This window comes from Barbus barbus, assembly GCF_936440315.1.
Source record: "Barbus barbus genome assembly, chromosome: 13".
In the NCBI taxonomy this organism is placed as follows: Eukaryota; Metazoa; Chordata; class Actinopteri; order Cypriniformes; family Cyprinidae; genus Barbus; species Barbus barbus.
In genome coordinates this window covers 8,602,296-8,890,653 of record NC_136741.1, presented here as the reverse complement: position 1 = coordinate 8,890,653, position 288,358 = coordinate 8,602,296, and the positions used below count along the sequence as shown (strand labels likewise).

Genomic DNA, 288,358 nt, shown 5'->3' with positions numbered 1-288,358 from the left:
TAAATGGCCCGAATAGCCTCACCTCAAGGATGTATTTTAAAACACACAGAGCTCAAATTGTGCTGATCACTTAAATACTCTGCCTTATGCGATCCAGCATCGTCCTGAAATCGTTCGGTTTTCAGTTCTTAATGAAAAGCAGACACAGAAGGCTTGGAGAGTGCGTGTCATAAATGCAGAAGATAAATAGTGCAGTGGGTTTATTTGCACTCATCTATTGTTTTATTGTTAATTAAAGTCATCCTATTCTTTATGTTTCAAAAGGTTTGTGTTTAGTGCCACTAGTCTTTACAAAAATATTCAGGTTGTTTGGTTCACTTAAATACCTCTGTGACCTTTTGGATCAACTGACCACATCTGGAAAGCATTTCCTCACTGAAGAATCCACAGTTTTTACTAATACGCTTCTTTCTTTTATTTGACCTTGACATTATCTTGATGCTTAGCTGGTGCCCTTAATAGGCAAATTCTCTGGGTGTGGTATGGAAATGCATCATGGGCATTTAGTCTCCAGCTCCAGCAAAGGGATGGAAAAAGTAATGATGCTTTGCATCATTTGCCCTCTGGTCCTTGTGTTCTTGTAAAATTCTGTACCCACCCACTATTAAACTCACCACCCCTCTTACAGGATGAATCAGTCCCTAAAGAGTAGAATAAACTCTACATCCTCAAATGTTTTTCCTTTCTTTTTGTTCTACTTTCTCACGGAAACTGCACATCAGCCATAATGCCAAAGGGAGAAATGAGTCAAAGTTAAAGGAATAGTTCAACCAAAAATTAAGATTTTAACTTTATTACATTATTTTAAATCGTGCCATTCCAAACTCATACAACTTTTATTCTTATGTTTAACACCAGAAGTGAGTTTTTGAAATACGTACAGGGAACTAATTTCAATATAATGAAAGCTCAATAGACTCCACATAATTACCATAAAAGTATGGTAATGTTGTCCATGTTGATTTGTGCACTATTTTCTAATTACAGACAGAAATTTAAGTTTTCCTTTGCTGAAAACCATCACATCCACCCTGCTCAATTCATAAACAACTCAATCGATTAAGCACTTTAGTTCAAGCTGCTTTCTGGCTCTAAAATGATTTAAGAATGCACTTAAGTCTGATCTTTTCAGTTATTCACTTGATCCAATTCACAAAACCTGAACAATTTGTTCACTTGACTGATGTGCTCCATTTCCCCCCAAAATTGTAAGCCTAAGTAGATCATAGAAATCACTGGTGTACAATGGTTTATACAATCTGCTTAGACTTACAATGATTTTGAAACATGCAGACTCAATGATCCAATTGCAACAGCACACTTGAGACTATCAGTGATTCGCATTTGAAGCTACCTGTCCACAGTCATTATAACTGATGAAAAAAGTAGATAGACAAAATAAAATTCTACAGGTTTAGAAATAATTTTTGGGTGGACTAATCTTTTAAACATATACCTAAACTTAGTGTTTGACAGGAAAGGCACAGTCACAAAGCAGCCTATTAGATTGCTCTGTTAAGGCATGAAGTAGGTGTGTGGTGTCATATGGGGTCATTAAGATGCTGGGCCAGTCAGACAGCTATGTAGCACTTACAAGGTTCATCTTTAATGAGTATAATCAACATCTCTGCCAGCTGAGCTGTTTTTATACACCACGCAGGGAACAGCGATGCCAAGGAAATGCATTACAGAACAGCCAATCTCTGTAGAAACTTGACCACCTTTCTTTCCTCTGTTTGTTTGCAGCAGCAGCAGCGGGTTTGGGGTGTAGGCTTTATTTTAATGTGATCATAATAGAGCTTTAGTTTTTGCCATGGCAATCATGTGAAAGTCTTTCCATAGTCTTTCCCACGCATTTTATAGTTAATTCAATGTTTTTATTTAGCTTAAGCACTGTGTTAATAGACTTTTTGGCTTCTTTGCAGCATGTGTCTCAGCTGCTCACTCTCTGTTTAAATGTACAGTGATGTTTGGTCTGTTCAACACATTACAGTCTGTAAAATGGTACAAATTAGCATGGGGAGGACGTTTGACTCAAAGGTCCTTTATTGGGCCCTGGGGAGAGGGGTCCACCAATAAAAATTGAGCTCTGTGACTTGTAGAAACAACTGTAGCTATAGCTAATGCCTAATTGAACAAATAAGCCAGTACAGAAACAAAATGTTTGTTTTTTTCCTAGAAAATTGCTCTACAATTGCTGAATGTCAATAAAGATTTTGTTTAAATTTTAAAATTTTAAAGTTTACATTTCTTTAAATATGGATTTTATTCTTACACAAATGCATCGATTCACTTCAGAAGGCCTTTATTAACCCCCTTTATTAAGCACTATTCACAGCCATTATAAAGCTTGAACTATCCCTTTAAGAACAATGTGCATGTACTTTTAAATTGTAAAATAACTGAATGATTTCACTCAATTAACCCTAACTTTAAATGAATGGTTAAGAAGTTAAGAAAACTAATTAATGGGATTATTAAATGATAACCTCATAAATTACAATAAGTGTTAAAAAAAAATAGTAACACATGCCACTTGGGACCTTCTTTATCAATTATGGGGGCCCATCTTACACCAAAGGTCTAATTTTGTCCAAGGTGGCTACATAACGTGTCCTACACTACTCTTATTATATTTACAGAAGAATGGAGCAAAATGCATAATCAAGTGGATGTTATTCAAACTCAGTGACCGACCTCTTTCCAAGTGGAATGTCTTTACCATGTCTTAGATGCACAGAAGCAGAAATCACATCTCTTGATCCAAATTTAACATCTACCTCAGTCACAGCATGTGGAGTGCATTGGAACTTTGGACTCCATTCACATTCGTCTTTTTTTCCACTTACTGCCCTTGTATTTTCCAACTCCTGAGACAGGAAGCAGAAAGCCTTTAAGGCTGTTCGTCTTAGGCTTTGTTCCAAATGGCGCTCTTGATATGTACTTATGGTCTTGCAGACCTGCCATGGCTCGTGTGCCTGTGAGACCGTGGAACGTCCAATTGGATATTTTAGGGATCTCTCGACCGCCCACTTTGCAGAAACACTGATGAAGGCTCCAGTGAACCTTTAATGCGGCATTACGTCAGCAAAGTGTGGATTTGGAGGTAGACCATAAAGGTTTAGGATGACATTTAGAACTTTGTGAAGGTTTTGACAGTTATTATTGCAGAAGGGTAGGGTTTGTGGAGGAAAAGGTGCGGTTTTTGGATCGTCGGGGGAGGGAATTTTGCTGACCTAGTAGCAGAAGAGTATTTAGACCATTTGCAGCAACAGATTGGCCAGCGACCACCCACTGACCTGCATCCTTTAAGCCTCTCCACAACATCCTGTGTTAATCGCCCCTCTAGGAGCCTCACTACTGTGCATCATTTTGGCCGCTTTCATTAAAACGCCACAGTCATCTGAAATGTATTCCCTTTCAGGGCTTCTGATGACAGTTTAACAGAGAAAGACCTCAATTGTGAAGTGCCAGGAATGCAGAGGCAGTTTTTCTGTTAGTCATGCAGGGTCATATATCAGCCTATTCTGCTCTCTGTGGTGCAGTGGGAGGCAAAGCTGATGTTGTAGGCCATTGCGAGCGTGTGTATGAAGGAGGGTTGCAGTAAGCCTGCGATTAAGTTGCTGGGTAGACTGAGGTGAGTAGCAGACAGTGATGCGTTATGGGCCTGCATTGTGCTCTAAAAGCAGATTAGTCTGGAGCTACTCTCCATGACCGTCTAATCTCCAGCACTGTCACCTGGAAAACAAAAACAACTCATTCCCTATAACTGTGTATTATATTTACTCAGAATCACTGTCAAACCGTTTTATGTGACCATTGTTTAAGGATTGTTTATTTGGTAACGGTGTTCTTTTAGTACCTCATTTACTGACAGAATTATGCAAATCAGGTACTGCCACAAGTAAAATGACAACTTCAGAGCTGAACGCAAATTGCTCAGTGCAATTTCCCATCTTGCAAGCCAGTTCTCTGCTTAGTTGCAGAGGAATTTGACTACTGCGATCCAGGCATATTAGTAGGCTCATTAAAATGCTTAAAGTGTGCTCAAGGGGAAGTCGTGGTCTAATGGTTAGAGAGTTGGCTTGTAATCCAAAGGTTGTGGGTTCGAGTCTCAGGCCGGCAGGAGTGAATATACAGCGCTCTCTCCACCCTCAATACCATGACTGAGGTGCCCTGAACCCCCAACTGCTCCCCGGGCGCTGCAGCATAAATGGCTGCCCACTGCTCTGGGTGTGTGTTCAAGGTGTGTGTGCGTTCACTGCTGTGTGTGTGCACTTTGGATGGGTTAAATGCAGAGCACAAATTCCGAGTATAGGTCACCATACTTGGCTGTATGTCACTTTCACTTTATTAATGTTTTCTAGTATATGTACTCATCTCTAATATTTGATGAAAAACTGATCAGTAGAAAATGTAAACAAACATTTATTTTATAAAATACAAAAAGATTTACTGGCTGCTTTCCACAAGCAAAAATAGGGTTAATGACATGACACATATTTTTACTTTTTATTTATTCAAAAATATTTTTAAAATACAGTTCATTCAAACAGTGATTTGAATTCAGTTCTTCTAAAAAAAATTGCATTGAAGAAAAAAAATCTGCATTGAAAGATTACATTTCTTAAAACGAAAACCTTATTAGGAAGCTAGCTTTTTACAAAAGCATTTTATTTGTTTTCAAGATAATTTTTAAAGATGTGTACATATTCATTGTATAAAGGTATATGATAAAAAATGTAATAATGATGGTTAAACCACATGACAATTTTAGTCATTAAATAAAAAAAAATCATTAAATTGAAAAGGTTTTTTTTTTCTCTGAAAAACAACACACAGAACTTTTTATTAATTTCCCCAGTGTATTTTTTATTTATCTGCTTAAATTTTCCTAACAAAATACAGTATAATAATCTGTATTGCTGACTCACTCCATTTCTTGTCCACGCAAATGAAAACACACACACACACACACACACATTTGTGATCTGGGTGAAGTATGACTCAGCATACTTGATATTCAAATTAACCCCTCCGCAAGATTGTTGAGGAGGAGGAACGCTCTTGTTGTTTGTTCCATCAGTCCCTATGCAAAGTTCATTTTGAAGTCTTGCTCCAAGCCACATATGTTAAATATGGCTGTGAGGTGCAGGCTTGTTTGCTTTGGAGCCTAATCTTATGTGTGCTCATGGTCTCCAAAGACACCCAGAGTATAAATCAAAATGAGCTAGGCCTGAACCACAACTGCCTACTTAATTTCTGCCATGTGGAATCCATATCAAACTGACTCAATGTTGCCATGCTAGGAGTTCTCTAGAAATAGATCAAGACTGTATCAAGGCTATGCGATTTTGTTATTGGATTGTCTAATTGGAAGAGAGTCTATTCTGAGCTGGTCTGCCTGGGAGCGGATTGTGAGGTAAAGTTCATTCACATGGAGTTGCCAAAGCATGAGTTTGATCTCAGATATTCATGAGTTCCACTGTGGCAATTTGAATAAATTGTTCCTCTCTCCCTTCTTTGAGCTCTTTGAATGACTGGAAGAGATTTTCACATGCAAATATACACACCAACAGTCCCAAAAGCACATCTTACAGTTTATGCCAAGTGCAGGCTTGTCTTGTAAGTGCGAGTAGTTGAATGATTATTCCTTAATCTATGAAGATTAAAGTCTTCCTAATACTACTTATGTGCTATGTTAGATTATGACAGATATCTTGCTTCACACAGCAAAATATGAAAAGCAGCAATGTGTCAGTGGTAGAATCAGGGCTCCAGTCTACACAAATCATTTAAAAATAAAAATACATTTTGTTTGATATATTTGATTATCTTGATTATTTTTGTGCCATATAAATATTGCTGTTTTATAAGAATATTTCTGTATATTTGGAGGAAAAGTGTCATCTTACAATCTTAATATTGAATTGGACATAACTGGAAAGTGACTCATGGTTCAGTGAAGGAGTCAGTTGTTATGTGTTTAAATCAAACCATCCATTTACTGAGAGTTTCATTAAAAAAGAATCAGTTCTTAAGAATAACTTGACCTTGAATCAACTATTACAGCGCCCTGTGTTTGCTCACTTTAAACATTGTATTAAACTTATATAAATAAACTAAAATATTAATATATAAATAAATATATAAATAAATAAAATATTATTTACTGAAACCGCATGTTACATGTATGCCTTGTTTTCTGTTCTCTTCGTTGTGACCTAGGTTTCCTAAGTTTCCTGATTGTCATTCTGTTCACCTGTGTATTATTAATTCGTCATTTCCTTTGTTTGCACCCCTAATTAAACCCTCAGTTCTCCCTTAGCCTTTGTCTGTTCTTTGTCTATGTTAAGTTTTATCTCCTGGATTTATCTAATTAAAAGATTTTTCTGTTGGTCTCCATCTTCACCATGCGTTTGTATATCACCAACCCGTGACAGAAGAATGGACCTCAAAAAATGAACGGGGCTGAAGACGCTCTCCTGAACATCCAGCAGGATGGACAGCCTTTGGAGCGATATGTGGAGGAGTTCCTGAGTGTTTTCCATCTGGTGAGCTGGAGCAATCGTGTGCTTAATGCTTGCTTCCGGGTGGGATACGATGATGATAATTTGTTTTGATTTCTGTCTTCTGATGATTGCTATAGACCCATAGCAGACTTTATTAATTACGTCCTCGATTTAAATGGCTCGGAGTTCCTTGTTGATGTGAAGGATAGTAGTCCTGTTCCCATTCTGAAGCAGGTGGGTGCTTCAGCTCACCATCTACCAGCGCCCTCCACCATACCATTCCAAAGAGCCCGATCCCTTCTTTCAGCAATCCCCTTAACCTCAACCCAAAAGAGGAGAATGAGGAGGAAAAGACTGTTGCTCTAGCCACTGACCAGAGTCGAGAGATGGCTCTAGCCTGTGACCAGAGTCGAGAGAGCGTGCTTCCAGCCCCTGACCAGAGTCAAGAGAGGGCTTCCATTCCCGCTGGTCCCATCCAGCTCTCTGTCGTCTCCCGAGTCTCCCTTGCCTCCGCTGGTTCCGTCCAGCTCCCCTTCGTCTCCACTGGTCCCGTCCAGTCCTCTTTCGTCTCCTGAGTCTCCTTCGTCAGCCAGTACCTGCTCCTCCAGAACCCATCCTGGCCTGTAGGCCCCTAATACCTCCCCAAGGAATTTTTTTGGGGGGGGGGCATATGCCCATGGCCATAGTGGCCGAGCTGGGTAACCTGGACAAGGCCACAAAGGTCCATTCTCCTTGCCCTCCCTGAATGGCCGGCGCCTCCATGGCTCCCCGAACTGCCGATGCCTCCTTGGCTCCCTGACCCACCCTTGAGGCCTCCCTCGTTTCTGCCCTGTTCCTGCTCTGCACCAGCCTCCAGGGCACTCGCCCTCCTTCCCCGGTGGAACTTTTACAGCACAGGGAGCCTTTGTCCATTCTCAGTCTATGTTAAGTTGATGTACTTGCCTTGTCTCCTGGATTTATCTAATTAAAAGACTTTTTTCTATAGAAAAATGAATCCAAGGCACTTCCGGTTCCAAAACGTTAAAAAGACTTTATTCAAACATGACTCACTCTAGAAACAAAACAAAAGTGTGTGTCAGATACAAAATTAATCACAGGTGTAGATATAATCAGTTGCTCAGTAGAAATGGAAGATACCAAAATAACCATTGCAGGGGGGAACAATATCATGAACAGTTACAAGGTATAATCACATCCCCCAAAAAAGGGAAACAATAATATCAACAAGAACCATAATGATTAATCACTTCACAAATATGGAGTCTAATTCCTTATTCAAACCAGGAAAGATGGTGGCTGGAACCGGAAGAAGTGCTTTGGATTCACTTTTCTATATTTTTTTTGAACCCAACCAAATAGCACTTTCTGGGATCACTAAATGGAGGTCCTTTCAGCAAGTAGCGCTCTAATGCTGCGTTCTAGGTAGGTTTTTGAGCCCGTAAATCACGACTTCAAACCACGACTCACAACTTTGTTGCGTTCCAGGCAAGTCACAACAAATGGCCGGAGCGCAAGGAATTGTGGAATTGTAATTATTGTATTATTATTATTTGATTGCAACGTTATATTGTCCTAAAGTCTATTTCTCCCCGCATACCACTTGCATAAACACCGCATTCGTAGGGACTGCTATTGTTGTTTCGCGGGCTATGTGACATCAGAGTGCGGAACTGGGAGTACATCGATCTAGTACGAGTTCACGGGTGGGAAGTCACGGGTCTGACTGCCATTCCAGTGCACTTTCACGGGCAGAAGGTTGGAAAAACATGGGTTACGGGTTGCCTGGAACACATAATATCTTTTCCTTAAAAGACTTTTCTGTTGATCTCCATCACCGTGCCTTTGTATATCACCAACCCGTGACAGAATGTGGATGCACACATTTTCCTGAGCGATATTGTAAATTATGTATTCATTGGATTCATTAAAGAATAGAAAGTTAAGAAGAGCAGCATTTATTTGAAAGATTTCTTTTTCTATCAGTGTCTTTACTGCCACTTTGATTAATGTGACTGCATGCCTTCTAAATAAAAGTATTGATTTTTTTATTTTTTTTAAATCGCTTTATATTTCTTTGACAACCCAAACTATTGAATGGTACTGTAGCACTGAATTGTCCCTTTGCTCTTATTCGAGTTCGCAGAGTTGATCTCTTTCCTGGCGCAGAAAGAATCTAGCTCCTTATGGTTCCATAGGGAGCCCTTTGGGGTCCTGACACAGCTGAGGAGGAAAGGAACATCTGTCAGATTCTGCCACGCTCTTGCTTGATCTAGGACAGGCACTCTGTCTTCTCCTCACAGAACCTCAAATCCCTCTAATAGCAGTGACTTGTAGCCTGTTTTTACAGAGCGGTATTTAACGAAACCAGAAACTAAACATTAAAGCTCAAAATATAGTTTGGGAATCCCAGTGAGGGAATCCGGTGAAAGGATTTTATTATCTCTTATTTTATCCTTTTAGTCTAAAGACTCGATATTGATTTGATTAAATTGATCTGATTCAAAATTTATAATTAGACCATATCGACTAGTCCGTCCAGTGTCTAGCACTTAGTGTATCTTGGCAATTCTGTTTATTTTGTGGCCAACGATCATAAGACACAATTGCTTTGGGTTAACTTTGAGCAAAGGTAACAAGCATCTGGGCAAAGTTTGACTTAAATATTACACAAGACAAGTATTCTTTATAAATTAAACAAAGTTTATTTGCTAATCTATGATAAAATATTAAACTAAACACACACACACACACACACACACACACACACACACACAGACAAACGTTCAGGAAATGAGTTATTGAAATTTGAAGAAAGTTTAGGTCTAGCACTCTTTTGCTATTTCATCAATTCAACTGGAGGAAGATCACAAGTAGAGATTTGGCTATCTTTGATTGCATATAGATCAATTCACCAGTTTCCAGCAAAAATGGAGATTTGTTTGTTTACTTGCTTTTCAAGTTGAGTCGACAGGTGATCTCCGGTTTCGTTTCCCTTTCCTGGTTGGGAAACCTCCGGGGCTGCTGAGGTCGTCGTTGTGTGATGCGTTTCTAGGAAAGCCCTCCGATGAGTGGTTGTTTTCCTGGTGACACGAGAGTGACGACGCCTTGAAGTTGTTTAGAGTTTCTTGCGGCTTCAGGTTCTAACACAGTTTCTTCAGTAAGTTTGACAAAGTGTTTTAGTTTGGATGATCAGCCTGATGTTAAGTCTGTGAGCGCTTCGCAGCGCGATCAGTGAGACGAAGCCAAAGTTTAGCAAGCCGCTAGCAACGAGCTTTGTGTCCAGTTTTAGCAGGCTGATTTCAGTCCACCCACTAGATGCTTCTACCAATCAAATTGTCCCTGTAGGACGGAGCCCTACCCATACTGTTTTCCTTTGGACACAAAACTTAATGTAATCTTTGATCTTCATGTGGGGAATATTTCTGTAAATTCTGTTAAAAATGTCATCTTACGAACAGTGTATATAATATGCACCTGTCATTCATTTCAACGTTCTGCATTTAAAATAAGCTTTAACATGATACTAAACGCTGGTTATCTATTCAAAGGAAAGTTATAAGGCAAAGATTAAAATTCATCGATTACATAAAACACCAAGCATATATATAAGACATCACACATATTTATTTGCTGATACACTTGCTCTAATAGCAACAGAAATAAATGATTGTCCTTTAGAAATCCTTTATGCAAGTTTGAATTTCTTTGTCCATTAAAAGAAAAGTTGAAGACCGAGATGAACACGCAGAAGTCATGAGATGTCTGAAGGCCTGAGTGCAGTCAGTTAATTTAATCACCATTTTCCTGTTGGGTGTGCTGATTCCATAGATTGCTTCACGAGACGTCACAAGGCTTCTCTTGAACATGCGTCGTGACACAGAGCTCTTTCAGTTCTTAATACAAAAGATCGTTGTGGTCTTTAGATTGAATTAGTTTTAATCATCCCTTTTCAGTAGATACCGGGAGGAAGCGCTAACAGGAACTGGTCCAAACAATCAGCCTGAGATTGATTATTAACTAGTCTTGTGACCGCAGATGGCTGGTAGCTCCTAAGCAATGTGCTGTTCTTCAGTTATTTTGGGTGTCCGTTCGATAAGGTCCTACACCGGCCAGGGAAGAAAATGCAGATTGCACTGACTGCTTTCATTCTTCTTTTCAGTTGAGTATAACAGAGAAGATTTAGTGCCTAAGAAATCATTCATGTATGACAGCTGTGACAGTCAGTGAAGCTGGAGCCTTTCATAATTAAAGAAGCTGAATATTGCATTGACAGAAATAATGTTATTTCTCTGCAATTCAGCTCTGCACTAGCACACAAAACCAACAAAAAGCACTGATCTGAAGTGGAGAATGTACACAAGTCTAGGATGACTGATAAGGCATCGGTTTATCGCATAAACATGTCTCATGTTGAGTCACTGATCAAAGGGTTTTGACCTGTGGAGTCCACTGGCATGTGGATGCGTTTAGACTATAACTATTCTTTATTGGTGCGGTATTTCAGACATTCTAGCATGGAAACTTTTGGAATTACATTGCTCAGGCTATGGTTTGGATTTGTTTCTTCTTTAATATCAGATGGCTATTAGCTTCTTCAGCCTGTTGTTTAACATAAACCTATAGACTAGCTGAGTTTGTAATTTTCTGTTAATATTGATGATGACCATGGTCCACATACATGGACTATTAACATGATTATACCACATTAAAACCAAAAGAAAAAAAAAGTGGCTAATATATCATCCGCTATTTGGCATTTTTTAATTATTGGCAACAGCCATGTTTTTTTGTTTGGGCAATGAATTGGAAGCAGGATTTTATTTTTACAGTACTGAGAACGTTAGCACTTGAATGTTTTAGCTCCCATTCTCCATTTTCATTTTTTTACTGTCTCATTTGTAGACTGCATAAAACTGTGTGTAATGATCGGTTTGTGTGAATTGGGTCATCAAGTACATAATACATGCACAATCGTCAAACTAGATTTTAAACTATGTTGCACTATATTGCCTTCTTTGTTGTATTCATGTCATATTCACTGTGTACTAACTTATATGTAAAATTAGTGCTACCTTAGGCTACTGGAGCCCTCACACCTTTGCAATAAAATCACTATGGGCTAGTATATATATATATATATATATACATATATATATATTAGCTTACTTGTCACCCTAGTAAAAAAGTAATATTTAAAATGCATTTATTTCATACTAAGTATAGTTCAAATCTATTAACATATTTACTGACATATCTCTCGAGACATATCTCTCGAGACCCGAAATTTTCGTGTGCGTTTTTCAGTTTTTTCGTATTCCTTATCCTTTCCTATCAAAATACATGCTCCGGATGCGAAAACGCAGAAAATCGAACCTGCATTTTTTTTATGACGGACGAAAGTTTCGGAGGCAGTGTGTATATGTGATTGACACAACGTGAGGTCATATTTATTTTTTAACATGCAAAAGTTTAACGTGAAGGCGCGGTCACACTAGACTTTGAGCATGCAAAATCGTTTCCCATGCTGCAACGGTTGTGATATGACGTCATGCTGTGCAGTGTCTTTTCAAAAACTTAAATTCAACACAAAACATACAATCTACTCCAATTTCCTGCAGGGCTGCAGTTTTAAATTTGTTCTTTTAATTCAGATACGAGGTCATGCTGTGACGTATCGATCTGCCGTTGGTCACACTGTATCAAGTGATGCGAATTCGCAGGCCAGAGTTGACCAATGGTGCGTTCCAAACGTCATATATCGCCCTCCGAAGGGCACTTTGGATTGAAAACAATCATGGTCGCCATATTGAAAGGTCGTTCCAAACCGAAGTGCTCAAAACTAGCCACTTCAAAGGGCCCTTCGGAATGAAAGATATCGAAGGGTACAACTGATGGACACGAATTCAGGCTCCCATGGTTCTTTGAGCAGATTCTTTCCATGATGCACTTCAAGAAACAGTTGTTTGGTCCCCTACAACCTTCAACCCTTCGAAGCTCTCACTCCGGAGGGTAAACCCTTTGAAGGGATTAGGGAATAGGGATGAGCCCTTCAGAATGGAACGCAGGGCAAGTTTGAACTTTGGAACGCAGCAAATTGCGAAACTTTTCGCACAAGCTTGCCTTTCCGGTCTGACGCATTCACATGCGTATCAAAGTCAATGGAATGAAAAGTGCAGTGTGACTGCGTCCGAAATTTTCGCACGTTAAAAAATAAATATGAGCTCACGTTTCAATCACGTTTGCACACTGCCTCCGAAACTTTCGTTAGTCAAAATTTTTTTAGGATCAGGTTCAATTTTCTGCGTTTTCGCATCCATAGCATGCATTTTGATAGGAAAGGATGGGAAATACGAAAAAGCTGAAAAACGCATGCAAAAAATTCGGATTCAGTGTGCAATGACCTTTAGCCTACTGATTTAAAGATTAGAATTAATTTGGAGTAGGCTACTACTTGTGCACCATGCATATTTTTTCATATTAAGCCTAAAATGTATTTTAATGTTTTAATTATTGATGAGAATTGTATGATCTTTGAGTAATATTGGTCTTTAAATGCAAGATACTTAAACTGTACATGAAGTAAACTTGCAATAGTTCCACTTTAGCACGATCAAATATACTTCAATATATCTTTAGTTGGACTTCAGCACTATACTTCCACACAGTTAAAGTGCATTAAGTACAAAATTAATTGTTTCAATTTAGCAGATTTTAAGTATACCAGTTTAGTATAGTAAAAGCACAATTGCAGGGTATTTTTATTAAGTACATAAATATGTAAATGTATTTGTAGTATACTGAGCATGAAATAAATGTATTTCAAATGCATTTTAGTATTTACATTTTTCACCAGGGCAGCCACACACACACACACACACACACACATACATTTTTTAATTAAATGTTTATTGTACACGCTTAATGGATTGAACAGACCTTAATTGAAAACAATGCTACCTCAGAGGACTTCTGTATCAATATTACTGTAATATTGTTGCAGTTTTTTTTATTTTTATTTTTTATTTTTTTTGCTTGGCAGACTATTTTAAACATTGTAATGAACTATTCTCGGCGGAAGATCATTTACTAGTAAAATTATCCAATTTATATTTTAACTATTCTTTACTGTCATTTCCATTTTCCATTGTCCTGATGTCCCCATGGTCTGTGGTAGTCAGTAGCTTGTGGGAGTTGCTCTGCTGATCAGTGTGAACTCCAGTTCTCTGCATGCTGTTGACAGGCCAGTGGACATGGTTGGCAGGATCTAGGGCAGAGGCTTGTCTGAAGCCCCTTATTCAATGAGTTGTGACTTGTTCAGATGAAAGAACCAGAGCAGCTTTCTAACAGTCTGTTTGTGTCGCTTGGCAAGCTTGTTATTCTGACCAATGTGTCAGAGATTTAGCCAGACTTCATGCAGTGCATTATACATGCTGTCATGTGCTGAGAACTGCAGACAACAAATGTCAAACTCATTTTAGGTTAGATTACAAAACATATTTACTTTTTTATTGTTACAAATGCAACATAATAAATGGACATTTCCCCCCTCAAATAATCACACTAGCCTTATCTTAAACACCCCTGTTCTGGACCAATTGCAAGCTTTTTGATTAGGCTCTCAAAAAATCATTACATATAAGTAATGACAACAACTATATAGGGCACTACTTTATAAAATTCTCTCTCTCTCTCTCTCTCTCTCTCTCTCTCTCTTTTGTTTTTGAAGGAAATGCTTGGGTAATTTGTTCACTATTTTGGTATGAGCAATACATTGAAAACACTGCCCCCTAGTGAGTCATAAATAGTTTCCATAGCAAAAAAACAAAGTTAACAGCACCACCTGTGTTTGAGTGACTTGCAGAGACACAACAAACCTACTAAAATATTGTGCTCAACTAGAATTCCAAATTATTTTATAATGTTACAAATTTTGGTAACACTTTATTTTAAGGTGTCATATTACAGAGTAATTACCTAATTAAGTACTTAGTAGTAGCCGTTGTACTTACATGAAATGTTACCATGTAACTAAGTTATGGAACAGCCTGTAATTTCAGTTTGTAATTATGTAGATGTTATAGGCAGCTACTGTTACACATATGTAACAGGCCGAGTCTGTTACACAGCTACTTACACACTTAAGTACAATCTTGATACACTTTATTTTTAGTAGCTTATGCCTGTGTAACATTCTGTAATTTTAATGTAATTAGAAAGGTATTACATGTATTTTAGCTGTGTACTGGTGGGTTAAATCAAACGAACGTGCAGCTGAATAAGGTGTGTATATACACATGAAGTACACTTAAGTACAATCTTGAGTTTTTTTAAGTAACTTATGTCTGTGTACTTACATTTATAATTACGTTGTATAAAGTCTGCAACACATATGTAACAATCTTTTGGTTACATAAGTAGCTGTGTAACAGACTCAGTCTATTACATATGTGTAACAGTAGCTGCCTACTGAATGAATGAATGATGCATTTATATAGCGCTTTTATTGTGTATTGCCGTACAACCAAAGAGCTTTACAATCATGTGGGGGTCTCTCCTCAACCACCACCAGTACTATTACATGTACATAATTACAAACTGTAATTACAAGCTGTTCCATTACTTAGTTACATGGTAAGTACATTTTTGTTTCATGTAACTAGGTAATTACTCTATATTATGGACACCTTAAAATAAAGTGTTACCATATTTTATTATTCTTATTTATTTCTTTATTTTTGGTGCAGATTGAACACTTTGAATGCAATGTCTGTTATGTTACTTTTCTTTAGAAATGGAAAATAAGACTTTTAACTGTGTAAACCTAAGTACTTGTAGTGCACACTTGTAGTGCAGTCAAATGTTATATAGAGATGTTAGTATTCTGTTTTCTGCTCATTGTTATGAAAAACAGCATTTAGTCTGTTTGGATGGGAGTTTGTTTGAAGTAAATATGGCACTGAACAACACTGACATATGCATAACAATATTTATACAGGTTTGTACAACATTTAAAAATATTTGTGATGGTATTTATTTTATGCCAGTGGAGGAAAAAAAACAGTGTAGCAAATAATGTAATATCTTTTAAAAATGGACCTATTTTAAATTGACATTGCAGATAAAGAACAAAGGGTTGCAAATATTAAAATAAAAATTTATACAGGTACACATTAAATATGGGTTCACTTGCAAGAGTGATACATATAATTTGTGTTTTCTACAGAAAATTATTGGCTGCCATCAGTGCCATTGAAATTCAAGAGACATTTATAACCCTAACACCACAGAAGCTATGAAGACAAGCCTATGTTGTGTTTACATTTCATGGTAATATTAGAAAAATGTGACCCTGGACCACAAAACCAGTCTTAAGTCGCTGGGGTATATTTGTAGCAACAGCCAAAAATACATTGTATGGGTCAAAATTATTGATTTTTCTTTTATGCCAAAACTCATTAGGATATTAAGTAAAGATAATGTTCCATGAAGATATTTTGTAAATTTCCTACTGTAAATATATCAAAACTTAATTTTTGATTTGTAATATGCATTGCTAAGAACTTAATTTGGACAACTTTTAAGGCGATTTTCTCAAAATTTTTATTTTTTTGCACCCTCAGATTCCAGATTTTGAAATAGTTGTATCTCGGCCAAATATTGTTCAAGTTCAAGTTGAGCTTTATTGTCATTCCGCTACATGTGGGGACATGCAGTGGAACGAAATGTCGTGTCTCGCAGGACCACGGTGCTACATAAATACAGACATTACAACAATGAAGTAAAAAAAACACTATAAACCTATACACTACTAACAGATTTAACTATAAGTATACTATATATAAGTATTTACCTTATACAAACTAAAAGGATAAAAAATACAACTATACGAATGCTTCACATAAATATTACCCTATACAAACTAAAAAATAGAAGATAAAAAATACAAACTATACGAATGCTTCACAAATACTGTGTAAGTGTCCATAGTGCACATAGTGTAGAGTGTGAGTGTCCATAGTGTAAAGTGTCCATAGTGCACATAGAGGAGAGTGTCCATAGTGTAAAGAAAAATAAGAATAAAATAAATAAAAAAATAATTAAAGTTCCATACAGTTTTTCTTTGGTGTGGTAAGGTTTGGGGTGGGGGGTGGTCCATGTTCAGGAGGTAGGGGTTTGCATGGGGTTTCAGAGGGGGGCGGGGTGGTTTGAGTTCAGGGCTCTCACAGCCTGGGGGAAAAAGCTGTTGAGCAGTCTGGTGGAGCGGGCTCTGATGCTCCGGTACCGTCTTCCTGATGGTAGGAGCTGGAAGAGACTGTGGGAGGGATGGGTGGAGTCCTTCACGATGCTGTTGGTTTTGCTGGAGCATCGTGTAAGGAAGATGTCCAGGATGGAGGGGAGAGGGGCACCGATGATCTTTGCAGCTGTGTTCACTGTCCGCTGGAGGGTCTTGCGGTCAGCAGCACTGCAGTTCCCGTACCAGACAGTGATGCAGCTGGTCAGCACACTCTCAATGGTGCCTCTGTAGAATGTGGTGAGGATGGGTGGAGGGAGACTTGCTCTTTTCAGCCGGCGGAGAAAGTGTAGGCGCTGTTGTGCCTTTTTGGAGAGTGACATGGTGTTGGTGGTCCAGGTGAGATCCTCTGTGATGTGCACCCCCAGGAATTTAGTGCTGCTGACTCTCTCCACAGTCGAGCTGTCGATGGTCAGTGGGGGGTGGTCAACGGAGTTTCTCCTGAAGTCCATCACAACCTCCTTTGTCTTCTCCACATTGAGGGACAGATTGTTTGTGCCACACCATTCAGCCAGCTGTGCCACTTCCTCTCTGTAGTGCGTTTCATCGTTGTTGCTGATGAGACCTACCACTGTTGTGTCATCAGCAAACTTGATGATGTGGTTGGAGCTGAACTTGGCAGTGCAGTCGTGGGTCAGCAGTGTGAAGAGCAGCGGGCTGAGCACACAGCCTTGTGGGGCACCTGTGCTCAATGTTGTAGTGCTCAAGGTGTTGTTGCCGACACGGACTGACTGAGGTCTTCCAGTTAGAAAGTCCAGGATCCAGTTACAGAGGGAATTGTTAAGGCCCAGCAGGTTTAGCTTATTTATGAGCTGTTGTGGGATTATTGTGTTGAATGCCGAGCTGAAGTCAATGAACAGCATTCTAACATAGGAGTCTTTATTTTCTAGGTGGGTAAGAGCCAGGTGGAGGGTGGAGGAAATTGCATCGTCCGTAGAGCGGTTTGGACGGTATGCAAACTGGATTGTCCGATCCTAACAAGCCAAACATCGACGGAAAGCTTAATTATTCTTCTTTTAGATGATGTATGAATCTCAGCTTCGAAAAATTGACCCTTATGACTGGTTTTGTGGTCCATGGTCACAAATTGCTATGTTTGATTTTTGAGGACATTTTTAGTTTTTGCACAACCAACCCCCCCCCCCCCCCCCAAAGAAAAAAGAACCACAGCTGTAGAAAATGCAGAGTAAGTTTAAGGTCCTCTTAAGAAATGTCATTTTTATGATGATAGATAGTAAGCCGTTACAATGTTTTACGTCAGTTGGGTTGTTGAGCAGCCTTTTTTTCTGATATTCTTTGGTTTTCACATGTTGACCGGAAATGGCAGCTTGGAGGCAGTGAGTGAGCTATTCCTTCCTGGCACTGCTTGTGTGTGTACGTGCTTAACTTGTGACTTTAATTCACTATCTGTGTTTGCGTTTACAGCTTATGATATTACAATCTATTAATGACCCTTTTTATAATTATGAAATTATACTCCTTATACTTTCTCTGGACTGTCTTTTTTTTCATAGTTAAACCATTTCATTGAAATCATTTCTAATGGTTCTTAATCTTCTAATGTTGCTGCTGATCAGTGCTCATTTCCATGGGCCTTCCATTCCCCTCAAAACTGGCATTCATCTGCAGTCAATGATTAGATTAAAACTACAGTATAATGGATTAATCAGTGGAAGCCTTAATTTGATTACTCTCCAAGAACTCTCCTCAACTTCAGTTTTAGCTTTTACTTTGGATAGAGCTCTAGCAGAAAAGGTTTCTCTCTGTCATACTCTGTAGCCTTTCTCACTCACACTGGTACAGTAAATAGTCCTGACTTTTATATGTTTTGAATAGAAAAATGTAAATGCAAGTGCATTTTGTACATTTTATGTGATTTATTTATTATTTTTTTTATATATATTTGTTTATGTGCATTTCTCTATTTGACAGTTCTGACACTGAATCCCTCTCGTTCTCTATATCTTTCTACCAGGCAGAGGCAAGACTGGCAGCTAAACGGGCAGCCCGGGCAGAAGCTCGAGAAATCCGTATGAAGGAATTGGAGAGGCAACAGAAAGAGGTCAGGAGATAATCTGTTTGGCAGACTGTTACAGTTCTACTGTTTATTCTTAGGATCTACAAAATGGCCTGTAAGGTTCTACATAAGATGATAATTATTTCACACTGGCACAACATGTAGCTCATTCTTTATTTAAGCAATATCATACAAGCAAGAGTGCGATTACCAAGCACTTATATTTCAAAAACAATATTGCCAGTTTTGTCTCTTTGCTCTGTCATTAAAAAAACCCCAAAGAGAATCAAGCATTGCATGTCTTGTTCAGCACATAGTTTCAACAAATAGTTGTTTCTTTCCCGAATGAATAAGTGTTTTTGAACAAGTCAGCTTAGTGAAATATTTCATCACTTACTCATAATACACAAAAAGTGACATGAAATAAGACCAGATTTACACCATGACCAGGAATGAGAACCACTGACCTTGAAAGATGTGTGAAGGTCTCTTTATTTCTCATAAATCAGGATTGAAGTACAGTACCACTCTCACAACTGAACTGGAGCAGAAACAGTTATGTGTGTGCAGGCATATGTGTGTGTGTGTGTGTCTGTGTCTGTGCTGGTGTTTACCTTAGAAAATAGCTACTCTGTGATAGTAAACTGAAAATGTGAATTTTCACTTACATTGGAGGTATGTTCTTTATTTAGTAATTATGTCATTGTGTAAACTCTTTGGTGTTTTAAGGTTATATATTAAAGAATAGCTCCTTTGATAATACTTGTAACAGAATAGTGAAAGTATTTAGGGTTGTCATTTAGAATGTGCACTTGATACACTACCCCATTCAAAGGTTTGGAGTCAGTGAGATTTTTGTTTTTAATTGAAAGAAGTTTCTATTGTTCACCAAGGCTGCATTTGTTTGATAAAAAACAGTAAAACAGTAATATTGTGAAATATTATTGCAACTAACTGCTTTCTATTTGAATACATTGTAATTTATTCCTGCAGTGGCAAAACTGAATTTTCAGCAGCCATTACTCCAGTCTTCAGTGTCACATGACACATCAGACATAATTTCAATATGCTGATTTGGTGCTCAAGAAACAGCTCTTCTTGAAAGAAAACAGTTGTCCTCCTTAATTCTTTTGTGGAAACTGATAATTTGTTTTTCAGGATTCTTTGATGAATAGAAAGTTTAACATAGCAGTGTTTATTTGTTTTTGTTTTGCTTTAAAGCTTTACTGTCACTTTTTTTTTTTTAAATATTAAAAAATATTACTGACTCCCAACTTTTCAGTGGTATATGTGTCTAATAAAAGACCAGTCAAAGACAAAACATTTAACTCTTTTAACCCAATTTTAACATAAAAATATAAAAAGAAAATACATTTTATGCTGTTACATTTTAGGACTCTCATTGCAATAATACAGTTTCACCTCTTTCTTCAAAAAATTGCTCTTATTTTCAAATTTAGTTTATATCTTCCATAAAAATAGCATGTAAAATACTGAGACTGTTAAGGGTTCATTTGTTGTCATTTTGAATCAGCGTCATGTTCTAAAAGACTTTTGAGAATGTTTTATTCTTTATGCCAATTCTTTCTACTCTTCTTCAAGCTCTTTATATCTTTCTCTTCCTGTCTTACTTTCTCTCTCTTCATCCTGGTCTCCCCGCTGTTTATTTAGATATATCAAGCGCAAAAGGTAAGATCTGTCCCTCTATACTCTTCATTTCTTTCTAACATTACTCAAATTTGCTCATTAGAAATATAAGCTGTAGCATTTTGTATTATCTTATATCTCTGCAACTTGAATTTTATGAACATCAGTTAACAAAAACATAATCAAGGCTTGAAGAACAAAAAACAGGACCAGTCCCACATTCAAACCATGCTTTCTTTCACACCTGTTTTTAATATCCTCATACTTTCATAACCCTTCCTCATTTGATCGTCTTGCTCTCCTCCTCTCTGCACCAGAAATACTATGGGCTGGACAGCAAATGGGGCCATATTGAACAGTGGATGGTATGACCTGTCATTATACCACACTGCCGCATGCAGTAGACCACCAAAGATAGAATTTGCATTAGAAAATTCACACAGCACAGGTCCCGAATGCAGTTAACTATCGTAATGTCCTTCAGAGAATGAAATGTGATTGGTTGATGTTGCATGTCTCTTAGGCAGCCTGTGTCTGATCCTCATTTCACAGGCTTTACTGGAGCAGTGGGGGGCAGGAGGCCCATCTGACATGTTAGGGCTTAGCAGAGGTGGTCATAACATACAGCAGGATTATAGGGCGGTCGCGTGACCCACATCTTAAAGTACTCAACCCTCCCCTCCCCTCCCACACCTCCAGACACCCTGTCTGAGCCCTGTAATAAACCGTGATATGACAGACAGCGTAATCTTTCAGTGCATGCTTTGTTCAGTTTTTGCAGTGTTTGATAATCATGTGACCTTTGACCTAAAACTTCCTGCTTTCTGCCCTCTTTTACTGCTCTGCTTTTCAGGAGGACAGTGAGCGGTATTCCCGCCACTCTCGGAGACATACCTCGGTCTGTATCTCTCCCTCTGCTTTTCATCCTTCTATTTTATTAACTTTTTATTTAATACTACGCTCTTGCTTTCTACTCTCCTGTGTGCTCTAAAATTACATTTGCCTCCAGTCATTTGTAGTGTGCTGTTTAAATTTTTTTAAATCACCTTACCTTAATTATGTCATAAAAGACTTACCTGATCTCATGATGAAAACGTACCTGTGGGAACTTTTTCGCAAGATACGAAATAACAACAACAACAACAACAACAACCTTTATTTGTAAAGCACATTTAACACAATAACAATTGATCCAAAGTGCTGTACATAGTGCATAACATGACTACACTACAACAATTACAAATTCCCAAAAGCTAAGGAATAAAAATGTGTTTTCAAAGTAGATTTAAAAATGTCCGGTGAAGAAGCAGACCTCACATGATAAGGAAGAGCATTCCAAAGCTTGGGCCCAGCCACAGAAAAAGCCTGATCACCCTTTAATTTGTAGCGACAAAGCAAGTGATCTGAAGATCTAAGTGCCCTAGCAGGACAGTATGGCACAATAAGATCACAAATATACCTTGGTGCACAACCAGACAACGCCTTATAAACAAACATAAGAATCTTAAAATCAACTCGAAATTTAATGGGAAGCCAGTGAAGGGATGCCAAAACAGGAGAAATATGATCCCTCTTTCTAGACCCAGTCAACAGTCTTGCAGCTGCATTTTGAACAATTTGTAATCGAGATAGTGAAGATTGAGGAAGACCACAATAAAGAGATTTGCAATAATCTAGTCGTGATGTTACAAATGCATGAATTGCAACTTCTAAATCGTTGCTCGAAAGAAAGTTCTTCAGCTTTGCAATAGATCTTAAATGGAAAAAGCTTCCTCTAATAACCACACTAATTTGTTTATCAAAAAATAGTGAAAGAGTCAAAGATCACTCCAAGGTTTTTGATTTGTTTGCATACATTTGTTGAGAGAGGACCTAACTGGGCTTTCAAAGCAGGAGAAACATCTGCCGGACAACCCAGGATTAAAACCTCTGTTTTATCCTCATTTAGCTGCAGAAAATAATTTGTCATCCACCTCTTTATATCATCTACACATTCCAATAACACATCAAATGGAGCAGTGGTGTCAAGCCTTACTGGAAGGTAAAGCTGAGAATCCTCTTCATAACAGTGATATGAAATGTTGTACTTTTGAAAAATGAGGGCCAAGGGGAGCATATAGAGAGAAAACAATAAAGGTCCCAAAATAGATCCCTGGGGCACACCAAACAAAACAGGCGCGGATGGCGAGGAACAATTTCCTAAATTTACAGAAAAAGTCCTCTTTTCGAGGTAGGAAGCAAACCACTTTAGTACAGTGCCCTTAACACCTACCACATATTCTAGCCTTTCAAGAAGAATGTTGTGGTCAATGGTATCAAATGCAGCGCTCAGGTCTAACAAAACCAGCACAACACAAGAGCCTGAATCTAGAGCAAGCAAGATGTAATTTGTAACCCTCAACAGAGCTGACTCAGTGCTATGTAACGATCTAAAGCCAGACTGGAACATGTCCAAAATATTAAAAGAATTCAAATAAAACTGGAGCTGTGAGAAAACTACTTTCTCTAAAAGTTTAGAGATGAAAGGCAGTTTTGAGATCGGTCGATAGTTACTACACATTTCTGGATCAAGTTGAGTTTTTTTCAACATAGGTTGCACAATTGCATGTTTAAAACTAGCTGGAACGACACCTTTGGCTAGAGAGCTGTTTACGATAGCGGTTACCATATGACTAATGGTAGAGAAAACATCCTTAAAAAGACGAGCCGGGATAATATCTAACTTAGAACCAGAACACTTCATAGTAGAGATAATATCAGCTAGCTGAGTTGGAGAGACAGGTTTAAAGTTAGACAGACAACTCATAGGACAGGGCAGTTGCAAGTGACATGGTTCAGATGGAACAATGGCGCTTCTAATATCATAAATTTTTTGAGTAAAATGTTTTAAAAAATATTCACAAAGCTCAATAGAGGCCTCTGATAAAATATTCGTGGTCGGGTTTAGAATAGAATCAATCATATCAAACAGGACTTTCAGTCGCTTAGCGTTATCAGAAATTAATTGAGAAAAGAAATTTGATTTTGCCTGTTTTACTGCCATTTGATAGTTGAACAAACTTGATTTTAAAATGTCAAATGAAATCTGTAGCCTATCTTTTTTCCACTTTCGCTCCGCTTTTCGACACTCTTGTCTGAAAGCGCGGGTGTCATCATTTAACCATTTAACTTAAGCGGAGCAACAGCGTCCATAGATATAGGGGATGCTTTATAAAATATCTCAGTCAAGCATTCAGTATCTGTTTCATTCAGAAAATTATTATTAAAATTTGCAGAAAAATGTTCAGAAAACAAATTTGCAGTATTTGAGTGAATAGCTCGAGAGAGAAATGAAGGCTGAGGGCAAATAGAAGACGAGAGAACGTACTCAGATTAAAAAAAAAATGGGATAATGGTCAGACACACATGCATCAATAACCTCCAGGTTTGAAATCAAAAAACCACGAGACAGTACCAAATCTAGTGTGTGACCGAGATTATGAGTTGGACCACATACAGATTGTACAAAGTTCAAAGACTCTAACATAGTTACAAATTCTTTGACCAACGTTTTAGAAGGGCAGCAGAGATGAATGTTAAAATCCCCAAGAATCAATAGTCTGTCAGCCCGAGTCACCAGATCAGAGAGAAAAACAGAAAATTGTTGAATAAAATCCTTATTGCATTTAGGGGGTCTGTAAATTAGAGCACATAGCATAGGACCATTTAAATCAACCTTCAGTAACTGAACTTCAAAACTGGAAAAGGTGTCCGTAGGCACAGATTTACATTTGAAACAGTTTTTAAAAATTGTTGCAACTCCACCACCATGTCCAGAGGCCCGTGGAGAACTGAGAAAAGCACAGTCAGAGGAGCAATCTCGGCAAGAGGCATCAAGTCACCCTGTTTTAACCAGGTCTCAGTCACAAATAAAAAGTCTAAGAAGTGAGATGTAAACAAGTCATTTAAAATAATTGACCTTGCATTCACTAAGGCCATCTTTACCGTAGCAGGGCAAACAGGCTGCCAAGAGCTGAGAGGCGCGTGTTTGAGCAAACTAATGTTTTCAAGATTGACACTCTGACTCTTACCATTTGATCTGGAAGAGCGGTGATGTGACGACCAGATGACCGGAATGGAATAATTGTCCTGAAACACAGTCGAAGTCCTCACAAGGGGGTCACGGCGAGATCCGCGATGGATGTATCTGTGGCGGCGTGTAATTCCCAATGCGGCGCAGCGGTTGTAAATTCCGCCGGAGAGACGGCAGGACGAATTTAGTCTCTGTAAATCCACCGAAGAGTATTTAAGCACCATATTTGGAGAGTTATCCACACCGGGAACAGAAAAAAGACCCCACTTTGAAGAACTCCAGCACACCAGTGTGCAAATGATATAACCCCACATTTCAATCTGGATTCACTCCTCCACGTTCAAGTTCACCAAACGAGTCTCAATAGATCCACACGTTCAGATCCTCCTACTCATTCAACCATAGCAACCGATGAAAAAGTACCCAACAATAATCAGGTGAGATCTCCTCGATCAAAGGGCATAAAATATCCTCAAAAATTAGGCTTCATTTTAAAATAATAAAATAAAATAAATTAAAATACCGGAGAGCAGCGGCAGCCAAACACGCCAGCGTTCGCTCAAACCGGAAGATGTCCGTAGAAAACCATTAAAGAATCTGAATCCAATCATACGTATAAATACGTACAAATAAGTACATATCACTGCAGTTTCCAACAGAAATGAACACTGGAGGCGGTAAAACAGTGAGCACCTGTAATCATTTTCGATAAAAATGTTATATTTACAGCTCCGTATATTTCGCTTTCCAGATGAAACAAGCATGCTCAGTAGCTCAGCCAGCACGGAAGTGGACTTAGGATGTGGAATCCTTGGGTACAAATCCCATGAAAAACATGACTCATGATGAAAGAGTTAAAAGATGAGAGATTGAAAAACAAGCTAAAACGGCATGATTCCGATTGTGTTTTTACATCACATTCGCTTTTGTTCCTATCGTGTAGGTTTAGGTGTAGTGCAGTTGGTGCGTTATGGTTGGTTAGCACCATTTAATGGACATTTCAAGTCAGAACTGTAGTGACGCGTACAAAAGCAACGTCACATAAAACATACCATATGTACGCTCATCTGTTCCGGAGGAAAAAACTAACACTCTTTTAGTGCCACTCAGGGGACATTTCACATCGAATATGTCTCGAAACATACATGGCGGTACATATTTTGTGCGTTGCGAAAAAGTTCCCACAGGTATGTTTTTGGTTGAAAAAGACTGTCACTAAAGAGGAGAAATTTTGAAAACTAAATTGCATTCTAATTTCCATATGGTTACAAGGAATCAGGGCTGTTTGATTCAGATTTTTTTTTAATTTTGAATGATTGAATGATTCACATGTTCTACTAATCTTGATGTAACTAGATGATACAAAGGCTTACCTACTTTTCAAACAACCCTAATATTAATTGATTATCAACATCTCTTCATGTAGTCTGGAGCAGTGCTCAAAACTTTCAATTGTTTACAACAGAACAAGCTAATTTAGGCCAAACTAAGTTATTTTTTTTGTCAGATTTGTGTCAATAAATTTGTTCACAGATTTGTCCACAAAATGTGGTAGGTGCAAACATACACGTGCACACACACACACACACAAAATGTAAAATATACTTTTTCCCGTCGATGTATGGTTTGTTAGGATCGGACAATATTTGGTCGAGATACAACTATTTAAAAATCTGGACTCTGAGGGTGCAAAAAAATCTAAATTTTGAGAAAATCGCCATAAAAGTTGTCCAAATATTCTTTTTTTAAACTGATATAACAAGCATTATTGTAAAGTATTCATTTAATTATATCTTATTTCTAGGGGGTACAAGTTAAATATTTACTAAAGCGGTAAGCTTAGACATACTGAAAAGCATTTTTACTCAAAGCACAAACTCAGCTCCCTGTTTTCTTTGTCTTCCTGTCTCAGATATCAGATGATGAGGAGCGGATGTCTGTTGGCAGTCGGGGCAGTTTGAGGGTTAGTATACTTGTGATGTCATTTGGATGATAAAGTAAAAAGAATAAAAAATACATGGTATAATTTATGCCAGTTTCTAGTGTTCAAAATAAAGGGTGGTAGTTAAGTGATTATTAATTTGAAGGTTCCAGGTTCAAATAATGAAAAGGAAAATTCCTGCGTTTGTTATAATTTTCTATAATTTAATAAATTAGTCTCAGTATAAGAGCAGTTTTCACTTTGTTTTAATCTTCTAACAATTAAATAAAAATACTTAAATGACTAATATTTCTGGCATCAACCATGCACAGACAATTATGGTGGGTATGTATTAAAAGAGGTTGTGTGGGCTTGCTTTTTTTCTAGATTTTTTCATTAATTTATTTTTACGTTGTCAAGTGTGTGATCAAAGTGTGCCTTTGCTCAAAACACTGAAGTTATGTATACTTAAAATTCCAATTTGTTTATTTGAAACAAATGTAATAAATCAATAAGTATTAATGATGGAATTGATTTCTGATTAATTAATCAAGACAAAGAGCACTGTCACTGCTTCTTTCCTCTTTCATTCATTCAGACTTGCTGAATCACACTTGTGCGACAATCTGTCACCTCAGCTACTTTCATGTTTTTTTTCTTCATTTCTCATTCTCACATTGTCCTTTTGTCCTCCTCTGCTTACCGTAGGGCAACCACACAGATCTCTGCAGCAGCACCAGCAGTCTGCCTTCAGCCAGACTACAAAATGGACGGGTCTGTCCCTTTCACAATCCCCAAAAATGAATCTTTATTCCTTTCTTTAGAATTAGTTATCTTCTTCATTGTTTTATCTTTATAACCCTTTCTTCATTTTGACTGCTCCTCCTTCACCTGTCATTTCATAGGAACGTTTATTTTCAAACAAATGTCAGTAAACCAGAACACACTGTAAAAAATAGTTGAGCCAACTTAAAATTTTTAAGTTTTCTCAACTTGTTTTAAGTTTATACAACACAAAGTTGAGAATCTCCTACAAAAATAAGTTGAGAGTACTCAAAAATCTGCTGAAGCTGGTTGCCTTAAAATTTTAAGTTGGCTCAACTATTTTTTTTTTTTTTTTTACAGTGCAATAGGGTTCTGGATGTAAAAATCCTGTTCAAAATATCCATAGCCAAATATATTTTTTTGTGATGAAAAAAATCTATTCAAGTGATGGTATAGCATCTGAAAGTAAAGTAAAGTAAAATTTACTTGTTTTAAAGTACTACATTACCAACAATAACACTGTGAAATACACTAATCAGAGAAATCGATGTTACTGAAACTAGCACTACATCTTAAGGTACAGCCACATTAGTAACATTTCAGTGAAATTTTGCAGACAAAAAGGCATAAATTCTCTATTTCAGCTGTAACAATTCACGAAACAATTGTAAATGTGGCCTTAAATAAATAGAATTCACAATTAAAATGAGTGAATCTCAAAATCATAACATATTAAAAACTGTCAGATGCGGCTGAATGATATTCTATTTTTGGTGATTTTTTTTTATTTTTTTAAATGAATGTAGCTAAATGCCAATACTGACATGCAAATCCAAATATTACAGTACATATTTGCAGACTAATTTGATTACAACATTCTAGTGATTTATGCGGTGTTATGAGGAGTGATCAGCATACAGTTTGAAAACGTTACATTTCTGTCATTTTTAAATGACTATTGAAAATGGAAATGGAATGAATGGAAAAATACTTCAATAACTCAAAAGTGAGCTGTCATTATTGTGGTCTCTACAAACTTGTTTTAAAATGTTGTGCTTTATCTGGCGGGATTCAATGTTGTAATCTGATATTTATTTAGGAGAGAGATGATTTATTTTACTTGAAGAACATGTAGTATTGAAATGCAATGTTATGAGCATATCTTCCTCCTCTCTCTGTTTGTTTTTAGCCCTCTGCGCTTTTTACTGAACCCCCCCGTTCAAGAAGTCACAGGGTTTGTTTCCAGCTGTCATCTGCATGCAACTTTACATGCAGATCATTTGTTCACTCTGTTTCATTTTGGTGAATACATGGCACATATATGAACAAACATAAAGATATAGTTCATCCAAAATGGAAATTCTGTTGTCATTGAAACCCTTATGATCTTCTTTTTTTGTGTGTGGAACACAAAAGGAGAGATCTAGTAGAATGTTCAAGCTTTTGTTTTCTATACAATGAAAGTGAATGAGTGCGCTTCACTATATTGAATGTGTTCTTGTAGTGTACTTCAAATATTAATAGTGTATAAAAAAAGTAATTTCAGATTAGTTTCATGACTGTTTCACACTTGAGTACACTTTTAAAAGATGCACTCTGTAACATGAAAATTGACATTGCTTTATTTGACATCATGCTTTAATCTTTTTCCATGCTTTAAAATACACTTATTTTGATGTGTTTACTAACATATTAAAGGACGTGTAAAGTACCTTATTATAATTTATTGCAGTCCAATTAACAAGAAAACATTTTCATAATGACTTCATTCTAGAAAAGAGCTGCTTGGACATTCTGCTAGATATCTCTGTCTCTTGCTTTATGTTTGGGAAACCTTTTGAGCAAAATGCTAACAGAATTTTCATTTTTGGCTAAACTCTCTTATTTAGGGTTGTGTTCAATATGTGTTGTCTGTGTTCAATCCCTCATGCGACCTGCATGCAGTTTAGTAACCTGATACACAGAACATCTTTGGTTACACATATTGACAAGTCTCAACAGGCTTCCAAAGCCTCTTACTCAGACATCTAACGCAGCAATCAATTCTTTATTTAGTCATTCCATAATTGCTCAGAGTACATCAGAGTGCATTAAGGTTGATGGCTAATGTGTTAACGTTCTGTAAACAAGCAAATAAGCTTTTTTTTGCGCTTCTCTGTATGTAATGAGCATTTCCTGTCCTGTGTTTAAAGTACATCCCCCCTGATTGTTAGCGGCCCTGTTAGATCTCATTTCATGGTGGTGAACCATTTTGGATACATAAAGCGGTCATTTAAGGGTCGTGTTTTTAAAGTGTTTGTTGTGTTTTTCATGGTTATGTCTGAGAGGTATCGAGTGTGTGAGGTGAATGTAGTATGGTAAGGTGTTCTGTTCTGTCTGCAGGGGTCACTGCATGAAGAGAGTTCATACTCTGCCACTAGGCGTTTCAGTGGCTCCAGCTCTAGAGGCGTAAGGCCCGATCTTTACCTATACCTCTGACCGCGGCATGACCTAATATCCAATGCTACTCTGGGCTTGTTGAGCGTCTTGCATGGTTCTGTTTTCAGACCACAGGATTGACTAGGTGTTGTTTGTGTCTTTGTTTATGTCTTGAAGTTTCTCTGAGGAAAGTTTGGGAGCTGTTTTTCCCCTAGTAATGAGAGTGGGATTGGTGGTGTATGTACTGTATGTAAAGCATGGTTAAACATCTTGGATTGAATTTCTTTCTGTCTTTTATGTGGTCAAAGTATGGTCATTTACTAGTCAGACAGACTGACTCTCCTTTGCACAGAAACGCTAACGCTGTGTGTATGTCAATGTGTGTTTTGACCTACAGAATGGGCTTGGTTTTACACTACTTTTCAAAAGTTTTTTGAAAGAAACTAATGCTGTTTTCAGCAAGGATGGATTCAATTGATCAAAAGTGACAGTAAAGACATTTATTGTTTAAAAAAAAAAACTCTTCAAAAAACTCTCAACTGTTTTCAAATGTTACTTGAGCACCAAATCAGCATGTTACAACAATTTCTGAAGGATTATGCTCCTGAAAATTCAACTGGGCCATCACAGGAAGAAATGACATTTTACAGTATTGTTGTTTGTACTGTATTTTTTGATCAAGCCTTGGTGAGCATAAGAAACTTTATTAAAAATCATTAAAAATCTTACTAACCCCAAACTTTTGAATGGTAGTGTATATGAGACTGTGTCATTTCTGAAACTTCATTATACTTGTCAGTTCCTATATATTTTCCCTTATGCTCTCTTCCCGCTGACATCTACTCCTCATCTAATTTTTCTCTATACCTGCATTCTGGTCAGCCTTCAGACTACAATGGCTTTCTGGGCTCCAGTTCCAGGGCCTCCTCTAGGGCAAGTTCAGCCCGTGCCAGTCCAGTGGTGAGCTAACCTTTTCTATCACTGATCAAGCTTTAGTTCTGCAGTTTCAAGGTCACGTCTGCCATCTTTGTAACAAAAACTGCCAAAAACTTACCCGATCTCTTGCTCCTCTGCATATCCTGTTCCTCTCACTAAAATCTTCAGTATCATGTGGAATTAGCATGAATCTTGTTTGTGCCATGCTCCCTCTAGTGGATAAAGCATGGAAGATCTCTCTAAATGGCCCAGTTTTGTTTTAGATCCTGAGCGTTTCTTCTTTAATTTAGATATATAATAAATCTGGATGGTTTTTCAATGTATCATCTACTGAACACATTCAATTTGTTTCACACAGGTGGAGGAAAGGTCAGATTTCCTGGACAAGGTGAGTAGGATAATTTTTAAGATATTGAATAGATTCACAAACATCACAGTAGATAATACCACAACGAAGTGATCCACCAGACTAAGTAAATATTTAAACTACATCCTCAGGGGTCCAGGACAGCCTCCACCCTCTCTGCTGCAACTCTAGCATCCCTGGGTGGAGGTTTATCACGAAGAGGAAGCTGTGATACCTCGATTTCAGCGGACACTGAGGCCTCCATACGGGAAATGAAGGTAATTTTGAAGGTGTATTCATAATACTGTATTATACTGACTACGGTTTGTATGTAATTTCCTCATTTTTGTTCGTCTGCTCTCAGGACTCCCTGGTGGAGGTGGAGGAGAAATACCGTAAGGCAATGGTGTCCAATGCTCAGCTGGACAATGAGAAGACAAACCTGATGTATCAGGTGGACACACTGAGAGACACTCTGATGGAGCTGGAGGAATTTCTGTGTGAGAAACGCAGAGAGTGTGAGGAGAAAACCAGAGTAAGGGCTGTCAAATGATGAAATCACTTTCATCAGAGGAAAAATCCTCTTTTACAAATGCATAATTGTTATATTTTTGTTCAATACAAAATATGAAACTGATATAGACAAAACCCAGTATATATAAAGCATATTTAAATATATGTTTTCTTTATTAATTAAAAAAAATAAAATCAAAACTTTTGACAAAAATGGTGAGTCAAAATTATATATATGAAGTGCACAGGGATAATTTTAACCCCTTTCACGAAGAATTAGAATAGTGAAACAGAAATTATGTTGTTATCTTATTTAGAACCTATGACCAGGAAATCTATAGTATTTCATAAACAGCTAGCGTGGTTTCAATACTAAATTGGTTAGCAGATAAGGGTGCACAAAGATATCAACAATCAATATACACACAGAAGTAATGTGAGCATCACACAATGATAAGTAGATTGTTAATATACAAGAAATAAACTGAAATGCACACAGTCATAAATCATAGAATAACTACTGTTCAAATAACTGTGATAGTGACTACTAATAATCAGGAAATCTAACTCCAAATTTGGTCACACTTTAGAATAAGTAACACTTGTTAACTATTAACTAGGACTTTTCCCTCAATAAATTCTTAATTTGCTGCATATTAATAGTTAGTAAGGTAGTTGTTAATTTTAGGTATTGGGTAGGATTAGGGATGTCGAATAAGGTCATATAGAATAAGGCATTAATGTGCTTAATTAGCACTAATACATGACTAATATTGTAGTAATATGCATGCTAATAAGCAACTAATAGATGTAACTGTAAAATAAAGTGTTACCAAAAAATGTAATCCATACTTCATCAGTTATGTGTTTTTTTTCGTTTTAATGTATGTTAGGACTTCGAGCGAGAGCATCATGCCCACAGTGTCTTAAAGTTCCAGTTTGAGGAGATGAAGGAAACCCTAAAGCAGAGTGAAGAGTTGCTGACGGTGAGCATCACCAGTAAATGATGGAATATTCAAAGCTCTTCTGACTCTTTGTCTTCCCAACATAGATGCATTATGTGTTATTCTGTCGTCTTCTCTCACATTTTCTTCTTAATATTCTTTGACCTATCCCTCTTTTCCTCTGCTTGCCATCATGGCTGGGGCTCAGGAAGGCCAACAGTCTCGTGGAAAGCAGGTTGACTATATTAGAGAGATCGCTGACCTGCAAGAAACATTGGAATGGAAAGATAAAAAGATCCGGGTACAATAACCTTCCATGGCCGTTTTTCCATTAATCATATTACATTAAAACTATTCTTTCTTTCATATTTTAATAATCTTTTCATTACCCCTTAATACTTATTAACTTATTAACCTAATAACTTGCTAAACAACTGAATGCTTGATACTGTCACATGACCGTTGTAGTCTTTCCAAACCTTACATGTTTCCTTTACTCCTCTGTTCTTCCCTTCCTTGATTGTTCACTTTTGTGGATGGCGGCATTAAGGCCTTAGAGAGGCAGAAGGAATATTCAGACATTATCCATGATGAACGGGAGGCACTCAGGGACGAGGTTTGCCGGCTTAGGGATGCTCTAAAGGTAGAGATATAGAAGGAATACTGGCAATCACAGCCAAGATATAGCAGTCATTATATTCACATTATTATTTTGATTTTAAAGGACCATAATAAAGTAAAGGAATAAATGGGAGATTGACATCAGATTGTTTTCTTTCACAGAAACATGGCATTATGCTGGGATCTGAGGTGACGGTCAATGGGGAGTTAGCAGACAGGGCGATTTATAGGCATGCTGAGGCAGAAACAGCCTCCCGATTGAATCAAGACCCTCACACGCCCACTATGAGTGGAGACAGCATGTTAGGTAAGACAAACGGTTCCCAGGATTTTTTTTTAAACTAATTTTAAACAAATGAGCAATTGTAGCTGATTTGTACAGTATCCAACTTAATTGTATTCAAATGATATGCATTTTTACAATTTTGCTTTTATGGTATTTTGTTGCTGCACATTTGCAATGTTTTATTTAATTTTAGAAACCATTACAAATATGCTGCTAGAAAAGTAAAAACATAGACAAAGACAAACTTAGACAAAACTAAGCGAAAATGAAAACATTTGTGTTTAATTAAATAAAGATCAAATAACTAAATAAAAAAAACAACTGGAAAATAATAAAACTAAATGATAATGCATTTTTTTCCAAAACTAAGTAAAATGAAATGTCCTCAAGTTAATTTTAGAGTCATTTTTCGATACATTATAAAACATGAATCCAGCTGCATTGAACATGAAAATGCCACTAGATGGCAATAACACTGTGCTGAAACAATTATATTAAACATCTTTAAACTATACCTTAACATTAACTCAGTTAACAGCACAAAAATATTAAACTAAGAATAAATGAAAAAAAAATAAAAAAAATCCTTGAAAACTAACACCCTGAACACCCCCTAAAAATAACAACGATAGAATGAAAATTAATAAAAATTAAAAACTAAATAAAAATGCAAAACTGTAATACTGATCTAACATTAAATGATTTTTTTTCCCCAGTGCCCTTTGTAAATATTAAATTGATTGTTGGTTTGATTAAATGTTGCTAGTTTTGCTCCATTCTCAATATATGCAGAAATTTACATTTTTAGTTGTCAACAACAACAACAACAAAATCAATCTTTGTTTTTCCATATCTGAGGGTATCTCTGCTGGAATGCTCTCTCCACTGATCAGCCTTTAATTCAATCAAGATCAACTCTGCCATTTGTTTAACAAAATCAATCCAATTATTCTCAGTGTCTTTCTGTTTTAATGGAATTGTAATTGTGATTCACTCTTTGAATCCAATCAAGAGGTGTTTGCAATCTGGCCTTTCATCTCAATCTTAGTAATGTTGCAGGCAGAGCTTCAAAAATGCACATCATCTCAAATCAAAGATTAGTCAAAACTATGGTGAGACTGTACAGTTCAAGATGATGGGAGGATATCGTTCCTTTCATTTATTAACCCTCTGGTGCTGTTCGCTTATTTTTTACCAAAAAAAAAAAAAGAATAAAAAAAAAAATATATATATATATATTTTAGAATTGTATTTTTTTTTTCCGTAATGGTACAAAACTCGGTAAAGGTTTTGGCATTTGCTGTGTGAACAGAACAAAACAAAATTATGAACATGATTTGCTAAAGTTAAATGGTCATGAAAAAGGTCACACTTGTACTGTTTGCGGGAAAGAATTATCAAGTTACAGTACTGAATTTAAAAAAAAAAAAAATAGTAAATACTGAAAGCTAATTTCTTTAAGATATGAACCTCAAATTTGTAACACAACTTGTTTAGATTTATGGCTATGATTTGCATGCAGTTGTGATGTTTTGGAAAACATGCATTTTATATGATTTTTTTATTTATTTATTTTTTGCATTTTACATAATAAACTTCTAGAACTTTTTAAATTAAATTAAATTAATTAATTTATTTTACTTTTTTATCACCAGATTTTGAGATTTTCAGCAGATTTTGTACTCCAAAGCGTTCAAGATTTTAAGTTGTTGTAAAAATGTCATTTTCATCTTTATGCTCAAAAAGTGGTTAACAGTTAATAAAGGCATCAAATCTATTCCAGAAATATAATCCAGTACCATAAAATCCCCTAAAAATAACAATAAAAACATTATCAAACTAATATATTGTAAGTGAAAAAAGTGATCTTAGAAAATTATCATATAAAAATAAAGGTGAACAGTGATGCGAGGGTGTCAAAACTCATTACTGGGGTCAATGACAGTATAAGAAATGTGAAGATAACAGACATTCAGACAAAAAGTGGAGGCCAAGCAAAGACTTCTCAATTTGAGAATGAAGTCAGCACATTAAGTACACAAATGGTAACAAACTCTTATAAATGGGGGAATTCAGACACAGGAGAATCTAAATCCTAAGAGAGATAATTAAGTAAATGTGACCCTGTCTATGAAATCCAGGCTAAAGTCTCAAAATCTAATTATGAGATAACAAGCATCAAATTTTGATTTCAACCATTCATTTCAATATGATTTCAATCTTTGACATTAAAGATATAAATATTAAAGATTTCAAGGTTGCATTTTCACAGAATGTTCTTTACCTTATGAAGGATGGTTTTATGTAGAAAACAGTAAATCACAAAAAAACCTATAACCGCTGTTAAAACCAGAGGATGAAAGATACATCAGATACTGCAGAAAGTTCACCTAATGTGTCACTATAATTATTTAAACCCTAAAATCAGATAATATCTGAAATTACAGTATATGAACCACAGCAGAGAAAAATAACTTCAAAGAAATCAATGCTGGCATTAAAACCTGTAAAGATCTATGTTTGAACCCACAGAGTCTAATGAAGTGGATATTTTTAATACCACAGGAGACAATGATGCACAATCCAGGAACCAGCAAGAGACAGAGGCTGAGCCAGAGTTACAGTTTATGGAGGACACATATAGCATGCCAGTAGAGCACAAGGGCACAGCGTTCTTTCTCGATAGTTGTGAGGAAGCTGTTGCATTGGCTGCTGATCTTTTAGTGCTGGATGATGTAAATATGCATAGCAGTGAACCGATAAAAGAAATAATAGTCACTGTGAGTGCACTGAGTATAGAAAATAAAACACAGAAGTTCTTCAAGACCAAGCGTAAGATGAAGAGTATCTTTAGCTGCTTTGTGTCCTAATTTTTCACAGAATCATTTTGATTTGCTGATGTTTATGACAATGTTATTTAGATTTTTTTTCCCTCAATAATTTGATCTTTTGATGTAATGTTGCAAATGTACTTTAAATCTTCATAGCAAATGAGACCAATCAAGACTTGATTTGGACATGCAAAAGCTGCATGCTTAAATTCTCAAATTAAAAAGGTTGATTTAAAAATAAAATAAATCTCATGGAAGACATGTATACAAAATGCATATACAATTAAATGCATTGTGCTTTGGAAGAATGTGTACTTTTTTCATGTTTACTAATGCTGCGATTGTCATCATTTAATCACCATAAATAAAAAGCAAATACAAAAACCTTTTTTTTTTATTGTTCAAACACACATACAAATGTAATAATAATCGTTGATAATGATTATATTAATAATAACAACCCCACATACACATTTTCTATTAATACACAATTATATATTAATAATAAATAAAATATTACAATATTACATGATATGCTGATCATTAAATTAATTAAATAATAAAGCTTTAATAAGATATTATAAAAATAACTTAAGAAATTAATACATTGTTTATTTATCATTTCACAGCAATCTATTTTGCAATACAGTCATGCATTAAACAGATATTTATAGTCATGTTAATTGCATGTTTTTGAATATTTATGTTTTATAATTCATTGTAATAAATTAAAGTGACTGCTCCAATTTGTATACTTTGTGCTGCAAAATAAATAGTTTTTATTAGTGCCTTCATAATCTTGTTGTATATTACATTACCTGATTTTTAAAATTTTTCATTTTTATGAGGCTCATGTGCTGTACATTTTTTTTATAGTGCTGGGCAACGATTAATCGCGATTAATCGCATCTAAAATAAAAGTTTTTGTGTACATAATATATGTGTGTGTACAGTGTATATATGAACACACACAAATGCATGTATATATTTAAGGAAAATATGTTATGTTTATATATTAAATATATTTATATATAATATAAATTATATGAATACAAATATATACATGTAAATAAACTTAAATATTTTCAAAATATATAATGCATGTTTGTGTCTTTATTTATACATAATAAATACACACAGCACACATACATATATTATGTACACAGACATTTTTATTTTGGATGCGATTAATCGCGATTAATCATTGCCCAGCACTAATTTTTTATTTTTGCAACTTTCAGAGATCAGATTGAGGAAGCTGGTGGAAGAGAGAGAGAGTTTGCTCGACCAGGTGAGTTTTGTCATTTCATGCTTTTCAAGTGATTCATTGTTATGCGTATGATTAATCTTGTGGGAGAACATCTTGTGAAATGCCTGTAATGCCTGTCATAAGGACTTTGTTAGCATGACTAATCTGCATGTGCAGGTGCAGAAGTATAAATCCATTGCAGAGCAGAAACAAAAGAATGGGACAGAAGAAAAAGGAAGCACAGATGAAGATGACCTACAGAATGGTCTGGACCCTCATATTCTAGATCTACAGAGTAAGATACACCTTTAAATTTCATTCACCATCAGTCTTGATGAAGGCTGTTTTGTAATGTAGAGTTTTCATGTGAACTTATTTTCTACAGGAGATGCTAACAAGCAGATAAGTGACCTGAAATTCAAGCTGGTCAAATCTGAGCAAGAAGTCACAGCACTCGAACAAAACGTATGTTACTGATATAATTAACACTTTCTATCCAAAAGCACAGTGTGCTCTTGCATGCAATTTCATCATCAGTTCATAATGTTCTCTTTTTAAGTTTAATTCTCCATTATGCATTGTTAATTTTGTTCCTATTGCGGTACAAACAGTTCCACAGGAAATGATATGGCATTATTTCATGCATAACCTGTAATCTCTATCATGTGGCAGATCATTCGACTGGAGGGTCAGGTGAGCCGCTATAAGACGTCTGCTGAGGCTGCAGAGAAAGTGGAAGATGAGCTAAAAGTGGAGAAACGCAAGTTGCAGAGAGAGGTACACTAAATTATTAAAAAAGAAACCCACTAATATTCCAAACAACTTGGCAGCAACTGCAACATTCTTACACTTAAATAGACTGAGTACATTTTATAGCTGTGAAATAAGTTAAATATACCTTATTAATTGAATAAATGTAAGTAAAAAACTTAAATAGATCTGAATAACTACATGTGGTGCCATGACGAATGAACGTGACTAATAAACACACGACTACAACAATATATGAGTTCTTATTATAATTATTACAGTTACACTTTATTTCGATAGTCCACTTTAGACATTCTTCTAACTATAAGTAACTTTGTAACTACATGTCAACTAATTTTCATTAATTTGCAACTATGTCTACTAACTCTCCGAGTAGACTGTAGGGTAGGTTTAGGGTTAGTAGATGTTGACATATACTTGCAAAGTTTATCATACTCAGTATGTTGTATGTTGTGGACCCATCAAAATGCAGGGCCGGCGCTAAAGGCAGAGCAGGCAGTTGCCGGGGGCCTCGGGCTTTGAGGAGGGGCCTCCATAACCGTAGCATCCCCATATGCTAGTCCACCAGTCAAGACAGGCAGCAAATTCCAGCTTCACTGTTCATTGTTGAATTGCCACTCATCTGCAATTAAACCAATTAATGTTGCCGTTTCAATGTCTGCGTAACGAACACATCCTTCAGGTGCTGCGAGCTTGTGCGAAACGGCTAAATAGTCACGTAAAGAAGTGCAGCTCCTACTGCAGATGTATGAGTTGTCGTCATCTATTTTAGAGAGATTGTAATGTATTCTAAAAATAAACTTGTTCTGTCGATCATTTCTGGAAAGATCATTCACAGCACCGTTGATGCGTCCAGATGCGACGTTTTGAATTTGCACGTACATCGTGAAGAATGACATTGCGTCAGGAGCTGACTAGCTAAATAGCTACAAAAGTAACAAAAGTAACAATGCAATACATAATATCATATTATTGATATTAATAATATGAAAATATCTGTAGTCAGTATTGATTAAATTGGAGGGCAAAATCCTGCCCATACCCAACTAGGAACCCCCCCCCCCCCCCCCCCCCCCCAAAAAAAAGCAAAATAATAATAACAACAACAACATCTTCATCAAACAAAAAGAGATCACCTTAGATAAAGTTTGATCTAAGGTTTTAATATATATATATTAAAAACTCAATAATCAACTAATCCTGAAAAAAGTATCACAGGTTATAAAATAAGCATTAAGCACTGTTTCTAACATTGATAATAAATCAGCATATTAGAATGATTTCTGAAGGATCATGTGACACTGAAGACTGGAGTAATGATGCTGAATATTCAGCTTTGATCACAGAAATACATTTTAAAGTATAGTAAAATAGAAAACCATTATTTGATGAGCATAAGAGACTTCTTTCAAAAACATTAAAAATAGTAATGTGTCCAAACTTTTGTTACTTTATAAGTAAAAATATTGCTTTTACTGTTTTTACAGCAAAGTTACTGTTACTAGAATGTCTAAAGTGGACTATCGAAATGAAGTGTTACCATTATGACTATAATTTTCATTATAATAAAGTATATAATAACGCAATGCTAATCGACATAGCCTTTATCACTGCTTAGAATACTATGAAATATGTTGCGTGCCTTATTCTGTTTAAGAAGCCACATTATCTCACAGAAGGATTTATTTCAAACACTCGACTGACATTATGAAGTGAGTTTGGAGTAAAAACATGTTATTAGATGTGGTATTTTCACGTGCTTTCAGATATTTACTACACAGAGCCGTAGTTCACTGAGAAGCTACACAAACAGCTGTCATTATCGCAGAACGATATCTTCGATTTTATTATCGCGCAATTAAATCGTCTACGATATTGCATAACTCGATATTGCATAGCTTGTCAGTGAACTACGGCTCTATTAAATGCTGCTCCATCTGTAAGCACGTGATGGAGATTTACTACTAATCACAGAACCGGCTTTAATGACAAAATGACTATCACATTCAATTAATCGTGCAGCCCTACCCAGGCCATCCAAGATATAGATGACTTTCTTTCTTCATCAGAACAGATTAGGAGAAATTGAGCATTGAGCACCACTTGCTTTACAGTATTAAACAGGAAAATATTGTGTCGATAATGCAAGAGGACAAAACACGCAATTTTCCAGTTAAAGTCAGTTCATCATTGATTCAGTGATGTTATCGTCCAGGGCTGCGTTTCCCAAAAGCATCGTAAGCTTAAGTATTGAAACCAATGGAGCTACGATCAACTTAGGCTTACGATGCTTTTGGGAAATGCAGCCCAGCTTAGTTCAGTTCAAATAGTATCTGACACTTAAGTGATATTCAGAGATTTTATTAAGGTAGTGTAATTATTTTTATGAAATTTACAAAGTTACTGATTTTTTTAGAGTGTAATGTAACAAGTGCTGTGTTTATTCTTTAGCTGAGGTCTGTGCTTGACCGCATCGATGAGCTGGAAGCAAGCAACAGCCACCTTACGAAGAGACTAGAGAAGATGAAGGCCAATCGGAGTGCCCTTCTGGCACAGCAGTGACACCCACATGTCACTCATCACCCTCTGGCACAAATGATCTGCCACCCATATTACACTAAAACTTCTATCAAAAGCATACCAAATTAGCCCAATCATAATCATGCTAATTCAGACTTAAAGTAAATATGGCTGACAGGCATGAACGTCAACCTTCATTTGTTTGCTAGTGGGATTCCAAGCGGAGGACATATCAAAAACTAATACTTACTGAGGCTCATTAAAGTGACCTTTGGTTTGGATTAGCAGAATTCAGGCCCTCAATCAGCTCTCAAAACGTTTTTGACTGGTTACTGGTTACAGACCAACTCAGCACAGGCCGAGCACAGCTATGGCAGCATGTTCCTTTATGGTAGCATGTTGGTTTAGTAATCCAGTGGTGAGGGAAATTGACTTATTTTAGCAGACCATGCACTTTATCCTTGCATCAGTATTCAAATTTTGTTACACAGAAACTGTAACAAATCTGTAATCAGAATCGTTTTGCAAAATTAAGTAACTGAATTTGTGTAGTCCAGAGATTATATGATTGAATGTATGCTCTCATACAGAGACAGTTGTGTGTTTTCTTTTGTGCATACGGGGAGTGATGTTTAAACTATCAACAACTTAACAATTTATTGCTATAATGTCCATTTTGTTTCACGCCAAATTTGTGTGTGTTTGCGCATTGGTCCATACCTAAACAAGGTGGACTAGTACTTCATAATGTTAGTCATTTTAATTTTTATGCTAATGTAGTGTCAACATCCTGAAGAACTAGGACTACAAAAAAAATGATGCAATAACAGTTATTATAACTTTATGGAGTATATATGGGTATAAACCAGGCTTTGAAGGATTTTAATCTTTGTCCTGTTACAAATGTTCTCAGTGGCTGCACTTAGTTTTCTTTGTTGCTTTATGAAAGCACATAATATTTTTTTTCTCATGTCCAGTGGGCCAAATGATGAAAATACGTTTGTTTTGTTTAATATGCAGGTTTAAGATCACCTACTTACTTTCTGTGTATAAAGAAACAGAAGTCTTGGTCATTGTAATCTGGTTAGTAGAATTAGACCGTAAGCACAGCTGATCATCAGTACTGTTTCATGCCGAGTTTAAACTCAGATCATGGTGCAGCTATATCATCTGAGGGCTAAATGGACATTTGAGATGTCACCAGCCTTTAAGGATACAATCTGTAATCTGAGTCTTGCTTTTGAAAACATGCTGAGTCAACACAACAAATGGGAGTGCAGCTCTTTCTTTTTAAAAAGCTGGTCGTTGTAGCACTTTCACTAATGGTCTGCCATTTAACTCCATTTAAGTGTAACAATAATCTCAATGCATTTGGGGTTTATAGAAATGAACGTGGCTTTTTTAATAGAGAAAAAGAAAAAAAGGAATTGTTTTGCAATAATGATTTTAAGTGTAAATTGACCATTGCATTTACACAAAAATGTTCAGATGTACATCATTATGAAAACAGCTATAATAATGATTGTCATGATGCTGTATCTGCTGGGTAATCGGTTCTGGCAAGAAGATGATTCTTTTTTTGCTGATTGTGAATTTCACTTGTATCCCTCCCCTGGGTTCTGCTACCAATGGAGACACAGTCCAAACAGTCAATGAACATGAACATGCTGTCTCTAAAGAACTGATATGCTGAACTTTTGAAATAACAGACATAGACACACCAATTACATTGTTTACCTGTATTACAGCTCTTCTGTATGCCATGACATAGCAAGAAATAAACTCATGCAATAACATTGACTTCATTCTTTTATTGCATAATTTAAATGTTTTATTAATATCTTAAGAGCAAGCAAACAAGATTTGAAAAATGGTCAAGCTCCATTTTAACATTAAAGGGATGGTTTACCCAAAAATGAAAATTCTGTCATTAATTACTTTTACAGAATTTTTGGATGAACTAACCCTTTAAATAACATAAATTTGAACAGCAGAGGGCAGCAGTGATTTTCATCTTCTAAATCAGTTCCGCATTCTGGTGATATTATCTATGCTGAAGGCAATGTAAATCTCACAGTAATATGCGGTGAAGCCATATTATTGGCATCCTCTGGGCAATTTATTATCTTATATATATTTTTATTAATTTTTTTTATCTATATTGTATATATACATATATAATATATATACCCCCTTTTTGGCCAGTACACATTCAGTGTCATTTTTCCTTAAACTAATACTTCATTTATATTAGCCATCCTAAATAATCTGTTCATGTGATACTATGCAAAAACAAAAAGAGGAAGAGAGCGATAAGGATGTACAAAAAGGAAATAAAAAGCCCAGATGGAAGTCTTTTAGATTTGCTGGCCCTCACACACAGACAGCTGAACACTGGCCCCTGGAGATTTTACTTCTCTTCTATATAGCCATGCAGCATAACTGACAGAAAATTGTACGGCAGGCCTGTACTTTGATAAAGAAATAATTGAAAATATATTAATGGAAACAGCAATTGAATACGACAAGAATTCAAGTCAGATGAGTTCTGTTGAATGTTGAGTGACACATTCATACAACTATGATATGATAGGAGAACTATGCAGGATGATGTTTCACACACACACACACACACACACACACAAACACACACAAACACACACAAACCAGATAAATGAACTATACAGTTATACAGAATATTAATGTATTGTAATAGTATTACTGATGTTACACACTGTAAGACGAAATTTGTAGCATATTTGTACTGTAGATACAGTATTTACCCTACTTATATGTAATAAAGTATTTATGGGTTAAAGACAAAAGGGGTTTCAAGCCTCAAAACAATGAAAGTTTAATACAGCTCAAAATAATTTTTTGAGAATGTGTCCAGTTACATTTTTTTTCCAACTTTTTTCATACATTTTTACCATGTTTTACTGAAGTCACTAAAAAGTCCTTAAGTGTAACAGTAGTTCAAATACCAACAAATCTTATTAGAACAAGAAGACATTAATATTTATTAAGGATTACAGTGCAGCCCCCAAACACTGATTATTTGTCATTTTTAATTTATACCAATATTTGACAAATTGACAAAGACCCATTTGTCAGTAAGAAGTGTCTAATCATTTAAAATATAATAAAATTTAGCATGATCACTTTTTTCTTTTATATATTTTAATAGTTACAGTACAGGCCAGAATAAGCATGTTATTTCATTTTTACATGAATATATCCGTTGCAATGAATGATTTGGATGTTTTATTTCAAGATATTTTTTTCATTGCATACAGGTTCTCTTATTCATAAACAACATATACTTTTTCTTTTGTTTATTTTTGCTATTCTTCCTCATTGTATATTTTTTAAATATATATTTTGTCTTATACTTTACTGTATGTCCTTGATATTTTGTCACAATCAGTAACAGAGAGAGAGAAGAGTATAGGTTCATTAGAAAAAGCAAACTCAGCAAAAAACCAACCCAAAATAGTCAAAACAATTAATCCTTATAGCCAAGCAACAGTCATAGGCAGGAAACAGTCATAGGCAAAGGTGCAGGCTGCTGCCAAAGTCAGGACAGCCAGGGGTCAAAACCACTTGGATAAGAGGGAAGTTGGCCAGGCCACTGGAAGACCTCAAAGTGGTAGAAACTGCAAGATGAAGACTTCAGGGAACAAGCAGGTGTACAGGCTTGGAGGGCCAGAGGTAGGTTGGAAGGGAGATTCAGTAGGCAAATCAACAGATGTCCCAAGACAAACAGAGTCACGGTTTAACTGATGCCTTGTTTGAATCAACAGCAAATGGCCTTTGTACATTTATATTATTACATTTGACGTAAGCACCAGCAGCACTTCATTCATGCTATCTGCAGATCTGATGAATCAGAAAGAGAAAATACACACACGCCCAAGTCCAAGCACCATATGCATTACTGAAACTATTGTATTGTTTAAGAACTCTCCCATGTTTGCAAGCAGACAGTTCAGTATATTTACATTGGCATGTCTTAAAACATTCTTTGGGACTGTGATAATTGTGTGCTAGAGATACAGACGTCATAGATTAAACTAGAACTCATGATTGTGTAGGAAATAATCAATGTTTAACACAACACAAGTTCTTTATGTTTATGCCAGTCTTTCTTTCAACAAATTAGAGTATTTTCCAACAAATACATATTTTCAGACTTAGTCTTAAACCAGATTGCCCAGTTAAGTCACAACATATATTTTAGTTTACCTTTGACACACCAAGGAACTTCCTGATACTGAGGAAACAGACCCACACCTACATTTGAACAAAGCTTCTCTGCCCATACATGGTTGAAAATGGTTGTTGTAAGGTAAATATTTAATACAAAGGGTTTGGAGATTAATATTAGAGTGAGTATTAATATTAAATGTTAATATAATATAATATAATATTAATATATTATAAGCAAAACAAAAATAATAAATAAAAATAATCAAACTTTCAATCCTGCTGCTAAATTCCTAAATAAACAAGACTATGGAAGTATGTAATTAAATTTATGCATTTTAAAGTAAACCATAACTCTGACAGCACATTAATACATCACGATAGCATAAAGGAAGCTTAGAAAATTAACAAAGAATGAAAATTTGAAGATCATCTAAAATGTTATATGCCTTTGAGTACTTTTTTTAGGAGTTTTCTTATCTCTCATTGAATATACTTTTTTATTTACATTCAGTTTTTTGTAACTTTATTTTTTTTCTTACATCTCACAATGCGACTTTATTACAATTAAAACATTATTTATTAATTTATAGTTTTTGCTCTGTGCTGTTATATATATATATATGTGTGTTTTAATGTTACTATTAGTGAGGATTGTATGATCTTTGAACAATATTGGTCTTTAAATGCAAGATATTTAAAGTGTACCGAAAGTATACTTGCAATAGTTCCACTTTTAACACAATCAAATATACTTCAGTGTATCTTTAGTTGGACTTCAGCACTACTTCCACACAATTAAAGGTCATTAAGCACAAAATTAGTTCTAATTTATGAGACTTTAAAGTATACCAGTTAAGTAATATATAAATAATATGTAAATGCATGTAATATACTTAGAATTAAATAAATGTATTTCAAATACATTTTTGTATTTTTATACAAGGCATCTGCAAAAACTTTTCAATCATCCATTTTGTAAAGTGGCTGGTATTACTAGTTTAGTAAAATTAATCACATTTAATTTACTAATTTGATATAAGGACTTTTATGCGATATTTTATTTTGTCTCAATAGATAGTTATTTCTTTTAAACTCATTAATGTAAAGCTTTGTTCATAATGTTGTTAGGCCATGTTTTTATACACAAAATGGAATAAAAAATTGGTGCCAAAAATGCGCATGTGACATTTTTTTTTAGATATAAATGATTTTTCTTAATATTTATTTATTTATTTTATAGATTCATATATAGGTTTATTAATAACATTTATAGTGTCAGGTAGACTTTGAAGGTTTTTTATTTTTCATATTAACGTGTTTATTGTACATTGTCTATTACAGCCGGTCTAGACAGGTGGCATGTCTAATAAGAATAGGCCGTGACTGTGATGTATGCATGTAACTTCCAGTTACTTTCATCAAATTTGAAAGCCCGTGTGTTCAAAGTAACCATGCTTCTCTTGAATCTTCACGCCCCATCAGATTCGACTGGGAAAATCCTCATAAATCCAAACTTTCATGCCAATCTGTGAGCAGACAATGGAAAAACCTGTCTGTGGCCTGATTTTAAAACTGGTGAAAAACAGTGTGTTCCTGACACACTCTTCCTTCACAGCGCTTTTCAACTTCCAGGAGAATTTGCATAATGCTTACACTCAAAATACACCAAGCGGCACGTTGGCTCCAGGCGTGGACATGACCAACCAGATTCTGTAATTGGTCCAGTGAGAATTCAACCGTGCACAGAGCTTTCAAAGCCATCACGGGGACTGTGCGCACCAGCTGTACTGACCCATTTGGATGACAGCAGGCAGAAAGAAAGCACATTCTGGTAGAGCATTGTTAATGGGCTGTACATGGTTGCACAGGACAGCTGTGTGCCACTCTCCCCAGAGCTCCCTTAATGTTGCCTGCCTAAACATCCTTTTCTAGTTTCTTAATAAGCAGAAGTGAGTGTGTATTAGTTGGAATGGTAGAATATGACTTTGTACTGAGTTAATTTACCTCAAAATGAAAATATTTTTTAATTTTTATATCATTTTTATGCTTTATGTTGCTCCAAAACGTCTCAGGTTACGTATGTAACCATGGTTCCCTGAAGGGAACGAGACGCTGCGTCGAAAACGCATATGGGAACGCCTTCAGCGTGACCAGGCTCTGAATATGATGTGTAATCAGTCAAACAAGGGCGAGGCGTCACGGGCGGGGTGACGTCACGACCAGGAAGCATATAAGCACGTGCGGCGGAGCCGGCTTCAGCTTCAAGTCATGAAGCAAGCGCTGGCAGGGATGCCGGAAGTGTGGCAACGCGACGCAGCGTCTCGTTCCCTTCAGGGAACCATGGTTACATACGTAACCTGAGACGTTCCCTTCCAGGAACTGCGAGCTGCGTCGAAAACGCATATGGGAACGAGATACCAACGCCGCCAGACTGACAAGTCCCTGCCTGGTGTCAGGACGAAAGTACAGAGGAGCCGGGAGTGGCTCGGATGTCGAGGTCATAGAACCTAACGAAAGTCAGGGGCGTGGACCACCCAGCTGCGTTGCAGATGTCCTGCATGGAACACCTGCCTTGGAGGCCGCCACACCTCGGGTTGAGTGCGCTCTGACTCCCACCGGCGGGGGGAGCTCAGAGGCCTCGTATGCCAAAGCCATGACACCCACAATCCACCTACTAAGCGGAGGGCTTCGTAGCAGGAAGACCCCTCCTAGGCGGACCATAGCACACAGGCAGCTGGTCCGATTTTCTCCACAGGGAGGACCTGTGGATGTATGCGTCACTGGACACATACGGTTGTGCTTCTCCTGGTCTGGCTCCCCGAAGGGAGGAGGACAGAAGGCCTGCAGTACGACCGGCTGTGGAACGACCGATGGGACCTTAGGAACATACCCCACGCGGGGGTAGAGGAATACTTTCGCCCAACCGGGCGCAAAGTGAATAGAGGCCGTAGTCAGGGCCTGAAGGTCACTCACCCTCCTCAGAGAGGTGATAGCCAATAAGAAAACGGTCTTGATAGTGAGGAGTCTCTCAGTTATCTCCTGAATGGGCTCGAAAGGTGCATTGCACAGAGCCTCCAGAACCACAGCCAGATCCCACGTAGGGACGAGATCGTACCGGAGGCCTCAGCCTCAGCGCACCGCGGAGGAAACGTGTAACCAGGGGGTGTCTACCCACTGACTGGCCACCGGTGAGGGCGTGGTATGACGAAATAGCTGCCACGTACACCTTAACAGTGTAATGGGTTACCCCTGCGGAGAAACGGGCCTGCAGGAACTCCAGTACTGCACCAACGGGGCAGTTGACTGGGTCGAGCTGGCGGTCCCCGCACCAAGAAGTGAAGAGCCTCCACTTCAAGGCGTACAGTTTCCTCGTAGAGGGAGCTCTGGATTGGAGGATGGTCTCGACAACCTCGGTTGACAGACCGGAAGCTATGAGCTGTGCCCCCTCAGGGCGTCACACCAACAGCTTCCATCACTCCGGGCGAGGGTGCACCTCGGTGCCCCCGGCCTGTGAGAGGAGGTCCCTCCTGACGGGCACTTCCCACGGAGTGCCGTCGAGGAGAGATATCAGGTCCGAGAACCATACTCGGCCCGGCCAGAACGGTGCTACTAACAGTAGACTGACCTCGTCCCGGCGCACTCTCGCCTGAACTCCAGGGAGCAGAGCGATCGGGGGGAAGGCGTACAGACGGAGCCTCGGCCACGTCTGTACCATAGTGTCCAGTCCCGGAGGAGCTGGAGGAACCAGAGGGGACATTGCGCTGACTCTCGAGTGGCGAAGAGGTCCACCTGTGTCTGGCCAAAAACCTTCCACATCTGCTTCACCCCTCAGGGTGAAGGATCCATACCCCGGGCCTCGGCCCCTGTCTCGACAGGACGCCTGCTCCCACATAAAGATGCCCAGGAATGTGCACAGCTCTCAGTGATAGGAGCTTGCCCTGGGACCACACAAGGATCTGGTGTGCCAGCTTATACAAGGGGCGCGACCGCAGACCTCCTTGGTGGTTGATGTAAGAGACCACTGCCGTGCTGTCGGTGCGCACCAGCACGTGGTGATCTCTCAGGTCTGGGAGGAAGTGCTTGAGTGCACGGAACACCGCTAACATCTCTAGTCGATTGATATGCCACGTCAGGTGGCAACCTCTCCACAGACCGCGGGCAGGGTGGCCACTCATGACCGCACCCCAACCGGTGAGGGAAGCGTCCGTCGCTAGCGAGACGCGGCGACAAGGAGCTCCCAACACCGGGCCCTGGGACAAGAACCAAGGATTCCTCCACATGTCGAAGGCACGGACACAACGGCGTGACACTTTGACAGCGCGGAGTGAGTTTCCCCTCAGGGAGACCCCCTTGGTCTTGAGCCACCACTGTAGGGGTCTCATGTACAGCAGGCCAGAAGGTATCACGCTGGACGCAGCTGCCATGAGCCCCAGCAGTCTCTGAAACTGCTTGACAGTGAGTGACTGGCCTTCTCGCACTCTCCTGACTGTAGTAAGGATCGACTCGATCCGAGCAGGGGACAATCGTGCCTGCATCGTGGTCGAATCCCACACCACGCCTAGATCAGTGATTCTCAGAACCGGAGAAAGCACACTTTTCTTGGCGTTCAGTCTCAACCCCAGTTCTTTCATGTGGGCGAGAACGACATCTCGATGCCGAACCGCCAACCGCTCTGATTGAGCGAGGATCAACCAATCGTCGATATAATTGAGTATGCGGATGCCCTGAAGCCGCAACGGGGCCAGTGCCGCATCCACACACTTGGTGAAAGTGCGGGGTGAAAGTGCTAGGCCGAAGGGAAGAATCCGATATTGGTACGCTTTCCCCCCAAAGGCGAACCTCAGGAACTTCCTGTGAGAAGGAAACATGGAAATATGCGTCTTTGAGATCTATCGTGACAAACCAGTCCTCGGACCTGATTTGAGTCACGACCTGCTTGATAGTAAGCATCCTGAACTTCAGCTTTCTGACTGAGCGGTTCAGTAGACGCAGATCCAGTATGGGCCTCAGCCCTCCATCCTTCTTCGGAACAATGAAGTACCGGCTGTAGAAACCGGACTGGGTCTCGTGAGGAGGAACCAACTCGATGGCTTCCTTCCTCAGCAGAGTACCAACTTCCTGTTCCAAAACCAGAGCCTGCCCGGGGCGGACCGCAGTCATAACAACCCCGCAGAACGGCGGGGGTGGCCCGCCGAACTGAATACGATAGCCTCTCGCTACGGTCTGCAGGACCCAAGGAGACACATTCGGCAGCCGCTGCCAGGCTGTCAAATGCTCTACTAAGGGAATCAGTCTCTCGAGACTGACCTCTGGTGCAGCCAGACCGCTGTCTCGAAGCGGCGCACCGGAAGGAGGCACGTGGCCTGGCTGCTGGGGCGAGTTTCTCGGCTCCGCGCTGCCGGGCGGACAAACCTGAGAAATATACTCGCTGGGACCGGCTGTGCCCTGGAACAGCGGCAGGGTCAGCAGACAAGTCTCTGGAGGGCACCGAGGGCAGACGGTCACCGTGTGCCGCGGTGTAAGCCGCTCCACCCCAGTAGGGGTCGTCCTCCGTAGTCCTGGGGCTCACCCGTCAGGACCTCTGAACGAACCAGGCCCTGCAAGGCAGGACCCAAAGAGACACATTCGGCAGCTCGCTGCCCAATGATCTTAAGGGAATCAGTCTCTCGAGACTGACCTCTGGGTTCAGAGAAGCGGCCAGACCGCTGTCTCGATGCGGCGCACAGGGATGAGACGCGTAATCTGGCGGCTGAGGCGAGTTTCTCGGCTCCGCGCTGCCGGGCGGACAAACCTGAGAAATATACTCGCTGGGACCGGCTGTGCCCTGGAACAGCGGCAGGGTCAGCAGACAAGTCCCTGGAGGGCACCGAGGTGAAGTGGTCACCGAGTGCCGCGGTGCAAGCCACTCCACCCCAGTAGGGGTCGCCCTCCGCGGTCCTGGGGCTCGCCCGTCAGGACCTTTTGCGCGAGGAGCTGGTATGCAGAGGAGGCTGCGCCCGCCCAGCAGCCACCTGAGTTTATAGAAAGCGCATACCCTCTGCCCACCAAAGATGTTGTAAGCAGAGCAGGAGCCTTCAAAGCGATGCCGTAGAGGGAGACAGATCTTCAAGTGTCTGTTCAACCCGCGGCATCGCCGCATACCCGCGCTCTTTCAGTTCCCGCGGGAACGAATGGCCGGGACGAAAAGATTTCACCCGCGATCTCGACACCTCGGTGAGGAGATCGGGGAAAACGGAAGGCTCCTGTGTAGAAGTAGCTCTCTGGGGCGAGAGAGGCGGCGAAACCTCGTCAACGCTCGTCACATCAACCTCCTCGGAGGACGCAGCGTCAAGCCCTCGTCTCGGGGGAAGAGAAGAGACCACTTCCGAACCGAGAGACGGGGCGCCAGATCAGGCGCGGGAGGATATAGGGACATGCCCGTCTGACTCTCGCCAGCCAGATCAGCCTTTTTCTCTTTTTTTTTTTTTCTCTGCAAGCCCCGCGAGCGCAGCCGCCGCTCTGCCTTTTTTTCTCTCTGATTTAAAGGCAAGCGGGACCGGCTTTATTCATTTTATGCTTGTGCAAACACTGCAGCTTACAAAGCTCATAGTTATATCATATTGGGGTGACAGAGGCGGCGAAACCTCGTGAACGCTCGTCACATCAACCTCCTCAGAGGAAGAGAGACGAAGCATTGAGCCCTCGTCTCGGGGGGAAGAGACAGCTTCCACACCGAGAGACGGGGCGCCAGATCTGGCTGATACGGGAGGAGATAGGGACATGCCCGTCTCACACTCGCCAGCCAGATCAGCCTGCGAGCCCCACGAGTGCAGCCGCCGCTCTGCCTCGGCAGCAGCGGGACCGGCACCGCGTGGGGAGCTCGCAAAGGCTCCCTTCTCGAAGAGAGCCCTCCGGGTGCGGAGACCGATTTTGCGTGCTCCGCACCCAGGCAGACCACGCGCAAATCGTGTGTGTCCTCGCTCGTGATATAGCGAGGGCAAGGATGCACACACAACTCAAAACGTGGTCTGAAAGCTTCACCCCTGAGCTTGCCCTTGGCTTTGGCATGATACTGAATGCTTTCCACTTAAAACTAGGACAAACAACAGTAAATAAGACTGACACACACAGAGCGCTTCGCTGAATGACAAAAAGCTGAAGCCGGCTCCGCCGCACGTGCTTATATGCTTCCTGGTCGTGACGTCACCCCGCCCGTGACGCCTCGCCCTTGTTTGACTGATTACACATCATATTCAGAGCCTGGTCACGCTGAAGGCGTTCCCATATGCGTTTTCGACGCAGCTCGAAGTTCCTGGAATAGAACTGTATGACCTATTCTTCTGTGTCAGTTGTTGTCATTGTTCTCTCCACACAATGGAAGTCAATGGTAACCAAAACAGGAACAGAAATATAATTTTACTTACTAAATTTGCTTCTCTTTAGTGTACTCTTATATGATCTGCTTTTAAGTTTAGAATTTTTCTGTGGCATGGTGAGCAAGCACAGATGAATTAAACTTTGTGCTTCATTTAATTTGAAATACGTTGTGACAGACAGTATTAACAATGACTCAATCTTAACCATCAGTTACAGTATAAAGAAAATGATGAATGCGATAGTAGTAGCAGTAATGACTGTGTATTTGTCAAAGGCAGTGTCTATTCACAGTTAAACAGTGGGGGTTGCTGTTTTTCTTTCTCATAGTCTTTTCTTTGGTGTGTAAGTTATCAATACTTGATCTTGCTAAGTAAAAGTTCATAAGCTTGAAGGTCCAAGGTCCAATTTTATCATGCATATATATATATATTTATATACAACAGTTCTTTCTGATTGGCTGAGAGGAGTGCAATATTTTTGTGATAACAGAGCTCCAACCATTTCACCGTTTATATCACTGCACTTGCGGTATTTCTCACAGCATGTGAAGTGTTAAGACGAGTGCGCAAATCCACTATAATGTTTAGGCGAGAATGTACTTGTTTAGACTTCAAATATGTGATTTGTAAATAAAGGTAATGTCTATTTGAAAAATTTGCATAATCATTTTCGAAGGTGAGCTCCAGGGCGTCAACGGTCGTTCAGTGCTCATGAATCCACCAAGAGCAGCCTCGCCACACCCAGATCTTCTGGAATTTGCTGCTGACTCTGATGTCTCTTAAAGTGTTACGCAGTTAAACATGAGATACAAGTTGTTTTGGGTAAATCTAACGTGCAGTCTTTGGTCTCATAAATCTATTATTTGTTCCAGAGCACATAGTTTTGGCCGTCCCTGGCTCGGTTGTAAGAGGTGGGCCAGAGCGTGGTTCAGATGGGCTCGGGCGCGGTACGCATGTAGTGTGAGCGCTAACCAAGCCGGAGCGCAGTACTTCTTATACGTACAGCATGATTAAGTGTACATTTCTGAGTGGCAAAAGTGATAGATCTGTAAAGCAATGTATTGTGAGAGCGCTGTGTGTTGCCGCGTCCCAAACGACTCAAAATTATAAACCACAAAGTTAACAAAACGATGCACTCCACTGTGCTGAGCGAGAGCCCTTCGCCTTCACATGTTATCGGAAACTTTCCTATTTCCCACTTATGAAGTTGTGATTACGAGCACGTTGCATATTTTCTGTTAAAAATAACAGTGAACAGTGGTTTGTGAATGTGGATGCTTAGCCTAAATAATTTTATCAGAAACGTTCGTGTGAGCGCAGCGGCAGTCTTAGGCCCACCCCAAATGCTCTCATTGCTTGAGACGCTTGATGACACCCATCCAAAGCCAGTATTAATCAACATCCCACCCCTCCTGTGACCCATGGTTTGTCAGTATGTGTATTCAGTGAACAACAGACTTTCAAAATAATAATAATAATGATAACAATAATAATAATAATAAACTGCGTTAATGCGCGATAAAATAATTGTGAGCGTTAATTGATTAAAACATTAACGCCCAGCCTTTATATATATATATAATATAAGCAGTATTCCCACAAGTAGCAGTGTGATACGGCTGTATATCAGCATGCCTGTGATGTGGCCTAGGTAATCACAGTGTGCAGATATACAGCCATATCGCATGGCAAGAGTGTGATATTGCATTTATAGAACAGTTTGAAGGCACAAAATGTGTACATACATAAGAAACAAAAATAGAGTTTTTTTAAAAACCCTCTTTTATGCTAACTACTTCCTTCCGTCACTGATTCAAATCTCAAGTTGACAGTTTTACAGCTGAGCCCAAGCCTCCTTTACAAGAATTTTAAAACGTCACTTTAGAAGAGTAAGAAAGGAATGTTGAGTTGCTTCTTTGAAAGCTTATTGTATTACTGTATTAAAAACTCACTGTATTATGTAGCTTAGAATATTAAGCGAGTGTGATTACCTCTAATACAGCATTCATTCCTTCAGCTCAGTCTCATATTTACAATAAAACATTAGTTTGAATGTCAAGTCAAGTCAAGTCACCTTTATAGCGCTTTTAACAATACAGATTGTGTCAAAGCACTTAACAGTATCAAATTGGAGGATAGTGTCAGTAATGTATAAAAATAAGATTAAACACTCAATTTTCAGTTAAGGCATTTCATTATTGATTTAAGAGATGTTATTGTCTAGATAGGTTTAGTTTAAATAGTATCTGCAAAATCAAATTGACGATAATCACTAGAAATTAAATGTCCCCAACTGAGCTAGCCAGAGGCGACAGCGGCAAGGAACCAAAACTCCCTCTGTGACAGAATGGAGAAAAAAACCTTAACGAGTACATTGTGTGTTATGGGGAGTGTTCCCGGTTCCGGTTGATCTAATTAATGCAGTCTAACAATCCTTTAATGGATTTGAATAATAGAAGTGTATTAGTGTGTTATGTGTAAGCCAGGTTAAAGAAATGTTTGATAGGGAGCCAGTGCAGTGTTGACAGAACCGGGCTAATATGGTCATACTTCCTGGTTCTAGTAAGAACTCTAGCTGCTGCATTTTGGACCAGCTGTAGTTTGTTGATCAAGCGTGCAGGACAACCACCCAATAGAGCATTACAATAGTCTAACCTTGAGGTCATAAACGCATGAATTAGCATTTCTGCATTTGACGTTGAGAGCATAGGTCGCAATTTAGATATGTTTTGGAGATGGAAAAACACAGTTTTACAGATGCTAGAAACATGGCTTTCAAATGAAAGATTGCTATCAAACAGCACACCAAGGTTCCTAATTGATGACGAAGAATCGACAGAGCAGCCGTCAAGTTTTAGATAGTGTTCTAGGTTATTACATGTGGGGTTTCAATTTGGTGTGTTTCACCAGGCCGCAAAGAAATATAGAGCTGAGTATCATCAGCATAACAGTGAAAGCTAACACCATGTCTCCTGATAATATCTCCCAAGGGTTAACATGTAAAGCGTGAACAGTAACGGCCCTAGTCTTTGGGGTCAAGTTGTGGTTTTTTAATGAGAGGCTTAATTACAGCCAATTTGAAGGTTTTGGGGACATATCCTAATGACAATGACTAATTAATAATAGCCAAAAGAGGATCTATGACTTATGGAAGCAGCTCTTTTAGTAGTTTAGATGGAATAGGGTCTAACATACATGTTGTTGGTTTAGATGATTTAACAAGTTCATACAATTCTTCCTCTCCTATAGTAGAGAATGAGTGGAATTGTTCCTCAGGGGATCTATAGTGCATGCGATGCTGTAGCTGATGGCTACATGATTACAATTTTATCTCTGATAGTATCGATCTTGGAAGTAAAGTAGTTCATAAAGTCATTACTGCTGTGCTCTTGGGGAATGCCAACACCTGTTGATGCTTTATTGTTCGTTAATTTAGCCACTATATTGAATAAATACCGGGGGTTATGTTTTTTTTCTTCTAGAAGAGACGAAAAGTAATCAGATCTAGCAGTTTTTAATGCTTTTCTGTAGGATGGGGTACTTTCCCGCCAAGCTATACGAAATACCTCTAGTTTTGTTTTCCTCCAGCTGCGCTCCATTTTCTGGGCTGCTCTCTTTAGGGTGCGAGTGTACTCATTATACTACGGAGTCAGACTGTTTTCTTTGATCTTCCTTAAGCATAAAGGAGCAACTGTATCTAAAGTGCTAGAAAAGAGAGAGTCCATAGTTTCTGTTACATCATCAAGTTGTTCTGAGCTATTGGATATGCTGAGGAATTGAGATAAATCAGGAAGATTACTTACAAAGCAGTCTTTTGTGGTAGAAGTGATGGTTCTACCATACTTGTAACAAGGAGTAGAATTTACAGTTTTAGCTATATGGAGTTTACACAAGACTAGATAATGATCTGAGATATCATCGCTTTGCTGCAGAATTTCAACACCACTAACATCAATTCCATGTGACAGTATTAAATCTAGAGTATGATTTCAACAATGAGTAGGTCCTGAAACGTGTTGTCTAACCCCAATAGAGTTCAGAATGTCTATAAATGCTGATCCTAATGCATCTTTTTCATTATCAACATGGATATTAAAATCGCCAACAATTAAGACTTTATCTGCAGCCAGTACTAACTCAGATAGAAAATCAGCAAATTCTTTAATAAAGTCTGTATGGTGCCCTGGTGGCCTGTATACAGTAGCCAGTACAAACATCGCAGGGGATTTATCACTAACACGTGTTTCTCTAGATAATGTTATACGCAGGACCATAACTTCAAACGAGTTATACTTAAACCCTGCCCTCTGAGAAATACTGAGAATATTGCTATAAATTGTAGCAACACCTCCCCCTTTACCTTTTGGACGTGGCTCATTTTTATAGCAGTAATCTTGGGGGGGTAGACTCGTTTAAAGTAATGTATTCATCTGGTTTTAGCCATGTTTCTGTCAAACAGAGCAAATCTAGGTTATGATCATTGATCAAATCATTTACAAAAAGTGCTTTTGTAGAAAGGGACCTGATGTTCAGTAAGAAAAGTTTTAAAAATTGTTTCTCTGTATTGTAAACATTTTTTATTTGTTGAACATCAGTTAGATTGTTACTCCTAATTTGGTTTGGATGTTTTCTGTATTTTCTAGTTTGGGGGAACAGACACAGTCTCTATAGTGTGATATCTAGGTGAAATAATCTCTATGTGCTGAGAATGAACTGATTTCTGTGACGTGAGGTGGCTAGCAGACAATCGGTTTAGCCAGTCTGTCTGCTTCCTGACCTGGGCCCCAGTTAGTCAAAATGTCTGCTGAGGAAAGCGATATCTTTGTCATAAAATCCTTTCATCTGTTAAGGGTGATTTCCATTGACTGGCTGCTCAGTACATTTGTTGGCTGGGTCTTACAAAGTGTTGTTGAGAGTAAAATGTTTACAACCCTGTTTCAGTCTGTTTCAATATAAAATGGCATCTAATGGCAGAACAATGTAACTAATAACCATCACAAACACACACACCATTTCTTAATACTATACTATTTACTTTTATTTATATAAAATATTATTTATTGAATTTTAATATTTAGTAGAGATGCAGGATATCGGTATCGATAAGAAAATTTGGCCAATATCTTACAGCCGATAAATAATGCATTTCCTTTCAGAGACATTTCAGATGTGCCTTTGCCATGATGGTTTTGAAATGCTTGAATTATGATTGGAATCACTTCGAAAAGGACAATACACTTAAGTGAAACGTGCAGGACAAGTTTGTCATAAAGGCTACATAAAATTATAATGTGAACATTACTGTAAATAATGTGGAATATTTGTCCGACCGTGTTTTGAGCATGCTTTGAGCGCATCCACAAACGAGCGACACCTCCATGACAGTTAAGTTCGCTTGTGCATTTGCAGCCTTTTGTGCAATTGTATGTTGTAATATTGTGTTTATTTCATGTAGGCTGTATCTGATTTATCTCATATATATAATGCATTTGGTTGTTGAATTGAGCGATAAAGGAGCGCTTCAGTTTACCGTTGATCGTCTTTAGCTCAGCACACGCAGCTTAAACAGCAGCGCACAACATTAATAACTGTGACTGGGCATGTCATGCAGCCCATATAACATATTCTAATGAGAACATGATTTTAATAAAACGTTGTTAATTCTTTGTGTTTAGTTGCCGTGTTGCATCACATTGTTATGAAAAGATGACTATAGCACGCAATAACTGCGTAATTTTGTACACATATAAGTTGTAATATTATGTTTATGTTGTATAAATATCTGATTAATCTCATATGATGCATTTCCTTGAGTTAAATAAGCTGCCAGCACTTCAGTTTAATGTGTTCATTCAGCTCTTCAGCTTCAGCGCGCGCAGCTTGAACAGCAATGCACAACAATAAATATAACTGGGTTTGGTACCGTCATTTACATAACATTATAAACACAACACTACCGTAATAAAAAGTTATGAATTCTTTGGGGTTTATTTGCAGTGTTTCAGCGCGTTGTTATGGGAAGAGTCAAGAGCACACGAGTTACACATCTGACTAGCGCATTAATGATAACTTATATATGCACAAAGAGACGGAAGTGCATAAGTTGTAATATTATGTTTATGTTCTATAAATATCTGATCATATAGCCTAATTACCCCGCTTCAGTTTACAGGTGTTCATTCAGCTTTTATATAGGCCTATATAATCTTTAGTGTACTCTTATATGATCTGCTTTTAAATGTAGAATTTTTCTGTTGCATGTCAAGCATGCACAGAGGAAATAAATAAACTTTGATTTAAAACTTTTATTTCATTTTAATATTATAAAAAAAAGGCGGGCTCCCCCAAAGTCCACAGTATAGTTCGAACACTGGTAATGACTGTGTATTTGTCAAAGGCAGTGTCTATTCACAGTTAAACAGTGGGGGGTGTTCCTTTAACTGTTTTTCCTTCTCTTAGTCTTTACATTCTTTGGTGTGTCAGTATTCAATACTTTATCTTGCTAAGTAAAAGTTCATAAGTCTGAATTTTATCATGCTTAATGGTTTATATACTGTATAAACATGCTACCAACAAAGGAACATAGATGAGAAACAGAAAATTTAATGTTTAACATGATTAAATCTGAAAGCTTACTTGAATGTAAATGACTGAATCTAAAGACTGAATCTAACAGCTCTTGCATGCAGCATCAACATGAGATGTTTAACCAATGTCCTGAATCTTTGCTGCAGACAGCTGAAACGTGCACCATCAAATTCATTTTTCAAAATGTGGAGAATGATGTAGCTTAATTTAAAGAAATAGTTCAACCGAAAAATGAAAATGTGCTGAAAATGGACGTATTTTGGCCAGATGCGATGGTTTAAAGTTAAAATGGCTAATGATTGATTTGTTTTAAATCTATACAGCTTTTCACTTCACTTGGTGAGCAAGGAATGTAATGTTAAATGCTGGTGTCCAGATGACATATACCATTCCATCCATGCATAGGATAGGCCCTGCATGTCTTGACTTTGGGCCTAACGACTCGAAGGTCATCCTAAAGCCAAGACAAGGGTATGTCCCTAAGGTGCTCTACACCCCGTTTAGAGCCCAGGTTATTACCCTCTCTGCGTTCCCTTCTTCTTAGGAGGACCACGAGTTTGACCTTCTCTGCCCAGTCAGGGCACTGACAATTTACATTGAGCGTTCCGCCCCCTTCATGGCAGTCGGAACAACTCTTTGTATGCTTTGGTGGCTGCACCAAGGGGTTTCCGGTCACAAAGCAGAGTATCTCTCAATGATTGGTAGACGCTATCGCACTAGCCTACTCCTCTCTGGGTCTTCAGAGCCCTGTGGGAGTGAGAGCCCATTACATTCGAGGCGTGGCCTCTTCTTGGGCATGGTCTAGTGGTGTGTTCATAGCAGACATCTGTGCGGCAGCGGCCGGCTGGGCCTCGCCGTCCACTTTCGCCAGGTTCTATAGCTTGGACGTTCCGGCCTTACAGGTCTGGATTTTATCTGCTTAAAGGGGCACACGCCTATCTAGTTGGTCTGACTCTCAGGCTCTGCCTGTTTCTTCAAGAACGCTCTTGGCCCTAATAAAAGTGCTGAGGCTGTACATTAGATCGTTGGAACGATTATACAAAGCTGGGCTGACCTCTATGAGTTCATTCCTCTTGCTTCCCGCAGGGCTCACCCTGCATATAATTGGTCCCTCTGAGTCCTTATCGCTCAAGGCCAGTTTATATCAGTCGTTCCTCTTACATGGCATGGCGGGATTGAATTGGTTCCCCATTAGCGTCTAGCGACGCAGTACGAGTGAAGTATCGAAAGGGAATGTACTCGGTTACTTACGTAACCTCGGTTCCCTGAGATACGGGAACGAGTACTGCATACATTGCCGTGCCATGACGCTGCACAACTCAGTGTCGTCGCTTCAGTCGAATTTACCTGAGATCCTATGGCGAAATGGCCGCTTATATAGCCAGATGGCCCTGCCCATTCTGGCGGGCTTCACCGCCATAGGTTTGTTTTTAATACACTGCATGAACCAATGGCCGTGCAGTTACACTGCGTGATTGAAAAATTCTTCAGTCCTCGGAGAAAAGGAGTTTTCCCCATTAGCATCTAGCGAGGTTACATAAGTAACCGAGTACGTTTTTGTCATTTACTTCTGCCTCCTTAAACAATTTGTTGCTATTCTTAAACTTTTTGTGTATGAACCTTAAAATAAATGAATAAATAAAAAATAAAGAATTTAGTTACCTGGAAGTAAAAAATAAATAAATAAATACTGAAAATGTAGTCAAAAATAAGTCAAAAAAATAAGTTTTGATATAAATGCCATAAACATAGATTTAAGAAGTAGTTGACTGGGGGAAGTTAGTGGGGAAACCAAATCAGATTAAACAGTGTTTCTCAACACACAAGGATCAGAACTCTGCTATTATGTCAATAGTTATGGTAAGTCTATCTTACAAAGCCCTGAAGCAGATTTGATAAACCAGTTTGCAAGAATGCAAAATAGAGTTAGGGTTAAGGCATCTTTGTGATTTGTGATTTTGTTGATACTCATTGATTGGTATAGCAGCCTTATAGTGTTATATAATTATTATTTTATTTTGATAAAATGTAAGTATTTGACATGAAAGATGATGCATGCATACATTTAATAAGGTTAAGTGAAAAAAAGTCCTTTAAAAGCAAAAAAATACACTGGAAATCAATTTAAGGGCGCATATATTATAAACATGCCCATAAGTAATAGCTCACAGAACACTGATTTTGTATGTAAGGCTTTTTTCCCTTGATTTTTGTAAGAAGTTTTCTGTCAGTAGAAATGAACTGTTGTGAATTTATATAAAATAATTTCCTATTTACTTTCATCAAGAGCCACATAACCTTAAAACTGGTTTAATGGCGTTTTACCCCATGGGGGCGTTTTCCCCCACTCTACCCTACCAGTACTCTCTCTCTCTCTCTCTCTCTCTCTCTCTCTCGCTCTCTCTCTCTCTCTCTCACACACACACACACACATACAATTTAATTGAGATCTGGGGCCAGAGTAACAAAAAAAGTTCTTGAGAAAAAAACTTTAAGTTCTTTGTAAGTTCGTAAGAATGTTCCTGAATCAAATATTTAGTCAGAAAGTGAAATAAAATGCACATTTTGTTAATAATTTTCTAAGTGCAAACTCAGTGAAGTGCCTCAGGGACATGACAAAATGCTTGGTTTAAGATAGATATGACATTATTTTATGCTAAAATATATTAAAATGCAATAATTATTTTTATTCATTTTAATGGGCATCCCAAAGTTTTGTGAAAAGCTTCTAACAATTAATTTTGGTGAACTGCCACTTTAGAAACTGAGGGACTGAAATATTACCGAATCCCAGGAATGACCCTTAAAGCAAATTGCTTTGTCAGACTGGGGGGCATTTTACCCCACCCATGGGGGCATTTTACGGTACCCCATAGGCACAAATGTAATTTTTGTTAAAAATCGAATAACATGAAAACTCTGGACATTTTTCATACTTGGTTTAGAATTTATGTAATTGTCACTAAAACTATGATAACTTTTCTGAACACATTTCACTTTACTTTCACTGAAAAAAATAAATAAATAAAATAAATAAATAAATGACACAATCTTTAAGGGGGGGCGTTTTCCCCATTCTACCCTATTCAGTACATTATAGGAACCAATTTCAAAAAATTTACCCCCCAAGGTCAAAATTTAATATATATTTTGACCTTTGGGGACATTTTTGGAGTCTACTTGAGGAAACAATAGATTATTTTATATTAGATTATTTTTAGATTATAAACAATTTACAGTGTGCACTGCAAAGAAAATAAAATAAAATAAAATACATATTAAAATAAATAAAATACATATTAATTCTTAAATATTAAGTCTGTGTCGTTTCCTGTGTCGTGAATTTGAATGAATAAAGAAAGAACATCCACGATTAGCCTAAGAATTGAACAATACCAGTGAGCATCCGACCGGACACCGCATGTCCTCGGTGAAAGACATCGCGCACTGTAGCACTGGAGAGTCTACATTCTATTAAAAATAAATGGCGTGGGAAAAAACACTGAGGGCGGGTGAATGGGGTAGTCGTCTCTCTTTCGTTGCCTGCACTCATTAGACCTCGTCCCAGAGTTTTGAGAGCTGAAGTAGAGCGTGACTTGAGATCATAACATCCTGCGTAGGCGATAGCGAAACTGACAAAAATGAAAGTAATGACAGAGAGAAAAAACTCGGGTCCAGTCCTCTGGCGAGGAAACGACAATGGATTCATGTTTTAATGTAGTGAATGTGCACGCGTGGACGTTATTACTGTTTATTTTATTACACGCGCATGCTGAACGGAGCGGGCGCGAGACGTTGAATGCAGCCGCGCAACGCGAACTGTCTACGACTGCAGTAAGTACACACTACTCGTACGCCACAATACTGTATTCAGAAATTTATTAGCTTTTTGTAAGATGATTCTATGTCATATAGGTTTTTTAAATGAGAGACAAGTTAGCAGTTTTCGTTCGAATGTGTATTTGTACATTTAGCCTATTTTCACATTATCGTTGTAAATAAATATTTGGGTAATTGATTTATGTAGCGTTTCAGTTATGTTGAGCACCTGCCGTCTGTTTGAATAACTTTCTTCCTTATAGATTTAATCAGTTGTGAATGAAAATAACTGCATTTCAAAATAGGTATCCTACCACCATTAACATGTTCAAAGGAACTGTCACCCACTTCTCAAAAATGTAGATTTAAATGATTAGACACATCAAAGAGAACATATTCAGCGGTATGCAGCCTTTGATTGTTTTATTATACATACAGTAGGGCATCTGTCTCTACATCTGTCCTGACAGCACACCACCATTAGCCATTACATACTGACATTAATCAACCAGCTTATGTTTGCAACCTATTTGTGCTCTGCTTTTTATGGAAAAATTGCATTCTGTAAATCTGGCTGCTGAAAGGTACACTGACTGTAGTGTATCTGTGAACCTTGATTTAATATAGATTAAATAAACCATCTATCTGTAAATAAGACTGAATAAATATTGTAACTGTATTGCTTTGATTATTAATCTTATGCAGGTTATATTTTATGCAGTCTTTTTGCAGAGATTTGAGTACAACCTGCATTTGGTGTCTCACAAGAGTTGAGGATGACTGGCCAGATGCTGGTAGATTGTACTTCGGCAAGAGTGTATAGGGTTTAGTATTCTACCCTGGGTTTAGACAGACCATCGGATCAGCTGACTGGGTGCAGAAAAAGAAAGAAGTAAAAATTTGGAAAAAGAAGAACAATACCTCAAACCATGCATCCATTATGGCAATATAATAATCTCAATTAGCAACATTTTTTTGTCCCTTTTTTCACCTCTTTATTTGTTCCTCATGTGACAGCACTTGTTTTGTTTCTCTGCATACTACCGTCAAAATGTGCCCTTATTCTGTCTCCATTTGTTAATTTTTCTTTTGCCAAAGATCTGTCACACATAAACCTTCTGTTTGGATTGAAAAAGCTTTTCTTCTTCTTTTTTTTTTTCTTGGCAGGTTTACTTAAGTGTGTTTAAAAGCTTTGCTGATTTAAAATTCTCCTCCACAGTGGATTGCCTTTGCTGGCGTAGGCATTTGTTTCTCTCAGTGGTATTGGGCACAGGCCAAGTATGAAGGACTAAGGGAGAGCAGGTGAAATTATTTATATCCTATAATTTGTGATGGTGGTACCGTAGTCTAATGGTTAAGGATCTAAAACAGAAAGCTTGCAGATCATATCCCATGGTGTGACAGGAGAGGTACATTATATTAATTCTTCTCCTTTACCTTGTGCCCTTGAGCAAGGCACTCAACACCAGGTAGCTACTCGGATACTTTTTCTAAAATAATTTGTATGCTTGATGCAAAAGAGTTGAAATGAAACAATAAAGAATTTGCATATTTGTGGTGATGCCATTGCACTGGCTCTTCTCCTTGTTGTTTTTGTCAGCGCAAAGCTGGAATTGTGCACCTGACTCCCACACTTTAAGCCTTACTAAGCATGAAAGTGTTTGTATGTATTTGTTGCATGTGTGTGTGGGCAGCTTTTCAAATGCTCTTGGGTGTCTAAATCTATGATTAGAGAGGGTTCTTTGCATGAAAGGAAGAATATTGTAAGCTGAAGATTATATATATGAATGGAGACATTGTCTTGTGACGTTCCCCTGTAGCATATTTAACTATATCCTAACCACATTGATTCCTTGATCTTATAGTTCAAAAAGCTGAAACAAGTACATGTGACAACACGTTTTGCATAAATGATATCTGAGCTATTTGATATCTGCTCAGAGGCATGTATAGGGTTTAAACATGCAATGTGTTTACTAGTTCAGATCTCTAGGTCACAACACACCCATGCTGCAAGGAACCTTAAATTTATTGCCACTTTCTCCTAGCTAGAAAATTTGACAGAATTCATTTTCTGCATGGCTAACTGTATAACTAGATTTTCAAACAATTTAGAAGAATTATTAACTTGGATGTTGCCTTAGCAAGTACAGCTACATCATGTTCAGAAGCTGAACCGTGGACTAAACCTGCAATCCACATCCATAAAAGAATTGCTTATCCAAAAATAACAATTAATAATTTATTTACCCTCATGTTGTTTTAAACCTGTATCACTTTCTTTATTGTGTAGTAGAAAAACGTGCTGGCCGCTATTTTGCGTGCAATTATAGTGAACAGGGATTGAATCTTTAAAGCTTAAAAAGGACATAAAAGCAGTTTTGTTGTGTAAAACAACAGTAAATTACAGTTTATAGTGGAATTCACTCTTGTTAATGTTATTGATATTGTTTTACAAGTATTTACAAGCCTAATATAGTATGTCCTTTGTGCAAACTGATCTCCTAAGACAACATACTGTATCTATTTTTACCATGTGGTGATTTCATATGATTTCATTATTATAGGAATAATATTTTTCCTGATTCCAATTTACTAAAATTGAAATTTTAGTCAAATATTCCCTCATTTATTTTTTCCCTATGGAAAACTACATTTACCTTCCCCAAATTGAGAATCTAAATTAAATTATAACATTCTTCAAAATATTATCATTGATAGTTGTCTGCAGCCTTAACTCTTCTCTATGGTTTGTTGTTTTATGTATAATGATGGTCAGATCCCCTGCAGTGTGAAAGCATATAGCAGTGTCCGGCAGTCAGTTCTAAGACATAGCAGCAATTAAAAACTAGAACTGACCCAGAACTGCAGGCATCCAGTTCCTACTGCAAATCAGTGCCTGTAATACACACAGTATGTGTAAATAAATGTGGAAGTTGGAGATTGCAACTGCACTGACTAGACTGTAATTTGACCTCTGTTATTTATGCTATTGTGAATTAGTGAGAGCTATTGTGCTTGTTACCTTGGTGACATTACTGGGATGAGCACAGGACAGGTTATGTATGTAAAATTTCTTGGTGCATTAAGGTCAGCGAAAACTGATTTTTATACACGCCACAGAATATTAGGCTCTCAAAAACATCCACCGATGAAGAGCTTAGAACATAAATATTCTTAAAAAAAAAGAAAAAAAAAAAAGGTATTGACAATGGTATTCTGAAGATGCTTGGATGTCTCACTGTTATAAAGATGGCCAGTTTACTCAGCTCTGTGTATTGCAGGGTTCTTCTTTAACTCTGCTTTGAATAAACTGTGAACAAGAGCCCACATACTGTAAGAACAATTTTCAACACATCAAACTGATTCCTTCATTGTGAGAAGCAGATTTCTCTGAGAATGAAAAGGGTGTGATTTGACAGAAAATCCATGTAAAGTATAGAGAAAAAATCAATCAACTCTGGATTTTGACGAAATCCCACAAGATTTAAATCTGCAGGCATTAAGCCTCACAAGGAGCAAAAGGAAGTTGGTATATATATATATATATATATACTGTATATAATTTTTTTTCTTTTTTTTTAATGATCCATTTAAAACGGGCTCTGCATCATTCGCAACAAAGCAGCAGGGAGAAAGAGGCTCTCTGAAGCATAATCAAGCAGCAAGAAGCAAAATAAAGCAGAAAGTTCAAATAGGGTGAAACTGCTGAACTGAATGTTAACAGTCAGAGAAGAGAATGAGTAGATATATGAGAATCATTGATGAATTTATTTCATAATTCAAAATGAATGAAACAATTGGTCAGTCTAAACTTTTAATATGGATGTTTCTTTAATTTTATTATGGTCCCTTTAACTTGTTTTTACTGTAGATGTCAACTGTTCTTTCTATAGTACTCTCTATAGGGAGTATTTTTAGTCCCAATTATTTTTTATCAGCATGCTCATAGTTTTTATTGTGGGAACAAAATATAAATAGGTAAAGTTATATTAAAAGATTGTATTCTGATCCTTATAAATTCAGTTTTACATGAAGTTATCTGAAACAAAACAGCTCAATGGCACTGTTCCATGCACACGCACAAAAAAGTATATTTCTGCATTATAATTAAAGAACATTAGGCTCAAGAAAAATCCTAAATATTTTTAATTTAACATGGTTATCAAAAGTTTTTATTCATTTTTATTTTGTTCTACTGCATCTATCTTTGTGAGCACAACAATTAAACATTTGCTGTGTTAATCTCTTAAAAGCATAATTAACTTCTGTAAAGATGGGGTTTTAATAAAGGTTGTCTGTCTATACAGTAGAAATGTGATTAAAAAAAAAATTAATTGTGTTACACAACTACAGACAACAGACCAAAAGAGAGAGAAAAAAAAAAGAAGAGGTAGGAAATTGGCTCGGTTACATATGTAACCCTCGTTCCCTGATGGAGGGAACGGAGACGCTATGTTGTGACGACATTAGGGGATTCACTAGGGAGCCCCAATCATCTCTGAATTTAAGAGAAAATGCCAATGAATATTGGCTAGTGGATTTTGCATACCTGAGCCACTCCCCGTGCATACGGGTATAAATAGGCGACAGGTGCATCCACTCATCAGGTTTTCCGCTGAGGAGCCGAGAACGTGTCCTTGGCACCCAGCGATGGTTCAAGATTGTGGCATGGGGACATAACGTCTCCGTTCCCTCCATCAGGGAACGAGGGTTACATACGTAACAGAGATGTTCCCTATCTGTCGGTCACTACGAGTTATGTCGTGACGACATTAGGGGTCCATGGAAAGCGCCACAACCTGGACCCCGTCACAACCTTATGGCATTGCAAATGTTGACAAGCAAGCGTGTGACAGACAAATGAAGTGAAGTGAAGTGACCCATACTCGGAATTCGTGCTCTGCATTTAACCCATCCAACGTGCACACACACACAGCAGTGAACACACACACACCGTGAACACACACCCGGAGCAGTGGGCAGCCATTTATGCTGCGGCGCCCGGGGAGCAGTTGGGGGTTCGGTGCCTTGCTCAAGGGCACCTCAGTCGTGGTATTGAGGGTGGAGAGAGCGCTGGACAGAGTGTTCTGTCAAAGGGAATACACGGGTTTACAGAGGGGGAAACCTTACCGTGGAAGAATACACATATGGGATTTCCCGTAGGGAATCAAGCCATATGGACACCTAGCCCAGTACAGGGGCTGACCGGAGACCCGGGCGAGCTAACACGAGTACTGCTCCATCCAGTCCGACTGCCGAGGGTACTTGAGGAACTCCACCAGGGTTCGCCGTCCAGGGAACTCTACTGGAGGAGGAAAAAGGCACTCACATCCCCGGGTGAGGGGGAATGGCGCAGCAATCATGACACCGGCCAGCTCTTCCTGTCACTTACCTGTTACCCAACACACAGGAAGAAACTGGCTCAACGCGGAGACTGAAAATCTCGCAAAGGTGTTCGGTGTCACCCAGCCCGCAGCTCTACAGATGTCTGCCAGAGAGGCGCCGTGCACCAAGCATAGGAGGAGGCAACACTCCGTGTGGAGTGAGCCCTCACCACTAAGGGGCACAGGCTCGCCTTGAGATAGGTACGCCAAGGCGATGGCATCCACGATCCAGTGGGCCAACCTCTGCTTGGAGACAGCCTTCCCTTCCTGCTGACCTCCGTAGCAGACAAGGAGCTGCTCAGAGCTTCTAACGCTCCGAGTGCGGTCCACATATATTGCACAGCGCTCTTACAGGACACAGCAATGAACCTTGGGCATATATCCCAAGGGGTCTCAGGACAACGTTAGAGTAGTCCGGCCCGAGGACGGTGACAGCCTACGCTCCAACCTTTCCTGCAGGAAAGAATGGATGGCCTCAGTCTGCTTCCGTACTGCCGAGAACTGCTGGGCACAGTCCTCGACAGTGTCGCCGGGTGTCCAGCCTGGGAGACGAGAGCGTCGAGAAAGCGCCCTTTGTCGACATCACTCTTCTCAACAAGGCTGAGCCATAGATGGCGCTCTTGGAACACAAGTGTGGACATCGCCTTCCCGAGGGACTGCTCTGTGACTTCCATCGCCCGCAGGGCGAGGTCAGTCGCCGAGCACAGTTCCTGCTTCAACCTCGGGTTGGTACTACCCTCGTGCATTTTAATGCCTTGGCGAACACGCAGGATAGCCATGGCATGCAGAACAGAGGCGGCTTGGCCCACAGCGCTGTAAGCTTTGGCCGCGAGAGCGGCGTTTTGCAGGCACTGGTGCACCGCAGCCGTACTCTCCACCTGGGGAATGTCAACGTACCCCCTACGGCGACTTTAAAAAGATGCGAACCAACCGTGATTTGCTCTATTAGGAAATCTGCTCTTTTAGTTGAAGTGGCCAGGGGAATTGCTGCAGAAAGGGACACCGCTGTTCTGTTCTCAAAAATCTGATGAGTGGATGCACCTGTCGCCTATTTATACCCGCATGCACGGGGAATGGCTCAGGTATGCAAAATCCACTAATCCACTATTCATTGGCGTTTTCTCTTAAAGTCAGAGATGATTGGGGCTCCCTAGTGAATCCCCTAATATCGTCACTACATAACTCGTAGTGACCGACAGATAGGGAACTTCAACACCCATAGTGCACCGGGCTCGATCAGACAGCAGGGATACAGAAATGTTAAAGTATAACTGTAATTTTCACAAAAGCCCTGCAGCTATAAAATTTTGCTGCCAAATAAACGGGGATATCTTGTTGCAAGTAACACAGAACAATAATACAAATTGTTCATTTACATTTACCAACCACATTGTAACAATACAAAACTGGTTGAAAATCACTTAACCTTTAAATCTACAGTTCTTGATTGCTTAACTCAGCTCTGTGTCAAGAGATACTAGTGTCAGATTGGCTTTTCAAACAGTTTTGGCACAACTTTCACACCCTTTTGAAAAAACAATAGCATGTGCTGGTTAGGTATGTTTTGAAGCATGGCAGCTGGCTTGAGCTAGTCCTGTGCTCGTTATGAGCTGGTGCTAAGCAGGACCTAGTTGCTTAGGACCAGCACATGACCAGCTTATACCAGCTCATGACCAACTAAGGACCAACTGCCATGCTTCAAAACATACCTAACGAGTATATGCAGTTTTTTTTTTTTTAGCAGGGCAGTGACTGTCAGAGAGAAGTGACACCTGATCACAAATATCTCTGGAGCTGAACATTCAAATTATGCCAAAATAAAAAGTAAAAAATGAAATGAACAAATATATACAGTACATTTGCTGTACTAACATCTCTTGCAGGTTGCAAATTTTTACAGTTTTATTAAGCGTCACCCTTTTCTGTCTCCCTCCAGGGTGAGAGTTGTGGAACAGGGTGATGGGAGTCCAGGACTCTCTATTGCCAGGCTTACGGCATGTCACGAAGCAGCTGGCTAAACTTCTGCTGCTGTTCCTACTGCTCTGGATGCTGTTTTTCCTCGTTGTCTTTACCTACTTCACTGACTCCCAGGTGAACCAGCCCCATAGGATTACTCCGTTCAACTCTGAATCTCAACACTCATCCTATGTTCAGCATAGTTCCTGGGCCATCATGGCGTCCTATAATTCCCGCTGGCGTCTGTATGCAGACAAGAAGGGTCCTTTCCAGCAGAGGCAAGTGTTTCAACCTCCTCGTGCTGGAGAAGAGTTTTATTTCAGGAATTTTGGCAAACGTCATCCAAGGGCTAGGAAGTACTTAAGGAAGCCTCCTAAAAGCGACTACAGTGATTTTTCCAATGACTGGTCGGTGGTTCGTGGTCTGTGGAAGGGTCAGGTGTCCTCCAAAATGCTAAGCCATCGACTACAGCAAGCCCTGAGGGACCATGTTCACTCTAATAAGCACAATGTTCTCTACAAAGGCCAACGAAAGGCGAACAAGAGTAGAGAGGAGATGCTGTGTCAGATGAAACGGCAAGCCCAATTCAGGACTCTGGATGGCTCTGAACAGCCCTTTGCTCACCTAGGTTTTAAACCGCTGGCTTCTTCTAAATTGCAGCAGATGTACACAACATGTGCTGTGGTGACTTCAGCAGCGGCAATACTGAACTCATCACTGGGACGTGAAATTGGTGAGTTGGACAGGGATAATATGCATATTGTGGTCAAAAATTTGGAATTCGATTTTTTTTTTTTAAAGACGTCTTATGCTCTCCAAGGCTGCTTTTATTTGATAAAAACAGTAATACTGTGAAATATTATTACAATACAAGCTAAATGATTTATATTGTAATATATTTCAAAATGTAACTTAGTGACTGTGATGCCAAAGTTTTTAAGCAGCTATTTCTCCAGTCTTTAGTCTCACATGTTCCTTCAGAAATCATTCTAATATGCTGATTTGGTGCTAAAGAAACATTTCGTACTGTTATCATAGTTGAAAACAATGAAAAGGTTTTTCATTTATAATTTGTTTGTGGAAACTGTGATACACTACCATTGTACAGTTTGGGTTAAGTAAGAAAAAAAAAATTAATACTGATATTTAGCAAGGATGCATTAAATTGATAAAAATGGATGGTATTGATCATAAATTGATAATAACTGAGCACCAAATCAGCAAATTAGACTGATTTCTGAAGGATCATGTCATTCTACCTGACCCACATTGATTCATTGATGCATTTTTGCAAAATTAACATAATAAAGAAATTTAAATATTAATAAATTATTTAAAGTAAATATAAGTAATTTTTTTTTAGAAGTTGAATTCAAAATCTTAGCTCAAAAAAAAAAGTGCACAATGTGTCCAATTACACAAAATTGTTTGTGTAAAATTGTGTTTTTCTCATACTTTTTAGTCTCCAAACAGGCACTTTCTTGTCTTGTTTTGAAGGTTGCTGTCTCTTTCTCACTTTCTTGTTTTTAGTTTCATTCCCTCAATCAATTTCTTCCATTCCACTCAATTCATTGTCACTCTTTTTTTTTTTTTTTTTTTCTCGGTAGACCTTGATTTAGTCTGCTTTTGAATAGAGAAATTGATGCACAAGGCCTAATTGTGGAATGTCTTGGAACATGAATACCACAGCTGACAGCCAATGTCAGATAAGCATTAGAGAAGTTCTGCCTGTTCTCTAGAAAGCCCTTGAATAGCATTGCCCTGCTTCATTGCCAGAAAGAACGAAAGCAATGCTGCTGGAAGCCACACTGTGTCTCTGAATGTTTTTGTTTATTTATGGGAGTCTTATAGGACCTTTTATTAGAAAAGTTTTGAAAACTGGACATTGAAACGTATGTATTACACTTACAGCAGTAGCTTTTGTAGTGAACTCGAAGTATTGTACATTTATTAATTCAAAACTCCTAAATTTCTTAATTGAAAGGTTTATTTGATTACACTCACTTTTTTTTTTTTTTGCTAACAAATGAAGCAAATGTTTGGGAAGTGAGTATAGATAAAATGGTTACTGTCGCTAGATGTTAGTGAATTGTTTTTTGCTGCCTTCTAGTGGTGATTGAATGATTTGCATGTAAAAAAACATTGGTGAGAGATTCTTTAATTATTCAGGTCAATGAATAAGGAATTACTTAGTTTACTAGGGATTTATCAGAGGTAAAATCCAATAAACTTGTACATTAGCCTCCCGTCCATTAAGAGTTTATTATGGTAGCATTTGCCTTGCAACACTAGAGGGAGCAGTATCTTATAATATTATCTTGGCCATTACAATTTTTGCAGACTGATTCATTTATTGAAGTTCTTTTTTTAAATAATAATAGTAGTAGTAGTAGTAATAATAATTTTCAAATCAACAGAAAAACAAACAATAACTGAATACCTATGGTTTTGTGTAAAATGTCTAATGACAGAAATGCCTTATTTAATGATGGTTTTAACACCTGCACTGAAAAAATGGTGTAGGATACACTTTTAAAATGGCCATTCAGAACTTTACTAGAATTACTAGAACTTTCACTAGAATTACAATCAAGACAAGTAACATTGACCTGAATGTGAAAATGTAATGTAGAAAAATTGAAGTAGTATTTTTTGTTTGTTTGTTTGTTTGTTTCATTTATGAGCTAAAAAAAAAAGAAGAAAAAAGAAATTACAGTGTAGCTCAAAAATCTCTAAATAGAATAATGTTTACGGAAATTATTAATGACATCGTTCAATACATTAAGTCCAGAGTCAATTATATAATGGAGGTATATTTCTCAGACTCAAGATAAGGTATTTTTCATAAAAGTCAGGGCAAGATTATTATACAAATTAAGCTTTTTTTTTATGTATAAATTTCTATCATTTATTAAAATATTTATTGGTCAAAACTATGATTTGACAGTTTTGTATGTTTTGCCATTATTTTACGGTTTATTTTTAATTTTCAACATTTCACATGTCAACATGTGTTCTTCCTTTAAAACGTGACTGGTCTTTTGATTGACTGCTGTTTTTGCCATTCTAGATTCCCATGATGCAGTGCTGCGTTTCAATGCTGCACCCTGCAAGGGCTATGAAAAGGATGTGGGCAGCAAGACAACCATTCGAATCATGAACTCTCAGGTTAGAGTTATTTGCATTAATGCACCCAGACACAAACCTTCTCTCTGTGACTCATTCCCTGTCTCCCTGTGTACAAGGAATAAATCGAGATGTTTTCTTCTCTTTTATCAGATTCTAGCAAACCCCAAATACAACTTCAGCAGCAGTTTGCTCTATAAGAACATCACCTTGGTAGCCTGGGATCCTGCTCCTTATAACATTGACTTGCATAAGGTAACCCATCATAGACAATCTGTCAGAAGAGTCGTACCATTCAGCCCTGTTAAACTTAGCTTGTGCAATTTTCTTGGTAGGGGGGGCTTAATCTAAGACCTGTCTGTTCAACCTAATATTTTCTTGTTTCCTCGCTGTGTTTGCCTACAGTGGTACCAGCAACCCGATTACGACCTGTTTACTCCATACAAAAATCACAGGAAGAATTTCCCTGAGCAGCCCTTTTATATCCTGCATCCTTCATTTATCTGGAAACTCTGGGATATTGTGCAAAGCAACTCAAAGGAGAACATTCAACCCAACCCTCCTTCCTCAGGATTTATAGGTTAGTCTCATCATCAATAACACAAGCACATATAGACACAATCTGTCCACTTTTTGATTCTTGCGCTCAGGAAAATTGTTGTGCCACATGTTGTGACAGTAATTTCTGAGAGATTTGCCATGCTGTGCAGCTGACGCACATATTCGACCCTAATTTAAGCCATATCAAATGTTTCTCTGGCTACTTTTCCGCTGTATTTACTGACTTAAAAAGGATAATCATGTCTGTTTGTATTCACTGATCCTCTTGAATTGATTTTTGGCTGAAGAGTGTAGGGTGTGTGTATGTGTGTGCATGTGTGTGTTTGTGTGGTCCTGGTAAACCCTATGGGGACAAAATTTAAATAACCCAAAATCCCTGTCCTTGTGGGGACATTTTTTGGTCCAAATGAGGAAACAAGCTCATAAATCATGCAGAATAAAAAAAATTGAAAATCTAAAAATGCACAAAGTTTGCTGAAAGGGGTAGGTTTAGGTATAGAGTTGGTTTAGGGCAATAGAATATACAGTTTGTACAGTATAAAAACCATTACGCCTGTGGAATCTCCCCATAAAAAATGGAAACCCAACATGTGTGGTGTGTGTGTGCATGCAAATGCTTAAATGTGTTACTAGGTAATATCAATTTGAATTCTTCGGGGGCATGAAGGCATTATTTAAATCAGGCAATCAGGGAGGCACTTCAAAAGCAAACTCTCATAATATTTATAGAGGATACTTACCTTGCTGCCTTTGGCAGCATAGAGCCAATGCATTTGCATGCAAACACAAACATACACACTCTTTCGTGTTGTCTCCCTTGCCTTGTGAGTTCATTGCTGAATTTTAATGACTGAATGAAGGTTTGGCTTAAAACTCAAGATCTAAAAGAGTCAATGATCAAAGGTTGAGGACTTTTATTTTCTTGTATGACATATAATCACAAGGCCTGCGTGAATCAGAGTTGTGAATACAAGTTGGTGATTCTCAAACAGACAATAAACATTCCTAAACATATCAAACATCATATGCACTATCAAAGACGCAATCCAATATCTGCTACTACAACAAACTCCAATGTGGAAATGTTAATCTTTTTTTGTCATTCATTGTTTTGAGTGAGTGATTGTGGAGTGTACCTTTAACACACCATTCTGGCTTTGATGTAAAGGAATTGTTCAACCACATTGTCATCATTTATTCCACCCTTATGTTGTTCCAAAACCATGACTTGCTTTCTTCTTTGGATAATAAAATGAGATGGGGTGCTTCACAAAAGACTGCTGCAGTGATGACATATTTTTGTGGAACAACATTTATTAATTTATCATTATTCAATTTTTTGGTTGCCTCAACATAAACCCAGTAGGATCTGTCCATTTGCTTTTAGATTATTGCAGACAATAAGCTCAACAAACGTTATAAACAAGCTACATCACGCATGACTGATTTCAACATCACCACCATTAAGCTTTGAACAACCCCTTCAGTCTTCATGTAGTAAAACAAAATATGTTTACAAGAGTGTGAACATGATGAGGCTGTTGAAAGCAGGCTAGATGAGTTTAAGTAGAGGAGTTTAACTCTTTGGCATGATGAGGTTTAATGTCCCTGACAAACTCTATAGGCCCATTTAGTCACTTCATAGCAACCGCCTTTTCCAAAACAAGTGAAAGCTTTAAAAATATCACAAAGGGGTATTATTAATGTATCGTCCTAGATAGAAAGCCTTCTATGCGAGACTTCTCCTCAGCATTAAATGCTAGAATGACACATTCAGTAAATCTCATTAAAGTTTTCACCCCCTGAGGTCAACAACACAAAAATGTTATTTAAAAAATAATTTAGGAAAAAATGCTTTATAATAAAAAATCATTATATATATATATTATGAAATCATTATATGATGTTATGGTTGATGGGAGGACAAGCATATAACCTATTTGATGCATCCTTTGAAACTTGCTGCGTGACAGATATAAAATGAAAGCTGCCTTCCAGTGTTTTTCACCAAAACTTGGAAATGATCAGTGTTTTTTTTTTTTTTTTTTTGCTTACCACATGCACTTTTTTTTGCTTAGAGTGCCATTGTACTGAATTCACCCAACTGAATAGGACACTTAAATTAGTTCAATTATTAAGAGTTTGGAATGACATGAGGGTCAAATTGACAGAACTTTCATTTTTGGATAAACTCTTCCTTTATCATGTGTGACCAAGTTTGGAAATGCTGTCTTAGATCACTGGGCTCATTTGAAGCAATGATGTGACTAATGATCCAAATGTCACCATGCTTGGTCTCCAGCAGATAATGCTGAGATTAGGAGCAGGGTAGACAAAGAATACAATGCAGTCATGTGTTGGGGATTTTACCAGTTTTCCAGCTTCCTTTAAATTCATAGATTTATTCAACCTCTTATTCAGACCTGACCTTAAATGGGTTGGGAACATATAGACAGCATGAGGGTAAGCACATTCAGAAGTAATGCACCAGCACATGATCTAAACATTCATTTTAACAAGTCACCAGTGGCTTTTTGCACTTTTCTCACTCTTTGTAACATTTACTGAAAATGGCATGTGTTAGGTCAGACAACATAGAGATCATAGACTATAGAGATCACTTTGCTACAGTTCTGATTTTCAGCTTTTGATTTGTAGGCACTCAACAACACTACACCGATGATTTCTTTCTTGGCATCATTTGGGACAGTATGTAGGTTTAGAATGTGGTTGGAATATCAAAGTGTGATTTTGTGTGGATTGGTAAAGCCCGAGACAGGGGTGCTGCACTCGTTTTGAAGACCAATGGATGGAGGTGCGTTGCCAGCCACTGTGTTGCTATAAGCCCTTCGGTTGAGCTGGATGCCAGTAGTTCTTGAAGGCATAGAGGAGGGTCCATGCTCTAGAGAGCTGTGTTTGCAATGAAACAGGATGAGGAAACACCTGTAAAACTGCACAAAACACTATAAATTAGCACTCGTATTTTCTGAGACACAAAAGATGCAGAGCTATTTCAATTTTGTACATTTGTGTGAAATATCGCCTAGTTTATTTTGAATTGCAGCACCTCAGTGTATTTTGTATTATTCTTTTGGAGTTATTATTTTTCATTTTTATGGCCAATTGAAGTCGGAGTAAAAAAAATATTGTAAAAATGTAGTTTAAAAGATTCACCAATGTAATTTTCATATTCATTCTAAGTTTCATATATTCATAATAACACTTTTATTTTGTGGTGTAATCATTAAGTAAAAAGTAAAAAACACTTTACGTACAATAAATATAAGTGTTATTATTTTCAAAAAGGCTTTTAAAGAGGTCATCGGATGCAAAATTCACTTTTACATGTTGTTTGATCTGAAATGTGTCTTGGCAGTGTGTGTACACAACCACCCTATAATGATAAAAATCCAGTGCTTTTTTTAAATCTCGATAAATCCAAACCCCTTACTCATATCAAGCCGATCTCAGATTCTTGGCAAAATGACGTAGTTCTGCACAGGCCCCTCCCACGATAGTTGATTAACAAACCAAAAGTCTTTGGTTTTATCATAGCTCCGCCCTGAGTGAGCTGCCATCAGTCCACCATTGTTTTGACACCGGAGCGGTTGTAGACAAGAACCTAAACCTAAACTCTTCTTCTTCTAAAACTTCCTACAGAAGTGAGTATAAGGTTTTTTTTATGAATCTATGCAAATCGCCTTTCCAAATAATGTGCTAGTTAGCAAGTATCATGATGAATGCGGCTAAAGTTTACAGTCTCTCAGAGAGCAGCTCGGAAGAAAGGGGCGGGGTGAGCATAGCTCATTTGCATTTAAAGGAAAATATTTTTGACAGGGTAAAAAGACTTTTCATTAAGACCCTAATGAATCATATCAAACTGTGGAAAATGGGCATCCGATGACCCCTTTAAATATAGCCTAGTTTAAAATTAGATTATTAATTCATGTATTCATATCTTTGATTATTAATTCAGAAATATTAATTATTCATTAGTTTTTGGAGTCACACCTCATGACTCCTGATTTTAAAACCTAAACTAACCTTCTTGCGTCATAACAGGTTAAATTATCTGAAAGATACTTATTATAGAAGAGACTTATTTGACCAGCAGTCTTGAAGGCCTGCATATGTCTTCTCTGTGATATAATTTCCTGTTTTATTTATTTAGTCATTCATTTATTTTGTGTTGGTTGTAGCAAATATTTATAAGATTAATAAAAAACTTGTTAAAGATTTTTTTTCAAGAATTTAAAAATGAATTTTAAAGGAGAAACATTCAGTCATTGTATTTATGAAGAGCATTTCTTTTTATGTATTTTTGAATAATTAATGTATTGGACAAAAATAGGAGTCATGTCATTGACCCAGCAATTATCACCTGGAATGTTTTGATTGACTTGTTTCTTCATTCAGATGTTAGGTCACTTGTCAAGAAGCGAGGTGCAGAAATAGCTGTTTACATTCAAACCTATGTGTGTGTCATGTGATCATTTCTTCACAGCTTCTGTAGTCCACACAAAAGTCCCTGTGGCATGCCCTGAACTACAGTGAAGAACATGAGATGCACACCCAGCTGCTTCTCAAATGATAGCTGCTGGGTTGATGTTAGTCAATACACTTAGATCACTTTGTTGCCTTGACAACCTATAGATGTGGACACTGAACAAACAAACTGTCTTGTGATTGGCTATCCCAAGGGGTGCATGCCTTGTTATTCATCTCATGAGACTCAATGTCTGACTGGCTTTGTCTCGGCCCATCCAGGCCCCTGATTGGCCTTCACATTGGCGTGTGACTATACTGCTGAGTATTTGATGCGTGTGTCCCCTGCATGTGTGCGTGTATGCATTGAGACGACTGTGTCTGATCTTGGCAGGGTGCTGTCAGGCAGCGTGTGTTGCCAGCCTGGGGGCAGATGACAGAGTCTTGATGTAAAACAAAAATACAACAATTCAGAGAGGTGGCCAACAATAGACCACAGTACACACAGCTGACAGAATGTGTGCTGTGTACTAATGTCTTATCAGATTCAGACAAGATCTTTGAGGAGTTTGTTTCATTTACTCACCATCATGCCATTACAGATCTGTATGACTTGCTTTCTTCTGTGAATGTACTGGTTCATTTTTTATTTTTATTTTTTTTCCCACTGAATTACAATGAATGGCTTTTCAAACGTGTATGTTATGTATGTATACACTACCAGATAAAAGTTTGCCATTATTCATATTTTTATTTCTATTATGCCTACCAAGGCTGCATTTATTTGATTAAAAATACAGTTAAAATGAAAATATTGTGAAGTATTATTACAATTTAAAATAACATTTTCTGTTTAAATTAATTTTAAAATGCAATTTATTCCTGTGAAGGCAAAGCTGAATTTTCAGCAGTCATTAGTTAAGTCTTCAGTGTCACATTAGCAGTCTAATTTACAGATTTGGTGCTCAGTTATTATTAGTTGTCATTGTTGCCCTAGGTTTAACAATGGTTCTTTTTATTATCAATTTTGAAAATAGTTTTGCTTCTTAATATTAATAAATGTAATACATTTTCCCTGGATTCTTTGAAATAGAAAAGTTCAAAAGAACAGCATTTATTTGAAATAGAGATCTTTTGTAACGTTATAAATGTATTTACTGTTACTTTTGATCAATTTAATGTGTCCATGCTGAATAAAAGTATTATCCTCTTACCCAAAACCTTTAAATGGTAGTGTATGGTGGTTTCCACAAAAATATTAAACATTCATGTTTCAACCATGAAATGTTTCCTAAGCAACACATATTAGAATGATTTATAAGGATCATGTGAGACTGAAGACTGGAGTAGTGGCTGCTGAAAATTCAGTTTTGCCCGTACAGGAGTAAATTACATTTTAAACTATATTCAAATAGAAAACGTTTTTTAAAAAATTGCATTAATATTTCCTATTCTTATGGTTTTTACTTTATTTTTGATCAAATAAATACAGCTTGGTAAGTCTTTTTTTCAAAAACAATATCATAATTATTCCAAACTTTTGAATGGTAGTGTACAGTACAATAAATTGTGTGAGGAACAAACTGAAATGTAAGTTGTTATTCGCTGATAATCTTCTGAAGAGATGGTAGCAATTCAAGTTTTTTTAATCAAGTGTTTCCTCCCTTGATGAATTCATGAATGAATCATTCAGACTGGGAATTGAAAATTCATTGAAAAGATACAACTCAAAAGAATGATTCATTCACAAATTGGGCTACTTCTTCATAACCTCTTATAAAATCTATGGCAGACACAAAAAAGTTTTATACATTTTTCAATAATGACTTTGTAATGACACTTGTAATGGAGGTTGGTCTCATGTGGGCTGCTCAGTACAGTCATTATCAATTAATATATCAACTATATCTATGTGTGTATTTGACAGGTATAGTCATGATGATGAACTTTTGTGAGGAGGTCCATGTGTACGAGTACATTCCTTCTCTGAGACAAAGTAATCTGTGCCATTACCATGAGAAGTATTACGACGCGGCCTGCACATTTGGGGCATACCACCCTCTGCTTTACGAGAAACTGCTTATCAAGCGAATGAGCACAGCTTCTGTGGAGGATGTCAAGAAAAAGGGAAAGGTCACACTGCCAGGATTCAGTAAGATCAACTGTCTGCTGTGATTTACAGACTCAAACGTACAGTAGCGTAAAAAAAACATGTACGGGTCTTCAAGACTGTGTGAACCCTTCACAGACTCTTATCGTCTAATAGGAGTTTTACCCATAGTTCTTGTAAAAAAAAAAACACATTTCAAAATCTGATCATTTTAAGATGGTCCTTATGCTGAAAGACGTTACAGCTAACACTCACAACGGAGTCAGAAATGTCCTAATGACCTTAAAATGACCTAAATTCAGAGATTACAGATGCTGTACATACAAAACATATGTGATGCTGGACAAAAGGAGAGTTTCAAAGTAAACTCGGAAGAGCTACTTGAAATTAACAAACAACGGGTTGTAAATGTAAAGATCCACTTACACCATTTCCTGAGAGTAATCAAATTCTAGTTTGTGTTCTAAGTATAATAGAAAAAAAGGTAGGAAGAGAGGATTGAATAACAAGTTTTACATTTCCAAAATGTTGGAATTTTTTAATTACTGTCATTTAAAGCTGCTCACATTTTGTATATTAATTTTTTTTTTAAATGTGGTAAGCTACAGTATGAAATAAGTTGAGATGGAAAGAGATTTCTATTTTCTGTCTATCTGTGCCGTTGTGGTAATTTTGTGGTAATACCATAGAGCCAAGATCATTCGATTGTAACTGTAGAGAAATGATCAGTGTAATTTTTAAAGGTGTTTTATAAATTGTTTATGTCACAATATGAATGTGAACTACTACTGACAAACCTCTGATAGGAAACAGTATCTCTTATAACTTAGAAAAGTTTAACACTGACCTTTGGGCATATTTCTATTAACCTTTTTATATTTTTTGTGTTTTAGTAAAAATTTAGTAAATGTATTTAAAAAACTTGCATTATATTTTCACACAAAATTGTGTCTCAAGCTGTACCAATACTTAACTGCTGTTATTGTTTAAATAACTTACATTTTAAATGGAGTTTATTATTTATCTTTTCTTACAATCAGTTTTGTACTTCTACCTTCTATAGGCTGGTAATTTGTTTCATCATAGTGGATGTTGGGTTAAGGCAATGAAATCAAACGTATTTGTGGGAGAAATGTTAACTTTTATGCACCCATGGTTGCTCAGTGTACTGTATATGATAAGAACTCAAATCCCATGATTTAGTGCTCATTAAAAAGTTTGAAAAGTCTAACCTGTTTGTTCATAAGGATGTAAATCACAGGGTTGATGACTGTGCTGCTTTTTGCAAGAAGGGACGGCACCACGCTCGCAATGGGGGTGATGATCCCGGGATGTCCAAACGTGGCCATCATTGCAACAACCCCATAAGGCATCCAGCACAAAAGGTAGCACACCACTGTAGTGATGACCATAAATAAAATGTGGTACTCTCTCCGCCGTGCTGCTGTCTTCCTGATACGCCCTACCTGAGGAAAAACATGTACAATAATTTGTATTTTTTGTTTGCACTAGCAGATGATTCAGAACTGGTCTTCAGTATACACAAATCCGTCATGAAAGAACATACCATCTGGTTTAGAGGAACCACTGACTCATCAGGTTCAGGATTATAATTTATTGATATTTATAATTATGTCCTGAAATCACAGCAAATTTGCATATGTGTGAAGTGCACTGAAGCAGATAAACTGCATTCCAAATATTATTTCACTGCTTTTAACAAATTTCATATGGTGTCTTCTTTATTATATATTATGTATGTAGAATCTAAAAACAGAATTTGAGTATGTACATTTTCAGAAACTGCTATTTTTCATGAGGCCACATCATCCTTTTTTGTGGCCTATTTCGAACAAGTGCATAATAGCGCTGACTTATTTCATTTTTCCGCATAGTAGAGAGTGTGGATTCCAGATATCACCAGCTTAAACATCATTTGTGGCGGTTTAAACTTTATCTGAGATATTGACCTAGTTTGAGCTCGAGTCAGAGAGTCATTGTTTAGTTCCAGAGAGGATTGGAAACTGCACTGGTTTTGAGTTGTGAAGTCTGACGTGTTTAAACTCCTTTCCCTGTTGTGTTGAAATTGTACACACATAAGTGTAACATTTACTTTGCATTGAGATGTTGTGACTGAATATACCTGTTTGACAGCACAGAGGAGCCGGCTGTAACAGTACACCATGACCAGCACAGGGATTCCCAAACAGAAAATGAACAGACAGATGATATAGGAATGTGACTGCGGGGTGTTGGCCGTCCATGTAACTGAACAGCTGGTTCCTGCCCCTTCCAGTCCATAGCTACTCCAGCCCAGCAAGGGGGGAACTGTCCAGAACAGTGAGTAGAGCCAGGAGCCCCCGACAGCCAACAAGGGTTTGCTGTAGTCTGGGGCCCTCTTGTTGTAAACGGTTAAAGTGTTGTAACGATCATACGAAAGGATTGCCAGAGAGATCAACGACACAATCCCTGTTTAAAAAAATGAAAAGAGAAATTAGTGTATGTTCATGCTTGCTGTTAAACTACAGAGTCACTTTTTATAATCAACAACATTGTCACAATTGTTATGTAAATGAACAGAAAAAAATGCAAATGAACCAGGGAGATTTCCTGAAGCTCCATGAGTAAGTTATGTGTTTATAAACTTCAGGGTAAAGCTACCCAGAGAAATACATGAGAAAATGTATAATACCATGTTTGATTTTTTAATGTTTGCTTTTGTACTGTTACTATTGGTCTTAAATTTAGCTCTTTGGTCTTTTTAACATTGTCAACAGATTTTGCATATACAAAGCCAGCTACACTAAATGGGAGGTTATTCGAGCAAAGGAAATATTATTTAGCACATCTTTTTCATTGTGTTGAAAAAGTACTGTGATAGTACAAAATACTGTGATATATGATTATATGCAAGCAATAACAATTATTATTATAATAACATTTATTCATTCAGATATTTTCTAACATTTCAATGCCAAAGACCCCCAAATACAATGACACCCTAATGGGGGACTAAAATATAAAGGCAGCTATTCATTTTAATTCAGTGTTCCCAAAAAATGTTTTTAAGTTTTAGAGAAAATATTCAAAAGTTAAAATAAAATAATAGTAATCCCCTACAAATTACAGTGATGAGGAGAAACATCCTAAAAAGATACAACAATTGACTAGATTTCAAAGTTTTACAGTGCAAGAAAGGAAAGATGAACGTTTATTAGTAATATTTTTTATAAACATTTATGCCCTTTTTTCCTTAATGCTTGTCTTTATTGCTAAAACTAGAAAGTCCAATGAAACTGTGATTTTGATATAATAAATGCTACATTCATTCATTCCTGGACCCTAAAGTGAAAACTCAATCCACATCAATTAACTCTTGACCTTTGAAAGGATAATAAATGTTAGTAAACCAGCACCAATCTGACAATACAGGTGATTTAGTTTAAATGTCTGTTAGTCTAAATTTATTTCCATACATTCATTGCCTGACAAAAACATAAATTGCCAATTTGAGAGAATAATTATAGGGAATAAAAATACAATCTGCCTTACTATTCACATTGGTTCCCAAGGGAAGCATTTCATGTCAAAGCAATGTTATGATTTTCAAAACAAAAATTATAAATGACTCCCAGGTACAGCTATTTCAAGAAACACAGTATGAAGTGGGAGACCTACCACAACCACTTTTTTTGCTATTAAATATTAATGAAAATGCCTTTAACCCTTGTGCATCAATAAAAAAAGTTACACTTATGTCCATAGTGGACAAAAATGTCCATGTAAAAAAAACGGTTATAAAAATTAGAAGCTTGGGAGCAGAGACTTAAGTGTGGTCTCATTTTAAAGAAGACCCATGGCAGATTATTGTCGAAGTAAAAAGTTATACAGGTTTAAGTTTATGAAAATGATTTATGAACAATATTTTATATGTTATTTTATGAATATAAAGAATTTACTAAATTTATGCAGTTGGCATTAACACAGGCACACTTATAACAAAAAACTAAACTGAAATGGACAAAAATGTCCATAAGGTCACACAAGGGTTAAGCAAGACTCATTCTCTGATGTTGTTCAAAGGGCAAATGTGGGAATTTTAAGACTGGTTGATGAAACATCCATTTCAAACATTTGTATGCAAATAAGTTCATTCATATCACTCCAAAACAGATTTGTCTCCAAAGTTCAGATATGAAAATTCATTATGGACATTAATTCAACAGATATTCACCAAAATATGAAAGGCACATATACTGTTCCTTTGGTTTCTCCCCTTAAAGGGATAGTTAACCCAAAAATGAAAATTCTGTCATTAATTAATCACCCTCATGTTGTTCACATTCATCTGCGGAACACAAATTAAGATATTTTTTATGGAATCTGAGAGCTCTCTGACCCTCCCATAGACAGCAATGATCCTTAAATGATCAAGGTCCAGAAAAATAGCAAGGAGATTGGTAAAATAATCTATGTGAAATCAGGGGTTCAACCATAATTTTCCGAAGCTACAATACTTTTTGCGCAAAAAAAGTACACAACGTAGAAAACGTATTGGCATTGCGCAGCTGACACAGAACAGGATATGCTGTTTACGTTCAGTGGAGACTTTTAATAAAAAAAATGTCTGTCTATGCAGTAGAACATTTTTAAAAAGTTTTGCAGTGGTGAAAAAGGTAAGAAAACTTGAACACTCATAATGCACTGGACTCAATTAGAATATGGGTGAGCAGGGACACAGAAGTACGGTATGTAGTTTTCACAAAAGCCCCAAAATCTGTCAAAAGACTCCCAAACGACACATTTTGCGATTTTGCTGAAAAATGAATAGGCCTATTTTGGTGCAGGTAACATGGTAAAGTAATACACATTGTTAATTTACTTACAACATACCTTTTAAATACTTACAGTATTCTTGACACTTACTGTAGGGAAGTAGTATTCCAGGTAATGAATTTCTACGTAATTTTTTTGTGTTGTTTTTTATTACAGTTCAATAAACAAGGTATCTATTTTTACTCTGTCAATAAAAATAGTTTCAAACCACGTCAAAGCAGAATCAACCATTGTGTGTCTCCAGACAACACAGTTGTTTTTAATTCATGAATTAATTAAGTGTTTCTTGAGGAGGTTAGTGAATGATTCAGTGACAACTTACTGTATGTGGAACATCTAAACTTTGAAAAGCAGAATGATACAAACAGTGAAAAGTCCTAGTCCTACTGAACCAACACTTTTGGAGTACTGCTCAGCCAATCAGATTAGGAAGGAACTTTAAGTTGTATATAACGATTATGTTACAAATGTTCGTAAACTCCAGGGGAAAGCCTCCCAGAGAAATACATGAGAAAATTTATAATTAACGTGTTTATTTTCTTAATGTTTATATTCTTACTACTATTATTGGCCTTTCTTTAGCCCTTTGGGATTTTCAACATACTTACAGCATACACAAAGCCAGCTACAAGGGGATAGCATCAGATTCAACAGATACACTTTGGTGTGTGTATGGAACAGCTACTTCAGCATTTGCATATCAGTTGTGGGGGTTATAAAGAAGCTGTTGAAGCACTGCAAAATAAGTGGGATTGGATAACATTGTACAGAGGACCTCATCTGACCACCAATATGTCCCCTTAAAAAAAGGTACTTAATAGTAAATAAAGGCTTATCCTGTCTACCTGTTCATTAAATTTTAAATAATATTTCCTTCACAAGGAACAAGATTTAGTCAACTAAAATGTCTTCTTGATTAGGTCATGCTCATTACAGCTAGCAGCACCTAGGGGGCTTTTTTATTTTCAGACTAAAAAATCTTGATGTTAGTCTGATTTAGATAACTGCTAAAAACCACATGCATATTTCTGAAACAATGGGAAATATAAAATATATCTAGCTACAATGCGCTAACATCTTGATTTACTATCCAATTAGTTTTGGTTTTGCCTTGGAGAGCAACGTCGATCTGAAATCTTATAAAATAATTTTACAGCGATCCGTGACTCTGGTTTTACATAACTGAGATGAAGATGAAATAATTTTCTCATTGCTCCAAGCATGTGTTTGGTGTAGACCCCCTCAACCAGATTTATTTTTTCATTAACAGTTTTTCAGATTAATTTAACTTGGAGAAACATCTAACATGAGACATACAAAGCACTGGAGGGCTTCTGCTGTAGGCCATCCACTTAAAGTTTTGACATGTTGCATTTAAAAATGCTCTTCTGCACATCAGTGTGTGGCTATTTGAGTTATTGTTACTTTCCTGTCAGCTTGAACCTGTCAGAATTCTCTTCTTATCTCTCGTTACAGTTTTTCTCGATTGCTAAAACACTATAACCAGGCTTTTGAACTAAAATTTCAAAACCATAACACCATTTTTTAAAAAGCACACCCATTTCCTTAAACTATAAACACTATTCCCCTGCTTTGACACATAAGTCAGATTTGGTGAACTGCTACTGCAAAACTCTACACACAAATCCCTACATTTCTCAGTGCTTACACCATGTGGTCATTTAGAAAGCATAGCATTCAATATTGTTCACTCAAGTCTGCAGTTTGAGCTCAATTAGCACACAATTACCCAAGTGGAAACACTAGGAGTCGAAATTTATCACACACCAATCTGAACCTTCGATGGATAGATAAAAGGGCCAAAGTCAACTTACAGTTTTTCTCAGTGGCTTTGGTGCATTTCTCAGATCAAAAAGGAAATTCTCAAAGCTACTTGTTCAACCTCTACATCATCTAGTCACTTGCGCACGTCATAAAGTTTCATCATAAGTTTCACATTCTTTTGAACAAGTTGCGATTGCTTTGGTACATTCATGCAACTGATTATGTACATTTGTCTGGGGTTTCCTACATCAACAGTTGCTATTGCCATGTTGCTCAAAATGTATTTTATTGTTCCCTGTGCAATAGTCTTACTCTCAAAACCTTAAGTCATACGTTCATTATATAAGTCATTATGGTAAATGGAAAATGGTTGACCTAGTTGTCATAAACTGTCAAGCATATTTTCTACACATTTCTATTAGACTTTTATAAATTTGCCATGAATTGTTGAAGTGAATCTTGACTTTCACTAATGAAGAGAATATAGATCAACCAATGACAAACCAGTTCTCTGAAATAGCTCAAAGGTACATCTCATCAACCTTCAGTTGGAAAGCATATAGACATATTGAGCAACATGATATTATCAACTGAAAATGTAGGAAACCGCAGACAAATGTACATAATCAGTTGCATGAATGTACCAAAGCAATCACAATTTGTTCAAAAGAATGAGAAACTGCTTTTATGATGTGCACAAGTGACTAGATGATGTGGAGGTTGAACAAGAAGTTTTGAAAAATTAATTTCTGATCTGACCAAAACGACTGAGAAAAACTGTAAAAGTGTAACTGTGAATCATATCTATTCTTTTTCAATCAATATCACACATACAGTAATGTGTAAATTTGTACTTTTGAAATGGATATATGGCATACATAAGTGCAGCCTCCAGCAATTCAGTACAGTAACTGTCATCCAAACTGTTGCCATTGTTTACAGCAGGTAAGACTAACCGAGTGCAGTGCTAAAGATTTTGAGTAAGTTACAGGCTTTTACAGGAAATCCATTGTGTGTTGCTGTTTGTACGAATAGCTTTGAGAAATGCACATACTTCTTTGCAAATATTACAGTAAGGATGATTCGAGAAATACACCAAAGCGACTGAGAAAAACTGTATTCAGGTTTGAAACAATGGATCCAGAGAAAGACGAAGGAAGAGGTCAAAGACACCACAGAGGAGGAGGAGAAGGAGTAGGGAGTAGAGAGAGAAATTAAGGAAGAGGAAAAGTAGGAGGTGGAGAGGGAGAGGGAGTACGGAGAGGAAGAGGAGGAGAAGGAGGACGAGGACGACAACATGGAAGAGAAAGGGCAAGAAGACAAACAATCTCTTATATTTGATTTATATATTTTTATGCTCTGTTGTGTTTTTGAGGGTTTGTGTGTCATGTCTGAGAGCAAAGTTTGGGTTTGCAGCAAGATTGAGTTTGAGTGGAGAGCTTCATTTTGACCTGAATATAGGAAGTTTGGGGAATTGAGTTAGTTGTGGATTTATGTTTAGACTTTCGCAAAGAAGAGGCATAATTTCAAGAAATGTGTTTAAGCAATCGAGAAAAACTGTAAGAAGGCATTTTTGCCACAGAGATGCTGTTACCACAGCTTTTGAGTGTGTGTTTTTTTTTTTATCCCATTCTTGAAAACCAGTGGCATGTGATGGATTAACCCTTTGATTGATTGGCTATGAGTGCAGAGATATAGTATCTCTTTCTGCAGGTTACACTGATGCACCACTGGGTTATTAGCATTTTATTTAGCATTAGCATTGTACTTTTATTAGCATAAAAACAATTGATATTAATTGATTATCTTATACACATCTCTATTATCTAAGAACGCTTCCTTTATAATCCCTGTAGTTGGCAATAACTATAGTCCAGCACAAGGTCTGCTCTTTCACCAAAACTTGCATTATAATGACTGAAACAGTCTATACAACATAATGAATCTCATATTTACATAGTGTCTACATTTTGTTGGTTATGGTGAGAGCATTCACAAGAGAATGTGAGCTTGGCCTGAAAAATACTCTGGCATTTAACACTTGCTAGAAATACTCGCTGCCAAAAAAAAAAAATAATTAAAGAAAACTTTTTATGAAACTTATTGTAAGCAATTACCAATGCTTCTTACACTTACAGACATTAGATTTTTTTACTGCTGTATGCGAGTATGTTAGTTTAGAATTAGTGTGTCCCAAATCATAGTCCAAAGAGGGGAAAAAAACAACAAAAACATTGTGCTTGAACATAAAATTTTATTCAGCCGCTCGCACTACAGAAGACTGTATATCCATTGTAAATTTACATAATGAAGACACGGATGAGTTCATTAAAAAGCAAACAACTGGCTGCTCCCTTCACAGGGGACAAAAAATACTGCTATTTGATTGAGTCTCTAAGTGATTAATAAACAGTGTCATCATAACTGGATGCTTTTATATTCATCAACTCCACTGAACAGTGTTCTGCTTGGGTGCTCTTCTGTGTCCTTAACAGCCTCCACATGGAAAGTGTCAGTACCATGGATTAAAAAAATCGGGAAATCGCTAACAGAAATATTATGAATTAAGAAAATAAATACCAGTTGCTGTGCTCATTTATTTCGCAAAGTATTATATTACTGAAATATGATATTTTTTTGTTCAATAGCTTGAGAATGAGTATTGGTCTGAGTTCCTCAATCTTAGTTACCTTTATATTTACTATATTCCCTAAATCTATACTTTTAAGTTATATGAATCACTAGAAATATTTTTTTTTTTTTTATTGTCTGCTATCCTTTATATTTAATCTGCAATGTTTTGTGAACTTTACACATTATAATGATCCAGAAAGTAAAACTGCAGATTTGACGTGTATTATTTCATACATCATTATGCAAAAACACCAGCAGAGCTCTGTGCATAAGAGCTCCCCAACTGTTTGATTTTCAGTGACGTGCTGTTGCTTCGTGCCTCACCATGGCACAAAGCATTGTAGTCTAGCATGAATGAAATGGGGAATAATGAATGGGGAATGTGGAGGTCATGATGTTAACTGTGATGGGATGAATGACTGTTTAAAAAAGGAGTGCTCAAAAGTATGTAGTTCACCATCACAAAAAAAAACTTCATAGCTTATTGCATAGTACAAGTAGTTCAACTGAGATACAACCTAAGCCTGAATGCTTTAATACCTTAAGATGAAGCTATATGATTCGCTGATTAGATACTGGCATTAACACACAGGTTCAGAGGTGTACATAATTAACTGGTCACTTGCCTGTTCGCTGATCTATACTCTTATGGTCATCATGGGTGCATTTGTTTACCTAAATTCATTACTTCAGACTTATGTGCCCTCTAGAAGCTTGCATTCTTCAAGTGAACAACGCATTATTGTGCCATCCCAAAGACACACAAAAACACTTTCACTGACTTTTTCATTAACTGTTCCCATCTGGTGGAATGACCTGCCCAACTCAATCCGAGCAGCCGAATCCTTACCCATCTTCAAGAAACAGCTAAAAACTCATCTGTTACATCTTTACTTGACCCTCTAACTCTAGCACTCTCTATTCTAATTTTATTTTATCTATGGGCAGGCGACTCTTCTTGTAGTGGCTGCGGAGGCCATTTCCAGCCACCTGCCCCCTTGTCGTGGAAGTGGAGGCGGTTGCTGAGGGACCCTGTGAGGGCCTCTGACTCCTTGTCATGCCCAGGAGAAGCCTCAGCTTCTGAGCTAGCCCAGGAGGGCTTCCTGTTCCTGTGGGTTGTCCTGTCCCAGTCCTGTCATGTACTGTTCTGTGTGTCTAGCCCCGGTCCTACCTAATAATATAGTGTCAAAGCCATTTAATTTTCCTAGAGGATGTAGACAAGGCTCTCCTCTTTCTCCTCTGCTTTTTCTTTTAGCCATTGAACCGTTCGCAATTGCAGTCAGAAGACATAGAGATATTGAAGGTATAACAATTTCCGGTTTTGAACATAAAATAGTGCTTTTTGCAGATGATGTTATATTATTTTTAAAGAAGCTAGATACATCTATTCCTGCTCTACTGCATCTTATCGAGGTATTTGGGAAAATTTCAGGATATCGGATAAATAACTCAAAGTCATCTATCATGATGCTGAATGAGAAAGAAAGAAAAAATCCTCAAAGTAATGTTAACATGTTTAAAACATCCAATGTCTTCACATATTTGAGTATCAAAATAACTCCAAAAGTGGAAGACATATATTGTTATAACAAATTATGATTCTGTTTTTGACAATGCAGTAAAGTCAATTGAACGATGGACCGCTTTACCCATCTCTGTAATAGGAAAAACTAAATATTTTAAAAATGAATATATTGAATATATTATATTATGATATATAACTGGATTTTAGAACTGGTTTTTGTGTCTTCAAGTCTTCAAGGTCAGTTTGAAGCAGTAGTTCTGCGTTTTATGAACACAAGTCCTTCTACTTTAAGAGTTTGAGGGTCCCTATCATTCACCCATTATTTTTCTTTGCTGATGAAGTCTTGCCAAGCTTTGTGTTCATGGTCATAATTGTAAAGACTGTTGGTCTTAAAACATAAAAAAAATTGGGCTGTCAAGGTTAAATATACTCCTGCTAAATGGGCTTCCTTTTTGATTTACCCTTTTTGGAAGTCTGACAAGTCACCCATTTCACTCATGGCTTATACTAAACACACAACTTATACTAAACTGATTTTAATGCAGAGAATATAGACAGCGAAAAGATTTAAAAAATCAAAACATTTGTTTTTCAAATTATTTATTTTTTCACTGTAGCCTACACCTGTCAGAGAACCATCAGCCTCGTCAGGTCCCAACACTCAGGCCCCGTCCACACGAAGACGCGTTTCACTGTATACGCATACATTTTTTACCGTATAGGCGTTTCGTCCACACGAATCCGGCGTTTTCGAAGAGTGAAACCGATCTCTGTGGCAGAACTACAGTGCCACATATTGGTCTGGCATGTGTACTACATCGCTTTCAGTCGGTTTCAGTGATTCCGTGTGTATGGAATCACTGAAACTGGATTCAGCCAGATAAGTCCGTCGAACTGTTCCATGCTTACCTGCCATCGCTGCTCTGCGGCTTCCTTTTCCCGTTTCAATAAATATCCTCTCATTAACCTCATTCTCCCCCTTTGGTCTCCTACTGTTGTGTGACAACACAAGTCCCCTCATAATGGATGTTCATATTATTTTCTCCAACCGCTGTATGTATTTTATATAAATATACATGATGTTTTATATACAATTACAATGGGCCCCAAAAGTATTTGGACTCTTAAGTCAAACTGTGTACAAATGGACAAATTATTAGTGCATAGTAGATGTACCTTAAATATATACTGTATATATAGTTTGAAATGTTTTGTTTGAAAAGCTATCTTGTGCTATGTTTCTGAATTCTGTCAAGTGAAGATAACTCTTGCATGTATCCTCTCTGCTAAGTGTGTAGGGAGCAGTATAGGAACCCTGTTAAGCAGAATGCAACCTATGTGACTAAAGCAGCACATGAAATGCATGTTCTAATGATTCGTTAATGTAAAATAAATTTAATAAATCTCACAAAATTGAATGGCATTTATATTTGATCTGTCAGGCTCCAATACTCAATACTGTGCAACAGGATGAGCATGTTATTAGTCTTTTGAGGAACATTAGAAATAATGGAATAAAATATATTTGGGTATTTTAGGATATATTTTTCTCCATGGCCTGTTGTTTCATAAATCTGCTTTATTACACTGAAGCAAAGCATTTGTAGTGTAAATCCATATCTTACATATATGAGCAATATCCCACTCGTAGACGTGTGATATGGCTGTATATCGCACGGCTGTGATTTGGCCGTAGGCACGAGGCCGCAGTTGTACAGTTATACAACAGTTCGACGGCACGAGTGTGTAAATAAATTAGAAACAACAACGAAGTGTCTTTAAAAGCCCTCTTTTGTGCAAGACTACTTCCTTCTGCCACAGATTTAAATCTAAAGTTGACAGTTTAACAGCTGAGCCTAAGTCTCCGTTACTAATTCCAACTTTAGAAACTTTAGTCACTTTAGAAATAGTAACTAAGGAACGTTGGGTTGCTTCAATGAAAACTTATTGTATTACTGTAGTAAAAGCTTGTATTATATAGAGTGAAGTATTATGAGAGAGAGATGGACTGAGCAACTGTGATTACCTGCATCTGTTACAGGATCTACAGACAGTAAAACAAATGTCCACTGAGGAAAGCATTATCTTTGTCATATCGTCAATATCCTTTCATCAGTTAAGCCTGATTTGTGATGACAGCACTGCTCATTTGTTAGCCGCTTCATTGTTGAAAGTAAAAATAACTTGTTCACAAAAGCGTTTATTTTTCAAAGTAAAAGTCTTTATTGCTGCGCTGACTCATAATAGTCTCTTGTCGCCATCTAATGGCGGAATAATGTAATTAAAATCACCATCACGAACACGCACCATGCCTCGGTACTAAATGCTATTATTAAATACTATTATTATTTATAGAATAATCTTATTTACTGTAATAAACAACAACAGCCATCATAAAAGTTGCTAGGCAATTCAGCCAACCGTACAAAGACAGCGCGATACACAGCACTGAATAAACATGATAATTTTGTCATAACTATTTGCTCTGGAACAAATAATAATTTAACGAGACCAAAGACTGGCCGTTAGATTTACCCAAGGCAAATTATATCTTGTGTTTAACCACTATAGAGACATCAGAGCCAGACACTCTCTGTGGGTGTAATGAGCTCTGAACGGCCGCGGAACCCATGGATCTCCGAAAACGTCGAAGCAAATTTTTAAATAGACCTTACCTTATTAAAGTCCAAGCAAGCACATTCTCGCCTAAAAAACTCTTAAAACTGCATTCCGTGACTGTATTATTTTTTTTAATTATAGTGGATTTGGTCGTCCGCCATGACACTCGCTGTGAGAAACTTCGGCAAGCGGAGTGATACAAACGGTGAAGAGGACGAGGAGCTCTGTTGAACTCCAATATCGCATACCTATCCGCCAATCAGATTCGAGAACCAAAAAGAACTTTTGTATAAATAAACATAACATATTTTTCTTAAATATATAAATGCATGTGTGTCTATTTATTTATATATGTAATAAATATGCACAGACACACACATTTATAAGGCTATGTAAACAAAAACTTTTATTTTGGATGCGATTAATCGTGATAATCATTTGACAGCACTAGTTATTATTGCTGGAATTAGTTTCTGTCAGCAGGGACCTTGCCAGAGAAATGTTTGATGTATAAATACGGATTGATATATTTTGAATACGCTACCAGTTATTTTAAGTGTACAAAACAGTCTGTTATACTGCAAATTGATATTTGTTATACTATTTTAGTTTGTTATCACAATCAAAAATACACTGTTTGTAGAACATAGAACATTTTTCCATTTCTTTTTCCATTGGCTATTCACCAATAGTAATGAATCGGAAAGAGTGAATCACAGAAAATAACTTCCTTCTGTACTGAGAAATATGGTGGACTGGACAAAGTTTGACACATTTCTCATTCTTAATGAGAGAAGGATGAAGTAATTACAGTGTTTTGCAAATCAGAATTGATACTCTTAACACATTACAGTTACTAATTGGAGAGATTGATCAGAAATTGAAACCAGGTGGGTGTCAGGATAATACATAATACCATCTATTGAATAGGAGTGACTTTAATTGTCATTTTTATAATTCTGGAGACTATTCTCTCAGCATCAATCATCTGATGATAATTTCTAATTAAAAGATGGATTCACATATTCTCTGAAAGTGCTTTTGTCACGAGGGCCAATCCCGAGCTTCTTCTTGGCCTCAGATCTGAAGTTCCTCAGCCCCGGCTTTACGTGGGAAGAGGTGAGTTATGCAATCAATTCCCTAATGTTCCCAAATCACTCCTCAGGCCTCTCTTCTAACAGGACAGCATGTTCTTTTCTTCAAAGCTGTTTAATCATGTTTATCTGCGCTTAAGAGGATACTCTGCTCATAAGGATTTAGATCCAACATGCTTGAGTGAAGACAAGAAATAAGCTCAATTTGAGATTAACATGGATACACAGTATGCGGCTCTCCAACCTGGTCTCACACACATACAAATGAGCATGCTTTCACAATATAAGAGCGTAGGACAACTGCTAGATTTTCTAATTAATATTCTCAATGAGGATGCAATGCAAGAATTAAACAGTCAACTTTTTTTACACAGTTTGACTATATACTTAATATCCAAGTCATATTTGCTGCTCTATAAAGAAATGCGACCCTAAAACTGTTTTTCATGACCTTCATGACATAGGGCAGGCCTTAAAAATGCAACATGGGGCAAATGTTGTACTTGATATTGATAATGCAAGTTGTGTACACTTCTGAATAGCATGACATGGACAGCATCAGCATCTTTGCATTTAAAAACCTTTTTGCGGTCAACTTGGAAGAAAAAGGGGGACACTGGCATGTGGTATAACCGGTTATGGCACAACACACACACACACACACACACACACAAATATCACAAAGTTGCCTGCACATTTAATTCCATGCAGTCTTGTGTTTCACAACTACACTTCAACAGCTGTTTCCCCAACTTCCCAGGGACTGTGATTAAATTAAACATGCAGTACATTTTTCACCTTACAAGTAAATACTTTATAGAATATGTATTGCACTCCAGGGATGATCTACCTGAAGATAATTCAACATGTATTAGTTACTGCATGATTTAAATGGCCAAATTAATCCATCTGAAACCTCAAAATACTTTTCAGCAATTATAGAATGATTTACAGAGGGTGGTTCAATAGTGACTTTTAATATTTTTTCAAAGTCCAATGAGGTTACATATACAGCTGCAGTAAGTGTGTGGGAGAAAGAGAGTTACCACAACCATATTTTACCAAATTTGTACTCAGACGTCAGCTAAATCTGACAAAACCTCATTTGACAATTTCCTCATTTGTAAATATGTTCAGGTAAATCATTTTATGGTAACACTTTAGTTTAGTGGCCAATGCTCAGTAATAACTAGTTGCTTATTGGCATGCATATTTTATGAGCACTTCTAAAGCACATAGCACATAGTCATGCAATAATAATAATAATAATCTTCCATAAGTCTATTTGGGTCTATTTTGTGTCACTCAAAAAAGAAAAAAAAAAAAGAAATAGGCTAATATCATGAGTGGTCTTGATTCAAAATGTAGCATCAAGTGACTGTCACCATGAATGTGTCACTGAATCAGTCATTCATCCAGTTAGTTCAAAAACTCATAGCTGTCTATGAGTGAGTAATTGAATCATTAATTCAATCAATTCACTCAAACTGTTATAGAAACGCTACTAGTCAAAAGTTTTCGAACATTAAAATTTTTAATATATTTTTTTAAAGAATTCTCTTCTGCTCACCAAGTCTGTATATATTTGATCCAGCAAAAGCAGTAATATTGTGAAATATAATTTTATATTTAAACAACTGATTTATGTTTGAATATATTAGAAATGTAATTTATTTCTGTGTTTAAAGCTACATTTTTTTGCATCATTACTCCAGTCTTCATTATCACATGATCTTCCTGAAACCATTGCTGTTCAAGAACCATTTTATTATTATTATTATCAATATTTAAAACAGTTGAGTATATTTTTTCCAATGGATCCAATAGGCTATCTAAAATAAAAATATTTTGTAACATTATACACTACACTATTCAAAAGCTAAGAGTCAGTATATTTTATTTATATAATTAACTTTTGACATTTTGTTTATTGCATTTTGCGGCAAATAACTTTTTATTATGTGCAGCTTTTCTAGAGCACTGACTGACACATTTTTCAGAATCGTGAGAGAATGGTGATCTCAATGCTAAGTAAAATAATGATAGCTAATAGCTAATCATAAAAAGTGATTCTTAATTTAAACAGAATCATGCGGATCACGTAGCCTACTGTCTGTAACCATTTTTCTCATTAAAAATAGATGGATGGATGGATGGATAGATGGATAGATAGATAGGTTGACAATGACTGTACCTACGCACATCTTGCATTCTTTTTTTCTTTTTTTTTTCTTTTTGTTTTTGTTGTTTTCAAATTCTTACTCACCAAAGCATGAGTTGATGAAGCCGTACCACATGCACCCGTGTTTCCCCACCAGCCACCTGCCGCGGACACTGGCCGCGAAGCTGAGTGTGGTTCCGAACAGACAGACGAGCATGTCACTCACACTGATGTTGAGCAGAAGCATGTTCACTGGAGTCCGCAGGGTCTTGAATTTACAAAACAGAACGAGCACGATGAAATTGTTCAGGATCCCGAATACCAGAATAGACCCCAAAATAACTGCGACCACATTATGTCCCGTCCGTGACAGTTTCTCAGCCGGGGTGTCGCTCCAGTCATCATCTAGCGCCGGTAGCAAGTCCTCATCCGTGCCGTTTGAAGTGTAACTGAAATTAGCTTCTTCAGAAAACATCTTTGCTTAACACAGTTTGGCTGATGTTATTTTTATTGCACGCTCCGAAATTCTTCCGGAGCTTTCCCACACCTGAGCGTGGACCATGCCATTCACGAGAAGTTCCGTGTAGAGTTTCACTTCATGCTTCTAATGTTGAGATCAAATTTTCACAAGTGTCTTCACAGCGCGAGAATAAAGTTGCATGGCTCAGCAGCCCAAATAAAAAGCCTCCCTGTCCATCACAAACAAATCTGTAGGTAAGCTTCATTTGCTGGTCATTTCCAAGGATGCCGCTGTCGCAACGCAAATTCAAGCCTGTCACTAATGTCAATGCTAAACTTAAAGCAAATCAACAGGGAAATGAAACTTCCTGTACATTACATTTGTTAAACTGTACATTACAGCTACACTATATCCAGTCAAAATCTCACCGACAGAAGTCGAACAAAGGAAGTTCATCTTATCTTGACATGATGCTGAGTTAATAAGAGATATGCTCATAAACAGTCACGTAACCAAGAGGCATCCTATCTCAGACAAATTCAGCTTTTCCTGCTGCTGATGCGTTCATCGGCGAGGCTCGCGCATCTCGAGTTTGCCGCCTCTTCAGAGCGCTTGAGAGTGGAAGAGCGCGCGCGTGTGTGTGTGGAACAAGCATTGAGAGACTATGACGTAAACACTCCATAAATGATCATCATGCGTAATATGTTACGTTGCAATCAGGGTTTGAAATTAACACCCGCCAACTCGCCAAAATCAGCTGTGGCGGGTAACGCTGTCAAATCACCAGCCAATTCGGCGGGTTACTTTTCGTAAATTATGTTCACTCATTAATGTCTTGGGGAAGTCCATGCAAGCCAAGTCTGCGCAGGTTTAGCGCAAATACCGAACTCGTGAGACATCATGACATTATCGAGTATATTGCAAAAACCAAACAAAACACACCTACAGAGTGCACTATATGTGACTAACTTAGTGTGCGCGCGCATTTAGAGTGCGTTCTTTCACTGCATGATTCAGTCTATTAATATGCATTAAATATGATAATTCAAGATAAGGGGGCAGAAAATGTATATATTTATATCAATTCATATAGTTAATCAATATCACACGAAGAGTGCCGTTTTTTCTTTAAAAAATCAGCATGGTTACAAATGTGATATTGTTTATTGAACTGTTGAATAAAATCAATAAGATAATATCAAGAGACTTACGTTTTAGCCACCATATTTCCTGTTTTTGTGCTATTTCGACAACAAGAAATATTCCAAACACAGCCACTGCGCTGTTTTGCGTCTCTGAGCAACATGACTGTGTTTCTTTCCTGAATGAATCAATCAATCGTTTAAATGATTCGGTTCAATCGCAATGACTCACTTATTAACAACTTTTAATACATTTACAGTATCTTTTCATTTTTTAAATAATTTCAAATGTCAGTATTCAACATTTCATTTTTAAAATATCAAAACATTATTTATACATTTCTAACTGCAAGTTAAAGCATTCCATGTCCCTCTTAGATGTGTAAATACATCTAAAAGCCACTTCATATGCATCTTCTGTAAAGATGAATTTTATTGATACTGATTTCATTTGTTTAGTAACAGCCTAAATGTATTATTATAATTGACTGATTAAATGTAAGAATTTGACTCAAAAGATTATGCATACTTTTAGAAAAAAAAGGTTCTATAAAGGTAAAAATCAATTTAAACGTATTGGAAAATATTAATTTCTATCACTGCTGTGAACTGACCACACATAATATGATATTGAACTCTTTGCTTGGTAGCCACACTGAAAAAAAAAATACTCATTGAATGTTCTATTTTTTTTTTTTTTTTTTTTTTGTGGTTCAAGTGGTTGCAATCAATTTATTTTAGCTACATTTAAATAAACAAATTCAGTTGACTAACATGTTTATTTAAATAGCTAAAATAAATTGTTTGCAATCACTTACCTTAAAAAATGTATCCCCCAAACTCCTCCTGGTGCCGTATATGTTATTACAATGTGTGCTATTATATATTAGTTATTACAAACACATATGTGATCAAATATTGAAGTTCCTTCTTAAACTGTACAACTTTGGAGGCTCTTGATATTCTGTAGACAAGGAAAGATGGATTCCAACTTAAGTTTTGTTACCTTGTCCTGTCATTTTACCATGTACCAAATCCTTTAATACATGGATTTATGCTCACCATGACCCTGTCTGTTTAGTCATGCTCTGGTGATTTATTTCATACATAAAGTTAAACTGTTTAAACGAAGGCCTCTAAATTCATAATGCATTGATTATCCTTGTTATGTGTCTTCCCACTGTCTGGCATCCAGACATCAGCCATACATATGCAGTAACTACATCACCACAGAGCACAATATTATACGGGGCACACTGAGGGCCGAGTGACATGGTGTCAATACAACAAGGGTACCTCAATACAAAACAGGACCCTCTGTATCAGAGATGCTAATTCAATTATTTACTCAACCACAGATATTGTATTGTTGCAATAAAAAAGCTCTCACATTAGGATTCTGAATTTTCACATTCACAGATGCATACTGTGCATTACATACCAGGGTTTCATGATGTGAAACCATGCCGTTAAGATTCCTCACGGCCATGACTCAGGCATCTGAAAGGGGAATAATATGACAATGATCTCATATTATAACAAATCCGACATTTGAGATGATCCAGAGGTCAATTAATGAGTCTCTCTGTAGCGCTTATGATCATAGTGTGCAGAGTGAGTGACATAACATATATGAAAGAAATGCAAAACAGACCAAAAGGTCACAAATCTAAAAAGTCTAGCATGATTTGATAGCAAATGCTGGGAAATTGATGACAGGATCTTGTAGTAAGATACAGGGCTCTGAATTTAATTTGAAAAATAGTTTAAAAAGGTAACAAATTGTCATACATATGCTCCAGGTCAATCAACTGACAGATTAATGAGGATTTTCTTGATGTATGAGCTTCTAATTTCTTCTCACTCATCAATCATCAATTTCAAGTAGTTCAGCCTTATGTTAGTTACGTGAAGACTGAATGAACTCACTTTCATTTTAGCACATTTTTATTGCCAGTTGGTTGTGACTATAATGATAATAAGTGCATCTCTTGTTAACATTTGTATGCTGCAGTAAACATTTCATAAAATATAAAAAGGGATTCAAAACTTTCAAACAAACCAAATAATCTGTACTTTTTCTCAGTGAAACATACTTTATTTCCTTATGGAAGTTTCCTCCAAATAAAAAAGGTCATTCTGACCTTAAAGTAAGAAATAAAGTAACATTGTGAGATATAAAGTCACAATTGTGACATTTAGACTGACACAGTCACAGGTGTGAAATATAGTTATGAGAAATAAAGCCACAGTCATAAGAGACAATGAACGATATACATAATATTATTGCGATAATAATAATAATAATATTGCAATTGGAATATAAAGTTACAAGGCAAAAAGGCTATTATTTGACTTAAGCTACCTAAGCTTCGTTAAAACACATGATATTTAAGAAAAAAAAGAGAGCAGAAACACAGAGCAGACTATGAGCTAATTAATGGGATAAACAATATCAAAACAATAAAAAATATGATCTTGTTTAGACCTTTCCAAACAAGAAACATGCATGATGACGTAAAATAACTGTGTTATAGACCTGTTTTTTTCTTTCTTATTCTTAAATCAAATTTCAGGTACAGTTATTCCATCCCTGTAGAAAAAAAAGCATATGCATGTTTTCAAGCATGGTAGCTGGTTTGAGCTTGTTTAAGATGGCCCTTAGTTGGTCCTTAGCTGGTCATGAGCTGGTTTAAGCTGGTCATGTGCTGGGCCTAAGCAACTAGCTCCTGCTCAGGACCAGCTCATAACCAGCTTATAACCAGCTCATGACCAACTGAAATACAACTAACCAGCATATGCTGTTTTTTCAACAGGGATATTATAAGCAAGAATGAAGGTTGAGGTTTTAATGCTCAATGAGTAGCATAGTAAGCAGTGAAACAGAATCCAGTTACAAAAATCGTTTTCCTCAGATTGTTGCTTAACCGAAGTGTATGAGGGGGTGGCTCGTGGCAGATATAGCCTATTGTTTGTCTTGAAGGTACACAGGCAGCAGAACATGTCATGACTCAAGTGAGAGAGGATATTGGGCTATCGACTCTTTAAGTGAACCGGATATCGACATATTCATTTATTTCCAGCAGCATTAGGTTGAGGTCGATGAGAACTGAAATATGAAGAGGTAGCAAATGTATTCCTTTACAGAGATTATTCCATTGTCAGTTTCTAATGGGTGACCAACACACTAGATGGCACAGTAACATATCTGTTTTTTATGCAAAGGAAAACCTTTTAGCAAAATGAAAATAGAGAAAATTGCTGTGGTTGTGTTTGTTAATGAATATTATGATTGTCTTTTATTCTTGGTGAATTAAAAGTGAAATAGGCCATTGATTAAAATGTAACCTAATAAATTTATCTTAAAGGGGACAACATGTATTACAATCAAACTGCAAAAAATTAGACTTGAAATTATTCATCATTACAGACATTCAACACATCTATTTTAGATGACTATGTTTTTATATTAAATGAATGGCAGACCCATTTGTATCATGATTATAAGTAATCATCATTGGTTTGCATAGAATATCCCTGTTGAGCAAGTTAGCAATGTTGGTACACAGCTGTTACATCTCAGTGTGTAATTTGAAAGTTGTTTGATTGTCCAGCTGAACTCATCTTGTTAAATCGTGACATTTTGTCTGATCCCTGAAGTCTCCTGCCTTGCCAAAAGTGCAAAGGAATACAACAGTTCCTGTAGTTTACATCCAAATCTTCAGAAACTATGACCCATGTGCTCAAGGCTGATTAAAACTAATCTCTTTGGGAGATTCAAAAGATTTCTCAAAGCTCGGGGAGGGATTTCTATAAACTGGTATCAGTTTACCATGAGAGATACAAGATCATGTAAACAAACAAACATTCACACTACTAAGAAACACAATGAGTCATCATGTCTACAGGCAGCCACAGATGACCATGAACCCTAGCTGACCCAACTATATTGAAAAAGCTTTTGTAAAGAAGTGTTCCACCAGAAAGTCTGGACACCACTACATTACATTTTTAAGTGAATTTCATAATAAGATGTCACTTCATGCCATGGTCAGATGACCCATATTTTTAATCACTTGAAAGCAGAGAATTGCTTTTCCTTATAATAAAGGTTCCAAAGACTGAAATCCAAGTTTTTCTTTCCTCATAAAACACCTGAGATATTTGCCCTCAGGATACTTTTAGACTATTTATTTTTAGATATCCTTGAGACTAGCATAACGTCAGTCACAAAAAAAAAAAAAAAACCTTCCCCGCTGATCATCTCCTCCTATTTCAACTGAACAAATATAACCAAAATAGTGTTTTGCTTTTCCCTATTGCTTTAGGTAGACAAGGAACCTAAATAACTTCCAGTTTTATAGAAGATCAGAGTAATTACTCGATGTCTCTTTAAATGTTACATTGCTTTTGGCAAGAATGTATAGACGGCACATGTCAGTCAGGTACTGTATGTTGGGATTTTCAGATATTTGTGTGCCTCTCTGTAACACATTATGTTGTTTTCTGGTGCACACACCAACCCTACACCTAAACCTACCCCTCACAGAAAAATTTCTGCTTTTTTTTTTCATTCTCAACAACAACAACAACAACAAAAAACTCCTTCTGTATGATTTATAAGCTTGTTTCCCCACTGGAATAAGTATGTATTCAGGTTTAAGTCTCCACCAGAATAGAAAACCATGCACACACACACACACACACACACACATACACACACATACATACACATGTGCATGCATTAATATCTGAAATCTGATGTCAGAGTCTGTGCATCAGTGCACTCCACTGTGCAAAGATCTGAAGGCATAAATATTTCTGACAGATATGGGTATTAACATTTGTGTTGGACAATTGTGTTGTGAAATTTTTTACCTGGACATAATGGATTGCTTTTAGGGAACTATCAACATGCATGTATTATTTAATTCTCTCCATATTTGACAGTGTTTTACTGTTAGACTAGAACTGTTAGACATTGTGTACTAAGAATAAATGAGGTGCAAACACTATATATTTTTTTACAGTTTCATAGTCCTATCTAATTCTTATCACATGTCTGAAGTTTTTACAGCTTGCTCAGCTGATGTGGAGACACTTGGAGAGGTTTATTGTCATAACTCAAATAATTATAGTAATACAAAACTTAATGCTTTATACATTCAGAGCTTAGACCTATAGGTTATGTCTATATGAAATAAAACATTTGGAGCACCTGAGGCAGTAGACTTGGCAGGATGTTGGGAGTTGCCAGTGGGCAGAAAGGAAGATGGAAATGTAGCAGTAACAGCAAGAGGTTATTTAAGGAAATAATTTTGTTCCTTTTATCCTTGTTCTTCAGCCTATAAAAATAACTAAAGGGATAACTAGGTCACAGCTGGTGGTCCTACCAAAAACCACCTGGACAGCAAACACAGCTATCCTAATTTGTTGATGCTGCATATGTTTTGAAATTTCAGAGAGACTCTTCTTGCTTGTAATACACTATAAAAGGAAATCAAGCCAATCAATTCTATCATAATCTGATAATGTGGTTGGTTATTCTTTACATGCTTTATGAGGATCCCAAGACAAGCCTTTGCTGTCCTACTTTCAAGAATACAGGCCGCTTGGTGTGCTTCAGGTTAGAAGTATTTAGTGACATTTGTGAGTAACCTGACAAGGATAACAAATCATCAATCATGTTAGTGTTTAATTAGCCGTCACGAGGGTTCAACTCCTTAGGGCAACACAGCTGAGGACACCAGTATTCACTTACAAAATAATGAAGCTGTTTTTTTGCATAAATGATTTTGAAAAGAATTTGTCTGTTTCCTATTAAGTTGTTTGTCAGTTTAAGGAATGTTTGGTGTATTTTGTAGTTGTATACTGATTAGGTTTTAATTAAATTCCTTCTACTATATCAGCCTCATTAAAATCATTCAGGCGTGAATCAGCATAAATATTTATTTGGTATTGGCCATAAAGTAATCAAGAGACTATGGAGTTACCTTACTATTTTACTAATAATTAATATACAACAAAAATATGCTGTAGAGATAGAATCATACAAACATCGTTCTGAGATCACAAATCTAAAAAATGCACTTCTGTTCATATTGCACATGCTTTGTACTTTCTTTGTTTGTGCCCAGAATAAGTTTGTTAGGATTCCGCCTTGTGTTGCAGGCCAGAGATGTGCAAAAAGTTTTTTCTTAGTATATCTGGGTGTTGTTTTTTTGTGGGCACTTTTGGTTCTGTGGACTTTTAGAAAATACACTTTTGCAGAACACACTTTTCACACTCTCATTATTTCATTGAATTTCTTCACTAACAAAGTTCAGCTGTGAATATGCTGTGTATACATCAGGAGAATTGTCTTTTTTTTTTCTTTTTTCCCTTCCAAAAAAATTATGAAAATTCCATGTATTATGTTTAATTGTATGTTAATGACAGTGGTAAATTACATTTTGAAACATGCATTGGAAAACAATTACAAACATCTTGCCAAGTCTAACTTCACAACTTACACTTAATGTATCCTATATACACACCATTAAATTGTATTTTCACACTTTTTGAGAAATTTGACAAAATTGCTGCTTGACTGGAAATGATACACACTAAAATAATGTTTTAAAGTGAGTCTATTTACCCTGATTTGTGTGTGTGTGTGTGTGTGTGTGTGTTTTCATTAGCTCTGTTGTATGACAAATACACTGTTGCTGTTATGTGACTGATTCTGATTCACGTTAAAAGTAATTAATATAAATATGCTGGATCGTTTTTTTCCTTTTTTTAATTTCTTGAGACAATCACATTCATGCTATTTGGTAAGAGGATGGTAGCTTTTGTGTAGGACTTTTGTGTGTTGTGATCTAATAAAAGATTAATCAACACAGGTGCACTGTAAGTGGTACTTACTGTAGTGATTTAGCTTGAGAATTATTACGTAAAATAAGTGAAATAAATATCTCTCATTCAAACAGAAGAGCGGAGAGAGTAATGACAGAAACATAGAGACATCTGGAGTTAATTCTTATAAATAAAAGCAAAGCTATGAGACATTTATTATAAAGTTCATGGGATGATTGTTGTAAGTTTATTTAAATCAAAAGTTGTAAGATCGACCATGTTCTGTTATTATTATTATTATTATTATTAATTCTAAACAAAAACACTAGCCTAATGATTTACAGTTTGCTTGTTAAAAGTTCAAAATGATTCAAATATATGTTTGAATGCCTTGTTAGTTGTTTTATGTTCAATTTGGAACAACAAAAATCCATTTAAAGGGATAGTTTAAATAAATTTTGTCATCATTTACTCACCCTCACGTTGTTCCAAATCTGTACAAGTTTCTTTCTAATGTTGAACATAAAAGATATTTTGAAGAATGCTGGTTACCCCACTGACTTCCACAGTATTTCTCTCGCTATGATTGAAGTCAATGGGAACCAACAACTGTTTGGTTCTTCAAAATTCTTCCAAATATCTTCTTTGGAACGACATGAGGGTGAGTAAATGATGACAAAATTTTCATTTTTGGGTGAACTATTCCTTTAACAAAGGTATTTGGATTACCAGTACACGCTTACAAATAAAGGTGCTTAAAAGGTTCTCCGCAGTGATGACATACTGTAGAAGAACCATTTTTGGTTCCACAAAGAACCATTCAGTCAAAGGTTCTTTAAAAATAAAAACATCTCTTTCTTACCTTTTTATAATCTGAAGAACCTTCTTTCACCACAAAGAACCTTTTGGGAAACAGTAAGGTTCTACAGTTGTTAAAGGTTCTTTATGGAACCATTTAGACAAAAAAATGTTCTTCTATGGCATCGTGAAGCATCTTTATTTTTAAGAGTGTACCCTTGATAGTATTTGGCAATACTAACCGTGATATACACCATTAAACAAATATCATTTTACTTTACGTTTATGATTATTCTGCATGAATTCGGGGAATACATAAATATGTTTGGTTGGGGACAAGTGTCTGCGAGCAAAACAGCCCAAAAGGACAGAATCAACTGATTTATCCAAACCCTGTGTGGCATGATACTTGGATGATCATGTTTGTGGTCAATCATCTCATGGTGTGTGTTGCTCTATCCCAGGGGTAGGCAAAGTCAGTCCTGGAGTGCCGCTGTCCTGCAGAGTTTAGCTCCAACCCTAATCAAACTCACCTGAACAAGCTAATCACGGTCTTCAGGATTAATAGGGCTACAGGCAGGTGAGTTTTTTTTTTTTCAGTGTTGGAGCTAAACTCTGCAGGACATCGGCACTCCAGGACCGACGTTGCATACCCCTGCTCTATCCAGTCTGTTGTGTAAAGTTGTATCTGCTGTCTCTATGTAGACCTGGTTCTGGTTTTCCATGTCAGGCTCTAATAGGTAGAACGAATCTTGCATCAAGGCAAAGCACTGTGTGATAATCAGACAAACAAACTCTCTCTTTCTGTCTCTAATTACAAACAATATAATTTTATTACTCATAAACTTGTCATTCACACATTATGTTTCATGGCCAGGGGACCTTTCCCATCAATTCACCACTATCATTAGTGCAGTATGATCATTTGACTGATGTTTTCTGGCATTACCGTCCATCACATCATCTAGATGTGACCGTAAGCGGAGCAGTTAGAGTCTGGCTGGCACTCAGTGGCTGATCTATCCTGACATCTCCCCAGAACCCCGCTGAGTTCCAGACCCTCTGCATAGCAGGTCTCTGGCCTGTCATTTCTTTGAATTTCTTATGAAATTCTTTCTGCTGACAATAGCACAACATATCAAAACCAAATCAGAATATTCATATCATGTTTACTAGTTTCAGTTGTGGAACAATGGACATTTAAATATTAGGTACATTGATTGATGATGCCAGGTGTAGCACAACTCAGTTCAGGTATCTGGAAGGAAGAGGACAAGGGTGGCTGTCGGAGACTCGTGTGGTTTTATTAAAAAATAAACTCAAAATAAAGTTGGCCCAACGGCCCAGATGAGCAAAAGCGCAGCTTTTGTCGGTACGTCTTTCTCCAGCGTTTCTCACAGCTCCTGGCAGTCACACACACACACAAGTCTCCGTCTCTCTCCCCGTGCATCTCTCTCCGGCGACTTAAGCAGTCTCTCCGCGCCAATCACTGCAATCAAACACAGGTGTTCATCATTTTGCACTTGACCCACTTTCTCCCCGCTCGTCTCCCAATGTGCTCTCCCGCTGCAGACTCCGCTGAATCACGCCCCCCTCGCCACATACCCCCACCGCCCGACTCAGGCCGGGGAGCCCTCCGGCCTGCAGCCCCCCCCCCCCATTCCTGGAGAGGAAGTCAGCCACCGCCATCTGCGTCCCCGGCCTGTGGATCACTTTGAATTTAAAGGGTTGTAGGGCCAGATACCAACGGGTGATCCGCGCGTTGGTATCCTTCATGCGGTGGAGCCACTGCAGGGGCGCGTGGTCCGAACAGAGAGTGAATTCCCGTCCCAGGAGATAATAGCGGAGGGTGAGCACGGCCCACCTGATGGCCAAACATTCCTTCTCAATGGTGCTGTACATCGTCTCCCTCTTCGAGAGCTTCCGACTGATGTACAGCACCGGCCGCTCCTCACCCCCTATCTCCTGGGACAGCACTGCTCCAAGCCCCCTGTCCGACGCGTCTGTCTGCAGCAAGAAGGGGAGAGAAAAATTAGGAGAGTGTAAGAGAGGGCCGCCACACAGGGCAGCCTTCACCTGGGTAAAAGCCTGCTGACACAGCTCCGTCCACTGGACTGGATCTGGGAATTCCTTTTTAGTGAGGTCAGTCAGCGGGCTGGTGAGCTCCGAATAATTAGGAATAAACCTTCTATAATATCCCGCCAGCCCCAGGAACTGCCTCACCTCCTTTTTGGTCTTGGGTCGCGGACAGGTCGCAATTGCTGCCGTCTTATTAATTTGGGGACGCACCTGTCCATGACCCAAGTGGAATCCCAGATACCTGACCTCCACCCGCCCAACCGCACACTTCTTCGGGTTGGCCGTGAGCCCGGCCCGTCTCAGCGACCGTAGGACCGCCCGCAGATGCGCCATATGACGCTGCCAGTCCTGACTGTAGATGATGATGTCATCCAGGTAGGCCGCGGCATAGGCAGCATGCGGACGGAGGATTCGGTCCATGAGCCGCTGAAAAGTGGCCGGAGCCCCGAACAAACCGAACGGAAGCGTAACGAATTGGTGTAATCCGAACGGCGTGGTGAAGGCTGTTTTTTCTTTGGATAAGGGCGATAAGGGGATCTGCCAATACCCTTTGGTTAAGTCCAGAGTCGAATAAAAACGAGCTGTACCCAGCCGGTCAAGCAATTCGTCAACCCGCGGCATTGGATAGGCGTCGAACTTCGACACCGCATTCACCTTTCGATAATCCACACAGAATCGCACCGAGCCGTCGGTTTTGGGTACCAAGACTATCGGGCTCGCCCAATCACTGTGGGATTCCTCTATTACTCCCATCTCTAGCATGGCGTCTAATTCTGCCTGGACTACCTGTTTTTTGTGTTCAGGTAGCCTGTATGAGCGACTGCGCACTGTCACGCCCGGTTCCGTCTCAATATGGTGCTGAATGAGGTCGGTTCGACCGGGCAGGGGCGAGAACACGTCAGCAAACTCCGCCTGTAATCTGGCTACATCTGTGAGCTGGGAGGGCGAGAGGTGATCCCCACCCGGAGCCAGGGGGAGAGAATGTGTTTTTGTGTTCGCCTCTGGCCCGAGATCATCCTCTCCACTCACTGCCGTCGCCAGCATCACAGGCTCTACCTCTGTCCACTTTTTTAGGAGGTTGAGGTGATATATTTGACGTGCCCCGTTCCTGTCCGATCGAATCACCTCATAATTGAGATCTCCCATTCGCCGTGTGACCTCAAACGGCCCTTGCCACTTGGCGAGCAATTTAGAGCTAGCAGTTGGGAGCAATACAAGCACTTTCTCTCCCGGTGCAAATTTGCGTAACTTGGCACCCCGATTGTACAGCTGGCTTTGCTTGTCCTGGGCCTGTACCAAATTCTCCATCGCGAGCTGCCCCAGAGTGTGGAGTTTTGTTCTCAGGTCCAGCACAAGCTGAATTTCATTCTTGCTTTCCGAAGGCCCCTCCTCCCAAGTTTCCCTCAGGACATCCAAAACCCCCCGGGGCTGGCGTCCGTACAGGAGCTCGAAGGGGGAAAACCCCGTGGAGGCTTACGGGACCTCGCGCACCGCGAACAAAAGGGGTTCCAGCCATTTATCCCAATTTTTTGCGTCCTCGTGAACGAACTTACGAATCATGGTTTTCAAAGTGCGATTAAATCGTTCCACCAGTCCGTCCGTTTGTGGGTGAAAGACGCTGGTGCGAACCGATTTAATGCCCAACAACCCGTACAGCTCGCGTATCGTACGTGACATAAACGCCGTGCCTTGGTGAGTGAGAATCTCTTTCGGGATTCCCACTCGGGAGATTATACGAAACAGTGCCTCCGCCACACTTTTCGCGGAAATGCTGCGGAGCGCCACTGCTTCGGGGTATCGCGTTGCATAGTCCACCAGGACCAATGCAAAGCGATGCCCCCGTGCTGACCGTTCCAATGGCCCGATGAGGTCCATACCAATTCTCTCGAAGGGGACCTGCACAAGAGGAAGGGGGCGCAATGGCGCTTTTGGGGAGGCCGGGGGATTCACTAACTGACATTCACGACAAGCCGCGCACAACCTGCGCACGTTCTCGTGAATGCCCGGCCAAAAGAATCGGGTCATTAGACGGTTTAGTGTCGCCCCCTGCCCTAAATGCCCTGCCATGGGATTACAATGAGCCGCCTGGAAAAGCATTTCTCGGCGGCTTTTAGGCACTAACAGTTGGGTTGTATCCTGCTTTGTTTGAGTGTCTTGGGCCACTCGATACAACCGATCCTTTAAAATAGCAAAATAGGAATAGGAAAGGGGCCGGGCTGAATGGAGAGGCTGCCCGTCGATGGACCAGACCTGCTCAAATGCACGTTTTAGTGTCTCATCCCGAGACTGTTCCAGGGGAAAGTCATCACGCTCCGAAAGGATCAGCCTCTCGATTGCGCTCGGTTCCCCTGGCCCCGCCTCGGTCGGTCTAGGCTCCGCCTCCCCAGCCTGCACGGCCACCTCCCCCCCTCGCTTCCCTTCCCAAGCGACATCCGTACATAAATACCCCAATAATTGACTAAACGCTGGCCAATTGGTTCCCAAAATCAGCGGATGTCTGAGGTGCTGATTAACAGCCCCCTCCACATTATGCTTTTGCCCCCGAAATTGGATGGCTAAGCGCATTACTGGGTACTTTACCACATCCCCGTGTATGCACCGCACCTGCACCATGCAGCTCTTATCCAATGCCGCTGGCTGAATTAGGCTTTGATGGATCGAGGTTTGGTTACACCCCGAGTCCACCAGAGCCCAATATGTACCCCCCTTAATACTCACAGGTATTTGGTACTGGCCAGCTTGATCGGGGGCGGCCTGTGGGCAGTCCGGAACCCGGATCAGTGCCCCGACCTCCATCACCGGGCACCGATTGATAAAGTGTCCTGGGTCCCCACAACGCCAACAGGCCGGCCCAGACTTCCCCGCCGCCCCAGTGGCGGGAAGTGGGTCAAGTGATTGGCGCGGAGAGAAGGAGGGAGCAGAATCGGGAACACCACTCGGTCCCGTAGGCCCCGCCCCCCTGGGCGAGACCCTCAGACCTCCGTACTCCGGTGCTGGCCCACCCCTCCAGCGGGGTGGGGCTCGAGGAGGGGGATTCTGATTCAGCCGCGACCTAGGGAAAGGGATAGGTTTGGGAGAGGAAGGAGAGGGGAGAGAGAGAGAGACAGCTGGTAGAGCCTCGCCACCCTTGGGGCACGCCACCATCTGGTCCTCTGCTAGTTGAATGGCCAGGTCCAACGATGCCGGCCGGTGGCACTGGACCCACTGCGCGGTCTTCCTCGGCAGCCGCGCGATGAACTGCTCCAGCACCACCTGATCCACTATCTGGTCGACATCGTTTCCCCCGGCCAACAGCCATCTGCGGCAGGCGTCCCGGAGCTGTTGAGCCATCACAAAGGGCCGGGTGCTGTCCCCCAGCTCCAGCGATCGGAAGCGCTGACGATGTTGTTCGGGGTTCAAGCCGACCCGTTGCAGGATGGCTCTCTTAAGGTCGTCGTAGACCAGGAGGTTCTGAACCGGCAACTGCTGCGCCGCCAACTGGGCCTCCCCCGACAGCAGGGGAATGAGGCGCACAGGCCAGTTCACCTGGGGCCACCCACATGCCTCCGCGGTTCTCTCGAACAGATCGATGAACGCCTCCGGATCATCCTGTGGGCCCATTTTGTTCAGCGGCATGTGGGTGGGCGGGGCCGGAGCCGGTGTCGCTCCTCCGGCCCGAACCTCCCGGTCCATCCAGCTCCGGAACAGCTCGCGGTCCTCCTGCTGCGCCTGGACGAGGGTCTGGAAGCGCCGTTCCTGGTCCTCCCTCATGTCCAGCAGCGCTTGGTGGTGCTCCTGGTGGAGGCCCGCGAGCGAATGGATGACATCCGCAAACGGCGAACTCGACGGGGACGACATGATGGCAGCAGCCTTCCTTCTTCCTTCCCGGGTTTTCGGCACCAGTGTAACACAACTCAGTTCAGGTATCTGGAAGGAAGAGAACAAGGGTGGCTGTCGGAGACTCGTGTGGTTTTATTCAAAAATAAACTCAAAATAAAGTTGGCCCAACGGCCCAGATGAGCAAAAGCGCAGCTTTTGTCGGCACGTCTTTCTCCAGCGTTTCTCACAGCTCCTGGCAGTCACACACACACACAAGTCTCCGTCTCTCTCTCCCCGTGCATCTCTCTCCGGCGACTTAAGCAGTCTCTCCGCGCCAATCACTGCAATCAAACACAGGTGTTCATCATTTTGCACTTGACCCACTTTGTCCCCGCTCGTCTCCCAATGTGCTCTCCCGCTGCAGACTCCGCTGAATCACGCCCCCCTCGCCACACCAGGTTTCCCACAAAATTTGAAACGTGTCTGGCTATCATAATTTTCTGTACACACATGGTACCTTGATGCATTGAATTGTCCAATTTTGCCCATTACTATCCAAGGACTGCTTCCTGGGTCACCAAATGTCTGTAAGTGCACAGTAAGTCCACTTCCTTTCACTCAAAGAAAATCTCAGAGACTGACCAGGAGAAATAAAAAAATCAATACAACAGGGCAGCTTAACTTACTCTTCGGCAAATAGTGTGGGAAATCTTACACAAAACTAATACATAATTTAAGCACTACATCATAATTTAATCCCATTTATGCTACAGTCTAGACATGCTGTTGTGAGCATGTAAGACATGCAGTTGCTGCTGCACAAGTAAATATAAATACTTCATACATACATACTGTAACACCTCACAGCAGATCTAGATAGATCTAGACACCTCACAGCAGATCTGGAATGGAGGAGGTAGAGAATTCAAAGGCTCTCAGAGAGCACACTGAGAGGACAGGTTTATAACAAAACATGGTAAAGTCCAAGAATGTTAGCACCGATTATCTATATGACCTACTTGTCTTGGCAGAATAGATCTGTGCGACATGCTGCTACTACAAAGCAAGTACCTGTATCTCTTGCGGCAGCCAAGACAAAGACAGACATACAGTTAGATATGCAGTTGGGGGTAATATTCATGCGAGCCTAAAATTTTGTGGTCTGACACATAATGTGTTTCTTGGGTGGCGAAGACCAGAGGTTATTTAACTAGTGACTTAAATATTATTTTTAACATGTTACTACATTAACACATAAATTTAATGGCAAGGATGATGATGAAGATATAATTACATGTAACATGTAAATCCCAAACTATTAACTGACAGATTTACTGACAGCTTGTACCCTAACAACTTGCACTACCAAAGATATATAAGGAAAATGAATCATAAGGTTACTTAATGTCCCAAAAAAGTATGTCTTAACCCATTTTGTGGCTGTGTTGTTAGTAGATTACCCGCACCTGATTATATTCAACCCTATGCTAATTTGCACTGCTCTTGGTTGTGTTGGTCATTATGTATTTGATCTGGCTTCATCTGTGTTCCTTCATTTTCATGTTGTCAGTAGATCGCCTGCAGAACTTTCCACTCCCATCTGTGCTTTTATGGGATTGCACTCTCACTCTAATTTGTGTAGTAAATCTGGCCACAGATGTCTGAGATTCAAGAATGATCCCTTAAAACACTTTTTATTAAACCCTTTACTTCACAGACATGTTGTTTATTCTGAAAAATCCCATACAATTAATTCACATCTTTGAGAGAAAGTGTGCATCAGCAAGCTTGCTTTTTAACAAAACACAAAGTGTCTCTACAGGCACCAAAGAAAACAAAAGAGCATGAGAGTCGAGTTTATTTTTAGCCTTTATTTATCTTTTTATGTAATCTTATTTAGTGCTAATGTGTAACAGGTGCTTTAGGAAACCCACCACTTATGTCTGACACATTTTTCTCCTCTAAAAAAACTAAATGCTTTTCTGAGCCTATATTTTTCAGGTAATTTAAGGATTTTATTCTTTTATATACCTTAATGAATCACTTCATATGAATTTTAAAATAGGCAGCTACTCAGCAATAACTCAGTGTGTGGTTTTTTGGGTACTAACGGCACATATGAAATTTTTCATAGCAGTTTCACTCCTTTTCATGCTTGCCTTCATGCTCTGCTACAGGAAAAGTGTGAGGGCATAAATATGTTGGCTAATTCAATTGCTCGGGGGGTGCAGCTGGGTGCCGCCCCAGAATGCTAAGCTCAGTTGGACTGAAGACACACACGGTCCCTCCTGGTGCTTCAAACCAGCAGATAAGCCAAAAGTTCTCTAAGCTCCCGTGCACTCTGCCCTCTGCAACTTCTGGGAACATGATTTCCCAAAATAAATATTCAGAACACTCTGCTCATGCTTTGTGATGTGCAAGTGGGGAAATGATTTGTTGGTACGCAGATATTGCGTGATGCACTTGAAGAGATACTCTTTGAGTGTTTTTCCAGCAGTCCTTTCCAGTAGATTTTCAGAAAGAGGAAGCCATAACTTTCCTTGAAAGTACATCGTTTACACACTATGTAAACCATGTTTAAAAACAATTACACATTAAAATTGTTATTAGTAGTTTGTTATATTAGAGGTTAGGGGAAATTTCTCCACAAGAAAGTTCTGTCTTCCCTTATAATATGAAAAGAAGTCAATACAACTGAACATCAATAAATACTGAAATACAGTGCCACATAGATTAAGCCATTCTTACAAAACACTAAAGGTAACAGTAGCCCCTACTGGCACATAATGGAGGACAGAGGTGTGAGGTGATGGCATGGGGGATGGAAATTGTGTGGCTGCTTGCTGAGTCTGTTAAGAGATGTTATACAACATAGTGATCCATACAGCTGATCCCCGGCTTCCACAGCCACCAGTGTTGCTCCTGCCCCCATGCTAACACTGTCGGAGCCATCCAACTGCAGGGAGTAGGATGAGCTTTAAATTGAGCTTGGCGTCATCTTGAACCTCTTATTTTTCTGTGAAACACTGCCAAGCTGCATCCAGCTTGGAGAAGATATTTATGGTTTCTCACTCCCGTTTTGGCAGGGTGACTTTGACAAGTCTCATTTTGATCATCTGATAGGAATCTACATTGACAATTATAATGGGGTCACTTTTCTAAATTCACACATTCCATGACAGAGTTGTGGCTGATGATGAATTTTTAGTTCAACTGTAATGGACATGTGCATCATATGGTGTTATTTGGCCTGAAGTGAAAGCAGCTCTCCCATATGTGCAACATCTCCTGAGGGCTGAGGCAAATATTGGTTTCATAATAAATATTAGTGTGAATTTTAATAATTTACAGGCTTTTGTGAATACAGTGAGTCCATCCAATACTTGCAAAAAATGCATCAAAAAGCTGAACTGCGAAAGCTCATTTTTGTGAGAGTAAGTGTTGCTTAATATTAAAGGGATAGTTCACCCAAAAATTATGGGTGACTTTCTATATGACTTCCTTCTTTTAGACGAATCAAATCAGAGTTATATTTAAAAAATGTCCTGGCTCTTCCAAGCTTCATAATGGCAGTGAATGGGTATTATTTTTCAATAGTCCAAAACAAGTAAAATAAAGCGCATCCATTCATCCTAAAAAGTGTCCCACATGGCTCTGGGGTGTGAATAAAGCCTCCTGAAGTGAACTGATGTATTTCTGTGAGACAAATATTCATATTTAAAACTATATAAACAGCAATATTTAGCTTCCGCTAACTGTCGTACACCGTTCCAGGCGGATGACGTACTGTACTGCATGCACCGCACCATGTTGCTTTAACATGTTGTAATGCTATTACTTACTATACTTACTGTAGGTTGTAGCACACAACATAAATCTTGATAGAAATCAGAGAAATTGCTGGTTGACAAATGTGCCATTTATGAAATAGTCTTTTGGAATTACAGTGCCCATTTTTGGGCGGGACTGCAGTACAGGAAGTTCAGTTTAAATTTTTTTATTTTTCTGTTAATTTTCACTATACCCATTCATTTTCAAGGATATAAACACGCTGCACCTTTTTCAGAAAAAAATATTTTATGTGAAAAATGCATTTTACTTGTGCCAGATCAAGTTCATCAACAGTTATTCAACAGACATTTTAATTCATTAACTTTTTTGTTAAAGACTATTTTTTTTTTTGATTAGTTTATTCAGTTGCTTGTACTAGTGGCAAGGTCAGAAATCTTTGAGTGCGTGGACTAATGTATTTGGTGAAACTGGGCAGTTGTCTCCTTTCAAATTTCTTCGAAACTATACCTTGTCAAGCTACAAGATCATAATTTAAAGTAGTTAAATAACAGTCAAGCGGCTATTTTTTAAATAAGTTAGCTACACTGCTGTCAGTATATGAGCCAGCCCGAGACAGAGATTAGTAAACCGAGACATGTATTTATTGAACAGAGTGCAAATGGAAGGAAACAGGTGAATAGCTCAAAGGAGAGGTGTGTGGGGCTATGAACTCGACTGACAATGTTTCCTTTACCAGGGATATTCAGTGATCCAGGAAGATGATGGAGAGGAGCACACACTACTACAGTTTTTTTCAACAGCTTACACACAAAATGTTTTTACTTGTCACACAATTTCTGAAACATGACTCTCAAATACCTGAACCATCCACCAAAACTGCAAAACCATACACTAATTCTCAGCCTTCGACTCAAATTTTGTTTTCAATTTCATAAAACACTTTTTGCAAAACACAACACACAATTCTCTATGTAACACACAAAAATCTAACCAGAAGTATCTTGATTTCCTTTTTCAAACAAAACCAATCAAAGTGGCCCACTAACTCCTCACATGTGCAAACACTCATTGCTTTACTTAACACCAACCAATCATGGCTTCAGAATAGGCCTACAAATACACATCTACACAACTACACATGGTTGAAGTATTTATTTTCTTTCATAATGTGTAATACTGTATTCAAAACCACAAATGCTTACAGAAAAAAAAAGAAGTTTGGTTTCAATCTTGCTTTCATGTTTACTGTGATTTTTTTCTCTCTGCGAATTACTTTCAGTGTTGTACAGAAATGTAGGAGCTCATGAAAGAATAGCTTTCGGTTTTGAAAAACTGTGTCTGCAAGATATATCCAAAAATATAATATTATGGCAAAGGTGTTTGCAATGAAAGACAAATATTTGCTTTTGAGATGTGTTTGAGATATTTTGAATGCAGTGCTTCATTTTGCAAGAGATGTGAGGCATTTTGCATTTTGTGTGTTTGTGATTTGTGTTTTAGGATAAAATTATTTAACGCTATATCATCACAAAAACTATCTGTGCTATTACACATATTCCTTTTAAGATTATGACAACAAAAAGCTCTTGATATTAATGATGTTTCTTGATTTGCTGTACCAGAATAATGTATATGAATCCCAAAATGATGGACTAGACCAAATAACATGCTGTCTCTCACAGAGCAGGTATGAATAGCTATAGATTTATACTCAGGGTAAATGGGTTGCATGGTCTCTTGTAGAAATTGTTACAGCCTTTGAAGAATTCATGGGTTGTTCCACTCAAAGCCAGCAGAAGCTCTGAGGTACTTTAGGGAGACATTTGTTGTTTTATATATGTAAGTTTGTATACCATCAGATCAAAGAATCAGCATTAGGATAATTGTAACATCAAGACAAAGTAGATGATGGAATTTCAATATTTTCCAGTCGCACAACAGATATTTGCACATTTAGAAAAAAAATTTTTTCAGGGTCATAGTAAAGCAGACAGTTAGTTTTAACTTTCAAAAGAAGCTATATTTCAAAGCAAACTTGTCACAGTCTGTTGTTATATATTTTAATTGTCCAAAAATTAAAGAACCTGCACATTACTAACATCTCAAACATGCTGCAATAAAAAAAAAAAAAAAAAAAAAAAAAACATTGGGTATTCTTATTTAAAGGCATGATGTGCCAAAAAAAAAAAGAAGAAGAAAATTATAGTGTGTCATTTTATACTCACTGATGTAGCCTTCAATCAGCAAGTGTATATAGTTTTAATAAATAATTTTCTGTTTTCCTAATATGAAAGATTGTCCTGACTACTAAGACATGACGCAAATGCATGTTCCGAATCAGTTAGTTAGGAGTCACTTTGATCAAAAAAAAAATAAAAAATCATTCAAAACAATGTGATGGTTTTGTCCATTTTTTTTACGGTTCCGCAATTTCTTGACCTGCACTTTTGGGTAAAATAATGTAGAAAAAACTAAATGCTGTATTTCAAACTGTGAAGATTACAAAACAGTGTAATAGCAAATAAAGTTTCTGTCTCAGTTGAGATTTCAAAAGTTAAATTGAGTTACAAGCACACCATAGCATCCAGTTTATTTCATCTCTAACCTATCTAGTTATATTAATTTCTTTAATGTCAACAGATGACATCAACCATAAGCAAATACCACCATTTCACTGTAGAAACAGCAACTAGAAGCTGCCAGAATCCTTCATTCTGAGGGTTCAGCACTCCCTTCAGTGTCCATCATATTCTGGATAATTGTAATAAATAAACAGCCACCCTGTTGTGCACCTGAATTGTACATCTTAGCAGTGGTTCACTTAAATATTTGCAAATCTATGGCACCAACCATTAATCAAACCTGACAACCACTCAAACAATTCAAAGGCATATTAATAATGTATGCGCCCTGTAGGCACATGATTACATGTAATTATATGATACAATATAGTAATATTTGCATTCTATACACTAGATAACAATCCATTGCAATAAATCTAAGATTTCCTGCATCTGCTATTTGTGATTTTGCAATTATGCCTAATCGTTCCATTATAATAACCATTATTACTGGCTCATGAATTTTAATGTATGAATGGTAATAAATGGTCACACTGTGAACAACTATCCTACACAGCTTGCATCTGAGTAATGTGTGCTTAAATATATTTTAGACATATAGCTTTCTTCATCACGAAAGCTCTCAACATTATGACAATTTCAATCATTTTAAATCTTAAGCTTAAGCTTTCTTCTAATGAGATAGCTCTGAAGCTAGGGGAAATTGTATTGCATTTCTTGCCTGGTGGGGAAAATGAGAAACTCTGTTTTTGTTAGATAGAGTTAGACATGATGGTTAGATGTCTGGACTCTATCTTTTTTTATCCTCTGAGGTTCTTTTGATCCCTTTACTCATTGCTCTGGCCAAAGAGTGAGAAAATAAACCCCATCACAATCGATTTTTTGTTCATCAAAATAATAAGACCTTGTCAAAATAGCATTCTTAGTGCCAATAAGAAAGCTACTTTACACAAACATTTCACGTGCTGCATGGGTACATAAACAGTAATGATTACATACTGAGATAAGAAAAAGGAGGGAAACAAAAGGCAAAGAAATGGGGAGAAAACGAAATGTGCACCAATCAATGGCAGTTATTTCAGATGTTCATATGGTGCATATAATATCTCTAACAATGTGTGCAGCAATTCACATACTCAACAGACCCATCCATTGTAAATGTACAATGCAACCCAAAAATGCACATCATTTTGTGTCTACAATTTCTGTAATGTAATTCTGTAACGCACAAATATGTCACACAAATGTGGGCCAACAGCTTGTTTATTTGTATTATAATTTACTTTGTATTTGTAAAGAAAGGCTTTTTTCTTAGCGGATAAAGATGTTATCTGCTGATCACAAAAGTCTCCTGAATGTGAAACTAAAGCAGCTTTTGTAAGGTGCTCTGAATAAGAATGTCTGCTGAATGGCTTATATATATATATTTCAGTCATGAAACTCTAGATGGTGCAGACTGACGGGTTGTTAACGTAACTTATGATATTCAGAGAGTTAAATGACTTGGCACAAGCTGATTGGTTCATGCTGCATATGCAGCCAATGAGCTTGCATTTATATGGCTGGCTAGCATTCATTTGAGATTCCTGTAGCGTGCTTTCAGAGTTTCTCTGAAACCCTCCACCTTCCCCGTCTCCACCTGTATACTGCCGTGCAAAGGCAAAATACCGTAACTTCGATTTTTGTCGAAAATGAGTTATTTATATTTTTGTGAGATTCAAGACATCCTTTATCATGTACATAAGTATCTTGAGTCAATTTCGTTGTTTCTACGAGAAAATAATGCGTGGTCTCAACCGTAACTTCAAAAAGCCCCGGAGAAACCAAGGCAGAACACTGTATAACACAAGTTACCGCTCTTTCACTTTGTTTGGAATGCTCAAATTGAGTTACGGCGTTCTGACTTTAAGTGCGCGTCAAAATGAAGTTACGGTGCTGGCTTGGAGTTATACGGTGTTCTGCCGTTTTTTACTGTCCATTAAAGTCTGCCGCATTTTAATTACGGTGTAGACAAACGAATTAGATCGCGATGTACCAAACAGCTCCATATAACAAAGCACTGTAAAGACTAGACACCTTGGCAGCAATACATAATCGTGAATAACCTTGCTTTAAAGACTTTTTTTTCCTTTTTGTAATGCAGATCATTCACCAGGCTGTCACTTCTTTGGATGCGTGTGTAGGCTACTTGAATGCGTAGCATGTAGCATGATCAATCATAAAATCAGTAGCCTAACAGTTCGCAATTAAATCCATATCCTACCTTTTCTTGTAACCTGATAAAATCAATCCATGGCGCTGAACGTCGTCGCAGATGTTTAATCCACACGTATTTCTGAGCATGCCTGCTTGCTGGCGTTCACATAAATCCCCAAGTCGTTCTTTTAGGTTAGGCTGTTTCATTCAAGTCAATATAAGCATTTATGCTATGTCTAGCATTCTTTTACGTTACTAAGCATAGCAAATAAATTGGTTGCAAAACGGTATCCACTCACATGTTTAACTTTGTTACGGTCCAAAAAAAAAAGTCGCAGTCACATTACTATATGCAATAGCCTATATGAGATAGCACATGATCACTACATTTTATACAGGTGTTACTATAACGATTTATTTTGGTGATCTGCTACAAAATATTGATAGTGTCTTTTGCCTTGGTGTGACTTCTCACTTTTTGCAGACAACGCAAAGGCAGAGTACATTAACTTCAAAATAGGGGTAAAAATCAAGTTTGAGCAAGATACTAGTTAAACATAAGATAAGAAACATACAACAATGCAAGTATAAGAAAACAAACAAACAAAAAAAACAATAGAGCATCTGACTATAGACAAAAATAGACCATCTGACTATACACATACTATAAATACTATACCTAGTTGCCTAGACATACACAAACTGAGACTGTACAATAACTTTACATATATACTGTACATGAAATTGTGCAAAAAAAAAAAAAATTGTATATATATTTCGTACATTAAATTGTTGTGCAGATTAAAGAGAGATTTTGTGGGAAGCAGTGCATAGTGCAAAAAGATTTGTAGTGCAATGCTCAAGTAAACATTATTTTGTAGTGCAATGCTCAAGTAAACATTTTCTTTTTGAGTCTTTGTAGCAGGGAGTGTTCATAGAAAGTGTCTAGTGTGCATATAGTGGGATGAGTGCGTTACTACAGGTGGTTTGTATAGCCCTGTATAATCCACTCACCTGTGTGTAGCACACTCAGAATTGCACTTAGGAAAAGTTGTCAACTGTATTAATGAGTTGGGTGCGTGGGGGGTCAGAGGGGGACAGGGAGATTGGAGTTAAGGACAGGGAGATTGGAGTTGGATTGGATTATTCCCTTTGAGCTAAATTGAAATTTTTCCCTTACAAGCCTAAACCCATTACCTGTGACAATATTTATCTAGCCTATATGTTTGTTTGTTTGTTTGTTTTAAAAAGCAGCTCTTTCAATTTTTTTCTCATTATCATAATGGCTTTCTGACATTTCCAACATTGTCGAAATGAAATATCAGATAACTGCTTACTCCATCGACATACTCTTATGGTAAAACCTTATTGAACACCTTTAGAATAAATTGGAATGCCAGCCAACATCATTGCCAGACATTATGGATGCTCTTGTGTCTGAATGGGAGCAAATCCCCAAAAGCTATGCTCCAACATCTAGTAGAAATACATCCCAGAAGAGTTCAAACACCAGTATCAGTATTAATTACCCTTTTAATGATTGTTGATTTGCAAATAAATCCTTCAACAAGTTCATACATTATGGGTGCAGTCTTTTCTAAACTACACAGAAAATAATAATAATAAAAATAATATAATAATTATTAATTATTATTCATGTCAGATTCATTCAATTCATCCTACATTGTAAATATGTTTTGATAGAAAACAATAAAAGAAAGAAAAATACTTTTCTGAATTTATGGAGATTTTTATTTGTTTGTTTGTTTTGTAGTAAACAAAACCATTTTATTAAGGACATGGGAAGTGCTTGATTCACACTGCCACTGACATTATCAGAGCATGTTCACCTGCGGCAAGCTCCCTGAGGGCCATGCCAGTGTGTCTCTATCAACTGTTACCTTTACATGAATATCTCCCGTCTAAAGGCCAGAAATGACGGCATGCTGGCATGTCTAGTGTCAGTGGGGGATCTAGAACATGGCTTGTTTATTACTGAGAGTACCTGCTATTCTTCACACTAGAATTTGGGGGAAGTTTGATGTCAGTGTTTCCTGGGGTACTGCATTCACAAAATAAAAATAGCAGTTGAACTTGATTAAACTAGAGAACTTTTCCATGAATTTACATTTTAAAAAGTCTCAGACTAATTTAAATTAATTTAGTTTTGCCTACTAGATGCAATGAAACCATCGCACAACCTCTAATATAAGAAACACTGACTTGGCTTATTTTATTAAATCAATAATTCGACACAGTGTTAAAATATGTTTAATCTTAAATCAATATCTTTTATTGCCATTATTATTTATGTGGTGAAATGTTGTGTAATAATTGCTATGACTGCACCGTATCCCTTAAATGTCCATCTAGTTTGAACTTGCCACTTGCTAGCAACTTCTTCACAGAAGCTTTGTGTTCAGATATTTCAACTCAGACCAATGCTTTGTGTCTAATTATTTACTTTTGTCGCTAGCAGCCATGTAATAATAAGCGGGATCCAGCCAGTTGTTATCGGCTGCTGATAAACCTCTCTGGCTTTATTCTGCGATAACTGCCTGGATGCATATTATCTCTTACATATCGTATAGTATAATGCATTTCTTTGCAAATGTCATGCAGAACTTTGCCGGGCTCCAGAGACACCTCTCAGCCTGGGTGTCAGACATTCCTCTGATCTCAGCATGTGAAAAGAGGCAAGGAGTGCTTTAAATTTTAACCTCTCACTTTGCTCTATAGGATGTGCAGAGAATAATTTTTTAGTGTGAATATTTTCTTAATTTTTTGTTTAAAAATAGATGAACTCTTCACATCATTTCTCTTGTTATTAGATGGATTTCTTTTTATTTTATTTGGCTCAACCAGACAATGTGGGTGGAGTTATTTTAAAATAGACAAGATTGGTTATTTGCCCTTAGTGTGAACAGACAGTCTAAATGATTTATGTTTTTTAAAACCACTCTCAAGCAACATGGTCCAAAAAATGGCCATGTTGCTTTTTTCTTAATTTCTTTTGAGTCAAGCTAACTGAAGTCAACTTGATGGAACCCACACCTCAATTGGGACTATTAATACAATCTGCTCAGGTTCATTAATGCCTACACAGTCTTTGTGAGCAGATCGAACATTCTGTAGATGTGAGCTGACAGTAATTGATTCCAGCACAGAGAACAGCTAGCAATGCCTTTGGGCTGTTATCAATTCTCTGCAATCATCATTTCTCTGTTGAATGTTAGAATAGCCTACGTTATGCTAAAGACCATAATTCCATCATTCTAATAATGACTACACTAAATTATTGAGCACATTATCACTTTTAAGATCACGAAACAGGAGATATCTCAAGGGCCAAGACTACAGACAAGGTTTCTTCCAGCTCATCAGACTAATGGGTGCTGTCAGAAGAGTTAAAGAGTGAATTTCTCAGCCACAAAACCATGATGCCATGGTGCATTTTTACATGCAAAACACATTAGATGCATTTTGTAGCATAAAATCTTGACACCTCAAAGGGAAATCGATAAAGTCCTGCTCAAAGTCAGAGTCAACGGTTTGTGGAGGGATGGAGTGATGACTCAAATGTGGCACAAAGGTAAAGAGAAGGATAAATAGAGAATAAAAGATAATACCAAATGAAATGAAGACATACAATAAAGAAGAATGTTAAACATGGTCAAAAGAGTACAGAAAAGAGTACTTCTGGATATAATAATAATGCCTGAGCAGTATTATTGTTTGAAATATCGTCAAGCATAGCATTAGAATAGGGTTTCCACAGGTGTGTTTGATCTTCAAATTCACTAGTATTTGTAGCAGTGTTATATAACAAATCTCTCAGTGCTAAAGACTGAAACCTACAGTATTAGTTTCGAGAGCTGGATATAAATGAAGGATATAACATCAATAACAGCAATAACATCAGGATGACAACTAAACCAGGGCTCTGATCCACTGTAGTCTTGTACTTCAACGCTGAAGTTTACACACACTGACATGTGCACGCTCACACATACACTTTCAAGCATAAAAATGATCTACCACACAAACACAGTTTCCTTCTGAAGCACACATGATAAAGGACTGAAAGACCTAATTACTAGTATAATGACTGTAATAACAGATGTGACAGATAACAGAACATTCAGCAGTATGATAAAAATGTATTTTGTCTGCTGTTTTTCAATGGTCGTATGAGCGCTTTGCTGATTGCATAATAAGGATAATAAGTGTGGAACGTCAATGCAGTCACCGTCTGCAACATGGAAAATGTAAATAAAACATTCTCTCGTTTAAAACATCTGTAATACATTTCCACTGTTTAATCTTCTCTTTTGTGATAAGTGGTGAAAACCAAGATAAAAAAAGCCCTGATTCAGACTTTGTTTCATTGTTTATTCCCTGACAGAATGAAACTATGGGCCTTGATTTTTACCCTTAAGTAACATACCAACCAGACTTCAACAAATCCGAACAAAAGTAACTTTCAAAGCCCCCTAAGCTTGTCGTCTGGCCTACAAAATTAATATGGTCTGTTCTTGGTTATTCTTCTTGATCTTAAAACATTAGAAGTCTTTATATTATATTTTGACCAGTGTGCCAGGTGAGTTTACATATGAATTATGAAGAATTAAAGAAATGTAGATAATGTAAACCTACTGGATGTTTGGAACACCATATCACAGAAGTGTCATATTTTGGCTTATTTACACTAGTTTGTGGATGGTAAGTTTTTTTTTTACACATGTAAGAGTCTCTTATGTGCACCAAAGCTGCACTTTTGATCAAAAATGCCTTTTAAAATAAATATTTAAAAAAAATGTTCTAACATTGTAAAATGTAATTTATTCCTGTGATGGCAAAGTAGAATTTTCAGCATCATTACTCCAGTCTTCAGTGTCACATGATCTTTCAGAAATCTTTCTAATATGCTGATTTGGTGCACAATAAATATGTATTATTATTATTAAAAAAAATATATAAAAGTGTAAAATCAGCTTTATTGCCGCAATCATGATACATTTTTTCAAGTGTTCTTCGAAAAATAAATCTTTTGAAACATTATAAATGTTCTTACTCTACTTTTTGATCAATTTAATGCATTCTTACTCTCTGAAAGTAAGTTCAAATAAATAAATAAATAACACTGACCCCAAACTTTTGAACAGAAGTGTATGCCTTAGTGGTTTGTTTGTTATAGTAGCTATACTACATACTGTTATACTACAGTTGGGTATTATTCAGTGACCCTGTCTGCAGGTTACACAGATAAGCTAGCAGGTGGCCAAAAGTAACTGTCATTGTATTGTAAGTGAGTCATTGAATCATTTACTCAACCATTTTATTAACACTGACCATTCAGGATGGAAACCTGATTACTGTGTGTTGCTCAATTGTTTATTCTGCGTTGACATTGGAAACTGTCAGAGCAAAAACAAAGAACTGGGTAATATTGTGTCTAAAATATCAGCCACATGACCTTGAATATTTGTAACACTACTCTGATATTGCAAATAGACCGTTTTTTGGATAGTTAGATATTTGAGCAAGTTGCTTATTTAAAAAATGTAATGCAGCATTTTCACTCAAAAAAAAAAAAACCTCCTGTCATCACCACCTCAAAATAAATCTTGAGATAGTTTTCCCAAGTAATGCACGAGGTGTTTTGAGGCTGCCTTTGAATTATTACAGCCTTCATTGCACCTCTGCATTCAGTCTTGGACTGAAACCTTCAAAGGATGCAGCTCCAAAATTGGGACATAACTATTGTCTAGTTTAAATACAGTATTTAGAACATGCTATTTATAAAAATTCTGATTAACTGAATTCTGAAGAACAAAATGTTTTGCCTACTGTCCTCTATTCATTAGTACTTTAGTGTGTGTTCACGGTGTGTGTGTGTTCACTGCTGTGTGTGTGTGCACGTTGGATGGGTTAAATGCAGAGCACGAATTCCGAGTATGGGTCACCATACTTGGATGAATGTCACTTCACTTCACTCACTTTGCAAATGAGATTTCTATTGCCCTCAGCCTCAGATGTGTATAAATTGTATAAATTGAGTCATGAAATCACTACATCTGCTAATCTGAGCCCATTCATTGTGTGGTTAAATGAGTCATGTTTATCAATATTCATATCCTTTTTGTATATGCTTACGCAAATCTGTGCTAGTGTGTCAGAGTCACAATACATGTTACATCCACTTCAAACTACAATTATATTTACAATACATTCAGGATGTAATACAATCATAGAATACAAACAGGAAAAAAGCACTCTTATTTTTATTCAATGTGCATTCATTCCTCTCTCTCTATTTTGATTTGCCTAAAGAAATTGCATAATCATACTCACATAAGTACAAAAATAAATGACACATCATCTACGGGAGATACTATAGATTCTGTGGTATGTACATTGCCTTAGAGCAATAGAATGATTTAAAAGTCAGACAATAGTCTCCAGGTTTCACAGCTTATGTTAGGTTTTAGGGGGTTTAATAGTAATTATAATTGACATTAGCCCTGTGTCTGTAGGATCTGGGCTCCTGTTGGCTCATAGGGCCATTCTCATCATCATTCCTCTGGTCCATCCAATAGGAGAGATCGGTTTCCAGTTTCTGGAAATACATAATGGTGAAATGAGACAACGGATCATGTCAGGAGTTCAGATTCAATCTCAGGGGGGAAAATGGACAGGTTTTGATGAAAGAAATTGTAAATAAATTAATAATAAAAATTACAGTTTTAAAGTGATAGTTCACCCAAAAATGAGAATTCATTTTTCATTCTTTCATTATATACTCATCGAACCCAAATGAAGAAATTTAAGTAGGCCTACTGGTAATGACTGTATATGTACTGTAATATGTGTAATGTTGCTGATAATTTATTTATTATAATTATTATAATTTATTTTTCCTTTCATTTGCAAAGAATATGGACCGAAGCTTCAAATAGAACACAAAATCACCATAAAGGTACCATCAAAGTAGTCCACAAGACTTAATTCCAGGTCTTATGAATTCATATGATAGTTTTTGTGAGGAACAATTGTAACTGTATTATATATATTTTAAAAAAGTATATGTTTTTCCAAAAATTATCTTATTGTGTTCAGGCCACCAACAGGAATGTTCAGTGCTTAAAGTCGTTTTTCACATGGATATGCCTGTTCAGACCAGTGTCTAAAAAAGGCAGACGTTGAATGAAAATGCAAATTCAAGTCCTGAGAGTAGGTAGAAAACTGAAATACTCCAGTTACCCCATTCTGACACTTGCCTGTTATGGAGAAGAAAGGGAGTAAAAGTAATTACATGTTTTCAAACAGCCATTCAGATTTTAATTGCTATGGTGTTCATCAAACAACAACAAATACAAGAGTACAGAGACAAGAGATGTATTCAATTCAGCAATTCCATCTTACAATTTGCATGTTTCCTTCAAATTTCTTTAGAAAGAAGTATATTTATTTTCCTATATTTACCCAGAAAAGGATGGTGAGAGCATTATGGAACCCTGTAAAGAACCCTATAAAAACATGTATATTTCATTCATACTGGAAGCTGGAGGGCACCCTTAAACAGAAATGGTAATGTACATGACAATGCTGATGTATTTGGTCAGATCTGCTACGCTACTGCTGCTGTACCGAGTCTTGCTGCTGCCAATACATCCACAACATGCTGATGTGAGCATGTAAGAAATACTGCTGCTGCAAATATAACATACATGAAATAACCCCCATATAACATATATGAATCACCTTGTCTATACAGGTGGAGCTGGGGAAGGTGGAGGGTTTCTGAAGCATGCTGCAAACTGCTACAGCAAGCACTAGTCATATTTAAATGTTGAGCAGCGAGCTCATTGGATACTGATACAGGAAATAACCAATCAGCTGTGACATTTGATAATGATGTCATTAGACTGCGTCATCTAGAGTTTCATGCCAGAACTCTGTATTTCACACAATAGCAATACAAAGTGACTAATATATGAAAACACAAGCTGTTCACACATTAGCAATAAAAAGGTGATTAATACATAACAATTATTACATATAGCCCCTTTATATTAAGGTAATTTTTGTGCCTTTAGAATAACTATTAACTGATAGTTGATGGAGACCTGATTTCAAGGGAGTACACATTTTCTCACATTGCTGGTTCTACAGTATAATCGTCCTCTCATATTCACTGTAGTGTAGCAAAATAGGCCATTCGTGAGTGCCACCAAGTCATAATTTCATGTTACAACAGCAGTTGCACTGTGCATGTGACCAAAAACCTCAACAAATGGATTAAATCTCATTCATTCAAATTAAAATGTTTATCACACCGAACATTCGTTTTGGTGTGAACAGGCCTTTTCACAGAAGTCAAATGCACATAAGAGCAGCTGTGTCCAGCAACTTTAGCCTTGTCCTCATTATAACTATATATATATATAGGCTCAATTTCATTTGATTTTGCTGAAAACTAGTTGACCTCCAATGGTTATATAAAAATGTAATTCATTCATGCACTTAAAAATAAAAAGATGAGGAAGACTGCATAATAACCCAGTCAGTGTGAGTACAAGTGCAATTTTTGGATGTGTTATGACGATTTCACATACAGTAATTGATGCAATTTGTTTTCAATTGTTTTACTCACTGCTTCATCGTAGCCCATGAACATGAAGTGCTGGATCCACTGCTGGATATCAGGGCAGTCTGTCCCCTAAAGGGACAGAACCGCTGCCCAATTATCTCGCTCTGACGATGACACACAGAGACTGTGACCTGATCTATAGCCCAAAGCTTCCACACCTCCATGTTATAAATATCATTGATGTCTTTTGTTTATAATCATCCATGTTATTTTCCCTTGGAACATATCAGCCATCAATCTCTGTCAGCTTTGGAGGTCAGAAGCTGATGAGGAATTCTGGACAAGTGTGCAGAATTTATGGAGGAAAGGATGGAGGGCATCAGGCTATAATTAAAAGATTATAGTAGTGACTAAACTATTGGCATGATGGTTGCTTAGGTGGAATATGGACTGGTAGAAAGAGAGAGTTACAAACCATACATCACTAAAATCTTTCATAACAATTAAATTGAGGCTGACATCATCTCACCATCTCGTTTCATGAGGATCCTCTGTAGTCTACTCCCAGATGAACCACCTAAAACAAGCAAACAGATAATGTTCTCTGTAATATTTCATTTCATTTATGGAAATTATAGTTGATTTAAACTTACTGAATCTTTCCCAGATTTTCTTCATTATTATGCACATTATTCTGACAAAGAGACATTTTTTAGAGGCTAAAAAACTTTGTGGGATGGTCCCAAATGCTCACACACATCCCACAAAAATTAAGCATTACAATTTTGAAATGTTGCCCACAATGATTAATTGACCTATATCTTCTGAAGTACAAACTTCAGGACACATACAGTACAGTCACAATTATTAAAAATTTTGCCTACAGAGGGGGGCTACTAAAAAAAATATAATAGTTTTATCGAAAGTTGAAATGTATTATGCATATTCTGGTACAAGTTCTGATGAGACCAGGCAGCCATATTATCAAGCAAAATAAATAACTAAAATAGAAAAATTTAAAAAAGCCTACCAACAACCATTCAAAACGTACCAGGTTACGTATGTAACCCAGGTTCCCTGAAGGGAACGAGAGCTACGTCCGAAGACGCTATGGGAACGCTATCAGCGTAACCGGCGCTCTGAATATTTTATACAACAGTCTAATGGATGGGCGAGGCGTCACGGGCGGGGTGACGTCACGACCAGGAAGTTATATAAGCACGTGCGGCGGAAGTGTGGCTCGGGACGTAGCTCTCGTTCCCTTCAGGGAACCTGGGTTACATACGTAACCTGGTACGTTCCCTTCCAGGAACTTCGAGCTACGTCCGAAGACGCTATGGGAACGCAATACCAACGCCGCCAGACTGACAAGTCCCTGCCTAGTGTCAGGCTGAAAGGACGGAGGAGCCTGGAGTGGCTCTGATGTCGAGGTTGTAAAACCTGGCGAATGTCAAGGGCGTGGACCACCCAGCAGCGTTGCAGATGTCTTGCATGGAGACACCTGCCCAGAAGGCCTTGGAGGCCGCCACACCTCGGGTCGAGTGCGCTCTGACTCCCAGCGGCGGGGGAAGGTCAGAGGTCTCGTACGCCAGATTGATGGCATCCACTATCCACCTGCTAAGAGTGGGCTTCGAAGCTGGAAGACCCCTCTTAGGCGGACCAAAGCACACGAGCAATTGGTCCGTCTTTCTCCACAGGGCAGCTCTGTGGATGTACGCGTCCAGTGCTCGCACTGGACACACACAGTTGTGCCTTTCCTGGTCGGGCTCCCTGAAGGGAGGAGGACAGAAGGCCTGGAGTACGACCGGCTGTGGTACGACCGTCAGAACCTTCGGTATGTACCCCGCACGGGGGTAGAGGAAGACTTTCGCCGAACCGGGCGCAAAGTCGATATACGAAGGGGCCACAGATAGGGCCTGGAGGTCACTCACCCTCCTCAGAGAGGTGATAGCCAGCAGGAAGACGGTCTTGATCGTGAGGAGTCTATCAGTTATCTCCCCGAGAGGCTCAAAGGGTGCTCTGCCCATAGCCTCTAGTACCACCGCCAGGTCCCACGTGGGGACACGGGGCCGTACAGGCGGCCTCAGCCTCAGCGCACCGCGGAGGAAACGTGTAACCAGGGGGTGTCTGCCCACTGACTGGCCACTGATAAGGGCGTGGTACGACGAGATAGCTGCCACGTAGACCTTAATAGTGGAGTGGGTTAACCCTGCGGAGAAGCGGGCCTGCAGGAACTCCAGAACTGCGCGGATCGGGCAGTTGACTGGGTCGAGCTGGCGGTCTCCGCACCATGAAGTGAAGAGTTTCCACTTCAAGGCGTACAGTTTCCTCGTAGAGGGAGCTCTGGATTGGAGGATGGTCTCGACAACCTCGGTTGACAGACCGGAAGCTATGAGTTGTGCCCCCTCAGGGGCCACACCCACAGCCTCCAGCACTCCGGGCGGGGGTGCACAAGGGTGCCCCCGGCCTGTGAGAGGAGATCGCTCCTGATCGGTACCGGCCACGGGGTGCCGTCGAGGAGGGAAATCAGATCCGAGAACCATACTCGGCCCGGCCAGAACGGCGCTACTAACAGTAGGCTTACCGCGTCCCGGCGCACTCTCGCCAAAACTCCCGGGAGCAGAGCGATCGGGGGGAAGGCGTACAGACGAAGCCTCGGCCAGGTCTGTACCATAGCATCCAGTCCCAGAGGCGCTGGAGGAGCTAGAGAGAACCAAAGGGGACATTGCGCAGACTCTCGAGTCGCAAAGAGGTCCACCTGTGCTTGGCCAAAGACCTTCCAAATCTGCTTCACCACCTGGGGGTGAAGCATCCATTCCCCGGGCCTCGGCCCCTGTCTCGACAGGACGTCTGCTCCGACGTTGAGATACCCAGGAATGTGCAGAGCTCTCAATGATAGGAGCTTGCCCTGGGACCACACAAGGATCTGGTGTGCCAGCTTGTACAAGGGGCGCGACCGCAGACCTCCTTGGTGGTTGATGTAAGAGACCACTGCCGTGCTGTCGGTGCGGACCAGCACGTGGCGATCTCTCAAGTCTGGGAGGAAGTGCTTGAGAGCACGGAACACAGCTAGGATCTCTAGCCAGTTGATATGCCACGTCAGGTGGCGACCACTCCACAGACCGCGGGCAGGGTGGCCACTCATGACCGCACCCCAACCGGTGAGGGAGGCGTCCGTCGCTAGCGAGACGCGGCGACAAGGAGCTCCCAGCGCCGGGCCCTGGGACAAGAACCAGGGTTTCCTCCACATGTCTAAGGCACGGATACAGCGCCGTGATACCTTGACAGCGCGGAGCGAGTTTCCCCTCAGGGAGACCCCCCTGGTCTTGAGCCACCACTGTAGGGGCCTCATGTACAGCAGGCCAGAAGGAATCACGCTGGACGCAGCTGCCATGAGCCCAAGCAGCCTCTGAAACTGCTTGACAGTGAATGGCTGGCCTTCTCGCACTCTCCTGACTGCCGTGAGGATCGACTCGATCCGAGCAGGGGTCAAACGAGCCTGCATCGTGGTCGAATCCCACACCACGCCTAGATAAGTGGTTCTCTGAGCTGGAGAAAGCACACTCTTCTTGGCGTTTAGTCTTAACCCCAAATCTTTCATGTGGGCAAGAACGACATCTCGATGCCGAACTGCCAACTGCTCTGATTGAGCAAGAATCAACCAATCGTCGATATAATTTAGTATGCGGATGCCTTGCAGTCGCAACGGGACCAGTGCCGCATCCACACACTTGGTGAAAGTGCGGGGTGAGAGTGCTAGGCCGAAGGGAAGAACCCGATACTGGTACGCTTTGCCCCCGAAAGCGAACCTCAGGAACTTCCTGTGAGAGGGAATGATGGACACATGGAAATAGGCGTCTTTGAGGTCTATCGTGACAAACCAGTCCTCGGACCTGATTTGGGACACGATCTGCTTGACCGTCAACATCTTGAACTTCAGCGGTCTGACTGAGAGGTTCAAGAGACGCAAGTCCAGTATGGGCCTGAGCCCTCCATCCCTCTTCGGAACAATGAAGTACCGGCTGTAGAAGCCGGTGTGCACTTCGTGAAGTGGAACCAACTCTATGGCTTCCTTTTTCAGCAAAGTGTTGACTTCCTGTTCCAGGACCAGAGCCTGCTCGGGGCGGACCGTAGTCACGCAGACCCCGTTGAACCGCGGGGGCGGCCCATCGAACTGGATGGAATAGCCAGCCTCTACCGTGCGCAGGACCCAGAGAGACACGTTCGGCAGCCGTTGCCAGGCCGCCAAACGATCTACTAAGGGAATCAGTCTCTCGAGACTGACCTCTGGTGTTAGAGAAGCGGCCAGACCGCTGTCTTGCTGGAGCGTACCGGCAGGGGACGCGTAGTCTGGCGGCTGGGGCGAGTCTCTCAGGCCCGCTGAGATCACAGGTGGTAGAACCTGAGGATAGTACTCGCTGGGACCTGCTGTGCCCTGGAACTGCAGGGTTGGCAGACAGATCCCCGGAGGGCACCGAGGGGAGACGGTCACCGTGAGCTGCGGTGTGAGTCGCTCCACCCCAGTAGGGGTCACCCTCCGAAGTCCTGGGACTTGCCCATCAGGACTTCCTTGCCGCGGACCTCTTGGCCGCCAAGACATCCCTCAGGTCTGTCTTGGGTTTTGAGGCCCCCGGCGCGGAGCGCCGCTGCCCTCGGCTCCGCCTCGGGGGAGCACGAGAGGCGACGCTCTCCTTCTGCGCAGCCCTGTGCGAGGAACTAGTATACGGAGGAGGCTGCTCCCGCCCAGCAGCCTCCAGAGTTAGAGAGCGGCGGGGGAGGAACCGCCGAAACGCCTCCGCTTGCCTACGGGCCTCCTGAAACCTGTCGACGACGGTACCCACGGCGTCGCCGAACAGGCCAGAAGGCTGAAGCGGGGCGTCCAGGAGGCAGACCCTGTCCTTCTCCTTAATGTCGGACAGGGTCAGCCACAAATGCCTCTCCGTTGCCACCATAGCTGCCATGGAGCGGCCGATAGCACGGGCCGACTCCTTGGTGGCGCGGAGAGCCAAATCGGCGGTTCTCCTGAGCTCTGAGATATCCTCAGCTCTGACATCCCCCAGCTCATCTAAATCCTTCAGCAGTTCGGCCTGGTACGCCTGCAACACCGCCATCGTGTGCAGACACGCACCAGCCTGTCCTGCTGCCGCATACCCCTTGCCCACCAGGGATGATGTGGTGCGCAGAGGCCTGGTGGGCAGGGTAGGAGCCTTCAAGGACGATGCTGTGGAAGGAGACAGATAGCCCGCCAGCGTCTGCTCAATCCGGGGCATCGCCCTATATCCACGCCCGTCCAATTCCCGTACATTACCGTAGTAATCTGACGCGGGAATGAAAGGGAGGGATGTATATGGTTTCACCCACGATCTCGACACCTCGGTGTGGAGATCGGGGAAAAACGGAAGGCTCCTGCGAGGAGGTGGCGGCCGCGAGCGCAGGAAACGCTCGTCCAGCAGGCTGGACCGCGGCACAGTTGTTCTCTCGGGGGGCCAACTGATGTCAAGCTTGGCCACTGCCCGAGTTGCCACCTCCAAAAGCTCCTCGTATTGGGGCGAGAGAGGCGGCGTAACCTCTTCAACGCTCGTCACATCAATCTCCTCGGAGGAAGATAGACGAAGCGCTGAGTCCTCATCTCGGGGGGAAGTAACCGCTTCCCCGAGAGACGGGACACCAGATCTGGCGGATACGGGAGGAGATAGAGACATGCCCGTCTCACTCCCGCCAGCCAGATCAGCCTGCGAGCCCCACGAGTGTAGCAGCCGCTCTGCCTCGGCAGCAGCGGGGCCAGCACCGCGTGGGAGGCTCGCGAAGGCTCCCTTCTCGAAGAGAGCCTTCCGGGTGCGGAGTGTGCGCAGCGGGAGCCGCTCACAGTGCAGGCAACCAGCTCCCTCGAGAGCTGATGCCGCATGCTCCGCACCCAAACAGACCACGCACAGGCTGTGTGTGTCTCCACTCGTGATGTAACGAGGGCAGGGACTGACACACAACCTGAAACGCGATCTGGGATCGCCCCTAGTCTTTGCCTTAGCTTTAGGCATTTTTCCCTGGCTTTCCAAGACAGACAACACCAAATAAGACTCACAAGACAAAGAATCAGACTGACAATACACAGAGCGCTTGCTGAATGACAGAAAGCTGATGCCGGCTCCGCCGCACGTGCTTATATAACTTCCTGGTCGTGACGTCACCCCGCCCGTGACGCCTCGCCCATCCATTAGACTGTTGTATAAAATATTCAGAGCGCCGGTTACGCTGATAGCGTTCCCATAGCGTCTTCGGACGTAGCTCGAAGTTCCTGGAAGGGAACTTAACAGCCAGTGCATTCTTTTGTGACTTGACAATGGCCACAAAACTTATATGCGTGGGGTGTCTATATGAGGCTGTGTCTATACGAATGAGCATAACTGAAACAATCTCAAATCAGAAACAAACCAAATTTGCTACATTTGCAATGCAAGCGGTGCCATATCTACATCAAAGAAATGCAAAAATTTGCCACCTACACAACTGCGTGTACAGTATTTACAGCATCTGTTTTTTTTTGTTTGTTTTATTTAATTTAATTTATTTATTTTCCAGAATGTTTGCTGTTTTGGTTTTCCACACATGCTTCAAACCAAATAATTGCAGCTTGTCGCTGTGTTAATGTTTCTGGATGTGTAGATTAGATGACATTACAGTTCAAAAAGAATATTCTTACATTTTGTAAGAATACAAAAAAACATCTTACATTTTACAATTTTCCATTTTAAAAGAAAACACATTTTCTAAATAATACACTGTAAAACAGGTCATATTATGAACAGTGAAATGTTGTAATAGTAACTTTGTTTTAAAATAAAATATGTTCCGTATGCAATGCAATTCATTTATATTTTTACTGCTTAAATTAAACTAATGATAATGAATAATGAATTAAATTTAAATAGTTTAAAATATATTCTTTTTTTTATCAAGCTGAAACCATGAGTCACTGTTACACATGCACTGAAACACTTTAAAGCTGAGTTAAAAGTCTCACATTTTACAGAGTTTCAGGCTTTTACATTATATGTCACACTTCATAAAATCCTATTTACAAGGCTTGTAAGTTCACTACACCCTCATTAACTAATGAAGCCACTTGTGGTGTCGGAAAGCCCCAAAATGGTATAGAAATCATACCTGAGGGTGAACAGAGAGACAGGATGCTTATGAGAAGGACGGCTTGAACACAGAGGCTGTGGAGTGACATGCTGTTGTTCTATCCGCTGTGGCTGCACTGAGTGCTGGGAAAGTATTTGGTCAGGGGTGAGATGAATGACGAGGCGCCATCCTGGGCCAACAAGCAAACATTCCTACAGGTGACCTAGCGCTTGTGGAGGAATGTGTACAGGAGGCCAACAGAAATCCCGCTATACACATACCACAGTGTGCGTGATGTTTGATGTATGCTTGGGTTACTGAGGTTTGGTTGCTTGTACGGTTAGTTCATGGTCTCATGGTTTTAGTTAAACCCAACTTTATGATCAAAAAGGATTTTCATCATAAAGTTAGTCTATCAACATCTTCTTGCTGTAAGGACGATTATCATAAGCAGTAAACAACATTATTTATTAATCTCAGGAATATTCAGCAATCAGTGGCTGGTTTCTAAACGGACATTGCCCAGTCACAGCAAACAGACTGTTGAATATTTACTTTATGCTGCAAGTTTAGTAATCCTATTTTATGCTCATTTTTCTTTCCTGTTTTTCTAAAGGGTATATTTGAAGGCAGAAGCAGCGGAACAATTTGGGAGGGAGAGAGATGTTTTTCCAGATGTAATAAACATCTTTCTTTTTCTTTCTAACTCAATTTCCTGCCACAGCTTTGAAGTGCATGCATGCTGTAGGACATCAGCTAAGGTTTATGGCTATTTCACAGGAACCCAAACATACAGTAACTGTAAGGCAGTAGCCATATGATTGTATATTTATGCATGTGAATCTACAATACAGAACATTTTTTCCCCCACAGTTTTCATGTCATCTGTTGTACAGTTGTGGTCAGAATTATTGAAACCCTTGGTAAATATGATCAAAGAAGACTGTGAAAATTAACCTGCTTTGTTAATCCTTTTGATCTTTTATTTAAAAAATTCACAAAAAGCTAACCTTTCATTGGATAATAAGAATTTAAAATGGGGGGAAATATCATTATGAAATAAATGTTTTTCTCAAACACACGTTGGATACAATTATTGCACCCCTAGAAATTCTTAAGAGTAAAATATCTCTGAAGTATACTCCCATTCATATTCACAATTTTGAGCACTCTAGGGTGATTATGAACATGAAATTATCCAGCCATGGCTTCCTGTTTCACAGAAATATAAATAGGAGGGAAAACAAAGCCCAAATTCCCTTAATCATCCATCACAATGAGAAAAAACTAAGAATATATTTCTGATGTGCATCAAAAGATAATTGAGCTTCACAAATTAGTGAAGTGGCTTTAAGAAAAGAGCTAGAGCAGTGAAAATCCCCATTTCCACCATCAGGGCAATAATTAAGAATTTCCAATCAACAGAAAATGTAATGAAACTGCCTGGAAGAGGACGTGTGTCTATATCGTCCTAATGCACGGTGAGAAGGAGCGTTTGAGTGGCTAAAGACTCTTCAAGGATCACAGCTGGAGAATTGCAGAAAATAGTTGAGTCTCGGGGTCAGAAAACCTTAAAAAAAAATTGTCAAACAGCCCCTACATCACCACATGTTGTTTGGGAGGATTTCAAGAAAAATTCTCCTCACTCATCCAAAAACAATCTCCAGCATATTCAGTTATCAGACAGGACTGGCACTTCAAATGGGACTGGCTTCTATGGTCAGATGAAACTAAAAAATGAGCTTTTTAGCAGCAAACACTCAAGATGGGTTTGGTGAACACAGGGATAAAAAGTACCCCATGTGTACAATGAAATATACTGCTGTATTTGTGATGTTGTGGGCCTATATTTCTGCTGGAGGTCCTGGACATCTTGTTCAGACACATGGCATCATGGATTCTATCAAATACCAACAGATAAAAAATCAATAAGTGACTGATTCTGTTACAAATCTTATAATGGGCCATGTTTGGATCTTCCAACCGTACAATAATCCAAACACAAACCTCAAAAACAACACAAAAATGGGTCACTGAGCACACAACCAAGCTTCTGCTGGCCATTCCAGTCCTCTGACCTGAACTCTGTAGAAAATGAGTGAGGTGAACTGAAGAGAAGAAGCACCGTCATGGAGCTGTGAATCTAAAGGCTCTGGAGTGATTCTGGATGAAGGAATGGTCTCTGATCTCTTGTCAGGTGTTCTCTAACCTCATCAGGCATTATAGGAGAAGATTTAGAGCTGTTAAACTGACAAATGGAGGTTTCAAAAAGTATTGAATAAAAAGGTGTCGTTAATTGTGACCAATGTGTATCAGAGAAAAACATTTATTTCATAATGATATTTCCCCCCATTTTAAATTCTTATTATCCAATGAAAGGTTAGCTTTTTGTGAATTTTTTAAATAAAAGATCAAAAGGATTAACAAAGCAGGTTAATTTTCTTCTTTGATCATATTTACCAAGGGTTTCAATAATTCTGACCACAACTGTATATGAAACCAGAGTTCTCGTGTCACACAATGCACCAGATGTTAGTAATTTAATAAAGTTAGTGGAACTGAGTAGATTTCCATTCTTTATCAAATTATGAAGTCTAAGCAAGTTAATGAATCATATTTTTCTGATCTTGCTTCTTGTAAAATATATGAATGAGAGTTAAAAGCTCTATCCTTTACTTTGAAGCATCACTTTTTACAATTTTCAATAATGTTTATAAGCATTAATATCTGCATATACTACTACATGCATTTTTAACATTTCAACTTGTATGAATTGACATGATTTAATGAACAAAAGTACATTTGCAAATTATCAATGCATAAATTAACATTAACTTAATATATATATATATATATATATATATATATATATATATAGAGAGAGAGAGAGAGAGAGAGAGAGAGAAACATTAGCCTAGATTAATATATTCTTAAAAAAAAGAAATAAATGTTGTTCATGGTCCCTAATGCATTAAGGAATAGCTCACCCAAAATACGGTAGTTTCAGGATGTACATAAGTTTGATTCTTCATCAGAAAGATTTGGATAATTTTAGCATTGCATTACTTGTTCATCAATGGATCTTCTGCAGTGAATGGGTGCCGTCAGAATGAAAATCCAGACAGGTGATAAATACATCACAATAAAGCACAAGTAATCCACACAGCTCCAGACCATCAATTGCCGTCTTTTCAAGTGAAAGTTGCATGTTTATATGAAACAAATCCATAATTAAGTTATGTTAACTTTACACCTTCGCTTCTAGCCAAAATAGCAGCTAATAATCTATAATAACACTTCCTCCAGTGAAAAAGTCCACCACCTGTTGTCCTCTCACATCAAAGTCCACAGATATATGGATGGATTTGTTTATTACAAACACACAGCTTTTCACTTCACAAGATGTTAACTGATAGATTGTAAATTGATACTTTTTCAGCCTTTTTTAAACTATTGTAAATGGATTGAACCTTATTGTAAAATGTTACCAACAAAACAAAATAATATCCAAACAAACCAAATAAAGTTAAAATGAAAAAGAGAAACACTGAAACATTTGATTTTATGATATGTGATATAACTCACAGACCTCGGCCTAAACTCCTCACTCTGTGATTGGATTCAAGACTTCCTCACCGGCAGACCTCAAGTGGTTAGGTTGGCCAGTTCACCTCAAACTCCATCACCCTGAACGTAGGAGCCCCACAGGGCTGTGTCCTGAGTCCCCTGCTCTACTCTCTCTACACGCATGACTGCGTGTCCTCTCACAGCTCCACATCTATTGTCAAATTCGCTGATGATACTGTGGTTCTGGGCCTCATCTCCAACAACGATGAGACTGCATACTTGGACGAGGTAGAGAGACTCAAATCATGGTGCCAGGACAACTGTCTCTCTCTGAATGTGAGCAAAACTAAAGAGCTGAGCATGGACTTTAGGAAGAGACAGCAGCAGCCCTACACTCCTCTTATGATCAGTGGGACCCCTGTGGAGAGGGTGAGTAGCTTCAAGTACCTCGGTGTAAACATCTCCGAGAACCTGACTTGGACTACACACATCCAAACACAGGTTAAGAAAGCCAGGCAATGACTGTACCATATGCGACAGCTGAGGAAATTCAGGGTCTCTCCAGCAATCCTTAAAACTTTCTATTCAGGGACCATAGAAAGTGTATTGACTCAGTGCATCTCAGTGTGGTATGGAAACAGCTCCAATCAGGACTGCAAAGCACTACAGAGAGTTGTGCGCTTAGCTGAGCGCATCTCAGGGTCTGCTCTCCCCTCTCTGCAGGACATCTACCTCAAACGCTGCAAAAATAGAGCTGTTAAAATCATCAAGGACTCAAATCACCCTGGTAACCGACTATTCACTTTGCTTCCATCTGGTAAGCGCTTCCGTAGCCTGATGGCAAAAACTGAGAGACTTAGAAGGAGCTTCTTCCCCCAGGCCATCAGGCTCCTAAACTCTAACTCTGTGTCATAACATCACATGACTCCATGTATATACCACTATATCTATATCAATAGCTATTCATAATTTTTCTCTACCTCATATTGCTGCTATTTAAATACCCTGGACAACTTTTTGCACATTCTTTTTGCACATTCCTCTTAGTACTATTTAAGTCAACAACATACTAACCTGCACATTTATATTTATATTTTTTTTCTCTCTTATTTTATTTTATTCCTCTTATTTTTTTCTACTTTTCTTTTTCTTAATATTTGTATTCTATATAATTGCACTGTCCTTGGAGCGGACCTGACCTACATTTCACTGCTGGTTATACCCTGTATAATTGTGTATGTGACAAATAAAAATCTTGAATCTTGTGTTTCTTTATATTGTCTAAAAGCTTACACTTATGATGGTATACTGGAGTGATTTTGTTACAGTCAAACCATGTTGCTGCATGTACTGTACTTGTCCCGAGGGGGATGACCCTCATTCAGAGATCGTCTCTGTGCACCTGGACTGCATTCCCACTGATAACAGCACACCTGCATGCTCAGTTGTGCTGCTCAACAATAGTTATATGGCCTTCTACCATACCTGTGTGTAGCATACATTTATATTGTTATATTTTATTTATTTTGTAGCAAGTACAAATTCAGAATGTGCATTTATTTTAAAGAATATTCAGGAGCAAGTGTATTGTCTATACAAGAGTTTGTGAGCACTTTTACCAGATTTTGGATAAGGGGTTTTATGTAACTTTTAACCAAAATAAATAAAATTAACCTTTCTCAGGGTATCTTGCCCTGGTTCAAATCAAGTTACGCTAAATAATAAAGACTGTTTGTCTCCTTTTCCAAGAGCTGTGCCATAATGAAAGGGGCAAATGGTCTCCACAACACAGACTCCAACTCAGATGGCATTATTCTTCTGGAGCGGGAGGGTCATAACCCAGGCGGCTGGCGGAAGGGAAGTGAGTCCAGAAGGTTCTGGCCAATTCCTCAATCTTGTCATAGCCAGCGTGAGAACGCAGCTCTTCAATCCAGGCGAAAAAGTCTGAAGATGTCAGCGCCCAGTTAGGCACACTCCTTTTTTCCCTTGATTCAGCTGTTAGCCAAGCAGAAAGGCAAAAAAGAGGTCCGAGAACAGATCCTTATACAGAACATCAATGTTCAGTTCTAAATCATACAGTTTAGTATCGGGTACAAGGGGAAAAAATATCTTCCAAATTTCAAACAAACAGAAAAATTATGCAAAAATAACTAGAATTAGAATTCTTAGAATTATCACACATACAAAAATCACTTCTTTTTTTTTGAAAGAAATACCTTTTAGATTTTTAGTTTTGTTTAATACGATTAAATCGATAGACTTTCAGCAACTATGGAATAAAGATTACATAACTGTTCATTTTTAATATAATCCCTCCCCCCAATGATAATATTTTAGGACATTGTAGAACCCCATTGCACTTTACAGGATACAAGTGAAATCACTTCAATTTAAAAGAGAATTTAAAATGCACCTTGGTTTTCCACTGCCTCTGTAAGGAAAATAAATAGAAGAGCATTTAATATATAATTAATTGAAGAAATATATAGATGTAGATGGATAGTGTAACTCTTTTAAGGCTAGAAACCAATAAATGTGAATGAGATGTAATTACTAAGTAATGTGTAAAGCTTGAATAGAATGTGGCACATCTGGTAGGAAAGTGGACTGGAAGTGGGCGTGACTTTCTAAATTACTGCACTGACCTTAATTTAAGACTAATCATTTCATTCATGCATCACTTCTGAAGAAAAATCAATTAAGTCATTTTATTCTGAAAACTGAATATTTAAACTAAATGATAGCTGCATAGATGGTAGTAAGTCATGAACAGTATATATATATATTAGTGCTGTCAAACCATTACTCACGATTAATCACATCCAAAATAAAAGTTTTTGTGTACATAATGTATGTGTGTGTACTGTGTATATTATGCATATATAAATCCACACACATACAGTATATATTTAGAAAAATTTTACATGTATATACATTTATGTATTTATATTTTATATTATATATAAATATATTTAATATATAAATATAACATATTTTTCTTAAATATATACATGCATGTTTGTATTTATATATACATAATAAATATACACAGTACACACACATATATTAAGTAAACAATCATTTGACAGCACTAATATATATATACTGTGTATACAGTGCTCAGAGTGATTCTTAAAGTCTTGATTTCATGCCAAGGATATCACATTATTCATAAGCTTCCATTCATCTGTTATCCTTGTATGTTACAGATTCTGTATTCACAGCGGCTGACTATTAAACTTGCGCACATGCACACATAGATGTGTACGCACGCACACACAGGTTTAAAAAAAAAAAAAAAAAAAAGCAGAGCTGTCTGTTTCTGTAAGCAGTCCCATGTTTGAGAGGAACAGATGAGCTATTGCCTGTTCTCAATATTCTGCCAGTTTTCTTTCAGACGTTTCAGCAGTTTTGACAAAGCCAGAATATTTCAGCTAAAAAGTGCCTCAAATTGGGCTTAGCTGCATGCTTTTTTTTACATTATTTCTGCAATCTTTGCAATTATCTATTATCTAGTTCACAACTGAATGTAACAGCTCTTAAAAGCGAAAACAACATTTCAGAAACACTTTCTATGAAGCCGGTCTATAATGCATTATAAGAGTATTTTAATGCATTATTATGCATGCTTAATTTCTAACAAAAACTCATATTGTATCATCTCATGATAAATTGTAGCAACACTTGTGTCCCACCTCAACAGCAGCAAAAGTTTCAACACAAGCAAAGTAAGTACCAAACAATTCATTATTATTTTTACACACACAGCCTAAATAAAGACACCATAACTTTTTAATATAAAGTGTGACTGAATTATTTTATTGTAATAATCAAAACCATATTGCATTGTTTAAATGCAAAAGGGTTATCAGTAATCTTAAACCAGCTCAAACTTAAATTAATATTAGCCTTATAGAAAACAATCAAATATGAACAACCACAATCACTATGAAGATATATTGAGCAGATCTTAAACAAGGCCAAATTATGAGAAAACATCAAGATATGAGAATTACATTATAATGTCTTAAGAATACCCATAAAATACATTATTAATGCAGGCTTCATAGAAATTATTACCAAAATATCAATGCACACTGGTGAGTAAAATAATAATCCATACACTGTTATTCAAAAGTTTGTGGTCCATAAGAATTTTTAAGAAAATAAATATAAACTTTTTTTATTCAGCAAGAATGCATTAAATATCAAAAGTGACAGTAAAGACTTTTACATTGCTAGAATTCCTGGATCCCTAAACCAAGTATAGGCAGATTTGGATGAATACCTTGGGATGATTGTCCTGCAGGAAAGTCCATTGATCATTATCTTTAGTCTTTGCACCAAAGGCATCACAATTCTTGAGATTCCTGAGATTGCGGACCGCAAGGACACTTTAGCATCGGACCTCAAAGGAGCAGGGGCTCATTTTCTGGTACAACACATTTTAAGCTAAGGAATAAGGCTACCAGCTATGGCTCTAGGAATTTATAATGACTTCTTTAATGAAATCTTCATGTAGCCTTAGACTTTCTAAAGTAATAAAGCTATTTCTTCACTAAAGCTTCTCTATAGCTTTTGTGTTAACTTGTCATATTTGCAACTCAACTTCAGCACATCATTGGCTAATTGTATGTATGTTTAACAGCTAAGGCTAATTCTGTTTTCTAATAAGAGTTTCTAAAGGTTTAATTGTGTTTTAAGACCAGTTTGTTCCCCACCATACAAATAAGTGACAAAAAAAAAAACAGTAATGTTGAATAGAGGTTGAATAATTATGACATAGCGGTATTATTAAAAAAATCTTATAACTCAAAAATATTACATTATATATTGACATTATCACTTTTTCATATGCCAGTAAAGTGTAATAGATGCAATTTTTTATAAAGTCCTGGATCTTCAGAAAAGCTTGAATTTGTAAAGTACTGCAGTCTCTGGGGGGTTGAATAATTTTGATTGCAACTGTACATATCTGTTGTAAATTAATTTCTGTTGCACATAAAAAGTCTACTGAAAAGTACATTTTAAATGTATATATGAAAACGTAATTATCTTAAAATATGTCCCTTTAGGTCAACAAAGCACTTACAGAAAAAAAACAACAACAGATCATTTGATCATGAAATGTTTACTATAATGTAGCTGTGTGTGTGTGTGTGTGTGTGTGTGTGTGTGTGTGTGTGGTGTGTAATATCATTTTATTATTTTCTGTGAGGTTGGTAGTTAAACATTTGTCCAATTGAAAATTTAACCGAATTAGATTCAAACCATATATATTTATGCATCTCCCTAAGAGTGAGAGAAACAGAGAAAGTACATGGATGTGTGTGCTCTAACTGACTATGGATGTGTGTGCATGGATGTGTGTGCTATAACTGACATATAACAGCCATTGCTTAAAAAATAAAATAAAACAAAATGAAACGTTCCACATGCTTCAAAATATTTCTAAATTTGGCTATTTTTTAGGCAGGCAACACAATAATTGCAGGACATGGCAATTGATTATAAATAGATTATAATCTAATAATGCTTGTTAATATTATTAATGAAATGTCTGCTAGCATTTTCATATTAGAGGTCCCTGGCTGGGCTGAGAAACTAAGTGGGCGTCCCTGGGTTTCAAAATGTTGCCAACCTTTGATAAACCGTTTATAGCATAGTTTAATATGGCAAAATACTTCAGCGCCCTCTTGTGAGCGGTAGCCTACATACAAACACAAAGACGTTTTTGGAGGCTACTCTCATAAAGTGGGGGGAAAATTATTTGATCCCCTGCTGATTTTGTACGTTTGCCCACTGACAAAGAAATGATCAGTCTATAATTTTAATGGTGGGTTTACTCTAACAGTGAGAGACATACCCATCCACGACCCATTTTCAATGCCCTGACTGGCTTCAATGCCCTGGTGCCTGATGGTACATGGCCCTGTCTATCGTCCCTTTGATGAGGTACAGTTGTCCTTTCCCCTTAACAGAAAAGCACACCTAAAGCAGAATATTTCATGGGCAGTATTCCTCCTCCTCTAAACACGGCGAGTTCAGTTGATGCTAAAGAGCTCGATTTTGGTCTCATCGGACCACAAAACTTTCACCCAGTTCTCCTCTGAATCATTGGCAAACTTGTGCTTTCTTGAGCAGAGGGACCTTGCGGGCGCTGCATGATTTCAGTCCTTCACGGTGTAGTGTGTTACCAATTGTTTTCTTGGTGACTATGGTCCCAGCTGCCTTTAGATCATTGACAAGATCCTCCCGTGTAGGTCTGGGCTGATTCCTCATTGTTCTCATGATCATTGAAACTCCACGAGGTGAGATCTTGCATGGAGACAGTTATTTTGTGTTTCTTCTATCTGCGAATAATCGCACCAACTGTTGTCACCTTCTCACCAAGCTGCTTGGCGATGGTCTTGTAGCCCATTCCAGCCTTGTGTAGGTCAACAATCTTGTCCCTGACATCCTTGGACAGCTCTTTGGTCTTGGCCATGGTGGAGAGTTTGAAATCTGATTGATTGCTTCTGTGGACAGGTGTCTTTTATACAGGTAACAAACTGAGATTAGGATCTCCTAATCTCAGCTCCTTGTATATATTATAGGGGATCAAATACTTATTTGACTCATTAAAATGCAAATCAATTGATAACTTTTTTGAAATGCGTTTTTCTGGATTTTTTTGTTATTCTGTCACTCACTGTTCAAATAAACCTACCATTAAAATTATAGACTGATCATTTCTTTGTCAGTGGGCAAACGTACTAAATCAGCAAGGGATCAAATATTTTTTTCCCCCCACTGTATGCTACTAGTAGTAATGCACTAGGGGTGTACTGTGCACAATATGCAAATAATGTTCAGTATATATATACAGTATATATATATACGTGTGTGTGTGTGTGTGTGTGTGTGTGTGTGTGTAGATGGCCTAACACATTTGGAAAAATGTACATCAGAGCATATTGAACATTGACTAGTGTATTCCACAATGCAACAGACCTGCCTTGACATACCATTTCAAGTGTTACAAACCCAAAGTAAAAACACATCTACTCTGTGACTCGTTAATTGATCGAACTGCCATAAGTTTACATTTTTCCACTGCAAATAAAGTCAAATAATCATATCGGTTTCTGAGATAACAACTAGTCTCCTCTTTGCAATGTATATCGTTCTACTTAAAGGTCTGGGCACCAAGACACACCGCAGTCTCCAGGAGCATCTGCTGCAGGTAATCTTAGTATGTATAAAATAATATTGCATGTTATTTCTCATATTTTTAATAGTAAATGTATATGCAGTGCAGTATTCAAAACAATTGTATTCTTTTTTTATTTTATCAAGGATGCATTAAGTTGATCAAAAGTGACAGGAAATACATTTTTAATGTTTATTTTTAGTTCCTACTAAAATATTAAGCAGAATTATCTTAACATAAGAACAATTCTTTCTTATTAAGTACCAAATCAGCACCTTAGAATTATTTCTAAAGGATCATGTGATGAAGACTGGAGTAATGGCTGCTGAAAATGTAGCTTTTAGAAGAATTATTTTAAATTGTGACAATATTTTACATTACTACATTTTTTTACTGTATTTTTGATCAAATAAATGCAGCCTTAGTGAGCATAAGAGATTTCAAAAACATTTAAAAAAAATTACTGACCCCAAACGTTTGAACTATCCCAGCAGGCACACAACGTCATATGACGTTAATATTAGGTTGGATTTAGGTCGCGACGTCAGGTGACCAAAATTCAATGTCAAGCCAACGTCTAATGACAACGTTGATTTGACGTCCAGGACCGACGTCAATTGACGTTGATATTTAGTTGTTTTCAGGTTGTGTTGGGAAGTAACCAAAATCCAACGTCGAACCAACGTCTAAAGCCAACGTCATATTGACGTCAAATACTGATATACAGTCGTCGGGTATGGCAACCAAAACCCAACGTCGCCTAGACGTCATAATGGTAACGTCCACACAACGTCAGATTCTAACATCATTTGACGTTGTTTTTAGGTTGTGGCATTAACTAACCAAAATCCAACGTCGAGCCAACGTCTAAAGCCAACGTCATATTGACGTCAAATACTGATATACAGTCGTCGGGTATGGCAACCAAAACCCAACGTCGCCTAGACGTCATAATGGTAACGTCCACACAACGTCAGATTCTAACATCATTTGACGTTGTTTTTAGGTTGTGGCATTAACTAACCAAAATCCAACGTCGAGCCAACGTCTTAAGCCAACGTCATATTGACGTCAAATACTGATATACAGTCGTCGGGTATGGCAACCAAAACCCAACGTCGCCTAGACGTCATAATGGTAACGTCCACACAACGTCAGATTCTAACATCATTTGACGTTGTTTTTAGGTTGTGGCATTAACTAACCAAAATCCAACGTCGAGCCAACGTCTAAAGCCAACGTCATATTGACGTCAAATACTGATATACAGTCGTCGGGTATGGCAACCAAAACCCAACGTCGCCTAGACGTCATAATGGTAACGTCCACACAACGTCAGATTCTAACATCATTTGACGTTGTTTTTAGGTTGTGGCATTAACTAACCAAAATCCAACGTCGAGCCAACGTCTTAAGCCAACGTCATATTGACGTCAAATACTGATATACAGTCGTCGGGTATGGCAACCAAAACCCAACGTCGCCTAGACGTCATAATGGTAACGTCCACACAACGTCAGATTCTAACATCATTTGACGTTGTTTTTAGGTTGTGGCATTAACTAACCAAAATCCAACGTCGAGCCAACGTCTAAAGCCAACGTCATATTGACGTCAAATACTGATATACAGTCGTCGGGTATGGCAACCAAAACCCAACGTCGCCTAGACGTCATAATGGTAACGTCCACACAACGTCAGATTCTAACATCATTTGACGTTGTTTTTAGGTTGTGGCATTAACTAACCAAAATCCAACGTCGAGCCAACGTCTAAAGCCAACGTCATATTGACGTCAAATACTGATATACAGTCGTCGGGTATGGCAACCAAAACCCAACGTCGCCTAGACGTCATAATGGTAACGTCCACACAACGTCAGATTCTAACATCATTTGACGTTGTTTTTAGGTTGTGGCATTAACTAACCAAAATCCAACGTCGAGCCAACGTCTAAAGCCAACGTCATATTGACGTCAAATACTGATATACAGTCGTCGGGTATGGCAACCAAAACCCAACGTCGCCTAGACGTCATAATGGTAACGTCCACACAACATCAGATTCTAACATCATTTGACGTTGTTTTTAGGTTGTGACATTAACTAACCAAAATCCAACGTCGAGCCAACGTCTTAAGCCAACGTCATATTGACGTCAAATACTGATATACAGTCGTCGGGTATGGCAACCAAAACCCAACGTCGCCTAGACGTCATAATGGTAACGTCCACACAACGTCAGATTCTAACATCATTTGACGTTGTTTTTAGGTTGTGGCATTAACTAACCAAAATCCAACGTCGAGCCAACGTCTAAAGCCAACGTCATATTGACGTCAAATACTGATATACAGTGGTCAGGTATGGCAACCAAAACCCAACGTAGGCTAGACGTCATAATGGTAACGTCCACACAACGTCAGATTCTAACATAATTTGACGTTGTTTTTAGGTTGTGGCATTAACTAACCAAAATCCAACGTCGAGCCAACGTCTAAAGCCAACGTCATATTGACGTCAAATACTGATATACAGTCGTCGGGTATGGCAACCAAAACCCAACGTAGGCTAGACGTCCTAATGGTAACGTCCACACAACGTCAGATTCTAACATCATTTGACGTTGTTTTTAGGTTGTGGCATTAACTAACCAAAATCCAACGTCGAGCCAACGTCTAAAGCCAACGTCATATTGACGTCAAATACTGATATACAGTGGTCAGGTATGGCAACCAAAACCCAACGTAGGCTAGACGTCATAATGGTAACGTCCACACAACGGCAGATTCTAACATAATTTGACGTTGTTTTTAGGTTGTGGCATTAACTAACCAAAATCCAACGTCGAGCCAACGTCTAAAGCCAACGTCATATTGACGTCAAATACTGATATACAGTCGTCGGGTATGGCAACCAAAACCCAACGTAGGCTAGACGTCCTAATGGTAACGTCCACACAACGTCAGATTCTAACATCATTTGACGTTGTTTTTAGGTTGTGGCATTAACTAACCAAAATCCAACATCGAGCCAACGTCTTAAGCCAACGTCATATTGACGTCAAATACTGATATACAGTGGTCAGGTGTGGCAACCAAAACCCAACGTCGCATAGACGTCATAATGGTAACGTCCACACAACGTCAGATTCTAACATCATTTGACGTTGTTTTTAGGTTGTGGCATTAACTAACCAAAATCCAACGTCGAGCCAACGTCTTAAGCCAACGTCATATTGACGTCAAATACTGATATACAGTCGTCGGGTATGGCAACCAAAACCCAACGTCGCCTAGACGTCATAATGGTAACGTCCACACAACGTCAGATTCTAATATCGTTTGACGTTGTTTTTAGGTTGTGGCATTAACTAACCAAAATCCAACGTCGAGCCAACGTCTTAAGCCAACGTCATATTGACGTCAAATACTGATATACAGTGGTCAGGTGTGGCAACCAAAACCCAACGTCGCATAGACGTCATAATGGTAACGTCCACACAACGTCAGATTCTAACATCATTTGACGTTGTTTTTAGGTTGTGGCATTAACTAACCAAAATCCAACGTCGAGCCAACGTCTTAAGCCAACGTCATATTGACGTCAAATACTGATATACAGTCGTCGGGTATGGCAACCAAAACCCAACGTCGCCTAGACGTCATAATGGTAACGTCCACACAACGTCAGATTCTAACATCATTTGACGTTGTTTTTAGGTTGTGGCATTAACTAACCAAAATCCAACGTCGAGCCAACGTCTAAAGCCAACGTCATATTGACGTCAAATACTGATATACAGTCGTCGGGTATGGCAACCAAAACCCAACGTCGCCTAGACGTCATAATGGTAACGTCCACACAACATCAGATTCTAACATCATTTGACGTTGTTTTTAGGTTGTGGCATTGACTAACCAAAATCCAACGTCGAGCCAACGTCTAAAGCCAACGTCATATTGACGTCAAATACTGATATACAGTCGTCGGGTATGGCAACCAAAACCCAACGTCGCCTAGACGTCATAATGGTAACGTCCACACAACATCAGATTCTAACATCATTTGACGTTGTTTTTAGGTTGTGGCATTGACTAACCAAAATCCAACGTCGAGCCAACGTCTAAAGCCAACGTCATATTGACGTCAAATACTGATATACAGTGGTCCGGTATGGCAACCAAAACCCAACGTCGGCTAGACGTCATAATGGTAACGTCCACACAACGTCAGAGTCTAACATCATTTGACGTTGTTTTTAGGTTGTGGCATTAACTAACCAAAATCCAACGTCGAGCCAACGTCTTAAGCCAACGTCATATTGACGTCAAATACTGATAAACAGTCGTCAGGTATGGCAACCAAAATCCAACGTCGAGCCAACGTCTAAAGCCAACGTCATATTGACGTCAAATACTGATATACAGTCGTCGGGTATGGCAACCAAATCCCAACGTCGTCTAGACGTCATAATGGTAACGTCCACACAACGTCAGATTCTAACATCATTTGACGTTGGTTTTAGGTTGTGGCATTAACTAACCAAAATCCAACGTCGAGCCAACGTCTTAAGCCAACGTCATATTGACGTCAAATACTGATATACAGTCGTCGGGTATGGCAACCAAAACCCAACGTCGACTAGACGTCATAATGGTAACGTCCACACAACGTCAGATTCTAACATCATTTGACGTTGTTTTTAGGTTGTGGCATTAACTAACCAAATTCCAACGTCGAGCCAATGTCTTAAGCCAACATCATATTGACGTCAAATACTGATATACAGTCGTCAGGTATGGCAACCAAAACCCAACGTCGACTAGACGTCATAATGGTAATGTCCACACAACGTCAAATTATAACATCGTTTGACGTTGATCTATAGTTAGTATTAGGTTGTGGCATAAAATAACCAAAATCCAACGTCAAGCCAACATCTTAAGCCACGTTCATATTGACGTCAAATACTCATATACAGTCGTCAGGTATGGCAACCAAAACCCAACGTCTCCTAGACGTCATATTGGTAATGCCCACTCAGTGTCAAACTCTAACATCATTAGACGTTGGTCTTTTGTTATTTTCAGGTTGCGGTATTAACTAACTAAAATCCAAAGTCGAGTCAACATCTCAAGCCAACGTCATATTCATGTCAGTTACTGACATTCAGTTGTTAGGTATGGCGACCAAAACCCAACGTCACGTAGATGTTATAATGGTAATGTACACACAACGTCAAATTCTTACATCATTAGATGTTGATCTTTTGTTAGGTTTAGGTTGTCGCATTAACAAACCAAAATCCAACGTCGAGCCAACGTCTTAAGCCGATGTCATATTGACGTCAAATACTGATATAGTCATGAGTTAAAAAAATAAAATAAAAATTTCACAAGAGAACTGTACATTTAATGCTGTTTTTACAGTATTTTTCTGTTATTTTAAATTATTAGCAAAATTCTTTAGAACAACTTCTATAAATTAACAAATGTTATTTTAAGTAGCTATAATGTTATTAATCACAATTTTTTTAAGACAGGAAAATGGTTGTATTATTTATACTCTATTTTTTTCTGTTGTCTTAAATTGCATATAAATTAATGTAAATTCATACAAATAATCTGTAATATGTAGCTCATTAAAGGTTTATGTCCATAGCTGTTTAGCATTTTTCTTTGTAACTTTAAAGCACATCATATCAGTTTTATATTTAGGTGTTTTTACATTTAAACTCTGCAATTCTGAACACAAATATAGCTGACTTATTTCATTACATCAAAATATGCATAGTCTGTTTTTTAAAGCTGCACTACTCTCCAGGTTGAAACTTTCATGCCTCTGCTCACACACCAGCTAATCCAAATAGCTTTGCAATGGAAATTGTGAACAGAGAAAAGTATGCATAATCTTTAAAAGCTCAAACAAAAACAAACAAAAAAACATTGACTTCACAAACACGTCATACAGACATCGAAAAATATTGGTTTGCTATCTGATCAGAGTATGCATTTGTTATTTGTGTGAGAGAAACCCTATATCTACTGAGAAATTTGAAATGAGAAAAAAACAAGAGCATAGAGAAAAGGGTCTGAGAGGACTGGAATGCATACATTCCATGCAATGTGTAGAAAACATACTTTCAAATATGGAAAATTTAGAATCCTCAATTTGTCAAATGTGCATGTCTGCGTTATGGAAACACCTTGCTGTGAGGTGACTGCATAACCACGGAGTAATTTGCTGTTGCAAGCAATACAGTGATGAAATTAATAAGAGTACATTCATTATCAAAGGCCTCAATTATTGTTGAATTAGTCGCACATCAACATTTACAGTTTACATTTTCCCATACCACAAATGCTGTAACAGCATTGCCACTGCAGTCAGTGTAGACAAATGTTGCAATTATGATAGTGTTTGTAGTAAGTGTTACTGTGGACAAAGGAATAAACCTAAACCAACAGGTGGTGTAACACTTACAGCAAAGGGTCAGATATAGAAAATGCCACAGTTGTAGGCACAGCTGCATTTAGGCATAAGAGTGGTTATACAGTTGAGGCAAGGGATTTGTTAAAGTTCAAAAGGGTCATCATTGGTCATGTGAATGTAACTGTAATTTACAAGTATAGCCAGACATGTAAACACCTTCTCTGTACTCCTAAACCTAACCCTATTTTAACTATAAATTCATATGGAAATTATAGGTGAATAGTGAATGGCACAGATGTACCTGACCCTGGTTTTGAGCATAAGTGAAAACACAATTTTACCAATTACTTACATGTAACAGCCTAAAAAATAAAAATCAATACATATTTGCTATCTTTTGTTTAAAACATTTTTTTTTCTACAGTTACAATGTTGTTTGACGTCTCTCTATGTTGCTTTGTTCGTGATTGGTTAATCTGAATGTCATCCAGGAATCTGACCAATGACAGCAGGGCACGCCTCCTCCCGCTCAGATTTGAATATTGAGCTCAGTCGTTACAGCAGCTCTGTTTATCTGCAGTCCTGCTCCGTTCAGTGCTCTAGGAATGGCTTTCACATGATTGTCTCATATCTGACAGATGAGTTATTATTTTGACCGATTTTGAGTTATGCGGTGTCGATTGAGAACACAGACACAATGGCTATGGACACATAATGGAAACACAGAAGGTAAGTACCTCTTATAATTGTTTTTTTGTTACTGTTAAAGTGATATGATAATCGCGATGACATAATCTGTTACTGTGTTTTGTGATTATGTTTTAATACTGTCCAGATAAGGCTGTGTGACGATGTCTTGGGCATGATTAAAAGTGACTCGTTGTTGTTGTTTTTATATCGCGAAATGTAAATATATCCGCGTAGCGTTAGTACTACAAGTTCTGGAGGTTTATGTAATGGATACATATACATGAATGACAGAATAAATAGCGGGAGCTTGACCTTAATATGAGTTAAGTACTGAAGGCCGCCTTTTGCTGATCTTATTTTTAATAACAGAATGAAATAGTAAAAATAACGATATTGTTATTTTATTGTAAAATAAAATGTCTCACTCTGGAACATGAACAACTGACATGTGTTCAACAGAGAGATCATGAAAGCACCTGAAGAATACTATGCAAACCATGCTTTCGGATCCAACTTACTGCTAAGTGTTTGTATAAAGCTGGTGAGTAAGTTAGCCAAACTTTTTGTAAGCCTGTCTGTCTCTGTCAGTAAGTCAACAATTACTATTGTTTTATTAAACCTGTTAAATATTTGTGTGTGTGTGTGTGTGTGTTTTCCCTCTCATGGTCCAGAGGTTTTGGGATTGAAAATCTTCTGCCATATGATCTTCTGTAAAAGTGAGTATTCATAATACTTTAATGATCATGTGCCGTTATATGTGAACATGGGCAAAGCAGGCAAACTCTGCACCAAGGCACCACTCTGATTCAGACTTAATTCTTGAGTTTAGCTCACTCAAAATCAAAACTCCCTCATCATTTTCTAACCCTCATGTCTTTTTTAATCTTCTTTTGTGTTCCACAGAAAAAAAAGTCAGTTATGCAGGTTGGAAAAGACATAAGTGAGTAAATGATGACATCATTTTCATCATATCCACCTTATTCTTCACATAAAAATGGCCCATTTATAGATTTTATGGGTCTTGCTTCCAGATATTTTTACTTTTTTAGCTGTACAGAACTGCTCGTTTAGGTGCTTGATATTGCAAATTGGTTTGTCATACCATATTATTTTAGTGTATTATCTTAATTATGAACACACTGGTTTGTAATACAAACAGTTTTACTATTTACTGCATGTTGTTATTGTTATTTAAGGCTAATGAACTTGAAGTCTCGCCCAGGCTTACTTCTGCGTTTAGGAATAAGGTGGATGAAGTATGAAGATACTTGAGTAATTTAATGATCTCCTCAAGTACATTTGTTAGACATCACCCACGTGTGATAGAAAAGCAGTGTAAACAGATTAATAATTTTATTAGTTATAAATATACAGGTATTAGCATTTTAGCAATTGATAAAATATTATTATTTTTTTTTTTTGTGTACTAATTGCCATTTTTTTACATCTGGGAAAAGTTGTTATTTGTTGTGAATACTCATTTCTTTATTTGTATTTCCTGTAGCTCAAATAGTAGAGCATGGCGCTAGCAACGCCAAGATCATGGGTTCGATTCCCAGGGAAAGCAAGAGCTGATAAAATGTAAAAACTGTAACTTGAATGCAATGTAAGCCGCTTTGGATAAAAGTGTCTGCTAAATGTAAATGTATTTACAATTACAAGTAGGGTTAACTTGTAACTTGCTCAAGGGTAACTCAAGCCCTGTTTACACTAGTGGGTTTCCTGCCAGGACTGAGACTCGAACCCATGACCTTCAGGCTACGAGTCTGCCTCTCTAACCATTAGGTCACAGCTAAATAAATAAATTAGTCAGAATATCTCATAATGTCAAATGTTGTTTAAAGAAAAGGTACATAAATGGAATCCTCCTTTTTAAGGACTTTTCAATAAATCTGTTGTCTTTTTTTTTTATATATTTTTTTTTATTTATTTAACCCCCAGATGCAGCAAGGATCCAGCTGATTACTTCAGATTTGGAGGACTGCTCTTTATCTACTGTGTCTGTCACTTCTGGTGCAGAATCATGGACCTTTATTTGTATGTTTTGATTTTACTTTTTATTACACTTGTGTAGCTAGTATTCAGGATTAAAATGCAATGTAATTTTTTTTCCACATATATTATCAGAGCTATATTGGAGCCCAAAAGGGTCAATCGAATATTGATAAAAACACTATAAACCTGATTGGGATAATACAAGCTAAAGTACAGTTCCCTGCACAATCTTTTTAAAAGAAAAAAATTATGATACTAACCCAAATTTTTTCAATTGCTTCTCAAGAATTCCTCTTCAGGAAATGTGCTTACACAAATTTACATCTGAATAATGAAACAGTTTTAAAGAGATACTCCACCCCAAAATGAAAATTTTGTCATTAATCAATTACCACCATGTCGTTCCAAACCCATAAAAGCTTTGTTCATCTTCTGAACACAATTTAAGATATTTTGGATGAAAACCGGGAGGCTTGTCAATGTCCCATTGACTGCCAAGTACATTACACAGTCAAGGTCCAGAAAAGTATGAAACACATCGCCAGAATACTCCGTCTGCCATCAGTGGTTCAATCATTATGTTATGAAGCGACAAGAATACTGTTTGTGTCAACGTAGCGCCATTTTGGAGATTATGCCCTGGACACAAAATGTGTACACTCTTCTGTATCAGCCTCGACACAGGGATGCGTCTTCTGCGTTGATTTATGCTTTGATTTGAACGCAAACAGCGCATCCCTGTGTCAAGGCTGATACAGAACAGTGTATGTGTTTTGCGTCCAGGGCATAATCTCCAAAATGGCGCTGTGCTGATGCAGAGGAGACGTTACGGTGCCTAATTGTTGAATAAAGTCATTATTTTTGTTGTATTTCTATAAAAGTATTCTCATCGCTTCATAACATTACATAACATATTCTGACAATGTGTTTCATACTTTTCTGGACCTTGACAGTGTAATTTACTTGGCAGTCAATGGGACAGACAGAAGCCTCCCGGGTTTCATCCAAAATATCTTAAATTGTGTTCCGAAGATGAATGAAGCTTTTACAGGCTTGGAACGACATGGGGGTAAGTGATTAATGACAATTTTCATTTTGGGGTGGAGTATCCCTTTAAGCCTGGAATACACTACACGACTTTTAAAAATCTGAACAGCTTTTTAAATCACCAGGCATCATACACTTACCGATTTTGTAAATAATGACAAAGGAAAGCTGGGCATCATATATAATTAGGCCTGGAATACACTACACGTTTTTTGTCCTGATTTTCCGCCAATTTACAGTCTGGAGAAGTTGACACTAGTTGCCGAAAGTCAGAGCCAGTCTGCAGATTTGTTAGTTGACCGATTCAACAGAAAATGGCATAGTGTATGATAGTCACAGACTCCGGTTTTTTAGCTTCAGACTCCGATTCTATCCAGTTGGAGGATATCAAAAATGTTTGATATTTTCAGCCGATTTTAGAACGCATATTGTTTCCATTTGTCACGCGTCTCCAAGGCTCATGTTTCTGAGTGAGTTTGTTGTGCTCGGAACAACTTTAAAGTCTGGTAGTGTATGATCCTCGGTCATGTAGTGTATGATGCCCAGTTTTCCTTTGTCACGATTTTCAAAGTCCGTATACAGCCAGGTCCATAAATATTGGGACATCAACACAATTCTAACATTTTTGGCTCTATACACCACCACAATGGATTTCAAATGAAACGAACAAAATGTGCTTTAACTGCAGACTGTCAGCTTTAATTTGAGGGTATTTACATCCAAATCAGGTGAACGGTGTAGGAATTACAACAGTTTGCATATGTGCCTCCCACTTGTTAAGGGACCAAAAGTAATGGGACAGAATAATAATCAAATCAAACTTTCACTTTTTAATGCTTGGTTGCAAATCCTTTGCAGTCAATTACAGCCTGAAGTCTGGAATGCATAGACATCACCAGACGCTGGGTTTCATCCCTGGTGATGCTCTGCCAGGCCTCTACTGCAACAGTCTTCAGTTCCTGCTTGTTCTTGGGGCATTTTCCCTTCAGTTTTGTCTTCAGCAAGTGAAATACATGCTCAATCGGATTCAGGTCAGGTGATTGACTTGGCCATTGCATAACAGTCCACTTCTTTCCCTTCAAAAACTCTTTGGTTGCTTTTGCAGTATGCTTTGGGTCATTGTCCATCTGCACTGTGAAGCGCCGTCCAGTGAGTTCTGAAGCATTTGGCTGAATATGAGCAGATAATATTGCCCGAAACACTTCAGAATTCATCCTGCTGCTTTTGTCAGCAGTCACATCATCAATAAATACAAGAGAACCAGTTCCACTGGCAGCCATACATGCCCACGCCATGACACTACCACCACCATGCTTCACTGATGAGGAGGTATGCTTAGGATCATGAGCAGTTCCTTTCCAAGTTGATCTTGGTCTCATCTGTCCATAGGATGTTGTTCCAGAACTGTGAAGGCTTTTTTAGATGTCGTTTGGCAAACTCTAATCTGGCCTTTCTGTTTTTGAGGCTCACCAATGGTTTACATCTTGTGGTGAACCCTCTGTATTCACTCTGGTGAAGTCTTCTCTTGATTGTTGACTTTGACACACATACACCTACCTCCTGGAGAGTGTTCTTGATCTGGCCAACTGTTGTGAAGGGTGTTTTCTTCACCAGGGAAAGAATTTTTCGGTCATCCACCACAGTTGTTTTCCGTGGTCTTTTGGTGCTGCTGAGCTCACCGGTGCGTTCCTTCTTTTTAAGAATGTTCCAAACAGTTGTTTTGGCCACGCCTAATGTTTTTGCTATCTCTCTGATGGGTTTGTTTTGTTTTTTCAGCCTAATGATGGCTTGCTTCTCTGATAGTGACAGCTCTTTGGATCTCATCTTGACAGTTGACAGCAACAGATTCCAAATGCAAATAGCACACTTGAAATTAACTCTGGACATTTTATCTGCTCATTGTAATTGGGATAGTGAGGGAGTAACACACACCTGGCCATGGAACAGCTGAGAAGCCAATTGTCCCATTACTTTTGGTCCCTTAACAAGTGGGAGGCACATATGCAAACTGTTGTAATTCCTACACCGTTCACCTGATTTGGATGTAAATACCCTCAAATTAAAGCTGACAGTCTGCAGTTTCATTTGAAATCCATTGTGGTGGAGTATAGAGCCAAAAATGTTAGAATTGTGTCGATGACCTGAATGTATGTATGATGCCTAGTGTTTTAAAAATCTGTTCAGATTTGAAAAGTCATGTAGTGTAATCCCGCCTTTAGAATTAATAGTCGTTTGAAACTTGTAGATATTTTGTATTTCTTGTGCTGAGAATATTTAATTCAACTCATTAACTTCTCATCAAACTGTTCTGTTAATTGGTACAGTATTTTAAATGTTGAAATGTATCTGAAATGTAATTCCTTTCAAATTTGCACTGTTTTACTTTAAAAACTGAATGATTGCATTTTCAGTTTTGTACAGTATATGTAGAGACTTTGTATTTTGTCTTTCAAAATAAAACTTTTAATTTACAATTGTCAGCATCCTTTAACACTATAATTTTTTGTTTTTTAATAACCTGTAAAATAAGAAGTCTTTCTCTATAGACTAGTATTTTACTTTTAGCACTTTATTGAATGCGTTTGATCATAATAATCTAGGAAAATCTGTGAAAGGACAGTGTTCCTCTGTACACGGTTTAGTGCTATCACTTTATTTAATTGGTCAGTAAAAAATCCATAAAATAACAGTTTTACACTGTTAAAAAAAAAATAAAGAAACGGTCAAATGACTGGCAGTAACGGTTGCCAAACATAAAACTGAAGTAAATAAAAAATGGGACAAACCACGCTCATATTGATGTAATGTGGAATACCATTCATATGCCTTAAATATGGGATGATTCTATGTTAATGTCAAGCCTTGTTTGCAAATATGTGCTAATATTGCCAACTTACAAAATAATGACAGACTGCTGATGTTACTGAACTCATAGTGTGAAATATCCAAAAACATTGCTTTTGGTACCATATAAGAGTCATAATTTGCTCAGTCAGTTGTTTGTTCTCTCACTTTTGTGTACATACAACAGACCCAAGTAAATGTTTAGAGATTTTTCCTCACTGCCTTTTAGCATTAACACCAGGAAGGTTTTAGGTTTCGAAATTGTGCAATATCAGTTTTGTCTTCAGAAGATAAAAGCATAGCAATTTGGGTGGGCCCATGATCTTCCATCTAGCACCACAGTAGAACCAATGTGACATCTACATTAGATATGACAAACATAACACAAACTACAACAAGCGGTTCATAATGTGTTATGTATAATTAATTATTTGGACATTTAACTCCTCTTCCTTTTGTATTCACAGGTTGATAACAAATGTGGTAATGGCCAGTTTCGATAGGGATGTAATGCAATGTTAGTCCACTGTTGGAGGCTGAAAAAAATCAGGTTGACATCAGAACTTAATGTAAGATTGACGTCAACCTCTAATGTTGGATAGATGTTGTATTTTTCATTCTGACGTCAATCTGACGTTGGGTTCTGACGTCAACCCGATTTTCATTTTCAACCAAAATACAACGTCTGTCCAACGTCGGAGATTGACGTCAACCTGACGTTGGGTTTTGACGTCAACCCGATTTTCATTTTCAACCAAAATACAACGTCTGTCCAACGTTGGGTTCTGACGTCAATCTGACGTTGGGTTCTGACGTCAACCCGATTTTCATTTTCAACCAAAATACAACGTCTGTCCAACGTTGGGTTTTGACGTCAATCTGACATTGGGTTCCGACGTCAACCCGATTTTCATTTTCAACCAAAATACAACGTCTGTCCAACGTTGGGTTCTGACGTCAATCTGACGTTGGGTTCTGACGTCAACCCGATTTTCATTTTCAACCAAAATACAACGTCTGTCCAACGTTGGGTTCTGACGTCAATCTGACGTTGGGTTCTGACGTTGGTTTCCGACGTCAACCCGATTTTCATTTTCAACCAAAATACAACGTCTGTCCAACGTTGGGTTCTGACGTCAATCTGACGTTGGGTTCTGACGTCAACCCGATTTTCATTTTCAACCAAAATACAACGTCTGTCCAACGTCGGAGATTGACGTCAATCTGAGGTTCGGTTCTGACATCAATCTGACGTTGGGTTCTGACGTTGGGTTCCGACGTCAACCCGATTTTCATTTTCAACCAAAATACAACGTCTGTCCAACGTTGGGTTCTGACGTCAATCTGACGTTGGGTTCTGACGTCAACCCGATTTTCATTTTCAACCAAAATACAACGTCTGTCCAACGTTGGGTTCTGACGTCAATCTGACGTTGGGTTCTGACGTTGGGTTCGGACGTCAACCCGATTTTCATTTTCAACCAAAATACAACGTCTGTCCAACGTTGGGTTCTGACGTCAATCTGACGTTGGGTTCTGACGTCAACCCGATTTTCATTTTCAACCAAAATACAACGTCTGTCCAACGTCGGAGATTGACGTCAATCTGACGTTGGGTTCTGACATCAATCTGACGTTGGGTTCCGACGTCAACCTGATTTTCATTTTCAACCAAAATACAACGTCTGTCCAACGTTGGGTTCTGACGTCAATCTGACGTTGGGTTCTGACGTCAACCCGATTTTCATTTTCAACCAAAATACAACGTCTGTCCAACGTCGGAGATTGACGTCAATTTGACGTTGGGTTTTGACATCAGTCTGACGTTGGATTCTGACGTCAACCCGATTTTCATTTTCAACCAAAATACAACGTCGGAGATTGACGTCAATCTGACGTTGGGTTCTGACATCAACCAGACGTTGGGTTCTGACGTCAATCCGATTTTCATTTTCAACCAAAATGCAACGTCTGTCCAACGTCGGAGATTGACGTCAATCTGACGTTGGGTTCTGACGTCAACCCGATTTTCATTTTCAACCAAAATACAACGTCTGTCCAACGTTGGTTTCTGACGTCATTCTGACGTTGGGTTCTGACGTCAATCTGACGTTGGGTTCTGACGTCAATCTGACGTTGGTTTCTGACGTCAATCTGACGTTGGGTTCTGACGTCAATCTGACGTTGGGTTCTGACGTCAACCCGATTTTCACTTTCAACCAAAATACAACGTCTCTCCGACGTTGGGGTCCAACGTCAATCTGACGTCATATTGACGTCCGGTGCCTGCTGGGATACATTACCACGAGACAATAAAAATCACACAACTTTGCCAATCCTCTTGCAAAATGTTTAATTAAACAAAAGTATTTCAACTTTTTGCACAGCTATCATAGATGTGGAGCTCACTACATTGTCCTTCTCCGCAGCTTTTTTCACGTTAAATAAACATTTTATTTAAATAACAATGCTCAGTAACATTCAGTTGTACCATACTTTTATAAAAGCTCAGAAACTAAAAGCTGAATGGACTCATTTGTAAAGAGACCAAACCATTCTTTTCGAATGGTCCCCTTCAGAAAAGCAACTCTTAACAGTGTTTGCATGTAATATGGAAGTCTGTGTCAACACTTTAATGCTGATACAGATGTGTGAATCTGAATGAGGTGGATATAGTTCTCTCATATATATATATATATTAGATGAGCAGTGCTTGAATGTGAAGGTGGCACATTTGGTTAAGCATCTACAAAACATTCATCTTATAAGACCCTCCTGTTGGCATTTCTCAGTTCATCCAAGTACCTGTCACCAACTCTCTCTTTGGCAACTCCTATGTACTGTATATACAGTTTCCTCTAATTCCACTGCATCTGTATTGTGCGCTTGCCCAAGTCTAAGTCTGTATCAGATGAAGGGCGCATCTGTTGGCTTTCTTGTATCTCGATGTCGGCTAAGTGTGAACAGAAAATAAGCTGTCGGTCAAGGCCATGGGCAAGTGCTTCAATTATCACTTGGAAAAGGCGATATTCATTTAGGTGAACCACTACAGGTGAAAAGAAGTGCTAAAGCAACATGGAGACACAGGAACAGAAAGGACACACTGGCGGAAACAACATCATAATGTTAATTCCTGCGATTTTCCTGTGGGCTGGTATTCAATATGTCCCCTGTTTGCTGGTGAGAAATGAGCGATAAGTAGGAGTTGCAGATCACTTGGCTCAGTGTGAGGTCAGATCTGGTCTGGTCCAGTCAGGTCTGGTTGTAAGGCTCATTTGTGTGTGGAAGGTCACTGGAGGGGTTTGATAAGGTAAAGCTTCTCTCCATGTTCACTAGTGAAGATAGGAGCTTTTTTGTAGTGCTCTAACAGTTCATCCATAGTATTGAAGCGGCGTTGTCCGATACAGTAAACTCCATTCGACAGCTGCACTTTGAAGTGTTTGTTCTTCCCGACTGCTTTCAGAGACACTGAGAAATCATTCGGCTGGAGAGAGAAAGAAACAATGTTCGTTTAGTGAACTTCAGCCTACAGGTGGCACCATAAGCCCTAGATTCCTGCCAGATTCCCCAGCATTACACATTTTTGAGTTATCCCTTATTTAACACAGCTGAATTAACTCATCAGCTGATTGACCTGGAGCTGGGTGTATGCAATAGAGAAAATATCCCAAACATGCAGTAACAGTTTGAAAACAACTGCTCCAGATTGAAAAGCATATTTATTTCAATGACATATATTTTCCACGATAAAGAAATGTAACTAAATTTATCAAGCTTTTAAAAAATGTACTACTTGCTTTACATGGTTTAAAAAAAACTTACAGAAAAGTTACAAATCTAATGGCTCTAAAATGTCATGTAAAAAGTAATAAAACATTTTCCTTCTACATTAAATATACAGGAATTTACACATCACTATCATTTATTTGCAAATGTTTACGTTTTTTGGTCACACCACAAGACATTTTACAACCTAAACTAACCAAAGTACCTTATATTTTAAGAAAAGGTTGTCAACAAAAAGGTGTAATGTTATCTAATGTCTAATAAATAATATAGAATTTAAACAATTCAAATAAATGACTGAAATCCAGGTGATTTTGTCTGTAAAACTCTATTAACTATGAAGTGACCTTTAATTTGGAAAAAAAAGAAACCAGGGGAACGACTTTATTGCATTAGAGATGCCAAACTGCTTGCAAATGATTGGTCTAATTTCAGTGTGAGATCTCCAACTCGGAGCATAACCTGTCCCTGAGCAGGTTAGTTGTTTCTGGCGATAAACACTGATAAAAGCCGAGCCACTTTCATGGCGCCTAAATCCCAGGGAAGGCTAACTAAACTATAACTTACATTTTACAATGAGTGTTCTTTTAGTATTATTTATATACTATTTTAGTTCTTATTAATATTTTGAATGAGTTTTTGTTTTTATACTTTGTTTTACTCGAATAAAATGCAGTTACACACTAATTTTATGTGCTTTTGTAAAAAAAAATATCATTTTGGTTTAATTATTATTATTATTATTTTTTTCACATTTAAATTTTTATTTATTTTATTTCCAGTGAATAAATTCAGTGCTTCAACTTGAAGATATTCTATATTTTATATTCTAATTTTTCACCTAATGGCCCTAAAACACCAAGCTGATGTTTGGCTGTTTGCTAACTTACAATTATGTTAAAAGACCAGTGTTCTTTTGTTATTATTTATAAACCATTGCACTTTTTATACATATTCTGAATGAGCATTCATTTTTATACTTTCAATTTTCATAATAGAATTGTTACATTTATAGTAATTTTGTTTTTTTTAAACATTATTTTGGTTTAATTTATAAATTAATAAATATTATAGTTAATAAATTTAGTGCTTCAACAAACATTTTTGTTCAAATTTTTCATCTAAAGGCACTAAAACAAGTTGATGTTCAGCCGTCACTGAGGTGCAGAACCTAATGTGTTAGCTGGCCATCAGATGCAGGTGCTAGTTCATTGTTGTTGGCTTGTTGTCACAGCCTTTATATTTAAATTTTTAGCTTTATTTCATTAAAAAAAAAAAAAAAAAAAGGTAACACTTGAATCATTAGTTAAGCATTAGTAAATAATCAATTAATCCTTTATAAAGCATTGTTCCAACATTAATAGCCATTAGTAAGCAGTTTATAAATACAGCTATAAATGTTTTGTTCTTGATCATATCTATAATGTTTAATAATTGTATTTTCATACTTTATTAATGATCAATTTATCATTTCTAAATTATTACGTTATTTACAAACCTGTTATTTAGGAGTTGTCAGTGGTTCATAAGATCATTTAGAAAGTGTAAGTAAATTATTAATAAAATATTTAAAGGTACATTTATAAATCTTATTATTTAGACACATGATAATAGTTGCTCGGTGTGTTAATATTTAATATTAACACACATTCCTGCTGTAATTCAAGTCAGGTAGTTATAAAACATTTAGTAGTTGCCAGCCATCTATTTATGTGAGCTCATCTAAAGTGAGGACTATCTATACCTTGTAAAGCATTTATAAAGCAGATTTAAAGGCTCATTTATCTCCCAAACAGAAAAGTTAAACAAACACAACACAGAGGGATACAGAAAACAGAAATATTTTTTCAAAATGCAAAAAGTGAAACTGTACAACTGTAAACTTGATAAGAAATGAAAAATAAACCTCTGCAATTTCATAGCAAAAAATAAATAAATACAAATTCAAGTGCACGGTTTTGGATCTTGAAATAAATATTTATGAGTTCTGTATCCCTCTGTATTGTGTTTGTTTATTTTTTTCCGTTAGGAAGATAACTGAGCCTTTAAACCTCCTTTGTAATAGATATGCTTATAAATCAGGAACAAGCATTTATAGCTGTATTTATAAACTGCTTACTAATGGCTATTAATGTTGGGACAATGCTTTATAAAGGATGAACTGACTATTTACTAATGCTTACCTAATGACTCATAGCGTGCAATTATTCTAAAGTGTTACCCAAAACGGTTTAGATACCAATAATAGCCCTGCAAATGACACCATGGACACAGCTCTGGACAGCACTCCAGTGACTATTCACAGCTATTGAAAGCAGTTATTTGGTCACTGCATTTCTATTAGATCCAGATAAACACTTGACTCACAGAGGACTCGCTGTCTCGCACAAGGAAGTCTCCCTCCACCCCCCTCTCGTTCAGTGCAGACTCAGCCTGGTGCCGTGTCACGTTGCCATAGTACCAGTCCTTTCCGGCGAATTTCCCCGTGTGGGAGGGTCCCGTGTGGCTGTTCTGCTGGGAATGGGAGCCCGAGGCTAATGGACCATCATTGAGCACAACCACATAGTTCTTTGGCACCAGACCCACCTGCCCACGGCAGTTCTTACACCTCCACCATTCTGGGTCATTCTCTGGCTTCTCCAGCACCTCCATCATCTCTCCCTTCTCAAAGTTCAGCTCCTCATCCATGACGGAACTGAAGGGGTAGAGTGTCTGAACAGTGTGAAGGACTCTGGGGCCCTGACCATTACTGAGGCCCAGCCTTGAGGAGAAGACAGCGGGAAGGTCAGCTGACGTGTCCTCCACCTCTTCCTCCTGGACGTAGTTGGAAGGGAACCAGCCCACGTGACCGTTATAGCTGCCCCTCCACCAGCCGTCACTGCATTTCTCCATCACCATCAGCTGGGCTCCCTTCACCAGGCTGAGCTCATCCTCCCGCTCTGCATTGTAGGCAAACTTCACCACCGCTGGAGTGTTCAGGTCATATATTCGTTCTGCTCCACCCCCATTAGACAAGTACTCATCTGTGCTGGGTGTTGGAGAGGCTTCCCGTGTGCTCGTTTTGCGTTTCGTTTTTCCCAAGCCTGAGAAAGAGAGGTATTAGACATCAGACACAGTCATTATGTAAAACTTAAGCCTCTGAGCTCTGCTAATTAGAAGTTGAAGAGAAAGGGCAGGGATATTGATTAACGCTGTAAATTCATCAATACTAATAATTTCCTGCTGAAAGAAGGCATGTGATATCCGGCGCACGACATTTCCTCGTGTCCTCTATTTGTCCTTTCTATCTTTCTCACATTCTTCAACCTCATCCATCACATCTCCTGTTGCTGCCAACAATCAAATATATATATATATATATATATATATATATATATATATATATATATATATTAGGGCCGGGACTTTAACGCGTTAATTTAGATTAATTAATTACACAAAAATAACGCGTTATATTTTTTTAACGCATTTTAATCGCACTTATTTTTGCACCACGGAACGTTTCTCACTGGATGAGTTTCGGCGGACCGATTATACTGGAGCACCAACTAGCGTTCAGACAAAAACAAACCACAGTGAACATGGACAAAGAAGCTGATGAGACCGCTTTGGTTGGCCCTGTGGATGGGAAATTTAAAAATCCATATGAAAAAACTTACTTCTCACTGTTCTCAGGTCAAATATTTATATGCGATTAAAATGCGATTAATTTCGATTAATTAATTACAAAGCCTCTAATTAATTTGATATTTTTTTTTAATCGAGTCCCGGCCCTAATATATATATATATATATATATATATATATATATATATATATATATATATATATATATATATATATACACACTTATTACACGGCTCTCTGGAATGCTTGATTCTGATTGGTCAGTTGAGACATTTGCAGGTTCGTTCTTTTCAAATAATAACCGCTCCAAAGTAATAACGCATAGCCGGTACTACTTGTATGTTTAAAATCCCTCCGCGCCAACAAAGATTACCGTTTGGCGCCATCTTGTGACAAACAGAATGTTAGTCACGTGGTACTATATCGTTTCGCGGAAGGATAAAAATGTTAATTTAAAACAAATATGCCAATAAAATGTTTCAAATTCATATTCACGTCCATTTTTTTTTTCCTTATGTGGCAAGTAGCCGTGTAATAAGCGGGATAATGTACAGGCAGCCTGTAGTTATCGCGAAATAAGCCCCGACAGTGTGATCAGGACCCGACGCGAAGCGGAGGCTGCCTGTACATTATCCCTTACATATACACACACAAACGTATACATATATTACCTTTCATAAGCTCATGCTCAGTAAGAAATTTGTTGTTTTGGCAAAACAGTAATATTGTGAAATATTACTGCAATTTATAATAGCTATTTTCTATATTTAATATATTTTAGAATTACTTTTTCTGTGTTGGCAAAGTTTAATTTTCAACAGGCATTACTCCAGTCAGTCTAGTGTCACATGATCCTTCAGAAATCATTCCAGTATGCTGATTTGGTGCTCAGGAATAATATTATTTCACAACTGAAATTAGTTATGCTTGTTAAAGAAAATGTTTTTTCCCAAGATTTTGCCGCCATCTCCCGTCCTCCTGGACTCATCTCCCATAATTACACACACCTGCCACATCACACACACCTGCCGCATCATTCAATTACACTCATTACACCCGCAGCTGTTCCCCATTGCCACAGACTATATAGGCTACGGCTCTGTCCAAATTCAGGGTCTGCATCCTTCGGAGTACTCATTTGAAGGATGTTACGTCACAGCGCCGCGACGAAGGCTGTCCAAATTCGTAGGATTCTTCAAATGCGGCCCACAAATACGTCCTACTTTTCCCCGAATTGGAAGGATGGGTGTGGTGGATCCTTTCCCGTCCTACCTATCCCATAATTCTTTTCGGGCAGAGCGTAATGGCGGACGAAGCGAGCGGTAGCGGAGTGGGAGAGGAGTTTCTCTGACAAAACAAGCTAAAGTTTATGCTTCGGCTCAATGAATTTGTAGGAGAAATTAGTAGAATACTTAAAAACAAATAAAAATAGGCTATAATGGCTTACCTGGATGTGACTGTCTTGTAGTCTGATATAAAAAACTCTCCGACAACGAGCAAAGAAAGTATTTAATTTATTTAATTGCTTTATTTCTTCCAAAAGAATTAAAATGAGGAGAATAACTCTTTGTTTGTCCATTTTCCCGCTTCTTGCTTGGCGCTGTCACGGTTGCTAGGCGACAGGATATGAGCAACGGGTAAGGGAGGGAACTGAAAGAAGGGTAGGCTGTCCAAATTCACAAACACCGACTTCCGGGTTTTGCGGACGTCGGAGGATCCCTCCTCCTTCAACCGGGTAGGAAGGATCCTAAGGAGGATGCAGACCCTGAATTTGGACACAGCCTACATCCACACGAAGACGGGTTTCTCCGTATCCGATCTTTTTTTTTTGCCTCAAATTCCGTAAACACGGAGTCGTCTCAGGAAATATCTGCGTACACACGGAATCACTGAAACCGACTGAAAACGATGTAGTACACATGTCAGACCAATATGTGGCGCTGTAATTCTGTCACAGAGATACACAAAAAACAGAGAAGAATACTTGGACCATGTGCGTAAACCTGGCGCGCTGAATACAAACTAACACACAAAGCAGAAGATTTTGCTTTAATACAGTTAATGAGCTCAGTGGGTTCTGCAGCACGAACACAGGCACGTAGTCTGACGTTGTTGTTGTTGTTGTCTCTATTATGTGACGTAGCGGTGTCTGATTAGGGGCGAGACGTGGGCTGATGACGTCATTGTTTCAGAAAATATACGGATTCGCCGTCCACACGAAAACGTGAAAACGGCGTTTTCAAATTTATCCAACCTGGGACCCGGTTTCAAAAATGATCGGTTTCACTCTTCGAAAACGCCGGTTTCGTGTGGACGAAACGCCTATACGGTAAAAAATGTATGCGTATACAGAGAAACGCGTCTTCGTGTGGACGGGGCCATAGTCTCCCCTCTCCTACTCTGCCTGGTTGCATTATTTGGTATTTGTAAATGTGTTGCAGTGATTGCATTTCTTGTGTTTGCTCTGGTCTGGGATACATGCACTTTGTTGCCGTTTGTATCCCAGTCCTTTTCTGTTTTTTTTTTTTTTGTGGCGTGTTGGCCTTTTTGTTTCAATTAAAAGCACCTTCCCTGCACTTGGACCCTGACTTCGTCTTTTCGCGGCGCTTCCTTCCCCGTTGCGTGACAAGCAGTATTTAATCATACCATTATAAATGCCATTTCTGCATCAATTAAATGCGCTCTTGCTAAATAAAAGAAGCAGTTTCATCCAAATTTTTTTTCTTCTTCAAGCTTTCAAATGGCAGTTTATACTGTGTTAAGACAATGTTGTTTCTAACCCATGTTGTTTCTGAAACCTTTATTAGGTGACAGCATGTGTGGTTACCATTTAGAATCTTTTTAGACTGTTTTTTCTTCTTTGATTTTCTTAACTACTGCTGTCAATAGAATTCATTTCAATTAATCTCATGATTGCTGACCAGTCTTTAAAAAAACTGAATAAAAAGCTCATATCAAAATTGGTGAATATGTATGTAAAGATCATTACATTTAATTTGGTCTAAATTTCACAATCCTTGACAGCCCTAAAGAATAGATTTAGTGTTTTTCCCTAAAAATTTCAAACTTTTCTGCTTTTCTCTTGGAAAATTTGAGGGAACAACACTAACTCTATTCTTTATATATATACATACATACATACATATATATATATATAAACATATATATATATATATATATAATTATTATTATTTTTTTTCAGTTAAATAATTAGAGCATGAAAATAAATAAAATACATCTAAACAATGAATTATTTACAAAGAAAGGAAGCATAATCCCAAACTGAACAATAGCTTTAAACTGCTTAAATCACCTGGATTCAGTCAGACATGAATAGTAAGTGTTTGTGTGCCACTGCATGTAAAACTTGCACGATACAAGTATTTTTTCAAACAATAGGTGAGTAGACCAATATTTTATGTTGAGGCTTAAAAGCCTACATCACAAAATATTGTGTTGCTAAATACAGTGCACTCCAAAAGTATTGGAACAGTAAGGCCAATTCCATTATTTTTGCTGTAGACTGTAAACATTTGGGTTTGACATCAAATGATGATTAAGAGGTGAGATATTAACATTTCAGCTTTTATTTACAGGTTTGATTGATTTTTCATCTTCTCTCAGCTTCACAATTGCTCGTCTTTCACCCATAGACTCATGTTGGTTACACGTCTAACTAACTATAAATGCAGTCTGCACGGATCTGAAACTGAGCGCAGACATTCAGTGCTATTTATTATTTTAATAATCAATTAATAGGACACACCAGGGAAACAAAACACACCTGTCAGTCACATGTTCCAATACTTTTGGTAACATGAGAAATGGGTGGGTTCAAGCAAAAGGTGCTATCTTCTAAGTTGTGTATCAGATCCAGATGAAAATACCTGTAAATAAAAGCTGAAATGTTAATCTCTCATCTCATATTCATCTTTTGATGTATCTATAGCAAAAATAAAGGAATTGGCCTTACTGTTCCAATACTTTTGGAGGGCACTGTAAGTTTACAGTGCTTGCGCCAATGCTACACAGAACCAATTGCTTATCTGGACATCTTGAATACTACAACCTGAGACACTGAGCAGAGACAGTGAGCATAATGAACCACCTAAAATATATTTAAACAGTCAATAAATATCTACATATTCACACATAATAACACACAACTGTACCCAGCAGTTTCCACACTCATCTCACCACTGCCTTTCTCACTGAGTAAACAAGACACACACACACACACACACACACACACACACACACACACACAATCTGTCTCTACCTCCACCCCTAAGCTCCCCCCCTCCATCTCAATACACACCTGCAGAGCATACTAAATGACAATGACTTCCTCACTATACTATGAAAGAATAAAAAGAGAGTGCAGGTGTTAACGTGTCCGCTTAACTGAGGAGAGAGTAGAGGTGGCCGCTTTTTTTAGGAGCGAAAAGCAGCATGATATACTATGTGTGCATTTTAAGTGTGTGTTGCGAGACATTGGATGATTGTGTACATACACACATGGTGTGTTTCCATTCAAATGAGGAGGAAATATGTCTGGTGTTGTGCATTTCTAATGACTAGAATTCTTAAAATTCATAAATTCTTAAAAAAAAAAACTTTGGGTTTTTTTCCCCCTCAAAACTGATTCTAAAATGCATTTTAATTATTAAAACCTGCCAGCTTTAAACTTAAAACTTTAGTACTTATTAACTTACAGATCCACCAAAAAATTGTGATGTGTACTCTTCTTGACGAGCGTCCCAAAGCTTCATCAGCGTCGCCCTGGAAACAAGCGAGGAACACCTGCCCATCCTCATCACAGGCTGATCGGTCACAGCTGCGGCTCATCACACGGCGGCTACATAAACCACGCAAGCCCAACACACAGGAAGACTTCTCCATGAGACCAAGCACTAACTCGCCCTCTCATGTCTCCCACAGACAGCAGCGTGTGACCGACCAGTCCCACTGGAGCACAGCACGGATTCACTGCACTGGGAAAGAAGGAAGAGAGCACTCACCGCACTGGAGCACCCGCAGGGACTTTTTCCCCTTTGTTGCACTTCTCCCCATGTAAATAAAGCCACCCTCCGGGGCATTTAACCTGCCTTCCCTGTCGTGTGTCCTCACCCCGTGACATTCCTCATCTGACACAGCTTATCTATAAATGTATCTTATGTATAAATATAATAAACAAGAACTCACACAGACAGACATCACGTCAGTGGCACTGTGTGTGAAAATGGACAAGTGACTTGAGAGTGTGAGAACTGTCAATTGCATGAGTCTCACGCTGAATGCATGAGAGTTAGTAGCAGCCCTGTAAATAGGAAAGGAAATTAAATATTCCATCAAAAGAAACATGGGTCAATGACATGAGGCTCATGTCTGAATCTATTACTGGATACATTAAACCTAGTATCTGGTATGTTTTTAATTTCTGAATTCGAATACATTTTGTACTCGACGTTGGCGGGCCCAGTACTCTATATCTTAACCTTTAGTGTACCGCCACTTCTCACATGTTGGCAATACTTTGCCACTCAGAGTTAAAGCATCAGCGTCTGGGTTATTAGTAGTGACACTATATAAATCACACTATGTGAATTATCTCTCATCTCAACAATGCACATGAATGCAGAGTAGGTCTGGTCAACACTATCACCAGACATGCCTGTTATCCCCGATAAGGGCTTCCATTATTGTGCATGTGCACACACACACACACACACACACACACAAAATAGTATCAAATCAGTTGGTTAGCAAATGAGTCCTTTAGTAAATACATTTATGTTGTACCAGCAATATCTCCAAGTATTTTTTTCCACTGTTGAAATTTTTGCATATGCCAGCCGGTGCACAGTAGAGGCATTTTTACCCACCTCAAGCACTGAATTAAATTCACTTGAAATACAAACTGCTCATATCTGTAAATCAGTTTGAATGTGACGCATGAACTAAAGTGCACATGATGAACACGTGCTGCAGAGTATAATGTTAGCTTGTGGCAACTGAAAAGGAAGAATATCAAACATTATAGCTTTGTTGACGAGGAAAACAAAAGCCTTTCTGTGAAATGTAAACGTCCCCTAAAATAACTATTTACCACTGCAAATTAAACACTAATGTAGAATTAATGGGAGCATGAAATTCATTTTAGGTACACATACTAACAGACATACTGGGACACCTGTACGTATGTGCACAAAAACTTGTTTTTCTGTTTTTCTTTTCTCTAGTTTAAAAGTGTTTGTATGGGTTTTTAGAAAACTTGCTTAAGCTAACTCTATTACTCAAAGAATTGTTAAATGGCAGTGGACGGTTGTTTTTGTGTAACTTTACCCAGCACTGTCTAAAACCCTCTAGTCTAGTCCAAATCCACTTTCTAGGTTGCACTCATTGCAATACGAACAGGTCTATAAAAAAATAAAATAAAATGGTCTGATGACTCAAGATCTGTAGCGATTCTGATTCTTGAATGAATCGTTTGGAGGTTTTAACCAATTTGACAGAAGCCGTCGATAAAGATGTCATCTTAAATTATTTACTAAAACAAAAAGGAAAACCCTGTAAATATGTATTTTTTCATTTACTGTGACAATATATTTAATTAGCCCTACTTTTCAGAAGTATAACAACAAATAATAGTGTTAAAGTGTTTGGGACACGTGCTGACAGTTCACATGCCGAAAAGCTCATTTAGTTTGCTTTATTTCAAATTCTGAACTATGATTGGAGCTTTAAAACCTCTGGAATTTTTTTTTTTTTTTATGTCCAAACTGAAATAAAATAACATTCATATATTTCTATTGTAGATTTATGGCTTACTGGGACTCAGATGCTCCATGTTTTACTGAGGTATTAAAGCTGCTGTCGATTAATTAAAGAAACTGCGTCAACTAAACTTTTGTTGTGTCAAATGTGAGAAGACTTTGCAGTTTTGGATGTCACCATCTTTTTTTATATTTACTGTCGTTATGGTTACAGGTCACAGTCACAGTCACATATAGAATTCATACAGTCTGCTACTTTTATGATGTCATGAACTTGAACAGCAGTATTATAGCAAAGTCTCTTTAAGTAATATTGCATTCTATAGTCTTTGATTATAGTCACTGGATCATGTGTTTGACTAGGACAAACAAGATATCTGTTTATTCATTAAGGTAAACTATAAAAATACATTAATACAGCAAAAATAATCGATTTGTTCAATTCCATAAAAGGATTTTTCTGAAAAGATCACGTTCTTTGTTTCTTTCTATCTTTGTGTCACTGCCATCAATGGGGAGAGTGGCAAGACAGACAGCAATAAAAGGTAAAAAAAAAAAAAAAAAAACGGATTAAGTAGCATCTGAATACATTAAAAACTGTAGTGTTAAAATGAAGCATGGATCTTCTATGTGAAAAATGTCACTATTTCTGAACATGTTCTTCATTTCATTCTTTACATGGCTCTTTTGGTTTGAGCCATCGCAATGGGAAATGTGGTGAAAAATCTTTTTTTATATATCAAAAAACTGTATTAACTGATGTTACATTTCCAGAATGAACTTTTAATTCAGGAAAAATCACTGAGTCTTTCCAACTAACTTAATTGTTTTGCATATGAAAAAAATCCCTTAGAGTAACTATCAGTCTGGTTTTGGAAAATTGCTGTATTTCTGAACATGTTCTTTTTTTACCTTTCTTTGCATTACTCTTTCTTTCTACATGCCATGTTTAATGATCAATTTGGTAAGAAATATCATTGGACAACATGAAAAAAAAACTGTATTGAATTGTGTTAAACCATAATATGATTTTTTTGTTTTGTTTTTTAATTCTGGAACAATCACTCTTTCTGAACAAGTTCTTCTGTTTCTTTCTTTGCATGATATTTTCCAACTAAATGACTTGGTTTGAGCCGTCACAATGGCAAAAATGGTAAGAAATGTCATGTGACATCAAAAACCTTTAACAACTCGTTTCTGAATGTTCTTCTGTTTCTTTTATTTGCATGACTCTTTCCAACTATGCCACGGTTTGATCTGCCATACCCACATAAAGTAAATCATCTGACAGCAATATGAGGCAAGTCCAGTCTGAATGTTTTGTATATGAATACATTAGAAAACTATATTGTTTTAAGGTGCAGTTCACTGCATTTCTGTACATTTTCTTCTGTTTCTTTGCATGACTCTTTCCAACTACATGCCACGATTTTAGCCATCATAATGGTGAATATGGTATGAAAGATTAAAACCATGAATATTTTATTATGTAAAGTCACTCTATTTCTGAATATGTTCATCTGTTTCTTTTCGGCGTGACTCTTTCCAATTACATGTAACGCTTTGAGTCGTCATGGAGGTGAATAAGATCATATGACAGCAATAAACAGTGCTCAAAGTGCTCAAGGGTGGAGACTTGATTCTATCAAGCAGTTGTTGACTGGATGGAGACAGATCAGCTGAATGTGAGCTTGCGATCATTTTGTAAGAAAAGGTGACTCATTTGATTGGAGAAGTCTGGCATATATCATCAGAGATGTCTGTCATTTCACTGGAAGATCAAGTCATGACATTCATTAAAAAAGAAAGGTAATTATAAAATAGATAGGGTGAATTTTCAATTCATGAAATAGTTTTTCATTGTTATTTCTTTTAAAATAAAGGGTCATGTGGTGTGGTGTAACCAACATGCAATATGCTACTAAAAAAAACCCTGCAGACCGTCATAACTGTGTGACTAGATCAACGAGTCATTTAAATATTAGATCATTTCCCCCTTTAATGACAAGGCAAGGTTTGTTCAGGCTTTCTTTATTAGCACCAATAACAAACAGGAAGTTTTTCTCCTCAGGTATGATGATCCCAATGCTTCATTAAAATAGTGATGTTCTCTATTAGCATACTATGACATGAGAAAGTACTAAAAGAAAAAAAAAGTGGGAATCCTCTAAAGACAGCAGCTTTAAGGCTTTAAGGTCAAAGTTTTCCACAGAAACGGTTTCTCAGGACAGCAGGATGCAACTCTTAACAGCTGGATGGTGGGGTTGCACTAAAACCAGTGTGAAACATCTGTGATTTATGCGAAACCATATACTCTCAAATACATACTCTGTGTCAAGCTCAAAGTTAAAAATTAGGAAAGGTGTTTCAGTTAGACGAAGCGTCATATATCATCATGAAACTCCTTGTAACAAACATTAGTCTGTTTATGGTTGGTTGGAGAGACTGAGTCATTCTACTGCAGTTTACAGGCAAAACAATGATCAAGCCTTTCATTCATATGCCCGTCTGTGATTTCATTGGCTACTACACATTCAAACTTGAAAGAACAGCATGTCTTGTATTCTCAACTCGCATCATCTGGTAGGCTTTTCCAAAAAGTTGAATTATTCACAATTATGCCACACCAGAAAAATTTAACACTTGTCACACAAGATGGTTTTGATCAGTACAACTTTCTAGAATTTTCTACAAATATTAGTGCCAAGTGTTAAGGTACTGTGTCATGCATAATGTTAAAGGGGGAAAAGAGGCAAGCCACCAATCACGCACGTCCAAACAGGAGTGTAGATAAGAACAAACCTCTCTTGCAACAGAAGAGAGCACGGGTGGGAAAATTAACCTTCACCTCAGGCTGTTTTCACAATACTTGTAACTGTGATGTTATTTATGACAAGTGCACCATATTTCATCAAAAATGTGTAAGAAAACAGAGCTTTTTCAAACATACTAAAATTAAACTAAACCCAGATTTTGACTCCAAGGCCACATATTGTCTCCAACAATGTGGGCTAATAGAGTAGGCTCCTCTGGTTCATATGCTGTAATGTAAAGTTTTCAATATAACGTTTTTTTTTTTTTTTTTTTTCAGCAATTAATGTTCTTCAGGGTTCACCCTCTTTTTAGCCAAAGAATTTGACCTTTTCACTTGTTCATGATTTACTGGACAAGCATAAATATTTTTAGTCACAGTTTCTACTCAAAATTTTAGATCTTGGCAAAAAATATATGTTTACTATAAAAATGTGCATGGCATTTATATATTTCCAGGTCTATCACACTCAGGCTCCCACAAAAAAATCTATATATATATATATATACACACCCTGAACAAAATTATAAACGCAACACTTTTGTTTTTGCCCCCATTTTTCATGAGCTGAACTCAAAGATCTAAGACTTTTTCTATGTACACAAAAGGCCTATTTCGCTCAAATATTGTTCACAAATCTGTCTAAATCTGTGTTAGTGAGCACTTATCCTTTGCCGAGATAATCCATCCACCTCACAGGTGTGGCATATCAAGATGCTGATTAGACAGCATGATTATTGCACAGGTGTGCCTTAGGCTGGCCACAATAAAAGGTCACTCTAAAATGTGCAGTTTTATCACACAGCACAATGCCACAGATGTCGCAAGTTTAGAGGGAGCGTGCAATTGGCATGCTCATGCTGACTCCAGGAATGTCCACCAGACCTGTTGCCCGTGAATTGAATGTTCATTTCTCTACCATAAGTAGTCTCCAAAGGAGTTTCAGAGAATTTGGCAGTACATCCAACTGGCCTCACAACCGCAGACCACGTGTAACCACACCAGCCCAGGACCTCCACATCCAGCATCTTCACCTCCAAGATCGTCCGAGACCAGCCTCCTGAACAGCTGCTGCAACAATCGGTTTGCATAACCAAAGAATTTCTGCACAAACTATCAGAAACCGTCTCAGGGAAGCTCATCTGCATGCTCGTCGTCCTAATCGGGGTCTCGACCTGACTGCAGTTTGTCGTCATAACTGACTTGAGTGGGCAAATGCTCACATTCGATGACGTCTGGCACTTTGGAGAGGTGTTCTCTTCACGGATGAATCCTGGTTTTCACTGTACAGGGCAGATGGTAGACAGCGTGTATGATGTCGTGTGGGTGAGCGGTTTGCTGATGTGGGGTTATGGTATGGGCAGGCGTATGCTATGGACAACGAACACAGGTGCATTTTATTGATGGCATTTTGAATGCACAGAGATACCGTGACGAGATCCTGAGGCCCATTGTTGTGCCATTCATCCACAACCATCACCTCATGTTGCAGCATGATAATGCACGGCCCCATGTTTCAAGGATCTGTACACAATTCCTGGAAGCTGAAAACATCCCAGTTCTTGCATGGCCAGTATACTCACCAGACATGTCACCCATTGTCACCCATTGGATGCTCTGGATCGGCGTATACGACAGCGTGTTCCAGTTCCTGCCAATATCCAGCAACTTCGCACAGCCATTGAAGAGGAGTGGACCAACATTCCACAGGCCACAATCAACAACCTGATCAACTCTATGCGAAGGAGATGTGTTGCACTGCATGAGGCAAATGATGGTCACACCAGATACTGACTGGTTTTCAGACATATCATATTTGAATATACATAAATACGACTTATGAATAATGATTACAGTGAACAACTTCACAGACAGTTTCTCCCTGTTCCCTGCATAAAACTATCATACAGCCTTAGAATACATTACATGAGACAAATGGACGACATTTACTATATTATTGTAGTGAAAGTGATGTTTTTTCTTTTCTTTTTTTGGAAGCTGACATTAGCCGTCCCCTTTCACTATGCTGCACAATTCTTCAAACTTTCTTTATTTGTGCTACATGGAAGAAAGTAAGTCACACAGGTTGGTGGTGAAAAGTGATGACATAATTGTCACGGTCTTTAATTTGCAATCTCTACAGAACTCACAAAGTTTTCTCATTCAGAGAAAATACAATCTTTATACACTGATAAGAAAAAATACGGAGGAAAAGAGCGAGATAGGGAGAGCGAGACAGATGAAGGCTGCCAGAGAAAGGGTAACCTTGTCACAATGGATGAGCAGAGGGGAGGTAACCTTGACAACTGCAAATTGGGTGCAGGGATGAAGGCAGGAGCTGTATGCATGAGAGACATTGACTAAATGACCTCAAACACGAGCAGAGCAGCAAACGTCCAGCAGGTGAAAAACACCAATACACCAGCACATCCGTGTGTGTGTGTGTGTGTGTGAGAGAGAGAGAGTGAGCGAATGAGCAATGGAGAAACGAGCACACACCTCATTTATGTAGCCCATAAAAACACACCTGAGTCTCACCTCACAGAGGGCAGATGAGCACATTTATCAAAGCACACTGAAAAAACAAAGAACCTGTGAGAGAGCTGTTCTTCTCACTCTGCCCACCCAGGATCGATAGGCCAATAGACTAGGAAAGAAAATGTGCTTTTAAAACATGACACCCGAGGCAAAGCATTGAGGCTGCCTGCATGGTCATAACAGCTTTTGACTCCCTTTCAGTGCCAAGTAAAAGAGACATTAAAGGTGGCAGAGTGTACATTTTTGTTAAAGGGATAGAGACAGAATGAAAAAATGTCATTATTTAGTCATCTTCCTGCCAATCTAAATCTCTATTGATTCATTTACGTAATTACTCATTCACCAGTTTTTAAATTGACAGTTAATTTGAAAGAGACGTGACAAAAATCTAAAAGACTGATTAACGATAAAAACATTCACAGTCAATCAGAATCTACTTGCTTTTAAAAAAACAGCAAAAAACGTGCATTTAAAGCTGAAGATGATAGCTAACTAAAGCATTCATTGGTGTTATTATTATAGTTATCGTTCTATGAGAACAAGCAATAATATGGGATTACATCTTTCTCAATGACACAATGGTGATAATCTTGAGGTTCATATTGTGTGAGGCTCGAACCTATAACTTTAATTCCTAACCCAGACCGTCAACCACTACACCACATCATCTCTACCATGCTACAGCTTCATGAACATCTCTAAACAATATAAAAAATATGAACTGTCTACAATGAAGTTGAAATCCTGAGTGGCATTTTCTTAAAATGGACAGGCTCTACTCCTAGAGTCATTTAAAACAGTTCATGTTCTCGTTCAGAGAAGGTCTGCAAATACCAAATAAACCAAATGCCAACCAAGAGCCATCAAAACTGCTATTTAATAATGATCTTAAATGTACAAGAAACAGTAACACAGCCAGCAGAGTCTCACTGCAGAGGTTCTCGCCCCCCTCTTTCCTCCCATTTCCTGTCTTCGACTGTATGCAGGGATTCATGTGTCAGTAATTAAGTGTAGCATGAAACGTTCTTCATAAGGAAAGTGAGGGACGGGAGAAAAGGATGTTCTAGAGAGATTAAGTCAAGGAGGCAGAGAGCTGAGGCTCATTTATCCTTACAGGGAAGGGGTGGTGCAGTATGTTTGTGTGTGTGTGTGTGTGTGGACATCTTGTAAATAGCTGTCAGCACGAAAGCAAAATGGAGTGGAGAACGCTCCTAATTGCTCTTGCTGTCTCAGAAAGCGATGATTTTGCACTCCAAAAACATCTCTGTCTTTGTGTAGATGTCTTGATGGCTGCCAAATCCCTCACCTCTCTGAATTCTACCTGCGTATGCAAGCCATACACTACTGATCAAAAGATTGGAATCATTAGGATTTTTTAAAATGTTTTTGACAGAAGTCTTTAAAAGGCTGCATCCATTTGATCAAAAATACCGAAAAAATGTGAAAGAATATTACCATTAAAAGAACAGTTCTTTTTGAATAGGATTTTAAAATGTAATTTATTCTTGTGATGGCAAAGCTTAATTTTCAGCAGCCATTACTTCAGTCCTCAGTGTCACATGATCCTTCAGAAATCATTCTAATATGCTGATTTGGTGCTCAAGACAACATTTTGCATTATTTTCTATTTTTGAAAACAAGTTGGCTGATTAATATTTTTGTTGAATCCAAAAAAAAAAAGAAAAAAAAAAGAAAGAACTTTAGCACAAATGCATTAAACTGATGACAAGTGGCAGTGAATATATTTATTACGTTCGAAAGATTTCTATTCTAAATAAACACTGTTGTTTTGAACTTTCTTAAATAACCCCCCCCCCAAAAAAAGAAATGTTTCTTGAGCACCAAATTAAGCATACATTTAAAATGATTACAGACTGATAATATGACAATGAAGATTGAAAACAGGAATAAAATAATGTTTTCAATTATATTAAAATAGAAAGCAGTTCTTTTCATTTGTAATAATATTTCTAATCATTACTGTTTTTACTCTATTTAAGATTTAAAAAATATAATACGTAAAAAATATTCAAAAATCTTAATGATTCCAAACGCCTGACCAGTAGTTTACAAATTAAATCAATTAAAACAAATTAAATCAATAGTCTCTCCATTTCAATGTAATTTACCAAAGAAATGTGCTTGCTTAAACCACCATGTAGTTGATAGGAAGATTAAACAGGACGTCGAGGAAAAGATGCAACTGCCATTAGCACGGCTCATTTCCTACCATCTGTATATAAGCTGCCTTTAGCTTGTTCATCCCAGGTGGTTAAACCGTAAGTGTGACCCAGAAGAATCTCCACCACAATAACAACAATAACCAACCATGCAACTATAAAAACAAAACCACTGTGTGGAACAAAGCAAAGGTGTCATGACTCGTGATGAGTGAGGTTGACACCTCTTGATTCTGAAAATAACATCCTAACAGCTCTGTAGCAAACCATAGACCCATTAAACACAAAGGTCAAAAAGTCATCAGAATTGTATGATCTGCACTGAAAATTCTGGGACACATTAGTCTCACTTCAGCCAGGAGAGCTGAGGCTGACTCCTCTGAACATACACGCATTCAATATGCCCCAAGACACAGCTGATCGATCGGTTCACCTCTCTCCCCTGTGTGATTAATGGCTGGGAAACTAATTAGGTTTTACAACGAAAGCCTTTAAATTAGTGCTTCCTGCTTCCACACCCTTGATGATGAAGGTCGTTTTTTTGCTTTTATGAAGGCTTTGAATTTCTCACATTAAAACGGAAGTCTGAAATATCAGAGAAACGGAATAGGATTCTGAATAGGATAGTTAATGAAAAAGAAAGAAAAAAAAACATTAAAAAAACTATTTGGAAAATATTTTTTTTATTTCTAAGAAAAAAAATCCTTAGTGCTTATTAGTATTTGAAAAAGTCATGTGGTGGAACCAATATACAGAAACAAAGAAAACAGGAAATGACATCGTCATGCAAACCCCTGAAGACACTCATGACTGCGTGTCAAGGTCAATAAATTTCAAGGTAAAGTTAGTTGACAGAAACCTAAAACACACTATCATTTAAAAGTTTGTGGTCAGTATGATCTTTTAAAGTTTTTGGAAGAAGTGCTCACCAAAGCTGATCAAAAATACCTTAAAAAACACAACACAGTAAAATATTTCAAATAAACGTTTTCTATAAATAATTTTAATATGCTGATTTGGTGCTAAGATTTTTATTTTAAACAATATTGATGGGTTCAATGTTGTCCTGCTTAACTTTTTTTGGAACACATTTTCTTTAAACCATAAATCTTTTGTAACATTATAAATGTGTTTACTGTCACTTTTGATCAATTCGATGTATCCTTACGGAATAAAACTATTAATTTCATATTTTTAAATAGCAGTGCATATTTTGGAATATAATGATTAAGATGTGTACACTCACATTTACTTAAGCTGTAAAAACAAAATATTAATTTTCACTTAAAATTTTTAGTCTTTAAATTGAAATTATTCTTGAAAATAGTTTTTCAAAACCAAAAGAAACTGCCATAAATCCAGAGTATCTGACACGAACAAGAGTATTTCTAAGCATGTGCTTTAAACTTGTGAAGATTCTTATTTGTCATTGTTTCAGGATATTACAAAATTTTAAGTCTCTTACCAAGTGTATCTTTGAGATTTTTCACCAGAGAGCCTTTCTTTAGACTGTTCTTGCGTTCGATGTAATTTGAAGGAACGTAGCCCGTTCTGTTGGATGCATTTCGTACTCGCCACCACGTTTTTGAATCATCCAGGAGCCACAAGCGCTCATTTTTCCTAATGTCAAGTTCCTGGTCTTGCTGTGCCGTATAGTCCCACTTGGCAATAACAATCGCCTCCTCTGACATCTTTCATGGAGTCCTTCTGCAATATAAATAAAAGTAGAATTTAGACTCCACGTCTATCCCAAAACACAAAGTACAAAAAAGTGTGTACATGCCATAAAAACAGCAGACTGTCAGGAGTCAAGCTGAATAACTTTTTAATAGGCTAAAGGAGATCCTGGACTCCTGAAAACCCATGTAGATAGCCTACTGCTCATCTCTGGACATCTCTAGACGCTGAGCAGCAACCGCAGGAAAAATAGAACGGATCAAGAGCCCAGCTAGCCTAGAGGTAAAGCTGGTTTCTGAACAAACAGATCTAAATGTGGGAGCCTCTCTCTCTCTCTCTCTCTCTCTCTCTCTCACACACACACACACACACACACACCACAAGGGCTACATTTACACACACCCCACCTTGGCCCTCAAACAGCTTTTAAAGCCTCCCCTTTTCACCTCCCTATCTTAAACACAGTAAATTATTCAGCAGATACCCTGAAGGAGAAAAAAAGAGACATATTGAAAGAAAAGAAGAAAGCGAATAATTGTGTGTCGTAATAATAATGAATGAATTAAACAAATCCATGTGAACTTACTGAGCAAATCACATAATAAGCAGGCTGAACAAAGAGAAAAAAAAGATAATATCCCAAAACATGGCTACAAGTAAAAGAAAGAGAAAACAAGAGACAAGAGAAAATTTACTCAAAATCTCATTTTTGTCAATCCATAGAAAGTCTACATGCTCAACATATTCAAGCCTCAAAAAGCACACAAAAAGACATCATAAAAGTTATCCATATGAGAATGAAGCTCAAACATGCATGCTTGATAACGCAGGGAGAAAAATCTCACTGGCTCTTGAGCATCAAGCATGTATATGACCCTGGACCACAAAACCAGTGTAAATTTTTCAAAATTGAGATGTATATATCATGAATAAATCCTGAATAAATAAGCTTTCCATTGATGTATGGTTTGCTAGGATAGGAGAATATTTAGCTGAGATACAACTATTTGAAATTCTGTAATCTGAGGGTGCAAAAAATCTAAATATTGAGAAAATCGCCTTTAAAGTTGATCAAATGAAGTCCTTAGCAATGCATATTACTGATCAAAAATTAAGTTATGATATATTTATGGTAAGAAATTTACAAAATATCTTCATGGAACATGATCTTAATATATTAATGATTTTTGGCATAAAATAAAAATTTATAATTTTGACCCATACAATGTATTTTTGGCTATTGCTACAAATATACCCCAGCGACTTAAGACTGGTTTTGTGGTACAGGGTCACATATATAAGGTGAATGATTGACAAGTTTGAGAGTAAGTAAATTACAATTTTCCTTTTTGGGTCAATTATCCATAAATTATATTGAAATTTTTGTGGCCTAGTCTGTATTTGTGGCTGTTAGCCGCAAGGACTTAATAAAGTATTGCGCAATAGATTTCATAAAGTGTTACATAACCTAAATATCATAGCGTTACTTCTTTTGTAAATTTATCTTGATTTAAGGATTCTTTTATTGCAAAAAAATGAATGTTCACATGACAGTTTACATTAAACTATCTTCTGCTGTTAAAAGAGCATAAAAAATACACTTTCTGATCCTAAATTGATTCTTTGCACAGAATGAGAATTTTTTTTAATTATTTGTATTTTGCTATACGCTGCTATATGCTAAAGCATTTCTCAAAAATTCAGATTCTTAAATCACCAGAGACTGCATTTTAATAATATATCATATATTCACTTAGACGTGCATTTATTGGATTCACGTTTCAGCTCAAAATGTTTCGAACCGTCGTTTGTTGAAGCTGCATAAATGGAAGCACTGCATAATTCCAGTTTCTAGGCTAATCATTTTGCAATGATCAGAATGCTGTTTTAAGCATGCACTTAAGTAGCAAATCATGCTAAGTCTTGGTCCATGACTTCACTATAAGCCTACTGGCCCAAACTTCCTCTTTCAATGAAACACATAAACGCAAGACAGAAATCTGTGCTTGTTTAACTACTTCATGTGGTCTTTAAAACAAGCGCTCATGAAACCTCCCTGTGTGTGTGAGTGTGAGTAAGAGTGTGAGGGAGTGTGTCAGTGAAAGAGGCTTTATTGGACTATGATGGTGCTGTGACAGTGCTGTTTCCTGCTCCAGGGACACTCAGTATGTTGCCGTCCAATCACTCTGACAGCTGCCACACACAAACGCAAATGCAGGCTGCAGTGCCAGCGAACACTTCATGATACTGTGCACAAACAATGGCCACTTCATCGTTAAACAGCCCCCTGCACACTTTATCTGTGACAGCAGGCAACATTATTCATACTGCAAGTACAAATAGATGAAAAGTAAGTGTGTTTAAACAGTAGGCCGCCCGTATCGCCACATATCACAGATTTTTTTTACTACTTTTAGATTCAGATACGAAATGACAGCTTACAAAAAGCAGCAAGAGCTATAAACTGATACTTTAGAAGTTTAGGAGCAAACAAACACAGCAGTCCTGTCATCATCCAAAACTGCTGCCAGATCTCCACGTTCCACTCTCTCGTGTCCCCAGTGGAGTAGGGAAACTTGTCAACTCATAGATAAAGGCGTCACATGTGTCAACACTGGCTGATACAATTACAGTGACTGCCTGACGGCCAGCATTTTAAACAGCAAGGTATAAACCCTCCTCTTTAATAAACATGCAGGTCTCCTCCTAGATCTTTCCATTCCTTGTGTGGTGTTGAAAGAGAAACATGCCTTGAGTGCAGAGAGGAAAACATTGTTTGTTCGCTCTGACACTCACCTGTCAAACTAGAGTCAGTCGTAAAAAATCCTTCCTAACACATGGGGTCTGGGTAAACAGAGGACATTTAGTGCTTACAATGAAACATGATAATCCCTGTTACTTAACCATGGTGCTAAGCTCATACAGCCACATTGTGTAAATTCATAATCCGGTTATGCAACATGATTATGGATCCAAAATACAATTTTAAAAGGCATTAATTTTCAGGTGGAGTGGTTAAAAATCAATCTCCATTACCACTAAATATAGCGCTAATGACTGACTAAGGAAGTGCAGGTCTAAGCACATGATTTCAAATGACATTATTACACAAGTACCATGACCATGACCATCAGTTAACACACATGCTTCAGATATAGTGAATTATGACTGAAACTACTGAATAATACCTGTCAATATTAGGAAATGCATTTGTGGTTAGATGTATGCGTTGGCTTTTCTTTCAGTATTTAAAGAAATAATAAATTATTTTTTATAAAATCAATTAGAGATGTTTTTTATTATTATTATTTAATTAAATGAAATTCAGAACATTTATGGAAAACAGAAGTTGGTGAAAATAATGACTTTAAGGGGAAAAAATATTTTTAGTGCCTTAATGTAATTTGTTAATCTTTAAAAAAACAGCATGTTTCATGATTTTAATTAATTATACATGCTTTTTGATTAATAACATTTAACCACTAAAACAGAGTATAGAAAATTTTTAATGAAAATAAAGAATTCAGAAAAATTAAATAATGAAATGTAGTGCATATATTTAGCAAAATGCTAGAGTTATTTTTTTTCAAGCTAACTAACAAACTATGGAAATTAGTTGTGTCCCATTTCAAGGGCAGCATCCTTAGAAGGACGTGGACTTTAAAGGTTGAAGGCAACAAAGTTTGAATCACTGTTAACCTAACTTTTGTTAACAATGTTTGTACTGTGGCTAAAATTATTAAACAGCAAATTAGTACTGTTCCAGTCACATATTTTTGGTTGCTGACATATCTGTGCACCACTGTTGCATCACGCTAGTATCTTCCTAATTTATCCAGTAGCAGATCAAGAGGGAGCTTTGGTTTCACTCTCGTTTTCAGCAGATGTCCCGTAAAGTGGCAGCTGGAAGATGAAATCAACTGAGCTGAACAACTCAAGAGCACTTGAATTTCCTCTAACAAAAGGGAGTGCCAGTCCCAGAGCTTCAGAAATCAAAGACGCTCTTCAACAAAGGACCTTGGGCATCTCATTCTCCTCTAAACACCTGTTCTCGTATCAATGCCTTTATAGTGCACAACTGCTGAACACACAATAAATCACTTTACCTTGAACTGTGAAATATATAATGGAAAGACAAATTAAAATGGAAGACTAAAATGAGATTAAGCTACAAGAGATGAAGAGAGTTTCACTGTCCTTGTCCATTTGGTTAGTAAAATCCCATGTGTGCTGGGGAGTGTGTATTGAATAGCAGCCAAATTTTGCTTTAGGAGAGAGAGAGAGAGAGAGAGAGGAATAGTGGAAATGCACAAAAAGATGCTTTTTGGCAGTAATGCTCTCAGATCCCATCTACATATGCAAGACTCACACAAACACAAACCACACATCTAATAACACAGTAATCCAGCTCTAAGAGTCACCATCTTCCTCTCCACTACCATTATCCTAAACACAAGCCACTTTAATTCTTTCAATCTCTTTATCTCTTCATGGCAGGAAGTACAGAATTGAACAGAACTAGGGTTATAAACTAGGGTTATTACATACAAAAATTTGAGGAGCTGATACCAATACCAGTGAAATTTCAGAATTTGAGACAACTATTCCAATATCAGAGCAAACTAACAAACACTCTATACAAATATATCACAGTATACAGAATATACTTGAATATAAAAACTTTTCATAGCTTTCAGTCACGTGACCGGCTCGAAGACCTGGAGGGCAAAACATCCACAGAACTGCAGGACAAGTCTGTTAATTTTCTATCTGTTTCACAGCCGCAAATATTTAGATCACCTCTCAAAAGAATAAAACAAAGGTATGTGAACAAAATGCAAGTTTTGGCCATTTGCGATCCATATTAAGCATCCATGGCAATATTTAAAAAATGACACATGATCCTTCAGAAATCATACTAATATTCTGATTTGCTGCTCAAAAAACATTTATTATTATGCTGAAAACAGCGCAGTAGAATTTCTTCAGGTTTCTTTGATGAATAGAAACTTCAGAAGAACAGCATCTATCTGAAATAGAAATATTTTGTAACATTATGATATTATGTCTTTATCATCACTTTTGATCAATTTAAAGTATCCTTGCTAATTAAAAGTTTTAATTTCTATAATTTATCGTATAGATACAGATTGATGTATGGTTTGTTAGGATAGGACAATATTTACCTGAGATACAACTATTTGAAAATCTGCAATCTGAGGGTGCAAAAAAATGAAAATATTGAGAAAATCGCCTTTAAAGTTGATCAAATGAAGTTCAATGCACATTACTAATCAAAAATTAAGTTTTGATATATTTACGGTAGGAAATTTACAAAATATCTTCATGGAACATGATCTTTACTTAATATCCTAATGATTTTTGGTATAAAAGAAATATCAATAATTTTGACCCATACAATGTATTGACAAAAAAGTGAAAGTGACGTGACATACGGCCAAGTATGGTGACACATACTCGGAATTTGTGCTCTAAATTTAACCAATCCAAAGTGCACACACACAGCAGTGAACACACACACACACACACACACCGTGAACACACCCGGAGCAGTGGGCAGCCATTTATGTTGCGGCGCCCGGGGAGCAGTTAGGGGTTCGGTGCCTTGCTCAAGGGCACCTATTATTGTTGTATTGTTGACTATTGCTACAAATATACCCCACCGACTTCAGACTGGTTTTGTGGTCCAGGGTCACATATAAAGTAAAGTCAGTAAAGTAAAGTCGTGACGTATTGTCAAGTATGGTGACCCATACTCAAAATTGGTGCTCTGCGTTTAACCCATCCAAGTGCACACACACAGCAGTGAGTAGTGAACAAATGCACACACACACACACACACACACACACCGTGAACACACACCCGGAGCAGTGGGCTCTCGATACCTTGAAAGTGGATAATACTGGCTTTTTTGACAAAACGAGTTTAGGGTTCAGATCGCGCTATATGTGGAGAATAATGTACGGCACTCAGCAAATTTTTTTTTTTTAAAGCGTGTCTATCGGATTTTTGCAAATTAACTCTCCATATATACATATGTATGTGTGTGTGTATCTAATATTTTAGTTCAGATTTATATTATACTACTATAAAAAATATTTAAAAAAGAAAATAAAACAATCTTCACACATCAATTAAATCAGTTCTTTAACAACCAAAATAAGAGCAGTGTGATTGTGTTGTTCTTTTTAATGTTGTTTGAGTAATTAAAAAAACATAATAGGCAGTAGCAGAATATTAGTACAAAGCTGAAAGCACTAAGTACTAAACAGAACTAAAAATAAAGAATAAATCAGAGCATGAGAAATCATGAAGTTTCTCAATCTGTGCAGTGTCTAAAGTACAAGAAGAGAGAGGTATTAGATGTGGTCTATTTAACACACACAGACAGGTGTGCTGTAACATTTGCTTTGTGCTTGCTAAGGGCATGTATGCACACATAACATGTTGGTAGGTGACGGAAAAAATTTGCATAAATGTTGCATTGTGGGTTGTGTAGGAGCTGAAGGATAGTGACTAGGCCAGTGCGAAAGAAAGAAATAGGAAGAGAAGGGGGCCTGTTGCAGGTTTTTGGTAATAGTGCCTAATTCTCACTGCAGCCAGTTAACTGTGTGTGTTTATATGTGTTTGACCCCTTTATTCATGTGTGTATTTGTGTTTGTTAATGACTGTAACTTGTGTATCTGGATTTTTTTTTTCAGGGTTCAGGCGGTCAAGTTGGACCATGTGACTGCGCACTCTTGTAACCCGAAAGCCTTGACCCTGAAGAGAAGAAGGGATCAAGAGAGAGGAAAACAGAGAAAGGAGGGGGAGAGTGAGGCCACATGGGCCAGCTGTGACACACAGGAAGTCAGAAAAGTGACCTTAAAGTTATAGTTCACCCAAGAATGAAAATCCGGTCAGGCATTACTCACCCTTATATTGTTGACAACCCGTATGACTTCCTTTTTTTTCCGTGTAACATGAAAGATTATGTTCTAGATAAAGATGCTCAGGTTACTTATTCTTAATGAGAGTGAAGGAGTACTTAAAAAAATGTACTTAATAAAAGGAATACTCTTGAAAAAAGCTAGATTAAAAAATACTATAAAAGTAGTTTATAAGACTTTTACGATACATTTTAAAGCCAGTACAGTAAAAAAATAATAATTCAATGAAATGCTTCCCCACTGCTGTACCTCTTAAAATCAAATTTTGACATTTGTGAAGATTTTCAGCAAACAGTGACTTAAATTTTGTATGGAATATAGTGCACAAGTCGTATGGGGTTCTTTTACACTTTCTTAAGTACTTTATTTGATCAAAACATGTACTATGAAATATATTTACTATTTAAAATAACTGTATATAGAAACATTTTATGCAACATTTCTTATTTTTTCATCAAATGTTTTTGGAAATGGTAATACTTTTTTCAGGGTTCTATGATAAACGTTCAAAATAACAGCATACACTTGAAATAGAAATCTTTTGTAGCATTAAAAACATCTAATATCACATTTGATTAATGCCTCCTTGCTGTGTAAGAGTATCAAAGAAAGAGAGAGATCAGCTAGTATATTTGCAGTTTTCCTTGTTGGCAGAAAGGAAAATTTGACTCTAAGTCATGTAGAATGAATGGAAAAGAATGATAACAAGAAGCATTTTCCTTGCTCTTCAATTTTCACTGTCAACACTATCATTTCAGCTAACAAGTGCAGCCTGTTCACACAAACACAACAGATAAAAGAGAAGAAATTACCATTGGCAAGATCTGTATCTTTGACAAAAACCAGCTGGAGGGCTCTGGTTTGCCATGACACATTATCACAGCTGAGTGTGAAGACAGACAAAGCTTAATATTGCATTTAAAGAACAAAATGGTACATTTTGGGGTAATAGAGTCCAATGAGCTGTAAACTTAATTTTCTATTTCAAGCCTAATATGACAACACCATCACACTCTGAGTCTATTTCTTGCCTTGGTTTGGTTTGCATACGTCACACCCACAGACCATCCGCACTACACTCGCTAACCATCTGATGCATTTGACACAAATACTTTTTTGAAGCAGAAATTCTAAATCTGGTTGCCTGACATGCACAGGATTTCACAAAAAACCCCCCGTGTTTACAAGTTCCAGGACTACAGCAATGAGGACTTCAGAGGTGCAACTAAATGTTGTATTTGAAAAAGTGAAGTTCACAGCCAAGAAACTTTAAAAACATTTAAAAGCTCTGAGGCAATTTGTTGAATTTAAAATTACTGTAAAATAAAGGGGATTTTCCAATCTGTTTCAGTGCTTTATTCTGTTTAAACAGAAACTGACATTTGTTTTAGTTGACAAATCACTAGTTACTTACAGTATCTATCTGTAGTCTCTATCTCACCCTCTTTCTCGTTGCATTTTCTCTCTCTGCTACTGTTCTCTTTCCAACTTCCCACGGTTTTAATGCACAAGGGATGTAAAATCTGTTTCCCCAGTTTAATACTTGACTGCCAATCTGGTAGTTCAAACCACAGATCCCATAAGGTCCAGCTGCAGCGTCTTGGCGCCAGTGTCGTTCCCATCCTGATCTGTCACGCAGGTGCAGACAACAGCCTCATGGCACTGTTGCACTAACAAAGAAACTAAAAAGCTAACAAATTTGAATGACACCCCAATACATCCAGAACACTGAGAGGGGGAAAGAAGAGAGCACTTTAAATCTGTCACAATCTCAGCAACTGCACCAGAGGGAAAAGAACTGATGACCGAGACCACGCTGTACTTGGCATTCAGGTCACAAACAGCTGCCGCGAATCAATTTTCTGTTTGCTGCATACATAGGATATGGGATATTGCTCAGGCATTCCACTACGTGAAGCTCAGATAACACATAAGCAAACAAAATTGCTGATTATTTTTATTTATTCCAAATAAAGTTTTTTGAGAAAAAAATACATTTTTAGAGCCCGATGGAAGGGGGGAGTATTTCTTCCTGGATCCTGTGTGTTCTATTTGAATTTTTTTGAATTCACAGATACCACGCACAAAGAGAACCGAGACAAAAAAAAATATCTCAGCACATTAAACTCCACAAACTATCCCGTTTGTTTTTGTGTCAACGATGAGTTGAAAAACAGGTTTGTCATTCACTATAAAAAGATCTGTTGGAAACACTACATACAAAAGTATAAAGCCTGGACTCACTTTACAGATATTACAGGCACAATATTTATTTACTCTGTACTTGATTTGCATCTTTTGCCTCCAGTAAAACAGTAAGTGTGATGTTATTATTTGTTAATCACACAGGGGGGCACTGGTATCTTGTTAGTGGAAGAACGGAAAAATTAAATGCTGTGTGAAGATACTCAACCACATCACTGTTTACTTGCTTCGGTAAGGACTGAACATTCAGAATTCTTTTCCTATTTCCTATCAGCTCCTTTGAGGATGTACAGCATTAATCACAGCTCTGAATTTGAGAGAGGCTGTTGATAGTGTAAGAGGAAGCAGGAGGTACAGCAGGGACATGCTAGAGAGTGGAAGAAAAACATAACGGTAAAGTAAAAAAGACAGGGGAGATGTTGAGTGTTCTTGACATCAGGGCCTGGTTTACCTCTCTTTCTATTCCAGTCACAAGCTTCCACAGCTTTGAAGTGAAGTTCCTCAGGAGTGTCTTGTTAAAATACACACTTCCTTCATGTTCAACATTTCAGACCAACCAGTGAGCACCTTGCCTTCTCTCTTGCTCACTCACTCTCTCTCTCTCTCTGATCACTACAGTGGAAAAGTCCCACCAAATAGAGTTTGTAACGCTTAATTTGTATCTGCCACTGAATGCTTTTAATCCACAACTACTAAAACCAAGGACATTCCAATGAATCAAACTGGGGTGACATGCCTCACTTAAGGGCAAAACAAAGAGTGGGGATGTTAGTAAATCTACATTTCCTGCAAACATTAAACAATTATTTTCTGCAAAAAAAACTTTTATAGAGTGGCAACAGCATGAGATATAGTCATTCTTGACCAAACGTAATAAATTGTGACCTGTTGACCATCAGAATGTTTGTTCGGTTCGGCATGTTAATCAGTGTCCTTCACAACAAAGAGAGAAATGCTTTGGAAGAATTACAAATGTGAAAAAATATCAAAATTATGCAATTAAAAAAAACTTTCCCTTCTGTAGTTGGATTATATTCATGTTCAACAGGTCACAAAGTGGAAAAACATTAAATGATAATTCTGCTTTCATTTGGGTAAAACACTTATAATGCAAAAACTCTCTTTTTTTAAAGTGCCTCAGCAGTTTTGTTATTTTTAAGCATATGTTTACATGCAACCAAATAATCCATTTGTAATCGGATTGACGGCTCAATCGGACTGAAAAGCCTTCGTGTGAAAACACCTTAATCGATCCGATTGAGCTCGATTGGAATGAAGTTTCGATTGGATTGAAGGGGGTGGTTTATTCCTTTTCTAATCCAATTGAGCGTGCATGTAAACACTCGATCGAAAATATGAGCAGCACGGCACAGCGGTTTGTATGTATATTTATCCAAAAAATGGATAAATATTAATTCTGCTGCTAACAATAAATAAAGAAACAGTGTAGGAGAATGGTTATTATGTGTGAGAAACTCTATATTTGTGCAGTGTGCGCATGTCAAAAAAAAAAAAAATCAATTTCGATTTGAAGCTTGACATATAAACACGCACATCAACCCGATCACTTTATTTAGCGTTCATGTAAAGACTACATTCAGATTCATCAATCGGAATGAATTCAGTCTGATTGAACCAACATGTGCATGTAAACGTAACCAACTGAATCTTTAAATGAATCTTTTTGTGAACTGATTCAAAGTATTCAAATGGAATGAAGGAGTCAAAAGACCAACCTGCTATTAAAACGATACAAAATATCACAATTTTGCACAATGTGATAAAAATGAAAGCTTTGAATGATTTTAGGCACTTGTTCTTTGTTTATATCAGCTTTGTCAACAGAATGTGTTCACACATTGGAACTGACTGTCTTGCACCTACATGGCAAATGGTAGCTTCTAGGCAACAGTTTATAGAGGAGTAAATTTGCTCATTTGAACAAATACGACCCATTTCGGTGTATCTTCAGGAGGGAATCAATATGCAATTTCCCTGACATTTGCATAAAAGGCAAGCAAAAGTGAACATTACAGCAACTACACTGTGAAAGAGAGCAATCATGTCTTTGTTCAAATGTTTCTCACATTTGACATTTTGAAGGTTCAAAACTGCCATTTGCTTTTTTGAAGAACATCCATTCCCACCTCAAATAAGATGTTTGAAATACATTTGGTGATTAAGGTGGCAAAATGATATGTCTTTACCCAACAGTAAACAGTAAATCACTAAAATATTTAGGCAGGTGCAGATGATAGTGGTCGTAGCTTGGAGTGATATGTTCAATAAGTTTCAAATTTTGCACTTTTCTTGAGCTGAGAGCTTGTACCGTTACATGAGAGTGGAAACTAGTGGTTGTGCTAATGCACTTTATTTGCATCCTAAAAGCAAGATCAAGCCATAGAGCTTTTAAATAACCCAAACAGATACTGAAAGTGGTGGGGTGGGCAACAAACATCCAAAAATAAAAACTTGTTGTTTAATACATATTTCTAAATCAGCCTGATGTACAGTACCAAGCATACAGACCCCAAAACAAGCTAAATTTAAACCAAATGTCAAAAGCACATTTTTAAGCACTTGTTTTTTAGGCATCACAGGTTTTTTTTGTGTTTGTCCGACGTGTGGTGAGAACTAATGGAAATGTTAAACTTTTAACATAACATTAACATTTAATGAAAAGTACCTAGTTTCAAATGTATAAATGTAAACAAATGTCTCTACCCTGCAAAAATATGTAATAACTGATAGTAAAAACTTCTATATGACCAAAAGCACAATATTTAGCCTTTTCCCACATTTGTGCAGTTCTATTACTGCATGATAACACTGTCACCCAGACAATGGAAGAAAAATGACCACAAGAAAAAAAACAAATATATATTTTTTTATTTATGATATTTCTAAATACTTTCAATGTATCAGTATTTTTAAGTAACTTGACACTAATTTAGCTAGTCTGATTAATTTACGCTAAATACACATTCTGTCATAGTTTTATTAGTAGTAGTAGTAGTAGTAGTACTATCACAAATGTAGCCTATTTAATGTTACATAGCATATATGTGCACATACATGAAAAGTGCCACCAAATGACATTAAACATTGATTGTCTGCTTATGGATCCCAGGCTCACATCATTTTAGTGAAGCTCTTAAGTGCAACACACACACATTCAGATGATAAAACATGGTTTGCAGGCTTCCTCCCACTCCTCTGTTTCCTGTGTGATCAGAAAAGACACACGGTGTCATTATTAAGAAAGCTAATAACTGAACAATGGAAAAGAGCTAGTCATGCCGGAACTCAGAGGAGCAGCTGAACACCGGTTTCAGCATGTTTGTGCTCCAGCTGAAATAGATCTTTTTACTCAGATTGGCACATACAACAGGTTATTACATTATGTTCTTAACGGTGATGAGATACTAGCCAAGAAACCCACTGGAAAATAAACCATTTAGAACAGGGAAAAAAATAAACAACTGGCCTGAGATCACACAGCAAAGACTTAATGTGCAGCATACACATGTAAACGTTTAAAAAACCATACAGCATGAGTGACCCATGAGCAAAATGGAACAAATGGATGAAAAGATGTATTATGTGCAAAAAGACTGCTAATTTACATCTAGTGAATTCTTAATGTGAACTAATGAATACATCAGCTGCCTAAAATAAGATACAAAGGAAGAGAAGAGAGGAATGATTCAAGACTGGGTAAGAATTCTTCTCACTCTAGTCTGGTCTAACACTTCACAAGTAGCTTCCACTGGAACTCTTCTAGTCACTGTGATCTGAACATCACTTATCCATCAAGGTTCCTGCCCCTCACTGCCTGCTTCATTTACACATCTTCATTCTCTCTACTTTGAGGAATCAAGACTACAGCAAGTGTTTAGGCATTTGAGACAAAAACCTAAAGACAGAGCTTTCTATTATCATAACAGTGATTGCAAACCTGTTCAAAAGTCTTGGTTTTGGAAGCATTTTTCTCATTCATTTTTCTTTGGATTGAGAAAAATTCTGAGAAAAAGACAAAACGTACAGGACCATACTCAGCATCTTTCATGAGGAAACTTTCCACAAACCTGAAGTGGGAAATATGCACAAATCATTATTACCATAAAAACAAGAACTGCAGCAAAATAACCCTATCACAAATTTAATTAAATTACATTTTTGTTAGGGACTGCTATGTATTTTAGACAGTTATGGTTGCAAATCTGTTAGATGTTAGTTAGATGTTATATCAGCTGTAGTATTAAACAGATAAAATTTAATTCTTGACCTAGTTTAAATGACCATTTATGAAAAGCAGAGATATTTCAATGGGGGAACTTGATACTTTTGAAAAGAGGCCATGTTGAGCCAGAATAGAAAAAGATGAATAGAAATCATTTATCAAAAAGAAAACATTTCCCCTTTTAAAGAACAAAAACAATCAGAAGACTATCTCCATAGAGAAAGTGGAACAATATGTTAAGTGAAACTCATGAAATATTGGTGAACTGATGCTTGTAGACTATTTATTTCACAAATTCCTCAAAAACACAGATCAGGCCTCTACATTATCAAACTTTACCAAGAGAGGATAAGATATTAATTTGCACCTGAAAATTATGTCCTTGCCCATTTAACTGAAAGCAGCGAAGGTTACCTTACTTAATTAAGCCATTTACAGAGTTAGCAGCCTGCCAACACTTTACACGCAAGAGGGAGTGGGAAACGAGTGAGAGAGAGGCAGTCAAGTAGACAAGCTGTAATTTTGTTTGACAAGCTGTTTTATGGTCAGACAGGAACTCTTTTTCAACCCCTTTGCTCATATATCTTTATCTTGCCCTCCTCATATCCAAAAGATAAGTCATATTCTGAGCCACCTCTGGCGGAGTCGTTACACAAACACATTTCTAGATTGCCAACATCCAGCTCGGTGCAATAAAGGGTAAAAACAGGTTAACCAAGCTGGGGGACATCTCTAAAATGCGACAGAAGGAATGAAAATGCATCTTTAGATCATAAAATTATATCTGCAAGTTGAGATAGCTCTTGATGTAACCAAAACACTACACGTCTAAATTTGCACAAATGTGCAAAATTGTAGCAATTCAACATTGCCTGCACTAATCTACATTAAGCCCAAAAAACATAAAAAAAAAAATGAGTTGTCGGTTTAATTTATTACAGCACACAAACATTTAGACCAGCGAGCGTACAATTTGTTCATGTGACTTCTATTACATTTGTCATTGTTATATTAAATAATGATTGGTATAATGAATTTTTATTACATTGTATCTAATTTGGTCCATTAAAAAAATGCCTTAACTGTGAAAGCAAACAGAACTGACTAACTAAACTAAATCTACATTGTAAATTTCCAGAACATACAGTAAGAAATAGAAATAGAATGAGAAGGTAACCAATAATGCAATGAAAAACGGCTCTCTCTATAATTGTTCTGACCTCAAACAGCTCTCTGCAGCAGTCTGTCTTCCTTCTACAACAGCTTATCATGAAATATGAGGAACGGTACATGTAAGATTAAATAAAACCACAGGAGAATGTGTTGTCTATTAAACTAGACAGACCATCCTAGCTGCTATTACAAGGAAAACTGACAGCTAAACAGCAGTAGCCATATTTCACTCACAAACACAGTTCTATTAATGTCTATACTAATTAATCTATTTATTCAGCTCACACTGCACGTTGACATGCTGGATAGACTGCTGTTCCTGTAAACTGATGCACCACACACCATTTGAACTTATGAGAAACAAACCCAAATGACAAAAAAAAAGACAACTTCTGTTTAATGATCTGTATAGTACACCATATAAAGTGCTATTCAGTTAAAGGTGCCATAGAATGGAAAACTGTATTTACCTTGGCATAGTTGAATAATAAGAGTTCTGTACATGGAAATGACATACCTTGAGCCTCAAACACTGTTGTTTCCTCCTAATTATGTAAATCTTGTGAATAAAAAATACCAATGAAAAATAGGCGAATCAGAACATAACTCCGACTGTGACGTAACAGTCGGGATCACTAATAGTTACGCCCCCAACATTTGCATATACCCGCCCATGTTCCAGGCCAGCTGCCAGCCGAACCATCAGAAGTTCTGCAGGTATTGTGAAGAAACAAGCGAAAAGGACAACAGGGTTATGAGGAGTGAGGACAACAGCGAAAATGGCAGATCATGGAAATAAATGTTATGTTCCAGGCTGTGCATGGGATGGGAAGTGCAGGGATGGGTTGGTGTCTGTATTCAGAAAGGCACGGAAATCAAATAACGTTCTAATAAAATAACGCGAGCCATTAAAGAGACATGGTTAGCTCCTTTCTAGCGGTAGCCTGTTACATTGCAGTACATAAGATTTCACTTACCACATAAACAGTGTAAGGAGAGATGACTGAGGATGATGGCGAATGATTTACAGATCCTAAGCACCACTGACAAGCATCTTATCTTGTAAAATGCGTGGTAGGTATTGCCGCTCCATAGTATAAACAGAGCAAGTGTGATCCCGAATCTCGAAAGTGAAAGTAAAAAGCGATCGTGCATTTGAAAGCAGTTTCAATGCCCAGCATATTAATAGCGGCTGCCCTGAGGCCCGCATTTTACATACAGTATAATTACCTGAAGATATAACTGCGCAAGAAAGTATTGAAATATAGATTTCCATCCTGCTGTGAAAGTCCAAGATCTACTGAAATGAGCCGTACTGTGAAACAGCCAATCTGAGCAGAGCTCAACATTATTATTCATGACCCTTCCAAATAAGCCAATAACAGACCATTTCATTCTAGGGAGAAATCCTAGGGTTGTAAATGCACATGTAAAATTGAGAATTTTTGCCCTTACCTAAGCCACATACCTTCTAGTTATCAGAGAACAATTTAAAATATTGTATCAATGCATTCTATGGCACCTTTAATGAAGTCACAATAATGTGACAGTCTTGCTCTTAGAAACAGGACTTTCAAGATTCAAGAGTTGGTTCAAGTGTCAATGACAAAGAGAAAGGAAACATCTACCTGTTCTTAGAAAATGTTCTTTTTGTAGTGTCATGATGGCTTCATATAAGAGGAGTTCCATCTCAAACAAGCTTTACACGCTTCAAACATGGGAAATCACTGCATCTGCCCTTGCCTCTTAACAGAGAAGATAAGAGCCAATCTACAGCTATACACAATGGATCAATCTCTATAGCTCTCTCTATTCTAATTCTATTCTTAAAAAAATAAAACTAACACTAGCTTTTCTAATCTTTTTGTATTCTATTTTTTTATTATTATTTGTTTTTCAATTAAATGCAAAAAAGGCCTCTAACACTAGCTTGCTCTATTCTTTTTCTATTCTGTTTTATTTTTATTTATTATATCATTTAAAAAAAAAAGTGTTATAAAGTGTTATAGCACTTGCATATCATTGGTCTTTTGTTGATTTTGATTGCTTCCATTGTCCTCATTTTGTAAGTCGCTTTGGATAAAAGTGTCTGCTAAATGACTAAATGTAAATCAGGCATTCTGGCCATGATTCTGGCAACTATGTCTCTATCTGAGATTTAAAATCTCACATAAATCCTGTAATTTGTAGAGAATATCACCACTTGCTCAAAGACATGTGGTGGTTTGGTTAACCAACAGCAAGTTATTTAAGCAGCAGCTTGAGGTACCACAACAGTTATGATTGTTTTTAGAATGTTAAAATGTAAGCATCAAATTATGATATTGAGAAATATTTATTTTTACATCTCTCAATCATTGTACAGCATTGCACACAATAAAAATAAAGCATTTAAATATCATCTTACTAGACATTTAGAGAGATATAACGTCAAAACTTATAATAAAAGAAGAAAAAAAAAAATTGATGAATTTTGTGTAAGTGGTCTCCTAAACAGTTATAAAGATCTCATTGACCTTAGAATTACAAAGATAAAAAATGTAAAATCTTACAAATATCATCATTATAAATATGCACCAAATTGTATATTTTGCTCAGGTTGGGCCTCATTAATTTGTGATGTTTTTCCCCTCTCCTTGAATATGAGCTCCATATACTCATATATCATACTATATGAGCCATAGCCTGTATCAAATATGATTTAAAAAAATATGACTAATATTTCATATGCTTTGCAGAGTTAAACAACTTTACACCTAAAACGATGCACTAGTTTTAACAGAAGAATTGATGTAAGTGGTAAATTAATAAGCTTCATATTTCTGCTTTTAAATCCTCCAAAAATGCCGTGCCATAAATTCCTCCATTTTCCCCCCAAAGAAACAAAGAGTAGAGTCAAAATCAACATTCAACAAATGCTGTTGATTGAGCTTAACTTTTATTATACCCAGAAAATTCCTTTAAGCCCCGGTCATTAGATATGTTTGTTACAGAGCAGGATTAATCACATGGGCAATTGGGTGCATATTCAGGGGCACCATGCAGGGTTGTATAAATATTTTCAAATTGTGGGAAATGTGACACAGTGGCCAAAGACCTTGACTATCTGATTAATAACACACATTGCACTATCAGTCATGTTGGACCATAGGAGGATCATACACATAACATGAAGTCTGAACACACAGACATAGTATAATCTGCCACATTAAGCAGTCCTCGGTTTTGCATGACCTGAGATTGCATGACTGTTTAAAATCAGAAAAAGAGCATCAACAATCCTTTCCTTCTTTGTATCCTTAATGCTGTCTTTCTAATCCAATTATTTTGAGCTGCACAAAAAGTGTCCAAAGTCAGGTACCTTTCTCAAGGTCTTTACTGAGATCACTGCTCAGCAGGGGCTTATTCTGGAGATCCAGAGTTTTAATAATGCCCTGTCAGAAACACGGAGTCGTAACTCATGTAATTTGTCCTCCTCGCGGTAACTTTTAAAAGGGCCTATTTTTGGAGGGCTTCATACTTTTTCCTGGCACCGATGACAAGCTGTGCACTGATGAAATATTGAGATGCTACATTTTCCCAGACTGTTAATAAAATATGCATCATCCATGCTGAGCTGCAAATTGCTCTGTTCCTGCGCTGCATGGGGGAAAGGATAAGACTGTAAAGAAAAATACCTTAATGACGACAAAATTTACAGTTTACAATGTACACTAGACGCTTGAAATCATTCATTTTCTACCGCACCGTGTAATTTAATTCCAGGTCAAAAAATTTCAGGGATCGAATCATCTATGGTGTGTGGACTGATTTATAACTATAATCTGAGATCAATAGGTTCTGAAATGCTGTTTCATGATCAGCAATTAAACTCCCAATGGGGCAAGCTTCCAGAGTTCAACCCTGGAGAGAGGATGTTATTTTTGGCAGAGCTGACCCCTACAGAGACAAGAAACAGCTATAAGCACAGCAGGAGAGCATAATCATTTTCACACACTCCTTTGACTAAAGGGGATTCTGACAGTGAATGCTTCAGTATTTACATTGGTGGATATGGGTCTGAGACCCAGTTAAGTTAAATCAAATAAAGTCTATGTACTCAAATTTGTAAAGCCTCTAAATTATCAACATGATCAAAAGTTTGCTGAAAAACTTGTTGCACACATTCTTTTCTGTCATATGATTGATAAATTCAACTTTTTAAGAAAGTAAAAGACCTTTTATTATCATTTTTAAAACACCCCTCTTCAGGTTGTGGTACATTTTTTGCTGTGAAATCTTGATTTTGACAGATTTTTATGAAATAAACAAGAATAACTTTAAGTTGTTAGTAATATCTGCAGTGGGGAAGTCGTGGTCTAATGGTTAGAGAGTCTGACTCACAACCCAAAGGTTGCGAGTTTGAGTCTCAGGTTCAGCAGGAATTGAAGGTGGGGGGAGTGAATGTACAACGCTCTCTCCATTCTCAATACCACAACTGAGGTGCCCTTGAGCAACTTGAGGTGCCCCCAACTGCTCCCTGGGCGCCCCAGCATAAATGGCTGCCCACTGCTCCGGGTGTGTGTTCACGGTGTGTGTGCGCGTGTTCACTGCTGTGTGTGTGCACTTTGGATGGGTTAAATGCAGAGCACACATTCCGAGTATGGTTAACCTAACATGTCACGTCACTTTATATTTCAGGATACTTACTCGACTGAAGTAATTTAGATTTAGCAACTTGATTATTCATACATCACTTTTTTGAAAAATCATGTTAGAAAGTGAGTATAGAATGTGAGGGCCTCTGTACGAGCTTCATACGATATGAGCAATAAAAGCCTTTTTCCTAAAGGTTCAATAAACTGTTCCACTTAAGAAACAAGAATAATCTGATTATTATGTCAGGGTAAATGCATAATTGTAATAGATTCTGTTAAGAGCCACAGCTAATTCATAAAAAAAAAAAAACTCAAAACTCTCTAATGCATGAGTGGCACTTTAAACTATGACATGTTTAAAAATCTGAATGAATCTAAATTCAGCTTAAATCTCATCTCTCTGGCTGGAAGTATCCTAAATGGCATCTGATGCGGTGTGAGAGAGGGTAAATCAGATCCCCTAAAAAGACGTAGCTGACCAATTCTGCACACTCATCCTGTAATATTGACATAATGCATGTAAAACCAACCGGATTTCCACTATCCACTGCTGCCAAAGAGTGAAAATACCAAGGGAAATAGTGCCGGTTCATTATGCTTGACCTGTTCTTAGGAAATGAGACAATTACGGGATTCAGAGAAACGGTCCAATTCTGTTATCTCTGACATGCACACTACCTAGAATGCTGCAGAGAGAGACAGGGATGCTCCCTTTCCACAGAAATATCACAGGAGGGTAGAGACTGAGTAACAGACACTGAAGAGAGAGAGAGATAGATAGAGATTATGGACCGACACTGTAATCCAATATTCAAACTTTTCTACCTTAAATGTAAAGCCTACTAATCAGTTCCTTTTGGCTGGTCCATAAACACCAACAACACCAGGCAACAGCATTAACACAACAGTACGATCAACAGGACAATCCACGCATACAGGACTGAAATGAGGTGTGAATGACTACAGAATGTCTATTTTGGGGTGAACTGAATTATTACATTATTTTTTCTGATGAAAAGCTTGATGCTGACAACTAAATAACAAATCGTTTGGTAAGACTCAATCTATAATTTAATTTGAAATAGTTTAGACTGTGCTGAAAATGTATGCAACCAAACAGGTTAAGTCAACAAAAAATATTAAAATATCAAAAATAATGTATATACTATGTTATATGTTGTATTGTTGTACCACAATAATTAGGGCTGATTGTCATATATATATATATATATATATATATATAAACAAAAATCTTTTCAACTCTGCCATGTCGTGTCGCACAATGTCTCAGAGAAAGAAACAATAAAAAAGTCGCAAAAAAGTCAGCTGGTCGCGGTACCATAACAACACATCTGCGCTCTGATTCGCAAAGACCTCGCTGCTATTGTACTGGTGTGGGCGCACAAAAGCTTCATTCAGTATTTCACCAGCGGCAAATTCACAAGACAAAATCACTGTGTGTGACTTTAAGAGTCTTAAAGCGATTTAAAAAAGCGTTCGCTTCTCGGCTAGACTTTCTCTCGAAACGGTGTTTCGAATACACCTCTGGTGAAGCTGCCACACACGCTCACGCACCAAGTTTACGCGCTCTCCGTTCTTTACCTTAACAGGTTGCCTCTGGACAGTTCGGGGGAAGCGAAGGGATGCGGATGGAAACGACCTTTATCCCGATTTGCCTCGGTGTGTGTGCATTCAGAAGAGGGCGATTGAAAATCCCGTTCAGCGTGCTTTTCGTTGTCCTCTAGTGCTTCGTTCTCAGACAGGCCCTATAGGAACTCCACCGCAGCGCTCTCGCGCGCTCTCTCTGCTGCTCAGCCCAGCGCTCGATGACGTCACCGCTGCCAGGGCTGGACTGCCCTGGGCCAACACTGTTAGTGACTCAAAAGCAAAAGGCAACATACAAGGTCGCCGTGTATTGCCAACTTAATTCTTTCCGTTTCATAAAAAAAAAAACAGTGAGAGCCCACCCAGACTCTCAACCGAACCCATGGGACCCCCACACATATAGTGGCGGCCAAAATGAGATATTTTCACCAGCTAAAAAATGGTTTTAAGTCAGTTATCTCTATATTTTGCTGTAGTATGTCAGTTGGAAATATCAGTTTACATTTCCAAACATTAAATTTGCCATTAATTGTAATAATCCAGTGAGATTTGTGTTTGCACAAGGAGTCTGACAACAGCCAGTGCTCCACAGAGATCTGATCTGATCATCATCCAGTCTGTCTGGAATAACATGAAGAAACAGAACAAACGGAGACAGACTAAATCCAGAAGAATTGTGACAACATCTCAAAGATGCTTCAAGAAACCAAAGCTACAGTACCGTTAAAACTTTTAGAATAGATTTTCTTTATCAATGAACTTCTATTAACTAAAATAAATCAACATTTGTGTGACCCTCCTTTGTGTTTAAAACAGCTTGGCCCTATAGGTGCACTTGCGTATAGTTTCAAGTAGCTTTGCAGGGAGGTTTCTTGAAGCATCTCGCAGACTTTCCCAGTTCTTCTGGATTTAGTCCGTCTCAGTTTGTTCTGTTTCTTCCAGACAGACTGGATGATGATCAGATCCGATCTCTGTGTGGAGCACTGGCTGCTGTCAGACGCCTTGTGCAAACAGAAATCTCACTGGATTATTACAATTTATGGAAAAATGAATGTTTGGAAATGTAAACTTATATTTCCTACTGACGCATATACAGCAAAAGATGAAAATAACTGACTTAAAGGGGTCCTATTATGCTCTTTTACAAAGTCTTGATTTTGTTTTGGGGGTGTACTAGAACATGTTCTCATGCTTATTTCACATAATTTACATAAATTACACCTTTATTCACAAATTTACATAAGTTACACACAACGTTTCGCATGCTTTTTTCAGGTTTTCTGTATTCCCCGTCCTTTCCTATCAAAATGCATGCTACGGATGCAGAAACGCAGAAAATCGAATTTCCGTGATATCACAAATACAGGAAAACGACTTCGTAGTCCAAACGAGCCGTTCGTTGTAGTTCTTGAAAAGGGATTTTTTTAAAACTAAATATATTTCTCTTTGGAGTTGACTTTGATATTTGTAACGTTGTAGATCTTTTTATGTCCAAACATACACACTACACACTGACTAAAATTCAAAAAGTGAAAAAGCATAATAGGACCCCTTTAAAACCATTTTTAGCTGGTGAAAATGGTGTTCTAATAAATTTGGCCACCGCTGTATATATTAAAAAACAAAAAAAAAATTTTTTCTATTTTTTCTAGGTAAAAGTGAGAAATATGCATGTGAGAATGTTACCTTGGCATTCATATTGTATCACATATCATATCAATACGTTTGCAATTCTTAGTGCTGTTTCAAAATAAATGCCATATACAGTTTTTTCCTCTTTCTGTAGTCTAGGCCTATTTGATCATTTTTTAGCAATTTGTCATTCAGTTCAGTTTATTCAGGAATATTTTCATTCATAATATAACTTTGAGATTCTTAATGCGGTTTCAAAATAAATGCCATGTTTCAGTATATAATCTGTTTTTCCCTCTCTTTCTGTATGCCATTTGGTCATTTTCAATTTTTCATTCAATTCAGTTACAGTATACATTCAGGAATGTTTTTGATGATGTGTTTGTTCATTTACATTTTTCCCAAAACTATATTGTAAAGACAAAACTAAATATTACATAATTGTTTAAAATTGTATTAATCTTTTTACCTGAATATTTCTGCAATCAATGTACAGTACAGAAGTATGTTATGTTCACAATATGTTGTTCTAAAAATCTGATTCAAGTTAAAGGCAATGATCTATTGTTTTTAGTCTAATGCATTTGATAGCAAAGTTGGAAGGAATATACAGTTTTGTCAAAAAAACATGAGTTGTTGTGTTTATAGTTTAAAGCAATTAATGTGCCTCAGCGAGTGAGGAAACTGTAAATATGTCACAGCAAATGTTAGCGAGAAAGAGGCCACGTGATTAATGAAAATAGTGTTTGCTTTTACATGACCATCTGCTTTATGTCATGTTGTTGACGTCTGTGTGAACATGATCATTCCTGACCTTGACTCTTTTTATTCAGGGAATCTCTCTGTACTGACAGGAGTGTGTGTGCGCATATGTGTGTATGTGGTTGGCAGCCCATATCCTTTCCCTGATCAGCTTAGTGAGAGAGTGAGTTAAAATGCCATTGACTGAGTGCAGTATTCCTGCTGCTGGCTCATGAGGGATGCCACAGTCATCAGAGAGATGGGCCTTTCAATATCATCTGAAGGACAGAAAACTGCTGTCTCTCTCTCTCACACACACACACACACACACACACACACACACACACACACAAACGCACACACTAAAGCTGGCTGCTGACAAGCCAAATGGCAAAATTTAGACAACAGGAAATCAATGAAAGCCAAATTATGATTTGTGAATATACCGGATGGAAACACTAAAGGATTCATTCATGGCACTAGTCCAGGTTTGGCTCAACCATGCAAAAAACACACATCTTACGTCTTAGATAGTCAGAGTTTAGAAGTTGCTTTTGAGAGGTTTTTCAGCTGATTCTTTCAAAGAAATAAAGCTACAAACTGTATTCGTTGGCGTGAACACCCACCCCCACCCACTCTACATACATTGGTTGTTTTGTTGAATTCATATATCTCAACAATTCAACCCTGTTATAAAAGCTGTTGCAAGAAAAATATCTTCCCATAATTTATGATAATAAAATATGATTTATGATTGCGTTATTGATTTAAGCTATAGGTTTGCAGTCATTTGTATTTACATTTGGGCCATACTAGGACATTCACATTTTGTTCTTGAGTCACTTCAGTGTTTAATTAGAAACAAATTCACATAAATTCTGTATTTGGTGTCATAACTAACCTACAGTTTGAGAATTCTTCTGTACGTTTCATCTTTTTGTTGAAAAACAGCACCCCCTGGTGTCCAAAAGCAATGCCAAGAATTAGCTTCAGAGTTCATGCAGCTCAGCATGACGTTATAAATGTATATATTAACATTATATGGCTTTTTTTATCGACTGGTAGAGTTGTTTTGTTTGTTCCTTGAATTTTGTGTCTTCATTGTGTTGACTTTTGTTTGTTCAATTCATGATTCATAGGTTTTTGGTTGAATTCAAAAGCAATTTTTGCAAATGACTTCTGAATGAAATTGTATTCGATTAGAATAAAATGCATTTAAAGGACTTTTCATTACTTTCTCTAATGTGTCTGCAACAAAAGTAATTTGAAAAGGCAACATTAAATACATAAAATGTTAAATAAAATAAAAATAATAAGAGGGATCCAAAAAAAATGCATTTTGTTTTTATTAGCACTGCTAATTTAAAATAAGCTATTTCACATATATACAAGACAAAATAATAACTGAATTTACACAAACAACCCATGCTGTTCAAAATGCTTGATTCTTAATAGCGTGCTGTTACCTGGAGGATCAAATCTTCTTGAGCATCAATAAATGTTTGCACCTTTTGTAGTTGTGTACGAGTTCCTTGGATCTCAATATCATATACAGTCACTATTGGGAAGAGTAAGTGCAGGATTTTTCACAAAACATACAGTCAGTCACTGATCCAGAGTTTTAACATTTAGGGGTACGTAAACTTTTGAACTGCTTCATCTCTGTACATTCAGCTACTATTTTGCGGACTATATAAATGACTGGAGTAAAAAAAGTTTATTCAAGGCAGTGCCACATTTGAAAAAAAAAGGAATTTATGATCCCTCTTATTTTTTTCTAAATTAGTAACATTTTGTAAACTTTTGTCATTAAACTTATGACCTTAACTATATTTGGGAAACAAAAAAAAGAGTTTGGTTAAATCTGATTAAATATTTTAGTGCTGAGCATACCTGAGCAAAACTATTCCATATTTTTCAAGGCCTGGAAATTAATTTTAAACATTGTATGCTATCCTGAAAAATTTAGTATCCTGCTGTGAGGGAAAGGGGGCAATGGGGAGAATATTGTGGGGAATTTTATGATATCCAATATTCCAAGACATTCTTAGATTACAAAACAAAAAATAAAAAGGGCAGACTTGGAAAAAAGTAAAAAAATAAATAAATAATCAAATCGGGACTAGCACCCAAATTACACAGAACCCAAAACCACCCTGTTGACACAAGAGATCCATTCCTTCAGTATTATTATATAGAAGTCTTTATACAACGTAATCAAACTGCAGATGTTCTCAATTCCTTAAAATGTATTTTCAAGCAAGAACAGGGCACATTTTTAAAAATAATAATAATAATTTTAACAGAATAGTAACTTGTGTGCAAAATCTTGATGCTAAATGTATCAAGTCCATGTGATCAGTATCCTCACAAAAGATCTCCATATGTAGTGAGTAACTGTAAAATGACAGATGTGCATATTAAGTCCATTATCAGAGCAAAGGATCAGGTCAAGAGTCATGTTGATGACTATCTCTCAACTCTGGGCCAGCTCCAATTTGTTTTCTGCTGTTTTTGGTGCTTCAATTACTTCTCCACACATGAACTCCTCCTACAACAACAACAACAAAAATATTGAACAAAATATTCCAAGTTTTTTCAGATACATTGGACATTCCTATTGAACCAGATCCTATATTAATTATATTTGGAGCTCCCAAAGAATTTTTGAGACTTACACAGGCACAACAACAGTTTGCTTCATATGGGTTGATCTCTGCCAAAAAACGTATCCTTTTGTTTTGGAAGAAAATAAGACGTTCCAACTCCTAAATTATGGCTGACAGTGTTGACAGGTACACTACATCTGGAAATAATCAGGTATAATCTAATAGACAAGATTTTGTTATTTGAAACAATTTGGTCCCCTTTCATTTCCTTTCTACAAACTTGTGATTAATATGTTTATTATGCCTTCAGTACCTACTTTAGCATAGCACTTATGGGTCAAGTGTTTGGGTGGGGGAAATGCATTTACATTTTTTTCAATTATTATTTTCATGACTATTGTTTGTTTTTTTATTTTCATTTTCTTTTTTTAATGTTTATTTGTTAATTTAATTTTTATATGTTTGTATTTTTTAAAAAAAAGTGTAATTACAAGCGACTGTCTGATAACCTTTCTAATAAAAATATTTAAACCAAAAAATATTGTATATTTTAGACTTGGCCTTAATAAACTAACATGATTCTATACACAATTCTCATAATTTAGCCAACCTTTAAAACAGATCAAATGTTATCAGAGATCATTAATTAATCACAGTAACAGAATACTGTAAGAATGTATTATAAGGCCTTTCTACAGAAATTAAATCTCAGCGTTTTCCCCCACAATCATTAATAAATATTTATTAGCTATAATCCTTACTTTTTCAAAATTAGCTTAAGTGAATGTTTAATTTAATTAAATTTTTATCATTACAAGAAAAAAAAACATTATTAAAGCATTATTTCTACAATAAATCAAGAACATAAATAACCATATGGTTACCAGATATACCTACGTAACTTGTTTTTATTATTATTATTATTTTTTATTTATTTATAGACAAGACTATCAAACAAGAGGACTCTAATGTGACTGTTTATTCAATGATAATTAATTTTTTGCAGTGTGAAACAAAAATAACCAAGCCGAGTTGTCTATACACAAATACCAGAAAATACTAAACATCCTACCTTATCATAGATTACTTTTACTATAAGTGAGCAACTCGGACAGGTGGCCACTTCTTCACCATTCTCAAGATCCTCCTGAAAGACAGAAATAGTTTCCCCTTAACAAAATGCTATTTAGTTCACCTAAAAATATTTGCCACTTAGTTATACACTGACACCTCCTGAGTCAATACACACATGTATATTATTAAATCACATGAGTGGCAGTTTCTTTTATCTGGGTTATTATCTTGTAGTTCTTTAGACTATTCCAAAATTATATCCATTAAAAGTAACAATGATTCAAATAAAACTCTTCATATAAATGCCATATATACACGTTTGTAAATTTAAGAAAGCGATAGTGTCAAGTCATGACTGTTTACATTCTGATGCTCGAATAGAAAAACACTTGCCTTCGTTATCGCGAATCTGTCACCACATGGACAAGGAAAATAATATGTTTCTGTTTCTTCATCATACTCAAAATCCTCTATTTCAACCTCGTCGTGAAATACCGTCATTTTAGATCAGTTACTAGCTAAACGGCCTCGCCGCCGGTGCTGATTCAACACGCGCCCGCTGTTGTTCAATACGTGGCGCACAATTGTGACGTTGATAACCAGCGAATAACAACAAAACGCTGTTCACAATTTAGCCACCAGGAGGAGACGATTTACTATCCACCTTACCCCTCACAGATTAAACATTAGAATAGACCTCGACGATGAAATGGAATATTCACGCTGCAATCAATTATTATTCAGTCATATACAGGTGTGATGACCTAACTAACTTTCCCAATTTAGGTTGGTTCTATTTGCTTCCATTTGAGTCACTAGGTTATATTGGAATATCATTTATGTTCAAATTATGAATACTGTGCAAAAAATGCAAATCTAACTCTTCAGATTTTGGTAGCCCGAAAATTAATGTAACTAGCCCAAATAAAATAAAGACCATAAATGTCAATCAAAAACATTTTCAATACACAAATATCAACGAATATCAAGGAAAGAGTTTTATTTTACTATTTACAAGGTATCTGCAGAATTCTTAAAAATCTATTTAAGGCAATTTGAAAAATGTGAAAATCTTTTGGGCGGACATTTCGGTCACCTGAGCAAAAGCATTCTTTATGCATACTATGGAGGAGGCCTATCCCAGGGGTAGGCAACGTCGGTCCTGGAGTGCTCTGTCCTGTAGAGTTTAGCTCCAACCCTAATCAAACACACCTGAACTAGTTAATCAAGGTCTTCAGAATTACTAGGGCTAAAGGCAGGTGAGGCTTTTTTCAGGGTTGGAGCTAAACTCTGCAGGACATTGGCACTCCAGGACCAACGTTACCTACCCCTGGCCTATATTATAATGCACTGTAATGCAGAGGTCTTCAGCCCTGTTCCTGGGGACCCACTATCCTGAAGAGTTTAGCTACAGCCCTAAATCAAACACACCTGAAGCGGCCAATCAAGCTCCTCAAGACTACTTGAAAATTGCAGGCAGGTGTGTTGAAGCCAGTTGGAAAAAAACTTTCGAGTGGGTCCCAAGGAGCAGGGTTGAAGACCTCTGCTGTAATGTATTATGCATTCAGTCTTGTTTTTGAGGTATTACAGAGAAATGTAAGGAATATCAGCCACAATCTTTTAACATTTTTCTTCATTCGTTATACTGCTATAAAAAATTTAAACAGTAAACTGGATTACACATATCCAGTAAGTATGCATCAAACATTTAAACACTTGGCAACATGTTTTCACTCCTCCTGTGTGAGGAAAAAATTCATCCCAAATTCTTTGAAAATCCAATGTTGTAATTGTTGGAAAGAACTTAGTTTAGTATTGAATTAGATTTTACAATTTCAAGCTTTCACTTACAGTTGAGTGAGTCTCTATGACGTAACTGGAGTAAAGGCTCAGAGACAAGCATTCATTCTTGCAATGCAAATGTGATTAACTGGTCAAATAGATTTGGGCTATTGAGGAGATAAGAGGAGAACAAGATTTTCACAAGACCTGGTTTTATGAGGCCATGGAAAGTATTTGATATTAAATCTTAAATGCAAGATATTGATTACTAATGCTTTGTTTGAGAACTAGTTGCAAAAAAAGCAATATTCAAAAAAAGGATGTTTTTATTTTTATTTTTTTCAGAATTTTTATGTTTTGTTTTCTTTCAGCACAAATATTAACAGTGGCTCATATCACCTTTGTGAACAAGTAAATGCCTTCGTAAAGCTAAACTAGGGTTGCACAGCAGCAATAACTGTAACTAAACATTGCCTGTAATTTGAAATATTGATTGTTTGTGATGCAGGAATGGTTTCAAGCCACATTAGATCAGTTGACTCTTCTTTTTTACTGCTATGAATGGTCAAGTCAATATTATTTGTATAGTGCTTTTAACAATGCAAATTGTGTCAAAGCAGCTTTACATCGGCTTGATATAAAGCTGGGTGGCTTTATATCAGCTTTACAGTATTTAGACGGGGAAATAGTTTGTCGAAATAGTGTCATTCTCCTCTAGCCAGACAAAATCAGTAGTTTAAATCTAGGCTAAAGCAGAATCAGATTGTGCAAAGGACTCATCTGGTTCCTGTGGTCTTGGAGACAGGGTCTTCACTGGGAATCAGTCTCTGGGGCTCATCTAGGTGTCCTGGCTGTAGAGGTCATCTCTAGGTGCTGATCCACCATCTGATCTGGAAACAGTCTGGATCTGGGTGGCTACGGTGACCTCGGAATAAGAAAGAAACAGACTAATATTAGCGTAGATGCCATTCTTCTAACAATGTAAGTACATCAGGTGTTTTGGGAAGTGTTGCCGCTTCCGGTTGACCTAATTAATGCAGCCTAACAATCCTTGGATTGAATTATAGAAATATAATTCGGATTTGAATTATAGAAATGCGATAGTGTATTATGTGTAAACCAGGTTAAAGAGATGGATCTTAATCTAGATTTAAAATGACAGAGTGTGTCTGCTTTCCGTACAGTGTTAGGTAGATTGTTCTAGAGTTTGATATTGATATTCTAGGTATTATCAAATGGCCAGAGTTTTGAGATCGCAGCTGACATTAAGGACGATATACAGGTCCTTCTCAAAAAAATTTGCATATTGTGATAAAGTTCATTATTTTCTGTAATGTACTGATAAACATTAGACTTTCATATATTTTAGATTCATTACAACACAACTGAAGTAGTTCAAGCCTTTTATTGTTTTAATATTGATGATTTTGGCATACAGCTCATGAAAACCCAAAATTCATATCTCCAAAAATTAGCATATTTCATCCGACCAATAAAAGAAAAGTTTTTTAATACAAAAAAGTCAACCTTCAAATAATTATGTTCAGTTATGCACTCAATACTTGGTCGGGAATCCTTTTGCAGAAATGACTGCTTCAATGCGGCGTGGCATGGAGGCAATCAGCCTGTGGCACTGCTGAGGTGTTATGGAGGCCCAGGATGCTTCGATAGCGGCCTTAAGCTCATCCAGAGTGTTGGGTCTTGCGTCTCTCAACTTTCTCTTCACAATATCCCACAGATTCTCTATGGGGTTCAGGTCAGGAGAGTTGGCAGGCCAATTGAGCACAGTAATACCATGGTCAGTAAACCATTTACCAGTGGTTTTGGCAGGTGAGCAGGTGCCAGGTCGTGCTGAAAAATTAAATCATCTCCATAAAGCTTTTCAGCAGATGGAAGCATGAAGTGCTCCAAAATCTCCTGATAGCTAGCTGCATTGACCCTGCCCTTGATAAAACACAGTGGACCAACACCAGCATCACTGACTGTGGGTACTTGACACTGGACTTCAGGCATTTTGGCATTTCCCTCTCCACAGTCTTCCTCCAGACTCTGACACCTTGATTTCCGAATGACATGCAAAATTTGCTTTCATCCGAAAAAAGTACTTTGGACCACTGAGCAACAGTCCAGTGCTGCTTCTCTGTAGCCCAGGTCAGGCGCTTCTGCCGCTGTTTCTGGTTCAAAAGTGGCTTGACCTGGGGAATGCGGCACCTGTAGCCCATTTCCTGCACACGCCTGTACACGGTGGCTCTGGATGTTTCTACTCCAGACTCAGTCCACTGCTTCCGCAGGTCCCCCAAGGTCTGGAATCGGTCCTTCTCCACAATCTTCCTCAGGGTCCGGTCACCTCTTCTCGTTGTGCTGCGTTTTCTGCCACACTTTTTCCTTCCCACAGACTTCCCACTGAGGTGCCTTGATACAGCACTCTGGGAACAGCCTATTCGTTCAGAAATTTCTTTCTGTGTCTTACCCTCTTGCTTGAGGGTGTCAATGATGGCCTTCTGGACAGCAGTCAGGTCGGCAGTCTTACCCATGATTGCGGTTTTGAGTAATGAACCAGGCTGGGAGTTTTTAAAAGCCTCAGGAATCTTTTGCAGGTGTTTAGAGTTAATTAGTTGATTCAGATGATTAGGTTAATAGCTCGTTTAGAGAACCTTTTCATGATATGCTAATTGTTTGAGATAGGAATTTTGGGTTTTCATGAGCTGTATGCCAAAATCATCAATATTAAAACAATAAAAGGCTTGAACTACTTCAGTTGTGTTGTAATGAATCTAAAATATATGAAAGTCTAATGTTTATCAGTACATTACAGAAAATAATGAACTTTATCACAATATGCTAATTTTTTGAGAAGGACCTGTAATGCGATAAGAGCTCACTCAAATACTGAGGTGCCAAACCATTCAGGGCTTTATAGGTAATTAGCAAGATCTTAAAATGTATACAATGTTTAATAGGGAGCCAGTGCAGTGTTGACAGAACCGGGCTAATGTGGTCATACTTCCTGGTTCTAGTAAGAACTCTAGCTGCTGCATTTTGAGCCTACATTTGGAGTTTGTTTAGTAAACGTGCAGAGTAACCACCCAATAAAGCATTACAATAATCTAGCCTCGAGGTCATGAATGCATGAATTAATGTTTCTGCATTTGACATCGAGAGCATAGGTTGTAATTTAGATAAAAATGCAGTTTTACTAATGCTAGAAACATGTTTTTCGAAGGAAAGATTGCTATCAAAAAGTACGCCTAGGTTCCTAACTGACACTATCGACCACAACATTCTTTTAAATAGATTAGAAAAGCTAAGATCCAGTAGCACTAATAGAGAGATACAACCACGATGATAAAATCAGGTCGTTTGTAACTCTAAAGAGAGCAGTCTCAGTACTATGATATGTTCTAAAACCTGACTGGAAACCCTCACATATATAATTTTCTCTAAGAAGGAACATAGTTGTGATGATACTACCTTTTCTAATATCTTTATCTGACTTTAATGTCAGTGACTCCGCCTCAGCCCGTTGACCTGTCGGCTCCACCATGGCTCCTTGCTCCCTCCTCTCCACCGTGGCCCAGCCGTCCACTAGCTCCCTCGTCCCTCCTGCGCCGCCTTGGTCTGGCGTCGACCATCCTGCACCTCGTGACTCCACTCCTCCGGCTTCACCTCGTCCCTTCGTCCCTCCGGCTCTGTCAGGCTCCTTCATCCCTCCGGCTCCTCCTCACTCCTCTGTCGCTCCGGCTCCACCGTGGCCTCCCGGATCCACGTCGGTCTCCGGCACCATCTGCACGGCACCGCCTAGGACCTCTGGATCCTCCCGTCGCCCTTGCTCTTCGGCTCTCCGTCTCCACCTCGGGCTCTTCCTCCACCTGCTCTGCCACCGTTGGTTGGCCCCCTGGAGTCGGTGGCCATTCCTCCTCCATGGCTCCTTCCTCCGTCGGCTCCACCGTGGGCCACCGTTATGGCTGTGGCCTGGGTCCCGCCAAGCTCCTCCTGCTCCGGGTACCTCCTGTCTCTCCCATGGCTCCTCCCTCCTTCGTCGCCTCCCTGGTCTCTGTCTGCCGGCCCCCTCCCGGGTGTCCGTCCTTCTCCTGAGCCCTCCTCCTTAGTTCCCACCCACCCCTCCCCTTTGGATGTTTCTACGGTGCAAGAACGCACCTTCTGGGAGGGGGCGTTATGTCAGGATCATGGACTGTTTTTGTTGTATTTTTTTACTCCCCATGTGTTGCATGACCCAGTTTCTTCACGTTAATTGTTAATTTGATTCCAGGTGTCTCTCCTTAGTTCCTTGATTGTCCTGTCTTTAAAAGCCCCAGTCCATTCAGTTAGTGTTTGTCGGTCCTTGAGTGTCTTCCCTGCGTGTGCTCCATGTAACCCTGTTGGATATTAAAGACTCTAGTTTTGTGAATTCTCTGTGTTTCCTTGTCTCCTCGTTCCTTGTGATTTGTGACAGCTGTTTAATTAATCATGATGTCTGTTAAAGTCCGCATGTGAGTCTGACCCCTGCGTAACTCAATATGTGCACACAGTACAAGGAGCTGGTTAATGTCATTTTATTAGCAAGTTAATGTATTTGTGGGAAACGTTCATATGATACTTTAAAATGAAGGGACAGAACATGGTGTGCTTTGAAGTTATGTCAAGGGTTTGAAGATCATTTATCTGAGAATATATTTATCAAGCCAAGAGGTTGAAGATAGAGAATGCTGTGCAAGAATTAGTTTTCGACAAATAATTCTGAAAAGATTGAAATATTTATGGACATATAGCCATTCACTCATTCTGATTAAACCTATTTCAAAGACTCACAAGTGTCTTCTTATGGGGGGGGGTTACTTTTATTTACAAACGTTTTGATGCCAAAGACCGACAAACATGATGATCCCTGTGAGACAGATATATGTTTTATATAAAAAGACCCATTTGTACTTCATGTGAAATACATACTACATACTATATATACTAATCAATTATTTATCACTTTTAATTAGCAGGTTCTTGGGGTGATATTAATTGGTTTACATACAGTAAGATTAAATATTTTTCTCAGTATTAATTTAAGATGCGTGAAACAAACAAAAAAAAGTAGTTTTTTCTTGCTGGTAAAAACTAAGGTTTTAATATGTGCAATATGTCTCAAATTGTCTGTAGACCCCCAAGCAACCTTTTCCATAGGCATCTAATTTTAAAACTCTTCATGTAGATAATATTTACATGACTAAGACATAAATGAAGTATATTCAGTGAACACATTATTTTGTAAGAGCAAATCTGCCAGGAAAATAAATGTGAATGTGAGATTGGGCGGATTGAAAACAGGAAAAAACAGGGTTTGTATGGAAAAACACAGTTCCTTTGACCTTTTTAGTTAATTTTTAATGAGTAACCAGATGTTCTTGTGGTGATATTAATTTAGTTTGTTCCAAAAGAAATCCTATATCTTTTCGAAATCACTATAATGAAATTAAATGCATGGTAAATTATCTAGGCCGATAGCAGGTCATTTCTATTTTAAGTTTAAGAAATGTTAGTTACAATGTAATACTGCAAAAACAGCAGTGAACATGGAAAAAAGATATGCATAAGCCAAAATGTGCTTATTTCAAAAGTCTCATGATGCTATAAAGTTTCAGAAAAAAAGGAATGTCATGAGTATCTAAACCTCTCCTAACTTAATTTGCATTGGCTCCAGACAGTGTTTATGGTACTCTGCAGGACCCAGAGGTCAATGGGGAAAACTACAACTCTAATGATGTTATCCCGTGTATGTAAAATGTACCAAAGTCTAAGCTAATTGCAGCTTGCTGTGTTAAGTCATAAGCTGGGGAATTTTGTACAGCCACTGAGAGATTTGGATATTATTGCTGGACTCCAGTGGTCTCTTACACAGAGCCTCTACAGGGGGTCCGTTTCATGCGTCAGAGACCTCTTATGTACTGCCTCTGAGTAGCAACATAATGTTCCAAAATAAAAGATAATACGGTTGCTGCAAACCTCAGTTGCCCCAACAGCAGATCACAGATGGTGATTCAGAACATATATTGCAGTTAAAAACATCAGTTATCATGAATTATCATAAAAAGTGAATTTTCACAAAAATAGATTGCAAAATTGGATGATAAAGGTTTTCATGCCATGTATAAATCATTCAAATGGAAATAGACAAATGTTTCACTGTTTATACCCATGGTGCTTGGACTTCTGAATTGATTACTTTCAGGTGGTTTTAGATGGCATTTTAGATGCTGAACAGTAACCTTAAAACTATTTAAAAGGAACTTCCTGTAAGATACATGGTACATTTCTTAACATTAAAGAGTGTAACATAGAAAAGTAGCTACATAAATGGACAAAATCATGTGTGTGGTCCTTTTCCTCCTTTACTTTATGTTGTGTCCTTATTACAGTGTAATTAAGTCACTAGTATTTATATATTATTTACTGTTATTACTATAGTAATACATGTAACGTAACAAAAACCATACACTTAAAAATTTAAATTCTATCATTAATTACTCACCATCATGTAAGACATCATTAAAATTATCCAATTTATGAACTTTCACTGAAAGGTACTTTAAGGAACCCAAAAACATTTAAATTAAAATATATATATATATTATGTAACCAAAATGAACCGTTTTTGAAATCTTGTAAAAATACCAACCTGGTACGTTTTCTTTCAGTAGTAAAAAAAAAACAACAAAAAAAACGTAAATATCACATTTGTCTACTACGAAAATGAAACCAGACCAAACTGCAACTTAGTGCGTCGGTTTTCACAACATTGTATTTGGTTGTAATTAGATAATGTATCCATGTTACATCAGTGGTTCAACCACTGTGTAAAATAAAGCATAAACAACGTAAATGTCACGATGCGCTGGGAGCAAGGAGAAGAGGAGAACAATCAACATTCCTTTAATGAAGAGAACACCAGGAAACATACATCGGGCAGGGGTGAAGACAAACAATACCAGACGCACGAGGCAAGGAAACACGGGGCTTAAGAACACTGGGGAAAACTAGATAATTAATGAAACACAGCTGGGGACTAATAAACTAATGATGAGAACTAAACGAGAACAGGAAACTAACCATATAAGGACATAGAGGGAGAAACTAGGGCAAGGAAGGCACATGGCGAGCAAAACACAAGACAGGTCAAAAGTCTGACAGTAAACAACGTATCCGCGTACATAAGTTGCATATGATGTTTACATGTGTAATACTCTCCAGAACGGCACCAGGGGGATGCAGAGGAGTCTAACTGTTGAATAAAGTCATTAATTTGGGGGGGGGGTTGGATTATTTTAATGAATTATTGGATTTTTACATTTTAATGATGTCCTTACTACGTTTCTGGACCTTGATCATGTTAGGATCCTTGCTGTCAATGGGAGGGTCAGAGTCAGAGAGCTCTCGAAATTCATCAAAAATATCTTAATTTGTGTTCCGAAGATGAACGAAGGTCTTACAGGTTTGGAACGACATGAGGGTTAGTAATTAATGACAGAATTAATGTTCTTAAAAGAGCTCATCTTGTGTAGTGAACCAGGGTTAAACAATACTCATATAAACACTGAATTTATCTATATCCAAGCCAGGTGCATTGTATGGAGAAGTGTTATTGCCCAAATAACACTGTACTATAAAAGAACATCCTATCTTGACATTAACACATCTTTTTTAGCCATGTACACTGTTGTTTGACTGGTCGGATCTGGCAATGCTTGTTGATTTACAGCCAGTGTGATGGCCCAGGAGGATCACTGCTGACCTTATAGAGCTTGAGATGTACCTCTCATATTGTAATCTAGACAGTTGCTGGATTTATCTAAGGCCTTATCACCGGGCAGAGTGGCTGGCACAGCAGCATCGAGGTGTGTGCCACCATAAGTGCACTGCCAGGCCTGCGTACGTGTGATAATCAGCCTGGCCTGTGCACTTATGGTGGCATCCATGGTTCTGTCTTCACATTCTTGTGTTGTATTGATGGTATGAACTATCGACACCCTGAAGCCCAAGAAGTTGGGTTTCCCTCCGGTCCACAATTGGGAAAATCAGCTAGAAATGCTTAAACGGTTAGTGTATCACTGAAATTAGTATGTCTCTGATTTCTTTGAGCTACTGAGACTATATTTATCCAGTGTATCTGACTGAGTGTATATTGTCTTGCATTCAAGTTTAAATCAGATTGAAATATGCATCAAGACATTGTAATGCACTTTGGATGACTCTAATTTTCCACTGCAAAACTGCTTCTGTATTTGATTTGTTTTGCGAAGGTATTTGCGCTGTCAAAATAACAGTCAGGTGCTTGTTTTGTCAATGGTGCCTTTTATTAGACAGAGATGGCATAATATAATTTATACTGTCAGTTTTGTTGCACATAAAGTGTACATGAAGGAAATACACCACACACACACACACACACACACACACAAACACACAAAAATCATTAGCAATATAGAATGGTCAAGGCTTTTGTGTAGCCTAATTATAAACTGCATCCCCTAGAAATAATAGTCACAGCCAGGGATAAATGACGCCTCCATTTGCAATCTGATCATGGGAATTCAAATGTTAACTGACGACTGGCATAACATTTCCGTTCTTTAGCCATAAGGAAATCTTAGTACCCATGGGAGTGACAGATGAGAATGGGCAAGGTTTGGAGCAAACAGGTGTTGGGACTCACCATTGTAAACCATCAGCCGCAGTGACGAAAGTCTTCCAGAGTTTCTTTCTATTCCTTGACTCTGTCACTAAGCAACTGTACAGTATCACACACAGGCCTCTGCTCATACTGTGGCCAGAGGGATGGGGACGAGCCAGGGTGGGGCAGGGAAAGCCAAATCCTACAAAAGGTACTGTTTTCTTTGGAAATACTCAGGCAAAAGTTAAATATAGCCTTCTGTGTGTCTGTGGGTATTCTATAAGAAAAAAAAGCATTCTTGTAGCTCCAAGAATAAAGCATGGCACCCACAATGATTCAATTTCTAGGGTATGAATGAAGATGGTTAAAACTTATTCTGAAGCGGTTCTTATACTTTTAAGACTAACTAGTCACCATCTTATAAAAGCCATGGCATGGCATGACCTTGAGACATATCGACACACAGCGCAAGAACTTGGTTCAACACAGCCAGTGTTTGGAAAGAGAGAGATAGAGAGAGATAAACTTCTAACCCAAATTCAAACAGTACAGAAATCAAAATAGCATTATTTATTTTATTTGTATGCAAATGTAATATCTTGCATGTGGAATGAAAGGCACAGCATGGATGATTTTCAGGGCATGTATGACTGAAATAATGGTGATTGTCAGAAATTCAACACAGTGGGTTTAATATTAGGTGGGAAAAAATCAGAACATGCAGATTTCCTGTTTGATCACATTGAACTTTTCAGCGTATACAGTGATGAATAGATCAGCAATGCTGATCATAAGTTGTGTTTTGGATGGGATGCTTGTGTGTTGGCATCACAACAGGCTTTAGAACTAGAAGACTTCCTTCATCATCCAGCATGGTATTTTGGATGGAACTTCTTTTGTTAACAAAAGAAGTCTTGTTGGTTAACGTTCTGGTGTCTTTACAGTTTAAAAGACAACTTTAGGATGATAATGTTGGTGCCCTGTATGATGTAATGATTAGATTCACATCAGTTCGAGAAAATACATGGTTCCACTATGGATTGAGTGGATAGGCACTGTGAAATACTGGCTTAGTACTGTGTATAAATACTGTGTATTTATAGTTCCTAATAAACTGTCCAACCCATTTCAATCACCCCATTGCCCCTTCCAAAGGGGGAGTATTCCAATAAAGAGGAGCACAGGAGTCACTCCTCCATCTCTCTTTCAAGAACCAAAGACACAACACATCACAGGACAGGACAGGCAAGTCAGTCTTCTCTTCTCTTCTCTTCTCTTCTCTTCTCTTCTCTTCTCTTCTCTTCTCTTCTCTTCTCTTCTCTTCTCTTCTCTTCTCTTCTCTTCTCTTCTCTATAGATTTGACCTATCACCTTTTCCCCCCGCCAATTCCACCCGCTTTAGCCTGTTGCTTTATATTAGCATCTAGAAAGCTGCACTGAAGCTGAAATCTGCAACTGATCGATCTGCACCAAAATGTCAGATTCCTTTTTTTTTTCAAAAAACGATCTGCTCATAATCATCATCAATCTATATATTGTATATATTCATGAATTGAATTGAATCTTTATTGTTTTATTCTTTCAAACAATCTATTCTAATCTGTTCTGAAGAATTCTATTCTGAATTCTATTCTATTTTGTCTGTTCAGAAAAATTTGAAATTACAGTATGTTCTTACTATTCATGCACGGAAGTCAAGATGGAATACTTTCAGGCATGATAATTCCAATGCTTGTGAGTCAAATACTTTTCTCTGCACCATATTTTAATAGCTTTAGTGGTAATTTATTACATTACAACACATTAGAGATAGAATAAGTCCATCAGACTAAGGATTTGTTGTTGAAAGTCTTTTAAAACTGACATCATTACAAAATGATTACTGAGGCACATAAAAGCATTTTGTTTGTATTTTAAATCAATGTGGTCTCCATCCTCTAGGTTTGAGATTTATACTTTAAGCAGTGTTTTAGTACTGGTATGAAAAGTTTAGTTGTCTTTTTTTTTGGTTACTAGTTAGTATGGGCATAAATAAATGTGTCAGGCATCTCCACAGCCACCTGTCATTCCTTTATCCAGTTACGGCTGAAAGGTTCCACACACAGAGGCCTTCTTGTAGTCTTTAATTAGCTGAACATTTCACTTTATCATTGTTGATTTAATTGGAAATGAATTGGTTGGTTTGCGGCTTCATTAAGGTTCAAAAGTAATTCACATGACTCAAAAGATTCTCCAGCTAACCTCCTGCTTTTGTCAGTCTTATTTAATCCCTTTATGTATATATCTGTCTGTTTGTGACTAAGGAGAATGAGGGAGATATGTCTCTTTACTGATAGTAAGGGACACACTGGGGACAGCTGGAACCACTGAGACTTGTCTTAATCTGGTGCCCAGTGTTGGTGCCAGCCAGCCAGGCAACACATCAAAGAATCCATTCAGAGACAACAGTGTGATCTGACAAATGTTCACAGTGCAGATTTAGCTGACTCTATTACTTTTCTGTGGGAGACATGAAGTACATAAAGGAGTCTATTAAGTTATTATGAAGGTCACTTCATAATTACTCAGGTTTACATCACATAACTGGCTGTATATGGACTACATTTCTGACATTGTAAACTTGCTCTGTAGCTCACCTGGTAGGCCTGCAGTTATGCATTTGCGATGTGAAACACAAATCACGACACTTGATGAAAGAGCTCAAAGACTTGTAGTAGCAAGCTAAAGTGGTATGGTTGCTTCAGCAAATGTGTTTTTAGCTGTTTTGATTTTGTTAACATCATTGGTTAGGTTTAAGGTAGACTTTAGTATAGGTGGTACGTTAGCCACTCACAAGAAATTTCATTTCCAAACTGCCACGATTTGTACAATAAACAGCGTAATAAAACGTTTATACCAAATATGTCCTTGGTAAACTAAAGATTTTTCAAACTTTTGAAAAAATTTAAGTAAAGGTAATAGCGGAATAGTTATGAACCCTGTCATGCACTTTACCAAGTTTACTGAAGTGACTCTGCAAGACAAGATTTATAGAGACTTTTTGTGTTTGACTGAGACTCGCTGAGAAAATAAATTTGGTGTGGAGCTCAGAGTGGGTAAGCATTGTGTGCAGTGCACAAAAGTAAGTCTGGACACAGTTCTGAGGGATAACGCAGGAATATTAGCAGGGCTTTACTGAGGGAGACACAACAGCTGGGACTAATACATTGGCACGCCTTCCGCTCTTTCTTTAGAAAGTTTGCGTCATGTAGTTAGCCTTTATCTAGCAGATGTTAAGCACTGGTATTATAGGCCTACAAGTTAAGTTTCATGCTTAATGACACATGACCTCCTCAACCTGTCCACACAATTTAAAACACACTTTTCTTTTAGGAATTGTTTGACTCCAAGATGGTAGAACGCTATGACTGCCACTACTGCAAGGAGTCTTTGTTTGGGAAGAAGTATGTTCTGCGTGATGAAAATCCATACTGTGTGAAGTGCTATGAGAGCCTCTACTCCAACACCTGTGAGGAGTGCAAGAAACCCATTGGCTGCAACAACAGAGTATGTTCATCTTCACATTTTCTATATGTTCACATACAGTACAAAATGTCTCAAATACAAAACAGCTGGAGCTGCCCTTGTGAAAAAGAAGGACATTTTATAATATTTAAAGATAAAGTTACAATTTGGAACAATTTAAATAAATTAACTTTAAATGTAATATTGAATAACACACTATAATTAAAATTATAATCAAGTGCTTAACGTGTATAAGTGTACTTTAATACATAAAGGATTATTAAAACAGTTATTTAAAATGTACTTTAAGTAAAGCTTTTAAAAGTATACTTAAATGTCGAAACTGTGATGAAAGTCTCTCTCTTTAAATCAAGTAGCCTTTTATTTCATTACTATTATATCATAAGCAAGTACAGTTTTTCTTAAATATACTTTTACGATTTCAAATACACTACAAATGCACATTCAATATAATTAAATGCACTTCTTTTTCAAGAGTGCTCCAACTTAAATAGCAGAAATTATTCAGAAATATGCACTTTTCCATTGCTTCCATTAGAATGATAGTTCTAGCAGACTGTGCACCATATTTCTCAGAACTCAGTACCCAGAGTGAGAGGTCTGAGCGCGGAATATTTGACCATTTTTATTTAGTAACACAATGATTTGGAGCTTTGTGCAACTGAGCTCTGAAAGCTGAGAGATCACCAGGAGAGTGGTGGGGAGTCGTGGAGAATGAATGCCAGCTCATGCACTCTGGACTGAAGCCAGCAGGAAGTCAGTGTTGGAGAGTGAGTACAGAACCAAATAAAGAGACCAGTTTCACCTTGGTGATGGAAACAGAGACATCCATTGCCATTTCAAAGACAAATTTAAACGTTTTATCAGCTTTAGTTAATATTACCATTTCAGATTAAATAATTTTGAAAATATCTTTCAATAAGATTTAGCTTTTAGCTGTTCTATTTTAAAGGCAAGGTATTGTAAAGGCAAGCATCACTATTACTATTGAACTATGTGTTAGGGATAGGAACAAACTCTGAAACCTAATACGTTAAAGACATAGATTATCCAAAAATGAAAATTCTGTCATCATTTACTCATACTTATCTATTCCAAACCATTCAATAAGATATTTTAAAATGTAATTTTGAAATCACACTGAAAGTCCATGCAAACAAAATTGTCACGCTGTAAAAGGTACAAAAAGACATATGTGTACAAAAATTTCACTGGTGTGCCCTTTAAAAACGTACTAATATGTACAATTTAGGTACAAATGTGCACCTTTAGAGGTAAATAAGGTACAAAGGTGTACTTTTAAAAAGGTACAACCCCAGTGAAAGCTTTTGTTTGGATTTTCTGAGGGTGTTACAAAGTCTTCTTGCACTTTTTGAAGCGTTAACATTTTGGTTGCATAGACTTTTAATGGATGAACACAAATTATAAGTGTGTGTGGAAGTCTATGAGTTTGGAGCAACAGGAAACTCACAAAGGTGAGGAAATAATGGCAAAATTGTCAATTTGGGCTAAACTATCCCTTTAAACTCTATGCTATGGACCTGTGCTATAGAGATGAACCATGCCACAAGTTGTGCAGCTTGTTGAGAAGAAGAATTTCTGATTTTAATTTTTTTTCATTGCAGATGATGAAACGGGTGAACCCCACACCCACTTGCATTAAATGAAGGGGATAAAAATAAGAGACATGCTAGCAACAGCATAGCACAGTGCTAAACGCCACTCAGAACACTTTAGCCACAGAATAGCAATGCCCTAAAGAAAAAAAAAACATAAATTACAGTGTATTATAGTAAATGTTACAGATATATAAGGACCATAATGGTATACTTTAGACGTACATTCCCATCCCTTATATTGCTATAGACCTGTGGTGCTCTTCTCTCTACAGGCTTCTGTGACTTTCTGTCATTAGTGTCATTACATGGTCATTAGTCCTGATGAGGAGGCTGTCACTGGTCTGGAGGACAGGCCTGGGGTGGAGCCACATCTGTGTGGCCTGTCCTTGGCCCAAGTTAGCTGCTGCTCCCTCCTTTAGTCGCAGGCAATCAGAATGACCTCATAGCACCTTGGGCCAGCGATTTACCAAGCACACACTTTCTCACTCCAAATTGGTGGATAATTAAAGCACTGGTGTCATACATTCATCCTGAGGCGGTGTGTGTCCACAGCCTGGGACAGACACTCACTGTAACGTACTCCGATTGGCAGATCACACTGCGATTGGTCGCAGACACCAGCACCTGCGGCTCTCATTGGCGAGTGACCTGCTGTGAAGCTGACAAAACTTTACCCTCCCGCTCTCCCTAATTAGCTGTTCAAAGGCTGAAAAAAAGCACTGAGGCCAAGTCACCCTTAAATCCAAGTTTAATGCATGTGAGACAATGAAGGTCCAATTTGTCCTTACCTGTATGCTTTTGTCCTCAGGATCTGTCTTATAAGGACCGTCACTGGCATGATGAATGCTTCCACTGCTTCAAATGTCACCGTTCTTTGGTGGACAAGCCGTTCTCCACCAAGGACGAGCAGCTACTGTGTACTGAGTGTTACTCCAATGAGTATTCCTCTAAATGTTTTGAGTGCAAAAAGACAATCATGCCAGGTAAGTGAAACATTTTCTTGATCTGTTCTTTACCCATGAATGATACATTAAGATTCATCACAATGAGACATTTGTTGTGTTGGACAGCTAATGATATAATAGCAATAATTAACTTTACAATGGGAGTGCTGAGAAATGGAATGAATCGATTTCAAGGGGTAGTTCACCAAAAAAGGGAAGCCATTTACCCAATTATGTCATCAATTTTTCAAACTTATGTCATTCCTAACATATACGACTTTAATTAATCTTCCACCAAAACTCTGACACTTCAAAACTTTTAATATAGGCTTTTATTCACATGTAAACTTTAATCAATATACATACATCAAACACATCAAATATGTGACCCTGGACCACAAAACCAGTCATAAGTCGCTGGGGTATTGTAACGGGGCGAACAAGATGTGAGGCAAGCGGATCCAATTGCAAGCTTTTATTAATAAACAGTCAAATCACTGGCAGGGTCAAACAACAGCAAACGGATATGGCACAGGCAAGACACAAGAGTAATCCTAGGGTGTGGGTCTTGATTGGCCAACAATATCCAACAGGGCAAGGCTGAGAGATAATCCAGGTCCACGAGCAATAGTCCAAGGGAGGTGCAAACAGAGTCCGAGCGGCAAGGCAAAGGCTTAATCCAGGAAACACGAACAAAAATGATAAACGCTATACAATACTCAGCAATGACAGAGAGGAAGTCCAAGGCTTATAAATCGTGTGTGATTGTGTGATCAGCTGTGTAATCAGAGCAATGTGAGATTGGTGACAGCTGTGTTGTCAGTGCAATGGATGATGGGAATTGTAGTCCAATGGTGAAGTGCAACAGTGGTGGAGTGCAAGAGTCCATGCGGTGAGCGGGTGACCTCTGGTGGTGAGTGAACGGAAGTTCATGGACCGGATTCGTGACAGTTATATTTGTAGCAATAGCCAACAATACATCGTATGGCTCAAAATTATTGATATTTCTTTTATGCCAAAAATCATTAGGATATTAAGTAAAGATCATATTCCATGAAGATATTTTGTAAATTACCTATGATAAACATATCAAAATGTACATTTTGATTAGTAATATGCATTGCTAAGAACTTCATTTGGACAACTTTAAAGGCAATTTTCTTAGTATTTGATTTTTTGCACCCTCAGATTCTAGTTTTTCAAATAGTTGTATCTCAGCCAAATATTGCCCTATCCTAACAAGCCATACATCAATGGAAAAGTTATTTATTCAGCTTTCAGGTGTTGTATAAATCTCAATTTTGAAAAATTTACCCTTGTGACTGGTTTTATGGTCCAGGCTCATATATGGCCAGTGGCAGCTCAACTGCTCAAACATGCTTGCATGACATGTGAAAACTCAAAAATTCATTGGATTTCTTTCACAATGTTTTTATCAACTTTTTTGTGTTTAAAAGATGTGGTGGAATGGACTTTCAATGGAGGCACACTTTGGGGCGTATTAGTAAGAGACCATGTCAGGCACAATAGATGCCTGAATTAATAATAAATGTGTTAAAATTAATGATTTTTTTTATTTACAATTTGCTTGTACAAAATAGCATAGAATTGTATAATTAAGATAACATACATAATGACTGAATTTACAGCAAATTCATAAATCGAACCAAAACAACAACAGCAACTTCCCCAGTACGTGAATGCACCATAACTAAATGAGGACAGAATTTTCATGTTTGGGTAAACTAACCCTTTAATACATGTGTTATAATTAGTGCTGTCAAACGATTAATCGCGATTAATCCAGCATCCAAAATAAACGTTTTTGTTTACATAATATATGTATGTATACTGTGTATATTTATTATGTATATATAAATGCAAACACATACATGTATATATTTAAGAAAAAATGTATATTTATATATAATATAATATATAATAATATGAATATATAAATGTATAAACATGAATATTTTCAAAATAAATACTGTATGTGTGTGTATTTATATATACATAATAAATAAACACAGTACACACACACATATAATGTAAACAAAACTTTTATTTTGGATGCTGGATTAATCGAGATTAATCATTTGACAGCACTAGTTATAATCCATCCTTGCTATTATCCAGCCAAGTTATGTAATGCTTGTTTGTCTGCATTTTTCTCAATTTTTCCAGGCTCCAGGAAGATGGAGCATAAGGGGAACAGCTGGCACGAGACCTGCTTTACCTGCCAGCGCTGTCAGCAGCCTATTGGAACCAAGAGCTTCATTCCTAAGGACAACAATAACTACTGCGTGCCCTGCTACGAGAAACAATTTGCACTGCAGTGTGTGCACTGCAAGAAGGTAAGAACCAGAATGCAACATTGTACATTGAATAAAAAGTATTATATATGACATCACACCTTTATCACTTCCTCTCAGCCAATCACCACTGGGGGCGTGACCTACCATGACCAGCCATGGCATAAGGACTGCTTCTTGTGTACTGGCTGTAAGCAGCAGCTCTCTGGCCAGCGCTTCACCTCTCAAGAAGATTTTCCCTATTGCCTCAACTGCTTCTGCAATCTGTATGCCAAGAAGTGCGCTGCCTGCACCACCCCTATTAGTGGTATGAGACATTAATGAAATATTTATATCTAAAATAAAACATTTATATCTCCTTATCTTTGGAAGGTGCTTATCAGGACCAAATGGATAATGGATGGATTCCTATAGGTTTGGAATGATGTAAGGTTGAGTAAATAATGATAGGATTATTTTGATGTTGAAATCATGCCTTTCTGACCTCAAGACCTGTCTCATAGCAATCTTCTTGTCCACACTTTAGCAAACAATAGTCATATTTCCCATGATATTATTACTATCAGAAGCTCTGTTATTTGTTTCTGTCATATCCTTTGCAGGCCTGGGAGGCAGCAAATACATCTCCTTTGAAGAGAGACAGTGGCACAATGACTGCTTCAGCTGCAAGAAGTGTTTGGTGTCCCTGGTGGGTCGCGGCTTCCTGACAGAGAGAGATGATATCCTGTGTCCTGACTGTGGCAAAGACATCTGATCAGACAGCACAGCACTGCAATTCCTAACATTTTATTATTTTATTAAACAGCTTATATTCTTAGAGGTCAATAGCAAAGCTTTTATCAAAGGTAATATATTTGTCTAATAAAAGTTCTCTTTAGATAATTAACTTTAAAGGGGCCTGTGCATGCCAAGGCCTATTATTATAATATTGTGTCATGTTTTTGTGGTCAGAGTTTAAAATATAGTCAAATAAAAAAAAACATATGCAGTGTAAAAATTATTTTTATTTTAGAAATAGAGACATAAATCATAATGAATGTTACATTTTATAGTATAATTGCCTATTTTACCTTTTTTGCGACTAACATTTGCTTTTGACTCATCAATCAATATATATCATAGCCTGTGTGAAGAATTTGCTGGAGCTCATAATAAACTTCTTGAAAAGACATTCATTTAAGGCTCAGTACTGCTTACAGGAGATTGCTATAATAAAAAAATGACTCACATTCGATGCATTTAGTCTAAATATGCCTCAGCTGTTCTTTCTTGTCTTTCAGTGAAACCCAAAACAGAACCCAAAGGTCTGTTTCATCATGCATCTGTCTCAGTTTATTAAAAGCAATGTAGGTATTATACTCGATTCTCACTGGGGGTTGAATTTGGAAATATGGAAAATATTTCCTAAATGGCAGTTATCAGTCATACTATAATAATGCATGTTTGTTTCACAGACCCTGGTAATACTTAGTATTGATGCCTATTCTGACCTATTCTGGCCTAATTCCATAAATAATGAGATTACTCTGGCAGGGTACAGCAAGATAATATAGTGAAATTATTAAGATATGTTTCCACCCTTACCAGGGAATATTCACCATGGTTATCAGATGTTGGATCAGTGTAAAACTAGATTACTGGGGAAGAAATTGGCTTATGGCTCCCTCTTGTGGTAACACTTTAAATTAAACTCTCATTTGTTATATGCAGAAAAATGTCCGATTCCTAAATCACAGAAACTCACATCTTTATAGCAGTTGTAAGTCCCTATTTAGCGACTTTATTTATTTATTTACTTTTTACCGAAAACAAACAAAAACAATGACTTCAGAATTCACGTTTGATGTTCTACTGCATATTATGTTGTAAAATAAAATGTAAATCGAAACCGTAAAATAATAATACTACTAATAATAATTGGACATCCCGAAGGAGCCCATAACTTGAAAGTGCGGATGTTTCCTTAAAGGACTACAAACTTAAATATCTAACATTCTAACGAAACTCCATAAATTAGGAATAATTTACTGAATTTTTAAAGAACTTGTTTTCTGTTTTAACGACATTAATGCTAAAACTAAATTTATTAGGCAACCCTTTTCGGTTTTAGGTTTAAGTTTAAAGCCAGAGCCCACCCTCATCACGTGGCCGGATGTATTTCGGTGGAGAAACAGGAAGCGTTACCGCAGGGAGGTGGAGTGGGGCGCTTGAATGAAACGGGCAGGCCGTGAAAACGCTGCCATCTCTCAAATCAGGACAGCACTGGCCACGGCTGGGGTACGATATGCACTCGGCTTTTCTTTAACATCACCTGCGCTCTCTGCATGCTGCTACACACAGACATACACACGACGAGACACGTAGGCTGTGTGTTAAACCTAGCGAACTGTCTACCAGCACAGCTTTAATGGCATAACAGGCGCATATTCGGAAAATCCCCCAAAATATTTTTAGATGGGCATCTCACTAGGCTTTGAAGCACTGCCATGGCCTCCCATGATCAAATCCCTTCTGTCTGTCGTTCATGAATATGCTCATACTGGGCTGGTGTGGATGTGAAGCTGGTGCTTCAAAGAGGAATTAAGTGTTGATTATTCTTGGTATGGTTTTGCTAGCGTAGTCTTTGGCTGCTTTGACAGAAATGTATCTCGCATACAACTTTGTATTACTAAAAATAAATACCTTTTGCGTTTTGGAGAGGAACGGGACAGGTCTGTAATGGACCTGTGTGTAATACAAACCACAGGTTGATAGACACCTGTTCTTATGCTTGAATGTCAGAGCTGTGATTTATTGCTAAATTATAACACTAAGTGACACTAATTAGCCATTTTGCGTTTGTTTACAATATTGTTCATATTTGTTGTCAGTGCATGTTGTGTCATCTTGCCAAAGAGAAAAACAGAAACAAAATCCTTTAGTTTAGACTTGCATTGACAACAAACGTGAACTATATTATAAAACATATTATAAATACCTTATATTAATAACAAAAGCTAAAATAATAATAGCAAAATGTTTAGTTTAGACTCGTACAGCAATGAAGGGAATGTTCATTATATTGTTTGCATTCTTTTTAATGTCTTTAATATTATATTATTATTATTATTATATGCTTTGTAGCACAGATTTGCACATATTTGTTGTCAATGTATGTCTAAACTGAAGGGTTTGTTTCTGTTTTCTCTGTCTTGCCACATCTACAACAAGAGAGAGAAAACAGAAACAAAACCTTTAGTTGCACTGAACACAAAATATAAGCAATTTTATAAAGCACTTATTACTGCTATTTAAATGTATTATTATAAACCTTTAATTTAGACTTGTACAGCGGGACAGAAAAACTTTTTTTTGTATAATTTTGAGTTTATTTATTATTAGAATTAATGATAAAATGTCTTTATAAAATTCTTTATAATATTGCTCATACTTGTCAGTGCAAGTCTAAACTTAGACAATGACTTTGTCTAAAGTTGGACTTTGTTTCTGTTTTCTCTCTCTCTCTGTAGATGTGGGTGGCATCATGAGCGTGAAAGCTTTTGAGCTGGTTCCCGCCGTGGAGCGGGAGCAAGTGATGGGAGAGAAGGTGCGAATAACCATCGAATGCATAGACTGCTGTGGCAAACACCTTTACCTTGGCACCAATGACTGCTTCATCCATCACTTCCTACTAGAAGAGCACACTACAGCCAAAGGTAAGCTGGCCTATAATGCCCAGAAGCTCCTCCACAAATACCTGGGCCTGAAGAAGCCAGTGGTGGAGCTGAAGGCTGCCTCTGCGTTGGAACGTCTAATTGTCCTCTGTGACTCAACCATCACTGTTGTGGACATGGTTACTCTGGAGCCTGTGCCCACCGGAGGCACAAAGCTCAAAGGTGTGACTGCGTTTTGTATCAACGAGAATCCAGTGACGGGGGATGCGTTCTGTTTGGAAATGGCGGTGGTTTTGGCACGCAGACGGGCTGTCCAGATCTGTATGGTCCGTGAGGACAGAGTGCAGATGTTAAAGGAAGTGACCACACCAGAACAGCCCTGTGCACTGAGCCTGGATGGATACAATATCTGTCTAGCCCTGTCCACGCAGTATATGATTCTCAACTACAGCACAGGAGCCTCTCAGGACCTGTTCCCTTACGACTGTGAAGAAAGGAAACCCATTGTGAAGAGGATTGGCCGGGAAGAGTTTCTCCTGGCTGCTCCAGGCGGGCTTGGTGAGTTAAATGACCAAAAATGGCATTGATCAGTACATGCACCTCGACGTTCTATTCACATTTTAATACAAGCTTGTGCCAGCATGAGGCTTTTCTTTTCCTTATTGAAACGTTTTAGTCATCAATGATATTTAGGGGATCTTCACTGGAAGTTTTCAGTCAGATCTGTGACTGAATATTTAGATATTGTCATAACTTTTATGGTTTAGGAGATATTAACATAAATTAAAATATGTGCTTGAATAAATATAACATTTCATTCTAAAATTAGTTTATTGTAAAAAAAAAAATAGATTCTGCTGTCAGTGGAGTGCAGCAGTGATGACTTTTGTCGTAGGAAATTAAGTTTGATTCTTACCATCATGATAATCTTTAAAAATAAATACAACTTTTATTTTTAAACCTAAAAATAATCAACTGAAGTAAAAAGCTGCACATAAGCTATAAACGAACAACACCATGGTCACATGACTAACATCACCACCATCCATTAAGCTTCCAACAACTCCTTCAGTCTCTATTTATAAAATAAAAAATGAAATCCTGGACGGTTTGAGTTAGAATTGTTTGCAAGAGTGTGATTAGTGAGTAGATGAGTTTACCTGTTTTGCATGATGTTAAATGTCCCCCACTTAGCCACGTGTTAGCAACCGGCTTTTTCAAGACAAGTACTACTGATTTAATGTTGAAAAATAAAACATGAAAATTTCTTGTGCTTATGTTAACCACAGACCTTATTTCAGGCTTTCAACCAAAAACCCATTTAAAACCCCATTGACTTCAGAATAATGGAACCATACATGTGAAGTGGTTGTGGCCTACAAAAATGTCAACCCTGCAAGAGATGCAAACCAATTACTTTTTTCTCCCCCTTTTGGACTTTGGAAGGTAGTGTTTGTGGTGTAAATCTCCGTGAGAATCCCTTTATATTTGCACTAGTGTATTTAAGAAGGAAATGCCTGAGGACTCTGTATCATGAATTGTTTTCTATGGCGAATGCATCTATTATTTGTTTGTTTGTCATTTTTAGTATAACTTTAGCCGCACCCCACCTGAGATATGAATCTGTCTTCTCGGCTATGACTGTCGTCATGACAATCGCTCGTGATAAGTCATGCATCTCTGTATCTTTATCTCTCAGGGATGTTTGCTAATGCAGAGGGTATATCTCAGCGTGCTCCGGTGAGCTGGTCAGAGAGTGTGATTGCGGCGGCTGTGTGTTTCCCGTATGTGGTCGCTCTAGATGAAGGCTTTGTGACAGTTCACAGCATGTTGGACCAGCAGCTCAAACAGACGCTGTCGTTCAGAGATGGACACCTTTTACAGGATTTTGAAGGTAAGAGTGCTGTCCCATACATTTACCATTTTTTATCCTTAAATTGTCCTAATTGTTGGTACTGGTGACATTTAGGCACAGTGTACCTATTTGGCATATGTCTTTCTAGCATTCCAGAGTCAGAAAAGATGTATTTATTATTATTATTATTATTTATTTATTTATTAACGAACAAACTAGCAACCACACGGCATACGCACTTTATTAAAAAAGTCTATTATACTGCATCTTTAAGTGTATTCCACAAAACAAAGTAACAGTTCACACAAATGCACTTTTCCAAAAAACGTAATTTAGCTTCAATGGAACCCCCCCCATCCCCCCACAACAAACAATGTTTATGAACATTGTATAAAAAAATAAATAATGCAGTGGACATGTAAACAGAACAGCACTATATATCTTTTTCTAAATACACATTCACCTAATACATTCACATATTACTGTAAAACTACCAAATGTCAAATGACTTTTTGTTTAGTTTATTGCATCAGTCTAAATTATTTGCAAAATAGACTCTTATTCTCAATCCCAGGTGTCATTGCACTGATTCAGTCAGACAACTCATTTCCAAACGGAATCAGCTCATATGATCAACTCACTTGATGATTCATAGGTTATGATTTAAATATGAAAAATATGAAAAAATTCTGCTCCAATCATGTAAAATAAGTAAAAAAAAAAAGTTTATAATTGGGTGCGTAGATTCAATCAATAGAGAAAAAGCAAAGGCAAAAAATCTGCACACCAAACAAAATGCAAAGTTCATGGTCCTTTTGAACAAAAATGTATTTCTGAAGATTTACTAAGATATAACTGAAGATGCAGTGCAGCAAGGACTGAAACGTTAGCTTTTTTGTGTTTGTGCAGTCACTTTTTTTTGTTTGTGCACTTTAGTTTTTGTTGTCACCCTCATGTTAATCTTCAGGAATAAATATTTAATGAATCTTGAACTTTGCATTTTGTTTGGTGTGTGGATTTTTTTGCCTATGATTTAAAGATGCAAATTTGGAAGGTTAGTCAAATCGAAATCATTCTGACTGATTGTTTATATGATATGTAGTTGACATATCCACAACAGAAAAATTGTCAAAAACCTGTAGAAAACACTGTAAAGAAACAGCATAAATGGCACCGATTTAAACATTTCTATATTAAGATCTCAGGTGTCTTGCTAGTGCTGCAGTCTAGTGTTTTACCAGTATTGATTTCTCTGACGTGCTGAGGTAAATTTCCCTTCAAAGCAGCAAGGAAATTTTCTCCTGTCAAGTCTCGCTAAAGCTTGATAGGGCTTGAATCAGGATGAAGAAAACCAGACTCGTTCACATTTAATAAAGCAAGCAGTGCAGAGAATGTAGTGAAGGCAATTTACTCAGGAGCTCCTGATGTAATGTGTTATGACAAGCTCAGATCAGGTCAGTCGCCATACATCTTGCGTCAAAAACTCATTATCGTGCCGATCACAAGCTTGATTATTTTTCAGTTGATTATCATGTTCGACCACCGGCGCTCACACATCCTCGTGTCTTATCAATGTGCTGTACTTTATACTGAAGATGCAGTGCAGGGGTGGATAAGACACATGCCTTTGCAGTGGTGCAGTGGTGATGGCGCAGTGGATAAGACACATGCCTTTGGTGTGAGAGACCCGGGTTCGAATCCACTGTGAGACACCAATGTGTCCCTGAGCAAGACACTTAACCCCTAGCTGCTCCAGAGGCGTGCGACCTCTGACATATATAGCAATTGTAAGTCGCTTTAGATAAAAGCGTCAGCTAAATGAATGAATAAATGTAAAATGTAAATACTAGAGCATTTGTTTTCATAAATGTGGCTTGTAGTGAAATTGGTGTTTTATGTAAACACCTGTCATCCCTTTCATATCACTCAATGTTCCTCAATGCTTTGAACTATAGGTACATCAGCTACAGCATTCAAGTAATGCAGTGCTCAAAGTTCTGATAATAATCATCTAATGAATGTCTTTTTGTGTCCACTTCATAAAGAAACTCTAAATTCTTTATTTCTGATGCCCTCTCTCAGGTAAGGTGGTGTTGGCCTCTTCAAAAGCGGTGTATATACTGGTTCCTCTCCCTCTGGAGCATCAGATCCAAGACCTGTTGGCAAGCCATCGAGTCGAAGAGGCCCTGACCCTCACCGAGGCGGCACAGAGAAACATTCCCAAAGAAAAATATCAGGTACACCAAACTGGTGAAGAAACAAGAGTGTTTCTCTCAATTGGGGAAAGGATTTTTATTGACGATTTTCTTTTTATGTTGTAGATATTGCACAAAAGAATTCTCCAACAAGCAGGATTCATCCAGTTTGGCCAGCTTCAGTTTTTAGAAGCAAAAGAGCATTTTAGGTGAAGTGTATCATTTTGTCATGTAATTAATACTGTTAATTGCCGCTCAGACCCAGATGTTTCAGAGGATGACTGAATGGAGTTAATTAACTTCTTTGCTAATTGCTTCTTATCCCTCTGTGCACCTGACCCTAATCGCCGTATGCTAATGGATGGAGAACAGTAACTTGTCTAACAGCTGAATAAATGGCCGACATAAATATCAGTGGATCTAGCATGTTGAATTCTGCATGTATTTTAAGCCTCTACATCTATCATACAGCAAGAACTAGTAATCTATTTAAATCACTGATTGCTAATACTACTGTAATATTCCACTTAGATGGTATGGAGAAGGTGCATCTAGAATGATTTACTATATAAAAACATGGTCTTCATTAAAACTTTGAATAGAATTGAGCAAATGGTCAGTTTCCACCCATATTATTATAGTATTATTAATTGGTATTTACTCATTTAAAAATATATATTTTCAGTTTTCATTTTATTTTAGTATTTTTTTGTGCTTTTGTCAGTTTTATTATTATTTTTTTTAAATGGTAATTTATTCAGTACTACTTACAGTACAATTTCATTTCTAAATTTTTACGTATTTAAGTTAATATTTGTTTTATTTCAGCTTTGTTTCAACTAATGGAAATTATTATTAATTGTTTTAGTTTTAATTAACAACAACAGTTTTCTTTTAAATTATTTATTTATTTTTTTATTTTAACTTAATATGGCGGGGGTTTTTTTATAATAAAATGCTAAAAAATAAAAGGTTAATAAATGTAATAAAATAATAACTTTAATAATGCGCTAATTTATATCAGACTCTTTAAAATATCTTTTTTTTTTTTTTTTTCTGATGCCCATTTTAGGAAAGGACAGCTGGATGTACGGGAGCTGATCTCTCTTTATCCGCTGCTCCTTCCCGCCTCTTCCTCTTTCACGCGTTGCCATCCACCACTTCATGAATTTGCTGACTTGAACCACCTGACGCAAGGAGACCAGGAGAAGGTACAACGCTTCAAACGTTTCCTCATTAGCTACCTGCACGAGGTGCGTAGCAGCAACAGCGCTAATGGTTTCCGTGAAGATGTAGATACTGCATTGCTGAAGCTCTACGCAGAGACTGGCCACGAGAGTCTCCTGGACTTACTGGCCTCCGATAATGCCTGCGTCCTGGCGGACAGCGCCCCCTGGCTGGAGAAGCATCACAAGTGGGTACTCGCTTTTATTTTTTCTTTGAGTAGCTATTGATCAGAAGATTCCGTCCATTTTTGACAGTTTATTTTTGCATGAAATCTAAAGATGATGTTCCAAAGATGATGCTTGCGATGCCTTTGCTGGGCATCACGTGTTGTAGTATTTTGGTTGGTGTCTCATAAACCATCATGAATCATGATGCATTAATCATCCATGCCCTCTATCCTTTTATTCACTGCAGTTACCGTGGCAGCACATGAATTAAAGCTTTAATAAATATCAGTGGTTGACGAAGGTTAAATAACTTTTGCTTGCATTAACAAATCTTAATGTGTGTGAATTGACTGTTAATGTTTTTTCTCTCTGTTCAGGTATTTTGCTCTTGGGCTTCTGTATCGCTACAATGGTCAAGATTCTGTTGCTTTACAGGTGAGTTCTGATTGCTGATGTGCTGTTTGATTGTGGTGACAGCTTAGTCTAAGTTTGCTGCCAGTGTTAAAGGGGACATATTATGCCCCTTTTTATAAGATGTAAAATAAGTCTCTGATGTCCCCAGAGCGTATATGTGAAATTTTAGCTCAGAATACCCCTCAGATAAATTTTTATAGCTTGTTAAAATTGCCATTTTTAGGGTACGTCAAACACGCTGCTTTTGAATATGTTGCTTTAAATGCAAATGAGCTGTTGCTCCCAGAGAAGAGGGCGGAGCTTCAAGAGCTCAAGCTCTGGCAATAGCAGTGATAGCCTTTGCAAATAAACATTCCACTATTAGTACAAGCCTGTTATCTTTACAGAAAACATACTGTTTCAAAGGCAGTCATTTGATTATACTGTGCATAATAAATTTGCGTTTATGAATTACACAGACGGGGAGCACGGCGGAATAAAAATAAAAACATAGCTGGTCTCATGCTATCACAAACTTTATAAGTCCCACTTTTGATTTTGAGCTCATATGCAACTTTTAACTACCACATTCCTATTCACAATCATTCTGATAGCACTTGAAGGCAGCATCAGCAAAAACAGGCAGAGACAATGATAGCTTTAGCAATTAGCCTTACAGAGTGCCAAGAAGCTCTTTCAGAAAGGCAATTTGGAAAGCAAACGCGTGATACTTGCTTTGTCTTACTTTGGACGTTCATGCACAAAGTGTTGGTATTGATTCCTAAACATTTAGGAGATGTTACAAATTTTTTCCGATATATTTCCTTCGAGAATTAAATTTAACCACAGTGTCCTCTGCTCAGGTGAGGGGATTATTGCGACTCCTATGTTCATTAGTGCATCCCAAAACACAACACTTGTAAAGCCTCTTTTTCTATATATCTCCAGTAATGGCGAACCGCAGCTTCTCACTCAGGGCTGTGTGTATGCTAACAGGGCAGAGAGCATCACAAATGGGTGGGACTTTTTCCCCTCGGTGACGTGAACAGAGGGAGAATCTGAAACAGCTCTTTTGAAGAGACTGTTCATGATTTATTGGTTTTATAAAAAAATGAGCTGGTGGATTTTTACCATTATAGGCTGGTTGTTTTCACACACTGCAGCCACACAACTGTGTTCAAACACCTTATAAAAGTGATTTTTGCATAATAGGTCCCCTTTAAAAGAATATTCTAGGTTAAAGGGATAGTTCACCCAAAAAATAAAATTTTGTCATTAATAATTACTCTGTCATGTCGTTCCGAACCTGTTAGACCTTCGTTCATCTTCAGAACAGAGATATTTTTGATGAAATCTGAGAGCTTTCTGACCCTTGAACCCACATTCAAGGCTCAGGTAGTAAGGGCATCGTTAAAATAGTTCATGTGACAACAGTGGTTCAAACGTAGTTTTATGAAGCTATAAGAATACTTTTTGTGTGCAAAGAAAAAAACGTCTTTATTCAACAAGTTCTTCTCTTCCATGTCAGTCTCTGCCGCATGTTCATGACCGTACCACGACGCATGTGTGAGGTGCTGCTGATGCAGTAGCTAGCATTCTGACGTAGAACCAGAGGCGTCATGCCCATTCAAAGTGAGGAGGCACATGCCCCCTCAGATTTTTGTGCACAGCTTCCAAAAGACAAAAAACAACTCAATAATATTTCCTATATTTGATACCATCACACCAGCATGATTAAATCGTTGAGCACGTCCTATCATCAGCTGCTAAATTCAAATCTGCGTTCGCTGAGCCAGAGACAGGCACGTTTTTACAGCACTGCATTATAACCAATCTCACACGATGCTGTTGAGCTTATGAATGCAATGGCCAATCAGGTGTTCAGATGAGTCAAATGCTGGTGTTTTCTTCACTCACTCGCTAACTCATTACCTCTTTCTGGTGAGGTTTTCTTAAGGGTTTGGAATGACATGAGGGTGAGTAATCAATGACAGAATTTTCATTTTCATCTCTTTAAATAGTATTTAATGTCATCATATTTGACCTGACATCATATGTGGCATGCTGTTGATTACTACAGAAAAAAAAAAAAAATTCCTTAGTGTCACATGATCCAGCATTCTAATATGCTGATTTGATTTGAACTCGAAACTTTTTTTTAAGTGATCAATTTTGAAAACATTTGTGCTGCTTGTTTGTTTTTTGTGGAAACCATGATGCAACAGCATTTATTTGAAATAGAAATCTTTTGCAACATTATTAATGTTTTTATTGTCACTTTTGATAAATTGAACGCATGTTCAATAAATAACAGCATTAATTTCTTAAAAAAATACAATAACGTTTTTACTTTTGTTTACTTAAATTCACACGCTTAATGCAGAAATTGTGCACTGTTCATTTGATAAGGATTTTTCTGTAAATTTTGGAACTCAGTGTAGAGTAACCACTTCTGTAATCAGCAAATCTGATACGGGCAATCTATAAATGTGAGAGATAATCAATAAATGGCCACATATTGGCCAGTTAATCTGCCTGGATGAAATATTGGTCTGTCAATGTTTACTGGTGTGATAAAATTGCTTACCTGTCTTGTCTGTCTAAAACATACAGTATATACATTTTTTCTGTTTGTATCATAATCAGCTAAAAAGTAGTTGTAATAAAAGCAAGTTGTTCTATTTACTTCCACAGTGGGGGAAGTAGAAGGAATGTTACTTCAGATGCTGTCAATATATGCTTAAGGTGTATTTAACATTGAATATTAATTTTAAGCAAGATGCCGTTTTATTTTAATAACTTCACAGTTGGATACTCTCTCAGGTATTGGATGTCTAAGAGCATTTTTTTGGTCCTGTCCTGTTATAGATGTGGGTAAAGATTGTCAATGGCGATCTTCAGGACTCAACACGACCAGATCTGTTTGAGTATGTTGTGGATTTTCTTAGTTTTTGCTCCAATCTCGATCTTGTGTGGCGGCATGCAGACTGGGCACTACAAAAGGATCAAAAGGTTTGGACTTTATATTATCATTTACCCACAGAATAGTTATTGGGATGTAATTGAATAGCTCTCTTTATCTTTTAAATACAGATTGGTGTGCAGATCTTCACCAAACGGTTTACTTCAGAGGAGAAGACGGGCCAGTTAAACCCAGATGACGTGATCACGTATTTGCAGAAGCACAGTCAAGCCCTTCTGCTCTACCTGGAACATCTTATTCTTGAGAAGAGACTGCAGGTAAATCATCACTGTGCCAAAGCATTTTTAATTCTTTAGTCCAGTGCTGTACCTATGCTAAAAGTTTCCCTACACTTTGTGTGTTGTGTCTCTGTTGTTCCAGAAAGAGAAGTATCACACACATCTAGCTGTGCTGTATGCAGACAGAGTGCTGGGCCTGATCTCACGACCGTCAGCCACTGATGACCAGCTGTCTGCTACCCGCCATAAACTACAACGGTTACTGAAAGAGTCTAATCTATACAGGGTCCAGTTACTACTAGGTAGGTACCCTGTGCCTGTGTCTGTTCTCCAATAGACATATTAGGTTTTTATTTTAATGTCAGAAACACTGACCATTTGGTTGTAGTATACTTAATTGTCTCCTTAGGAAAAGAACATCAACAGCAGAGGGGTCTTCTCAGTGCAGAGTGCTTTGGTTTACAGTATTATATGCATTTTGGGAACACAGTGTCTACTAGATGTACTCTAGATGGTTTCCCCCTTTGTAAAAATCGCCAAATAAAGCACCAAAGAAAGGGACAGAGGCTCGAGCCTCTTTAAAGCAGAGGTTTTTCAGCATTACGCTAGATTTCACTAGAATTTTCCGTCAAAATAACACATGAAAGTTAAGACAAATATTTTACTATTGTAATATTTCACTTTAAAAATGCTCCGTTATTTTTTTGTTGTTTCTTTTTTACAGTACAAATAGTGATACTCTGGCAGAAATGAATTAGTCTTGACAGAAATTAATTTATTATAAGAACTATAATTTTTTTTTTTTTTTTATAATATTATTAATTTAATTATTTAATTTAATAATAATTTTTTTTGTATTTTTTTTTTTTTTCGTCCAAGTTGTAGCCGTTAGAGATTTTTATGAAATAACGGCAACACTTTAGTATAGGAACCAATTCTCACTATTAACTAGTTGCTTATTAGCATGCCCATTATTAACATATTGGCTGTTTATTAGGGTTTATAAAGCGCACATAGTGCATGACCATATTCCCCATCCCTCACCCAGTACCTAAACTTAACAACTACCTTACTATTAATAAGCAGCAAAATTAGGAGTTTGAGGCAAAAGTCTTAATTAATGGCTTATTCATATCGAGAATTGGACCTTTAAAAAAAAAAAAGTGTGACCAAAATAACATTATTCAACAAATTCCAATCGCAATGTACACCCACACCACTTCATTAGGTATACCTGTTCAAGTACTCATTAATGCAAATCTGTGCATGGTCAAGACAATCTGCTGAAGTTCAAACTGAGCATCAGAATGGGGAAGAAAGGTCATTTAAGTGGCTTTAAAAGTGACATGGACAGGCTGATCTGAGTATTTCAGAAACTACTGATCTGCTATGATTTTCACACACAACATCTGAAGGGTTTAAAGAGAATCTGAAGTCAAAAGGTCATCCGATAAAGTGGCCAGAGGTGTAAAGAGCTGTAATATGGTTTCAGTGTCATCTGCTTGTATGCTTGTAGGTAAAATTCAGGACTCCGAGCTGCTGCTGCTTGAGCGAGCTACACTACATGGGAAATTAGATGAACATGACAAGGCCTTGCACATTCTAGTGCACCAGCTCAAAGACTCGGCTGCAGCGGAGGAATACTGCTCTTGGGCCTCTGCGTCTCATGACCTGCCCTACCGTCAGAACCTTTTCCACCAACTCTTGAGTGTTTACTTGGACCCGGACGTGCCGGGAGGGGCACAAACAGTAGCTGCTGTTGACTTGCTTAACCGGAACGCTGACGTTTTTGATGCAGTGCGTGTGTTAAAGCTCCTCCCAGAGGAGTGGTCTCTACCGTTACTCCGTCCTTTCCTGTGCGGGGCGCTGAGGGCCAGTGTACATGCACGGTGCACTTCCCAGGTTGCAGTGGGGCTGGCCAGAGCACAAAATCTCCAGCTTCAGCATGACAGGGTGAGTTCTCAAGATTTATGTTTTTATTTTCAGTGTCAGCACAGAGTCAAGTCACAGTCTATTCATTTAATCAAGATCAGAAATCGGAATCAAAATTTATTTTAATGTATTTAGGAGGATAAAACTGTCCAGATAATTGAGTAGTTTTTTTTTCTTTTCTTTCTTGTATTACTATTTCATAGAAAAATACACAAACAAAACTGCTTGACTATTAATTAATATTTGGAAAAACTTTTGTATGAAAAAGTCATATTTCATTTCATTTCATTTCATTTATTTATTCTCTTTTCATGGTAATGCAACACGAAATGCCAAAACAATCCAATGACACAACAAAAATACATTCCATGACAAGAAGAATAGGAGTAGGATGAAGAAAAAAAATCTTATAAACTCCTACCCCATTCTTATATTAAGAAAATTACAAATTAGATGGCCTCACCGACATGAAAAATAAAATAACAAAATAGCCCAGACCAAATGTAATCTACTTTCAATTTTAACAATTTTCCCTTTTTTAAAATTTATTTATTTATTTTTTATTATTATTAATTCTGCTTACACAACATTAAACAAACAAAAACAACAATGATACAATAATGACAACTCTGACAACGAAAACAACGACGAGACCATCATTAACCCTCATCTTTGTACAAGTGAAGTATCTTCTGTTTATACTTATATTTAAATTGAAGAATATTTGAACAACATTTTAGATCATTTTCTAGTAAATTCCATCTTTTCACACCGGAAACTGAGACACACATTTGTTTGAGGGTATTTCCAGCAAAAGGTTGTTTAAAATCATTATTTCTTCTGCTTGTCTCACTATTCACAGTAAAAAGGGTTTGCAATCCATCCGGTAACAGGCAATGTTTTGCTTTATGAACAACTAATAAAGTTTGTAAAGAAACCAAGTCCTTCAATTTAAGTAATCCTGACCTCAGAAACAGTCCTGTAGTATGTTCTCTTGGAGCAACGCCATTAATTATTCTTATGGCCCTTTTTTGCAAAATAAATAAGGGCATTAAATTAGTGAAATATGAATTACCCCATACCTCCAAACAATACATCAAATATGGCAAAATAAAGGAACAATATAGGATTCTCATTGCCTTATAATTTAACATAAACTTTACTTTACTCAAAACGGCAATGTTTTTACAAATTTTATTTCTTACATAAGCTATGTGTGACTTCCATTTAAATTTTTCATCAATGAGTACTCCTAAAAACCTAAATTCTGACACTCTCTCAATATTTATTCCATTTAAAGTCAAACGAACAGTATCAGGGCATTTTTGATTTGTAAACAACATAAATTTTGTTTTTTTTAAGTTTAACGATAGTTTATTTTTATTAAACCATTTCTGAAGTACGACCAATTCTTGTTCAATAGTTTTCATTAATATTTTTAAGTTCTTCCCCGATACAAAAAAATTTGTATCATCCGCAAAAAGAACAAAACGTAAAATCTTTGATTCATCACAGAGATCATTAATATATAAAGTAAATAATTTAGGCCCCAGCACAGAGCCTTGAGGGACTCCACACTGCATTGTTTCCAACTTAGATTCATGGCCTATATACTCTACATATTGTTGTCTATTTTCTAAATAACTAATAATCCAGTTTAATACTACACCTCTAATTCCATATGTCTGTAATTTAGATATCAATATACCATGATCAAGAGTGTCGAAAGCCTTTTTAAGGTCAATAAAAACTCCAACTGTGTAATTTTTATGCTCCAATTCTGTGATAATGTCCTCTGTGATTTTCATCAAAGCCATAGCTGTTGAGCGGGTGCTTCGAAACCCAAACTGATTATCATGTATCAAAGAATGTTTTTCAAGAAAATAATCAAATTTTTTAACAAAAAGCTTCTCCAGAATTTTTGAAAATTGAGAAAGCAAAGATATAGGCCTATAATTTGTAAGACTATGCCTATCACCAGATTTAAAAAGGGGAACAATTTTGGCCACCTTCATTTTATCTGGAAAGGAACCTGTGTTAAAAGACAAATTAATTATATATTTTAATGGTCTAATAATACAACATATAGTTTCTTTGACAATATACATATCTAAGCCATCACTATCACATGAATGTTTACTTTTTAATTTAGAGACAGTGCAAATAATTTCACTCTCACTAACTTCGTCAAAAAAAAGGGATTGCATAACTCTGCTTTCTCCTGTCCAGCTTTTATTTTCATTATGTAATGGTATAGTTTTGGCAAGATTTGGACCAACATTAACAAAAAATGAATTAAATTCATCAGCCATTTTTTCACCACTTATCTCAATATTCTGTTCATTCATTAAGTATAATGGCTGACTATAATTAATTTTACTGCCCATAACCTCCCTTAAGACTTTCCACATTCTTTTGATATTACTTTTATTTTCCATCAACACATTTGTATAATAATCTTTCTTTGCACGTCTCATTATAGTAGTCAACTTATTTTTATAGGCTTTATATTTTTTTTCTGCATTTACTGTCCGATATTTTACAAAGTCCCGATAAAGCTTATTCTTCTTTTTACAAGATTTCAATATACCCTTCGTTAACCAAGGTTTATTATTATTTCTTACTTTATCATTCAATATTTTTATTGGGCAATTTTTATTATATAACCATAAATACTTTTTAAAAAATAATTCATAAGCCTTATTTACATTATTCGTATTATAAACATTATCCCAGTGTTCTTTCATAAGATCATCCCTAAATCTATTTAGTGTTTCCTCAGTTCTTAACCTAGTAACTTTACTAAACTTTTCTTTATTTGTTTTTATTTCACAAAAATTTGTTACAAATATTGGTAAATGATCCGTTGTATCATTTATCAAAAGACCACTTTTGACCGTTTTTTCAAATATATTTACAAAAATGTTATCAATTAATGTGGCACAACTGGAGGTTATTCGGCTAGGCCTAGTAATGGTAGGATAAAGGCCTCTGCTGTACATTAAATCTAGAAAATCTAAACTACTAGTATGATTAGACACATTCAAGAGATTTATATTGAAGTCCCCACAAATTACAGACACTTTATTTTCATTCATCCCAACTAATAATTGCTCCAGCTTGTTATTAAATACTGTAATGCTAGACCCTGGAGTTCTATATATACATGTAACAACAATATTCCTCTGTTTCTTCATTTCAATCTCAACAGTTAAACATTCCATTAAATCTTCTATTGCAGTAGTCATACACTCAATTGTTTTACATTTCAGATCACTACTAACATATAGAGCAACCCCCCCTCCTCTCTTATAAATCCGATTAACATAAAACAATTCATAACCCTCAAAATGAAATTCCACACCTTTCTCATCCGTTAACCAAGTCTCAGACAAAGCTATAACAGTAAATTTATTTTGTAAAGTGTTCAAATAATCATGTATTTTACTAAAATTTGAATAAAGGCTTCTACAATTCAAATGAATAAGAGAAAATGAACCAGCCGTTTCTATATTACTAGTAAATTCTGCGTCTGTATAATATTTACATGTATCATTTATGTTTGGAAAAAGATTTGACTCCGAGTCCAGTTCATCATGGTCATAGACACATCCTTCTGAATTTTCAGCTTGTGTAGGGATATGTTCACACACTGTGGACATTGCACTCAATTATACAAATTAGTGCTTGCCACAATGTTATCTCCACATACCTTATTCGTCATGTGTCTTTTCATTTTCATAACTGTCCAAGGAAAGTCGAAGAGATTCAACGCTGGCTGTTATTTCCCCAGCAGGAGCATGTTTGCTCCTACTGCGAGTGGACTGCCATCCTACAGCCCGCAAAGCGGAGTCCCAATCCGGCTCTTTTCTTGGAACTTCCATCATTACGCCAAAGTCCTTTAGACCCTCAGCTGCTTTTCGTGGGTTTTCAAAAATCTTAGTCTTTCCATCCTGCAGAAACAGCATGAGTTTTGCGGGGTAGAGAATGCGAGACTTGATTTTTCGCTCTTGGAGTTGTTTCCTTGCGCTCCTGTATTTTGCGCGCTCCTTAAAAACTTCGGTGGTGTAATCCTCATCAAAGTATATCCGTTGATCCTTGATCCGAATGTCCTTTAGAGACCATGCAGCATATAACACTCGTTGTTTCTCCTTAAAACTACGGAAACAAACAATGATTGATCTGGTGATGTCCGTAGCACGTCCCGTGGAGACACCTGTTGCTACGGCGCGATGCGCCCTTTCAATGTAAATCTCTTCCCGGATATTAAGTTGCTCACGAATAAGCTTTTCTATAAACTCAATCATATTACTTCCTTCTATTTTTTCCGGTACAGAGTAAATTCTTAAATTATTTCTCCGTGAACGGCTTTCCAGACCCTCACACTTCTCCTCAAGGTACTTTTGTTTGCGCATCAGATGAAACAGCACCTTAGTCAAATCCATGTTACGATCCTCGTTGTCCGCAATCCTCTGTTCGGCGTCATTCACCCTTGTCTTTAATTCTTCAAAGTTCACTTTTATATCGCTCACCTCCTTCCTCAGCACACCAAAATTTTCAGCCGTTTCAGTTCGAAATAATTTGAGTTCCTTCAGTATTTCTGAAGTATTATCGGCGCTACCAGCGCCCTTTCCCTCCAGGCAGATTTGGTTTTCTGGCGCGATATCCAACAACTCGCCTCGTCTTTGATTTGGTTTTGGCATTATTTGGCGCTCTTTTTTTCTTTAAATGATAACTTAATGGTTCAAGTCGTAATACACTTTATCTGAGTCCGCAAACAGTAGTCAGTCTTTAAGGTTTAAGCTTTTGTTTGTCAGACGTTACACCCTGGCACCGTCTGTTCGGCCATCTTGAAAATGTGAAGTTAAGTTAAGTATATAAGTTGATAAAAAAAAAAAAATTCAGATATCTTGACTTTAATGACAAGGCATGCTTAGTTTAGATCAGTGGTGTAGTGGTGCCAGGAGAAGTGGGTATACTCTTAATTTATGACCCCAATTTTTTTTTTTAAATGGCCCAGCAGACCGGTGTCATAAACAGTGACATGTAAAACTAGTCTTACATATAGTTCACTCCAAAATGGGCCAGTAATATTTGCCCACTGTGACTTAACTTATGCTGCTTGAGTAAGGATCATTATGAAAATCATATTATCCACAGAAGAGGTGCAGATTTTGCAAAACATTTAAATAAATACATAGACTGCAGCAACTGACATTTTGTCAGAACCTCTAGTATATTACATGCTATTTTGTTTTTGTCTGTTCAGAATTGTGGGAGAATTGTGATCTCTATATGAAACAAACAAACAAAAAAATCGTAATTCTCAATCATTTCAGAAGTGATTGGGACAGAAATGTCAAATAATAACATTTTTTGTCTATTTGACAGGTTTTATAACGATTATAAATTATTATTTATTATTACCACGTAAAGTTTTATTTTAATGTTTTAAAAAAAAAATCAAAGTCTATTATGCTTATAAAGACTGAATTTATTTGATCAAGAATATATTTACAATTTAAAATTATTTTCTTTTTTTTTAATACTTTAAAATGTAATTTTATTCTCAGTAATTTTCAGCAGTCATTTCTCCGGTCTTTAGTGTCAAATGATCCTTCAGAAATTTTGTGCTCAAAAACATTTCTTACTATTAGCAGTGATGAAAACCGTTATGTTGCCTAATGTTTTTGTGGAAACTGATATTTTTTCAAGATCTTTTTTTTTTTTTTTGATGAATAGAAAGTTCAAAAGAACAGCATTTATTAGAAATATAAAACTTTTGACTATTTTAAAAAGTTTTTCAAACCAAAATCTTTATAATATAGGTTTTTAAAAGTGTTCCTTTCCTTTTCTAATTGAACATACTTCCAGTAAATGTCATTGACCCACTAACCACTGCATTCTGTGTTGCATAGCTGAAGTATCGAGGCGGCCCGATATTAGTGTCTGAAAAGAAAGGATGCCAGCTGTGCCACAATACCTTTAGTGAGCCAGACTGCGCCTGCTTGCCCGGTGGAAGGCCTGTCCACATTCACTGTGTCGCCAAGAAAGCCCTGAACTTACCAGTAGAGCGGCAACATGAAAATGCCCACCGCAGCAACCACACATGAAGCTGATGAGTACCATGGGGCGGTTGACACAGGCTGGTGTCGCACCTGTACCACACACACGGGGAGAAGGCTGAGTGCATAGGGCAGCCGTACAGAGCCCACGCCAGAGCAATTGGTGCGACTAGGACCTGCAAATGAGTGTATGGATGTCTGAAATACTATTTATTCCATAAGCTCTCTGTGTGTGCACCCAATACTGACAATGAATATGAGAATGTTTTAATGAACGTCAAACAAAAACTCTAAAGAAATCCTGACATTGTCTTTTGGTTGATCTTTTTAGCATCACCTTATGATGACTGGTCCAGTGGCTATCTTTGCTTTTAAATGGATTGTGTCCATAATAACTATTGTTTGCAAACTGTTTGGGGTCTGAATACTAGTGTCTTGACTGTCTGTTCTCTGAGCAGAATTATCAAAAATGAGTGTATGTGATTAAGCTGATCAATAGTTTTCATTAAACAAATAAAACACCAAAGTTACTTGCTCTGTTCTCAGAGAGTGACAAGTTATAGCCTTAAGTGATTACGTCATGATTCATTTAATATTAAAGGGAGTGATGCTCAAAAAAGACTAATTATTTTCATAATTTCACTGAGTATGGTTTGTGGGCATCATACTTACTTTAAACCATTTAATAGAGATAAAAATGGAAGATTTTCCATGTTCATTTATAGTCTGATCTGGAAAAACATAGAATAAACACTGCCTACCTACTTAATAAATGCGTAAAATGACCTCGGCTATGACAAAGAGAAAGGGAGGATGACTTGAGATATTTTTACAGAAACAGTTTAACAAGTTATACTGATAACTGGCTACAAGAATGATAGTAAATTCTATTAAAAAAAATCGTCCCACCATTAAATACATAAATTACTTTGGGTATCATACACAATGCCCGTGTTAATAAAGTGTATGTGCGCTACTGGGTCTTTGCTTTGATTTGCTGATGCATTTTCCCTGGAAAAAGATCCATTCGTCATGTGCAACCAAAGTGTTCCTCACCCTTTACTGTCTAAAGAAGAGAGACTACATTTTTTCAGCTTGAGCAGTTATAAATGGAAATCCTCTGTTGCTACATCTCTTTATATCCACTTAAAGTATTTTATATACAGATACTGGTGTGTACATACTGTATTATTAACTGTTTGTTGCTTTGTAAATCGATGCCAGTGTGGGTGGAATGTACAATGTAAAGACATCCATTTTATTAAAACTATGCCTACATGAATGGAACACACGGTTTGGGATGCACCTTATTCTAATAGAAAAGAGCAGACAGTCATTTAAAAGCCATTAGCTTGAAGAAGACTATGAGGATAGTGGTGGAGGCCGGGGTCTTCAAGGTCATAGCAATGCTGACCAGAGAAGCAGATCAAGTTTCACCTGTATAAAGCTGCTATTTGTTTCAGACAGGCAACAACCGTCCATCGAGCAGCTGAAGTTACAAGCAGTCATGGCAATCACTGTAAGAAAAAAAAAAAATTAGGCAACCAGCTTCAGCATATTTTTGAGTTCTCAATTTATTTTTGTAGGAGATTCTCAACTTTTTGTATAAACTTAAAACAAGTTGAGAAAACCAAAAATCTGCTGAAGCTGGTTGCCTTAAATGTTTTTTTTTTTTTTTTAGTGTACTAAACCCAGCGATTCAGACCAATATAATGGAGGACACACAATACAGTTCTTAATTGTGTGCCCCAGATAGTTGGCGCTTCTGAAAAATTTCTCTCAAAGGTGGTGTTTATACGTGTAGGTATATTTTTTTGATGACAAAAAGTAAATAAAACAAGCTCCGAGAATATTGAACTGTGCAGCTACTTTTAATGTAGGCCTAATGACAACATAAAATGCAATCAAATATAGTTTCAAATATGATCGCCTGATACAAGTAAACGAAGTAGACTATAAAAAAAGGGCAATGTTAAATTTAACATTCATGCTGCATAACTAACAGTGGTATGTACTAAAAATGTTTTTCTGTAATATATTTTACAGAAAAATAGCGTAACCATTGTGCACTACGCAAATTGTTGAGGTGTGAAATGTATAAACTGCCCAAGCCAGCATAGTTATAAGATTATTAAAATTAAAACGAAAAAAAAAATAATTTCAACAACTTTGAAAGTGAATTTCAAAAACAGAGTATTGTCGCCCTCTTGTGGTAGAGCATTATAATCCAACCAATCTCACTGTATTCTGGCAATTGAAAAAAATAAAACAGAAATATTCAAATATGAAAACAATGTTCATTGAAAGATGTTTAAATTAACATTTTAAACGCAGCTTTAATATACAAGACAGTTAAATCTGAGAAGAAAGAAAGATCCCCTTTCAGTTCACAGATGTCCAATGCCATCAACCAATAGTCTATATTTTGTGAATTTTAACTGATGCAGTTGAATTGAAGCAGTAGGGCAGGTTTATGTTTGTGATCAGCAAGGTATGGTTGTCTACAGAATAACGCAATAATCCAGTGTGAGAGAGGAGTTGTGTCCTCTCTCAGGGTTCCTGTGCTGTATTGATCCTTTCCTGTTCAGCGCTTTTTCCAAGTGAATTTCTTCCGCGCTCCCTCCTGCCCTGGTTTCTTCCTCTCCCTGATCCTGGGGTCAGCGGTCAGCAGGCCAGCTGTTTGGGAAAATCAGAGAAAACAGATGATGACAGATGAAAAGCATCTGTGACATGTTCTGCCACAGTAAAGCCATATACACTAAAAAATAATAACCTGACACGGTTACATCGGAAACATGTCAGAATATTAGATCTGTGCAATGCAGTACAGTCTAACATGCCTGACAATTATATTAATATGACTTAAAACTCCCAGATTACCAAGAAAAATAGGGAGGGGAGGGGGGCAACATTAATTTGAAAAAGCAATTTGGGTAAATTGGTGTAAACTCAAACAGTTTATTTTCTGAATAAGCAATTGCAAAAATAATTACTAGTTACTAAAATTACAACTAATTAGTAAAATAATAACATGCATCCTGCCCATTTAACTGGAACAAAACATTTGTATATAACAAATAAAAAGAAAACAAGTAGATGGAACAGAAAATAGAGAATACTAGTGTTAGATGGCCCCTTTTAAAATAAAAAGAAAACAATAGAAATAGAATTTAGAAATTAAAATATTTATTTTTATGAATTTATTTATAAGATTGCATTATGGATACAAAGTTATAGTAATAGTCTGTAATTTTTGATGAATCTAACATCTTTTTTTATTATTATTAATCTTATGTTTTCCAGTTACATTATTGCTGTATATCTTCCAGCTATTATTTTAAATAAAAAAATAATTAAATTGTTAAAAGAAAACATATTATTTGACACACAAATGTTTTCTTCATACGAAATAGTTTTCTGTGGAACTAAACAAAATAACCCAGAATAACTACTTCATAAAGAAATTTCAAGTAAAGAAACTGCAGATGAGAGTTTATATAAATATGCATAGACATATATCAGTATAGAGCTTTAGGCTTCTTGTCACGCACCTTGCCTCATCTTTTCAACTTCTTCCTCAGACACAAAGCTGAGCAGTGCCCGTGAGATGGCCAATCGCAGAGCTCCAGCCTGAGCAGAGTGACCACTGCCCTCCACACTGCCCTCAACATCAAACCGGCCCAGCATGCCCACAAAGTGCAGAGGAAACATCAGCTGCTCCCTGAGACACAGAGAGAAAGAGTGAAAGGTGTATATATATCTAGTGTGAGGAGAATGAAGAACATGTTTCTCTCTGCTGGACTACTCAGGCTTTCAACATCTGTATGAATGAAACTCCTGCAAATCCCCCTGTGAGCACTGTATCATCATATTTAGACAAAGTGATAATCCCACCACCGTAAGAACTATTGAGAGGACGTGATGCAAGCGTGTGTCCTTTAGTATGCGTGCGCTCGCTGGCTGGCTCGCGGGGACGGCCCACAGTGCTGACACAGAGCAACACTCCCCTTCTGCTCCAATTAGGCCTGTGTGAAGCGGACGGAGTGATAAGGGCGGGCAGCCGGCCGCACGCTGACAGCGCCAAGTCTCCGGCTCACTCATCTGTGTAATTAACTTTTCAACCACATTAGAAAAACCCAACACACTCACCACGCACGCTGGACCACAAATGCTGGATTTGAACATTTTTGGTGTGGCTCTCATTTACGGCATACTAACTAGAGTAACAACAAATATCCAAGCTCTTGATATGCTAAAAGGATCTTTCCACAAAGATGCGATGACTGAGGCACCCTCATACACACCTGTCTTGTAGTAATGGAAAGTAGTGGAGGTAGTTCCTGCCGTTGATTGTGATGTTCCCAGAGCCACTGTCTCTGAGGGTGATGCTGGCTTTGGCGGTCTTTCTTCTGCCTGTGGGAAGGAGAGCGATGTGGGAATTAAGTGAGTGTGTACAGAAGAAAAACAGTTTTAGGCAAGAAGAGTCAGATGATGGCAAGCTTGCAGAACAAACATTTTTTACTTACAGGAACATGAGAATTAAAGGAATAGCACTATTATTACTTTCATGTTGTGAGGAACAGATCAGAATTCTGATTAGAAGGTTTGAAAATCTTTAGTCGGCTGTAGCTGTCAAATCTTATTTGTTATTATATGAATAATTCAGGGTATAACAGTTAACTAGAGCTTATTAAAACTAGTAGCATCTCAATTATACTAATATGGCAATATATTCATACAGAATGATTATAAATGATTTTCGGTACTTGAAATAAAGCTGTAACAAAATAAAATATTAATAAACATGGAAACTAGAAATGAAAACTGAAAACGTTTGAAGTACTAAAATTACTAAAACTAAAAATAAATTAGAAGTATATAAAAAAACGAAATTAATCTAAATGACAAAAGCATATAAACTAAAAGCTAACTGAAAATATTAATACTGTAATAGTATATAAAAAAATACTAAAACAACGATGATTGTGAAAAATGGGGCTGAAAGATCAGAATATAATATTAAAACTAAAATACATATATATATGTATGTTCTTGGTACTAAGCCCACCAGAATATGACATTAATAGAATAATGTTTGCCTATTCAATCATTATTTTACAACACCAATATATTTTCGCTCTATATGTTTCACATTCACACATTTTTCACACGTCTCAATTTTGGCCACTCATGTAATGCACTATTGGACCAGAGACACAAAAATGGCTTTTCTATTTTTTCATAAATTTCCTCATTTGAATGGCAATCATTGCAATTTAAAGTGCACAATAAATGCAGTTATAGCAAATAATCAAATCCGATTCAGAATGATCAGGCCTACACACTACATATGAAAAAGGTAAGGTTTGACTACAGAACACATCTGCAGACTTCAGAAAAATGTGCATGGATTACATTTATGATGCTTATTGGCAAACTTGGAGTGTTCGCGGCAAAAAAAAAAAGGTTGATGACATTTAATCAGCCTATTTATTTCTTTACCATCTGCAATGCTGAAAGCGACTCCCTGTGGGTCGTACTGCAGGGCAGGAATCTCGTGTTTACTGGACTGAACCTCCAGCTGCTTGCGGAACTTCAGTATGAACTCCTCCTCCAGAGAGCAGTAGGGCATAGACAACAACTTCTCCATCAGCTGGATCAACCGCATGTACTACACAAAACAAGAGAAGTCACTTAGTTTGCCCTCAGCACCCTCTAGTGTTTCCATCCTGAGTTACACTCTTCTTCTCAAAGTTCTTACATCGTGGTCTGAAACGCTCTCCACCAGATACTCCTCAATTTCCTCTTTTAACAACCACCTGCTCCCGGTCAGCAATCTGTGAGGAAACAAACACAGTTAAGCCCTCAAAATCATCACTTTCTGGGAAAATCAGCACTTTGTTCTTTACTAGATTGATTCCTAATATACCTAGCACTATATATTACAAATACATTTGGCTGTGCGACAAAGTACTTTTGCTATCTTCTTTTTCTTGCAGGAAGTGCTCACATTTGTTTGGTATCTGATGTGAAGAGGCCTTTATTTCTCATCTTGTCCTGGTGTCTTTCTATCGCCAGAGTCTTCTCATAGACATCCTAGAATAACAGAAGAGAGAAATGGAAAGTGGTCAGTTTCAATACCAAACGCAGAATTAATGCTAAAAAAGCAAGCAAGAATCCTCTGAGCGTGGTCTCTGTTGACTAATAAGTCAATGAATACACAGAATGAAGGACGAGGTATTCTTCATAGATATTCAGGAATCCCTCAAAAGAAAAGATGCAGTGAAGCAAAAGCAGGGATTTGAAAATCCCCCTGACACACACACGCTCACACACACACACACAGTCTCCATTATGAAGGCAGATCTCATCTCTCTCTCTTCAGTTCTGGCTGAATTTAATTGTGTGTGTGTGTGTGGAGGGAAAATTGAATTGGGGAGCACTTGGGCCGTAACCTCCCGCACTTTCTCTCTCTTTTCTAACACACACACACACACACACACTCGCACGTCCTCCTGACAGGAGAATCTGCCATGCGGAGCAGGATGGCATCCTCAGGCACACTTGTCTAAATTGGCATCGCGCCTGTGAGCCTGGAGTGCCCGTCAGGCGTGGTGGTGCTGGAGCGGTGCGGAGCAGGGGTCTGACGCGGGGCCCCGGCGCTGGCATGCAGCTCACGTCGGCACCTTGCTCACGCCTGTGCGAGAATTCATTTCCCCCTCAATTATCCCACAGCTGTTTGTTTAATTCGGTCTTGATAGAGTGCGAATAATCCACTGCTACTCGCCAAAAAAGCAAACATCGAGCAAAAACCAATTTTCAGCACAAAAAAGGAGGAGTAATAGAAAAGAAAGGGGGAGGGAGAAAAAAAGCGGGGGAATACACATTCGTGATCACAGCACCATAACGAATCCAGAGAAATTCATGTCTTTAGGAGGGGAGAGAGGCTCCTCGTCTTTTAATATGAACTTTCAATGTAGCCTTTTGGTTGGCCAGGGCGCATTGTATTCAACAAATCACGGCTAAATTGTACAGACTCGCTCCTCCCAAAGCGCGCACGGGTCGGAAATACAGTATAAACAACACAAGTTAAGATCAGAGTTGAAGGTCCTGCAGTTAAAAGTAGGAAGTACTCATGAGCCAGTGCTTTTATGACTTTTTTTAAAGTAAATAATTGTTGGTCCAAGTATAATTGTGTCGGTCCATTCTGTGACCATCTTGGTGACGCACATGGGCAGCTAATGGAGAAAGACAGAAATTTGCAAAACTGTTTGTCAAAATTAAGTATAAATAATAGATTTCAAGTCAGGTAATACATCTGACAACAACAGTGTCATGAAGTATGCTTCTTTAGCTCAAATTATGCTATATTTTTTAGTTTATTTTTTATTATAATTTTTAGGCTAGTCCAGCAATGGCACAGGCACATTCAAAAACAAATAAACATCAATACCAATGCAAAAGCAACTGGCCAATTCTAATAAATCTGTTGGTCTTTTTCTGATAATTTCAAGCCTTGTAAACAAACTCTTAGTGATGCATTGAATGCTGTTGTAAATTCTGTCAAATTCAACTCACAAATTATCTAGCTGACTGAAAAGTTAAAGTTTTGATCTGGGTTAGAGAAAGGGTTGACAATTCTAAAAACATTATGGACCATAATAAGATTGTTGAAACTGATACATTTCAAAATACTTCTATAAATAGAATTTTATAAAAGAAAAGTCTGTTTACGGTCACTTCTGATCAATTTAATGCATCCTTGCTGAATAAAAATATTCTTTAAAATAAAAACAACTGCACCAATTTGTTTTCCAGTTACATAGTATTGAGTAAACACCACCCCAGCTTTTACTAGACTGCAATGTGTCACCCAAATCCATCAAAAAATGAGGCCCGATTTTGGCATATACAGTTGATACAGAACTTTGGTGGGACATATGCATTTTTAGTTTGAGAAAATAAAAAGGGTCACACAATTAATATTTAAACAATTGATTACTGCTGTACTGGGATACTTGGTTACTTGAGTGTACAAGTGGGTTACTTTGATGGCTGTGTTACGTTCTGATATATGAAGTGTGACTATAATGTAAATGTCCATATTCACCGCCTGTGTATCTTAGCGAGTCTGCGCGTTTGTGTTTTGCTTCCTTTTGCTCATGCTAGAAAAATATTCCTCTCTGCAGGAAGGGGAGTTGAACATTATTTTCTGCACACTGCAGGTTTTCTGAACGCAATTCGAAGCTGGATGAGAGAGCTGGTGCACGCCGGCAGATTTGACATACCTATTTAAATTAGCAGCAGGGGTCCTAGCCACTGCAGGGCAAAGGGGAGGATGAGGGGCTTGGGCGCACAGAGGACAATGGCGCATTAGTCAACTCGCGCGCGCACACACACACACAAACTCCTTACTGCTACTGAGAGACGTCTTAGCCCAAGGTCGAGTCCATAGATGAATGGTAGAGAAGGGAAAAATAAGCTAAAACAAACAAACTTTGAAAAGGAATTAGCCGTGGTGACAGAGGCGGTTAACGCAGGAGGCTCTCTGGGACTCTTCCCATCGCAGTAAAACCCCTGAGGCTGATGAGCACACACACCTACACACAAAAAAAAAACGTGTGAGTGTGTATGCGCGCACGTGTGCACGCATACACACTCACATGTACAACTAATATCACAAAGCCCTGGCGTGCCTACTGAAGTGTGTGATGCTCCCTGTTGTAAATGGGATTTAAGGAGGAAGAGCTTAATCACACTCATCTTCCTAACTCTCATTCCTCTTCTTTTCACAAATCCAAACCTGCCATTCGCATTTTCATTAATCATTCCAAGCTCCTGTTTATATTGGTTTGTTTTAACATCAACATTTGATTTAGCACACTAAGGTTAAAATGTCAAACAAAGCCTGTCTCTGAGCAGAGGGGCTGTTCCCCATCACCCCATCTAGGCCCTGTTAAGATCAGAGACCCGAGTTGCAGCTTCCCTCCCCAGCACTCTCTGTCTGCGCCCCTCCTCAATCCCAGCACTCTGTGATGTGCCCCCACCTACCCTCTGTCTGTGCCACTCCCTTCCTTCAATCACCAGACAAAGCAGGATCTCTCCCTAAACCAGTTCAACTAAATTAAAATTATGGCTTATACAGATAAATTTAGTGATGCACCAAAACATTTTTTCCTGAATTAATTAAATTTAGTTTTAAACACTCTGCATATCTGTATATAAACAATTAAAGTTACACAAAGCAGATTTTATATCAACGTTTTAATGATATAATTGTATAATCTACTCCAATTTAAGTAATAAAACAAATATTCATGACAGATTTATTCAAACAAATTAAATAATGCAGTAGTGTTGTCACGATACTGGAATTTCTAACTGATACGATACCTTGAAAAATATCGACATTCGATACCATTTTCGATACCATGGAGAAAAAAACTGCCACAATATTAAGGGGGTAATTTTTTTTAATTTAAAGATAAATGTAACAAGACGAGAACATGCGGTATATTTTACATGAACAAAATATGTCTTGAGGTACTGCATTTGTTGATTTATTAATCTTTTATTAATCTTAGTTAAATGCTAATTGAAACTAACGTTTACTAATACATGTACTAATTAAAATCCAAAGTTCTATTTGTTGATATTCTCATTTGCTTAACCAAAATATGTCCAGATATAGGGCCCTATGAAATCCGTTTTATTTTTCCCCAAATTCCGTTTTATTTTTTTCTACATTAAATTGTTTCCATTTTAATTTTTCTGGATTCCGTTTTTTTTCCCATTTGAATTTTCTGGACTCTTTTTTTTTTTATGCTCAAATTAAATGCTATTAATCTAAAAGCATGTCTAATTCATTAAAATCATGAAAATTATACAATTTAATTTATTAAAAGTGTAACAAAAATGACACGTTTAGGGCCGTATGAAATGTTTTATTTTTTTCTCACCTTATGTTTTATTGTTACCAAATTCTGTGTTTTAGCATGTCTATTATTTGAATGCATACAAACTATTTTTATTTATTCTTACAGTAGCCTTATGAAATGTTTTTTCCCCTCAGAAATTCTGTGCTGTGTATTTAAATTTTACTGGATATCAGATGAAGGCATAAAACAATTTTAATACATTTATATTTGAATTAATGAAAATTAAACATTTACAAATTTGGCAAATGAAGGGGATTTACTATTAAAATTAAAATATTTTGTGATTATTTCTTTAAAAAAAAAAATTAACAGTAGTAGTAAGTAGTAGCATTATGTACATTCTACTAAATAATAGTAATATAGCCTATTTCTGGCACACGGTCTTTAATAGGCTAATTTAAACCAAACTTTTATTTTGACGGGTTGCCGTGAATACTTTTAAAGTTCTGTGTGTGTATGATATGATGCTAGTTTTACTCAAATTAAATGGTAAAATGCTCGTAAAGTGCCTTTCAGATCAGTTCTGGAGATATTGTTGATGTATTTATGTCCTCATTGAGACGGCAGACACTGAAATCACCGCAAGCGCCACATTAGTAAACACAACCGCACGTGCAGCACATTCACACAGAGATGCGCAGAACATGCAGGATTCATATTTAAATCCACTTTTGCAGCTTAATATTTACAGATACTAGTCCATGTCACGATTTGATTTTTTTGATTAATTCATCCAAACTTTGACAAATTCCGTGACATTCCGCGTTAAACTGTAAATTCCGTTTTTATGACTGGATTCCGTGCGCGTTCTCTGCATCGCGGAGATCATAGATCCTACAGATAGCGCTCCTGCTGTGTTCTTTAACAACCAGAGCAGTCATCTTTCTATTCACTTCACTTTTGCTATTTAACCAGAGCGAAGGAGACGAGTGCGGTCACGTGTGGTGCTTGTCCACGCGCCTTTGGAGAGAAGTGAAAGTGACAGCTCGGCTAGTATCGGTGTATCGATACTTCGGGAAATTAATATTGGTACCGTTCAGATATTTCAGTATCGATATTTATCGAAATATCGATATTTTTGACAACACTATAATGCAGTAAGAGATTAATTAAAAATATAATGAATAGGTAATATAGTGTATACTGTATATTCATCTAAATGCTGCTCTCTAGAGTTTTTAATTTTTTTCAATACTTTTTTGACATCTTTCCATGGCTGGAACACTGATTACATTAGACATGAAACAATTTAAGTTGTACTCGTTCGGTCAACATCCCTTCTGATGTTTATTCAGGTTTATTTTGTGCTATAACTAGTAGTAAAGAGTAGGCTTGCTTGCAGACGGTGTTGGCGGTGATACCGTTGTTAAGCCGCAACAATGGTTATGGTTGGCGCGGCACCGCCCGCTACCGACGTTTTGATTTTTTATAGTAATAAAAATCATTTAGTTCAGATAGAGAACAGACACTATAATTAAAAACTAAATGTGGCTGCTCAATGCAGCATGCTGAACGTCAGACGGATCACAGATCAGATTTCATTTATCACGTTAGGAGAGTGAGTCCAGCTGACTGACAAGAAGAGTGAGGTGAGACAAGATGATAGCGGATGATTTAGTTTCGAAGTGAAATACAAAAGCGTCTGTTTAGCAATATCTCGAAATTTGAAAAGCCTGTTGACTTTTGCCATTTATCTAAGGTGATTTTGGAAGTTTTCTAAACATTTGTTTCTTATTTAATTGGTTCCACAATGTTTTCAGATTTTTACTTTATTTAAACTTTGTGTAATTTGTGTAATTTGTTTTTACTTTAGGCATAGCCTATAGTATGGTGCATTTTTATTTGTTTTGTTAATAAAAGTTCTATGATTCATATATAGGCCAAGTGAGTTTGACGTTGTATTGCTTGAATTGCATTGTTGCAAGCTGAATTGCCACTAGTTTGAAAGTGACAGAAATGCGCACAGTGCTTTTAAGCTATTTAAAAGCAAAGCGAGGAAAAGAGGGAAAAATTCAAACTAAAAACTAACAATTGCTTTACGCAGAATTGGCGCTAATTTGAAAGTGAAGGTTAAATGCACACCCCGCGTTTTTAGCAATGGCTACGTTTACTTGCACAATTTTTGGTTCAATCGGACTGAATTCATTCCGATTGATGAATCTGAATGTAGTGTTTACATGAACGCTAAATAAAGTGATCAGGTTGATGTGCGCGTTTATATGTCACGGGCTTCAAATCGGAATTGATTTTTTTTTACATGCGCACACTGCACAAATATAGAGTTTCTCACTGTTTGCACATAATAACCACTCTCCTACACGGTTTCTTTATTTGTTTTTTAACAGCAGAATTAATATTTTTCCATTTCTGGATAAATATACATGTAAACCGCAGTGTCGTACTGCTCATATGTATCACGCAGAAAAATGCCCCTCCCTGCGCACGAAGCGGGTCGCCTGTGGATGAGAGTCCAAAACAAAGACTGGTGGTAGGTTGTCCTGCTCCACTTCACAGTTGCCGAGTGAAAGGAGACAGAACACGCATTTAAACAACACTTTATTCAAAAGGAAGAACTGCTCGTTCCGCGTGTCAGCGTCATTGCACATGCGCAGTCCTTTCAGTTTCCAATCCGATCGAGTGTTTACATGCACGCTCAATCGGATTAGAAAAGGAATAAACCACCCCCTTCAATCCGATCAAAATTTCATTCTGATCTAGCTCAATTGGATCGATTAAGGTGTTTACATGAAGCCTTTTCAGTCCGACTGAGCATTCAATCCGATTACAAATGGATCATTTGGTTGCATGTAAACGTAGCCAATGATTAGTGGCCAATAAATGATTGATATTAAAATTCTAAAATATTTTTGCCTAAATAAATTAGAAAAAACACAAAGCTAAAATCAGTCATCTTAAAGAAAATTAAGCTATCACAATATTATGCACATGAAGAAAAACGGATATTTTCAGATTTGCTAGGCTACATTTAAGAGTTACTAATTAAATTATCAGTGTTTTTAAAGTGAGACTAAAACGATTACATTAAATGTAAAAAATGGAGGAAACGAGCATGCATCTAAATTAAGTATTATATATCAACCAATACTAACAAATAAATAATCCCACAATCTATATGGTACCCATGTACTGTATATAAACACCTATTATTAAAATATAATCTAGAACACTCTAGTTTTGCCTGTTATATGTAAGCATGTAACATGAGCATGAACTTACATGCAAGAGGGAATAGTAGGACTGTTTCCCTGTGTAAAACAGAAAGTGAAAAGGGCGTCCTTCTGCATTCCACTGGATAGCTAAAAGAGAACAGGGCACAAGTAGTTCATTACCAGATATCAGTAAGCTTATATTTGGTGTCAAAGAGCAAAGAGAGAGTTAAAAGGCAACTTCTACATACCTGTCTGTTTTGGGAATATTTCCTCTGGGTGCTAAAACAAAAAGAAAGGAACATAATGAACATATTGACTGTTTATCAAAAAAAGAAATACAAAAATTTGGATGAAATCTCACCTTCATAACCGGTCTTGCTCGTTTCTCAAAGAGTCCAGAGGGGAAGAGATATGCAATACTCCTCTAAACAAAGAAACAAGTGAATCAGAATGCACACATTCATTTCTCCATTAAATGGCAAATGTTGCCACTTACTAAAAATGACACTAACATTTTTATTATGAATACTTTATGATGATTATGAAGTGTCATTTTTATTAATATTTTCTCATGAAATAATCTTAGTGAGATTGATGGGCTTGAAGGCTTACATTACCTTTAAAAACATTATGAACTTTTTTTAAGGAGCATTCATGCAGTCAGGGCTCAACCTTACTAAAGTAGGCTATGGTAGGCAAACAAAAAGTCAGCTTATTCCAATTCTTAAATTACATGCAACAGTATGTCAACAAAATATATCATTTTTATTGTGTACCTCACAGGTCTCTCTATGCACCCCAGTTGTGTGTTTTACTACAGTGAGAAACACTGATCTCTTCTACTTCAAATACTCTCATAAAGAACCAAATTATTCCAGTGATGGCATTCAGCAGGGCACAACAACTTTCATTTGCATAACATGAGACATTCAGAATGGCAACCTTTGGGTCTTTGACCCTGTTTTCAGGTTAAAGAGACAGAAAACAAAAGAAAAAAGTGAGGTGATGGCAGATGCACTCTAAGAGAACAGACATCCATGTATTGGGCCATCAAAACCAGAGGATGAGGAAAACTGAGTGAAATAAAGCAACACAAAGAGAAGAACAGACAGAACGGTGCAGGATGCAGTGACAGATGAAGGCAGCACCTGTTCAAACCTTGAAAAGCAAGATGGCCCAACTCCCTCAGGGAGGTTTAGCCTCGTCATGGTGTTCTAGAAACCTCTGCTGCCTAAACTTCACACAACCCCAATCTGGGAAAACAAACTTGCTACGCGCACTCCCTCAAAAACTTTTCTTTTTGGAGACATCTGACCACTTGCTTCATGTGCCATGAAAAATGTAGCACTGAAAATCTAAAAGTGTCTGACCTTCACGGGTGATAAGGACATACATGTTTTAACCCATACAAATCCTGCCATCACATCGCTTTTGTACATTTTTTTTTTAGTTAGTCAAGTTTTCTTGCACCAAGTCGTAATTTAATTTTACATGACAATTTGTACTCTCTCGCTGACCCTTACATAGTGTACAATAAAAGGACTAGTTCACACACACGCAAAAACAAATTGTGAATAAAAACGTAGTCACTGATATCTAAGTGACCATATGGCTCATTGAAATTATGCCCATTTTTTGTCCCGATCTATTATTTTTATTACAAAATTAGTTCAGTTCGTAAAAAAAAAAAAAAACCTTCAAAAGTTTGGGGTATGGAATGTTTTTAATTTATTATTTTTATTCAGCAAGGACAAATGAACTTGATCTAATTTTACAGTAACATGTATAATGCTACAAAAGATTTATATTTCAAGTAAATGCTGCTCTTTTGAACTTTCTATTTAACAAAAAATCCTGGAAAAAAGTATCACCGTTTCCACAAAAGCAGCACATCTGTTTTCAACACTGATAATAATAATAATAAGAAATGCTTCTGAAGCACCCAAATCAGCATATTGATTTCTGGATGACTGGAGTAATGGCTGCTGAATATTTACATTTGAAAACATTAAAATAGAAAACTTATTTTAAATTGTAATACATTCACAATATTTGTTTTTACTGTATTGGATTAAATAAATGCAGAATTAGAGCCTTGTGAGCATTAGAGACATTAAATTATATTTTTTACATAAAAAAAGTAAAAAAAAAAGATAATAATAATAATAATTATTATTCAGACCCCAAAACTTTTGAACAGTAGTGTGTGTGTGTGTATACGTGTATATACATTTCTGAATTAAAACACATTTTAAACAAAAGGTTTTCAAATATTACAATAGTAAAGCAGTTTAGTTTTTTTTTTTTTCAAATTTAAAAAAAAATTTAACCACATGAGAGAAAAAAAAAAAAAAAAAGATTTCTAAAAATTTGGCACACCATATTTTTAAAAGAATTTCCTTTTCTTTATAGTGGACTCTTTTTTTTTTGTCACTGACCCATTTGTTACAAGAATAGTTCACCAAGGAAGAGTTAACTTTGATATCAGTATTATTTTCTTTATATTTGTGGAACACAAAATTAGATATTTTGCACAGTATGCCCAAGCTGATATTATCAATAGACATAAAATGTCACACTGCCAAGCTCCAATAATATGCAACATAAACGCAAATCATATAACTTCCGCTATTCTCCAAAACATCTGAAACCTATGCTTCAAATTTCTTCCCAATTTCAGTTGCATGGGCTCTGTGAACGTCAGAGCCCACCTGACGAGTGCAAAAGCAATGTATGTGCGAGTAGACGAAAGACAGCGGGAGAAGGCAGGTGAGGCTTGCAGTCTTTATTAATTACTTCCTCCTGGCAGCGTTTGCTGTGCAGCTGTTTCACACCTTCAGCGCATTCACGGGAACGTCATGTCGGCTGAAGCGCTTGGCAGACACGCCGGTGCCAGCTCAGGCACAGACGCCCCATCCTGTACTTGCTCTGTGCCCCGCAGTCGCAGCCATTTTCCACCCCTTACCCACCGATCAGCTGGCAGAGGGACGGTACATGTCAGCTTCTTTTAGCCACACTTACTCTGAGGACTCAATTCATTAATGGTGACAGAGATTGGGCAATAATGCTAAGAATCGAGAAATTGGACCAAATTAGTGGGATAAATCAATTACAGCCATTCCTGTCTGGCACAGAATAAAATACTGGACATAAATACTGTTTGTAAATATATGCCAATTTTTAAGCGGGTCCCAGAAGTTCCGCTGTGACACCAGCTGATGACTTTACTTTTAGCTCAGAGGAATCACAATGATATTGATTGAATCAGTCTTTGTATTTCTAATATTCTTTTGAGGCTTGTAAGGAAACCAAAAGAGAGGCACCAAACAACCCAGAAGGGGCCTCAGATTGACTTAAAATAAGACAGAACAATTCAATTATCTAAACCAACTAAATACAATAAAGCCATTTCTTTTCTTCTTTAAATTTACATCCCTTCAACAAGAATAAGTTGAAGAAGCTCTTAGATTCTAAGAAAAAGTGTCATTTCTATACCTGGAAAGGTCATGTAAATTAGGAAAATCTTAAAACTTCAGGGGAATTTTATAAGGAATAAACATTATATATAGAAATTCTTATCCTATCCTTATCCAGTAAATCCCAAATGACTAATGGTCATGTAAATTATTTGCTTAAAATGAGTGGGAAAATTAATAACATTAAAACTTTGGGTAATGAAATGTAATTATTTAAAATGATATATTTTTTCATTCACAGAAACTATGAGTTCCTAGCTGGCTTTTGAATATTTTTGTAGACAATGGGAGGGCTTGGAGTGAAAAAGGTTCAGAAACACTATTCTAGAATATCAACTTCTACATGTTACTAAAGAAGATAGGTTAAAAAAAAAAAAAATCATAATATAATAAAATCTTAAGGCACAATAGTATTTAGAAATTTCCCATACTGTAATTTTCTCAGTGTTGTCAAAAGTCGATACTTAAATTTTAAACATAATGAATTAACATACCGAATTAAACATATTAAACATACCGAATACTGAGTCAGTCCTCTCAGATTTCTAAGACATTTATTCATAAAAGTCTTTAGTGACAAGATTTCATTGTCTAAGCTGCTGTAAAATTACATAATTCTAACACCTGTCATAAATGTCAAATATACACTATACTCATAAATACCAACAAAGGAAAGCAGGGGTAGGTAACGTTGGTCCTGGAGTGCCAATGTCCTGCAGAGTTTAGCTCCAACCCTGAAAAAAAAAGCCTCACCTGCCTTTAGCCCTAGTAATTCTGAAGACCTTGATTAACTAGTTCAGGTGTGTTTGATTAGGGTTGGAGCTAAACTCTACAGGACAGCGGCACTCCAGGACCGACGTTGCCTACCCCTGCTCTAAAGCCTAAATCTTGTAAAATATATTTTTGACTAGGAACAAATGACACATCAGTTTAACAGCTGAAGCAGAAGGTGGTATACTTTGTCCATTCTCATGTTTATGAGGACACAAATTTGTATAATGACATGGGTATGACAGGTATTACAATGTGAAGGTGATTTATGAGGACACTTTCGGTGTCCCCGTAATTCAAAAAGCTTATAAATCATACAGAATGAGTTTTTTTGACAATATAAAAATGCAGACAGTTTCCTGTAAGGGGTAGGTTTAAGGGTAGGGTGGTGTAGGGTGATAGAAAAATACTGTTTGTACAGTATAAAAACCATTACGCCTATGGAGAGTCCCAGTAAACCATAAAAACTAACATGTGCGTGTATAATAAGCCAAATTCAGATGTAGGCTACTGCTGTATCACTGCTGTTGTTACATGTTTTATATGTAAAATAAAATGTACATAAAGTAATAGAAGAAGCATAGAACAGAACAGAATAGAAATGTAACTCACATCAATATCCTCTTGTGTGAATGTCTCTGGGTCTTCCCCCATCATGTTGGCCAAATGTCGTTTGCCAATTTCAAACTCCTCCACCTGTTTGTCTATAAACTCCTGTGTGAATTTCCGAGGGCCTGCTGCTGCCAGGTTCTTCTTCCATAAAGAGGATGAAACGCAAATTTGTCTGACTGGCAGCTGGAATTCAGAAAAAAACAAGAACAGCAAATAAGAACCAATTTCAGTCAATTGCTACAAAAAAAAAAAAACAAGGTTACAAGTAGCCTTGGTGATCAAGCTCATGAAATAATGAAACATCAATAAGAAGTAGGAAGAAATTATCTAAACAAAGATTTTATTATAAATAATATTAATATAAAAGTAAGTAAGTCTAAATGATTATATAATATTGTTTTAATTTCTGAATTAAACGTGCATCTGTATTATCCATTAGCTGGCTTGGGCAGAGGACATCATGCCAAGCCATATTGTCTTGCATAAAATACAAAATATAAACAGTTCAAATAGTACAGGTTATTAACACAACATGTATGCAAAGAAACGGAAAGACAGCACTCCATCCTGTCAATCTACACGTTTTATACAGACTCAAAAAGCACCGTAATGTTACAAGGACATGATACTGTCAGCAGCATCAGAATCAATCTCGACCGACTAGTCGCAAAAACAACTCTGTGCAAAAAAATGCATTTCACCTGCGGCACCGTCTTTGATCGGGACACACAATTCTTCCCGCAGCTCCCATACTTCCATAAAATCGACCTCACGCCTCTGCAACCGGAGGCAGCCATGTTTGCTCGACGACTCGCTCTTGTACAGGAAGTGAAGACTACATCACATCCTGGAAGCCGGCAAGATCGTTCTCACTCACAAAAATATATTTGGCACATTGCAGTGGTACGCAAAATTCCACATTCCCAGATCCAAATATTCAAATTCCAGACCTCTCCTTTTCCCCTAAAACAATTTGAGTTATAAACAAAAAAAGCTGTAAAAACATTATATCTGTTTGCAATTATTTTCCTGTCTTTAATGACTTCTCAAAACTATTTTTAGTTTGAAATGAATTTATTACTCCCTTTTACTTTTACTATTACTATTATTATTATTATTTACATTTTTACCATTGTTTATCATTAATTATTAGGCTATCTGTTAGTGTCTGTATATTGTTTTGAGCATTATTTAAAAGAAAGAAAGAAAGAAAGAAAGACAGAAAGAAAGAAAGACAGAAAGAAAGAAAGAAAACATCATAATAGTACCTTAAAATATTAAAAGATATAAAAGATTATAAAATAATAATACTATTTTTTAAGCTAAAATAACGATGAAATAAAAAAATAATACAGTTGAAGTTTTAAAATTTTAGATTATATTTTTTGAATGTTTAGCATTTAAAATAGTTTGTACTAAAACAAATCTCTAGTAAGAGTGTCATTCATTCATTAATTTATTTAATTGATGCAGTACAAATATTGGTGCTGAAGTATACTGGTACTTTATTGATACTTTAGATGCATTTGTATGTATTTAGCAAACACTTTTATCCAAAATGACTTACACTGCATTCAGTTATTCATTTAACATTTTACATTTTACAGTTCACACACTCCCTTGTGAACAGAATGACCTTGGTGTTTCTAGCAGTAATTATTTGTTTGTTTATATTTTTTAAATAATATTAATTTCATTTAATACAATACACACATTTATTTGTGTAATTAAAACTGTTAAAATTGGAAAATACATTTTCAGCACATAGAAAATTTAGATTAAGCTCATTAAAAAATAGAAAAAAAGAAAAGAAAAAGAAAACAGAGAGTTCGTTAACACATAGGCCCAAAATGTGCTTGCTGTAGGAAATGGTGGTCTTTCCACTAAGTAGAATCTTATAAAGATATCCAGAATTTGTGGCAGTTGCAATTAAACAAAATTTTTGAATCACTTTGAATCTCTTTTGATGCCTGTTAAATATTCTCATTAATGTTCTTGGCCTGATTATTCAATGCACTACCTCTAAGAACTGGGCTATAGCTGTCAGAATCAAGGCTGATGGGGGTTTCTCTGCCATTGGCAAATCCTTTCCCATGGCCTAGTGGGATAGTAAAATGTTCATCAGAGGTGCACTTCAGTATCTTTACAGAACTAGCATCATGTAAGGAATTTTCATATACTTTGTGAAAATTGAATTTTTATGCAAACTGCACATCTCTTTTGATAACCTTTTTTTTTTTTTTTTGCATACTAAATAGTCTGGAAGTAGGCATTTTTTAATGTGGGGTGAGAGCAACTTTAATTAATTTAAAAAATCTCCTTCACACTATGTTTGAACAAATCAGATAGAGGGTTCAGAGCTATCAGGCCAACATTTATTCCAGGGGTTATATGTATGTGTGCACCGCTCCTAGATGCCAGGTCTTCACTCATGATAGAGTTGGAGTGAGTGTTTGTGAACATTAATCAAAGTGAAGGGGCACACGCTTCTGGTTTGTGCCAGTCAATGCTCTGGCGAGCTAATGTGGCGCAATGATGAACAACGTTTGCGCTCAAGTTTAGCCACAAGCGTTCACAAAGAAAAATAGACTCGACCCCTGGTCTCCAATTCACCATGGGGGTTAGTGAGCTTCACATTAATCACATGCTAGTTCTGGCCTAACTCAGCTAACTCAGAGCTAACATGCTTGCTGGAGGTGTTTCTGTGAGCCACCCTCGCAAATATGAAAAATGTCAAATGTCACAAAGCTGTACAGCACAAGGTTGAAGAATTCTATTAAATTCAATTTTGGTTTTTAAGACGTAAACACTTTTAATGTTCTCTCTATTTAGACTGTTTTTACACTTCTCATATCAGTTACATGAAATGTAAATAAAAAGAATAATCCACATTCAATAAAACGCAGATCAATCTACAGCACTTGTGGCATAATGTTGACTGGCAAAAAAGGAAAAGGAAAAATGGCTTACTAGGCTTTTCTGTTTAAAGTTACATTCACATGTTAATTGCAATGGCAACAAACGTAATACAATTTTTTTTTGATTCTTAATGTAATCAATCAACTGTATGGTAATTTCAATTAGTTTTTTTTTTGGCTTAAAAGCAGAAAGCTTATCATTCTATAATTGTACTTGTATTAATTATTATGTTAAAACTGGATATTATTTGTTATTTTAAGATTTTTCTGAAATGTTATATTTAAGTATGCAAACTTAGTCTAGCCTAATTATATGCAATAATTAGCATACATTTCCAGAATACAAATCTGAACATTGGATGAAGCCAGGTTCAAAATTCATGTTTCATTTTGTTGACATATTAGAGTAAAAGGTACAAAGGGGATTTTGTATTTTTCTTTTTATCACTCCATAAATGAGAAAATTTTAAATAATAATAAAAACATAATTAAATTTTTACCATTTTTCAGGAATAAAATGTTGTATACAGAAACATCAGGTACATTATAAGTTAACAAACCCCTCTGTAATACATAAATATATAAAAAATAGATTATAGATAGGAATAAACCTGTAAAGTTTGACGCGTGTAAGTGCTGCTGAAGTGTACATTTTTGGCTCAGTGCAGGAGAAAAATCTCATTTTGAGAAAATGGTCTTTGAAGATATGTATTGTAATTGAACTCTACAGACGCAAACAGATAGAAACAACACAAAGTGTATTTTAGATGTTTTCTTTCCATTAGTCTGAAGAAAACGCTTTATGAAAAGCCAAAAAGCCTGAAATCTCATAATTGAAAGATGCATGAAAAAACTGTTTTTGTCTGTAGTATCCTCAAAAAACATAGCCCAAATTAATTCAGTTGAAACTGCCTCACTGTAATCTCAATTATTTTAAATTAAAATAAGAAACAAGTTGAAATCATTTTTGTTTTTGTGCAATTGTGCCACAAATGGTGTTGAATGAGCTTGAACCTGGAACATGTCAAAATTATTGCAAGACCAACAAAGTCTGACTGCTTTATCATCCTTAACTGTAATTCATGGCGTCGTGACTTCACCACTCTCTCGTGAAGATGGTTTTGTTGTCTTTTCAAAAGTTTAATAAATGTTCTCCTCCTTTCCTGGAATTTTGGAAAGTGGCTGTAGTCCAGAAAGCAAGTTCCTTGAAAGGCAAAAGAGCTGTGTGGTTTTAGAGAATGAGAAAGGAATACCAAATTCCACAGGCTGAAATGTGGAAATTGTGTCTTTTTGAGAAACACAGATTTACACTGCAGAAAAAAAAAAAAAATGGGTTAGAGGTGGCATGGCACGAGAGGGCAAGAAAAAGGAGGGAAAACGGAGAGAGAGAGAGAGAGAGAGAGAGAGAGAGAGATGGGCCTGGATTCTTTAAGCTTTAGTGGTAAGATGCAAGCTTATTCCAGTCATAATTTCCATCATGCTTTTCCTAATATCCTTACTGGCTCGTGATGGGATAAGCACATCTCACAGCGTGTGTCGTTTTCACCTTAAAGCTTTCACACTGCTTACAGCGTCCATTGTGGCTGACACAATCAGCCACAGGGGCAGTCTGCTTAAAACTGCTTTTCCTCTGGTATTTTGCACGCTGTATCTCTCATTCCATTCACGAGGGATTTATGTGAAAACATCTTAGTGGTTACAAACAGCACATGCTTTCTGTTAAGACTTGGTCTAATGATTTTGTTTACTCGGGGCCAGTGCCAAAGTAAATGGCAACTGTCCAGAGATTTTTGAAATAGGCTTTATTTCAGGAAAAGGAAATATTGTATATGGGACAAACACTACAAATGTGTTCTTATGAGTTTGCATAATGTGATGCAAAGTGGCTATTTCAATAGCAATGGATATAGCAAGGCTATTATTTAACCGTCTAGTGTACAAGTTCACTCATATTCATAACTCGTTAGCTTATATCAGAGCATAAGCCACAATTGGACGGCGCAACATAGGCCCATATTACAATAATGAATCAAATATGAATAGTATGCCAATGCAGGGAGCACCATTGATCGATACTAAGACATAACAGCTGGAGGGGAGTGAGGGTGGTGAAGGAGCAAAAAAAAAAAAAAAACAGATTTATCTTTTCCCCCTTGAACACACACTTGTGTTGGGGTGCAAATGTGTGAGTGTCTGAGTGTGTGTGTGTCTGCTGTCATGGGTGCCAGTGCTCCTTTCATGCCCTGGGGCCGTGGAACCCGCCCCCTGCCCCTACCCTGCATGAACTAGCACCTGCACTGATTGGCTGCTTATCTGTTGGGAGAAAGAAGAGGTAGAGAGGCAGTGATTGGAAAAGGCAGCCGGAGGATACGAGTGGGGCCCAAATGGTGTCCTCTCCTCGGAGACACAGACAGAATCCAGGAGAGCCATAATCCACACAGAACATGCACGGCCCAGGGACGCAGACGGTGCGGCGCGATGCACACACATGTAGCGCACACACAATCAGCTAAGCCTAAATAATAAATATGCATGAGCGAAAGCAAGACACGAAAGCGTAACTCTGGCAGAGCCTGCTCTTAGGAAATCACTGTTTTACTTACATTGTTTTTTCAGAACGGGCTTATTTAGGAAATGGACTTTTAATGAAACAGTCCTTCAAGCGAGGCCTTTCTAATGCCGAATCCTCCAGTATTGTTATAACGTAATGCTCCCGAGGCATCCGTGGAGAATGCTTATCCAGATTTCATATCTGCCCTCCGACAGCCACGGAAATCATCCGACTGATTATCAAAGAGCCACGCATGGAGTGGCCTTTAATTGATAGCAAAAGCTCTGTAATAAATAGAGACGTTTTGCTGAGGAGCGGAGAGAAGCTGAACTGCCAGTGATTACCTGCTGGAATCAGGCCTCATCAATATCAGCCTAATTACAAAGCACTTCTGGCAGTGCGTGAAACAAATCGACCGCCGCGGCAGATTGGGCCGTGGCCACGGACGTCCACAGATATTAGGGCTTTTAGCGATGGGCCTGTGGGGGGCTACCGGAGTATTGCTCCCCACACACTGTTGATAAGGAAGAATGAGGCGATTTAGATCAGTGAAGTGCTTTGCCTCTGCCAGCTCTGCTAATGCCTCCTTTGCAGGCTTATGTGGTCATGGGGCTACAGCCAGCACTTGCGCCGTTTTTCTCCGTGTATTTCTATCTCGTTCATCTCATGTTGTACACCTTGGTTCATCGACACAATATTTGTTACACGGGCAGTAATGATAGATCAGAACACGGATCTGTCAGCTTAGCGTTGTGTGTGTGTAGGCTGTATCCCGTGTGAGTCTCTTTCACCCTCAGATGGAACCACTTTGTAGGCCCATTCCACCCCCACCCCCCCCCAACACACACAAACCAGTGGAATGGCTGTATTGGGTTTCCAGCCTGAGACAAGTTGAAGGGTTCCTTCCCTGCTTCCCATGGATGAAAAGACCAGTGCCCCCCCCCCCCCCCCCCCCCCCCCCCCTTCATCTTGCGTCTGTATTTTTTTCCCCAGGTGAGTGTCTGAGGTAGGGTCCCGGTGGCGACTACAGGAAGGAAGCCATTACTACGCAGTGCAGAGAAAGAGGCCGTGGGATGCAGCTGCCTGTCGCTTGGGAGGAAGAGGTTCAAGACCCCAGACAGGACGGGAGTAATCCAACCCTCCGGAGTAGCTGAGACTGACCTTAGAAAAACTTCCTACCGCTTCATCTCATGAACATTTCCTGCTAATGGACTTGCCCTGCAAGCGGCACCCCCTCGTCCTGCTACATTCCCAGCATAATATCCCTCTTTGAAGCAACATATTCATTTTGGGGGTTTATTCATACAGTCACGGGTAATGTTTGCACGCCGTCTTTTAATCGCTTGTGCACAGCAGCATTTGTGTTTTTATAAACACTTTAAACAACAAAGTTGATTCCGGCGATGATATCGGTGAAAGTCTCGGTGCTACCAATCAGACATAAAGAGTTGCTCTAAATGAGACTGGGATAATAAGGACCAGGAGTCTTGAAACATCTCCCTCCATTGATGAGAGGACACTGGCTCTCCGGCTACCGCTGGGCTCCCCAAAATCTGCACAGGCAATTTAAACCCACTGTAGACTGCAAAGGTTAAACCACTAAAATGTAATATTTGCCTGGAGGGGGTCATGGCACTGCAATTACTAGGTACAATCGGCAGAGCTAATCAGCTCGCCTGGCTTGCAGGGGGCCGGAGTGGGCGAACGGGCCCATGATCAGAGTCTCTGTCCTCTCGCTGTTCTGTTTACTTATTAAACTCCATCTTGTGTTCAAGGAGCCGTGCGGCTGCTCTCAGCCCTCTGCACAGGGGGCAAATTTAGCTCCCAACACTCTCCACACTTCACAAGAATTGGCGTTAATCAGTAGTTTTGTTCTTTGGTCTGTGAGAGAAAAGGGATAAATCTGGCAGTTATTAACATATATAATGCTCTTCACGTAAGACAATCTACTGATGATGTAAACCTGACCTGAGAATGAGTTCCGAGATGTTTTTGTTCAAGCATTGTGAAGTAGTCCCTGTATACAGTATATTCTTTGATACAGTGATATCCTCTTTGCAAAATCAAATATAGGATTAGAGCATAATGCATTATGATTGTCTAGTCTACACCCCTTTTGAACAAGGCTCGGGGAACAATTACGGGTAATTAAATATGTGCCAGTACAGAAAAAAAGATAATTATGTCCTTTGTGTATTACACCAATTAATTACTATTATTTCAGGGAATAAAGCCTTTAATGACTTGAGAATCTGCACTTACAACGCTTGTAAGTGCACTACAGATGTCTAACCAAGTTTTCTGCATTTCTTCTCTTTGACTTCCTGCGTTTCTGGCAGGTCACCTTTGATGTTTAAGTTTAGTCACTCTCATATCAAAACCTCGGTGAGTGAGTTTACGCCGTCCTTCTGCCCAACGGTGAGCGGATTAGTTGAATCTCTGCTGCCCGGGGTTGGTGAATGAGTGACCAGGTGTTAACGCTCCCACACCTGGAGTTGTCCTAATGAGGGCTGCTGTAGAGCTCCTTTGAGCCTTTTATCCTCATCTCCCCTTCTCAAAAGAGCTACAGAACAGAAGCCATTTAGGCTATGGACAACTTTCTTTCACAACAAGACTGTCAATTATAGCATCTTCTGTTTTATTGTAGAAAACCCACTGAACCTGCTGCACATACATGCAAACCAACTTTCACTCACTCTCTCACAGTTACTCTTCTTATCTGGAAAAGATTTTCCAGAGCTGCATTGCTGATCTCTGTTTAAGCAACAGAGCTGTGGCATCCATTCACAGTGATCTATTTATTGGCTTCAGGCAGTAATACCTAACCTAGGATATGTGTGTCCAATTATTAGTAATCTATTAAACCCTGAAACCTATAAATGGTTACTTTGCAACTCTCTGAGCTAAAGACGGCTCAGATGCTCTATGCTCTAAATCCCTACCTGGTTAATGAGCCATTGAACCCAACAGCCCCTCTTCCAGCTCCTCTGTCCCCCTCCTGGGGCCTCTGAGGATACTGTAATTCCATTTTCCTTCTTGTCCAAGAGCCGCTGATACTTTGCTTAATCGGTGGATGTATAGGAAAGCACGTGCCTATCCAAACCAATGGGTGATCTCTGGATGGGATGGCGCTTGCATGTGTGTGTTTTGGGACAGTGGGTGTCATGCGGGCTGCTGCCCCTCCTGGTCTAAGCACTATTGGCAAATTCATCAAGGAGGTGATGCATCACCTCCCTACAAGCCTGCTCCAAGCAGCCAAAGCTCTGACATGCTGTCACCTTGGTAACTGCTGCTGAAGAGAATGGCCTGCTGGGATAGCTGACCTCAGTTGGCGGAACGCCATGACGCAAAGGCAGATGTGTGGCTGGAGATGTCACCAGACCCCTGAGGACCATCGATCCCCCTAACATCTCCACCACCATCCATCCTGATCCAGGCTAAATTTATTCCTCTCAAACAAGAGCGTGGCAACTTAACATTTGGGATCAGACGGCATGTGGAAGCCATGGATTTGAGTGATTAATGGAACTCCAATTATCCTCAGTCTGGGAGGGGGCTGCAAAGCACAGAGATCCTCAAAACCGAAGACTTGGGAACAAATACAAAGTTACATTGTGTAACTGAGAAGCACTTTAGCACTGAAAACTGCAATAAACTAAAAACATTTCCCATAAGGCCTCATGTTGTTAATATTAGTAAATTACTCTCTGTATTTTGGACAGAACAAATTTCTTGGCTTGGATGAAGGCTTCTTGCAAAACTTTTTTTTGTACATTTTGCAAGCAGATAATATATACTAATAACCGGCCACAATTATATTGATTGATTAGAGAATGTTTTAAAAATGCTTTTAATACAAAATACAAAATGATGATGTATAATGCTGATTCTGATTTGCTTGTTGAAATATGCTCACCCATTTCAAGGTGAATATTAGTTAAATGTCAGTATTAAACAAATAATAAAAATATATTATATAATACACATTATAAAAAAACAACAACATTCAATTAAAGATAATAAAAATACATTATAAATAACCTTCCCAAAATCCACCAAAGATTTCTCACCAAAATTTACATTATTATAATTTTACTATGTTTGTACATCTCACAGCTGTTTTATGCACTTTAATAAATGAAGTTTAATAGATCAACATTTTATAGGATATACAATAGGCTACAATTTACATTCTTTCAGTTTCATATGAATATGAAGTTATCTGAATCTCTGCATCCACCAATAGCTTAAAATAACAAGATCATGTTCTGCCAAGGTTATATAGTAGACAGATTCTTCATGGTGTTTCTTTAAAAGTCCTTTAAAAATTAAAAAGTATGCAAAAATACTACCAAGCATGAACAATGCTTGTTACGAAGACCTTAAAAGTTCAGTGAATGTACTTAATTATTTAGGTAAGTCTACAAAATATTGCATGAAATTAATATTATTATTACGAAAATATTATAATAAATAGTATAATATCCCTCTTGCAATTAGTACATTGTTTTTCAAAGTAGGCCTGTCTGTTATAATAGTATTTTATAATGTTATATAGTTTTATAAAGTTATAATAATGTCACGGAGCATGCACGTTGCTAAAGGCGATTTTAGCATTTAGGCTATTCATTCAGTCATTCATTCATTTATTCACTGTTATAATGTTCAGAGGCTTTGTAAAAATACAAATGCATTAATATGAATGCATTATTTCTCTCTGATAGTAAACTATGAAAGCAAGCGGAAAGAGCCATTAAAGTTGCATGGAAAGGACTTGAGTGGCCTGGGGCTTTCGTTAATTTGCGAACGCTTTTACTACAACTAATAAAATAACTGTGATTTTGAGAAACTTGCCTTACAGATTACGGGCAGTTTAAGCTCTACTAACCTTCTCTTTCAGTAAACCAGCCATGATCAGTTGAATTTTCGATAGGTTAGGCCTACCAGGTGATCGAATGAAGTAGGTCTCTTGACTTTGGTTTAGACCGAAAAAATTGTAGTAGCCTACTAATTGTTTAGTGGCAACTTTATGTAAAGTGTCACTCTCACTTTCAAGTGAACTTGAAAAAAACTTTGGGGAAAAATGGCAACATATTTGGCCTAATATGAAAATGTATCCATTATCTACTATATTATCCACCTAATCAAATAAGTGCAATTTTACTAACAAAAGTAGTATATAACCCCTTATGCATAATTTAGGTTACATGTAAAAAACAACTGGTTCATCTTTGTGAATAACAGTGATACACGCCTCCATGCGAAACGGCAGATGGCGCTGTTGGGCCATGGAAGTATTCGGTCCAGTTGCGGAGTAGACTGTAGAGCTGTGTGTGTGTTGTTGATCTTACAAGGATGCAGTGACTTGAAAAAAGACGGGAATTCTTTCTTGTTAGTAGTCAACCCACAGAAATATTTTCCCAACATCATAGATATTTTCTTGACTTTTTGGCTCAAATGTATTAATATAAGCAGGCCTAACGGGACGGACAACAAAAATGCCTTGTGCTTTGCATAATCAGTTAACATATAATGCAATGGCGCATATTATTTTTTTATTGCTACTACTACAACTATACTACTTCTACTTTTACTACTTTTGAATAAAAATATTTTACTTAAAAAATAGGTAACCTACAAATAATTTGAACCCAGTGTTAGGTCATTGTAAGATTACGCTAATTTACTGTCGAGGAAACATATTCTGGCCAATTTCTAATTAAATTAAATTAAATGTAAATATATATTTAATTTAGTTTGCAAAGCAACAAACTAGCTACTTTTATATAAATCTAGATTAGCCATAACATCGTAAAAATGGGAATTAAAACAAACAAACAGGTTACAATAAAAACTCTTTATGTTGTCTTACTAAGCTATATATTCTTACCGTATCTATGAAAAACCTTTTAGGTTTCTCTTTTTATATGCCACCAAAAAGTTTATGAACTGGTTTAAGGTCATTTTAAGTCATTAAAATACACTCAACCCTAGTTCAGTGGCCCTTTGCCTCACCTGTCCGTCTCCTTGTCTATCCCTCAAAGCACAGAGACTTGAACTTCTCGTTCTATAGAAAGGAAACCCCACACGTCACGTCACTCTGCATACATATTTCATTAAGTTCTATTCTCGCGCTCAAGTGCGGCGGAGGGCACTCGGTGCCCAGCGCGCACTGCATACCGCTTGGGCATATGATCCGGAGCGATCAGTTTCACCAGTGGTCCGAATGGTCCAGTCTCACTACAATTTTTGAATGTTGCCGTGTTAGGTATGAATAAAAGCTACTTATTTATTTACGTATTTGTTTGGGGTATAAAACTATACACTCCTTTACGGTAGTCGCATTTAGCACGTAAGAACTCATTAGACACCACCAGGGACCCAAGTGACAGCAGCTAAGTCTGCACAATTCTCTGTCTAAAGAGGCTGGGATCTCAATGAGACACCATGCAGTAATGCAAATCGTACAGCGAAGAGGGAAATAGTAGGCTACTGCTTAATAATACTAAACTGATCTAATAATCACAGATAAACAACAATATAGAACAAAGGTATAGGATAATAAAATAGGCTAATTAAGTGTAAATATAGCCTATATGTTTGATATAAATGCTGTGACTTAACAATAAAGACACCACCTACGTGGCCTATAGTGTGGCTTGAGAATTGCGTAAATGTGTCTAGCTATTGTTTCACATGACTTCAGGAGGCATGTGATGGAAATGTAATCTCTGGTTTGCAAGCACCTGCGCCCGCTGAACATGAACGGCGTTTACAGTGTGTCTCCAGAGGGAGAGCGTGACTGGGAGTGGCTGGTCCTCCAGACAGCACAACTGGGGACTTCTGTGGAGTTCTGAGGGCCGCTGCGGCAGCTGAAGTCTATGCACTGCATATACAATGACAGAGTCTGATGTGCTCTGGAACCTGTTTTTGATTTGAGATGTTTATGTTTTAACTCGAATATAGTTTAAACAAATACAGCAAATATGATACTATTGTTACTTAATAACCAATCTATTATTATTAATAGTATTATTATCGTTACTTTTTCTGTTTTAATATTTTCAATATGTGTAATGAGTATGGAAAACTGATCAATTAAAACAATACAAAATGCATTAGTATGCAGAATTCATAAATGTATAAAACCACGTGCGTGTAACTAACTTTTCCCTCGAGTTAAGTGGTCGACTATTTTGAGAAGCATAAACTTTTTAATAACTAAATAAATAGTTTAAGCTAATTCAGATAGGTCTCTATAAGTAAAACATTTCACAGGCAAATAATTTGACAGAACCCTATTTATAAATAAACTGTGAGGAATGACGAATATAAAAACGAAGCATTCTGCCAAGAATGCCAAAATGCAGTGGTTTAAAACAATACAGATGTTTAAAGGTTAGAACTATTTCTACTTACTGCTTATTACCAACATAATGACAATAGAACATGGATCAACAAAGGCGGTCTGGAGGACGTCTCTCTACTGAGAAATGTCCCATGTAAGAGCATTATGTATGTGCACAGCACGAGGGGTTAAGAGACAAAAAGAAACATCTAAGCTACAAAAAAAAAAAAAAACCCCGCGAACAGCCCTATTTCTGTTCGTCTAAAAATAGATTGTAAACAATCAAGTGTGGAAACCTCGTCGATTACATTAACACTAGCTTACCTTTTTAGACACTGATCAAAACAAGTGTTCAGCTAAGAGACCATGTTATTTATTCTGTAGCCTATAAAATATATTGTTAGTTATTGTGACATTAAATGCGATGTTCAAAGTGGAATTTCGTTTGCACATTATACATTGCTTATAGCACATAAATACCCTAAATTAGTGGGTGTCTATCAGTCTGATATCCTGTTTAAAAGTACTCGTTAAAAATCTAGTGACAAGAAATTTTGGCCCCGAATTGGCAAACCTTTATGAATATCATTTAGAAAATTCAAGTAGGTCTAAAAAAATAAAGGCCTAGGCTATATATAGCTAGCCTATAAATGATAGGCTAGTAGCTGAATTCCCAGCGCGATGTCATCCACTCTGTATTATTATTATTATTATTATTATTATTATTACTGGGCTCTTATTATTATTATAATTATTATTATACTATACAACTGGTCAAGTTGAATCGTCTTTCCAAAAGTACCGGTGTAACGTTATATTACTATTACAAATAGCCTATAGGCTACATATATATTACAGTTACATGGACTTCAGGTTTAGTGTTAACACTCTGTTTGATAGGTTATTTGACAGTGACACAATTGTAAGTTTGTTTAATAGGAAGGTTTGGCAAGAAAGCATAAATGGAATTAAATGTTATTTGGGCTAAAACGTGGAGGTAGAAAAAATTAAAATGTGACTGCACGTGCACGAGAAATGCTCGATTATTTATGAAAGACCCTCATACTTACAAACGCAAATATTAATTTGAGCTGCTTTTAAAATCCGTAGTTTACCAATTTTTTTTTTTTTTTTTTTTTTTTGCGGTAGAACGGTCCTCACACTGAGTTACAAAAACAAACAAAAAAAGATACAAAGAAAGAAAGAAAGAGAACGGGATTTTTCTAATCGTAGTAGTTCTTTGCTATATTTTATCAGCAGTGGATACATCTGAGCACGTGGGTCGAAAGTCATGTGACAGTCCTATGGAGTTTAGTGCAGTTTGGCATGAGTTTAACATATTCCAGGCCTCCCTGCAAATTAAAGAAAGCCAAATTTGAGTAAATCAGTAAATTAAAATACTATTTTCTATATTTATGCCATGCTAATTCCCGAAAGAAAAACAGGGTCACTGGACAACAACATTATGCTGAAGACAGACCACAAAAGATTTTTGTCCAGACATTTTCCTCTAAACCTAAAATGTTTTTAATAAATAATACTGATAAAGAACGCGATACCCGAATCTTTATGAAGCAATGATACACATTAGCGGAAATTTCTCACATTAGCTGATTTTTCCCCTCAAAATGTCTACATTTTAATTATGAATTAATTTAGCCTACTTCTCAATGACAGCATTTCTTTAACTCGGGTCGAACAAAATCAGTCTGAATGTCAGACTGGCACTCTTATTAATGGGGACAAAGAGAAGGGATGCATACTTCTATAACATTGATTGAATTTAGTTGCTAAGCAACTAGTGTATGGGAATTCATCCGCGAAATTTAAATCTTAGAGAGAGGGAATTGCGCGTTTTGCTGAATAGTCGTCCCAAGAAAAAAGTTGAAGGGATCACACTTTCGTTTTCGCCCGCTTACAAAACACTTCGTCTGTTTTATTTATGAGGCCTAGCTCAGAATAATTTCATCCCCAATATAATTAAGCTTACATGAGTAATGTTAGGAATATAACATAAAATCAGTTTATGACATGTTTATATCTTCTAAAGTTTACAGCATGAATGATATTATATAGCTACAGGCCTGTTTTTTCTTGGGGGCATTGGCAATCCGCTGTGAGACCAAGTAGTCTGGTTTATTTTAATAAGCAAATCAGAAAATTGGCATAACATTTTTGCGAGACTGGAGAAATATAAAATAAAATAAAATAGGCTAAAAAACAAGTAATAAAAATAATTCCATATTTAGGTCATCACACTGTGCATGAATTAGGCGCAAAATTCAGAGAGAAATTGAGAAGTTCAGTTGTTGAGAAAAATATAAACTAAATGTTATAATATTTTGCTATTGCTAAACACCTCGGCTGATCGAATGCTAAAAATGCAATAAAAATGCATGCATATGCAAAATAGCCGTGAACACGTGTTTTAGTTTTCAGGGCTATGTACGAGGACTGCTTATTATTTAAATAGTGATTATATAGCAATATTTGACATGATAGATAGATAGATAGATAGATAGATAGATAGATAGATAGATAGATAGATAGATAGATAGATAGATAGATAGATAGATAGATAGATAGATAGATAGATAGATAGATAGACATGATGTCGGGTTGATGGAAGGCATGTGGATTTGACAGTTGGCAACGCTATAAAACAGGTACACAAAAGCGCGTGACACTTTAAACACTCCACCTCCACAAGCGATCAACTTTTCTATGCTTTCTCTCGTGAGATTTACTGAACGTTGCTATCTCTATTACTTGTCACAGAGACACATTTCATCCTGCTAACAAAATGGTTGTACACTGAAGTAATTTACAGCGGTGACACTTTAGCTGCTTTGTCTAAGAGGTGAGTTAGCTTAATAGAAATTCTATAAGTTCTAAAAATGCAAAACTCCCGTTAGTGCTTTCTGTCGAGGCCTAAACGATTACCACGTAACACTGATCTATTGTTATTTATTTCTTTATTTATTTTAGAAAAACGCATTGTGTGAAATGTTTATATGACGGCTGTATTTTTAATCAAACATCTCTATATTGTTGGCATAATAGTAGAAAGGTTTAGTTTTCGAGTGTTATTTCTATTCTGCATGTCATAACATAAGGCTATTAATATTCAGCAGTCATCATTTTTAAATGCATTTGGCTAAATATTGCTCAAAGAGCATCCCCAAAAAATTAGAAACAGCTACGATCTTAGGCACAACACACAATTTTGTTTCATTCTAACAAATTTATTGTTCTCGATCATCTCTTACGGAATCACTACTGAAATTAAATTACAATCAAATCATCACATCAAAATATACCCTTATTACCTACTGTCAAAGTCAGCTCGTGTAGATTTGTGCTCTTTTAAAAATGAGAATACAAAATAAAAAAATAAAAAATAAAAAAATGAGGTCAACAACGAAAACAGGGAAAAACATTTTACACAAGTCTGGGGAAATAAATAATAACTGTTTGAAATAGTTCGTATGTATCCCGAATAAAATATTAAAACAAAGCATTTTAATGAAAAATATTAAGTAAATAATTCCGATCAGCATCTGATCTAATGACTCTATATTGCCGGCTTTACATAGTCTTGTTTATTAAAACCTACCAAAGAATACTGCTTGGAAATGGCAGCACATGAAAACATCCACAGCACCAGCTCTGGCCCACTTGGCAACGGATGTTCGCACAGAAGATTTTCAAAGAGGTGCAGCTGCGGAATACTCAGTCTTTTCAAAAGTCATCTTTGATTTAAATTTGTCCTCAAAAATCCACGTAAGATTCAGTTCTTTACATTAAAAAAAGAAAAAAAAATCAAAAGATGGGATCTTGGAGATCAGAAACTGAGGGCAGTCTTTTGTTGTTTTTGTAAGGATTGGAAGGCCAGAAAGAAAAAAAAATCCATTCCATATTTTTGGATAATATCAAACCATGCAGTCTTCTCTGCCAAGTTGGATGGAAGCTTCGTGGATGCCACTGTTCTTCGCATTGTTTCAGTTGAATTTCATCCCTTTGTTTGAGGTTTAATGTCCCATAACAACACACACAATTGCCTGCGTCTTTTGCCTCTCAAACAAGACATTGGTACAACAGGGTAGGGGGGCAAAGATTTTGTTGTTCATTGCTAATTTCTGTTATTTTTCAGTTGAAGTTAATGCGCCAATATTACCTGGTGGAACGAACTTGTAGTTGTCACCCTCTGGTCGCCCGGTTCGCTCGGCCCAGTTAAACTTGCATCTTTTAAGTAATCTACTAAAAAATGTCCCTGAAAGAAAGAGCAGACACAACCTTTTAGGTTAATACATTAAAGGGCCTGGAAGAAGATTAGCGGGCGGTTTAGGGTTGGGAAGGAAGAGGGGTGATTTTTGTTTTGTTTTTCTTGTGAAAAAAATATATAACACATCTGCAGTCTCAATATTCCCTCACAATCACAGTATCAAAATGTTTTGCTATCTTGATGATAGTCTGTGTTTTATCAGATTAGTCATATATAAAATATTTTTAGTCTTGTATGCTGTTCTATGTCTCACTGAACATTCGTTTGCAGTCCATGGAGGGGGGCGGTGTATCTGCACTCACATTGCCGACCTGAGAATACACATCCTCCGGCGTCTGCGGCACTCCTGGGGGCGTCATCCTTTTCTCTTTCTGTCTCCGATTGCAAAACCAAACTCTCACCACCTCCTTCTCCAGCTGTAGGTTGTCCGCCAGAGAGGTTATCTCTTGGGCCGAAGGCTTGGGACATTTCAAGAAGTGACTCTCCAACGCACCTTTGACGCTCACTTCGATGGAGGTGCGCTTCTTGCGCTTCCTGCCCTGAGCCGCTATCTTGTCGATGCTGGTGGGGCTGCCCGTGGAGGAGTCTGCCTCCTCCAGCCATTTGTTAAGCAACGGCTTCAGCTTGCACATGTTCTTAAAGCTGAGCTGGAGAGCTTCGAAGCGACAGATTGTGGTCTGCGAGAAGACGTTCCCGTACAGAGTGCCCAACGCCAAGCCTACGTCCGCTTGCGTGAAGCCCAGTTTGATCCGGCGTTGTTTGAACTGCTTGGCAAAGTGCTCTAAGTCGTCCGACGTCGGCGTGTCCTCGTCGGAGTGCGGGTCGTGGCTGTTCACTCCGTGGTGTGCTTGCTGGTGATGTTGATGCTGGTGGTGATGGTGGTGGTGGTGGCTGCTGTGATCGAGCTCCGGCGTGTCGCCACGCACCAGACCCGGGTGTACTAGGCTCTGGCTTCCCGGCGGACTGAGCATGCCGTTCACCGTGAAGCCTCCAGGCTGCGAGTATATGAGGGACTGCTGCTGCTGTTGGCTCCCAGTTAGAGAAGGGATGTGGGCAGCGGTTGTGCTACCCCAGGCACCCGCGTGAGTCTGGTGGGGACCTAAATGTGGGGGCCTGTGATGCAGCGCAGTCCCAGAGTGCAAATCGTCTCTCCCCGAGTTATTTTTCACGTCCTGCTGAGGGCTGCCTGTCATTCCAACGGGACTAGACGACCAAGGCGATCCGGCTTCAGCTGCGGCCACTGCGGCAGCTGCAGCCGCCGCTGCAGCGTGAGGCAAGGACGTCACCCACTGGTGAGCGTGGCTCAGCATATGTCCCCCGTTGCTCGCTGCCATTGCGCCCTGCATGAAATCGCTTTGTACCATTTTAACCGTTGGGTCTCCTCTGTACCCACCGGACACTGAGGTTACCGCAGCACTGCCCTGCTGCATCCCACCTCCGGAGTCCGAGTGCACGATCGAGCCGGACGATAATATACTACTGCTGGGTAGATAAGGGTTGGAAGCCGCTGTGGCCATTCCGCTAACCTTATGAATATGTTTGCTGATCACCCCCTCCCTTTTGCAGAAACTTTTTTAATGCAGGCAAATTATATCTCATGAATTATTCAAACTTTTTGGCAAACACCATCAACAAAAAGCAAAGAGCAAAATATTGTAGTCGAGAGGACGATATCCGTCTCTTGAATAATTTGTGCATTCATATATTTCGAACATATGAATGACTGAAACGATAAATTCCACTTTTATGTCAGCGTTGAAAAGCCCTCGGAAGTCAAACAGTCCTTCAATCTATATTTTATTTTTAAATACTCTGAAAACAAAGAAAAACCAAAGCAAATGAAAGATTAAAAAAAATGTTTCAAAACTTTGTCCCGCAAGAAACTTCTGGCGCTTGAAGAAGTTGTAATATGCCCTTAAAAATAATAAGTCCAAACGTATCTTCCGTTACCGAGTGGAAAAATATTAAACGTGGTTCTTCCTCAATTGTTTTGTTTTTTAGCCGCAGCGATTTCACTTGCTCCGTCCCTTTATTTCTTTTCTTTTGCAGATTCTTTTATGGTGCTGTAAAGTCTGTCTCTTTGTTCTGTTTTGATGTGTTTAAACCTGCCAAACCGCTCCAGTTGAAGTACAATCCAGTATTACAGTGCAAAGCAGTGTTGCATGCCTTCTTTCTCATTCGCTTGTTCTCGCTCTCTCTCTCTCTCTCTCTCTGACAGTTAGCTCCGTCCCTCCCTCAGAGCTCGAGGACACACGAGTGTTTACCCTGTGCTGCGTACATCGTCCACGTCTTTTCCCCAAATGCAAGGAAGTTGGGTGTACGGCTCTCGTTGATTGGATAGCACCGGCAAGATTGACAGGTCTAGAGAACTCGCTTCAGGCACTTAGACCCCCCTTCCGGCTATTCCAATTGGCTGCTTTTGAATTTAAATAAATAAATCAAGATAAATGGCTGAAAACTCTAAAGTATGTGGAAATATATGAATAAATCCCAATATAAGTACAATTTCCCAAAGTTTTGGTGAATCATTGAGTGTTAGTGGGCTTTTTCTCATGCAGGGTCATAATAAAATCACAACACTATTACTAAGCCTTCGGTTGAATTTAGATAAGAGTGATGAACAGTGACCTCTGATACAACTGATCCTGTTGTAGGCCTAAATTAAATTTTGAAAAGCCCTGAAATCGCAATGGCTGCATGGGGTCTCTGTTTACAACGATTTCACTCGTATTGACAAGGTGGTCTAAAATATAGTTTCTCTTCCAGCTTGTCTGTTGCAATTTTTAAACTTAACTAGCAAGATAATATAAAAAATATCAAATAACTATGGACTACTAGCCTACTAATTTTTCTAAAACATCGGCCTCTCAAGAGTTAACGAGATGACTGTGTGATGCTTCCAAACGGAAACAGAGAGTGCAAGGCAACTCAACACAAGAAAGGCATAGGGAGAAAGTGGCAACCAAAACGAAGGCAAACTAAGCAGTCCTTTGGGGATTTGCAAGAAACGTCTTTAAATTTAACGACCAAGATCGACTGTCGATAGGGCAAATACGACATTCCTTTTCAAATTTCGCGCTGAATAGTTTAGACTTTACCATCAGACCCCTACAACATATGGATTCACCCAGTGGTATAAATAAAAGTGCAAGTCCAAAACAAATTTGGGGTGATTGACATACGGTCACCCCAGCTTCAGTAGCCTATAGGATATACAAGAGAGGTGTGACACTTGGTGTCAAAGGATCTCCTTATTTATGAACTATTGCTGGAATAATAGCCTATGTATAATAATAAAGACAGGCAAACCATAGCCTACATAAACCAATGCACCATTTTACACAAATAATCACTCCAAAAGCCATTGTGACAGAAGAGCTTATTTTACATCTGATTTAGTATCGGTGTATTGGGT

The 288,358-nt window shown here is 37.8% G+C and overlaps 10 protein-coding genes across 23 annotated transcripts in view; 4 read left to right on the top strand and 6 right to left on the bottom strand.

The window, feature by feature from the left end:
• LOC306879071 (leucine-rich repeat flightless-interacting protein 2-like) overlaps positions 1–42,459 on the top strand; it is a 43,634-nt gene extending 1,175 nt beyond the window's left edge. The window contains exons 2-21 of one of the 10 annotated variants that reach the window (XM_079431763.1): positions 18,779–18,865; positions 20,492–20,509; positions 20,785–20,832; positions 21,321–21,365; positions 26,452–26,502; positions 27,169–27,234; positions 29,608–29,673; positions 30,526–30,603; positions 30,938–30,967; positions 31,078–31,203; positions 31,290–31,460; positions 32,332–32,424; positions 32,591–32,683; positions 32,933–33,025; positions 33,166–33,310; positions 37,362–37,411; positions 37,547–37,664; positions 37,755–37,834; positions 38,042–38,146; positions 40,592–42,459. In XM_079431763.1, the coding sequence (XP_079287889.1) occupies positions 18,779–18,865; positions 20,492–20,509; positions 20,785–20,832; positions 21,321–21,365; positions 26,452–26,502; positions 27,169–27,234; positions 29,608–29,673; positions 30,526–30,603; positions 30,938–30,967; positions 31,078–31,203; positions 31,290–31,460; positions 32,332–32,424; positions 32,591–32,683; positions 32,933–33,025; positions 33,166–33,310; positions 37,362–37,411; positions 37,547–37,664; positions 37,755–37,834; positions 38,042–38,146; positions 40,592–40,702 (1,674 nt within the window). In that variant the 3' untranslated portion in view covers positions 40,703–42,459. Of the gene's footprint in view, positions 1–18,778; positions 18,866–20,491; positions 20,510–20,784; positions 20,833–21,320; positions 21,366–26,451; positions 26,503–27,168; positions 27,235–29,607; positions 29,674–30,525; positions 30,604–30,937; positions 30,968–31,077; positions 31,204–31,289; positions 31,461–32,331; positions 32,425–32,590; positions 32,684–32,932; positions 33,026–33,165; positions 33,311–35,854; positions 36,483–37,361; positions 37,412–37,546; positions 37,665–37,754; positions 37,835–38,041; positions 38,147–40,591 lie in introns of those variants that run through there. The other 9 variants (XM_079431765.1, XM_079431766.1, XM_079431767.1 and 6 more) reach the window with 9 other exon arrangements.
• Positions 42,460–62,196: 19,737 nt separating this feature from the next.
• On the top strand, positions 62,197–81,688 carry st6gal2b (ST6 beta-galactosamide alpha-2,6-sialyltranferase 2b). Its single transcript, XM_079432819.1, has 6 exons — positions 62,197–62,646; positions 69,955–70,707; positions 73,045–73,142; positions 73,254–73,355; positions 73,506–73,680; positions 80,074–81,688. Exons 2-6 carry the CDS (start codon positions 69,978–69,980, stop codon positions 80,319–80,321), a joined length of 1,353 nt encoding a protein of 450 aa, XP_079288945.1. The 5' UTR covers positions 62,197–62,646; positions 69,955–69,977; the 3' UTR covers positions 80,322–81,688.
• Positions 75,711–97,990, bottom strand: LOC306879670 (opsin-3-like). Its single transcript, XM_079432820.1, has 4 exons — positions 97,016–97,990; positions 82,400–82,725; positions 81,489–81,722; positions 75,711–76,612 (listed from the first exon to the last, which is right to left on the bottom strand). The coding sequence occupies exons 1-4, from the start codon at positions 97,383–97,385 to the stop codon at positions 76,400–76,402; spliced, it is 1,143 nt and encodes a 380-aa protein (XP_079288946.1). The 5' UTR covers positions 97,386–97,990; the 3' UTR covers positions 75,711–76,399.
• A 43,696-nt stretch (positions 97,991–141,686) lies between these two features.
• Positions 141,687–144,195, bottom strand: LOC306879223 (otospiralin-like; the record flags this gene model as incomplete). The annotated part of the gene is made up of 2 exons (XM_079432010.1): positions 141,687–141,871; positions 144,165–144,195. 2 exons carry the CDS (start codon positions 144,193–144,195, stop codon positions 141,687–141,689), a joined length of 216 nt encoding a protein of 71 aa, XP_079288136.1.
• An 18,214-nt stretch (positions 144,196–162,409) lies between these two features.
• On the bottom strand, positions 162,410–204,621 carry LOC306879512 (cytoplasmic protein NCK2-like). 2 transcript variants are annotated; one of them, XM_079432511.1, is made up of 4 exons: positions 204,285–204,621; positions 183,262–183,503; positions 166,232–166,947; positions 162,410–163,562 (listed from the first exon to the last, which is right to left on the bottom strand). In XM_079432511.1, exons 2-4 carry the CDS (start codon positions 183,485–183,487, stop codon positions 163,368–163,370), a joined length of 1,137 nt encoding a protein of 378 aa, XP_079288637.1. In that variant the 5' UTR covers positions 183,488–183,503; positions 204,285–204,621; the 3' UTR covers positions 162,410–163,367. The 2 variants fall into 2 exon arrangements, with proteins under 2 accessions (XP_079288637.1, XP_079288638.1); XM_079432512.1 differs by lacking the exon at positions 204,285–204,621 and adding an exon at positions 183,580–183,827.
• A 3,362-nt stretch (positions 204,622–207,983) lies between these two features.
• On the bottom strand, positions 207,984–210,923 carry dph3 (diphthamide biosynthesis 3). Its single transcript, XM_079432193.1, has 3 exons — positions 210,737–210,923; positions 210,342–210,416; positions 207,984–209,211 (listed from the first exon to the last, which is right to left on the bottom strand). Exons 1-3 carry the CDS (start codon positions 210,842–210,844, stop codon positions 209,137–209,139), a joined length of 258 nt encoding a protein of 85 aa, XP_079288319.1. The 5' UTR covers positions 210,845–210,923; the 3' UTR covers positions 207,984–209,136.
• An 11,029-nt stretch (positions 210,924–221,952) lies between these two features.
• Positions 221,953–230,432, top strand: LOC306878797 (four and a half LIM domains protein 2-like). 3 transcript variants are annotated; one of them, XM_079431329.1, is made up of 7 exons: positions 222,020–222,259; positions 222,433–222,517; positions 224,156–224,329; positions 226,736–226,910; positions 229,059–229,228; positions 229,307–229,493; positions 229,789–230,431. In XM_079431329.1, the coding sequence occupies exons 2-7, from the start codon at positions 222,452–222,454 to the stop codon at positions 229,938–229,940; spliced, it is 924 nt and encodes a 307-aa protein (XP_079287455.1). In that variant the 5' UTR covers positions 222,020–222,259; positions 222,433–222,451; the 3' UTR covers positions 229,941–230,431. The 3 variants fall into 3 exon arrangements, with proteins under 3 accessions (XP_079287456.1, XP_079287457.1, XP_079287455.1); XM_079431330.1 differs by lacking the exon at positions 222,433–222,517 and having other exon boundaries at positions 221,953–222,029; positions 229,789–230,432; XM_079431331.1 differs by lacking the exon at positions 222,433–222,517 and having other exon boundaries at positions 221,988–222,033; positions 229,789–230,432.
• Positions 230,433–231,350: 918 nt separating this feature from the next.
• Positions 231,351–251,160, top strand: LOC306878827 (transforming growth factor-beta receptor-associated protein 1 homolog). Its single transcript, XM_079431378.1, has 12 exons — positions 231,351–231,463; positions 232,696–233,397; positions 234,539–234,733; positions 236,777–236,931; positions 237,016–237,098; positions 237,962–238,303; positions 238,661–238,718; positions 241,545–241,688; positions 241,770–241,916; positions 242,020–242,179; positions 243,394–243,830; positions 249,728–251,160. Exons 2-12 carry the CDS (start codon positions 232,710–232,712, stop codon positions 249,920–249,922), a joined length of 2,604 nt encoding a protein of 867 aa, XP_079287504.1. The 5' UTR covers positions 231,351–231,463; positions 232,696–232,709; the 3' UTR covers positions 249,923–251,160.
• Positions 251,161–251,553: 393 nt separating this feature from the next.
• Positions 251,554–268,672, bottom strand: LOC306878826 (small ribosomal subunit protein uS9m-like). Its single transcript, XM_079431377.1, has 11 exons — positions 268,543–268,672; positions 267,842–268,024; positions 263,344–263,406; positions 263,231–263,261; positions 263,050–263,129; positions 255,885–255,970; positions 255,636–255,711; positions 255,377–255,545; positions 254,179–254,287; positions 253,426–253,595; positions 251,554–252,550 (listed from the first exon to the last, which is right to left on the bottom strand). The coding sequence occupies exons 1-11, from the start codon at positions 268,636–268,638 to the stop codon at positions 252,459–252,461; spliced, it is 1,155 nt and encodes a 384-aa protein (XP_079287503.1). The 5' UTR covers positions 268,639–268,672; the 3' UTR covers positions 251,554–252,458.
• Positions 268,673–284,817: 16,145 nt separating this feature from the next.
• LOC306878732 (POU domain, class 3, transcription factor 3-B) lies at positions 284,818–286,494 on the bottom strand (the record flags this gene model as incomplete). Of its 2 annotated transcripts, none has more annotated exons than XM_079431241.1 (2): positions 284,818–284,931; positions 285,255–286,494. In XM_079431241.1, the coding sequence occupies 2 exons, from the start codon at positions 286,458–286,460 to the stop codon at positions 284,818–284,820; spliced, it is 1,320 nt and encodes a 439-aa protein (XP_079287367.1). The 2 variants fall into 2 exon arrangements, with proteins under 2 accessions (XP_079287367.1, XP_079287366.1); XM_079431240.1 differs by having other exon boundaries at positions 285,246–286,460.
• Positions 286,495–288,358: the final 1,864 nt, after the last annotated feature.

What these genes read in the sequence shown, in the direction of transcription:
- st6gal2b (XM_079432819.1), top strand. Translation starts at nt 69,978, where the DNA reads ATGGGAGTCCAGGACTCTCTATTGCCAGGCTTACGGCATGTCACGAAG. An exon ending in ATCACTGGGACGTGAAATTG is followed by an intron (nt 70,708 to 73,044) that starts GTGAGTTGGACA and finishes TTGCCATTCTAG; the next exon opens with ATTCCCATGATGCAGTGCTG. An exon ending in TTCGAATCATGAACTCTCAG is followed by an intron (nt 73,143 to 73,253) that starts GTTAGAGTTATT and finishes CTCTTTTATCAG; the next exon opens with ATTCTAGCAAACCCCAAATA.
- dph3 (XM_079432193.1), bottom strand. Translation starts at nt 210,844, where the DNA reads ATGACGGTATTTCACGACGAGGTTGAAATAGAGGATTTTGAGTATGAT. An exon ending in ACAGATTCGCGATAACGAAG is followed by an intron (nt 210,417 to 210,736) that starts GCAAGTGTTTTT and finishes TCTGTCTTTCAG; the next exon opens with GAGGATCTTGAGAATGGTGA. An exon ending in TAAAAGTAATCTATGATAAG is followed by an intron (nt 209,212 to 210,341) that starts GTAGGATGTTTA and finishes TTGTTGTTGTAG; the next exon opens with GAGGAGTTCATGTGTGGAGA.
- LOC306878826 (XM_079431377.1), bottom strand. Translation starts at nt 268,638, where the DNA reads ATGGCTGCCTCCGGTTGCAGAGGCGTGAGGTCGATTTTATGGAAGTAT. An exon ending in GAGCAAGACCGGTTATGAAG is followed by an intron (nt 263,262 to 263,343) that starts GTGAGATTTCAT and finishes TTTTTGTTTTAG; the next exon opens with CACCCAGAGGAAATATTCCC. An exon ending in CGCTTTCAGCATTGCAGATG is followed by an intron (nt 254,288 to 255,376) that starts GTAAAGAAATAA and finishes TCCTTCCCACAG; the next exon opens with GCAGAAGAAAGACCGCCAAA.
- LOC306878827 (XM_079431378.1), top strand. Translation starts at nt 232,710, where the DNA reads ATGAGCGTGAAAGCTTTTGAGCTGGTTCCCGCCGTGGAGCGGGAGCAA. An exon ending in CCTTTTACAGGATTTTGAAG is followed by an intron (nt 234,734 to 236,776) that starts GTAAGAGTGCTG and finishes GCCCTCTCTCAG; the next exon opens with GTAAGGTGGTGTTGGCCTCT. An exon ending in CAGGGTCCAGTTACTACTAG is followed by an intron (nt 242,180 to 243,393) that starts GTAGGTACCCTG and finishes GTATGCTTGTAG; the next exon opens with GTAAAATTCAGGACTCCGAG.
- LOC306878797 (XM_079431329.1), top strand. Translation starts at nt 222,452, where the DNA reads ATGTTCTTACTATTCATGCACGGAAGTCAAGATGGAATACTTTCAGGC. An exon ending in GCATGATAATTCCAATGCTT is followed by an intron (nt 222,518 to 224,155) that starts GTGAGTCAAATA and finishes CTTTTCTTTTAG; the next exon opens with GAATTGTTTGACTCCAAGAT. An exon ending in CTGCACCACCCCTATTAGTG is followed by an intron (nt 229,494 to 229,788) that starts GTATGAGACATT and finishes TATCCTTTGCAG; the next exon opens with GCCTGGGAGGCAGCAAATAC.
- LOC306879670 (XM_079432820.1), bottom strand. Translation starts at nt 97,385, where the DNA reads ATGTTTTCTGAAGAAGCTAATTTCAGTTACACTTCAAACGGCACGGAT. An exon ending in TCCTCTGTGCTGTCAAACAG is followed by an intron (nt 81,723 to 82,399) that starts GTATATTCAGTC and finishes GTTTTTCCTCAG; the next exon opens with GTAGGGCGTATCAGGAAGAC. An exon ending in ACATCCTTATGAACAAACAG is followed by an intron (nt 76,613 to 81,488) that starts GTTAGACTTTTC and finishes TGTTTTGTGCAG; the next exon opens with TTTTACAGGTGTTTCCTCAT.
- LOC306879512 (XM_079432511.1), bottom strand. Translation starts at nt 183,487, where the DNA reads ATGTCAGAGGAGGCGATTGTTATTGCCAAGTGGGACTATACGGCACAG. An exon ending in AAATCTCAAAGATACACTTG is followed by an intron (nt 166,948 to 183,261) that starts GTAAGAGACTTA and finishes TCTCTTTCTCAG; the next exon opens with GCTTGGGAAAAACGAAACGC. An exon ending in TGCGAGACAGCGAGTCCTCT is followed by an intron (nt 163,563 to 166,231) that starts GTGAGTCAAGTG and finishes TTCTCTCTCCAG; the next exon opens with CCGAATGATTTCTCAGTGTC.